The following is a 244,945-nucleotide window of genomic DNA, read 5'->3' as shown; positions in this document are numbered from 1 at the left end:
GGTTCACAATGTGAACCAATTGATAGTCTGAGTTCAATCCCTGGGGCCTACATGGTGGAAGGAGAGAACCAGCTGCTACAAGTTGTCCTCTGACCTCTACACAGATGCTGCCGCACACCCTCTCCAGCCTCTCACCTCAATGAATAAAATTTTTAAGTGGAAAAAACCACCTAAGCCCATAATTTTGAACTCTTATTTTAAGAAATAATTATCTAGGAATGGTAATGTATACCAGCACTTGAGAGAAGGAGGCAAGAAGATTAAATATACAAGGCCAATGTAGCCTACATGGAATCCTCTCTCTCTGTCTCTCTCTCTCTTTTACACACACACACACACACACACACATACTCCAAAAGAATAAATGTATTGAAATCTAGTGTATCAATACATTTATGTGGCGATTCTTTCTTCTAAGGTGATTATAAAACTATATGACATATATTTTTCTTTAATTCTTGAAATAGTAATATCATGGAAAATGTATTACCTGTATAATATTTTTTAACTACATAGTTCCTAGGTAAATAGACCAGTCCTCTCAAATCAAGCAACCTGTGGAACCCCAACTCCTGCTTATGAAGGCAAAATAAGACTATACTGTAAAATGACAAATAATGAATGTATATATTTATTAGATTCAATGTTAAGGGTGCATTATAGAATAACTAATCCAAACTAATTAGTAAATCTACCATTTGACCTATTGATAATCATTTTCTAGTGTTAACATTTACAAGTCTTCCTTAGCGATTTCAAAACATCCATTATGACCCCTTCTTATACGCTGCACAATAGATCTCAGATCTTACTCCTTCTATCTGAAACTTTGTCCTCTCTGACTAAGCCTCTGGAAACCAGGGTCCTCCTCTTGGATTTTGCTCTGAGATTTAACATACGAGATCATGCTTTACCTTTGTGTGTCTGTCTTATGTCAGTTAGCCTAATAGCATTCAAGTTCCCCCAGGTCATTGCAAATGGCAGCTAATAGTAGCTAAAGGCTACTATTCCACTGTGTACCTATACCACACTCTCGTTGTTATCTGCTAATGGATATTCAGGCAAATGCCGTATCATGGCTATTGTAAATGGCACTGCAGTGAATGCGCGAGAGCAAATGTCTGTTTAACTAGCTGCTTTCAGTTTTATATGTGTTTCCTGATTGGGATTTCTGGGAGATATGTTGGTCCTCTTTTTCATATCTTGAGGAACCTCCTTGTGATTTTTGATACAGATTACACCACTCGACAGTCCCTCCACCAACAGGCAAATGTTCTCTTTTCTTATTTTTAAAAATTCACTTATTTTAGAATTTGCATACAATTACATTTTATGTTGAGCACAGTTCCCCATAGCTCTTCTCTTTCTTTATTATCCCTCTGATCCCATTTTTTTTTCTTTTTTTATTCTTACTGTAGAGCTAGGGAACTGTTAGTGATCTCTCCAAAAAAACAGACAGGAGCCAATCTGATGCAACTCACAGAAGGGTCTTTATTCATTTGAGGTAGCTCAGGCCCCTCCAACACACCACTGTGGTTTTGGTGGTAATGATGGAGCCCCGAATATCTATTGGGGCAAGGCTTTATAGTAAGCAGCAAGCAGGGGTGGAGATGGGGTAAGTGTGCACACATCTAATTGGAAAGCTACTGTGGCCTTTAACATAATTGGCTGATGCTGGGAGTCATATCATAAACTTAATTTCTGCTCCCCTCTGCATTGGTGTTTGTTAGGCAGGGGGTGGGCTTGTAACAGGTTTGTTGGGGGAATAACCTGGAGATGCTGATCTTGTGTAACCTGGAAATGCTGGTTTTGTTGGGGATTGGCCTAGAGACTGGAGCAGGGCTGGGGTTGGGGTGGGGGGCAACTTGGAAACTAATGCTAGGTACCAGCCTGGTTGTTTACCTGAGTTTAAACTTAGGTCAGGTTCTCTGTTTGAACTTAAAAAATTTGGCCTCTCATTACCAACATTATTCATTACTTTTTATCTTGATATTTTCCCCCTAGGGTTGAGAGCCTTGTCCTGCTAAGGAAGAGGCTCTATCACTGACCTAGTACTGTTAGCATTCATCTTCTTATTCTGTCTTGTTTTTGGAGATAGGGTTTTATCATAGAGTAAGTTAAGGCCCTGGTTAAATTTGGAACTTCATGCATAGTCCAGGCTAGCCTCACACTTGTTGCAATCCTCCTGCCTCAGCATCCTGCTGGAACAACAGTCACATGCTACCGCTCCTAGCTCAGTTAGTCTCTTTGTGATGACAGCCATCTAACAGGTGCAAGGTGACACACCATTACAGTTTCATCCTGCATTTTGTTGATGATTAGGAACATTGAACGTTTTCTCAAGTACTTCTTAGCTGTTTTGTATATTTTCTCACGAGTATATCACGAGTTGATATACTCACATCAGTTGCCCATCTTTAATTTGGGTTTTTGTTTTATTGTCATAAAGTTACTTAAGTTCTTTATATAATGTAGGTATTAAAATCTTATTTATTTTCATTTAATGAAACAGAGTCTCGTGTAGCTCAAGCTGACCTCAAACTTTTATATAACTGAGGATGGCCTTGAACTCCCAATCCTTGGGCTGCCTCCTTCAACGTGCTGGGATGACAAGTGTGAGCTACTATAACTCAGTCACATTGCCTTTAGAACCCAAACTATGATGGCTTAAGTTTTGTACTCATTTTCTTTCCTTTTTTTTTTTTTTTTTTTTTGGTTTTTCAAGACAGGGTTTCTCTGTGTAGCCCTGGCTGTCTTGGAACTCACTCTGTAGACCAGGCTGGCCTTGAACTCAGAAATTGGCCTGCCTCTGCCTCCCGAGTGCTGGTATTAAAGGCGTGCACCACCACGCCCAGCTGTGACTCATTTTCTGCAAAGAGCACCTTCTCCCTCCACCTGCATCTCTGATAACACCCAACACATTGCTATTGCGTTTTCAGAAACAGTTCCCCTGGTTTTTGTCCCAGCCTTTGTGATTTGCCACAGTTCTCCTCTTACCCTTAGGAGGCTGTCACTTCATTGGGCCTTGGTTCTGTACTGATGCATATCATCATTCCTTTTACAACTGACTTTGGGAAGTGGTTGATATTCCTCTGAAAGAGTCAGACCTAAGGTTGACCGTGATGATCGGCAGGTCACTAGACTTCTGCTTGCAAGAAGCAGACATAGCAACATACACCACTATTACCAATAGCTATTCTAAGAGGCTCATAGTCTAAACTGAGTCTCAGAATGGCATACACTGGTCCTCCAAAAACTCTACAGACACTAGATGTTATCCCTGTCTTATGTTCTACAAAAGGCAAGGTGCAGTAGAATCAGTCATCAGTCCGACTCCTAAAGTCTGGGAAATTTCCATGGGTGAGCTTGCTATCCATCCCTGGAGCTCTGGCCAAGTCATCCATTTCTCACTCACAGCTTTCCTCCAGCTTATACACTCCAGCATGCATCATCCCGCTTCCATGACTCTTGCCAAAACCATTCCTTTCCGTTCTGCACAGATGTCTCAGAAGCCACAAACACAGAACAACCTGGATCCAAGAGAAGACATCTGAACGTAGTGAGCGGTCAACAGAAGCCGAACGTGACGCAGCCGTTCCTTGTAAGAAATTCTCATCTGCTTTCCTTTCATCTTTCCAGGCCTTCACCTTGAGTTAGACAGTTAATTGTTTGTATTTATATAATTCAAGAGCTCACTTCAGGCTCTTTCCCAGAATTAAGGTAGAATTAGAAGTAAAATAATAAATGATCCTTCACCCTTTGAGAAATTAGTGTTTCTAGCTGATTCACTCATCAAGGTTAAAAAATAAAACCCTGGCTTGGCCAACTTGCCTGTTGTTCTCTGTGTTTGAAAGCATGTCTCTCCTTTATTGGAGATCTTGGAGGTTAGACTGCAAAACCAGAGCTAAAAGAGATATGAAAAAACAAATGGTGACATGGGACACAAAATAATTTGGGGGTGGGGTTGGTGTGGTACTGCTGTGTATTCAAATGCTAAATATGGGCCCCCAAGATCTGGGGGTTCTCAAGAAGGTTCTCAGGGCATGCATATATCCCGCACATTCAGTATTGGAAATATTTAATTATAAAATCTAGGGAGAAAAAAAATGGTCAGAGTCATCTTACTAGTTCTGCTTTTGAAATAGTTTTGTTAGTTAAAAGGCAGCTTAGAAATCTGTCTCAAAACTTGCCTCGGAACTTTGTACACCAAGTAATACCATGTAAAATGTGCTCCCCACATTAAAACTATTGGTTAAATAAAAGTGGTGACAGCCAGTTACTAGGCAAATTACCCCTAGTCTAATATTCTAACTCTAGGCTGGCTACTTCCCCAACTGTGCTCCCCAAATCCTTGCTGTCTGTGTTTATCCTGGGCTATTTCTGCTCCGCCAGCCTGTCCACAGGCTCTGCATAGCTCAGGCAAGTGCTGCTCCTGGTCCATCAGATCTAATGGAGACCTTCTACACAGCTGGGGAAGAGGCCAGGCTAGCACCAGAAAATTTACCAAGCAATCAAACTAAAAATAAAGAAATAAATCATAGCCTGAGCAAATCTCATTCATTTAGAAGCGAACAGGGATAGAAGTAGCCTATTAATCTACAAATAATGTCAAGCAGAGTGCCACATGGGAAGAGTTAGCCCTGGTGAAATGAGTCACACTGACATAGTCTACACCTTTCATGGGTCGATGCTGCTTCTTCCAGAAGACAGAGGTTATCCAATAAGAACTTCAGTGCTAATAGGATGCCTTCCTATGACTCATTGGTCAAAGAAGATCCAAAGGTCCTCCAAACAAGACATGCTCCTACCACCGTTCTTGGCTGCCCCCATAACGAGATGGTTACTATTATTACATTACAACTAAAGACAAAACAGATTTTAGTTGCAGACATGGAGAAAGCAAGCTGGAACCGAGGTGACTACCTCCTCCCTGCAGGCTGGCTTCTGGAAGGTGCTGTGGAGGCCAGCGGGGGAGAAACGTCATCAACCATGGTGGAACCGCTGGAGTCTGACCTCCAGGTGAGTGACTAAGAGACAGACTTTCAAACAAGTAGTTACAGCTGGCGATATGGCAGGCAAGTTGGCCAAAGTGAAATCTAAATGCCATTATGCACCTTCCAAGTAAGATGTGCCCATTGACATGAAGATTAGGAGAATAACAAACCATTTCTTAAACTGGATTTGAGGCCTGTTCTACAGGACAGAATTCATGACTGTTATGGTAATCTGGCCAAGCCTGTAGTCATACACCCTAAGGGGGAATCTACTATTGTTGTTTTGCTAAATTGACTTCATTGTTACTATTTACTATTATCTTCACAGATTTGTGCTTTGGTCACGGTGGCTTTTTTTTTTTTTTTTTTTTTTTTTGTAGTGGGCGTCAGTAAACTGAGAGACTCATAACTGGTTAGTGTTAAGAATAAGTGGCTCATGCATATGCCTGTAATCCCAGTGCGCAGAAGAGATACTGGGGGTGGAGTCTAGTGACAGGACAGACTAGGGCTATAGAGTGAGACTTTGTTTCAAAAAACAAACAAACTATAAAGCATTAACTATATACACTGTGCCTGAAATACATCCCTACAAACAACTGTTAAAAGGATGAAAGCCAAGGTCGCTCTCCATCGTGTCATCAATTGGCTCTAGAAGGGTATGTGGAAAGGCCAGTCTGTATCCTCTAAGTCTACAGAGGAGCTTTGTCACATCGATTCCAGTGCTCATCATCAAGCCTTGGCACTAAGAATTCCCCCTAGAGGGCCTGGACCTAAAAATACAGGCACACAAATGTCCATTTGTCACATAATAACTTACAAACGACCTTTGGTCTTACAAGTAGGGCGCACATTTCCTTTTGCCCTGCCCAGTGACTTTTATTCAGCTTTATCTAGAAAGAAAACTTTAGAAAACTTTCAAGGGTAGCACGAAGAACAACTTCTTTATCCAAATCCATTATTCAACATGTTTTATTATATTTTATTTCTTTATGGTTTTTTGGAGGGACTATGTATGTGGAGACCAAGGGACAACCTGTAGGAGTTGGTTCTCGCTTTTGTGTGGACTGAGTGACTCACCCTCAGGTGCCCTACAGACTTACTGAGCAACCTCACCAACCCTCAAATTCACCATTTTCAAAATATTTTGCCACTTTCTCTCTCGTTAGTGAGTGTCACGAGAGGAGAGTGATGTTCCTAAATACATGCTCAGTGCTTGTACCAATAAGCACAATGATTATTGCCTGCCCAGATACTTTTTTCTCTGCCTCGGACACGGCATTAGGGAACCAGCCCTTTTCCATTGGATATAGCTATTGGGACTGTCCTTCAAAGCGTGCTGTTGCCCACGAAGTGAACACATAACTCAAGGTAGTGTAGTCAGTTTCTCTGCACCATTTCCATCTGGAAGGGAAGGGATCAAAGATTAGAAAATATTGACAGGCTGTCTCTGACCTGCCAGCTCCCCAGTAACAACACAGAGACGATTATTACTTATTGTGGCTCAGCCCTTAGTTTACATTATTTCTTAACTAGCTTGTATAACCTAATTAACGCATTGGTTCTGATTTAAGTTCTGACGTGTGGCCTGTTAGTCACCTCTCTTTCAGCCCTGGCACCTGTTCCTCCAAGTCTGGTTGGCAAATCCCCAGCCTCTGACTCTTGCCTAGGGTTCCCACCTCTGCCCGAAATCCTGCCTAGCCTCTCCTGCTTTGCTATAGGCCCTTCAGCTTTTTATTAAACGAACCAGAAGGTGATAGAGGAGATGTTTAGAAAATACAGAGACAGGTGACGTTTCGTAAAAATAACAATACAAAGTCCCGCTCATACTCTAATCTCTGGTAGTACAGAAATCAGCACTTGAATAATACAAAGATGATCTTCATACAGCACACAAGGGACTATCCCAAGAAGACACTCTATTCTCTGTCTCTTACTACTCATCGACAGCTCCTTCCTGAGACCTACTTTAAGAAAATATTTAATGTGTATGAGTGTTTTGTCTGCATCTATGTCTGTGCAGGCCTGGTGCCTGTGGAGGCCAGAATGGGGCATCAGATCCCTTGGCACTAAGTTATAAAAGGTTGTGAACCACTTGGAAGATGGGAACTTAGCCTAGGTCCTCTGGAAGAATACCCAGAGCCTTTAACTGCTAAGTTGTGTCTCCTGTCCTCTGAGATTTACTTTTTCAGTACTGCAGTGCCGCCGCCACCAGTTCTCTGAAGTATCTTGTATTCTGATATTATCCAAGGCCTTAGGTTGGTCAGAGTCTCTTTCTCCTCCCTTTTCTTCTCCTTCTCTCCTCTCATCCTGTGGGAGGTGCATGTGGGTATGGGTGAACAAGTTTGTGTGTTGGTTGTCTTTTTCACTCGTCTTCTCTCTCTCTCTCTCTCTCTCACACACACACACACACATATATGTATACACACACACATATGTATACACACACACACACATGTATATAATGTATATAGTTTTGAGGCAGGATCTCATGTGGTCCATGCTGGCCTTAGTGACTGATCAAGAATGACGGTCACTTTCCAATCCTCCTGCATGCACTTCCTGACTGCTAGCATTACAGGCATGCACCACCACCATGATCCAGTTTATGTGCTACTGAAGAGCTAACCCAGAGCTTTGTGAATACCACGCAAACATCCTTCCAATTGGGCCACACTCCAGCCCATGTCCATCCTATTTTTGAGACAGCCTCCCAGGGAATCTGGAGCCCATCACTGCTGGCCAGCCACCCTCAGGAGCCCACCTTTCACCTCCATTTCCAGCACTGGGATTACAGGCTTGTGCTGACACACCCTACATCTGGCTTTCACACGGTGCTCGCTCGGGGTCAGAACATACGTCCTCACATTTGAGTAGCAAAGTACTTTAGCCAGTAAGCCATCATTCCAGCTCCCGGAGTCAGTTCCTTTTTCTTTTGCTTGTAAACACAAGCCCCTAATCAATAGAAGTTGATATTAAAAAAAATAAATCTGTTTTCAGAAATTTTCACCTTCTGAAATTATATACCCAGTAAGCCTTGGGTACAGCATTCGCCATGGTTGGATGTAGCAGTGCCTTATAGGCTAAAGCTCTGCTGTTTACTCTGTATTCCTTTATTGATGCTCCCAGAAGTCACCATTGTAGAAAAGCAGGGCAGCCTGTCTCTTAGCACCTTGGACCATCTCCAGCAAAGGAGCCCTCAGTCAGAAGGCTCTGAACTCCTTCACTCCCAATGAGCTCCACCGAGTCTTAATAGTCACAAAACACAATCTGCCTTGAGCACAGGGGTTCATCATGGACTATCTGCCCGCCTGATTGACTTTAGGGCTTGCTATTAACAGGAAGTATGATGCTGTTCTTCTTTTCCCATGACAGTCTGTTCCTATTCCCTGAGTTAACTATTAGCAGGAGCTCACACATATACAAGAAGACGCTAATGTCTTCAGAATGACATTCAGATCCTGCAGTTCCATACCGTGGGGGAAAGGAATGCACATCAAAGCATCGTCATAGGAAAAGGGTCCCTAAGCGCATGTTGAAAGCCTTTCTCCCTCCCTTATCTCACCGTCCCCTCCCTCTCCACTCCTCTGGTCCCTTGTTGCAGCTTGCTTCCTTGCTCTCCCACCTCTCACTAGTTTGTCCAGCTGTTGATTTTCTCAGCCACTCATGGAACACTGGCTTTACCTTTGCGTTCACAAAAACTGATTAAACTTAATAAATATCAGTTGCCTGAGGTGTAGTTCAATGGAAGAGTATTTTGCTAGTATGTTCAAATCCAAACTCCTGGGTTTGATTCCCAGGAGTACAACAGAATAAGATGAAATGATAAATAAGCAAATCACAGAGTGAATATTTACAGATCTACTATGGGTCCAGAGCTGTGCTAGGTGCTGGCAAAATAACAGAAAGCAGAAATAGAGCCCTTGCATGTATATAGTCCAAAGCTGACATAGACCTTAATCAAGCTGCTGTATCTGGATCGACAAATAGTTATTACTGCTGGTAACTAGAAAGACAAGTTCAAAGATCTTCAAGGGAGGTTAAGAGCGAACCATCGTCTCCTAAACAAACATACTCATAATTCTAAGTAAAATTTCTTAAAAGGCTGGAAGAGCATTCTCCTCCTATCCTATTAATTCATACAGTCTGTAAATTCACCAGCTGCTCTCCCCACAACATCCCAAAGATCTAGTTCCCCTTTCAGAGAAAAACCTAAAGATTTCATTTTTTATTTTCTCAATGCATCAATTATTATTATTTTCAAGGACAAATAGAAAATGAAAATCACTTAGAAAGGATATTCCAAAGAATAAAATACTAGCATTTCAAAGGCAAAACCAAAAAGAGCACATTTGCTTTCTATTGCTACCATAAGAAAGCAAGTTTACTGGGTAAGTAACACAGATTCACTATCTTTCAGTCCCAGAGGTTAGAAATCTGATATAGCTTCACAAGGCTAAAACTGAGGTGTTGTTGATCTGAGTCCCATTCTGGAGGCTAGAGGGAAATACCACTTTCTTTGCCCCTCTCCAGCTTCCAGAGGATGCCTTCATCTATGGCTCATGGCCTCCCTTCTTCCATCATCAAAGTCAGCTACTTGAGGTAGAGTCCTCTGTCACAGCTCTCTGACCTACTCTGTTTCCCTCTTGCACTTTTAAAGACTTGCATGATTAAAAGTAGAAGTAGGTCCACTCAGTCCAAGATAATCTCCTTAGCTCAAGTTCTGTGTTTTAATCATATCAGCAAATCTCTTTTTTCCCATGTACTCTAATATATTTGTAGATCCCGCAGGTTGCACATGGACATCTTTGGGGAGCCATCATTCTGCCTACTACAGGAGACAAGGTCAATGTTCTGGATGAGGATGAGAGAAGAAGAGATGTATTAAACCATACAGAGCAAAGGGCACACAATAGTCTCACTCTTTTTCATGGACAGCACCAAATTGCTTAAAGTAACTAGTCTCAGGCAGTGATGGTATGGGCACTTCCTTCTTTCTTTTTTATTTTTAATTTATTATTATTACTGTTGTTATTCTTCTTGTTGTTACCATTATTGGTTTTTTTTTTTTTTTTCAAGACAGGGTCTCACTATGTAGCTCTGGCTGTCCTGGAACTCAGAGATTTACTTGCCTCTGTGTGCCAAGTGCTGGGGTTAAAAGTATGCACCATTACACCTGGCTCATCTTTTTATTCTTTTTCTCCTTTGGTTTTCCAACTTTTCTACATTTACAACAAAATACTTTGAGGCTAGTGATGTAGTTCAGAGGTAGAGAACTTGCCTAGTATACATAAGGCTCTGGGTTCCAACACCAATTCATTCTCTCTCGCTCGCTCTCTCTCTCTCTCTCGCTCTCGCTCTCTCTCTCTCTTGCTCTCTCTCTTCATCTCCCTCTTCCCTTTCTTAAATAGAGAGTAAAACAAAACAATAAAACGTTCTTTAAAACCAGGTATAGCCAGGCAGTGGTGGCACATGCTTTTAATCCTAGAACTTGGGAGGCAGAGGCAGGCAGGTTTCTGAGTTCAAGGCCAGCCTAGTCTACAGAGTGAGTTTCAGGACAGCCAGGGCTACATAGAGGAATCCTGTCTCGAAAAACCAAAAACAACAACAACAACAACAAAACCAAAACCAAAACCAAAAACAAAAAAAGAACAACCAAACAAACCAGGTATATAGTTACTTAAGAGACTATTCTTATTAGGAAAGACTTGTTGGTCTGTTTCTGGATGAAATGTATGATGTGCACAACTTACTGTCAAAAGTGTGGGAAAGTATACATGGTAGTAACTTTGAATCAGGGAATCACATTTGCTAATTATAATTGTATTATAATATATATTTGATACTTTATATACTAAAAAGGTTGGAATAGATTTTGAAATGCAAAGCATTAGTGAACAGAAATTCTGAAAGGATTCTACACTACTCTTACTCTCATTTCTTTTTTAGAAAAATTATTAGTATTGAGTGACACTGGGCCTGGCTTGAACTTCTGAAGCCTAAAAGCCCACCCTCAGGGACACACTTCCTCCAAAAAGGCCACCCCCTACTCCAACAAGGCCACACTTCCTTGTAGAGCCTATGGAGGACAATTTTATTCAAACTACCACACCAGATGGCTGAGCAATCTTTCCATCCTCCATTTTCAAGAATAATTTCTGTTAGTTGTGGTGGTATACAACCCATAATCCCAGAATTTAGGAACAAGTAGAGGTGGGAAGATGGAGTGTCTGAGACCATCCTGGGCTATATAGTAAGACCCTGTCTTAAAACTAAAACAAAACAAACAAAAAAAAGCACTAATTTCCTCACAGCATTTCAAAAGATTGTCAACATGCTAGACATACTCAGCAATGGAGGCTGGGAGTGTGAAGCGGTATAATCTGTTTAAAGCAGGATCATCTGTCTAACTTGAGGACCAAGTATAAATGAAGAGAGCTCTTGTTAAAAAAATTAACAGAAAATATCAAGACAGTACCATCCTCCCATGTATCTGAGCACAAGTCTTACACACAGGCTATGCACACGGGAAACCATGTTTACCCAAAGTTTGTAAAGACCCCATAGATGCTCTCCCCACTTCCTATACAGTCTTGAATGCCAAGTGTGCTTGCTGGGGGGTGGACAATAGGTGGGTGAGTGATGACTGAGGAAGACAGGTGTTGTAGGGTGCTAGACCCATCTACAGTTACAGACCTCTTCACACCATATCAACTTACCTTTTTAGGGATCCTTAGGGTCCAGTACCACAGAGAAATCCATCCGTTCTTTGCACTATCAGTTCAGTGTGTTGATGTTATCTATGCCAGTGCTGTAGAGTAGCAACATGGACACCTCTGAAACAAAAAAGTCTAAGGGAGCTTAATAGTGAATATCACAAAGACTTACAAACAATCAAATAGATTTTCAAAATGATATAGTTTTCTAAAATAAATATTCTCTAAAACATCTTTGGTGAAATTCCTAGTTATGATCACATAGAAACAGGACCTCTGATGTTTTACCTGGTAACTGAGATCTTTAGAGACAAATCAGATACTTCAGTAAAATCCAGAAAAAAAGCGCCTCCTAGGGCTCTCTGACCCAGCCCTTTTATTCTTAAGTCTTTGCTACATACCAGGTACCATTCTTAAGTTAGTTATGAAAGACAGGAGGATACTTTGAATAATCAAAATGAGACTTCCACATGAGTGGCAAAACACACTGCGAATCTCATCCTTTCTCTTTCTCCCAGCACAGAGCGTTTGTTAGCAATATCAACTATATGTGACATTTAGAAGTAAGGTTCGTCTTGTTGACTTTCCATTTCTGTTAATTACTGAGGAATTTTAAAAGGGCATACTTCAGATGACTGAGAACAAACATGTGGAAGGATATAGCTGACAAACTGTTAATAGTACCAAACTTGGCATTTATGACAGTTCTAGAGATGGCTGCTACTTGAATAATCAAAAAGTGTGCATTCTCATCAACCAAGAAAAATTACTACAGATTTAATTTATCTTAAAGAAAGAAGACCCTCTAGCCTGCATTCTGGTTGTGGATGGTAATTTAGGATGTCACACTGAAAAACTTACTGTTTGAGCCTTCTGCTCAATTTCCCTGCCTATAGAAGAGGATTGATGGTACGGTAAGATGTTAAGAGATAGTAAACCACTCATTTAATAACGTTTCCTTCTCTGGTCCTCAGACTTCTTGCCTGAAAAATGACGAGGATGAATTAATTGTGAGTCTCTCTAGAGTTGATATTCTAATTCCTACTTTTCATATTTGCAGAAATAGCATGTTAGCTGAAACGTGGATGTCCTTACTTGTCTTTGGGTAATTATATTTCTCTTATTTCCTGAGGAACCAGGAAACCAAATAGATGAGCAGTGTTTCTGGAATGTGGTGGCAACTCCACCCTGGACACCTGGGAAATGATGGGTGTTTCCACCGAAGCGGAGAGTCCTTCTTAGTGGGCAGAAAATCAACTTTTTTTTTTTTTTTTTGTTTTAAACACAAAGTCTTATGTAGCCCAAGCCAGCTTTGAGTTCCTTATGTAGCCCAGCCTGGCCTTGAATTCCTGATCCCCTTCTTTCTCTCTCTCCAGTGCTAAGGTTACAAGTGTACATGACTATGTCTGGCTCTGCTTCAGTTGTTATATGCCAGCCTGTGCCTTTAAAATTACTAATGCTCACCCTTTTGATATTTGAGTAGGTCTGGCCTCTTACTTGGCAGCTGAATACAACCTGTGGCCCACAGGCTGAAGTCAGGATAACTGTGAGTGTGTCCCAACACAAAACTGTAAACTTACTTGAAATTTTACATATATATATATATATATATATATATATATATAAGTTATTTTTAAAAGCTCAATTGTGAATCCTTGAAAGTGACCTATGGGAGCTGAAGAGAAGGTTCAGCAGTTAAGAGCACTGAAGATCTTGGATTCAGATCCCAGGACCTACATTAACCCCAGTTCCGTGGGGTCAGAAGCCCTCTTTTTGACCTTCTTCAGGTACTAGGAACACAAGTGGTACACACACATACACACACATTTATAGATATAAATTAAAAATAAATAAATCTTTAAAATACCTGTTTAGTAACAAAAAAGTGAATTTTGTGGATGACATTATCCCATTGCAGTATTGGAGGTTTGGAAATGTCTGCGTGGACAGTATTTCAAACCAGCAATCTGCTTAAGCAGTTATATAAAGCATTCCATAATTTATTATATTCAAAATAATTATTTGAAATTCAATTAGGTCATTATCAGTTTTGGAAGACTATATATTAACTGAATTTACAGTTGTTCCTGATCTATCTGACATGAGAACAATTCCCATTTGGATGGCACTGTGTAGAGGTAAATTGTTAGCTGCTCTGTGCTCCTGGCAGGTGCGCACATAGCTCTGCACCTGCCCAAGAGCTCTGGATTTGAGAATGAAAAGACATACTCACAATCCTTATATTTTAATATGCTTAACTTGCTCAATGGCTGGGCATTTCCAACCTCCAAAACTAGCACATGCTCCCCTCGGTACGAGTTAACACTTTCTAAGTCTGCATTTTATCTTTGCTGCCATTTCCTTCTGAGAAGCCCTCCCCTGGGGCTGCTTTATCTGTGCACCGAGATTTTGGCCATCTTATCCTCCTTTTTCTTCACAGTGTAGTCCATTCTATGCTTCTCTTATGGCAGAATCCTTTCTTCTCCTTTTGTTTGTTTGTTTGTTTGTTTCTTTTTTTTTTTTTTTAGACAGGGTTTCTCTGTGTAGCCCTGGCTGTCCTGGAACTCACTCTGTAGACCAGACTGGCCTCGAACTCAGAAATCCGCCTGCCTCTGCCTCTCAAGTGCTGGGATTAAAGGCATGCGCAACCACTCCCGGCTGCCATTCCAGTTTCTTAAAATATGGTGTGTTTTAAACTCAATTAAAAATTTGTATGGATACCAAGTCATGGAAAGGAACACCCACATGGCCTACAATTCAAAATATCTCATGTATGAGAGTTCTTAATTTAAGCCTTTTCTGTTCCTGCCAAATAACCGTGGGTGAGGAGCGCCTTCAATGCATTTGGCATTTCAGGGCTGTGTGTAGTAGGGTAAAATTCTTTACTCTGGCAGGTTATAGCAATTCCAAGCTTTTCTTGCTAGAAAGCTCTTCTATTTGTTTAACATTAATTCTGGGAGATAGTATAGTATTACTGAACATAAAGAGACATTTCTTTTTGCGCTTACATTTATGACTAAGATCTCTATATACAAACTAGAGATAAAACATCCTGCGCTTGGCTGTCGTGGAAGACTGGGAAAATTCCATTAGTAACAGTAATCAAACAACATTTTCAGAGACCTTGCTGTTTTCCAGGCATTATGGTTGGTACTTTTTCTTGAATTATCTTATTAAAGATTCTGGGAAATATTATATACATTTTTTCCAAATGAGAAAACAGACTTAGAGAAGCTGAGTAATTTACAATTGTGTTGGTAAATGGCTAAAATGTTTGATTCTGTAACTCTTTTAAAAATTATTTTACTTTGACCTTCTAGAAGGAAAACGAAAATGTTCTGAAATCTAATGTGCCGGGTACAAGTTCTCTGACTTCTGGCTTCTTCCTGTTCATTCTCACCCCTTATTCTCCAGAAACACAGACCCCCTTCTAATTCCTCAAAGTCTTGTCTTCTCAAATCTCTAGCTGTAACTTGAATTTTTTCTAATTCGATTTTTAATGATGGTTCTTAAACTCTTTAACTTCCCTGTAGCCCACCACCCACCAGAGGTAGTGGAAAAGAAAAGACACAGGGGAAGTGGATCTATTTAGAAAGGTTCTTTGGAGCAACTCCTGTCTGTGTTGTCTGGAAATTGGCAGTTCAGTTTACAGGTTAGCAGTGGCAGCTCAATCCACTTGCAAACACCTCAGGGATACACCAGCAGTCCAGTTAGCTACAGTTGGGTTAGCAACAGTGGTGGTATGACCTAGCAGAGACAGCTGGCCTCAGCCTTGGCTTGAGTCAGAAGGAGGGACCAACAGGATCACCAGGAGTTCTCTGCTGTGCCTCTCTCAGGGAAGCAAAGATCAGTGAAGGCATGAGACCCAGAAGCATTGCATAGTTAGCTGTACCAGAAAGCCAAGCTCTGTCTCCGTCACTCTGTGGAGTCCTATTTATACCCTCCAAACATCACTTGTCCTCCATGTGCCTTGCCTCAGCACCTGCATCCAATTAACCTGAGTCCCCGGTAGCAGCAACAAGCTGCAACACACCACCAGAAGTTTTTTTTGGTGTGTTTCCCTCTATGGAGTCGGGACAAATGGAGCTCAACTATACAACGTAAGGTGGACCAATATATGTGTGTTGTTAGCAAAGAATCCTTCATCACGTGCTTGCTTTAGCAGAACATCCACTCCACTCTCCCATGTCTGCTTCAGTGAAACATTCCTTTGTGTCTGCCTTAGCCTTTCACCTGTGTCCACTTCAGCTAAATGTTTCTTCCATGTGTTTGCTCCAGCAAGACACCATTCAACTGCCTTTCCAAAGAATCTTTACGTTTCCACTTCATCTAGCCCTTTGCTCAGGATATTGTTTTGGCTTTTCTATGTCTGCCCCAATTCCTGAATAATGACACAGGGCTTGTTTTTATTTTCAATGCTTATGGCATTAGCTTAGGCTTGCTCCCCAAATACCTCTTAACTTATATTAACATGTGTATTCTGATCTAAGTTCTGCCACATAGTTGGTTACCTCTCCTCAGTTTCATATGTCTGACTTCCTCTACATATTGGTGGCGCATCTTCCGGAGCCTGAGTCTTTCCCAGAGTCCCTCTCTCTTTGCCAGGTATCCTGCCTTCCTATTCTTTTCTCTCCTGCTATATAGGCCATTCAGCTCTTCATTGACAGGTGATGCTTTTACATAGTGCACAAAGTGCACAAGAGATTATCCCTACAATCTCATTAGTACCAGATTAACTGACTTATTACAACATTTTTGGTTTTAATTCTCTCTCTCTCTCTTTCTTTCTCTTTTAGTTTTTTTTTTTTTTTGTTTTGTTTTGTTTTGTTTTGTTTTTTGAGATAGGGTTTCTCTTTGTAGCCCTGGCTATCCTGGAACTCACTCTGTAGACCAGGCTGGCCTTGAACTCAGAAATCTGCCTGCCTCTGCCTCCCAAATGCTGGGATTAGAGGCGTGTGCCACCACTGCCCGGTGGTTTTAATTTTCTATTTGTGCAACTAGGGTGCGCCTAAGGCCATGCAAATTCAAGGTCACCATGCTGCTCCAGTTTACATTGTTCTTCTGTACTCTCAATACTTTTGAGTTATTCCAAATACTGCAAGGATCTTATTGTGTCTCCATCTAAACTGTAAGAAACTTTAGGGATTCATTTTTTTCCACTCTCTTCTTCACTTTTGAAATTCCAGGTCATTTTACAGTTTCTCTCTCCTAGTGGGTAGTCAATTAAATGTTTGTTGAATGAACAAAAAAATGCATAAATAACCTTAAAATTCGTGCACACACCTCATTAGAGACAGGCATGCTTTACCACACCTAGTCTGTTTTATTGTTTTAAGGCTAAAAGTTATCAGAAGCAAAACATTTTTACCTTCTAATAATAAAACTCTTCAGTATATCTTTATTCTCTAGGTCAAAATGCCTGGGATACTGTAGTTGTTCAATGTATTTGTTGAAATGATGAAGAACTGTAAAAACGTGTGAAAGGTCAGGTCGTGGACATTCATATTACCATGAATTTAAGCTTCAAGCATGTGCCCACTGTAGCTGTCTGCAGACACTCCAGAAGAGGGTGTCAGATTTTGTTATGGATGGTTGCTGGAATTTGAATTCAGGACCTTCGGGAGAGTAGTTGGTGCTCTTAACTGCTGAGCCATCTCACCAGCCCCGCTAGTGTGACTTTATAATACATTACTTATTGTGTCCAAATTCACTTTGTGCTGCCCCTACTTTATCCTCTAATAACAAGCGTGGTATTTTCATTCGGCATTGAATATTTACTTAGCCTTTGTGCCAGGCACATGAGTGTATTGCTTTAAAAGCTTCATTTCGCTACTTAATGTCCCTCTTCCTGGCAACTTAGAAAAGCCATTCAACCTTTCTTCATTCAGTTTTTGTGACTTCTCCTGGAGGATGTCCCAGCCTCCCTCCCTTTAGAAGAGCTCTGAATATATCAGAGTCCTTACCTTATTTTGTTCCTTCAGTTTCAAACCCACTACCCTGGTTCTATAACCACAGGGCAGAGACTAAGGCTGTGCTCATCAGTGTCCCTTAGACACAGCATAGCGTTACAGAAGCAATGAAATGAATACTGTTAATGTGGTTTGACACCACAAAGCCTCTCTGCAAGGGAGTTGTGTCTTGTCATTACGTTATAGAAGAGAAAAAGTGTCCTAAAGAAGTTTAAAGCCATGTCCAACGTTTCTCAGGGAAGTCTGTGGTCACAGGAATCTCAAGAATGAAGTCAATACTGATTTGAAGAGATTAAGATTCTCTACAGTCTTTCCTAAGGTTTTCTTTCAGCTCGAGCCACGGTTTTTTCTTCTTTGGAACAATGACTCCATACATACTGGTCTTTCTCCTTGCAATTCCCAGGCTTAACACAGACTTCAGGATTGTTGGTTGGGCAATTCTCTGTATTTTCCTATTAGAAACTTTCGACCTTGACCCCTCTTTGGAAATGTGTTTTAAAACTTTCTGGTCTCAAGTAGGGTGTGGTGGCACACGCCTTTAATCCCAGCATTCTGGAGGCAGTGGCAGGTAGATTTCTGAGTTGTAGGCCAGCTTGATCTACTTAAAGAGCTCCTGGTCATTCAGAAAAACCCTGTCACTAAGCCTACCATCAACTCAACAAAATCCTCCCCGACTCCAAAAAAACAAAAACAAACACAAACAAACAAACAAAAACAAAAAAACAACCCCACAACTTTCTGTTCTCCAGGTTAGAACCCATGAAGGAGTTCTGAGAAACATTGTCGCATCAGTGAAAAGGACAGGAATTTGGGATGGAATTCATAAAGCACGGTGAATTAGCAGAGGGAGGAAAGTTCTTCAGGTGTCATTAAGTCTAGGGACTTGTGGAATTTGGTCATCGGTAGAGCAGTGGTGAGTGACTCAGTTGCCCACAGCTACGATGACTGCTAATGAGTGTTTCCTTTGCCTAGAACTATTCTCCGTACGTGTTAGTATTTTCAGTGAGAACTGTAGTAAATACATTTGGTACACGTAGGTACTTTCTTACTCATATGTTGCCGCTGTGTGTGTTTTTGAAACAGTAAACCCCTCAAAGTTTCTCTTGCCCTTAACCAAAATGGCCCTGAAGGTTGTCTGGAGCTTTGAAGTTTCTGGCCCTTAACAAAGATGGCGCCAGGGGTCATGTTAAAAGTAAGCTTGCCCTCTTCCATGCCAGTGACAAACATGGCTTCCACGGCGTCAATCACATGACACCCCCAGACTACGGCACGGGAGCCGGCGGAGGAGGGCCCTTGAAAAGGGTGCGCGTTCCCGTGGCGGTGCACCCGGTAGGTTTCAGTCAGAGTCACTATGGCGGCCAACGCTGGCAAGGTAAGCTGAGGCGGCGGCGGAGGTGGCGGCGGCGGTGGCCGCAAAGGAGGAAGGAGCCGACGTTCCGTCCTGGCTCCGGAATCCCATAGCCTGAGCAAGGAGAGGTCGCCCGAGGTCGGAGGCAGCGGCCGGGGACTGGCGGGGGCTGGCTGAAGGGGGCGAGGGCTGAGGCGAGCGGGCGCCGGTCCCTGACTGCCGTTTGTTTTGGTGTCTCCCCGCCTAGGTCGGAAAGTTTCCTGCCTCGTCCGCCACCGCCTGAGCTGGCCGCACTGGCTGCGAGTGGAGGAGGCTGCGGCGGACCCAGCCCCGGCCTCCAGGCCTCTCCCTCCACCTCCGGGCCAGCCTCCCTCCCCCACCCCGTCGTCCTGCGGGAGCCGCCAGTCCCTGCGATGCGACCCTCGCGAGGACGCTCCTGAGGGGAGGTGGCCCATGTGCTGAGCAGCAGAGCCCGAGAGCTCCGAGAAACCAACTTCCCGCCGGCCCGCCCGCCCGGTCGCCCGAGCCTCCCCGGGGTAGCTCCTCGCTCTGTCCGCACCGGCCTGCAGAGCCGGGTCCCCGCCCTGGTCGCGGGGACACCCGCCAGGTGCCCGGGACTCGCGACCCAGACGCCGCCCGTGCCCCGGCAGCCCTCCCACGCCTCCAGCCCGGGATCGCAGCCTCGGCTCACGCTGGGCCGGGGACCTCTGCCACTCCCGGGCGGCCTCGGCGCAGCAGGGCAATGCAGCCCGGCCCGCTGGCCCTCTAGCCCTCCTCGTCTGTCCCCGCACCTCTTCTCAGCCCGGAGGCCCCGCGGTGGCTGCCCGGAGGTCCTCCGCGCCTCTTCCTTGAGCCCCGAAGGACCTTCCTGGCTGCGCCGAGTCAACCCTCTTCATGCTGCAGTGCTGCACCGTTTCCGCTACCGAAGGGGACAAGCGGCCGGGATCTCAAACAAAACACAAGAACTGGTGTGTGACTCATCTGCTCGGATACCTCCCGTCCCCAAACTGTCTTCCAGGAGTTTTCTTGGCCGAAGCTGCCCAATGTTTGAGCCTTTTCTTCCTAGGGAAGATGGACTGAAAGCTGCTAGTTGGGGACTTTTTTTGGTCAAGGTGCCTCTGTATTTTAAAGGAGGTGATGGGGCTTGCGCTGGCTTGTCCTCCTGCCCAATTGAAGAGTTGTTGATGTTCACTGGTTATGCTTAGACAATGCACAGTTTGTTTTAATTTAAAAATTTTGGGGGGTTAGGGGGTGTAGGCTTGAGAAGAGCATTCCGAACCTGGAGGAGCTCCTCATTGTCCCTGGTCCAGACACCCCCCAGCCTGTCCTCGATGCCGTCAGCCTTGGCCATCTTCACTTGCCGCCCGAACTCGCACCCGTTTCAGGAGCGTCATGTCTACCTGGACGAGCCCATCAAGATCGGCCGCTCGGTGGCACGCTGTCGACCAGCACAGAATAATGCCACCTTTGATTGCAAAGTGCTGTCAAGGAACCATGCTCTCGTCTGGTTTGATCACAAGACGAGCAAGGTAATGTCACTATAGTGTTTGACAGTCTTTCCTTTCCTTTCCCTTCACCTTCTCTGAGAGGTGTAATGTATGCAACCATCTCAGGGTTTCTTCCCAGAGGACACTTTTCTGCGGGGCCTCGGAATCAGCTTTTTGTGTGTGTCTGAATTCTAGTGGAAATTGAATCGAAGTGGTTGAATGACAAACAGAGAAAGTATTGTTACTAAATGTCTCGGCAGGGCGATGGCTTCTTGATAACTTGGTCATTCCCAGTGAAATCCCAAACCCTAATTCGTTTAGGAAAGGTAGATAGTGAAACTTGACCTCTTACTTTCAGTCCTTTTAGAAGGGTGAATCTGCAGGTCGGTGCTTGATTAAGCAAGCAGCGGCTCCCAAAGCAATGCCGGAATCTGTGGCCTCTGTTACATCGAGGCTCAAGTGTCTATGGTGAAATGTTGTTAACTCATGGCTTGTAGTTGAATTCTACTCAGGACCTGTCTGGTAGGATAACTGGAGTGCAAACGGACTGTTTGTAACGACTGATACTTACTTGCCCCGATGAAATAATTTGTAAATATTAAAGGCAATTTAATTAAGCTAGAGTAAGTAACTACATCTTTGGAGTTCTGTTTGCAAGCTGGATCAACAGAAATCTATTGCTCTTGAAAGTCACTTCTTAATTTCTTTGGTAGATAATGTGTAATTATATGATGATACGCAAAAATTAGTATTAATAGATTAGCTTATTTTTAGATTATATCCAATATTGTCTAATACACACACACACACATATTTTAAAGACAGGGACCAACTGGCCTGGAACTCATTCTATAGATCAGTCTGGCCTCAAACTCAGAGATTTCCCTGCCTCTGCTTCCCAAGTGCTGGAATTAAAGGTCACCATGCTTGGCCTTGCTTTTAATTTTTAATCCAATTTAGCTTGTTTATCTTGGCGCTGTACTTTGCTAGTTACTTATTTAAAAAAAAAAAGGATCTTTTTGGTTTTTCAAGAATTTGTACGTAGGAGAATATTTTAAAGAACTCTTCTTTGGGCCTAAACCTAAGGCTTTCGTTGAACTTCTGAAATAATTCCAACTCAAACTAAGTTACATAAGACTAAGAGGACTGTCTCCAGTTTTGTCTCTTGACCTTTTGCCCCCTCTTTCTGAGTGACATGAGTAAGTCTTTTTTTTTTTAAAAAAAAAAGAGAAGAATTTGTCTTCAAGAGTGGTGTTTTGAAATGAAAGAAACTTGATTCTTTAGAGGAAGAAAGTAATACTAGTGCAGCTACTGAATTAAGGAATTACTGAGTAAATGCTATTTAAAAAAAAAAAAAAAGGAAGGAAAGATCTCCAAGTGCTGTGTGCTTGCATAATGCTTATAACCTATTCTGTGTGTAGGATGAAAACTGAAAAGTGTGTTAACTTTTTCTGAGTTACACCAGATTCTTTAACCCATAAGAGAGACACTTTTCTCTTCCCTGAAAGCTAACATTTGGATGATTCATGGATGGCCTGTGATTCTTTGTAAATGACTATGGAGTTCTTTGTTGAATTCCAGTATTAGTTGGCTACTAGTGACTAAATACAGTCATCTTTACCTTTTTGTGTGCTTGGGAAACAGGTCCAGCCGAATCCGATGACAGATTTGCTTACAGCGCATGCTTTGCCCACTGCAGTTCTTAGTTGAAAAATCGTGCCTGGTGCAGTGGTTCTCACCTGTAATCCTGTCTCTCAGAAGGCAGGAAGAAGGCCTCATGTTCGAGGCTAGCCCAGGCTGCTTAATGAGCTTAAGATCACCAGCTCAGGTATATAATGAAGCTTTGTCTCAGAAACTCAGGATGAAGAGAGGATCTGCAGAGTTCTCACGGTAGACTTAGTTTATTTCTCCCTCTTTTACTTTTTTTCCTTTTGTGTCATCGCCTAAAATAGCACTAAGGGCTTGACGGTATATTTTGTGTAATTATTATTATACCACCTAATTTAGCTTAAACAGTTTCAATCTGTTAGGTTTTCCCTTTGTGATCAAATTATTTTAGGAATTAATTTTAAAGTATTGGCTTAGACAGACAGGTTTTTTTTTTTTTTTTATTGAGCATGTATTCTGGGCCAGATCCTGGGAGATAACAAAGAAAACCAAACCAGTTTGTCCAAATACTATTTATTGCTTTGTGTGTGAAATTTCAAGAGCTCTCCTGTGTCAGGCTCACAACAGCCACCCCCCACCAGACCTAATATATATTCCTTGAAATTTATGATGCATAAAAATGCAAGAATCCACTCATAGGTATCATCTCAGGAAAGATTGTTTTTAAACACTACTAAGCCTGAGTTTTCTTTCCTTTTCTTTTCTTTTCTTTTCTTTTCCTTTCCTTTCCTTTCCTTTCCTTTCCTTTCCTTTCCTTTCCTTTCCTTTCCTTTCCTTTTCTTTTCTTTTCTTTTCTTTTCTTTTCTTTTCTTTTCTTTTCTTTTCTTTTCTTTTCTTTTCTTTTCTCTTTTTCGAGACAGGGTTTCTCTGTGTAGCCCTGGCTGTCCTGGAACTCACTCTGTACTGTAGCCTAGGCTGATCTTGAACTCAGAAATCCACCTGCCTCTGCCCCTCAAGTGCTGAGATTAAAGGCCTGTGCCACCTCTGCCCGGCCTGAGTTTTCTTATCTGTGGATAGTATTGCCTTCTTAAAGTTTTTATTTTTGTGATAAAAAAATTTTGGGCTCGTCTGCACTAAACACTAGTTCTACCACTGAGCCATGCTCACTGCCCCCTTTGCTGTTTTGGGATTCAGACTATTATGCAAATCACATAGTACCCTGTGCTTGGCACTTATTAAAGCCTCAGGATTTCGTACAAGGGTGTTTGTGGGGAAGCATGAGCCAACATCAGTGCCCTTTGAACTGCTGTGTGCTGTGGCGTCTTGGGAAAGCAGTACTTTTTTTTTTCCTTTTTAGACAGGAGTATGCTGAGCTCACTTCAAACTCAGTACAGGCCCAGAGAGTGGGGATCAGGCCTCTAGATCCAGTTTTATCAGTGTTGAGGACTGAACCCAGGACTTTGTACAAGCTAAGAAAGCACTCTACCAACTGAGCTACATCCCAAGTCCAGAAATTGTTTAATACAATGACAGCTATAGAAGAAATTTTAAAAATAGAAGGTAGTGAAGTTGGTAACTTTGTTCTAATAGGCATTTTGCCTTGGAGGGAGGAACTGGAGTAATGTGTCCTTTGTTTGACTTTGTTGGAGACCTGTTTTGTAGTTGCCATTATGAAGGCCTAGTAAAAGCTGAAAGAAGTAATGAATACTTGAAGCATGTGTTGGAATTTTGAGACATGGTCCAGAGAAGACCCTGTGTCCATGACTCCTTGAAGCAGGACTCTTTCTTCAGTACTCAGTGTTAGAGTGGCAGGCCTTGGTTACTTGTTACTTGAAAATTTAGTTATTCAGCTCATAGATGTTCAGTTTAGAAACTGGCCAAGTGCAGGGAAGTAGAAATCTAGACAACACTTTCAGGAGCTTGGCTGTCGGTCTAGTACATGAAATAACAAGTCATGGGTGGGCTTCTCTGTGGGACTTGCAGGGATACGTAGGTGATGCCTTTTAATGTTGAATTCATGAGCAGTGAGTGATTCCCCCCGCCCGGCTCCCACTGTGGTGTTGACTGTTTTACAGTTCATCCGAAGGGGTGTTAACAACCATCTTGTTTGCCTTTGTGTGTCTTCCTTCACTTTTCAGTTTTTATAGCCCAGAGTGGTACTTCAGTTGACTTGAAGTGCCACTGAGCAAGTAAATCTGTCCATATGGTAGGCATACAGAGGGATTATGAGTGGACATATTGGATGGCCTTGTTAGTGAGCTCTAGAGAGTTTTGGATAGAGAGCACATAACAGCCAAAATCACCATTTAAGAAAAGTAATGCAACCAACCCCCCCCCCCCCCCCCCCCCCCCCCCCGGCAAAGACAGGGTTTCTCTGTGCAGTCCTGGCGGTGCTGGAACTCACTGTGTAGACCAGGCTGGCCTCGAACTCACAAATCTGCCTGCCTCTGCTTCCCAAGTGCTGGGATTAAAAGCGTGCACCACCACTGCCCAGCACAATCTTGTGTCTAATAGAGGCCTGGAGCCAAGAAAGTACAGCTTACCTTGTGCGTTATGTCTAATGTTCTTCTCCTAAATGGTTTCCATCAGTGCTTTTCAACCTGTGGGTCCCAACCCCTTTGGATCACACATCAGCTATCCTCATATCAGATATTTATATTACGATCCATAACAATTATGAAGTAGCAATGAAATAATTTTATAGATGGGGGTCACCACAACATGAGGAACTGTATTAAAGGGTCACAGCATGAGGAAAGTTGAGAACCACTTCTTTCCATGTTAGCTTAATCCTCACCTCTACGGTCTGTGCTTATTTTTCCCTCATGAATATGAGGAAACTGAGGGGTAGGTAGATTAGGTTCGCATTCCTGAGTTCACATTGCCAATAAAGAATAGAGCCATGATTTCGGCCCAGCTATTTTGGTTCTTGACTTGATATATACAGGGCCAACCTCATAAACACTGCCATCCCAAGACTGTGACATTTTAAACAGGATGTGATTTTGTTAAGTGTAAACACCAGGTTGACAGAAATGAAAATGATTAAATGTCCAAAAGCAAAACCAACAGTCTGGTATATTAGATTAAATTGTCCAGTAGGATTTCTATAACAAGTGGACATTTTAGGAGTTTCACAGATAACTTGTTCCTGAATGAAATGTAAATGCAGCTAGACTGAAGGGCTTAGAAAACGGCAGAGTGTGTGGAAACTGACTCAAGGAAAGGGGTGTGGGTGGGAGGGATTGCTTAAGAAGAGGCATAGAAACAGGAGGTCTGTCTGTGCTCCAGTGTCGTCGCAAGGAAGCCATTGCCGAGGAAGAAAGCCAGGTTGTTTCTTTCCTTGACATGTCTAAACGTGACTGCTAAGATCCTGGACTCAGCCTTTGAGAGAATGGCAGATTATATGTTCATTGCTTTTTATTTTGTATGTATATTTGTTTTAGCAGATTTCTAAGTTTTCTTTTTGTTAACAGAAGCAAGAAGTTCTTTGAGAAATGTTATAGTTTTTGTGAGAAAATGGTTTGTCTGATAAGTTATATTTAAAGTACATTAATTTAAATATGTATAGGAAGACAGATTGTGTTACCAAACTACAAACTACTGTATTTCCTTTCATGTTACTTTTTACAATATTGGAAAGTTGATGAAATATTTAATCTAATATATTGGGTTTTTAAAAACACAGCTTAGGCAGAGGAGAGCTGGCCCTGTCTCTCTCCTGGGCAGAGTGGAAGAGCTGATCCTGGTGTTGTGGGTGCAGGGGAGCTGGTAGGCTGACTAACTCATCCAGGCCCAGTTTCCTGGCTTTGGGTTGGCCCACCCTAACGTCTACCTCATTTATGTTCTGTTGGAGTGTGTGAAGGGTTTGGTCCTGCAGAACCAAAGCTGCAGGATCTCTATGACACAGGGCAAACAACAGGATATTTGAGAAGAGTGCCAGTGATGATCCAGTATTGATAGTGTACAGAGGCCACTTGATTGGCCTCAGACCAGACCAATGACTCACTGCAGTGAACATTTGCTAGTAAAAGATGTGTGGACAGAGGGTTATACTGTGGGACACACCACAGCTTCCACAGTGAGATTTTTAAAAAAAAAGTTTTATTTTTTGTTTTCTTTTGTGGGGGAGGTTGCAAAGGTAGAGGGTGGATATGGAGGAAGAGGGAGATGGTGGGTTTGGGGTACATGATGTAAATTTAGAAGGAATCAGTAAAAAGTCAAAAACCATATGGCTTAGGGCCTGGAGCGATAATGGCTCAGCGATTAAGAATACTCACTGACTGCTCTTCCAAAGGACCCAGGTGTGATTCCCAGCATCCACATAGTGGCTTACAACTATCTTTAAGGCCAGACCCAGGGGATCCAACACTCTCTTCTGTTCTTTGTAGTCACTGCACACACACATGATACACATAATACAAGAGGGCAAAGACCTGAAAAATAATAGTTTACATATTCTTAACAATCCCATCCCATTTTGTTATTTGACTTTACTCCTTAAATTCATTAATTTCTTATTTCGAGACGGGGTCTCACTAACATAGTTAGCTACTATGGCTATCATGTCATGGAACTTATTTTATAGATCAGGCTGGTCTTGAACTCAGAGATCCCCCCTACCTCTTCCTAGTGAATGCGGAGAGTACCACGCCTGAATTTAAATTCACTCTTAACCTTCTTGGGCTACTATTTGGTTTTCTTAAATGGTGTTTGTGTTAGTCTAAGATCCATTCTGTAGTAAGTACGGAGTACAAGGTTCATCATTTAAGGTTTAAGTAGAAAGATTATGAGGTTGGTTCTTTTTTGGAAATGGAGGCTTTGGAGACAAGGTCTTGTTATTTCTACAAGCTAAAGCAAGCCAGAACTTATCTAGCCCAGTCTGGCCTTAATCTCTCTAGTCTAGTGCTTAGACTCTAAGTGTGCACTGCTTGATTTGCCATCAGATTGGTTCATAGTGGCAGTTACTTTATATTTGAATCAAAAATAATATGGCTGGCTGGGATATAGCTCCATGGGAGAATGCATGCCTAGCATACATGAGACCCTGCCTGGTTCCATTCCCAGAATTTCCAAAGGAAAATAGGGTGTGTCTTGGGGGTGGTGGTGAGAAGGGTGACATTTTATTTTAAGAATTTTCTGGGATTCATGCTTTTTTCCCCCTCTGGGTGTTACAGGCAGACAACACTCTTGCTCAAAAATGTTTTTTGATTGTTGTTCCATTAATTATTTGTAGTATTAAAATCTTTCACCCCTACCTCCCATTTCTTTTTTCCCTTCATCTCAAATTTGCTACACCAGGGCCTATGACAGTGCTCACTGTTCCTTTTAAAAAACAAGTGCCCTTTCTGCTTTTTTGTCTCCCAGAATGACCTTTCTCTTTTATCACTGAGGCTTAGTTCCAGGGAGAAACTTCTGCCTCTCTGAAGAATGGATGGCTTCTTTCTCTTTATTCCTATAGAACTTTGTCTATAACTTCATTTTGGGACACAGACAACAAAATAAGTGTAATGCAAATGCTCTATTGCCCTGCCAGATGTGAGCTCTTGAGAACAGAGAATAGGCACTATATAAATGTTTGAATGATTGAACTGTGAACAATCCAGCAGTCTGTGTTTCTATAAACCCTTGATGGGTTGAAGGGCAAAGGGTCATTCAAGTTAGTTTCCAATGTGAGTTATGGACTTAATTACCAACATGTACTCTTTGTACAAATCATTACTTACTGAGAACTTTCAATATGCATATTTTGCTAAGTATTTTGCACTTTTATATAAACTTGTGTTTGGTGATAATAATTTTGAACTGGTATATTTATAGCCACTCTTTGACAAAATAATACTTTATTGGGGGAGTATATTTCTAAATATTGATAATATAATCTGTATAGCAAGTTTAGTAAGCAAGCAGAGCTGTTGCAGTCTGACATTTTCTTTCTTTCTTTTTAAACCCATGGATTAGAAAAGCCAAAGTACTAGGCATTTATTCTGAACTTCTTATGTACTTAACAGTTGTAATAAACTGCATCTTTTGCTGCTGCTGCTGCCTCCTCCTCCTCCTCCTCTTCCTCTTCTTTTTCTTTTTTTAAATTTCATTTTGATTTTATTCAGACAGGGTCTCACTATGTAGCTCTGGCTGTCCTGGAGCTCACTTTGTAGACCAGGCTGATTTTGAACTCACATTGGTTCACCTGCCTCTTGTCTCCTGGGTTCTGGGACTAACAGTGTGCACTACCACACTTGGCTAAGTCTTTTGCTATTAAAAGGTAATTTAAGCTTTCATTTTGTAGCATATAACTAAAAGTTTGTTGCAATTTTTAACAAAGGAAGAAATCCAGTGATCATTTCTCTTAGTTGGCTGATTTTTTTTTTTTTTCTTTTAAACTTACCTCTACTATTCCTAATGTTTTTTCTTAGATACTTTTTAGGTGCATGTTGCAGATGAATAACGTAGTCTTCAATTATTATTATTTTTTTCTTGTTTTTTGAGGCAGGGTTTCTATGTAAGCCTTGGCTGTTCTGGAACTCGCTCTGTAGAGCAGGCTGGCCTTGAATTCATAGAGATCCTCTGCCTCTGCCTCCCAAATTCTGGGACTAAAGTCGTCTACTACCACTGGCCGTCCTGGAGAGACTTTAAGTTGCGTACTGGAGATGAGACCTACTCAAGCCGTTCTCAGGAGGTGCTGCTATACCACTGACCTGTCTAGTAACTTTTTTTTTAAATTTATTTTTATTTTGTTTTTACCATACAAAACAATAGACTTCATAATGACATTTTTCATATATGTATGTAATTCTACTTTGCTCTATCTATACCTCTACTGCCAATACCCACGGGTCTCCTTCTCCCATTTCCACCATACGGCTTTTATACTTGAAAGAGAGGGTGTGGTGTATGTCTGGAATCCAGTGCTCCAGACACTTGAGACAAAAAGATGACAAGTTAAGGCAAGCCTGGGCTACATGGCATTGGAGAGTGTTATGCACCTAGTTCAGAGGAAGAGCACAGGGCCTTGGTACAAACTCCAGGGCGTGCACACACTTGGAGAGAGAGGAGGGAGCTGGAGACAGACGCCCGTGATGTGCGCTAACACGTGTAAGTTAAAAGGGAAGCTCTATGGTGGCGCGTGGAGAGAGGTTTTGGTGATTAGTATTGTAGTCTTTGTCTAGTCTATACTTTGTGGTAGATTTCACCTTTAAACATGAATAAGCTCAGTACATTAGATTTTCATAATACTTTCATGCTTGCAGTTTTATTTGCATGTGTTACTGCTTAACTACTTCTTTGACCTGATCCAGCCAGACAAGAGTTTTCAAAGTGGGGAGGCTCAAGTCTTTCTGTATTTTTAGTTATTCAAATAGTAGGAATATGCTCTCATAAAAGCTGAAGCAATATGGAAGCATTCCTTCATATCTTCTACCTTCGAAGTAGCTCTTAGTTTGGTGTATATATATATTTTTTATTGTATTCGTCCACTTGGATAGATCAGTAAACTTTCTTTCTAAACAAGTGTGAGCGTGTGTGTGTGTGTGTGTGTGTGTGTGTATGTGTGTGTGTGAGAACCTTGGTTTTTATCCTCAGGAATACCATCCACCTCCCTTGAGTCACGGTCTCTCATTGGCCTGCAGCTCTTCAATTAGGTTTGGCTGGGTTAGCTCCAAGGAGCCTCTGTCTTTTAGTCCACGGTACTGGATTACAAACTCATGCTACCATGCCCACTATTTTTTGAGATCATGTGTTATAATGTCCAGGCTGGTCTCAAACTTGCAGTCTTGTTTCCCCATCGTAAGTGCTGGGATTATAGACTTGAGCCACCATTCCTAGCTTTGAATTCCAATGTTGTTTGAATGTTTTTTCTGTTTCCTTAGTGTGAATGTCTTAGTCTTTTTTTGACTTTTGTCTTAATAAGTTTAATAAATGGAGAGGCCGTTTGTACGTTTGAAATATTTGTTATCAAGACCAATTCTGATACTATTGAGAACTTTAATGTTGGAGTTGAGCAATGGTAGTTAAAGACATAGTTTAAAAGCCTAACCCAAACCTGGGGAGTGTATACAAATTCTCCTAACCCAGGGATTTGTGATGATTGCAGGGAAACGGAGAGGGTAAAACACTATTGTTCTAAGAACCAAGTATTAATTTAAATTACTGTTGAACTTAGTTTGGAACCATTATGTTGCAGGCCAATTAGTATCTCAGGTCTAATGCTTGCAAGTGCAGTACAGAGTCCAGTAGATAGTTGTATAAAAAAAGAACTAGGATTCCAAATACCAGAAGTATCTGTGAATCATTGTTTCCAGGGAGCTGAGAAAGTCATATATTGCTTCCTCCAGGAATGGGGGCAGAGAGTGTGGGAGGAATGGAGAAAGTTCCACAGAGAATGTAGTTTTTAAATCGCTGTTTAAAGCGTGAGTAGGGTTCTGCAGGCTGCATGAAAAAGAGCAGTGGATTCTAGCCTTCGGGAATAGGAAACATATAAGGTGGAAAGGCCTGAAAGAGAACAATGTGTGTGGGAAATGCATCTCTGAAGTTAACCTAATTGAGATGGGAAAGGAAAATGCCATCAGTCTCTGAGGCAGTTGAATCTCTGGCCCATCCCAGAGCCTGATTCAGATAATGACCATAAGGCTTTCCAGCTGTGCCACCTTGGGAAAGCTCTGTGCTTCAGTTTTCTTTACCTGTAAAGGAGTCTAGGGCTAAGAGTATTTGACTTCCAGACTGCTAAACCAACCAAAAGAAATGCAAACAAACAAAACATTAAATGTAGGCTATAAAGACAGAAGAGAATTCTTCATGCCAAACACTTCGTAGGTACTCAACTAGTGGCTTGTCTTCTTGGTTTAGTTGGTGTGCTTACACAGTAATATCTTGTGTGCTGATTTCCTATAAATGATTTTTTTTTTTTAAAGCAGGGTGTCTTGTAGTACAAGCTGGTATAGCACTCACTCTGTGGCTAAGGATGATTTTGAATTCTTGAGCTTCCTGCCTCAACCTCCCTGGGCATGTTCTACCATGTTTAATTTATATGTATGTATTTTCATTGTTGAGAGTTTTTCTCCCTTGAGTAGTCTGTTTTTGAGGTTGTTAAGCTTAGTAAATTCTTTTGAATTTGTGAATTTATGAATGTGGTAACGTAATAATAGTTTCTTAATCAATCTCTAGTATGCAAGTAGAATTTTAAGATTAGAATCTAGTCAGCCAACCAAGAAGACAGTTTTTTCTCATGGCTAAGGTGTTGAACGTCTTTAAAAATTTATTGACCATTTGTTTTTCTTTTGAGAATCGCCTGTTCGGCTCAATGTTGGCCATTGTTTTTACTGGAAGATGTGTAATTGTAGGGTTGGCAGTGTTCTTGACCAGTCTGTGGACTCGCTTTACTTGTTGATTTTTGTTTTTTGGTTTTTTTTCCTTAGCTGGTAGGGCCCCTTTATTTTCATGTAATCCCATTTGTCAGCAGTCGGGCTTACTTTGGCTGTGGCAGTACTTTTCAGAAGGTTCTTCTCTGTGACTCTGCCTTAAAGTGGTCTTTCCTATGCTTCCTCCAGCAGATTTAAAATTTCAGCTCTTACGTAAAGGTCTTTGATCCATCTTGAATTGAATTTTGTGCAGTGCAAGAAATACAGATCTAGTTTCAGCTCTTATGAGTGGACATGTTAACTTTCTTGTTATTGTTTGTGGACCAGTCTGGCAGTTTTCCCACCATGACTGGCATCTCGCTATGTGAGTTTATTCTGTGTCTTCTGTAGTATTACATTGGCCCACACGTCTCTCTTCATGGCAGTTCTATGCTGCCTGTCTTGTCTGCTGCTTTCCTTGCTCTGTATAGTATGATTGAGTTTAGGTTGAGTTAGTCGAACACTCCCAGCAGCTATTTCTGCTTAGGCTTGTTTTAGTTGTTGTGGGGTCTTCCATACGGAGTTTAGGGTTATTTTTCTATATTGTGTAGATCATTATTGGAATTTTGAAAGAGGTTGCATCTGTAGGTACCTTTATATATAGCACATCTATTTTTACAATAGTCTGTTGATTTAGGAACATGGAGGATGGGCCTTTCCATCATCTTGTGTCTTTAGTCTCTTCAATCTTTTTTTTAATTGATGGAGTTTTTTTTCCTTTAATGTGCATTGGTGTTTTGCCTGCACATATGTCTGTGTGAGAGTGTTGGATCCTCTGGAACTGGATTGTAGACAGTTGTGAGCTGCCATGTGGGTGCTGGGAATTGAACCTGGGTGCTCTGGAAGAGCACCTCTGTAATGGCTATTCCTGGTTGTCAACTTGACTAGATCTGGAATGAACTACAGTCCAGAATTGGAGGGCTCACCTGTAATCCAGATCTTGAGGCTGGGAGATACAAGTTTCTGACCTGGATCTTGGCATGGAGATCTTGAGGCATAGTGGCCAGGAAAAGCTTAGGCCCAGGCAAGGTAGTACATGCCTATAATCCCAGGAGACCAAGGCAAGTAGATCTCTGAGTTCGAGACAAAGCAAGTCCCAGATCCAGGTGTGGTAGCACACACCTTTAATCTGGGACACACCTTCTGCTGGAGACCTCCATAAGGACATTGGAAGAAGGAAGGTTTACTCATGCCTGCTTGCATTCACTTGCCAGCACATCTGTTGGAACCTCCTTCTACAGAAGAACAACTGAAACAATTAGCCTCGTGGGACTGAGCAACTAGTAGATTCTTGGACTTTCCATTCATAACTGCCCATTATTGGTTGAGTTAGACTATAGACTGTAAGGCATCACAATAAATCCCCTCAATATATAGAGACATTCCATAAGTTCTGTGAATCTAGAGAGCCCTGACAAATACAGAAGTTGGTACCTGACAAATACAGAAGTTGGTACCGGGAGTGGTGTATTGCTGTGATAGGCCTGACCGTACTTTTGTTTGGAAGAATGTGGATTTGGGGACTTTGGATTTGGAAAGCCATGGAATGTTTTAAGTGAGACTTAATGAGCCATCCTAGTAGGAATATGGAAGATTTTCTTGCTGAAAATGATTTGAACTCTGCAGACCTGGCCCATGAGGTTTCAGGGGAGAATAATTTCAGTCTGTGGCCTTGAGACTGTTTTTGTCGTATGTTGTTGATGAAGGTGGCTACTTTTTGCATGACCCTAAGTCTCAGATTAATTGCATTGACAAAGGAAGTCTCTGAAATGCCCATTATAGACTTTGTTCTCTGGTTAAGCCTCCTCAAGAGTGTTTCGAATAAGCAGAGCAAGGTTAGGAAGGAAAAATATAAACTATATGGAGTATGAAAGGGGCATTGGGAAGTGAAATAGAGCTGAATGCTGTGTTCAAAGGTATTAAATTGAACTAAGAGAGTGGTGACCTTGGGGCAAGATCCCACCCAACTAAATTTAGGTGCAGGCATGGTAATTTCGCCTTTAATCCCAGGAGGCAGAGCCATGCAGATCTCTGAGTTCAAGGTCAATCGATAGAGCAAATTCTAGGACAGCCAAGCTAGGCAGTGTGCAGGAGTTAGAAAACAGAACGCTGGTGATGATGTAATAGAACAAGGGGGCCAAGTTCTAGCCCCAGGAAGCAGCAACTTTGGCAGCTTCAGCCATGTGTCTCTGACTCTAAGGAGACTACTGGGACAATTGATGCTGGATAGCTGGAGCTATACAAACCATCACAAACTCTTAATCACTGAGCTACCCCTTCAGCCCCTTGTTTTTACAGTTGTAAAGATGCTGATTGTAGAAGTCTTTAATTTCCTTGGGTAGGTTTATTACTAACTAGATAGATATTTACTTATGTTTATATGTATTTCGGAGCTGTTGTGGGTAGGATTTAAGAAAACTTCCTTCTTGGCAGGTTTATTGCTGGTCTATAGAAAAGCTACTGATTTTTGTGTTAATTTTGTATTTTGTTACTTGGCTTAAAGATGCTGATTGTAGAAGTCTTTAATTTCCTTGGGTAGGTTTATTACTAACTAGATAGATATTTACTTATGTTTATATGTATTTCGGAGCTGTTGTGGGTAGGATTTAAGAAAACTTCCTTCTTGGCAGGTTTATTGCTGGTCTATAGAAAAGCTACTGATTTTTGTGTTAATTTTGTATTTTGTTACTTGGCTGGAGCAGTGGACGTGGTGGGGTCTTCAGAGTCTTTTAGTATTTGTCATCTGCAAATAGGGATGATGACATGACTTTAGCCTTGCTTACTTTTTTCTTTTTTTTTTTTTTTTAATGTCTTTTCTTGCCTTATGGCTCTAGGTAAGACTGGAATATTATTGAATAATAATAGTCACTCTTGACTAGTTCCAAATTGCAGAGGAAGTGTTTTTTTTTTTTTTAATATATTTAATATGATGTTGGGTGGAGCTGGGTGGTAGTGTCCCACACGTATAATCCCAGCATTTGGGAGGCAGAGGTAGGCGGATTTCTGAGTTCGAGGCCAGTTTGGTCTACAGAGTGAGTTCCAGGACACCAAGGGCTACACAGAGAAACCCTGTCTCAAAGAAACCAAAAAAAAAAAAAAAAAAAAAAAGATGTTGGATGTAGGAGATAAATGTATATATATGTCATATATACAGTCTTTATCATGTTTAGATATACTCATTTTACTCCTACCTAGTATGTTTAGGACTTCTGTCATGAAAGGATATTGAACTTTTTTTAATGATCATTCAAATTCTGGCTTCTAGTGTATTTATATAGTATAGTGAATGTATTTGTTAATTTACATATACTGCCCCAAACTTGAATCCCTGGAAATAAACCAGTTTGGTCATGATGTGTGGTCTTGTTAATGTGTTACTGGGAGTTCTGCCTTGGGGCCTGTCAGGGCAGTTGGTCTGTAGTCAGTCTTGCTTTTGAGTTGCATCCTCCTTTGGTTTCTTAGAATGAGATTGGCAGTGTTGCTTGTTTGGTGGAACGTTTTGATGAGTATTGGTGTGGGTTCTTAAAAGTTTAGCAGAAGTCAGCAGTGAATCCTAGTCCTGAGCTGTTTGTTTGCTTTGTTTTTGGTGTGTGTGCATGTGTGTATGTGTACATAAACTTTAAAATTATTCAATCTACACTCAATCCCATTTGTCATGGGCCTGTTTTAAGTTTTTGTCTTTATTTGATATGTAGCTTACATGTATCTAGGAGTTCATCTGTTTCTTTTAGATTTTCCAGTTTCTTGGAATATAACTTTTAAAATATTATCTAATGATTCATGGATTTCCTTGGCACTTGTAACATTTCTCTTTTCATCTCTACCTTATAAATTTGGGTCTTCTGTCAGTTTGGCTAGAGGTATGTTGTTAGGTGTTTTTGTTTTTGTTTTTTTTCTTTTTCTTGAACTGTCTCTGCATGTTTAATGTGAACATTTATATATAAACTTTCTTGTTAGGACTTTTCTAGCTGTATCTTAGAGGTTCTGGTAAATTGTGCTGTCATTTTCATTTGGTTCTAAGAATTTTAATATTTCTACCTTGATTTTTTTTTTTCAATGACCCACTGTTCATTCAAAAGTATTGTTCGAGTTCCTAGTATTTGTGTTTTCGTTGCTGTTTTCCATGGAGTGTGTGGTTGAGCATAGCTATTTATTTTGTGGCTAGGGAACATAAAAGAGAAAGAGGAGGTGACTGGCGTCACATACTGTTCTCCATGTTCACGTTCCCAGTGATCTAAGTTCCTTCTAGTGTGTCCTAGTATAGAAGTTCCTTTATTTCCCAATACTGCCGTCCATTGTATTGCATCTTTAACACCTGAGCTTGTGGTAGACATTCAGCATCCAAACCATAGCACTACTAGACTATGAAACAGAATAATTATATAGGTGAGGTAATCATGCTATTACTATCCTAGTATTATATGTTTTGACCTCTATTTGTTGTTGATGATAATATATAAGATTATCATATAGCACACCTTCCACCATCTTCCCATAAAAATCTTTTAATGGATTAGTTTCATTAAAATATTTTTAATGAAAAGATTAAAATTCTTTTAATGAAAGATTAAAAGCCTGGCTTTGGACTTACTGTGTATCCACAGATGACTTTGAACTCCTGGTTTGCCCCTACTTCCTGAGCACTGGGCTTACTGGCATGTGCCAACACACTTACCCAGTACTGAAGATCAAACCCAGGGCTTTGTGCACGTAAGGAAAGCATCCCACTAACTGAGCCACTACACTGCAGTCAGCCCAGCTCTATGAGTGTGTTTACTTGGTTTCCTGATTCCATCACTGCAGTCAGCCTAGCTCGACAGTATTCATGAGTGTGTTTACTTGGTTTCCTGATTCCATTGTTTTTAGCATCATGGCACCAAGACATGGTAAGAAAAGCTGCTCTGTTTGCCTCAGGTCAACTAGGAAACAGGACATTAGAGGAAGAGGCTGTGTGCAAGATATACCCCTTAAAAGCTGACCTCCAGTAACCCACTTCTTCCAGTGAGGCCCAGTTTCCACAATCTTCTCATAAAAATCTTTTAATGGATTAATCTTTTGATTGTCAAAGCCCTCATGACTTATCATTTTCCTCAAATCTTACCTAAGAAGATTTCGTGAGACCCATTCTTTAACACATGAGTGTGAGGTTTAATTCCACATTCATGTTATACCAGAGCTGTCTTCTCAGTAACTTAAGGGATGTTCAAAGTAGTAGATTTGGAGGCTCAGTGAGTTGGTGAGTGTAATTACTCTGAAATGCTTGATTGAGGGGTGTAGAGTATAATTAAGCATTTTGCTTTGAAAGCCTGTGTATTATACTTGTTGATAACTTGTTTGTTCTTAGTTTTAATTGTTGCTACTTTCATGAAGTCTCTGTTAATTGTCCATATACAGGAGTGACTGGCGTGAGGAATGCCATACAATTCAGGTATTCCTTCATAGGCTTACTTGTTAGTTGAAATCCTGAGTTAACTACATATTGTGCTAATGGATTGTGACTCAGTCCATTATATATATTGGAATTTTGAGCTTTATAGTACAGCATGAATTAGAAATTCAGTAGCCGTAGATGTTCTTGTATATTTTTTTTTATTTTTAGATTTGTTTTGTTTTGCATTTTTAATTTTTAAAAAAATTTTAAGGTATTTTCTTCATTTACATTTCCAATGCTATCCCAAAAGTACCCCATACCCTCCCCCCCACTTCCCTACCCACCCACTCCCACTTCTTGATCTTGGCTTTCCCCTGCATATAAAGTTTGCAAGACCAATGGGCCTCTCTTTCCACTGATGGCCGACTAGGTCATCTTCTGCTACATATGCAGCCAGAGAGACGAGCTCTGGGGGTACTGGTTAGTTCATATCGTTGTTCCACCTACAGGGTTGCAGACTCCTTTAGCTCCTTGGGTACTTTTTCTGGCTCCTCCATTGGGGGCCCTGTGATCCATCCAATAGCTGACTGTGACCATCCACTTCTGTGTTTGCTAGGCCCTGGCATAGCCTCACAAGAGACAGCTATATCTGGGTCCTTTCAGCAAAATCTTGCTAGGTAATTTTTTTTAATGTTCTGAGTTTTGAAAAGTTTATAACTTAACTTTGTATTACTATTGAGAGAAAAAAATTGTTTGAGAAGACTTTGAATATAAGTATGTATGTAACTACTGTGTCTGAAGTCTGTGGAGAAAGGCTTTCTGAGAGCTGATTTGTGTCAGCTTTTACTCTGCATTTGGCCAATAATAAAAGTTTAGCTTAATCTTGAGCGTGTGAACTTTTCATTCAGCTTTCCCAGGCGTTGGATTCCCAGGCGTGCACTTCATCTCCAGCCCAGAGCTGTGACTCTGTTGAGCTTTAGCACTCTTTCTTTGCACAATGTTTATCTATTGTAAACTGTGGATGTCAAAACCCACAATCTGCACTGTCACTTCCTTTGGACAGTGCAACTCTGCTAACATGGCTACCACGAAACTGACTTTCTGAGTCTTGAAAACATATTGAGAGTGCCCTCCAAAAGTTAAGGTATGACACATTTCCTGGATTACGACTACTTTTTAAGGTTTATTTTAGTATTTTCAATATAATTTTCAAAAACCCTGTTAAATGAACCTCTTATTGTTACCAGAAAACTCCACACGTTCCTTAAGCCTTTTGGCATGGCATTTAAACTGCTCAGATTACATCCTCAGAAGATTATAATTTTATTGTGTAGCAAAGGTTTCATAATTTATATCCTTTACTGAATTTAAAATTAATTAATTTGACATCTAATTTCAAATTTTGCTTTACATATTAGATTCAAATAATGATTATGGAAGCTTTCTGATAAGAGAAATAGAGAAGGATAGTTTGTGGTTGCCCTTTTTGCTGTGTTCAGAATAGTCTTGCAGCTTGAGCTTCTTTAACTGCATTGCTTCAGCTATCTTGTTTCAAAAGAAAAGTGAGGTGAACTAACTAGTGATGCTTATAGTTACTCTAGTAACAGCACTTGGCTTTAATGAGCAAAAATTTATAGTAATTATGTTAATCAAATATTTAAAAAGTGGCACTCTTAGTGATGTTTACAAGTGTTTTGATTTTACTGGTTTCGTTATACTTTTCATATGTGATAATGCTTCAGTGTAAAAATGTCATTTCCTTCTCAGTGAAAGTTATATACATGAGCTGAATCAGTCAGTAAGAAATGATCCTTACTTTGTTTTAGTATTTGTCTTTATGCTGTTTTCTTTTTGATTGGCTTGAACTTTAGGTTGGAAGGTTGTCTTGTTGATATATGGGTGTATGTATATATGTATGTAGTTAATATTGAGTAGATCATAACAGCTTATTGTTCTAAGTTTAGTTAATACTTAACTTTTTTTACAGTTTGATTTTCCATTTCTTCCTTAGACTTCTTAGATAATTGTATCTGTTCTGATTTTCTTTTTTCTGTTTTTGTAATTATTAAAGCTGCATGTTTATTTTGCTTTCTGACTCTGTGCTTGTACCTTCAACACGTTGACAATGATTTTCTGCTCCTCAATAAAAAAAGCCTGCTTGATCCTGTCACAGACACACGGCACACATGGAGCAGCTATAGGCCCTGCTTACCTGCATCTTTGTCTTAGACAACCTCATAAGGACTGCTCTGGCTCTCACAGCAGGCAGCCCTCGAAGTCTGCCTAGGCACAGGCCACATGCAGATTTAGGTGCTTTCCCCAACCTCCTTGGTATAAAGGTAAACAATCCTGTTGCCAGGGGTTCGAGACAGCCTCGTTTGTTAGAGGCTGTGTTGTAGGAAAGCCTTTGACGATATGTCAACTGCTGGACCATACTGAGCGCCTCTAAGCACTGTCCCTGGAAGAGGAAGAACCTGTTTTGTTTTTCTTAAACCATATTTTTTGTTTTCTGTATTTTATATTCCTTAAGTGGACTATGATGGAGATGTCATGTATTGAACACAGGGCCTTACTTATATGTGACAAGTGCTGTGTCATTGATTATGTGCTCAGCCTGGCTACAGTGCATTCAGAGTTTTCAGAAATATCCATTCTGAGTGGATATTTTATAGTTATATTATTTAAAAAGCAAGTTCTTTAAGAATTGTATAGACTCACTTACGTATTTTTTAAAAAATATAATGACATTATAAATAACAAAGGGCCAGGAATATATGTCAGTGTAAGAGTATCTTTGCTTAGCATCTTCTGACTCTGGATTTGAGCTGTAGTATATTAAAAAGGAAATTTATTAATATGGGTAGCTGCATTTAGTAACAATAAAGTAAGATGGCCTCCTTAGTTTACTCTTATGGGTATTTTTAAGGAAATTCTTTTCTTCCCTGATCTTTAGTTTCAGACTTGAGAGTTCAGTCTTTGTTATTTTTTGTTTGTTTGTTTTTTGTTTTTGTTTTTTTCATTTGTTAAATTCCATTTCTAATTTCCTGACCCATATGTGATAATGTAATAATTTTAAAGTGCAGTACTCATTGAGCACTTCCTATGAGCTCCTCACAGGTCTGGGTTATCACGTCTCTGCCCAGTGGACTTGACATTCTGGTGTACAGTGTGCCGCCACCCAGCTTCTGTCCCCTCAGCTCATCTAGGACAGATGATTGCTAGGAAATTTAACACAGTCCATTTGTCCTATACAACCGTCCTGTGGCAGTGTTGCATTTGATGCAGTCTGTCCATATCCCTCTGTTGTATGTACTTTCTATGTCCTTTGACTGTCTCCCCTATCACTCCTGTGATCCTTCATTAAATTAAAGGTCACCAGGGAGTCTTTCATGTGGATAACTCAGGCATTGAGGTTAATTTACTTTTAGGGTATTGGGGAGCAGGGAGGAGAGAGGTCTGGTCACAGGCATACTGTCGCTCTACACTCCTGTTCCCCAGGATGCGCTTTTAATGGAACTTTAAAAACTTTTCTGTGCATAGCACTGTTCTTTCCTGGTTCTTAATTTTTTTTTTTTTTTTTTGATAGGTTTGACATCTCCATCTTTGTCTCTATTGTCTACAGTTACCACAAAGTCCTCGTTTTTATTCCTTGACTTTTAATATTCCCAGTTCTTTCTCAAAAGTCATATAATTACAGTTTTAACTACTTCTGAGTGTTTTATTTCAAAGTTTAAATCTTCATGTATTTCTTAGCTGTACTTTTAATTTATTTTTAATTTTCTAGCATGTACACTGCAGTGTTTAGTATATCTACAGAGGTCCACAACTGTTACCACTTGGTAGTTCCAGAATGTTTTGTCAGTCCACCTCCAGAGTGCCTGTGGTCCGTGTGGTACTCACTTCCCGATCCCTCCTCTCTGCCAGACTCCTGCAGCCACTCGTGTTTCTTTGTCTGTAGACTGGCTATCTGGACGTTTGTTTAAATGGAATTATGTGACATGCCTTCCCGTGTACTTTTCATTCAGCAGTGTTTTCAGGGCCTCTCCCAGTTGTAGTGTTGGCCAGCACTTTGTTTTATTTATTGCGGATAGTAACCCACTGTATGTATCCAGCCATCCATTCACGAACTTTTAAGTTATCTCGATTTTCTCTGTTTGGCTATTATGTATACATTTGTGCACAAGTTTTGTGCTACATATATTCTAGTATATTTGTGTATATACCTGAAGTAAAATTGCTATATCATGTATAACTCTATGTATAATAGCATTTTGAGAAACTGCCAATCTGCTTTTCAAAGTGGATATATGATTTTGTACTTTATCAGCGTCTGAGGCCTTTATCTTCTGATGAGACTCTTTGGGAGTCTGCGGTGACAGCTCAGGTTTTGCTTTGTAGTTCTCCAGTGAGTACTTACACTGACCCTTTCATCTTCTCTCTGGTGACGTACGTGCAGTGATACAAGGTCCTGCCCAGGCTGACTTCCACCCCACCATCCTCCTGCCTCATCCTTCAGCTGGGTCTATACTACCATACCTATGCTTGTATATCAGTATTTTGGAGAAATGCCTATTCAGATCCATTTAGTTTTTTTCAGACAGGGTCTCACTGTATAGACCAGGCTGGCATCAAATTCATAGAGATCTATCTGCCCCTGTCTCTTGAGTGCTGGGATCAAAGGTGTGTGTCACAACACTAGGCCAAGGTTTTTATTTTTGATATTTTTGAGATTATAGTATAATTAAATCATTTTTTTTCCCTGCAAGCCTCCCCATATACCTCTTCATCTCTCTTTCAAATTAATGGTCTCTTCTTCATTTATATTATTACTTGCATATATGTATATTCATACTGTCTTCTTGCTTGCCTGCCTTTTTCTACCCACCGCCTTTCCTCTTTTTCCTTTCTCACCTCTCTTTGTTCCTCATCCTCGCCTCCTCCCTTTTTGCCTCTCATAATCTATCTATCTTTCCTTTCTTGTTTTTTGTGACAGAGTCTTGCTATATACATGTGTCCAAGGTTTGCCTGGATTGTGGAGCCCAATCATTACAGATGGCTGTGAATCCTGGCTCTGTCACCTTCCATCACCTTGGGCAAGTCATTGCTGTCACTTCTTCTGTCATAGGATCCTTATGAAACACTTAGAATATCTGTGCTGTGAAAGAACACACCTTGGAACAAATGTACTTATTAGTTAGACTTTTCCTGTCACAGTAATCAAAATCCCTGACAGAAGGCAGCTAATGAGGGAGGGGTTTCTTGTGGCAGAGAAGGTGTGATGGAGTTGATGCAGCAGCATGCGGTTGGGACTCCTCCTATCTTGGTGGACCAAGAAGCCAAGAAGGGAAATTGCAGTCAACACCCATCTAGCTTTCCTCTAGCTCATGGATGGCGGGTGCCACCCTCTTCAGGGAGAGTCTCCCCCCTCAGTTAGTCCTCCTTGGAACCCAAGACGTACCTTACTCTTTTCTAAGGTGTTTCTTATTTCAACAAGTTGACAAAAATCAACATCAATATGTAAAAAACTCAAATACAGGTTGGCATGTTGTGAAGTGCTTAGCAGAGTTTGGCTAATTTAGTAACCATATGCCTGTGGCTTCCTATGTGTACCATTCCTAGGAACCTTGTTATAGGTAATGTTTAAAGATGTATTATTAAGAGCTTCAAAACAATTGTGGTGGTGCACATCTGAGATCTTGGCGTTACAGAGGCTGCTGAGGCAGGAGGATCAAAGGACTCAAAGGGGGCATGGACTTCATATTTCTATGGTATAACAAAATAGAACACATAAGATGAAAGCAGAATAATTTTAACCCAGGAACTGATTACAAAACATATTCTATATATTCAATAAACCTGGTAGGTCCAGATTAATGAGTAATGAAATATTACATAGTCATTAAATCATATTGTCAACAAAAGTATTTGCTTAATTTCAACTTATTACTATGTGTGCTTGCATATGTATGTTTGTACAGGCAAGTGTGTGCATGATGCATGCATGGAGTTGTCAGGCTTGTGTTGCAAGTGATTTTACTCGCTGAGTCATCTCATCAGCCCTGCCAAAAATTTAATGACATAAAAAAATTTAGATGAAATGTAAGTCCTGTGGAGTGATATAAGTAGAAGAGGCAAATGTGTCATTATAATGGGTATGTTTATAATTCTTTAAAGAGATAGTACAGGAAGTTAGACTGTTTATTGTTTACAGCATATAGAGTAAACATATTATGCTGTTGACAGCAGCTTATTCTTGAAAGCTTGAAGTATTTGTTTTGATTTTGTTCAGTATTTAATTTTGTTATTCTGACTTCAATGATCATTTGAAAAAAATTTTTTTGTTTTTGGTCTTTTTTAAGTAGGCTTGGCTGGCCTGAAAAACTCTGTAAAGATCAGGCAGGCCTTGAACTCACAGAGCTCTGCCTATCTCTGTATCTGCAGTTCTGAGGTACTAAAGACATATTTAATGTAAATAAATTATTTTTGGAAAGGATCATAGGTAAAAAGCCCCCTCTTGGTCAGTACCAGTTCTGCTATTACAGACTGGTGAACTTTGTTTGTTTGGTTTTTTAAAGATTTATTTTATTTATATGACTACACTGTGGCTGTCTTCAGACACAACAGAAGAGAGCATCAGATCCCACTACAAATGGTTGTGAGCCACCATGTGGTTGCTGGGGATTGAACTCAGGACCTCTAGAAGAGCAGTCTTAACCGCTGAGCCATCTCTCCAGCCCGACATGTGAATTTTAACTTTTTGTCTTTGTAGCAAAACAATTTATTCATCTACAGAATGAGAAATTTGATTTATTTATTTTTTTAAAATTTTAATTAATTGATTTTATGTGTATGGCTGTCTGTCTCTGTGCATGTCTGTGTACCATGTGCATGCCTGCCGCTCACAGAAGCCAGAAGAGGGTGTCAGATCCCCTGGAACTGGGGTTATAGCGGTTGTGTGCTGCTATATGGGTGCTGGGTTTGAACCTGAGTCCTTTGGAAGAGCAGCAGTATCTTAACTGCTGAGACATCTTTCCAGCATTGGACTTATGATTTAGAAGGCACTACGGTAGAGTGATAAAGACCTGAGAAGTCAAGTGTGACAAATTGGGGACTGTAGCTATGGAAATGACCGCATTAAGTTTATACTACCTCTCATTGGCTGTGTGGCCTTAGTTTTCTTGTGGGAATAATAGCATTTCATAGGGATTATGAAAATTAAATGAATTATGTGTAATGGAAGTAATATTGGGTGTGGCTTAGGGCTCAATAACCTCTCTTATGTAGTTACTTAATGCCAGGGATATTTTTACCCAAAATGGTGGTTGTTAAATTTGTATATCATTTAAAACTTTACCTAGTATTCTGTTTAGGTATATTTGAAATTGTGGAGTTTGCCAGTTTGTAAAGTGGAGTAGTTTGGATTTTAAATTCTTCTTCTGACTTCACATTGTGCTGTCTTATTTTGGGCTCTTGTATCTAGTTTCTTCAGGCCTTAATCTATGAGGGTTTTTGGAGAATGCAGCACTAAAATCTTACTTACCCTTTATTTTGAAGCCCTGGTGTGTACTTTAATCTGTTTGTGGTAAGTTGCAGTATAGTATTCCTTAGTTGTATCTTTTTCTTCATCTGATATTTTAACTTTAGGGTAGAGCATAAGGGCCAAGGTAATGTTACAGCAAGCTGACTAGCCTATTGATTTATAGGAAAAGTTAACATTATGGCTTTTGAAAGTCAGCTTGGAATTGGTAGAGTATATTTATGTATTTAATTTAGTAGTTGTATAGGTGTTACTTAATTTAATCCCAGAAAAGACTATATCCAGCTTTTAGTAAGAAATAAATCAACATATTACTCTTAGAATTAGTTAATATGTTAAAGTTCATTTTGTAACCCTAAATGAAGGCTACTGAAATAAATTAGTTTCATATTTCAATAATTTTTTTTAGTTTATTATTATTTATATCTTTAGAAGTTTCCCCTTATTGTGCAGGGTATCTGAAGTGAATATCTGTTTCAGGGGTCATCATTTCTACAAATGACCAAGAAACAAGAAAATTTTGCTTGTTTGTTTTTGTTTCTCTGATTGTCCTATGGTTACTTTTTGTTACAGTGATGAAGCACCACTACCAAGGTAACTTTGGGAAGAAAGTTTATTTTGGCTTATGGTTCCAGAGGGAGAGCCCATATCTTGTGTGGCTGCTGGCAGCTGGCAGCAGGCAGCAGGTGTGGCAGTGGGACCAGCAAGAGGGAGGTCATTTTTCTGCCCGCATGCTGGAAGTGGGGAGCAGACCAGAAATGGGGCACAGTTGGAAACTCTCAAAGCCTACCCCGGTGGTTTATGTCACCCAGAGAAGAAAGCCGTTGGTTGATTCAAGATAGAGGTTTAAGGCAGACAGGGCAGCATATGGAATCCTGAGGAAGAGGACTGAGAGCTTAAGGATGACCCAGGCTACAAAGCGAGTGGAGCCAGCTTTGATCACACAGTTAAGACCCTGTCTCAAAAACCTAAAATAATCAAGCAAGCGTGCAAGCAAGCAAATAAAAACTAGAGCTCTGAGGTTCAGTGATAAAGCATGTGATGTGCTTCACGCTTGTGTTGTAGAGCTCTGGATCCTGTTATCAGCAGTGTAAAGAGGGGGAAATACATACGTAACAAAGCACAAATTGGTTGTCATAGGGAACCAGCTCCATACCTACTGCTAGAAAGGTTGTGAAAGTAACACCAACTTGTTTTTGGAATTAGTGAGTCCAAGATAACTTTTATTTTAATTTTTGAATACAATTTAAAATTTTAGTGGTAAATTTAAAAAAGAGAGATAAACCAAAAACAAACAGCTTTAAATGTTCCCAGGTGCTATACTGGTAGGTCTGGTCAGGTCTTTCTTTTAATTCTTTCTCAGGAGTTGCTAGCCTAGCATGGCTGTTTCTTTGTTGCTGGGAGAGCTGAATGTTTGCTCTGTAGTCTGCATGCTGCTCTTTAGCTTTGGCTAAATCCTGAAGCTAGTTGTTCCTCAGTGACTCACTCCTCAGGACTCCACCCCATGCCTCTCCAAGGAAAAATTCTGTCCTGTCCTTCCTCATCTACTTGCTCTGTGGACTCATTTAAAGTACACTTGTGAGCTTTTAAAATGTCCTGTGTGGTTCTTTTTATGGTGGGCCAAACAAGCGTCTTTGCCTCACTCTCAGCTGGTTTTAGTACAGCAGGAGAATAGATGACAAATTAGCTACCAAAAGAGGGGTAAGGGGGCGCTTCAAAGCGAGTAGTGAGAATCTATTTTCCTTCTAACATCAAAGAATTGTTCTCATTTCTGATATTATTTGTATTAATCATGTGTTGCATAATTACAACCACATTGTACATTACCCGTACGTAAGCATGTTTCTGTGTTATATAGGGAGGTGTGGCTTTTATACTGTTGATAGGTTTACATGAAATCAGAGATGAGGCAGTCAAGAAATTGGGGATGATAAGGAAAGCATCTTCCTGTTCATTTTATTATGCTTTGTAGTAGTGTTTGTTTATTAAGAGTAAAGTCAGATGTGCTGGTAGACAGCTGAAGTTCCACAACTCAGGGGAGGAGACTGAAGAGGATCTAGAGGCAGCATGGGCTACATACTGAGATCCTGTCTCCAAAAAAGAAAATTAAACCCAGAAACCAAAATAGCATATAACCAACTGAATACAGTAATACTTTTCTTTATGGTGCACTGTCTTCTACTAGAATGGTAACTGATCTTTGTATAGGTAGTAATATATTTATTTCATCCCATCAGTCTTTTTCATTCTGATTGCCTTGATTTCTTTTGGATCCCAAGAAGAAATACTCCTGTACATTTTGGCTTTTGGGATTAGAGATTCAGGGTTGTAATGTGCTGTGGCTTTGCTAGATTTCTTCTGTTTTTTTGGCAGTTTATTTGGGTCAGCATGACTTCTATATGTATTCTATAAGTAGTAGGTAGCTCTTGACTTTTTTCTGACCTTTGTAGGTATTGTTTTTCCTGATTTCTTTTCCCCCTTGTACACTTTGAACTATTCTATCAGAAATTATTTCAAACATTTTCCTTCCTGGTTTCTCCTTAAGGAGTTTGTTTTTTCAGTTATATCAGTATTACTTTATATAATTATTTTTTATTATTTTAAATTATGTGTATATGTCTGTGTGCACATGACTTCAGGTACCCCAGAGGCCAGTGGATCCTCAGGATTTGCAGTTATTGGTGGTTGGCTGTGAGTGGTGTGATATGTGTTGGGAATCACTTGGGTCCTCTGCAAGAGTAGTTTGTGCTTTTAACCCCCGAGCCTCCTCTCCAGCATCTAGTTCAGGTAGCACTATTGATCAGTTAAGACTTGTGCTTTTTGTTCTTGTGGATCTTACTTTCCTCAGTTCTCCATCCCTTCCCCTTCCTTTGCATATTTGTACCACTGGGGCTTGAGTCTGGGACCTCATGCCTAGGAGGCAAGTGCTCTATCATGGAGCTGTATTCTTAGCCTCTTTTAAAAATGCATTTTTTGACAAGGTCTTGGTAAGTTGTCCAGGCCAGCAGTCTTCAAGCCTTAGTTTCCTTAGTGTCTGGGATCCCAAGTGTGGATGCCATGCCCAGCTCATGGTCACATTTTCTATTTATTCTGCTTATATTTACTCACTGAACGTGCTACAGAGAATCTAAAAGTGAAATGTTCAAAACTCAAGAGTCAATCACTAGCCATACCCGCTCCAGCATTTCCAAACACGGAGCCTTGGGCTGCCCACGTAGCCAAAGCTAGAAACTTGTGCCTCAATACTGAGTCCATAGAATATATCATTAAGCCCTTCCTACTGCTTCTAACATTGTCCAAGTTCAAAACATTATTTACTTTAGAATATAGCTGAGCATAAGCCTTCTAGAAGGCTTTAGTGTAGCACCTCTCAGTTACTGCCCTGAATGAGGTACCAGTTTGATTTCAGTACTTCCCTGCCTACGTTTATAGTGATGAGTTCCCCCCCAAAAAAATGTATCCAAAGATTCTACTCTGTTTGATTCTGGAAGAAAGGCTCGGTGACTCCTTACCTTTCTAGTCTAGGTTCCTGTCTTCTCTGTCTTCCATTTTTCTAGTATCCCTCCAAACTTCTTCCTTGCCAGCCCTACTTGCTGTGTTGTTTCTAATCCATGGTTGCTCAGGCTTTTCAGTCCTCCTCATCCTGACATACTCTTATTCATTCATCCCTTAGATGACTTTATTATGCGATGACTTTATTAAGGAGACCTGTATTCCTTGAAGACAGGGCAGGTGCCTCTGCTCTGTTGAGGGTCTGTCTCTCTTAACTATATAAAGCCTCGAGTGTGCTTTCTCTTGTTACATAACCACTTCACAGTTGTGCGTAGTAGTGCATGCCTGGAGGTCTAGCTGCTTGGGGCTCTGAGGTGAGAGGAGTGCTTGAGCCTAGAAATTTGAGTCTCCTCTGGGCAGTATGACAGGAATATCGCCTCTAAAAAAGGCTCTTGATGTCACTTTTCCTTCTATGTTTTGTTTATTTCTTTGCTTCCCTATAAAACAAAGCCCATTAAAAGACTTGTCTTCATATGCGGGCTTTCACTCTTCTCTATTTTCTTTTGAATTCAAGAGAATTCTTGAGTCATTTGGCTTTTATTCTCCAATACTGTACTTTTAATTTCATTTTGTCCCTTTCAGTGGTTGTTCTGACCGAGATTATTTGTAGTGTCTAGATTTCTGTTCCCAGTGGCTATTTCTGTTTCTTACCTTATCCACTCTGATGAGCCTCAGTCACCCTATATTCCTGAGAAGCATCCCTCACACAGCTTCCAGGCGATAACCTTCTCTCAAGGTATTTCTCATACTTGTGTATTATTTTCCTAGTTTCTTTTCTTTTTGTCCTATAAATATAGCTGTTATGTTTATTACTTAAGGAATGGGACCCCCCAAACCTGTACACTGTTCGGTACACACGGGACTATTTCCCAATGTTTCTGTCCACAGCTGAATCCTCAGCAGCTGTGCATGTAGGTAAGAGAAATGGCGTGCTACTGCTTGCAGCATTCTCCACTAGCACATGCTCTGCCTTCCCAAGCAAGCTGACAATGACATCACTCTACGTATGCCTGCCAACTGAATGAGGGTCCATGATCTCACAGCCTGTCCCCAAACTCTCTCCCTGTCACCAGATTTTGTCTTCCAGGAAATCTTCAATCATGTAGGTAATGTTTCTCCTGAGCAACTGAGCTCATCGCTTCCCTGCTTCCAAGGCCGTTGGGGGTGGATTATTTTCCCAGGTTCTTACTGCTCTTCAGCTTTCTGACCTTTAAACTTGGAGTTGTCTCAGGGTTGGACTCTTGCTCATCTGCACTTGCTCTCGCAGTTGTCTCAGGGTTGGACTCCTGCTCATCTGCACTTGCTCTCGCAGTTGTCTCAGGGTTGGACCCCTTTCTCATCTGCACTTGCTCTCGCAGTTGTCTCAGGGTTGGACCCTTGCTCATCTGCACTTGCTCTCGCAGTTGTCTCAGGGTTGGACCCCTTGCTCATCTGCACTTGCTCTCGCAGTTGTCTCAGGGTTGGATCCCTTGCTCATCTGCACTTGCTCTCGCAGTTGTCTCAGGGTTGGACCCTTGCTCATCTGCACTTGCTCTCGCAGTTGTCTCAGGGTTGGACTCCTGCTCATCTGCACTTGCTCTCGCAGTTGTCTCAGGGTTGGACGGACTCTTGCTCATCTGCACTTGCTCTCGCAGTTGTCTCAGGGTTGGACCCTTGCTCATCTGCACTTGCTCTCGCAGTTGTCTCAGGGTTGGACTCCTGCTCATCTGTACTTGCTCTCGCAGAGGTCTCATCAGTTTCTTACTTTAAATTCTGTTTATATTATGATAAAAAACAAATTTCCAGTGCTGTTGTTAAAAGATTAATACTATGCCTTTTCGTTTTTGTAACATTTCTTCAAGGGCAGGGATCCTAGAGACCATAGGTATATCAATATTCTTGGTTTAAATTACTCCTAGATTAAAAGAGTTCCAAGTAGAACTGGCTGGTTGCAAAAGCTTTTCTATTCAGAACTTAGTTCTGTAATCTTAAAAGAAAAAAAAACAGTTGCAGTGAAAACTCTTATTTATGTATTTATTTGTTTATTAATTTTTCACTTTTTACTTATTCACTTTACTTCCTGCTCACTTTACAACTGCTCCCCTCCCGGCCATTCCTTCCCACAGTCCTTCCTCCTTCCCCCTCTCCTTTTCCTCAGGGCCAGTACCTCCCTGTCCCCCAATTAAGTCTCTGTAAGGCTAGGCACTCTATTGAGGCCAGATAAGGCAGCCCAGCTAGTAGACCATGTCCCATGTACATGCGACAGCTTTTAGGGTAGCCCCCACTCTAGCACCCACATGAAGACCAAGGTGCACATCTGCTACATATGTGCGGGGAGGCCTAGGTCCAACCCGTGTATGTTCTTTGGTTGGTGGTTCACAAGGGTTCAGGTTAGTTGATTGTTAGTCTTGCTGTTGAGTTCCTATTTTCTTCGGGCCTGAAATCCTTCCTCCTGTATTTCCATAAGAGTCCCCAACCTCCACCCACTATTTGGGTGTTTGTATCTGTCTGAGTGAGCTAGTGGGTGGAACCTCTCAGAGGATAGCCATGATAGACTCCTGTCTATATTGTTTAGGATCCACAGGTCTGATGAAGGTGGGTGTAAAGAAGGGGTGGGAGTGGGGGTAGAATGAGGAACCTCTGGGATAGCAGGCTGCTTAGGGCAGCTTGGCTTGCTCCAGAGGACTCAGGGAAGATCCTGTGAAAATTCTTACATTTTAAAAGGCAGTGATTTTATTTTTTGAAGGAAGTAGCTTTACTTCTGAACACTTTGTGTGAAAGGTGACAAGCTTACTGTTGCCTTTTATTGTCATATTTTTAGGTTTTCTTCATGTGTATGTATTTTATTTCATTGATTCACTTTATATCCTGATTGCAGTCCCCTCCCTCCTCTCCTCCTAGTCTGACCCTTACACTCTACCCCCATCCCTCTCTTTAGAGAAGAGGAGGCTCTCCCATGGGTACTAACTCTCCTTGGCACATCAGGTCTCTCCAGGGGTGAGCACGTCCTCCCAAGAAGGCCAGGCCAGGCAGGGAAAGGAGTCAGAGGACCATGCCAGTTGTTAGGGGACCCACATCTGTTATATATGTGTAGAGGGCATAGAGGTCCAGCCCATGCATGCTCTTTGGTTGATGTTTCAGACTCTGAGCCCCTATGGGTCCAGGTTAGTTTATTGTGTAGGTTGTCTTGTGGAGTCCTTGACTCCTCCGGTTCCCTCAATCCCACTTTTCCACAAGGCTCCCTGAGCTAAGCCTATTGTTTGGCTGTGGGTCTCTGCATCTGTTTCCATCAGCTGTTGGAGGAAGCCTCTCAGGAGACAGTTATGCCAGGCTCCTGTCTGCAAGCAAAGCAGAGTGTCAGTAGTAGTGTCAGGGGTTGGCTCTCTCTCTTGGGGATCCAGTCATTAGTTGGCCAATCCCTCATCTCCGCTCTGTCTTTATCCCGCACATCTTGTAGGCAGGACAGGTTTTGGGTTGAAGATTTTTTGGGTGGGTTGGTGTCTTTCTCTTTCTACTGGAAGCTTCAGGAGGTGGCCACTCCGAATCCACAGCTGCTAGGAGTCTCAGCCAGGGTCATCCCCATAGACTCCCAGAACCTTTCCTGTCCAAGGTCTCTGGCTTGTCCCAGAGATGCCTTCCCCCACCAATTTCTGTGTGTTGTTTCCTGTCCCTCCCATCCCTGTCCACTCTTGCTCCCTCCCCATTCCTTCTTCCAGCCAGATCCCTCTCCCCATCCACGTCAATATCTGTTTTATTTCCTCTTCTGAATGAGAGTCAAACGTCCTCCCTTGCACCCTCTTTGTTACTTAGCTTCTTTGGGTCTGTGGATTGTAGCATGGTTATTCTGTACTTTATGGGTAATATCTACTTATATGTAAGTATATACCACATATGTCTTTAGGGGTCTGGGTTACCTCACACAGGATGATATTTTCTAGTTCCATCCATTTTCCTGTCCTTGTTTTTAATAGCTGAGTAGCATTCCATTGTATAAATGTACCACATTTTCTTTATCCATTCTTTGGTTAAGGAACATCTAGGTTGTTTCCAGTTTCTGGCTGTTTTCAACTTATTGAATTTCTCCCATAGGCTTTTGACCAGTTCTGTGGTGTCAGACATGTATTCTCTTCGGTAGAGTTGCTTCAGACCTGTCAGAAAGCAGTTGGTTACCCTCAGAACTTATCTTGCTAGGCAGCTCAGTATAGAAGCAGGAAAAATCTATAGGTGTATATGATTGTTCTAGCATTATTGGTGGTGGCTATCCAAGAGCAAATGCAGTCTGTAGTATTTTGGGAGCCTGAAAGTGACCTGGCCAATCAATCACAGGAGAGCATCCCACATTCAGCATTGGAATTTTGGTGTGAAAACCTCTAACATCTGGGAGCAGGCTTGCCACCGTGTGGAGTACTTCTGTTTTTCCTTTTTTATGTCTATGAAGTAGTAGGTTCCTATGAGAGTTTTTCATGCATTCTTGGTTTTGATTGATCCTATCCCCCAATTACACATTTCTTCTAATTCTCGATTCCCTCTTTCTTCTTTAAAACCCTTTTCTTCCCTAGTACTCTCATCTCTAGTTTCATATAAATATATTTACTCTTCCTCCTCCCTTCAACACCCCCTGCTCAATGTCTGCTCTCTTACTTCCTAGCCTCTACTGACACTCACTGCAACTTAAACACAACTGTCTAAAAATGTGAGTCCAAGGTTCAGGTATGAGAGAGAACACCCAGTGTTTGTCTTTCTGGGTATGGCTTACCTCACTCAGTGTAATATTTTCCAGTTCCTGCAGATTTCATTTTTCTTTGATGCTATGTACAGTTCCATTGTGTGAGTGGTTTATGATAGTCACATATTCTCTAATTAGTTGTTGCTGGCTGAATTCATGACCAGAAACGCTCAGGAAGTGTCAGGTAAACAATAGAAGTCTAGGATCTACGTATTATATTACTATATGAATCAGCTAAATATTTAAAGTATTTATTTAATGCTTATTCAGTATTTATTTATCTAGAGACAGGGTTTCTCTGTATAGCCCTGGCTGTCCTGGAACTTGCTCTGTAGACCAGGCTGGCCTCAAACTCAGAGATGCACCTGCCTCTGCTACCACCACCTGGCAAGGGACTGGGGTATGGGCTGGGAAATGAACTCAGTATGCACTTTAATAAGGTTCAGGACAGGACTAATTTTACTCTTTGAGGAATTTTTAGTAGTTGCGAAGAGGTTTTGTTTGATGTTCTTACTTTTTTGTATAGTATTTGGGCATACCATTTAACTACTATCTTTGCTCAAATAGATTGTGCTTAATCATGATATGCATGAGTTTAGATGAGGTAATGTATATAAAGGAGCTAGCATAGATCTGGTATAAGCAGATACTATGCTTGTGGACATAGAAATTGAAAACCCTAAATTAATTATGCCTGTGTGTCAGGTAGCTGTTATGTGAATTTTTTTTTTTTTTGTTTTGTTTTGTTTTTTCGAGACAGGGTTTCTCTGTAAAGCCCCGGCTATCCTGGAACTCACTTTGTAGACCAGGCTGGCCTTGAACTCAGAAATCCACCTGCCTCTGCCTCCCAAGTGCTGGGATTAAAGGTGTGCGCCACCACGTCTGGCGTGTGTGAATTTTTGAAAGACATTTTTATTTTTTTTTTTTTTTTGTTTTTTCGAGACAGGGTTTCTCTGTGTTTTTTTTTTTTTTTTTTTTGTTGAAAGACATTTTTAAAGCCTGCCTTCTGAGATGGTGTTGCAGCAGGTCTGTTGGGTTTATTTTCACCATTACTACTGTAGCTCTGCCTCCTGGGCAGATTGTCAGCTTTCTCTTACTCATGTGTGATATAACATCATTCCTATTTCATAGAGGCTTGAGAGAAACAGAAGCAGCAATCACATTTCCAGACAAACAGTGATCATAGAGCAGAGTGTTGAAGTTAAAACAGTTTAAAATCTCACACCTGCAATCCCATCTCTGGGGAGCAGAGAGCAGGACAATCAGGTTTTAAAGGCCATCCTTGCCTACATAACAAGTTCAAGGCAAGCCTGGGTGACAGCTTGCATGTGTACAATTTTGTCTCAAAAACAAACAATAAAACATAATGTTTAAAATGCACCTTTCTCCTCATGACTAGTTTGGGAACACTTTTAGCAAGTTGCTTAATCTGTTTTAATTCTCAATTACTAATTAGTTCTGTGAAGATAATGTAACAAGTGCCTTCTGTGAGAAAAATGCATGCAGAATAGCTCGTCCAAGCACATCGTGGCTGTGATGATTGTGAATTATTTTGTCATTGATGAGTAATGAATTCCTTGTTTGCTTTTACTCTCTGTGTATAAAACTCGATATAGCCGAATTCTGGGAATAAATGGTGTTGCTTCTCATGGAAGTGAAAGAAATAAATTTATTCTTTGAGTGTGTGTGTGTGTGTGTGTACGTGTACATGGCTCATATGGTAGCTTTTTTTCCCTACTGTGTGTGGCCCAGGGAACAAACTCTGGTTTCAGGCTTGATGGCAAGTACCTTTAACATGCTGATCCAGCCTACTGGACCAGAAATCAAAAAAAAATTTCATGGTGGTGAGTACATTTTATTTGAACATTCAGGAGGCAGAAACAGGTAGATCTCTGTATGTTTAAGGTCAACCACAGGTTCTGTAGTGAGACCTATCTCAGAACAAACAAATGAGTGGAAATATTTAAAAAAAAAATTGCACAACTTCTCCAACTTGGGTCTCAAAATTTTACTAGGGGGAATGTTTAGGACGTGTGCCTAGGCTGTAAGTACAGGTAGAAAATGAGCATAATACTGTTACTGACTTTCAGCTCAAGAATGTAAAACAATTAGTGATTGCTGAATGGAGTATTACTTATTCTGAGAAGTGGGTGTCATGAGGGATGTCTTTATCTGAATGTCCAAATCATGTGGTAGCAGAAAATCAGGAGCCTTTGCCCTTGAATCTTGTAAGGAATTTATTTTTTTTAGCCCAAATAGTAATTTGCCAAGGAAAAAAAAGTCATTTCTCAGAAAAAAATCTTTTTTTTTTCATGAATTGTATCATTGCTTTTATTTCCGTTTATTATTTTTTTTTTTTTTTAAAGAAAAAAAAGTATCCGTTCTCAGGGCTTTGACCATTTACATCTGTTCTCAGGGCTTTGGCCATTTACATCTGTTCTCAGGGCTTTGACCATTTACATCTGTTCTCAGGGCTTTGGCCATTTACATCTGTTCTCAGGGCTTTGGCCATTTACATCTGTTCTCAGGGCTTTGGCCATTTATATCTGTTCTCAGGGCTTTGGCCATTTACTATTGACAGAGAAATCCTTTTTTTTTGGTTTTTTGAGACAGGATTTCTCTGTATAGCCCTGGCTGTCCTGGAACTCACTTTGTAGACCAGGTTGGCCTTGAACTCAGAAATCTGCCTGTCTCTGCCTCCCGAGTGATGAGTGAGGGAATTAAAGGTGTGCGCGACCACGCCTGGCGACAGAGGAATTCTTTAAAGATTTCAATTTATTTAGAAAAAGAAATGTATATAAAAAGTGTGTGTTTTCTAAGAAAGGACTAAATTATTGGTGGCAAAGTGAGCAATCATGACCTCCCCATTTCTGGTGACTCTGACTGCTGCTATGTCATCAGAGAGATTAGAATAATTTTCCTAAACCATTTTTTAAAAAAATCTGTGAGGTTGTTGGGAAAGTAGCAGAGAAGTTAGCAACAAATGCACTAAAAGTCTCTTGTCACTGTCATCATTCCAGGCACCAGCAGATGGACCCACGGACAGGACATAGTCCCCTCCAGTATTGGTGTCAAAACTTTGTATGCAGGAGTCTCCCATGCCTGAGCCAGTTATTAGGCCGAGTAAAAGCCGTTTCCTGGTGCTCTGAGTGGGTAGTGTCTCCAGTTTCACTGCGTGGTGGTCTTGCTGTCCACTCTCTGTCCATCTGGTGTCTGCAAAATACCTGGAGAGCAAGGAGGCGGCGGGTCAGGTAGCTTCCTACCTCACAGTCTTCTGGAGCAGCACAGGAGGATGCAACCAGGGCTGACGGGATACTTGCAAAACTAGGACAGAGTAAAACCCCGTAAGGTGAAGCCCTGCTTCTACCTCTCTTCCTCTGAGGAAACTGCCTAGCTCTGGTACAGGATACTCACTGAGCCTGGTTTTAGCCAGGAGACCAAGAAACTCTGGGAAGGAAGATGTATTCCAAAGCGCCAGGGATTGACAAGGATAGAAACAGACCTTCCACACGCTGAGAAAGGCTTTCAGTATCCTCCCCTGCAATATCAATGTCCAGGACACAGGCAGCCCACAATCACTTTCCAATACAGGGCCCTAAACCAATATTTTAATCAAATCTTTTATTTGTGTCTTCTGTCATAATAAATCTCAACTTCCTTGTCCAATGCTGAGGTCCCTCTTTGCATTCCATCCTGGATTTCTGCCCTTGTCCTTGTGGTTTTTGTTGTTCTTTAGGGCTGGGTCCTAACTGTATATAAATGTACCTGTTCCTCCTGCTTCTGATCCTCCTCCTCCTCCTCCTTCTCTTCCTCCTCCTTCTCTTCCTCCTGGTCTAGTCACCACCCTCATACATAAGTGTGACCTAGAAACAATTACGCCAACCTGCATTTCACATCAATCTTGTAGAACTTAGCTATTTGATTCATATCCTCTTGATTTATTTATAGTGTTCCTAAATATGTGATTTTTCTGTATAGTTGGGCGCTTAAGTAAGCATTGTAAACTAAAAGGATTTGACCTAACAGTGAATTTGTGATTGAAATAATTGAATTTCTAAGTTGCTTCAAGAAAATTTAATAATTTTATGAGATTCTATGAGAAGCTTTGAATTAAATATCAGAGAATGCTTAGTTTAAGAAAGAAAGTAAGCAAGCATTGTGGTGTTTTTGTTTTGGAATTATAGTGTCAAGTCAGCAGTAGCGATAAGAGTGTTATAATCCGTTTAATATGCCTGAGTCTTAGTGCTTTAATCTATAAAATAGAGATGTTAATATCTTCTTGATAGTCTTATTATGAGAATCGGAAGTGATGCACGTCAAATATCTGCAAATCACGGGCCTGTAGGCGGTTACTATTAGTGTTTTGATCTTTTAATGATATTGCATAGTCCTTAGTATACAAGTCTTTTACCTCGTTGGCAACATTTATTCATAGGTATTTTATTCTTTTGCATTCTTTTCAATGCAAGTGCTTTCTTAGTTTCTATTTTGGGGTGCCCATTGCTAGCATGTAGAAACATAGCTGCTGGGCTAGGGGTGCAGCTGAATGGTAGAACATTTGCCTTGGGTAACAAGGGTCTAGGCTCTGTCTCCAAACCAACAAAAGGGCTGTAATTGAGAAATACAGTTGCTCTTTCTGTGCCAACTTTATATGCTGAAATTTTGTTCCGTTTATTAGCTTGAATGGTGTTTGCTGTATTCTGTGTGGTTTCCACATAGAAGATTATGTCATCTCTGAATAGATGTATTTTATCTTTCCCTTTTCGGTTTTGTTGTCTTTTTTGCCAATGGCTAAAGTTTCAGTATAATGTTGAGTAGTAAAATAGTGGTAGAACTAGGTGTCCTTATATTGTTCCTGATCTTCCAGGGAAAGCTGCTATTTTTTTTTTTTTTTTATGACACTGTATACATATAATTTCCTTCATTCATATTTATCCCTTCCCCACCATAGTCCCTCTCTGCTTTACACATGTATTACACATGCATTGCACATGCTTTACACATGCATTGCACATGCTTTACACATGCATTGCACATGCATTGCAAATGCATTGCACATGCATTACACATGCTTTACACATGCATTGCACATGCATTACACATGGTTTATGCATGCATTACACGTACATTATATGTAGGAGGAAGCATGTTGTATTTATCCTCCTTGTTCACTCTACCTCTTTAGTACTGCTTACTTTTCTTGTTGCTGTAATGACATACCCGACAGAGAGACTTAAGAAAGGACGGGTTTATTTGTATTCACAGACTGAGAGTATAGTCTATCATTGAGGAGAGAGCATGGTGGGGACACGAAGCAGTTATTCACACAGTATCCATACTCAGCAAGCAGAGAGAAATGAACTCTGGTGCTCAACTTGGTTTCTTCTTGTCTGATCTGAGACCCCAGCCCATGGGATAGTGTACCCACATTTAGGGACAGTCTTTCTACACAATATAAAACTCCCTCATAGGCATCCCCAGAAGTTTGTTTCCAGGGCGATGTTTTCAAGTTGATAATCAAGAAGCACCATTACCGGTGCCTTTCTCCCTGTATAGTCTCCCTTTTCTAGTTGGATGTTTTCCACACACACTACCACTCAGTCAGGAAGCAAAGAGTGAATCCTGCTGTTCCTTTTATTTCTGTTTGTTTTTCTTTTCAGTCCAGCACCACTAGTGAGATGATTGCCCCCTTTGGAGTGGGTCTTCTTCCATTTAAACCTCCCTGGGAACACTTTTCCAGACAATACCTGGAGATATGTCGCATAGATGATTCTAAATCTAGTCAAGTTGACAGTGAATTAACCAGCACAATGTGCATGTGTACTCTGTATACGAAAGAAAACATGCAATGCTTATCTTTCTGATGCAGCTTACTTTGTTTACTATGATGATGTCTCAGTTCTGTCTTTTTAAAATATATATTTCAGTTTTATTCCTTTTTATGGTTGAGTAATATGCCACTGTGTATATATACCATATTCTCATTGTTCACTCATCTCTTTTTATGGTTGAGTAATATGCCACTGTGTATATATACACCATATTCTCATTGTTCACTCATCTCTTTTTATGGTTGTGTAATATGCCACTGTGTATATATACCATATTCTCATTGTTCACTCATCTCTTTTTATGGTTGAGTAATATGCCACTGTGTATATATACCATATTCTCATTGTTCATTCATCTCTTTAAATTTTTTTTATTTGTTTATGTGTGTAAGTATTTTGCCTGCACGTATGTAAAGTGCACCATGTGTGTACAGTGCCTCCCAAGTCCAGAAGAGGGCATTAGCTCCCTAAGAACTGAAGTTGTAGACAGTAGTGAGCTGCTGTGTGAGTGATGGGAACAGAACTTGAGTCTTCTGTAAGTAAGCAACCAGTGCTCTTAACTGCTGAACAATCTCTCCACCTGTCTGTTTATTTCTTGGTTGTATATCTAAGCTGCAGAGGAAAACAAACAGAAACACTTCAAATTGTAGGCACAGGCTAGGAATGAAAGGCCTCTAATAGTTCAAGTAACAGCAAGAATTGATAATGGGCTCTCTGAAAAGGAACGATAAACAGCAAACCCTTTATTTTAAAGTGTTTAAAATTTTAGTTACTATATTAGAGTCATTGAGGTAAGGTCTTAAAGGTATAAAGGTGAGAAGACAGGTATCTAGTTGTATTCTTGTATAGATGGAGATCCATTTATCCCAGCACCAAGTGCTGAAGAGATTGTCTTTTCTCCAAAGCTTTCTTTGATACCTTTGTTAAAATTTAGTTGGCTGTAGATGCTTGGGCTTATTTCTGGCTCCTCTCTTCTGTTTCGTGAGTCCATGTGACTCTATTGCTAGTGTGGTGCGAGTTTTGTTATTGGGTCTTTGTAATATAATTGAGGCCAAGTATTGGGATACATGGAGCTTTGCTTTCTTCATAGGATTGTTTTGTCTGTTCAGGAACATTTGTACTTAAATGTGAGCTTCAGAATTTTTTTGTTTTCAAGTTCTATTTAGAATACCATTAAAATTTTGGTTTTGATTACACTGACATATAGATTGTGTTCATTAATGAAGCCAGTATTTTTTATGAATCTGAGTTTGAGAAATCTTTCCATATTCCATTTTCTTCTTCAATTTCTTCAGTGTTTTTAAAAATTTATTTTTTAAATTATGTACATACATATATCTGCTTATGTGTGGATTTGTGCCTCTGTGTAGTGTTCTGAGAGACCAGAAGAGGATATTGCATTCCCTGCTGCTGGAGTTATTATAGGAGGTTGTGAACTGCCTGTTAGCTCTGGGAACCTAACTTGGGTCCTCTGCAAGAGTGGTTTGCATTCGTAACCATGGAGGCTTCTCTCTGGCCCCTTACAGTGTTTCACAGTTTTTACTGTAGTTCTTTTACTTCTGTGGCTAGGCTTATCCTTAGGTACTTTATTCAGTGGGAAGATGTTGTGTGGATTTTTCCCTCTGATTTCTTTCTCAGCAAGTTTGTTACAAGTACATAGAAAAGTACTTTGTGCTAATTTTATATCATGTTACTTTGCTGAAATTGTTTAAGATCTACGAGTTTTCTGATGGAGTCTGGAGAGACTTAAGTTTAAGGTCATAATATCTGCAAACAGGGATAGTTTGCCTTCTTTCCTTAGCTCTTGAAGACTTTAAGAGCTGTTTTAACAGGTATAGAGAGAGTGGGTACTCTTATCTAATTTTCATTTCAAACAAATGCTCTCACTTTTCTCCTGTAACAGTGTTGGTTATGTGGTTAAGATGGGAGCATTTATTATGTTGAGATATAGTACTCCTAGAACTGGGGGTTTTATCGTAAAGGGATGTTGAACTTCGTCAAAGGCCTTTTGAGGATCTATTGTTATGTGATTTTTGTTTTTTAAATTTTGAGATCATGAGCTAGATTAATATTGATTTGTGTGTGTTGACTCATCCTGTCATCCGAGAAATAAAGTCCATTTGGTCTTGGTATATGATCTTTGAAATGTGTTCTTGAATTTAGTTTGTAATTATTTTATTGAATATTTAGACTTTTTATTTATAGTACATGTGTGTGTATGTGAGTACATGCCTGCCATGATATGTATGTAGAGTTGGTTCTTTTCCACCTTTTTGTCTGTTCTGGGAATCAAACTCAGGTTTCAGGCTGGTGGAAAGTACTATTTTTTTTTTTTAATTTTTATTTCATGTGCATTGATGCTTTGACTGTAGGTATGTCTGTGTAAGAGTACCAGAACCCCTGGAGCTAGCATTACAGACAGTTGTGAGCTGCTGTGAGAGTGCTGGAATTTAAACCCAGGTCCTCTGGAAGAATAGCCAGTGCCCTTAACTGCTGAGCCATCTCTCCATCTGTACTTTAAATGTTTAAAAATTATTTTATTTTTTAATTCATATGGGTGTGTTGCCTGCGTGTAAGTCTGTGCACCATGCACACACTTTGTGCCTGAGGAAGCTAGCAGAGGGTTTCAAATATCTTAGAGCTGGAGTTACAGATGGTTGAGAGCTGTGGTGTGTGTGCGTCCTGGAAATTAAAACCCAGGTCCTCTAAAGAGTACCTACTACTCTTTAATTGCTGAGCCGTCTCTCCATTCCCTGGAGAGCATCTTTACTTGCTGAGCCATTTTATTGGCTCTTTATTGAGAATTGTTACATCTATGTTTCTGGGAGTTTAGTCTGTTGTTTTCCTTTCTCTCTGTCTGTCTCTGTGTGTGTGTGTGTGTGTGTGTGTGTGTGTGTGTTTGTCTTTGTGTGTCTTTCTCTGGTTTTTGGTATTGAGGTACTAATAGCTTTATAGATGGGGTTTGTAGTATCCTTTCCCTTTCCCATTGTATTTTATGGAATAGGATAAAGAACACTGATGTCAGGTCTTTAATGGTCCAGTAGCATCCAGCAGTGAATCTGTACCATCCTGGACTTTTGTTGTTGTTGAGAGACTGTTATTTCTTCAATCTGTTATTTGTTTTAGTCAGGGTAGGATGTTGGTGTTTTCTATCACTTCTGCTTCATTCATTTAAAATAAGTCTTTCCTCAGATATTTAGTCTATCTATTTCCACTTGATTTAAGTTTTTCTCATGTCTAGACTTTCTATCAGTTTAGGATATGTTTTAAATATTCTGTATTGATTTTGTGTATTGTTTGTATATCTGTATGGCATCTCTGTGCACATGTGTGTGATATCTCTGTGTGTACATGTGTGTGAGCAAGAATGCCTGTATATGTATGTGCATGTTAGAAGATGATATTGGGTGTCTTCCTCACTCACTCTCCACTTTATTTTTAAGATATTTTAAAAGTGTTTTGCCTACACACACACACACACACACACACACACACACACACACACACACACACACTGTGTACCTGGTGTCCTTGGAGGCTAGGAGAGGACACAGATTGCCTCGGAACTGGAGTTACACATAGTCCTGAGTTACTATGTGGGTGCTCCACTCCTTTGACTTTGTCAGGATCTCACGGTGTAGTCTTGGCTGGCCTGGAATTCACTGTAGAAACCAGGCAGGCCTTGAACTCACATGTCTGCTTCTGCTTCTGCTGAGGTAAAAAGCATTAGCCACCATGCCCAACATTAGTTTTTGAGATGTATCTTTCACTGAGCTTAAGTAAATCCCACGAATTCCCCTGTCTCTGTCTTCCCAACACTGGAGTCATAGGGTGTGTGTGTGTGTGTGTGTGTGTGTGTGTGTGTGGTTTCACAAGGTGTGTGTGTGTGCGTGTTGGTTTCTCTCCTCTCTTTTTTCTCCTCATTGTGTTATTCCCCCTTTCTTTTCTTTTTTCTCTTTTGTTCTTTTCCTTTCCCTGCCTTCCCCTCAGTGATCCATGTCTTGATGTGTGAGACTGCACATGTGTGCATGATGGGGTGGTGGTGTATTCACACTTGTGTTGCACCCATGCACTTGGAAGCCAGGGTAGGATGTTGGTGTTTTCTGTCACTTCTGTCTTATTCATTTGAAATAAGTCTCTCCTCGGCAAAGAGTTCACTAATTAATTAATTAGTTAATTAATCTGGATATGCTGATGGCCAGCAAGTCCCAGTAACCCTCTGTCCTTTTTCCCCCAGCATTAAGGTTTTAGGCATGCATGGCTACACCAGTGTAGCCCTGACGTTGGAGATCCAAAGTCAGGCCCTCATGCTTGCTGTGTGGCAGGCATGTTAGTGATTGAAACACCTCCCTAGCTTTCTCTGTAGAGTTTGTAGATTTCATCCCTCTTTTCATCTTTGATTTTGTTAGTTTTCTCTTTTTTCAGTTTGGTTAGAGGGATTATTAGTCTTATATAAGTAAGTAAATGTGTATGTGTGTGTGTGATGTATATGTATGTGTGTGAGATGCATGTGTGTGTGTGTGTGTGAGATGCATGTGTGTGTGTGTGTGTGTGAGATGCATGTGTATATATGTATGTGTGTGTGATGTATATGTATGTGTGTGAGATGCATGTGTGTGTGAGATGCATGTGCGTGTGAGAGAGATGTGTGTGTGTGTGTGAGATGCATGTGTATATATGTATGTGTGTGTGATGTATATGTATGTGTGTGAGATGCATGTGTGTGAGATGCATGTGTGTGTGAGAGAGATGCATGTGTGTGAGATGCATGTGTGTGTGAGATGCATGTGTGTGTGAGAGAGATGCATGTGTGTGAGATGCATGTGTGTGTGAGATGCATGTGTGTGTGACATGCATGTGTATATATGTATGTGTGTGTGTGATGTATATGTATGTGTGTGAGATGCATGTGTGTGTGAGATGCATGTGCGTGTGAGAGAGATGTGTGTGTGTGTGAGATGCATGTGTATATATGTATGTGTGTGTGATATATGTGTGTGTGATGCATGTGTGTGTGCATTGCCTTCTGTTATCACGCATCCCATTTATTTATTATTGTATGTGTACATGATGTATGAATGTTTGGCTATGCCATAGCATATGTCCAGAAGTCAGTTCAATGTTGGTTCTCTTCCTGTATCCTTCTCTATTTTTATTTAGTTTTATTTCTTTAATTTTCTTTTTTAAACGTGAGGATTAGAGAGATGGCTCACCAATTTAGAGCACTTGTTGCTTTTTCAGAGGATCAGGTTCACAACTGTCATAACTCCAATTTCAGGGGATCTGATACCTTCTTTTGACTTATTGGGCACTAACTACCCATGAGATGTACACATAAAAATTTAAAAATGATTTTTAAATTGCACTTTATTCTCTCTCTCTCTCTCTCTCTCTCTCTCTGTGTGTGTGTGTGTGTGAGTGTGTGTGTGTATAGAAGCTGTGAGATACATATGGAGGCCAGAGGACTGTTTGTTGGAGTTGGTTCTCTCCTACCTTGTAGGCCTGGGAATAGACCTTCAGGATTGGTGGCAAGCACCTATATTCACTAAGTTATCCTCACTCAACCTTTGTTCTTTGAGATGGGGTCTTTCACTGAACCGGGAGCTCACTGGTTAACTAGACTGCCTGGCTGGTGCCTTCAGGATCTTTCTGTCTCTTTCCCCCTGCTGGTTCTATGTGGACTTGCTCAGGCTCCAAAATCTGTGGTCTGCCAGTGCTGTCTTCACCATTTCACCTTTGGTTCGTTGTATACCAGTGGCCTCTGCTGGTCACAGTTAACATTACAGTCTGTGGGTTGTCAAGAGTCCTAGTTTAGATCCCCAAGTCAGTTTATGCTTTAGGAAGGGGTTGTGCCTCTAGTGCACTGGGAGTCTGGGGAGGGAGCAAGAGCAGCACTTGAGGACTTGTCACTGTGCTCTGTCAGTCTGCTAAAGAGCTTCGTGGGTATAGCTGCTCTGGTAGTTCTAGGAGATGCATTCTCATAGTAAACTTCAGGTTCGCTTGGTTTTTATAGTCGTTACACCCTCTCTTCTACTATGATCGCTGAGCCTTAAGTGGAAGAATTGTATTATAGATGTATCGGTTGGATCTGGGCACCACATGATCTCTTGTTCTCTGTACTTGAGGTTTTCTGGAATGGCCTCTCTCTGTTACATAGAGAATTTTTTTTTTTTTTTTGATGAGGTTTGTAAACTACACTTATGGTTATAAGGATAAATATTTAGAGTTTTGTTGGGGATTAGGCTGATTTAGTGAAGTGGTAATTGTAGGTTCTCTTCCAAGATCCACTTGACTATCCCTGCCTTGGTAGTTGGCTAGGTTTCTAGTATCTGCCAGGGTTTCCTTCTTGTCGAGCAGGTCTTTTATTTATTTATTTATTTATTTGAACAATTTTAAAAAGGTTTATTTACTTATTTTATGCTTATGAATACACTGTTGCTGTTTTCAGACACACCAGAAGAGGGTAACAGATCCCATTACAGATGGTTGTGAGCCACCATGTGGTTGCTGGTAATTGAACTCAGGACCTCTAGAAGAGCAGTCAGTGCTCTTAACCACTGAGCCATCTCTCCAGTCTCATTGAGCAGTTCTTAAGTGCATTTAGAGAGCTGTTGGATACCACCAAGTGGTATACTTCTCTTGCAGCAACCTTTAGGGTTATCATGCCATGCTGACCATTGTTCTGGTTCATAGGTCTCATAGTGGCTGCCCAAACAAAACCTGAATAACAATGATACCACTGGACATGCTAACATGGAAGGGGAGAGCTCAAGAGGCCTCAACTATAGACAAGAAACTATAGGCGACTAAGTAGTACTAAAAGCAGGAGAAATAATCTTCCCTAAAGAAGAGATGCAGTTTGGTGATCCAGTACCCAAGTGGTCACCTCTGAAATCATATACATACAAGTAATATTAGGTGGATAGAACATGTTGTATTTATATGCTAATTAACACACACACACACACACTACCACCACCACCACCACCACTACCACGACCAATTAAAGAAAAAAAGCCATAAATTAGAAAGCAAAGGGGTAGGGGAAGGGTGAAATGATGTAAATATATTACCAATTAAAACATAAAAAATAAAATAAAATAAAAATAAAAAATTATTATGAAAAATAAAAACAAATCTTAAAAGAACCCATCTGTTAAATAGTGTTGGGTGTAATGGCTGTGCTTTTGATTCCACCATTTGGGAAGCACGGGCAGTTGGACCTCAGTGAACTTGAGGCCAGCTAAAGCTATGTGGTGAGGTCGTCTCAACAGTACAATAATTGAATCTCTTAAAGCTCAGCGACTCCCAGGGCACTGGAGGCACAACCCCTTCCTGAAGCATAAACTGACGGGGGATCTAAACTAGGACTCTCGACAGCCCCCAGCCTGTGATGTTAACTGTGAGCAGGCTCTGTTTGAGGAAACCTGTGGATGTACAGTGGTCCACTGCAGTTGCAGAGTGTTTAATGTCTGCTTCTTACAGTTTTTCCACACCTGATTCTTTGTCACTTGAGGAATTTGTATGTGACTATGGGTATGTAAGCATCTAGAGTCAATATGTAAATCAAACATTTACTTGGAATAAGTAATAAAAATAATTTAAAATAAGTCTGATATATATAATATATACATATATAATTTTGATATTTATTGGATTAAAGCAAAATTATATAATAACACAGCTATGGTTGTTTATGTATTATGTCTGAATATTTGATAACACAAAATCTTCAAGATTTTTTACAGAATGGTTCAGTATTTTGATTTTATAATCATGAATAGAATACCACTTATATATAGGACAAAATGGCAGAAATATGTTTGAGGTTATTTCATAAATCATTGAGAAAGTTTTGTCCTATGCCCAGGGCAAAATAACATATTTTTGTGAAGTTGAAATCAGCAATACAAACAAAGGCTTTTAAAATCAAACTTTTTAACCTAATATACTCCAGAGATATACAAATTTGATGCTTCCATTTCTTAATGATGCCATTAAGAAATGGCAGTAGTAAAATACTTAAAGGTCTTTGTTTTCTGTAATTAAACAATTGTGTTTCTATGAGGGCAAGCTATTTGGTTTTTTTTTTTTGTTTGTTTGTTTGGTTTTGTTTTTGTTTTTTCAAGACAGGGTTTCTCTGTGTAGCCCTGGCTGTCCTGGAACTCACTTTGTAAACCAGACTAGCCTTGAACTCAGAAATCTGCCTGCTTCTGCCTCCCAAGTGCTAGGATTAAAGGCATGCGCCACCACTGCCCAGCTGAGGGCGAGCTATTTGTATGTGAAGCTCCTACACTGGTCTTGAACACAAGCCATGTGTTTCCAGCAGGGTATAATCGCTTTGCATGGTGTGATGGCATGTCAGCACAAAAACCCAGGACTGCCATGAAGTCATGTGCCGTGGGAGCACGTGCTGCCAGAAATACTCCAGATTCATTCATAGTTGTTTTTTAAAATTAATTTTTGGTTGTTGCACTTTCAGAAAGCTTTAACTGTTGCCATGGGGATCACAACTCACAGTTTAAGAAGTTGTGCTCTATAGCAATGAGCCTCTTGGCAGGTGGGTGGTTCCAGAAGTTAAGGTCCCTGGCTCCAGGCAGCAATTGGAGGCATGGAAGATGATTAAGGTCAGTCCCTAACCATCTGTGACAGATCACTTCACCCTGTCTGATCACTGCCTGAGCGGAGCCTCCTGTTGCCAGAACTTTTTTTTTGTGAAGGTCCAGCCTGCACTCTGACTACCACTGCTGTTTGTCTTACCCTGGGGCTGTGAGGTTGACTTCAACCCTGCTCTTTGTGCTTGGTACTTCTCAGGCCATCCAGGGTAACTCAGCTTTAGATAATGGATTCTCTCATGGTGGCACAGGCCAAGCAGCCCTGGAGACACAGTCAGGGACACAATTGGGCAGCTCTGAAGTGACCCAAACCCTGGCCCTGGGGCTATGAGAGCTGTAGGTTTGTTCTTTAGGAGGATCACCAGTCTTCTGTCCACACCAGGGCTGTCTGGTGGACTCTTGCGGCCCTTGTGCACCGCCACCTCCACTGGCACACCCCTTGTTCTTTGTGTCTCTGAATTTCTGTTTCTCAGCTCCTTTCCGCTGTCTCTCTTTACCATTTTCCATTGCTCTTTCCTTCATTGTGATAGTGTCTGCTTTTATTATACTGGCTCTCTTCCTACACCATGTCCCACACAAATGGCTTTAATCTGCAGTTTTACCCTGAAGTTAGGTTGCTGTTCTGTGTATGAAGGTTTGTTGTTGAGTTTTTGTGTTAGGAAGCTGCCTGCTGATTCCACCCTCCTCTGAGTGTTTACAAGAGGAGGTGCTGTGCTCTGTCCAATGCCTTTTCTGCATAGATTGAGACGCCTGTGAGGTTCTCCCTTTCTATTAATGCATAACATTGGTTGACTTACGTCTTCTGAGGTGGCATGTAACATTGATTACTGTTCTTATGCGGCACTGCTTGTGATAGGCAAATTGCACTTTTTAAACAGTATCAGTTACTTTTCTAACTTAGGTGAGTTCTGCATTTGTCCTTCATGTCACTTTCGGGGAGGTTAAAATACACAGTAATCTGTGATTACAGTCTGCTCCCTCCGGAGTCAGGTACGAAGCAAGGTTCCATTCTGGGAATGCATACTGGTGCTGTCCAGATTCCTGCTGTTCTGGAGGGTAGGCAGGCCAAGGGTGAGTGAGACCATACATTTTCTTACTGTTTTTCAGTGCCTCTTTTCTTCTTTCCTTCCCGCCTTCCCTCCTTCCCTCCTTCCTTCCTTCCCTCCTTCCTTCCTTCCTTCCTTCCTTCCTTCCTTCCTTCCTTCCTTCCTTCCTTCCTCTAATAAAATCTAGGTTCTGCATGAAAGGGAACATGGAGTATTTTTCTTCCCATTATTTCCTCTTCTCTGTTTAGACCTCTCTCTCTCCCTCCCCCCCTCTCCCTTTCACCCCCCCCCCCACACACGCACGCGCACACACACACACACACACACACACACACACACGAGTATAAAGGCCTAGAGTTCCTGTTAGGGAGAAAACATGCAGTGGCTGGCACCAGCTCACTCACATCACTTGGTTCTTGAATGAATGTTTGTGCACTGCTCTAAGTGCTTGCATATTTCCTTGAGTTCTAGCATGGCTGGCTCTGGAGGTGTTAATGATTTCTTTCCTTTTTTTTAAGTGTCTCTGTGTGGACTGACGCTGAGAGGAGCCACTACCCTGGTGCCCTGGCGGTCTGCCTTTGTTCATTTCTCTGCGGTCTTGTAACAATTGCTTCCATATTGCTTTTCATTTCTCTTTAGGCACTATTTATTGTACTTAATGACACCAACTTTTCTTGTAGAACCCTTTCTATTTATTTTTTACCTCCTCTGACCTTTTCTGGAGGTCTCCCCACCTGCGCTCGCTATCTTGTGTCTTCAGTTATTTTTCCTAAGTTCCTTAGTTTGTTTCCAAGTTCACAGAGCGCCCTCTTAATGTTGTTTTTGTGAAACGTTCTAAAACTACATGAGTTTATTTTTCCTTCTCCACTTTTTATGGATCTTTTCTTTTGCCATCCCTGTTGTTACTTCTGATTCCATTTCCAGCTGCTTTCTTTCCATTATGAGAAGCTGTGTCTTAGAAGGCAGCTGTGGTTGGCTGGTTTGTTTTAAGAATTTCCATAGGGGGACCTTGTTTACCATAGTGGTAGAGCCTAATTTTTCACTGAGAAAGGCTCTGGGTTCAACTAGGAACCAAGTATATATGGTTATTGGATTGAGCTAGATGTTTCCATTTTCAGCTTCTCTTCTCTCACTGTCCTCCAAAATGTCCCCTAGTAGCCATTTTGTGATTCTCAGGTCTGGTCACCCTGTATATGGTCATGCAGTGGTTTTCTCTGTTTTTGTTTTGAGCGTCATGTGGATATCTCGCTATCTACTTGTACTATAAATGCTGTCTGTGGGGGTCTGGATTTTGGCTTTTTGTCTTAGTCACTCTGTTCAGTTTTATGTGACAATTGAGGTAGATTTAAAATGTTTGTGTGTGTGTGTGTGTGTGTGTGTACACGTGCATTCACGAGCATTACCTGCAGTCTATGCAGAACTCATTTTGTAATCACACTTAGAAAACTCCCCCATATAGTGCTAGGGCTGTTGCTGTTTGTGGAGTGCTTGCCAAGCTTGTCTCCGCACTACTTTACTTAAGCACTTGGAAGTGGTGGTGCGTGTCAGAAGTTCAACCTCACCCTCTGCTGGGAGCAAGTTTGCGGCCAACCTGGGGCATGTGAGAGCTTGTCTTGAGGACTAAACAAACCAACATCTTCAATATGGAGTTAGAATTTGTTGTTATCTGTTATATATGTGATCTCCCCACCACCACCACCTCCAACCATGCTTTTGTTTTGTTGGGAGCTTCAACATTGAAAAATTTTTAGAGCATCAGTCTGTTGTTACAGATACCGCTCTAAGGAGTCAGTCTGTGCACATGTACATATGCAGAGCTATGAGTGGGCACTGGTGTGCCATGGGGAGGCATGAGAGAGGAAGCAGTCACACAGGAATGCTGCTCTAGGCTACAGCAGAAACTGCTTTATATTTCATTCTAAGGTATTCGGAAGCCATTAGACTAAAAACCAACAAAAAAATGAGCAAGTAATATAAATAACATGGACCAGCTAAGTGGAGACCAAAGATAGCATGGTCGATTTTGAAAAGAACATGCATTAATACTGACTTATTATTTTTTATTTAAAAGGCTATTTTTAATTATATGTAGAATGTACAAATAAGCTGTTGGTCCATAATCTATGTTATAGACTTTTATTTGCTTTTCAACAAAGTTTTAAAAAAATAAATAGTACTGAACCTTGTTCCATGAACTTTTATTTTTTTCTTTTACTTTGCATATTAAAACAAGAACAACAACAGGGCTGGAGCAATGGTTCAGAGCATCTTTGCCAGGGACTCGGAACTGATTCTCAACACTCACATGGAAGTTCACAGGCATCCGTAGTTCCAGGGATTGCACACCCTCTCTGGCCTCTGTGGGCATCCAACATGCACATGGTGCACGAATAGACATGCTGGCAAAATACCCAACCATATGTAAATAAAACTAATGTAAAGTATTAAAAAGATAGGAATTTAATCCTATGAATTCAGTTAGCTGGTGAGCAGGTCATTATTAGAAGTTTGAAGTGACTGTAAGTTTGTACTAGCTATGTATGTCTTTTCCAGGCATAAATACTAAGAAGTTAAACCAGAATCCATTTGTTGCCACATTTCCTAATGATATATTAAAAGTATTCCCCCCATTTCTTTATACAGTAAGTTCTAATGCTGAAAGAGGTTTTGTGAATAACTGTTCTTTCCTGATAGGGCCGCCTGTCCTTGTCTTTCTGGTGTTAAGGGATGTAAATTTTGGATAGATTTGTAAAATATCAACAGAATTTAATGACTGTTATTAAATGTATGAGTTGCTAGACAAAGTCAGCAGTTGTTTTGTGTTGAAATTTTAAACAATAAGTCATTTATAGATAGTATAGTAGCCTTTAAATTGTTACCTGGGAATAAATGAAACGAACTGTCATTTTTATCAAATTATTGATGTGATTAATTTTGAAGAGTGCTTGAGAGATGAATGAAGGATAATGAAACATAGGAGTTATATTCTTCTGATCTTATTGAGTCCTTGTCTGTGTGTGCTACCTCTGTGGTCTTTGGGAAGATAATTGAACTTGTTTTAACCATCACATTCCTTATTTATATATGAATCTGTTAGTCTGTATTGGAGATGTTTTCATTTTACTCTTGCGGTTAGGTTTCATTATATTACTTAGGCTGGCATGGCACTATCACGCTGATCTTGTTCAGACTGGTATCAAATTCAGACTCCTGAGTGCTGGATTACAGATATGGGCTACTATTTCAGAATTAAAATTCATCTTTCAAAGTGTTTAGCTTAGTAGTTTTTAGTGCATACATGGTATTGTACAACCATATTTTTTCACTATTTCTAAAAGAAACTATCAATCAGTCACTCTGCTACCTTAGTTCCCTGTAATCATCGATGTACTTGTGTTTTTATGTATTTACCTATTTGGTATGTTTCAGGTAAATGACCTAATACAATGTATGCTCTTTGGAGACTTGTGGTAATCTCTGCAGCTGGTTCTCCCTTGCCACCTTCTGTACTGTCCTGCTGGACATTGAATCCAGGACCTTGTGTGTGTCTACAAGCACTCTGTCCTGAGCTGCCACCAGACCTCATTTGTCTATTCCCTTTTCTTCTGAGACAGGGTCTTCTTCTTCTGTCCTTGATCTCATAATCCTCCTGCCTCAGCCCCCTGAATGCTGGCATGTGTTGTCACTCTTGTCCCCAGCTATCTTCTTTGCATTGTGTTCTGTAGGCTCATCATGTGAAGGTATCCAGTACTTAATTCTTTTTTTTTTTTTTTTTTCTTTTGAGACAGGGTTTCTCTGTGTAGCTCTGGCTGTCCTGGAACTCACTTTGTAGACCAGGCTGGCCTTGAACTCAGAAATCCGCCTGCCTCTGCCTCTCAAGTGCTGGGATTAAAGGGGTGCGCCACTACCGCCCAGCTCAGTACTTAATTTTTTTGTGTTGTCAGATAGTGACCTGTCGAGATGCACTGCATTTGTGGTGGAGCCAGTTGATAGACATTTCCATTGTTTCTGTTTTTTATTTTTTATGAACAATGCTATTATGACTGTTTTGTGAAGACTTGTGTTTTCCACTATTCTGGATAAATACAAGGAATTTTGGAACTGTTGGGTTGTAGTCTAACTATGTTTAACACTTTGAGGACATGATAACACAATCTGCTTGGCTCTACCGTACGTTCGGTTCTCTTTTAAGGTATCCTGTTTTAAGGTTTGTTTATACATATTGACTACTGACTGAAGTGAGCGGTTTCAGTTGATGGGGCGTCTCCGTGAAGTAGTTGCAAGTGGCAGACAGCACTTACTTGTTTAAAAGGTTTGAGATGGTTACCTCTAACCATTTGCTTTTCCTTTTCCTTTTCCTTTCAGTTCTATCTCCAAGACACTAAAAGTAGTAATGGTACCTTTATAAATAGCCAGAGATTGAGTCGAGGCTCTGAAGAAAGTCCGCCATGCGAAATTCTTTCTGGTGACATTATCCAGTTTGGGGTGGATGTGACGGAGAATACCCGGAAAGGTATGAGTATAATCGGTTCTTCCTGTCGTTAATCTGCATAGGATTTAGCGTTCTTTGTAGTGCTATAAAACATTACTCTCTTGAAAATGCTACTTAAGAAGCCGGGCGTGGTGGCGCACGCCTTTAATCCCAGCACTCGGGAGGCAGAGGCAGGCGGATTTCTGAGTTCGAGGCCAGCCTGGTCTACAAAGTGAGTGCCAGGACAGCCAGGGCTACACAGAGAAACACTGTCTCGAAAAACCAAAAAAAAAAAAAAAAAAAAGAAAATGCTACTTAAGGACACGTGAAGCAAAAAATTTAAAGTTTTACTCATTTCCTTTTTTGCTTTTTAAATTTATAAATTATAAAATGTTAGTAGTGAATATTCTTTGTCATGTTATAAAATTACAGGGAGCTATTGTATCAGGAAGCGCTTGGCTGCAGTGCCATCCCACCCAGTTAAGATGAACTTACAGCGTGGGGTGGTGTTTATTATCAGTAGCAAGACTTAGTGAGATTAGTAAGCAGGCTGGGCACAGTTTGGTTGGTTGACTTAATGATATAATGGAACTCAGTCATGCGAGCAGAAGGGAAATTATCTAGAGGTCTATAGGATGGGTAATGGGCAGATACGCTCTAAGTGAAGCAATTGATATACTTGTGCTCACACACACTATATGTATAAAAAAGATATAGTAAAACTTATTACTTTGTATCCTAGCTAAAAAAATAAAAATAATGCAATGATTGTCAAATGTGTTATCCTAAAAATAAGTAATTCTAGCTTTCAGGTCCTCACTGTCCATTTTTCTTTCTGTCTTAACATGCTGTTAACGTGTTAGCATGCTCTTGCTCACAGTCAGGGTGATGACTGCAAACCCAGGTGCCATCCCAGCACTCCATGGAACAGTGTGGGTACAGTGTTCTCCTATGCTCCTTTTCTGTGTGGAAAGTGACCCAATCTTTTATTTCTCCATGTGTTACCAGCCTCATGAATAGATCATACACATGGCTATATGCAGTACCAAAGATATCCAATAAATGACGGGAGAGGACAAGGAGATTTGTGCTTGATATAGATCAATTATGATTTATCTCTTTAGGCTAAACGCAAGTATAAAGTTTCTTGTGCTACAGTCCCTGAAACTGGAAATTCTCTAGCTAAATAATCAATTGCTCTTGAAAATTATTTGTTTTATAATTCTAAAGTTTCTTGGCTATTTCACTGTTTGCTCTCTGATTGTGAACTCTTATGACTGACTCAAAATGAAACCACTTCTGGTACAAAGCAAAAAAGGGGCAGTCATACTTAATTAGCTAATGCAGACAGTGGACTGATAGGTTGGCAAGTTTCTCCTGTTTTCTAAGCATGGTCTGATCTGGCGATGCCCTAAATCTTTAGACTGATGTTTTGGGCAGTACAGTGGGCTTGGCAGTGGTGCTGACTCATTTGCGTGCAGATCTCTGCATAAACTTGCATTCCCCTTAGGTTGGTAGTCTAGTTCTGTTAGATTAGTTATGCTTTAGTACTTGAATTTGAATAAAGCCAGCCTCCGTGTACTGTTGTGATGTGAAGTGCTGGTTACTCCTTCGTATGAGCACCAAACTGTGCTCACAGTGAACAGCAAGCACTGGGCAGACCTGTCTGTTGCTGTCCTAATATACTTAGGAGTGGAGTCCCACCCGAAAGGAACTCACCTTGTATTTCCTTGGAGAGATCCCTACTTAGTGATAGGGAGTTCTTAAATAGACTTTATTAGGCATTAATTGATAAAAAGAATGTGGTGATCAGTTTTAGGAAATGGCTTAGTTAAGCTACGTTGAGCAAAGCCTCAATGTACTGACGTATGTGCAGATCTCCAGGGCGTTGATTACAGAATGCAGCTTGCAGCTCTTCGTAGAGTCTGTCATACTCTTCTCCTATCTATGTCTGAAGGAGAGTTAGGATAATTGTTAGTACAGTATTTCTGCTATATTAGATTTCTGCAGGCTTCTTGAAATGTTTATCTTTTCTGCTATCTTAGGAAATAAAAACATTTGTCATTTAAATGCTTTGGGCATTTATTGTATTCATAAACTTTATTTAATTTGTAGACTATTGAGATACAGTTATGTTAGGAAACATGTATTACCTGTTCAAGCTTATACTAGGAAAAAGTATAGACTTAAAAAAAAAAACCAAAACCTGTTAGCCAATAGTTTGATATTGTAGAGCAGTTTATACAGTAGCCTGAGGGTAGCCTGAGCAGAGGAGGTCAGGAGGACTTTCCAAGTGTGTTAGAGAGGAAAGGTCACTGGACGTTACGGCAGGTCCTTTAGTCAGACAACATTTATTGGGGACTGCCATTCAAGAAGGCCTTGAAGTATACATTCTCTTTTTAAAGAATCACATCTATGTGTCTGTTTGCCACCCATGTGCAGGTGCCCTGCATGTATGCTGGGGTTAGAGCTCAGGTCCTCCAAAAGAGCAGCAAGTGCTCTGATTGCTTGAGGCCCCATCCTTTACTGCTTCTTTGTCTTCCTCTTCCTCTTTTCTTCAGACAGGATCTCCTGTAGTTCTGGCTGGCCAGTGAGACTCACCTGCCTCTGCCTCTTGAGCCCTTATTTCACAGTCTTGTTCCCAGCTCACTCCAGCTGTCTGCCATCTGTGCTTTCTTTTCTATTTGTAACTTTTTTTGTTTTTTGCCTTTGCTTCCATTTGCAGCTTCCTAACCTTGTTTTGTCTGTTCTGCTTAATATGTATATTTTTATAAAACTTTCCCTTGTCCACGCTCAACACAAATTCCCATGATTTTTAGTTCTTACAGCAGCTATGGTTCCTCCTTTTTATATGTATATATGTTTCCCTTTTGAGATCTTAAAGGCAGAGACTTAGACATAATCACCTTTGTTTTCAACATTATTCCCAGCAATACTGCTGTGTAGCCAGAAAACTCTCAGTAAATATTTATTGAGCAAGTAAGTAAGTAAACCCACAGAATCACAGCTCATGAGGAGAAGGAAAAAAAAAAAAAAAAGAAGAAGGGCCCGGCGGTGGTGGCGCACGTCTTTAACCCCAGCACTTGGGAGGCAGAGGCAGACGGATTTATGAGTTCGAGGCAGCCTGGTCTACAAAGGGAGTGCCAGGACAGCTAGGGCTACACAGAGAAACCCTGTCTCAGAAAAAAAAAAAAAGAATAAGCTAGTGATAATTACTCATGGTATGCCAAGGGAAATAAAGTAGGGGACTCTGCATATTGAGAAAAAGGATTTAAAAACTACATAAGAGTCAAGACTTGCTGGAGAAACAGCAGATTCTGAGTCAAGGTCAGTGAATATATACATTGAGCCTGCAAGATTTTTGTCATATCAGTAGAGGTATTTGTCTAAGAATGCTGGCCTCCTGCTGGCCTCCTACTAACAGGACTTCTAGGGATTAACATGAGTGAGTCTCCACTGTGAAAAACAGGCATTTTGAACCTCAAATTATAGCAGCATTGGGTTGAAGTATGTTAAATATGTTTAAGCTGATGGGCTTATATAAAACTTAAAGGGGAAAATGGATTTTTTGTTATTACCTTTGGAAGCACTTAGATGAAATAAATGTATTTGTCATTCTGAAAACCAGTAGGGAAAGAGAAAGAATGAACACACTCACTCATATCTCCTGTCCTGTAAGAGGAACGGCTTGCTTGGTAGGAGGGCAGTTAGTTTATTGGTAGAAGATTTGCCAGGTATGCATGAGATCCTAATTTAATCCCCAGTACTTGAGAAATAACAACAAACCTCAGTTATACCTGAGTATAGAAAGTAGTTGAAGACTACTGGTGAGATGACTCACTGGGTAAGAGCAGCGACCACTCTTCCGAAGGTCCTGAGTTCAAATCCTAGTAACCACATGGTGGCTCACAACCATCTGTTATGAGATCTGACGCCCTCTTCTGGTGTGTCTAAAAGACCACTACGGTGTACTTACAGATAATAATAAATAAATCTTTGGGCCGGAGCAAGTGGGGCCAGAACGAGTGGGGCCAGAGCTAGCAGGGCTGGAAGGAGCAGAGATCCCGAGTTCAATTCCCAGCAACCACATGATGGCTCACAACTATCTGTACAATTACAATGTGTTCATGTACATAAAATACATAAATCTTTTTAAAAAAAAAAAAAGCTGGAGAGATGGCTTAGTGGTTAAGAGTATGTCTTGCTCTTAAAGAGTTCAGTTCCCAGTGCCCACAAAAGGTGTTCAAATTCAAAAGTGTGTGTGACTCTAGCTCTAGATGTCTAACACCTTCTTCTGGATTCCTCAGGTACCTGCACATGTGAGTCCACACACACACACACACACACACACAGACACCTATGCACATAATTCAAGCAGAAATCTTTTTAAAAAGTAGTTGAAGGTTGAAAGCTTTGTGATGACTAAGCTGTAGTTCTCAAGAGAAGACAGAATGATGGAATATTTATTTAATTTTAGAACAAAAGTTCTGTTGAATCACCCTTCATTCTCTGCACTTCTAACTCTTAACTCCTAAGAACTGGAAGCCTCATAAAATAAAACTTAAAGATAGAAAAATCGCATCATTATTTTATCTTAAATGGTAAAAATCAATTAACACAAGTTATTCCAGTCTAGAAATGCTAACCCCTGATTCAGATCTTCCTTTTAAAAACATTTCTGGGTTTTTAAGGATTCCATCGCTGGTCATCCTGCCAATTGCCAGACTTGTTGAGATCCTCCAGTCGACCGCTAAGTATAGAATGACCCTGGCTTCCCTATTCCGCACAGGACTCGAACCAGAGCCAGATATAAGAGACCTCAATGTTTTTCTTTCCTATTCCATGGCCTCCAAAAGGTTTTAAGCCAGTCAAACTGAACATGATCCCCTAAGTGGCATATGTGTGAAGAGGCAAAAGAGGCCGCCGAATGCACACCACAAAGTAAATAGATCTGGAAACCAAAGTTAATGGTCTCTGCATATAACAGGAAGGAGACCCAGTGGCAGTCAGCTCCGAGTGTCACTTTGATTTTAGTAGTCTCTATGCACCGAGTCATTGTAAATAGTTCTTACCCATGGGGTCTGTTGCCTCCACTTGGACACACCTGTTTTTTTCTATTTAACACTAATGAAATTTGCATGTGGTTTAGAATCGCTGTGTATTTAATGTGGCAATGTTCTGATGCTTCCTGTCCTTTTGGGACAAGCTATGTCAATTATACGCTTTACTATTTAGTCCTTGAGTATGAAATGCAGAAATCATTTTTGTGGTGATTTTGAGAACAAAATATTTTATAGACTTCTTTAGTATCCCCTCACAATATCAGATTCTCTATAAGTGTTTTTGAAAGAGGACAAGGGGGTAGAGCTGATAGTCAGAGAAGCTTGGAAAATGTATCTTCATGCTGTACAAATACTCTTTAAGATTTTATTTCTGGGGCTGGAAAGATGGCTCAGTGGGTAAGAACACTGACTGCTCTTCTAAAGGTCCTGAGTTCAAGTCCCAGCAACCACATGGTGGCTCACAACCATCTTTAATGGGATCTGATGACCTCTTCTGGTGCACCTGAAGTTAGCTACAGTATACTTATGTATAATAATCAATAAATCTTTGGGCTGGAGGAGCAAGCAGGGACTGAGCGAGCAGAGGTCCTAAAAATTCAATTCCCAACAACCCCATGAAGGATCACAACCATCTGTACAGCTACAGTGTACACGCATACATAAAATAAATAAATAAATAAATAATTCTTTAAAAAAAAAAAAAGACTTTGTTTCTGTCCTAGGAGTTGAACCTAGGGCCTTGCATATATGCAAGGCAATTGCTCTACCACTGAGCAATAAATATTCTCAGCTTTTTCTTTTTGTTCCCTCACCCCCAAAGAAAGCTCAGAAGTAATATTCATAAAAACATTTTCAGCTTCTTTTAACCCAGTGTTTTCCAAACTCATCTGACTCTCCTCCTTCCACTTTCTGTTTTGTTCTGTTTTTGTTTTTGTTTGTTTTTTTGAGACAAATTTTCTCTATGTAGCCCTGGCTGTCCTGAAATTCAATCTGAGTAGACCAGGCTGACTTTGAACTCAGAGACCCACCTGCCTCTCTGTTTCACAAGTGCTAGGATTAAAGGTGTGGACCACCATTGCCTGTCGTCCAGTTCCTCTTTCGTTAACACTTTTTAGCACAGTATTTGGAAAAAATCTACTATACTGAGTTGATTAATACAAATATTAAAACATGCCTACTGCATTGCTCAAATTCCTGCTGCTAATCCAAAAGATTAAGGTTTCTCTGCTTATGCGCATCTAGTTAACATGAAGTCCTTTTGTAGATACAGTTGGCTGCACTAAGTCAGACATGGACTTTTTTCTGCCTGCTCTGCATTAGCCCTAATTTAGCCTCATTGATTTATATGTCAGTCCGTATGCTGAACTTGAGAATAACCTAGCTGATTAGAGAGCTTTCCTGATGTGATATATCACGTGTTGGCTCTGGTACTGTGGTTTTATTCTAAAACTCATCCTACTATGTTTCTTTTAGTTATAAATTAATTAAAAGCTTCTTTGTTACGATATTTTTACCAGACATGTGTTTCATTATGGCATTCCATACATGTAAATGAAATATTTTGGTTATATTCACCCATTGTCTTCTTTTGTCCCTTCCCCTTGGTAATGCCCTTCCTCTTTCAAAATAGCTCTGTTTCTGCCTTTACCACCTTTATGTCCTTTTCTTTTTCCCTTCCCTTCCCTCCCCTCCTTTTTTTCTGAGAATGAGTTCAATAGATGGTACTCTAAAGGAGTTGAAGTCATACATTTTATAATACCCCTGATATTTGGGCTGAAATCCCAGGGATATGAAGAACTCAGTGCTAATTGTGTAATGGCATCACAAGTCAGTGAATCAGGCTCTAAGCATAGAGGTGTCTGTGACTTCTAGAAAAGGGGAACGTTTTCCTTTTAATTTTGGCCTTTTTTGTATCAACAATTACGATCTGAGGGAGGAGGAGGCAAGAGTCAAGCAGGAGATGAGGCTTTGAGGGCGGGGGCACCGTTGGCAGCAATAATCTAAGGACTAAGTGAAGTGGTTCTGAGGGCAAAGGAGGTGAAGAAAAAGGTAAGAGATTTGGGGGTAAAGGTTTGATGGAGGGTGGTTCTAAGGAAAGAGAGGGTTCTGGGCACAAATTGGAATGTCTGGAGGTAGAGACAGAAGGGATGAGACAGGATAGGAGGGAAAACAGATGAGAGCATTCTGGCATTTGAGGAAAGTCTTCCTGAGCTGAGAATTAGGAATTTCAGCACAGGGCTCTAGAGGGTTCAGTGGTTAAAAGCACTCACAGCTTGTCTTAGGGTTTCTGTTGTGATAAAACACTATGATCAAAGCAACTTGGAGAGAGAGGAAGGGTTTATTCCAGCTGACAACTTGTAGCTCATCATAGAGGGAAATCAGGGCACGAACACCAGACAGAAAACTGGAGGCAGGGACTGATGCAGAAGCTGTGAAGGAAAAGGAAAAATGAATTTGGTTGTATTAGCAAGGAGGTAAAGAACATCACAGATCGGATGTTCATTAAAACATAAAACTGTTTACTGTTCGTAGTAAAAAGTAAACAGTAATATATTTGGAAATTGCATGTAACTTGCCTATGCATAAGAGACCTGTGGCAGTAGATTAGAGGATGTGGCCACAAAGAAGAGGCCAAATGATTCATGACAGTGATGGCTACTTCAGGCAGAACTGAGAAGACTGTCTGGTAGATGCTCTTTGTCTGTGTTAGCAGTTTTTGTGTATAATCAGTCACTGAAAACAAATATTGACTAAACTGTACTAAATTCTTTAAATTTAATATACATTTCCAGATGATAGTCGTATTACTTTGTATTACCATATTGATAATACGGTTGTAATTGTTCAACATATTATATCCCTAAAGCTATAATTATTGTTGTAATAGTTTTATTGATATAATTTGATATATTAATAGAACTATATTATATAACTATATAGTAACATTTATTATACTATACAATATATTATATAACATTATTAGCATATAATAAAATATAAATATATAAAACTATTTTATATAACTATATAATAAAACTATTAATATATCACATATTCCAATTTTGCTTATAAGACTCAGTGAGTTTTGGTAGATGTATACAGTCACTGTAAGCGCTACTCTTAAGACCATTATATAATTTGTTTTTGTCTGCCTATATGGGTTTATGTCAGTTTAGTAAACTAACCCATTTGTTGAATCCATCAATGATATGGTAGTTTAAGAATAGAGAAATCAAAACTTGACATTTTTTCTATACAAGGCACATAGTCTGTACAATTGGCAATATGTGGGAAGTTTGTCTATCAAAGCCTTCAGTAGGAAAAGGAGTGAGAAGCAATATTATGCATTCTATACAGAGAGACTGCTGTGATTTTATCAAAAGGTATTGGAGATGGAAAGATAAACAACTGTATGAAAGCTGTCCTGGAGAGCCTCGTATGTGAGTCAGAGCGACTTATAGAGGGAGAATGGGAGAGGAGCTCTCAAGTGTCAGCAGCCTTGACATGGGAAGAGTGCATAGCATGGTCTAAAGTACGCATCAGGGGCTTCCAAGTCTCATGACGTGTGGGTGGGAGATAGTTGGAGAGAGGAATTAAGAATAAGGACTAGGTTTTAAAAGGCAGTAGACTAGGTGTGATATCAGCAAAGTAGGACAAACGTGTCATTTTCTCTCCTCTTACTATTTCTGTACATTGGGCAGTTGACTTTTCATTGTCTGTCAAGGAATTGAAAGTTTTTCTAAGGTAGTACATACTATCACTAAACCACTAGATGTATTTACCTTTTAAGGAATTATTACTTTTATGAATGAAATACAAATTTAGATATGAGACCCACCAAGCTTCATATTTTTAAACAACTATTCTATTTGTTTTAACCAGTTACCCATGGGTGTATTGTTTCCACAATAAAACTTTTTCTACCAGATGGTATGGAAGCCCGACTTCGTTCAGAGTGAGTATAATTTAGTGCTGTGAAGTTTTGGATTAATTATCTTGGTTGGTAATATTCAGAGTGATGACATGCTGTTAATCTACAAGATTATTAAAAAGTATATATAGTACCTTTTGACATCCTTCAGTTTTAATTACTTTTTTATATTATTTGAAAATCTCGTAAATAATAATGTATCAGAGATAAAGGTTGTTTTGTTTCCGAGTTTAATTTTACAATGTATATTTGAATGGATAATTAGTTGCTTTTTGCAATATTTAGGATATGTTAGTTACTGTGTTCCTTTTGATATACATTTAATATAGAACATTTTACACTGTGATTGCCTGTGGTGTTAATGTAGGTGTTATTATGTTCTAGAACTTGAAGATGTCAATATAGTTAGTAATTTTTTAATGGGAGTTAAAAAATAATCTCCCCAAAGTTGTATTTTATGTTTTAAATGAAGCAATATCAAGTCCTACTATGAAATCTAGAGTGTAAACTATAAACATAAGTATATCCTGTGCTTTTTACAGATTATCACTGTGAGGTATGGAAAGGGCTGGGAAGTATTTAAATATTAATGCTTATTTCTTTTAATTTTACAAGGACCTTTACTATACTAGATGCTTGTTTCCCTCCTTCAAAAGAGCTTCCCGTCATTACAGTTTATATTTTACTAGTGGTTTGCATGACTTTGACTGTGCCAAAATGTCTAGAGTTTAAGGGAAAGCTGAGCAGGAAAAAGGTAAAGCAGAGTCCGTTCCTTTACTTCCTGTGGCTGTGATAGTCTCCTGGCCGCCAGCTTAGGACCTACTATAGTTTTTTTTTCATTTTGTTTTGTTTTTCTTTCTGTAATTTTATGGCCAAATGATGCATGGCAGAGATTGTAAAATTTATTTTAATTACAGTTTATTAAAATGTAATTACAGTTTATTAAGTTGCAGTAAAGTTCAAGAACTTAACATAGTGGAAGCCTAATTTATGGGTCAAGGAGTAAACTTTCAGTCATAGAATAATTAGTCAATCCAGCAATGATACACAGCTTTTTAAAGACTAGTGTTTGTAGTTGATATGAAATGTAGTTAATATGAGATTATTTTTGATAGAGCTAAAAGCTTTGAGCAGTCATGTATGTCTTTTGTGTTGTTAGGTTCCATCTAATAAAATATGTGGGCCTTATCTTTGTGTGTGCATGTTTGTGTATGTGCGCATGTGTGTGCACATGTGTGCACACCTGGGCGCCATGGCTTGTGCGGCAGTCAGAGGACAACCTTGCTGTTGCTGTTTGCCTTTCAGCTTCTTTAAGGCATGGTTTTGTCAATGTCCTTCAATAGTTACAATTTTTACCTGTTTCTCATTTAGTGACTATATGTTTATGTTTATATGCATGTCTCTTGCCTGCATATGGAGGGCTAGGGCATGATCCTTAGGAGCTGTGTGCTTTGTGTTTTGAGACAGGGTCTCATTGGAAAGGGCCAGTGAGCCTCACAGATCTGCCTGTCTTCCCCTCCCCAGTACCGAGGTATAGGTGTGCTATAACGCCTGACCTTTTACAAGGTTCTGGGGATGCTTGAGCAGTGGGGGCTTTACCTGCTAAAGAGTCTTCCTAGCCTCTGTTTAAAGGGCTATTAATATTAATAGCTGAATACATGCCAAGGCTACTATGTAAATCGTGTATAGTGTGTTTAAGATCTACAGTAGGTAGTTCTGACTGTTTCTTAGTTTTTGTTATATTTTATAATTCTCTACAACAAGAAATAGAAATTGCTTATAGCTTTACAAACTTAGCACTAAATAATAATTTGCTTTCTAACATTTCCTTGTTATACTCTTTGTATATACAAGAATTTTTTCAACAATTCAAACAGCACACTCAAACCCCATATAGTTTCTGTAAAAAACAAATATATGTTATGTGACTTTTTTTTTTTTAAGCTTTTTGGGGTTTTTTGTTTGTTTGTTTCTAGTTAACCAGATTTTATGAGGAAAGAGAATTACTTCTTATGTCACTATTTTAAAAGATTTTAAAAGATCTATTTGTTTCATTTAGGGTTTTTGTGTTAATGTCTCTGTATATGTACATATCAACAGAAAAAAGGGATGTATACAAAAATGGTTATCTCTGCATTCTAGGACTGCATAATTCTAGTTTAGTTTTTTATACTTCCCATATATTCCATATCTAACATATATTGCCTGTGCAGTCAAGAAACATTAAGTCATGTTTAAGAAGTCTATTTGAGTTTTATAGAGCGAAGGAGAATACCTGTAGTTACAACTTTTTAAAAACCTTCACTAGGGAGTAAGTTCCTTAGGGCCTTGTGATAGACTCTGTGGATGCAGGGGGTAAATTGATTATAATTCCTAAGACACAGAAATGTTATCAAATAAATACGGTAAAAGATTTATGCATATTCAGTGAAGTCTTAGTAAGATATCCTGGTGTGCAGAAAATGTGTGCTGGTGCTTAACTTTCCACCGTATATGCCATACCAGGTCAGTTTCTAGCATTCACACGTGCTTTACCAATCAGCCTTCCAGCTGGTTGTCGCTTCCTTGTTTTCTGAGACATAGAGTGTAGGAGGTGCAAGTGGCATTCCTCTATCTGCCTTCAAGACACAGGTCATCTTACAGGGCTTTGTAAAGTGGGCCTGGCTTCCTTAGTTGCCCCTTAGTTATGAGAATAGAAGGTGGCAGTTGGTTGGTTACTTTTGCATTGTTAAAGCCACTTGTTTTCATCAGCACATTTAACTGGTGAGGCCACTTCATGGGGACGGAATGTGAGCCTGTCTTGATTAGTTACTTAGCTGGTGAGCAGGGCCGGTGTGGTCTAGTTAGTAGGCTTTCTGAGCCCCTATGCTTAATGGCTGCTCTTTTCTGTATCAGGCCCCAACAGGGATGTTGTTGTGTTTCCTCCACTGAGTTTAGTTTCATCCACACACGTCTGTCACTGACAGTGAAGCTTGTCACTGTCTTACAGCTTAAGTTGTTCTTCACTAGAGCACTTTGAAAATCATAACCTTGTTCTCCGATGGAACGCTACTTATTTAATTTTTAAAATTTATATGTTACAAATTAAAAATGCATGATTTAAAAGATACTTCAATGTGTTGAAATGCTTTTAAAAAAGGGAGTTATCATAGCACTCAAATAGTGGGTTCCCAAAAGATGCTGAATACATTCTAGGACTGAAATTTATTTTAAGAATTATGAGTAAAAAGCAGATTATAGATGTATTACTTGGTTTTTAAAAATGTCTTAAGCTAATTGCCAGTCTTCTAATTACATGAGAGCAAATGCATGAATTTTGTGACAAGATACTCTGGTGCTCTGGTGCCATTTCCTCTGTTTTCAGGAAATGAGATAAAAATTCTAAACTTTACTTTGCAGTGTCATCCATGCTCCATTACCGAGTCCTGTAGACAAAGTAAGTTGTGGTTGGTTTCCAAATGCTGGGGATGATTTCATTGACATTTATATTTAATATGTCTTACCTAAAAAAGTTACTTCTATTTTTGTAATGAAGTAAATATGGGTATATAGTTAATATAACCTTCACTGTCTGGAGAATTTGGAATGAATGTTTATTTGGACAGAGCTTTTGTAGCCTGACTGAGTAGAGTAAACGTACTTGGTCATGTGCCTAGCCAGAGGAAGGTGGGATTAACTGTTACCTTCTACTGAAGTACAGGTCTGTCTAGGAATCCCCAAGCTTTCTATCCAAAAGGTGCACTCACTATTTACCCATATAGCAAAGGAGCTCTGAACTACAGGGATTATTCTTTTAGTGCCATTGATACCAGTTTTGGCACTACTCGATTAGAAATTGCAGTAATTGATTGATTGCTACAGTATTTTTTTGTTTGTGAGTAATTGTGCATTGAAACTATAGGTATCATAACAATGTGATCAAAGAGCAAAACCATACAGCTTTTTTCTATTTGACATCACATTTGCATTTGACATTGTCCTTCATTTTCTTTTTTAGTGAAGCAATTCTGTATTCGATGGTCTTGAAAAGCCCCTGTTGGGGCTACTTCTAGTAGATTTGGGTTCTAAAGCAGTTAGGCTGATTTGTAGGTTTTGAACATTATTATTTTCTGTCTTGTTAAAATTTATATACAATAATAAAATTTTTCATTGTCTTTGGTTATTGGACAAAATGGTAGAATCTTTTCTTTATTTAAATTTCTGTTTTTTAGTGAGTAAAGAGAGATTTCATATTTTCCTCCAACTTGACATGTACTTCCAAGTAATATTTTGAAGATTTTTATTTCAAAGTGAATTGTGACATATTAATGAAGTAATTAGGAATGAATTTTAAAGAAGGACCATATGACGATTGATTAGGAGTTATTTCTGAGTTATGAAAAGACAATACTTTTGTGCTATAAGTTCGTGATTTAACTTACAAAGTTTCATGAGTAACACTTGCTTCATCGTCCTGCTATAAAACAGACGTGAGCAGTGTGATATCATTGTGCATTCTGGACATATAGCAGAAATATTTTGAGAACTAATTTACACAATAATTGAGAATTAAGAGACTAGGTCAATTAAAAATCTGTTATCTGCATATTTAGGAAAATATATGTTTCATGGAATTAGCTTTTAATTCTTCAAGTGCATTTTATTTTCTGTGCATTCTCCCTGTAAGTGGCGATGAGCACAACTTGCAGGAGTTGCTTCTCTCCTTCTCCCATGCGGATATTGGGGATTGTCCTAGTTAGGGTTACTAATGCTGTGATGATAAACATCATGACCAAAAGCAACCTGGGGAGGGAAGGGTTTCTTTGGCTTACATTTCCACATCACTGTTTATCATGAAAGGAAGTCAGGACAAGAGCTCAGACAAGGTGGGAACCTAGCGTAGGAGCTGATACAGAGGGATGCTGCTTACTGGCATGCTACCCATGGCTTGCTTGGTTTGCTTTCTTACACAACCCGGGACCACTAGCCCAGGGATGGCACCAACCATCCCTGATTGGCTGAGTCCTTCCCCATCAATCACTAAGAATATGCCCTACAGGCTTTCCTGCGTAGCCTGATCTTATGGAGTCATTTTCTTAATTGAGGTTCCTTCCTCTCAGATGACTTAATCTGTTCAAGTTGACATGCAGCTATCTAGCACAGGATCAAACTGAAGTTCAGGCTTGATAGCAGGCAGCTTTACCTGCTGAGCCATCTTGTTGGCTCCTAATGGCCCTTTTAATATACTGTTTTCTGTGGTTAGTGACATTGTGTTTTATTTCTAGGTTGCTGCTAACACTCCAAGTATGTACTCTCAGGAACTATTCCAACTTTCTCAGTATCTACAGGTAAAAGTAAACCTTGGAAATTCTTAGCCTTTAAGAGAAACTTAGATTTTATTTTGCCAGTTTATAAATATAGAATAAAAAATATTGGCTGGAAACATGTACAGAGGAAATAATTTCTTAAGGAAGAATGAAGGTTTAAAAATAGATCTTGTGAAGAAAAAGGAGTCAAGATTGCTAAGTCTAGAGAAGATAAGCTTATGTGCAAGAGGACATTTTTTTTTTCTTCCAGTACAAGGGGATTCAGAAGTGATTTTTGAGTAAAAGTAAACTTGTCCAGGTTTTGGCTGTGAGGTAGGAGCACATAATTGTATAGTCTGTATTATATGCCCTCCTCCGCTGTAGTACTTCACCTGTGTTGGCTCCTTTGGTCTGTGTGACAGCCCTGACTGTCGTGTAAAGAATGTAGATGTCTCATGCTTGTTTTTCCATGTGTAGTAACTAAGGGACAGGGAAATTTAAGAATTCACACAGCATCCATCACACATGCAGAGCGATTTACCCTACTCTGCGTTTAGAGTGGCTTGACAGTTAGACCCCAGAACCCCATTTGAATTGTGTTTCAGAATCCAGAGCACAGAGCAGCCACTTGGAAGGGCCCCTTGAACACTTAATTCTTTATTTAAAGAGACACAAGCAACTCTAAAAACAGAGAAGTGTTTTTTTGCTTTTTGTTTTGTTTAACTTATTTGCGCAGGCTTTGGGTGGTAGTTTTACAGTGTGGATGGTTTAAAGAAAACTTGGTATGGAAGTTTAGGGATTGGGGTTTTTTGGTCTTGATCTTGGTTTTTCTGCTCAGTGCTTTGACTTTCAGTGAATAGTTTTATTTGTGTTGGCTTTGTCTTCTCTTTAAAATCATGGAGTCAACATCAGTGACCCTCTGTCCTTTTGCTAGTTGGGCAGTTGAGGACATGTGCATCTGTGTAAAAGTACGGAAATAACTAACATAGTAATGAGATTGTATTTCCCATCAAGCACAATGGAGAGCCACATAGAAAGTGGCCTGACCCATTTGCTCATCAGTTAAGTAGTTAAGAGCAAAGGCTCAAGTCTCCATAGATTTGATCCCTGGCATTAACATCTGATCTTCTAAGAGTTTGTTTGTTTGTTTGTTTGCCTTTTGGACAAACAAACAAACAAACAAACAAAAACAGCCTTTGGACTTTATTCTCCTCATGTAGGCAACTGATAAGCAGTAGCACACTTCTTTCTCCACATTATAAAGGATATATGATTTAATATTAATAAAGCACTTACAATGGTGCCCACAACATAAAACAATGATATGAAGGTCATTAATCATTTCTTATTAAATAGGAAGATATTTTAGTTTTTATGGGTTTTTCTTGAGCTGTAGGAGAAAATGTTAAGATGTGTTTACACTTCATTTTTCACACATGAAATACATAGATTAAATGATGGGCCACATTCTGTGTGCTGTGGGTGCTTTTTATCCTTACGAGACCCTCATGCTTAACTTGTCATCCTAACCTCTCACCTTTGCTGTTAGTTCTTTGAATGTCCACTTACTTTTGCTAACTCTTTGTGGGGAACTGTCCCACTTCCTCTTTTTCTTCTTATATAATCCTTCCTGAATTGATGAGACTCTAATGTAAATTGTGAACCCTTTCAAAAGAAGCTGAGATAGATGCCTTTTATACTTAGATCTAAAAGACCATTTACAGAAGTGCTACACTTGTTGACTTTGGTTCAGAATTAACGACTAATGGGATGGAATTTTTAAAAGGATGTAATGACACCATCTAGTGGAGGTAGATTCTAAAACTGTGGTTGGCTGGCAGCTTTGTTCTTTTTTTTTTTTTTAGGTATTTTCCTCATTTACATTTCCAATGCTATCCAAAAAGTCCCCAATACACCCCCTCCCCACTCCCCTCCCCACCCACTCCCACTTCTTGGCCCTGGCATTCCCCTGTACTGGGGCATATAAAGTTTGCAAGTCCAGTGGGCCTCTCTTTCCAGTGATGGCCGACTAGGCCATCTTTTGATACATATGCAGCTAGAGTCAAGAGCTCTCGGGTACTGGTTAGTTCATATTGTTGTTCCACCTATAGGGTTGCAGATCCCTTTAGCTCCCTGGGTACTTTCTCTAGCTCCTCCATTGGGGGCCCTGTGATCCATCTAACAGCTGACTGTGAGAATCCACTTCTGTGTTTGCTAGGCCCCCGGCGGCAGCTTTGTTCTTAAGTAAAACATTTTGTATCTGCTACTTCCTGAATATTAGGAATGTTTCAAGAACTTAAAATAAAATATGGTAAATAGTGGTTTTAATGTGGATTCTCCCATGGTGTTTTTATTAGATTGCTCAGTCTACATTAAAGTATGTTTAAGTATATATTAGGCCAGATTTTCCCTAGCCATTGTTTATCAAGGATGTGGAGAACAATAAATTAATGTTTTAAACTTAAGTGCTCTATTTAAAGCAAAGGTGGCTCCAAGATAGACTGTTATGAGTGTCCTTTGGGTACTGGCAGGATCGGCAGAGGATGAAGGTGTGCCAAAGTCACACTGAGTGGTGTGAGCTTTTTACCTTCACAGCCTTCGAGGGGATGCTGCTAACAGCTCTCAGCTGTGAACCTCTGAGCACTCTTGTTCCTCCGTGTCCTCCACCATAGTCATGGATTCCTTTGACCCCCTTATTACATCAAGCTAATATTTAAAGGGCTCTACCTTCTGAATATTAACTACTGCTCTGTGAGGTAATCAGGGAGAGAGTCAGAACACTGGAAAATGCCATAAGCCATGAGCAGTTCTCTTTTAATACACATACATTTAAATAATACTTTAAAAAAAGAAACTGAAAGCTATTGCTAGTTTCGATGCCATGCTGGAGAGCTGCTGTATCTTTGATGTTGACCAGATTGTTTTGCCTTAGTTTGAAATACATTTGTTCTGAGATACGTAAATATTTCACAAACACATCTATGCATTTATTAAATATGGGCAGAAACAGAAACATTTGTTAATTTTTCTCATCTGCATCAAAAGGAAACAAATGAGTAAATAGTTTTCCATGCAGGGAAAAGTTAACATCCAAACGACCTATCACATCTGAATGTGTAGTCCAGAAGATGGGCTAAAACACTGAGACGCATCCAGGCTGCACTGTGAGACTGTATTCACAGCCTGAGTGTGGTTCTGCAGAGGTGTCGTGCTGCCAGTTCACTAGAATGTCTTTTGTGATTTATGTTAGGAGGCCTTACATCGGGAACAGATGTTGGAACAGAAGTTAGCCACCCTTCAGCGGCTACTAGCCATCACCCAAGAGGCTTCAGATACTAGTTGGCAGGTATTCCATTTTCTTAATAAATGTTTAAGAAGCTTTTAAACTGTTTAATAGGGTGGTTTTGTTTTGGGTTGTTTTGTTTTGTTTTGTTTGTTTTCGTATGTGTTGAATGAATTAGAACTAAGATTTTCTGGCGAACAAAAGTAAAGTTACTCCTTAACTAAAGAACAAAAGTGGAAACAGTATTTTATTTCTAATTATTTCTAATTTTTTCAACAGGCTTTAATAGATGAAGATAGACTCTTATCACGGTTAGAAGTTATGGGAAACCAGTTGCAGGCATGCTCCAAAGTAGGTATTTAATCTCAGGTACACAAAGAAGAATTCATGGTGTTTTCTGTAGTTTCAGGTCTCTGTTATTTCAGTTTATGTTAAAACATTTATATAGTCCACAATTCTTTCACATCTTTGTCGTGAAAAAATTCAAGCATACCTATAAGTAGGAAGAATTGAGTGATGCATGCCTGTGCTCAATTCTGATTTCTTTTTCTATTTCAATTGATTGATATTCATTGACGAGGTGATTTGCCTTCTGGAATGTGACTTGACTTTTGAGCGGGCGTGGTGGCGCACGCCTTTAATCCCAGCACTCGGGAGGCCAAGGCAGGCGGATTTCTGAGTTCGAGGACAGCCTGGTCTACAGAGTGAGTTCCAGGACGCCAGGGCTACACAGAGAAACCCTGTCTCCAAAAACCAAAAAAAAAAAAAAAAAAAAAAAAGAAAAAGAAAAAAAAAGAAAGAAGAGAAAGCAGGCGTTTTTCTGGTTCCTTGGCGTGAAGTAGTAGACAATTGGTCTGGTCGGAGGTCATGATACTTGTTCACCTGTCCGCTCACCATGGATGGTTTTGTTCTTCAGTCAAAGACATCATCGCGGATGGCTCTCCTTTTAAGATGTTACCATTCATTGATGACTCTTCACTAGGTTCATTATTTCATTAAGGATATTTAACATAGTAAAGCAATTCTGTCATTTCTTCATTTACTTCTTCAAAGAGAATTCTTCCTTCATGAACCATCTTATTACTCTGAAGTATATTTTTCTACAGAAAAAAAAAAAAAACCAACTCTCCCCAGTTATTTACTAGATTAAAACAGAATAAACTTTTTTTTTTTTTTTTTTTAAATCCAGCAGCAAATGACAATGTAGCGCTTTCTCTCTTGCTAAGAGTGAAGTACATTTTGGTGTGTTTAAGTCTATACTAGTAGTTATCTTTGTGGATGATCAAATCATTCTGAGTTTTCTGTGAGTAAATGCTTTGAGGTTGGCTCTCTGGCTCTCTCTCACCTGCTTTGATGGCTCCAGCCGCCTGCGAGCCCGGAGGCCCTGTGCTCACCTGCACAGTTTTTGTTCTAACCCTGGACTTTCCTTTTTCCTCACGAAGCTCTTACTGCTTCCGTTTGGGGCAAACAAAATTATGAGCAATGATTTTTGCTTATAACTGAAACTATGATAGCTTCTACAGAATATGAGTAATTTATCTTAGTATTTGAGATAAACTATTTGTCTTTAGGTCATTTCTATTGAAATTACTATAATTTCTGAAGTATAATTTACTACTACAACTTTGAAATACACATTTAGTTAATAGTATGCCAACATTTGTATTTGTGGGTACCGTAACGTATAATTTTGAGTATTTTAATGAGTTTCTTTCAAAGGATAAACAATTTTCACAGAAAAGTGACTTAGGTGTGATGTGAGTGTCTTTTATCCTAGAATCAAACAGAAGATAGTTTACGGAAGGAGCTGATTGCACTGCAGGAGGATAAACACAACTATGAAACCACAGCCAAAGAGTCCCTGAGGCGGGTTCTTCAGGAGAAAATCGAAGTGGTTAGAAAACTTTCCGAAGTTGAGGTATTTCACTTTTATTGCCATTGTTTTTAAAGATTTGTTTTACTTTTAAAATTATGTCTATGTGAAGTAAGTGTGGGTATTGTGTGCGAGTGAACGTGTCTGCAGAACGCCGAGGCCTCACATCCACTGGACCTGGAATTATAGGCAGTTTTGAGCCATCTGATGTGGATGCTGGGAACTGAGCTACCATTGCCTGGTCTGGAGTTAGATAGAGCAGGTTGGCCCCTGGACTACTTTTGTCTTCCAAGTGGTGGAATTAAAGACTTGCTGGCACCATGTCTGGTGGGAATTGATCTTTTGTCACATAATTGATGATGGTCACATAAGGCTGAGACTTTACTACTTCAGCCATCCTCTAGAGCAGTGGCTCTCAGCCTTCCCAGTGCTCAGGCCTTTAATACAGCTCCTCACGTGTGCTGACCTGACGCCCAACCATAAGGTTATTTTTGTTGCTACTCTGTAACTGTAGTTTTGCTACTGTTAATCCCAGTGTGAGTACCCATATTTTTGGATGGTCTTAGGCACCCTATGAGGTCGTTCTACCCACAGAAGTTAATACCTACTGCCTTAGGGCGGCACTTTATCTTAGGCTTTACAAGTTATTATTGTCCGGGTTCTATGAACATCAAAGTGTGACTCTTCTGACTGAGGATCTAGCTCAGTGGGCATGTGCTTAGCATGTGTGAGGACAGGGATAATGATTCTTCTGACTGAGGATCTAGCTCAGTGGGCATGTGCTTAGCATGTGTGAGGACAGGGATAATGAGTAGTTTGGATTACGGTCTCATTCTGTAACACATGCTTTATGTTCATTGATGTTTGATTACTCTGACATACACACACAGTTTCAGGTGTCTTTCTGTTTTCACATTAGATGAACTGTTATATGGTTTTATTCTTACTTTAAGGATTGTTGATGTAGAGGTGAGTGCGATAGAGTGTACTTATAATCATCGCACTTGGGTGTCGAAGGCAGGAGATTCACAGGAGATTAGGCTAGCCTGTACTTCATAGTGAACTTGAAGCCAACTTGAATAACATAATATTGTTAAGAGTTATGTTTTTTAAACGTAGCTCTTAGTTGTGTTTTAGTATATATGTTGCTGAAATTATGTTGTCTTTTAAATCAGCTTTTTATAAATTTAATCCAAATGTTGATGTAGACTAGTTCAGAACTACACTTTTTACAAATTGAATTTATGATAAATTTAAAATAAGTACCCATTTACTCTAACTGAATTCCCTGTGAACTTGACTTGCAGCGAAGTCTGAGTAATACTGAAGATGAATGTACCCACCTGAAAGAGATGAATGAGCGGACTCAGGAAGAATTAAGAGAATTAGCCAATAAATACAATGGAGCAGTTAATGAAATTAAAGATTTGTCTGATAAATTAAAGGTATGTATAGTAGTTACTTTTGTATTGCTGTGATAGAATACCATGAACAAAATACTTTATAGAAAGAAGAGGTTACTTGGGCTTAGGGTTCCATCATGGCGAGGAAGTGTGGCAGCAGGCAGGTATGGCAGCTGAAGCTGGAAGCTTAAAGATCACTGGGAATGGCTTGAGCCTTTGAAACATCCAAGTCTATACCCTGTGACATATTCCTCCCACAAAGGCACACTTCTTAGACCTATCCAAACAGCGTTACCAACTGAGTACCAAGTATTCAGACATGTGACCTGTGAGGGACATTCTTAACCCAGCCATCACAGCTTCTATTTAAACTACTAGAAGCATGTTAAGCTAGTCACTAACAAGCTAATAGCTTAAAACGTTTATTAATCACTCAAGAGCTGGTGATGTAAAATTGGGTAAAATTAAAAAGTTGAAACTGATAGTGAAAATAGAAAATGTATTCTATTTAGCCTATCCTCTATTATTGTTGAAATTGAAAGCCTTTAAAGTAGACATACTTCTAGATGGAAACGTAGTCAGCACTTCATAACAGCAGGTGTAGTGTTTGCTTCAGCATCCCATAGACTAAGAAAAGAACAGCACTTTCTAATATACACTTGGAAGGAGATACAAATCAATATGCTATGAACTGATGAGATAGCTCAGTGTGGGCACTAAAACCAGTTATAGAATCCATGTTGGAGGAAGGAAAGTCCTCAGAGATGTCCTCGGACCTCCACTTGGGGGCCATGGTTGGTACCCATAACACTCATGTACATACACACACATATGTAGACACACAGACATGCAAGCGCACACAGTAATAATTAATTAATTAATTAATTATAAAAAGAGGATCAAAGCCATAGTGAGATGTCTCATAGGACAATACAAGCCTGATATCCTTGTTCACTCCCAGGAGCCCCATGGTGGAAGGAATGGACACCACAGAGTTGTGCTCTGATCTCCACATGAGCTACCCACGCATCATACACACACACACACATGCACATATTATAATAATAAAGTTTTTAAAAAGAATTAGCAAAATATAATATATAATCAGATGCTTTTAAAACCTCTTCACTTTTAGGTCATCTCAAGAGTTAGGGGCCAGCTGTTTGGTGCTGCAGTAAATTCAAAGGGAGCTTGGGATAACCTGCTTGAGCCATGCTTGGTCTCAGCCTGCAGCTGTGCCATTGATTCTGTTTCAGTTGCGATTCCTCTGGGACATTTTTAATAAGGGCATCAGACCATAGGATAATGTCTAGTTGGTCCTTTAAAGTCTTGTGACTGACTTGTTAAAAATCCATCTTAGTATTATCCATATCTATTGGCGGGTTATGAGGGGAAAGGAAGAGATTGTGGGGATAGGAAAGAAAATAGAATGTATGTACCATGAAAACAGAAAGGGCTGTGTGGGAAGAGAGACAGAAGCAGCTAGAGAGGCAGTGGTCATCCGGGCAGGCGGTGCAAATAAGAGTGAGTAATGGATAGACATGTATGTATGAAAAATGCCATAGTAAAGCAGTACTTGATGATATTAAACATTAATTAAACAAAAGAAAAATGATCCTGCCCTCAGTTGAGTGCCTACACGATAAGTATTTATCAGAGAAGATGGCATATAGCTCACTGAAGTTCTCAGAGAGGTCTGGCCAAGAGAAATGTTTTTGGAAAGGGTTTATACTATCATCTTTTTAATTAATAATTTTAAATTGGTGTTATATTTTAGAACTATCAAACAAATTGTAATAATAGTAAATTGGGGAATATATTTCCCACATAACACACATGGGGGATTTAACTTAGACTCTATCGCTTGTTTATCTCCTGTGTTTCCTTGTTTTCTTCTAAGTTTCCCTTCTCAGTGCTTTGTAGTAGTGAGCTCGGTGCAGATCACTCAAGTTCCACATCAAGTCTCTGTCTTTGTTTTCTGTAAAAAAATCAGCTTTATAAATATGTTCTGTAATTCTGAATATATTTCTCAGAAGTGTAAATGAATGAAGTCAGTTCTGGCTTTAGGCTAGCTAAAGCAAGATGAGGTTTTATGAGTTGACTGAAGATTCCTATGCAACAGGTAGCAGAGGGAAAACAAGAGGAAATCCAACAGAAGGGACAAGCTGAGAAGAAGGAATTACAGACGAAAATTGATGAAATGGAAGAAAAAGAACAAGAGCTCCAGGCAAAAATTGAAGCTTTGCAAGCTGATAACGACTTCACCAATGAAAGGCTGACAGCTCTGCAAGGTAAGCTGGTGAGACAGAAATTGGTTTTATTTGATTTTTGTTCTCTTTGTCTGTGAATACCTTTTTCTTGGACTATTTTTTACAGTACGGTTAGAACACCTGCAGGAGAAAACTCTTAAAGAATGCAGCAGCTTAGGTAGGTGTCACCTTATTTAAAGATGTCTTCATTAGCTGTTGACCTTGTTCCCAGTTCACATTGTTCACTTCTTACACTGTTTACTTCTTTCATTTGATATTTTACTTATCAAGCAAAAGTTATGTATTTAGAAATCTCCTTTATAGTACTCATGATTGCCACCAGTGGGCGCCATTGTTCAGACTTTGAGATAGATTTTTGCCCCTGAGATTTTAAGAAGCAGGAATCACATCCCCACTCCACCCTTACCCCACTCCCCAGTTCTTTGGAAGGTGTCTAAGCCTGAATTAGTAGAGAATGGCAGCTTGAACTCTTCTTATAAGTACAATGTTCTATACAAAGTCAGTGTAAGTAGAAATATAAAATGCTGTAGTTACATTTGAAGCCAATTTTAAAGTTAACAATTTCTTTGATCAGGCAATGATATCCTGTCTTAATCCTAGGGACACAAGTTGATGACTTCTTACCTAAAATAAATGGGAGCACAGAAAAAGGTAGCGTAAAAAAATATTTTTTCATGCTATCCTTCTGTTATTTAAGTAGGACAGAGAGCTAAATGCTTGATGAGTTTTAGTAACACACACACACACAACTGTTCTCATACCATTGAAATTCACCATTTAAAATCCAGCTTCTCTTTAGGCTCAGACACAGAGGTGATCTGTACTTAGATATCACTTGCTATGTGGAAATTGCAATGGCTCACGGGAGAAATGCTGCACCTTGTTAGCCGTGGCTTGGTTTGTAGCTCTTAACCTTCTGAGGAGCTTGTACTTCTGTGTTGTTCCATTACGATTGGCTTCTAGGTCTCCATGTGCAATGTGGGAACTTACTTAACCTCCCATTGGATACTTTCTTTATCTAAAAATTCTTTTTTATTTGCTTTTTCTTCTGGGTAGCAAGAGTTCTCAATCAACCAAAACTTAGAGCCAGTGTATTAGTGTTTGTTTATCTTTGTTGTCCTCCCTCCCTTCTCACCCCCCTCACCCCATGCAGTCTCACCATGCCACCATGGCTGCTTAGAACTATTTAAATCATGCTGGCCATGAACTCAGAGATCTGCTTGCCTCTGTCCTGCAAGTACTGGGATCAAAGACATGAGCCACCCTCCCAGTGCATGGATGCTTTTGAATTACTGACTTTGTAGTCTTTTAGTCCTTTAGTCGTAAGGTGTTTGTTCACTTAGGTCACTTGCCCCTTTCCTCTAAGAGTCATGGAGAACCATCTCTAGCTGTGTGCTGAGTACTCCACTGGCTATGTGGAGTACTAAGGGATTACAGTTATGTTCAGTGAATACTGATGTGCTTATCAGCTGATTTTAATATACAGAATTTAGAAGAAGGTATTAAGGTCAGAACTAGAATTTCTAAAGAAACCATATTCCAGGATCAGAGTATATCCTTAAGGAAAGCGGTCAGAGGGAAGAAGTGTTTCTTTTGATTTGTTTAAAAGAAAAAATGGATGAGCTGGAGATACAGCTTTTTATGTGTTTCCCAAGTTTATGCCTTGGATTCAAATCCAGCATTACAAAAAAGGAAAAAATAAGTTCTTATAGTAACTGCCAAATGGCCCAGATATTCGTGTAAACGTGAGCTGTACAGGCAAGATCTAATATTGCATATATTGTGCATTGTAGGATTCTTAAGAAAAAAAGTATTCATTGCTATTTGATTTGTCTGTGTAATTTATAAAATGCCTTAAGTTTTTTCAGGTTTGAGTTTTTGAGTTTCAATCTGAGAATTTTTAAAGGTATAGTTTATATTCATTTTACCAAAACTTTTAGTTGCTATGTATTAAACGTATTTAGCAAATTTTTGTTAAATGAGTTAATCTTCGTCTTCTAAGTACTCTTTTTTTCTTAAATGATTTTATGTTTTCCATTGTTATTTTGCTTGCTTCTTTTCCTTTCTGATTGTATACTTTTTAATTGAGTATTTCCTTGACTATGTGTCAATTGTCACATTTAATACAAGCTATGGACTTTTATTTTTTCAGTTAAGAATCTTTATATACATACAAAACCATCTTTTTTCTAGAGTTGTCAGATTGCTTTGTAAAATTTCTGCCCCCAAATTTAGATTAGTAGTCTGTTTTCCTATTGGAGAATAGTAATAGACTCCTTAGTTTAATGACTAGTGAATTTTAATTAGTTTAATCTTAAATGAATAAAATTTTTATATTGTTCCGGGGCACTCCTTGCTATAATGATTCCATCGTTAAAGCATCTGGTCTCTGTTGACAATGTGTTAAGTGCCATGAGAATGCTAGCAAAGATTTTGACAGTAAGGTCTTACATTTGCACAAACATCTCATTATGCTCCATTCTATTATAGAGTGAACTTTGTAGTAAGATAATTTACCTTTTAAAACATCACCAAGGTTCACAGCCAGAATTTTCATAAATTTTAAAGTTAACATTACCCTTTAAGTAGTAGAGAAAAATACCAAGTTTAGAAGCAAAAGAAAAAATATCAAGTGTCTAGAGATATTATAGTTCATATTTCTTCCAATGAACTCTTTTGAAATGACTTAAAGTTTCTAAAAGCACAGATTTTATACTGTAAGTTTTTGTCTCTTTATAAACAAGCATTATTTAAATATATTGGAGTATAGAATAGTGCCATCTAAAAGCAATATGTGAGAAATTTAAAAATGTCTAGTAACTACAGTAAAAGTTTAAAAAGAAACAAGTAAAACACATTTAAGTAGTAAATTTTATTTAACTAGCAATTTTAACAATGTTATTTAAATATGTAACCAATATTTAAAGGTTAAAAAGCCATTTCATATTAATTTTCCCTAGTAAGTGTTTGAAATCATCTTGTATTGATTTTAGGGTGCACATAGCTTGGTTAGAATGAGCTCTGTTTAAATGGCTTAGTGGCATTTGCAATTAATGGCTAGAGTAGCATAGGTGCAACATGAGTACAAGGGAAACTGGATTCTTAGGAAACGCATTTGCGTAAACTCTGCATTCTAGGTGGAATGGTTCTTTATGGTTCCATGTTTGGTTGGGTTTTTTCCCCACCATTTCTTTTACTTTAACCAATATTGCAGAGACTTGCTTTCCTTCCAGTAAGCATCTGATTCCTTTAGGATTACCAGTGATGGTAATATATTCTGTAGTTGTCTCAACTTAATTCCTAAGGGCCTGAATTCAAGTAATAGACTTTAAGTGTCATGTTTGAAATGCTTTATATAGACTACGAGAATGTTGTCTTATGTGCGTAAAGGTGCTTTTGTAGACATAGCACATATGCATTTGCCTTTTTACTTAAACAGTAGACTTTATCTAAACTAGTCTACTAAATAGTTTAGGGTCAGATTCAGATATTATAAATAGAGTACACAGGGTACTGGAGAGATGGCTCAGTGGTTCAGAGAATTTTCTGGCCTGCAGGGAGGACCCAGGTTTATCCCTATAACCCCCATAGCATCTCACAACCAGCAGTAACTCCAGCTCCAGGGGACCCGCCGTCCTTCTCTGACCCTTGTGGGTTCCTGCATGCAAAACTAGAATAAAGGATCTTTAGCTTAATGAGTAACAGTGGGTGTTGTGGCTACTGTTCTGTTGTGTGAAGAGACACCATGACCAAAGCAACTTAGGAAAAAAAACCCATTTAATTGGGGGCTTACAGTATCAGAGGGTGAGTCTCTATCATCATGATAGAAAGCACGGCATAGGTAGGCAGACACTGGTGCTGGAGAAGTACAGAGAGCTCACATCTGATCTGCAAGTTGCAGGCCAAGAAAGAGTGAGACAGGGCCCGGCTTGGGTTTTTAAACCCCAAAGTCAACCCCCCAATGACACACCTCCTTCAACAAGGCCACACCTCCTAATATTCCCAAGCAGTTCTACCAAATGGGGACCAAGCATTCAAATATATCAGCCTATGGAGGCCATTCTCATTCAAACCTCCCCAGTGATCCTCTGCTTTTAGTAAGAATTCCCAGGAATTGATAAATATTGGTTTGAAATTTGGTTTCATATCTGTCATAAAGTCCATTAGTTATGTTCAAGTTTGGTTTAAAATGAGTTTTAACAATTTTTGGTAAGCATACATAAAGATTTCTGACATTTTCGTCCATGTGTGCTCTTCCTTACCATCCCCTCTCCGCTGACTCCTTCTCTCCCCAAAGGTTCCTCTTTGCCTTATATCCAGTAAGTGGATTTAAGCTAGATTACATGCACGAGATGTAGTTACCTTTTTCCTCCCACTATCCTTTCTTGTTCTCTCTCCTTTTAGGCCACTTTCCTCCCTGTCCATATCCCTTCCTACTTCCCCCATCACGTATGTGACACATACATTTAAATCTAGATTTTACATATGAAAGAAGCTTGTGAAAGAGGGTCGGGCTTCTCTTGTTTAACATTTGATCATCAACATGGATACATTTTCTTGCAGATGATCAATAAAACTCTGTTCTCTCATGTACTACATTTTCTTTACCCGTCCAAACAAAATTTCACACTCAACATGATATTGCATAGTTTAAGTTTTGAAAGTGTTTAATTTAAAGTTTATGTAAAATGATTTTTTAATTTGAAATAATCTACTGAGGGTTGCTGTTTTTCTAGAATTAGCTCCAGTTGGCAAATTCTATTTGTCTAATTTATGGCATTCCAAATTTCTGTTCCAGTTAATTTTTAATTTTTTTATTTGGAACTGTGCTGTACTTCTCATTGATCTTTCTAAAACAAAAGCTGTACTAATCATTCTCCCCCTGTTTTATAACTGTAGCATGGGCCCTTTGGGTGTGTGTAACTAGGATCAAAGAAAAGGACACTTGAGAGGTTAAAAAGGCAGTCAACAGGATTGGTGTCACAACAGACAGTATGACAAAGGAGAGGCAGAGGCTGTGGGGTGGGGGTGGGGGCGGAGTGGAGAGTGAGCATGCTTCCCCAGTGCACCACTCCAGGGCTGAGGCCTCCAGACCTTCCAGTGGTCACCGTGAGTCCAGCCTTTTAGACCAAAGCTTCTGCAACCTCCTGTGTAGTCTTGAAAGGTAGGGATATGCTACTGACCAATGTTATCTGGACTCAGAAGTTAGCTCTTGGTCTGTCAGTGGAGTTAGACTATTGTAAGAAAAGGGCCGAAACTCTTTAACCACAATGTTAATTTTAAATTTTCTCTTTTTAAACTCTGTTTTGTTTTGTTTTGTTTTGTTTTAACAAAACTGGATTATTTAAGTAAGCAAAGCGGTGTAGAACATGAAATTTGGGTTAAGATAAATGATGTAATATAGTGGTTATGTATAATATAGATTAAGGACACCATTTGTAAAAAAAAAAAAAAGAATGTATAAAAACATCTACCTCACCAATTTCTTAAAAATTTACAGAAATTATTTTCCACAACTCCCCCAGCTTCTTAAACAGGACTTATATTATAGTCCAAGTTTCCTTGAAGCTCACTGTGTGTGTAGCCCATGTTGGGCTCAAACTCATGGCCTCATCCTCCTGCCTCATCCTCCTAAATGTTGGGAATTTAGGCGTATGCTACCATGCCTGGCTGATTTTAGGCATTCTTTTTTTTTTTTAAAGATTGATTTATTTTATTTATATGAGTACACTGTAGCTGTATAGGTGGTTGTGAGCCTTCAAGTGGTTGCTGGGAATTGAATTTTTAGGACCTCTGCTTGCTCTGGTCGGCCCCCCTTGCTCAGTCCCTGCTCACTCTGATTTATTTATTATTATGAATAAGTACACTGTTGCTGTCTTCAGACACACCAGAAGAGGGTGTCATATCCCATTATGGGTGGTTGTGAGCCACCATGTGGTTGCTGGGATTTGAACTCAGGATCTTCGGAAGAGCAGTTAGTGCTCTTACCCACTGAGCCATCTCACCAACCTGATTTTATGCATTCTAAAGTTTTTATATCTTAATTAAGATCAATATCTTGGAAGAGAGACTGTTAGTATATACACCCAAAATTCAGTAATAAAAACATAAAAATCCACTTTTAGAGTATTTGTAAACCTATTATGGAGAAAGGTACATATGAAAAGTAGGAAAAGCTTTTTATTTTGTTTATATTTTGAGCTCTTTGGATAAGAACTGCACCTTTAGAAGCTAGCTATTCAGAGTAAACTAGTGATTATATAAATTACAACTTTCAGTATTTAACTTGAAAATGTGTTAAAATATACTCTATTAGTTCTTTTCAATTGCCTATGTTAAAATAATTTAATTTTTTTTTACCTTTGCTGTTGTTTATTTCAAGACAGCAACAAACTATATCCTTAAAGGTCTTTCTTTCTTTATTAGAGCACTTGCTTTCAAAGAGTGGCGGGGACTGCACTTTTATTCATCAGTTCCTAGAGTGCCAGAGTGAGTACAGAGTATACTTCACATTGATTTTAATGAAATCAGGGGCTGAAGTTAAAAGGGCTGCAAGCATCTCAATGTACTTGTAGTAGTAAAACTGTCTTCAGGTATCAGCAAACCTGCTTGTTTCTCACTTTTGAGAAAAATATTCTTGCTCCATTTACCTATATGTATGGAGTGGAAACATTTCATTTCGGTGGCCCCTACACACACACACACACACACACATACACGAGGAAATTTCACACTTGCTAATTAAAAGCCATCCATCAGGGAATAACACAGACTACTGGGTTGTGAAGTACATGAACTTTCTCATTTAAAATGTGTATGTAGTTAGTTTTATGTGTGTATTTTGTCTGCTTGTTTTGCTTGTATGTATGTCTGTACACCATGTCTATGCATTGTCTTCTGAAACTAGAGTTTCAGAGAGCTATGAGCCATCATGGGGTGCTGGAAATCAAACACAGGCTCTGCAAGAGCAGCTAGTGCTTCTGACTGCTGAGCCATCTCTTCTGCTCACACCTAAACTTTCTATGTGTAGAGTACTATGTGTACCTAAAAGTGCCTATGTGGATACTTGAAGACGTAGTGACAGTGGCTTCTTTATTCAAGTTCTAGTTCTATCACAGATTGAATTTTGAGAGTTTTAAATACATTTCTCAGATTAAATGAAGTTATTAAAGCAAATAGTCATTAGGGGCACTCAGCTCCAAGATGGCCCTCAGCACAGTGCAAGCTTTTTATTTTAGGGAAGGGGTAGCAGTAAGTTGTCTTACACTCTGGTATTGCCTAATACTGGCAATTTCCCAGTGGGTGTCTTTAGGAATATTAAAGGTGGACTGGCTCTTGGTGATTTAGACCTCTTCTGAGTTCTAAACCAAATGTTGTGAATCCTTTTTATATAGCAGTTTAAATCCCTTAACAGAAAGCTGCAGCATTTTTCGTGTTGTTAGTGATGGTGAGTCACCGTGTACAGAAGAGTGCTTGCTTACATGCGTTGCTTTCTTGTCTTCAGGTACTCTCAAGCACTTTGCCTTTCCTCCCCTCTTGAAAAGAATGATTTCTATCCATGTCTTAGGCATATATATGTTTGCCTCACGCTTAAGCCCAGAGCCATTTCTGGTTAAAAGGGTCATACCTGGATTTAGAGCATACAGTTTCAGTGGGTCACCGTTACAACTTCCAAGAGCTGTATAGAAAACTATGTCATTGCATTAAATTGTTTTAAAAGAGCTGTTTCCCCCTTGGTTTTAGATACTGTAATAAAATTTAAAGCTATTTTTAAGGTTTTTTTTTTTTTTTTTTAATATATGTGACATTTTCCCAAACTCTTAATACTTGTGGACCATCTGATTAGTGCATCTCAATTATGGGAATTGGCACAGTGATTTCTGTGAGGGAAGATAATTTATATCCACTGATTAGCAAGAGGACATAATTATTTTTAAGACCTTGAAAAAAATATTGATATTTTTAATTATATAATGCTACTTTTATTTTATTTTATATATTTTAGCTTTCAGAATTTGTACTTTAAGCCCAACAAATGAGAAGATCATCAAAAGAATGTTTTGCTGTATTGTAATTTTCAAAAGTCCTTGTTAGTAACCAATAAAGTTCACACTTGCCTATTCTCAAGAAAGGAAACAAGACCCCATTAAATGTCTAATTTATATTATATATTTGATTTAAAGTAATATAAAGTATAATTGTTTAAAATTTAAGTTAAAATCTGCTTAGAGAATTTTATTACATTGTATTTGTATGGTAAAATGAGCCAGAAAAGTATTAAGAGAACAGAAGTCAAAACAAACACCCTCGGTGAGAAAGTTAACTAATCAGAGGATGTTTGTGCTAACTGTCTGTGTGACTGCTCCAGACAATACTGAACCTGCACGACACAGAGGAGAGTCAGAGATAAACTCTCATCCTTCCTATACAAAGGCAAAGAACAAGAACCAAAGCCAAACAAAACAAAAGGGCTTCTAAGTTCTAAAAGATCTTCTGAGTTGTTAGTGCAAATAGTGAGAGGTTCAACTCGTGAGTGGCTCAGAGAAGCGGATCATAAGAATCTGGTTTCTGCATTTTAGGTAGCAACTGTTTGCTTTCGATGTCTTAAAGTTTCCAAATTAAGTTGGTTCCTTAAATAAGGATTGCTGGAAAGAGGGTTACCTCTGGCCTTGTTTGTTGTTAGAAGGGTCATTTTATGACAAACTGCCATTGTGGACATTAAAGAGTATTATCACAGGAAGGAAACTCAGCAAACACCTTGTTCAGGTAGACTTAGGAGTAGTGTGGGATTATGCATTAACAGCCATACATCATCTTTTTTCCTTTTTTTGTTTTGTTTTGTTTTTATTTTTATTTATTTTATTTTATTTTATTTTTGTTTTTCGAGACAGGGTTTCTCTGTGTAGCCCTGGCTGTCCTGGCACTCACTTCGTAGACCAGGCTGGCCTCGAACTCGGAAATCCACCTGCCTCTGCCTCCCGAGTGCTGGGATTAAAGGCGTGCGCCACCATGCCCGGCTCTTTGTTATTTTTTTTTTAATGATTAGGCAATTTAAATTGATTGGTATTGATTACAAAGTATATATTTAGTGTACAGTAGTACTTCAAATTCTTTCTCCACTCTTTTAAAAAGAAATGTCAAATACCTTGTTTATTATTTATTGAACTTATATAGCTAAAGTCAGTGTTTTAAAAACTAAAAAGCTCATGGTTTACTTCCATTGATTCTTTAAATTTAGTGTATTGGGAGATAGTTCATCTTACCTGTATGAACCCATAAAAATGTAGATGGATTTTTATAGAAAATAAATGAGCTGGAATACATTTTAATGGTTTCTTTGTATGAAAAGTCAGACTGTATTTTTAAAAAAGTTCTTTTAGAGAAAAGTGCTTAATTCTAGGAAAAGAAGGTGGGTTTTAAACAAGCTTAAGTATAACCTTTTACATAATTCCCAATCTGTAAATATTCTATATAAAATTACTTTACATAAAGTCTAGAATTAGCAGGTAACTTCACTAAAACTTATTAAAACCTTATTAGCAAAAAGGAATATCTTCAGGATAGCAGGGTTGAGGAAGGACTAAGGTCCTTCCTCTTCCCTGTAAAGTTTACTCACTTGAGCTACTTGGGGCTTACTTCATAAATTTAACCGATTGCCAGCCTGGTCTACAAAGTGAGCTCCAGGACAGCCAGGGCTATACAGAGAAACCCTGTCTCCAAAAACAAAACAAACAAACAAAAAACCCACAGATTATTCGGAACGCTTTTCTGTTTTGCTAAAGATGCTTTCTGAGCTAACAACTTGTGTACCTGTTCTGTTTGGTCCTGTGAGACCCCGATTTAAAGTGTTTCTCCCTGGGAGGTAAAGCCCCTGAATATTCCTGTTCTCCGATTTAAAAAAAAAAAAAATACAGCCAGAAAGAAGCTCTTTGTTCTTTATAGCCAGCAAAAAGCTTTTTTTGTTTCAATACCTTACAATCAGAGATGTGATAATTGTAAAAAGACCTAGCCAGGCACTTGCCTGGCTCCCTGTGCCAAGGACACCCCCCCCCCCCCCCCAGCTGTAGCCAGACTCCTTCCAACTCTCCTCCCAACTCCAATTCCTCACTTTTCCTTTAAAAGCCCCCTGCTGTTGCTGCTGGGGGTCGAACTCCCCTGCCCTGCCCTGCCCTGCCCTGCCCTGCCCTGCCCTGCCCTGCCCTGCCCGGTGTAAGGGGTGTAAGGGGTTCGTCCTCAGCTAGCTGATAATAAAGCCTCTTGCAGTTTGCATCAGGTGTGGTTTTCTCAGTTATTGGGGTGTTGGCCAGCTCGTCCCGGGACTTGAGCGGAGGCCCAGCTTCGGGGGTCTTGTAAGAACTCTCGTTTGTCCATGAACTCTCGTTTGATGAACTCATTAAATGCTGAGTGACACCCTGAGGACACAGAGACTTGGGACCTGTCCTTGAGTGCAGGGAGGGCGGCTCTCTGGACATCTGCCTGCCACTGGGCTGTCCTCACAAGGAGAAAGATTTTGCTGCTGGATGCCAGAGAACGCTCCTCTCAGGTGTGCTTTGTAGAGACAGACTGTCCATTCTCCAGGAGTCATGGCATTACCAAGTGTCCTGAGTGAGATTAATGCTGCTGTGCTCTTAATCGTGTTTACTTTTTTATCTTACTGGTTTGCGAAGTATTTTTTCCCTTGCTCTATTTTCATTTTGAAATTATAGACACTGTTTCTGCATACTTCTTCTAGTACTTTCTTCCTGCTAGGGCTTGCTCACTCTCACTGAAACTGAACCCTTAGTTAAAGGAATCCACTGACTAGGTGTTGCTGGGTGACTCTGTGTTTACGCTGTCTCAGGGTTATCTGAGTGCCAACTCGACTTCAAATAAATTTTTTTTTTAACTTCAGTTTTTAAATTTTTTTTATTTCTCTAAACCTGATCAGTTTATTTATGATTAGAAAACATCAAGCAATTGTAGTTGTGTAGTTTATATCCCCATCGTGGGAAAACTTTCTCTCAGAGTTATATGTTGCTAATATTTGATCTCTTCGTTCTTAGTTTGTCCTTTCTAGATACATTGAAGGCTATTGGCAGCTCTTTTAGCACTTGAGTGGCAAGAAAAGGATGATGGTAAATTCATGCCAGTGCTGTTTTTTCTGTTCTTGAAATTGGTCAGTTTTCATTGAGTTCTGAATTCTGAACCCCTCTCTCCTCCTTATTCCTCCTTCCTCTCGTTTAAAACAAACAAACAAACAAACAAACCAAAAACCTGTTCCCAGAATATCTTCTATAGCAAGAATTCCTTTAGCTGATTTTACTTCACCAGAAATGAATCCCACTGTACAAGTCTGGGTTTTTAAAATGCACGTGTGCAGCCCTTCTGTGACATTCTAAAGCCTTATTTCTGCTGTGAGTTGCCAGCCTCTGAGGAAGGCTAGTTGCTAACTTGATGTTGAACTCTAATTATAATTTCATTTATATAATTTAAATTTAATTTATATAATTTAATTTTAATAAGTTTATTTTTGGCATTTGCATTTTCAGAATCAACCAGCTCTTCAGGTGACTTTGGCTTGTTTCCATTTATAATCTTATGAGAGGAATGTTGGGAGGACGTGTTTCACTTACCATATGATTTCTGGCAAATTAGCCCCCTTTAGCCTTCCTTTCTTCATTTATAAAATGAGATGGTTGTACATACCTCATGACACTTTTAAAACTGAGTTGAGATTATATTTACCTGAGCTCTCTGCTCTTGTGAACTGGGAGGGAGGAGACACAGCATGTCTGGACTCTGGAGGGACAGTCGCAGCAGCTTGCCTGGAGTAGCACTGTCCCCCTCCTCCGTCCCAGGCATGGAGCAGTGAGCCAGCTGAGCTAGCTTTGTTTTCTCAGAATCTAGAGTTTTACTTCTTAATTAACAGTATGCATGCCATTTACATAATTTTAATTGCTGGCTTGTTTGCAATTAAGCACATTATTATAACAATATTTCCTGATGAAACTCCGTTTTGAGATTTAGAAATATTTTTCGGGTTGGTAGTTGCTGAGCAGATGGTCTAGTTCTCCTCTAACCTGAGTTTACCTAGGAATCTTAATTGTACTTATGTCTTAGCATCGTCGTTAGTTGTCCTTGTCATCTAAGGATAATGTGGCTCTGGTGTTAAGAACCTAAGCTTTGCACACCTGTGTCTTCTTTTTTTTTCCCCTTGAGATTTGTTTATTTATTATTTATTTATTTATTTAATGTGTATGAGCACACTGTAGCTGTACAGATGGTTGTGAGCCATCATGGGGTTGCTGGGACTTGAACTCAGGACCTCTGCTTGCACCAGCTCTTCTTGCTGCAGCCCAAAGATTTACTTATTATCTGTAAGTCCACTGTAGCTCTCTTCAGACACACCAGAAGAGGGTGCTAGATATCACTCTCTATGGATGGTTGTGAGCCACCATGTTGTTGCTGGGATTCGAACTCAAGATCTTTGGAAGAGCAGTCAGTGCTCTTAACTGCTGAGCCGTTTAGCTATATTCTTAACAGAAACTTTAAAACACCAAGACAGCTGAAAGTCTTCTTGTGAGTATGTCACTTTATTCTTTATATCTATTTTGAACCACATAGTAATGTGGTACATAATTTATTTCTGTGAACCAAGAAATAAGCTTAGTTCTCATCCAGTAGGGTTTTGGCAGATTCAAAATTTTAAAATTTACAATTTTATCATCCTATACTTTATGACTAAAATAAATGTTTAGATGATGGTCCCTCATGTAGTTAAGATGATTTTGTTGCTAGTTTTGCTTCCCAGAATAAGCTCCATATAGAAGGGCCCAAGGAGATAAATCAGATTAAAACTCAAGGATGTTCACAGCAGCAGGTTTATCAGAGTCCAAAACTGGGAACAACTCAGAGGACTTTCAGTGTTAGTGAATGATGCACTGTGATCTGTGGGTGACAGAAGCCTAACATGGAAGAATATGCACTGCAGTAGTTTACTTAGGAAGTTAGACCCTGAAAAGTTATATTTATTTAGTCAGGTATGTTTGGGTAGTGTGACTAAAGAAATTCGAAAGAGTGCACAGGGAGATAGCTTGCTTGGTAAAGTGCTTGTTGCACACACACAAAGGCCGGAGGGATGTCTAGTAGCAGTAGAAAAAACGGCACAGTCGCACATCCTGGTAATCCCAGATAAGGTGAGGCAAAGACAGGAAGATGTGTTGGCCAGCTGTGCTAGCTGGATGGTGAGAACCAGGTTCAATGAGAAATCATCTCTCAAAAAATAACCCGAGAGCAACTGAGGAGGGGACTCAGTGTAATCTGTGGCCTTCACATGCATGTGCACACATGTGCCCCCCCACACACACATGAATACACATACATACCAAGAAATGGAGGAAGCAAATAAATATGAAAGGGTAAGTATTGCAAAGTCAGGTAGTCCTTGCCACCGTGGGGAGAGAACGTAGAGAGTTGATATCAACCTTTGAAGGTTGATAGAAAGGATCTGTTCTTTGACTGGGCAATGCCCTCACAATAAATACACATGACTAAGTGTGGCACTCTCCAGATGAGGTGGCACATGCTTGTAATCTGAGCAGTGAGCAGGCTGAGATAAGAGGGTTGCTAGAGCTAGACAACACGGCCGAGTGATAAGACCCTGCCTCAAGTAAACAAGAAGGAACAAGAGCATGGTAATAATCCCCACTCTAGAGTAATACTTAAAGTATAGCAAACAAACCAACCATGGATTGGGTTGGGTTGGATTGCTTTGGTTTGGTTTGGTTTGGTTTGGATTGGTTTGGTTTTTTAAAGAAAGCCCTCTCTTGTATCTCTTTCAATTGTGGCAAGTCAGATAACTCCTTCAAGATCTAAAGGATCTTCTGTTACATGGAAGTTCTTTCTTCCAGTCTCTGATGAGGGGTAGGGGAAGTAGGCCATAAGCTGTTCTTCTCTCTGTAGATTGTAGGTATTGCAATGGAGCTTCTGTGTTGTTGGAGGTTTTATGTTTTGTTTGCTTTGTTTTTCACTTTCTCAAAATGAAAGGGAAAGTTTTGAGCAATATATTCTAATATGACCCCCCCCTCCATTTATGGTTTTCATGACAAGAGTTTTTCTGTGTAGCCCTGGTTTCTTGGAAGTTGAGAGCAACTTCAGGCTGGCCTCTAACTTAGAGATGGCCTGCCTCTGCCTCTCTGAGTTCTGGCATTAAAAGTGTGACCTACCACTACCTGGCTGAGTTTTTGATGTTTAAGACAATCGTTGTAGTTGAGAAAGACCAGAAGAGTTGATAACCAGACAGATATGAGGCCTAGGTCATATTTGTGTAGGCACATTCTCGTTAAATCAATTTCCTCGTTATCACGTCTTTGTTATCCTGGTGCACAGTAATATTCGAAGGACTCCTTATATTCCCATAAGTAGTTTATAGTGAATTGAGGAAAGTGGAGGTAATGGACAGCTGCAGCATCCTGTCAAAGAGATTTGAATAAAGAATAGTGGAGCAAGAGAGGAAGGACACCAACAGGAGTCCTTTAGGAGAAAGGAAGAAACTAGAAACTCAGCTTTAGCCACAATGAGATTTAAGTCCCTGTGGGATTCTGGATGAAGATACCTAGAAAGCAGTTAGAGAATAGAGTTCTGGAAACTAAGAGAGAATATGACTTGCCATCAGCATTAAAAATAGTTTAGTTGCAGATGTTATTGCCATTAGCAAAAATCTTGAATGCCAAATACACATATTTAAATTATATTCTCATGGAGAAAAAGTCAATGAAAGGCTAAGAAAGGAGTGGGTAGGCATAGGAAGTGAATGGGCAGTCCCAGAAGTAAAAGACATAGCTTTTAAAAGGCAGTTGAAAGCTTTTGATTAATACAATTAGTGAATCCATTTATAACAAAAGATTTAGGTCACAAGGACAAGGGGGTGGGGGAGTCTTTAGCAAGTCATAGGTGTCAACAAAATTTTGGAATATTCCAAAAAAATTAATCAGGTGTGAGAGATTTGAATTCTCTTCTGTTTCTTACTCTACAGGGGGTAGAGGGGTAAATTTTAAATCGACAGCTCGATACCGAAGGTGCTCAGGACCGGGGGAATCCATGTGGTACTTTAAGCAAGGGTGTGGGTTTACCTAAGACTAGTCTGTGCCTTATTTTCTTTACCCTGGTCCATTCAGGAGCTGCTACTCACTGTCTCCTGAGCTGCTGTGCCCCGTAAGTGCGTCTAGAACTTGGGCAGGTTTGAGTATAAGAAAAACAGGGCTTATGAACCAGGGAAGAGACAGGGAAATGTAGGAAGAAGAGGAAAGCTTGTAAGAAATGTAATTAATTTTTTCAGAAAATTAGATATTTTATAAATAAAATAAGAAGCATTATATTGTCTCTTAAAAGGTGCAACCCAAGTTATTAAAATTATTGACAGGCAAGAGTATGATACTAAAGTTTTTAAAATCAGTACAAAGGTTTTTAAAAAGTAAATATTCTAGAAAATGAAATGATAAGAATTTTGAGTAAAATTTTTTTAATATATATATATATATATATTTGTTTGTTTGTTTGTTTGTTTTTTGTTTTTCGAGACAGGGTTTCTCTGTGTAGTCGTGGCTGTCCTGGAACTCACTCTGTAGCCCAGGCTGGCCTCGAACTCAGAAATCCGCCTGCCTCTGCCTCCCGAGTGCTGGGATTAAAGGCGTGCGCCACCACGCCCGGCTTAAAATGTATCTGGCTATGTATTTATGTTGCAGCTGAAAATTTTTTTAAAGTAAATGTTTTAAAATAAGGAATTATCATGAGAATAATAAGTTTAGCTGTGAGAAGTGAGAAAAATGGAATGTGTGGAAGGGCGTGGACACACATACACACAGAGAATATACTTATGAATAAAACAGAATGTAAGACAGTGCCCTAGTGAAAGGTATTGAGATTCTATGCTGTAAATTAAGAAGATACACTGAATGTTCATGGACTTGTGTCTTAAAATATCACAGGCTAAACCAGAAACCAAGGCACACACTCTGTTGTTCCATTTCTATGATCCATACAGGGCAAATAAATCAAGCAATAGGAAACAGGTCATAACCTGCCAGGGCCAGAGAGGGAGGGAGGGAGGGGAATAAATGCTTAATGTTTCTTTGGCTTCTTTTGGGGTGGTGAAAATGTTTTAGGTGTTATGACTGTAGTAATGATTACTGAGTTGTTCCTTTAAAATGGGTGGTCTATGTGAGTTTTAGTTGAGAGAGGATGGGTGGAGGGGAGTACAAAAATAATAGGGTTGGGCATACTGCCCAGCAGTACAGTACCCTGCATTCTCCAGTGTGGGGCTGGAATGGAACAGGGGAATTTAATAGCTCTAAGGGTCAGTAAGCAAAATTATAAAATGGCAGTAAATAAACGTTGAAGTAATTTTTTTGTCTCTCCCTCCTACTTTCTAAATTCTGTATTCCTGTACTTACTTTTTTAGATTTATTTTTTTATTTTGTATATGTGATTATTTTGCCCATATATATGTATTTGTACTGTGTGTGTGTCTGGTGCCCATGGAGGCCAGAAGAGTGTGTCAGATCCCTTAGGACTGAAGTTACACCACCATATTGATGCTGGGACGGAAGTTCAGCTCCTCTGAGAGCAGTTGCTCTTAACCACTGTGCAATATCTGGATTCTTACTGGCTTAGTCTGTCAAGCATTTATTTCTCATCCATGCTACTTGTCTGTCACGAGGAGAGCACTTTGTGCCACATCATCACTCAGGGTCTATAATGTTAATTGTCTTACCATGATGTTGCCATCTCAAAAGATGATGCTTAAGTTTCTGTAGTGTAGGGGCTGTGAACCTCTATCTTCTTTAGGAGCTTTGGCCCTGGCTTGTGCCATGGAATTGAGTGTCACCCCATGTACTCAGAAAGGAATGGCAGATCAATTATTGTAAGCTCTAGAAATCCTTACCACCTATGAAGAATCTTCATTGGGCTCACCTAGGTCCGAAGCTAGGAACCAGCAGAGCACAGTGCTTCTAAAACTTTGAAGGAAAATTATTTCCTATAGCATTGTGGGCCTAGTTTAAACTGCCAGATAAAAAGTGTTAGTAGAACTTGAGCGTAGTCAGAGGAAAGAGTTACAAGTCATTTACCCTCTGTCCATTCCTTTCATGAGAAGGTCAGAAGTTATGTTACAATAATAAAAAGAGAGAATAAAACAAGAGAGAGATTTTTGAGGATCCACAGCCAGGGCACAGTGCAGGCTACAGTTGAGACTGAGGTAGTAAAACTAAAAAGCTGAGAAAGCCAGGTGTGGTAAGGTGAAGTGAGTACAGGCAGGAGGAAGGTCGAGGCAGGAGGGTCTGAAAATGGAAGGCCAGTCTGGGCTACATATGAGACCGTCTTTAAACAAACAGACAAGACAACACATGAGGAAAGGGAGAGATGGAGATATGTGTGACAATATCAGGAATTGCATTTCTGTAAGAACTTAGACTGAAAAGTAAAAAAACATTTAGTAAATAAAAAGGATTTATAAAGTCCCAAAATACTGAGTGACTTCAAGTAAACTGTACAGATATATTTTTTCTTATTAAATGCTAAAAACAATCCTATCATTTCTTTTAAATAGCTAGCTCTTCTAAAATCATCCATTTTCTTGATTATATATTTTGTAGACTCTCTTCTGAATTCTATCAATAGGAAATTATCTATCGGTATGGCATTGTTTCTATTCTTTAAGGAAACTGCCTTCCCAAAGTCCTTTATTTCAACTTCATTCCCAGGACTTAACAATTTCCTGTTGGTTGTTTCTTTTGTTTCCTCATACAAGAGTCTAGACTTTATAATAGGCTGGTGTCTGATGAAAACAGAAGGCATGTTCTTTCCCTACTCCCCGTTCTCTGCAGTGATGTGGTTGTTCTAGTAAGTGTAGCTCTCTACTTCCTCTTCAAGGTACAAGCTTTTGGTTGAAGCTTGGTCCTGGAGTGATGTCTTTAAATTTGGTCATGGAATGTGTTACACTGCTCCTCTCAGGGAATGCGGCTCTGTTTGAGCTTCGGTGGTAACTCTTATTTTCTTTGGCAGAGAAGCTGATGGTCCAGGGGCATCTAACCAAAGTGGTAGAAGAATCAAAGCTTTCAAAAGGTTAGTTTGCTGTCTTCTCTCCCCCGTGCTTTTACAGGTATTTTGGATAATGAAAGTTAGTTTAGAATTTCAAGGTTGTTGTATTTTAACCATGAGCTTATTTCTTACAGCTTACAAAATGTCAATGTAGTAACAGTATCGGATATTATATAAAGTATTTGTATGCTTATTTTAAGAAAAAATAGGAAAGTTTCTTTTAATGTAGGCATTTGTGTGTGGTTTTAAGGTTAATGCTTGTGGTAGGTTTGCAGTTGATCCTTTTCTCTCATTGCTACATTGTTTTCAGTTTTCATCTCAGTCTTAGCCAACACAGGGCAAATCTTTTAAGAGTGAAAAATACTTAAAATTTTATTTTGAAGACTACTATATATTTACTATTATATTATTATTATACATTCCTTATGATATTCAGTATTTCTCTATTTTGTTATCTTAGTTTGATTAAAACAAAACTGATGACTTTTAGCAATATAAAATCATGTTATATTTTATAATTAAGTCTAGTAATACCATCAAAACAGGTTATTATTATTAATTAAACTTAGGGAAGAAAATTAAAATTTAAAGCACCCTACTGCTGCTTTTAAGCATAGGAAAACTAGGTAAATAAATCTGGCAGGATGTGTTCATTGTTAGAGTGGGACTTTCATTAGACTTTGCCAGAATAAAATTTAAAACTAGCCTCACAATCCTAGTTAGTTAAAACAACAAATGCTAAGAGTTTGTAACAGTTTATTTTCGTACATTCTGTGTTATTAGAATAATTGGGTTCAGTTGCTTTTTAAAATGTTTTTAAACAAATTGTGTTATTTCAGATGTCTGGTAGCTTTCATTTTGAGTTTTGTGCACAGTAGATGCCATATAAGGAGAAAGAATGCATAGACATGCAATGCTAAGATTGTTCTGGCTGATGGGCATTAGGTTGCAGAACAGTGAACTATTTTTAGTACAGATGTAATTTATTTTGTCTTATTAAACAGATGAGAACAGACTTTAAAATAGCCTTTACTTCACCTCCTAAGTTCCTATTCTAATCTGTTGATTGAGTAAGCAACACTTTAGACTGTAAGCAAGGCAGAGGGTGGGGGTGATTGGTGTTTCTTTCCCAAAAGTGCCTTGCTGCCTAGGTATGTCAGTGTGTTATGGAATAGATTTGCTTGAAATCAGGTTTTTGAAAAAGCTGTGAGCAACATTATGGATTAAAAAACTACAAATAAAAAGGTTTGAAGAGCCGGTTTTGATTCAGCAGTTCCTCTTCTGGGTCTCTTGGTTTGTTTTTTGTTGAGACAAGCTCTTACTGTGTTGCCTTGTTTTACCTTGAGCTCTTGTCTTAGCTTCCTGAATGCTGAGATTACAAATGGGGAGGGACCACATTGGCTGTGTTTTTATCTTAGGGAACAAGCTAGACCAATGTTCAAGGTTCTTTGTTTCAGTCAGACATTTATTAAACCTATTATGGCAAATAGTTCCATGCAAATGAGTTTAATTCATTTTCCAAGAGTCATAATACGTGTTTCATATTTCATTAATCAACACTTGTTAGTACTTTTCATACTGCCAAACCAGGTGGCCATAAAAGTTACATCTTAATGTTTTCAGACTGGCTATAAAATATTTCTTTGGAATTTGACTCAGTTACTTGTCTTTAAAAAACTGCATTAGTGATTTTATGGTGATTTTTCATTACTCCATTGAAAATAACAGTTGCTAGGAGTTATCAGCTCCTCTGAAGGCTTCACGCTCGTGCATATAAGCAGGCCTCGCGAGTGCTTTCTGGGTTAGGACTAAGTCAGGGCGTATCTGTAGACGCTTGGACACAGGTGGGAATGCAGCACAGCCCTTGTGTTCTCTGCGTGTGCTCAGGCAGCTCACGGAAACTGTCAACCTCAGTCTCCCCACTCTTTCTGCTGTGTTAGCTTGGCTGCTTTGATTTGGAGACGGGGTCTTAGGAAAGAAAAAAGTGGGGAGGGAGTAAATGAAACAATCTCTAAATATACAAATAGTGTAATCTATATGTATTATACTTACTGTCTTTAAGTTTCAGTCAGTAATATTATATGTATCTTCAATATGTTCAATACACATTTCATTTTTCCATAATGATGGTGCTGTAGTAAGCATCGTTATGTCATATTTCACATATTTAACTACTTCCTTAGAGGAAAGTAAAAGTGGGCGCACAAACTTTATTTATTTATTAGATTTATTAATTTTATATGTATGAGTATTACTCTGCATGAATGTATATGCGCCGTATATGTATTGGTGCCCACAGAGGCGAGTAGTAGTGTTGGATTCCCAGGACCTAGCGCTACAGTGAGTTGTGCGCCACTCTGGATTCTGGAACCATATGAGGGTTACCTGAAGAATAGGGATTGTTCTTAACTGCTGAGTCATCACTCTAGTCCATGGTTTTGCATATTTTAAATTTTGATATATATCGTCACAAATGGTGCAGTCAGATAAATGTCATGATTATTTACGAAGATAGTAATCCCCTAATGAGTATGATTTTTCTCACTAGAGAAATAGCATCTGTATACCCTGAGACAGCAGAATATGGTCAACAGGGGAAAAAGAAAAGCAGTAACAGAAACGATATAATAAAAAAAGTCATATACTAGGGAAATAAATGTTTCCTCAGCAGCAGTGTAGTAAAAGTGATACTTTGCAGCATAAATAGGCCAGATAGAGAAAATGGTTGTTGAGGAACATAGACTCAAGCAAAGAATTGCAGTCTACAATGAGTTCTTATGCATAACCGTCCAAAGAAGCCTGCCTAACTGAACTCTCGTGGGGATCAGTCAATACAGGGATAAGAGTGTGGTTAAATTCTTCTATCTGCAGCTTAACTGAAGCCTACATGTGATTCTATAGAGTTTCGGTTGGAGAATGGCTTTCTCCATATACCCTGTCCCAAAGAATGCCATAGAATCCATAGGTGCGCGGTTACAGGCCCTGACTGGGATTTAGTCACTCACCATCTTTAGTCAACCGTTGCTTTGAGAACAGTAGCCTAGAATGTCTGATATGGCATGGTAGTTCTCAAAAACACCTTGAAAGCAGGTTCCCTTCTTGTTGTAATCTGAGTTTTCTTTAAAAAGGGGGCTGCTCATCTAAACTGGTACTTTTATACATTTTCAGGTGATTTTCTGACTCTACCCTAAGGCAAGCTTCAGGCTGTAATATGTAATGTGCCTTTTCCTTTGATTATCTTCAGGCAACGGCAGCATTGCTCTGGGAGTTTTGTTGCATTTGTTGTGCCTCCCTGATTGCTGTATTTTTGTTCCAGCTGATAAGTGGACAGACTTGAATAAGAGCCCTAACCCTCTGCATAGCAAGCAGGATCCACATTTGGATTTTCTCTGCGCTCTCAGAAGTAATCAGCATTGAGTCGGGTGGTGAAGAACAAAGAGATTCAGTGATCTCAGTTGATTTTTAACACTATTTTGCATAGACATAGATTTGATCCTTTAAAGCGATTTTCTTAGTAGAAGGTGTTGAATTATAATAACGTTTTGACTTTTGTGTTTTTCCTAATAGAAAATCAGGCAAAAGCAAAGGAATCTGACTTATCAGATACGCTGAGTCCAAGCAAGGAAAAAAGCAGCGACGACACCACAGGTGAGTGTGCACCAGTGCTCACAACCCGAGCAGCTCTTCGTGACTCAGCTTAGTTGGGTAATGAGTATGGAAACCTCAGCGCTTGTATTTAACGATCCCTCTGTAAAATCTCGGATATTTGTTTATTATGATAATAATGTGTTGGCAGGTTTTAAAACTTTGTAATTCTTTTTCCTCCTTATAGACGCCCAGATGGATGAGCAAGACCTAAATGAACCCCTTGCTAAGGTGTCTCTATTAAAAGGTATTTTAACCTGTTTCCATAACAGTTTAAACCAGGATATTAGATTCTCCTTTTGCCACAAAATGTTTCGTGTATATGTGCAGCTTTCTATTTAGTTCACTGGTTTAAAAGGTGGGAGGAACGCACATTTAAAGTGTTGGTACCCATTGCTTGCCAAAAATAATTAGCTGACAGAGTGGTTACAGAGTGACGTGGTGCAGTGAGGATAGAGCAGCACGTGGCCAAACCTGAAGTGCATTTGTGTGTGTTTTCCTCATTTTTAATAGAAGCTTGTTTGTACTGTTAACATAATAAGGGTAAGGTGAAAACACTTAGCTTTCTAGAAAGAACCATATCATTTCTGCTGTCATGTGCTAGAAGTCCTAAGATTTTAACGTTCTGTTTCCCAATAATGATCTTGTTCTTAAGGCTCTTTGAGAAGTTTGGGGCCAAGATTTTTTTCCAGTTACATCTTTTCTCCCTCCTTCTCTTTCCTTGCTCCATCCATTCTCTCTCAAATTCATGGCCGCTTTTTCTTTCCTTACTATTATTATGTGCATATGCATAAATACACGAATACAAACTGCACAGTCTGTTGAGTGTGGCCTGTATATGTGTGGTTTCAGAGCTGAAGACTTAGTAATTAGATAACCAATTAGGGCCTTATCCACAGAGACTAAGTCTGCCCCTCTCACTGAGCTGAGAAATTTTGTGATAAGCCTCTTTTTTTCTTGTCTCACCCCTAAAAAGGAAGTATGTTTATTTCTTGGTAGTTACTCTTTTAGAATACAGTGGATAGGAAGTAACAGTTATTTACACAAGTATTTCTCAGTGAAGTGTCTTGGGGAAGACTTATTGATAAATCTTTGATAATCAGCATTTACGGTTTTTCATCACTTCACTTTCCACAAGGAAGTGTCAGTCCCCAGTTGAATATGTGGGGAATGGTGAGCTAACACAACAGGAAGCTCTCTGGGTGAATCAACAACGGCAGCCTGTGGAAGTTTCTTTGTGTGTGTGTACCTATTGTTCCATGGGAGTGGTAAGGGGCATCATAGACAGATTCTGAATTTTGAGATATGAGGAAGTGGGCTTGATTCACCCTGCCTGGCCCTGCTGCTGCCTAGTTGTGTAACCAGGGCAAGAGTGAGTTTTCTCAGAGTCTCTCAGTGTTCCTTCATCTGGGCATCCTTACTCTCCTTGTCTTTCTCCATGGACCCTGAAAATCACATGGCTCCTGGAAGCAGCTTTGACTGAACTCCACATCCCAGGGAAGTTCCTGAAGGTTGTTGACCTAAGCAGCCAATGCGTCCTTCAGTCTGATCACGGTTTTCTTTATTTATTGATCTGTACTGCTCCTAAGTGACTCTTGGTGTTGAGAAGGCATGAGTTCTTTCATGTCATGGTAACTAAAATAAACTAATGTTTGCACAGCTTAGAAATCGTCACAGAAATGCAAAACGGTTATTATATAAGATGTTATAGATACTGGGAAAAGGGATGAGGTTGTGAGTCACTGTAAGACCCTAGGCTTGAGTCCCAGCATTGTAAAACAAAAGAACAAGCAGATGGACAGGCTGGGATTGGGAGAGGGAGCTCTGCTAAACAGACAAGACCTGGTACAAGAGAGAGGGGACGAGAACCCCACTGCTTTATGGGAACATGAAAAAATAAGAGAGGAGAAAGTTGAGTAATAAACACTCATAAAAGTAGTGGCTTATGTGGTCTTTGTGTTGCATAAATCTGCCAGATATTCTTGTTAGCTAAATTCTGATTAATTTTTAGGTAGCATTGTGATTGTGTTAATTATATTTAACAGCTATTAATGCTTTTATTTATATATTTTATTTTTAATTGTGTAGGAATAAAGATGCTTAACATTGCCCTCTAGCCTCTCTACTCCCAAGTATATGCATGTATGCATACATCAACACATGCGTATATATGTATGGACACAAATATACCCATGTACCATGCACATTTATGTGCACAAACACACAAATACACATACTCTCTCTCTCTCTCTCTCTCTCTGTCTCTCTCTCTCCCTCCCTCCCTCCCTCCCTCCCCTTTTCCATTTTTCCCTCCCTGCTTACATTTCTGTATGATGGCTAACTTTTGTTAATGAATAGTACTTTTTCTTTTTTTAGATTTATTTATTATGTCTATAACCTTATGCCTGTATGTATGCCTGCAGGCCAGAAGAGGGCACAAGATCTCATTATAGATGGTTGTGAGCCACTTTGTGGTTGCTGGGAAGTGAACTCTGGATCTCTAAAGAGCAGCCACTGCTCTTAACCTCTGAGCCATCTTTCCAGCCCCCAAAGAACAGTATTCTCCACAACAGCTGTTCAGAGATTTTGAAGCTGGGTGTGGTGGCTTATGCCTGTAATATCAACATCTGGGAGAGCAGGACAGGCAATGTTAGAGGCCTGTCTACCTCTCAGTGAAATAGAAAGATTTTACAACATGATTTTTTTAAAGTTACTTTTAGGTTTATTTTATTTTTTTTCATTAAGTATGTGTATATGTCTATGTAAAGGTATGTGCACACAAGAGAAAGTACACATGGAAGCTAGGCCAGATGAGGTTATCAGAGTCTCTGGAGGTAGAGGCACAGGAACTGAGAGCTGGCTGTTGTGGAGTGCTAGTATTGCTGGGCTTTCGTAGATAATGCTTGAAGTTTAGTAATTAGGACATGGAGACATCTGTTTAAGGCATTGGCCTTTGGCTGAGGCAGTCTCTCAGGTAGCCTCTAACTCAACCCAACTATCTTCATCACTCCATGTGGTTCTCACTGCCTGCTTCCCAGATCTCTTGCCTTTCTCAGGATCTCTGCCTGCCAGGACGTTTTGCCTATACTTCTTGCAGCATCTCAGGCTGCCAACTCATTCAAACAGTTGGCTTGGGAATCTACATGGGGAAGGTCACCTTACCCATGGCTGCTTACCTTTCTTTTAAAGGCAGGTGAAGAAGTAAGTAACACATACATATCCTGCTAGCCTGGTTCTGGCTACAAATAACAGTTGAGAACACAAGAATACACGTTTTCATAGCCAGAAAATACAATATTTGGGGTCACCTCAACATGGCAGGACCTGAGCTTTGGTAGTGTCTAAGCAGAATACACTGTGACTGCTGAGCCATCTTCCATCACCTTGCAGCTTGATTTCTAAGATCAGAGTTAAGAGTCTAGAGCAGTGGCTCAGTGGCTAAGAGCATTTGTTGCTCTGGAGGACCTGAGTTTGGTTTTCAGCACACACATAGTTGTGAACAGCCATCCATAGCTCTACTTTAAGGAGACCCAACACCCTTCTGACTTCCATCGGCACTAGGTATACAAGCAGGAAAACACTCAAATACATAATAAAATAAATGAATATTTAAAAAGAGAAAATAGAGTATTAAGTCATTCTATGCTTGATTAGGATGGTGGATTTTATAAGAGTTGAAATAATCACCATTACTTTAAATGGTTGTTGTTGTTATTATTCCTTTGTAAGAATATTATGCATTTCCAGCCGGGCAGTGGTGGCGCACGCCTGTAATCCCAGCACTTGGGAGGCAGAGGCAGGTGGATTTCTAAGTTCGAGGCCAGCCTGGTCTACAGAGTCAGTTCCAGGACAGCCAGGGCTACACAGAGAAACCCTGTCTCAAAAAACCAAAAACAAAACAAACCAAACCAAACAAACAAACAAACAAAAAAAACAGAAAGCCTTTTGCCTAAATAACATCTAATGTAAAGATTTAGAGAACTTAGAATAGTTTCAAAGACTCTTATGTATATTTGGGATATAGAGTTTCTAGTCAAATTGGCAATAAACAAGGATATTGTAAAATTTGGGAGTTCATATTTTCCTAGTTCCTCAACATTTTCCCCAATCAGACAGTAGACCCTCTGACCAGACAACTTGTTGTACCAAAATGAAACGGCTAGTCACTGCCACAAGTCTCCCTTCATGCCCTCTTCTGATGTGGCCTACTGATGTTTAGTGCAGTCCATTCGTGCCTTTACTCATAGTCTCCCTGCTAACTGCTAGTAGAGGTACTTGCCACAGCTCCTCACTTCTGGTTCCGTGTTCTTCTAGTGCCTGTTCGTAGGAGCTCCTTCCACGTAGCCTCGGCACAGTTTGTCAGGCCTCCTGCTCTGGGAGCTGTGAGTCTGATAAGCCTTAAAATTCATGACTCTACTGTTATTTCTCTTAAGTATTTTACAGTGGTTCTTAAAAGATCCCACAAAAGTGTTTGCTTCCTTTTGCCATTTTGAAGACAGAGAAGGGTAGGTGATAAGCCAGTTGGGGTTTTGTTTGTTTATTTGGTTGGTTTGGTTGTGATGCTAGAAAGTCAGTTGGAGCCTCTTGAAAGGAAGATCATTTGTGATGACTTTAAAAGCATATCCTATGATGCATGCATGCCATACTAAAGGAGAGAGAGAAAAGCATGAACTCGAGCTTGGCTTCGAATGGTTGAAAGGATGTTATAACGAGAGAAAATGTCCTGGTTTTACATGCTTATGGTAGGCTGAGAGTTTAGAACAGAGACTAGAGACTTCTGGCACATACAGCCAAAAACTACAGCTCCATCATTTCTTTCTCTTCATCCTTTCTTTGTTTTGTTCTCAATTTTGAAACAGATTTGTGAAGCTTAGGCTGGCTTTGGAATTCCTAAGTACTTGAATTCCTTCTTGCTGCTTCTACTTCCTAACTGCTGGGATTTCAGGTTTGCCACCACGCCTGCTTGTGATTGCAGTCTTAGTGGGGGAGGAGTATGTCATGCAAATGAGTGTGGTGGCAACTTTGGTCGGGAACCGGGGTGGAGCAGTAGTCTGGATGGGATTCCCAAAGATGGTTAAAAGTACATGTGGGTATGCCAAAGAAGAGAAAGGGCCATGTGCATTTCTCAAAGAAATGACCCTTATGTAGTGATAGGAGTAACATCTGTCAGTCATGCATGCAAGGGCACAGGCTCTGGAGGGCAAATGTGGTCAGGCAGAAGTAGCTCAGTTTAGGAATTTTCTGCATGAGTGTGGATGCTGCTGAAAGTAGAAATTACTAGACAAAAACAAAACAAACAAAAACATGAGAATGACCAAAGAGCTGGCAAAGGAACCAACTGTCAGCAGGGAATCTGGCTGATCAGGAGAGGCAAGGGGTTGAAAAGTCAGCTCTAAGGGGTCACTGCCAAAGCTAAATTTGCAGTTAGGCAGCCACCTGAGGCTGTCCCACATGTCAACATTGGTATGAGAGACGATTTGGTTTACAGACTAAGCCTACAACTGCCCATCAAACTTATGAAAAAGGGGAATTGATGGTGGTGGAAAGAGGATGCACCCCTCAGCTGATGTGATAGTGTGTTGTAGGGAAATGAAGCACAGAGAATGTTCTGATGGGCCCTTTTCTAAGATGGTTGGAATTTTCAACCAGGTATATACTAAAAGGGTCTGAGTCTCAATTCGGAACATACTTTGGTAAAACCAAATTTAATTCAGGATATATGTAGTTTTTCTGTAGGCTAATGCCTGTGAATTTAGTTGGTTCATGCAATTTGAATTTGTGGAATCTAGCCTTGGACTGAGAAGCTGGGCTCTGGCCCTCTTTTCTGACCCCAGTGTCATAGTTTGGGCTTCTATGCGCATGTAAGATGATAGTATTTCTGAGGCCCATACTGTACATGATTTTGGTTTTTTAGTAACACAGTCATAGAAAGCTCTAAAGATATGCAAGTAGTGTTAAGAGTAAAACTTGTTTTTTAAGGTCTCAGACCACGAGATCCTCCTGCCTCAGCCTTCCAAATGCTAGAAAGGCATAATTCCTCAATAATATTTATTTCAGTTTGACTTGTACAGCTAAATAAAATGGGCTTAGGTGTTGTGGTACATGCTTTTAACCCTAGTTACTTGGAAGGTTGAGACAATACTGCAAGTTCATCTGAGGCCAGTCTAACCTTAGATAAGACTCAGCCACAGAAGAAAAGATAAGGAAAATGAGTCAGGCTGGGAAGGCTTCCCCTTGTATAATACTCAGCACCAGACTCTTCCAAGGTTGTGAAGCGGGTTGATTAAAAACACCATTTTAAGGAAAAAAGTGTGGCACCATCAGAGTAGACTTATTAAACTAATGAAGTACTTTCCCACGAAACCTTGTGGAAAACAGCGTTTAATCAGCCTCAGCATAAAAATGTTTCTCATTAGTCTTTGATAAAAATTGGCTCTTGATTGTTTAGAAGGATGATCTGCACACTAACAATGTGGTTAGTTTGAATCTGGTCGTTTGTGTTTATTGCACCAAACTTGCCAAGATTTTTAGTCAGTAGTAATACTATTCTAGAGTTCATGTTTATATGATTTGATGCATATCATCTTTTTTCTTTTTGTAATTAAATTTGTTGGTCCTTTTTTATGGTTCAGAGAACTAATTTACAAATAGTGCTCCTTTGTATGAGCACAGTTCATTATGGCATTTATTATATTTTCTCCTTTAACATGTGCTTACTTGGCATAATAAGCCCACATTGGACAGTGCAATGCTGTGTTAGTTTTGTTTCAGGGCATGGCCTGTCACGGGAGATGTTCTGTGGGATGGGAATTGTTTGTGTGTAGGCTTTCAAGGTGGGCTCCTCATTTATGAGGAAACCCTAAAGCAAGACAGCCTTCCTGCTTGTAAGGATAAACACAGAAGGGGTGGGGGGATAAGTTGACAGAATTTAGTCAGAAAGGATTGAACTTGTCCTAAGATAGTGGCATTAGGATTGGTTACTTTAAGAGATTTTTTTTTAAATTATTTTAAAAAATACAAACATGGTAAAAGTTGAAGAAAACAAAACCCCCCTATATATGCCGACTTCCTAGATTTAGTGCTCTACCATATTTCCTGTATTTAAATGTATGTTAGGCTGACTATTTCTTTTAATTTTTTAATAATTTAATAATTTCTGACCTATAGAAAAGTTGCAGCATTAGGATTAAGAATCCTGTATATTCTTCATTCAGATTCTCCACATGTCAGCACTGAACCCATATTCCTCACTTTATCAATTTTTCATCCTTATTTTTCCTCTCCTTCCTCCTGTCTTTCATCTTTTACTGTGGATCTTTCAGAATCACAGACAGGATAACCTTTATTCCTGAATACTTTGCCCCGCATATCCAGCTCCTCCCACATGACTCTTACATCAGTCTCGGAATTAAGAAGCTAACCCTGCTATGTTACTGTGCTTGAGTCTGCCGATTTCATTCTCATTTTCCAGTTGTCTCAGGAATGTCCTGGGTCATGACTGCCTTTGTCATGGTTCTTTAGTCTCCTTTAGTCTCATGTCTTTAACAGTCTTGAACAACATGGAACAATTAAAATGTCTCTCAGGTTGGATGTGTCTAATGCCTCCTTGTGACTAGGTTCGAACTGTGTATACTTTACAGAAATACCATGTCAGAAGGTGCCTCATAGTGCATTGCTCTGTTGTTGGTGACATTAACTTTGACTAATTAAGGTGTTGGCCTCCTTGGCTTCTCCTTGCCTTGTAACTTTTTGTAAGTTACTGAATTTTCTATTTTTGTGGAGAATTGTCTATGACTACATACACGTTCCATTAGACCTCAGACTTGTTCCTATTTATGTTTTAGCATATGCTGATTATTTTTACTCAATTAGTTGTTGCTACAGTAGAGGTCAAGAATGATTTCATAACTATCGTTTCTTACATATTTGTTGTCTTGGCTCTTATTGAATTAATAATTCAGTGCATATATGTATCTGTTGTGCGGTTGGGTACAAATTAGGTACAGTGGAACATCCAGTCTAGTTTTTATTGTGTTTTTATAATTAACAGTATTTTTTGAATTTTTAAAAATTAAACTATAACTGCATGTTTCTATTGTAGTAAGAATCTTTAAATTAAAAAAGAATCTTTATTTTATTTTTTTCTTTTTGTTACAAAATTTCACCCTATAACCCAAGCTATTCTAGATCTCACTGTGTAAGCGAAAGAATACAAAATACAGTATAAAAATATGACTTTCTAGATGATGTTAGTTAGTGTTCAATAGCCAAAGTATTTTTAAAGATTTGTTTGACTGTGTGCACGTGTGTGCGCAAGTGTGCATGTCCCTTCCCTTCCCTTCCCTTCCCTTCCCTTCCCTTCCCTTCCCTTCCCTTCCCTTCCCTTCCCTTCCCTTCCCTTCCCTTCCCTTCCCTTCCCTTCCCTTCCCTTCCCTTCCCTTCCCTTCCCTTCCCTTCCCTTCCCTTCCCTTCCCTTCTTTCCATTTTTATTTAAGTTCCTGTCTTATTCTTAAATTTCAAAATTGATGGAGAAGGAGCTGGAAAGAGGGATAATCTGTTAAATTAGGCATTCTCTGCCAAGCCTGATAACCTGGGTTGAGTTCAATCCTTGGGACCCCCATGGTAGAGAGAAAGAGACAATTTCCTTGTGTTCTCTTCTGATCTCTACATATGTACTGTGGCATGCATGTCACACACACGTGCACACATGCACATACACACACCCAATAGTAAAAATGAATATGATATAATAATAATATATACTATAATAATAATAATAAGATATAACTGTAGTAAAAATGAATATAATTTGAAAATTGATGGAAAAAGTGTTGTGCCTGTCTTACTGAATTTCAAGTTTACAGGAGCTGTACATTAATATGTATGTTATTGTCTATATTTTATAGTAGTACTAGTATCTGTGTTAACTCTTGTTGTTCAAGGTAAAAATAACTAATGTGCTTACCCTAATTTGCTTCTAAGTTTTATTTAACTCAATTGTGCTATATTACAAGCTATGTATGTCTAAACATGAAAAAGAGTGCCAGACTTTAGTTATAGAGATTATAGTTCAGTACTAACACTTGCTTTTAAAATCAACATGTTTTTGTCAGATGACTTACAGGGTACCCAGTCAGAAACTGAGGCCAAACAAGACATTCAGCATCTTCGCAAAGAATTGGTGGAAGCCCAGGAGCTAGCTAGAACAAGTAAACAAAAATGCTTTGAACTTCAAGGTGAGATGAAGATCCCTGCACTCCCTGGGGTCCTGTGGAGGCAGCAGTGTGATGTGACAGCACAGAGCTCAGAGCCCAGAGGCCTGTGTTTGGATGTTAGATGCTCCATCAACCAGTGTAACACAAGCCTCGTTGGGGGAGAGAACCCTGAAAATTGAGTTATTCCTAGAGTTAGTGCTCACATTTGAGGGGTGGTTATTTAGCAGGAAGGTTTCAGACAAGGTTGAGGATATGGAATCTTCTAAGCCAAGCAGAGGAAACAAGAGTGTAAGTTTGAGGCCAGCCTGGGTAGTTAGATGCCCTCAAAAGAAAACAAACAATCTTTTTTATCTTGTCCACTTGGGGACCAGGCTTATGCTTCCATAGCATTCCAATATCTGCCTTTAGGCAGTTAAAGTCTTAGAGAGGCTCAAGATCCAGACCATGGATTCTTATGACCTCCCTGGGTTTTATAAGATGCCCTTTCTGAGCAGAACAATTCAAATGGCAAGGTGAACCTGTGAATTCCTAACTACTTCCTTTCCTGATTCTTAAAAACATTCCTATGTGAATGAGCTTATCTTAAGGTCCCTACAGCTCAGTGGAAGGTCAGCCTACCTGGCTTTTGTCCCCAGAACTGCAGAAATTAAAATATAGGCATTTGTTTCTCTTGAATCTATTATACGATACAGGCTAATGTTTAATTACAATGAAAAAATATTTTAGCAATCAGCCATTATTTTGTATTTACTGTGTGCTTGACAGAAAACACAAGAATTTTGTGTTTGGGGTTTTTGTTGTTGTTGTTTTAGTTTTGTGTATGATTTTTAAGATTTGGGTTTTTTTGAGGTTGAAGGTAGATGTTTTTGTTGCTTTTATTTATTTGTTTGTTTGCTTGTTTATGGGTAGGGTCTTACTACATAGCCTTTGCTAGCAAGGGACTCACTACATAGACAACTTGCTTGAACTCACAGAGATCTATCTGCCTCTGTAACCTCAGTGCTTAGGTTAGATTAAGTATGCACTATGATGTCCGATCCTTAATATGCTAAATTTAAGAAAAAATGGTATTAGGTATTTTACCTAGGCTTTTGTGGAAGTACTCTACCATGGAGGTATGTCCCAACCCTCTAACAGAGCCTAGGCTGGTCTTGAACTTGTGAGCTTCCTTGTCTTAGCCTTCCCAGTATTTGGGATTGTAAGTGTGTGCTATCACATTGCTCAAATAACTAACAATGATTTGGCTCTTTCGTGTGTGAGAAAGGCTTGCTGGTGATTCAGTCTATAGAAACTCTGGCACTGGATTTTATAGATTTGTTACTTACTATTGTTTTGTGTTCTAAAATCTTACTGGCTAATACTGATAAAACTTATCATCTAACCTTGTGTCTTTCCATAAACTTTAAAAGACAAATTTTAGAAATTTCTAGCTGCACAATTATGAATCTTTTTCACTAACTCACAAAATTAGGTACACTGTATTTTTGCTTTTTAGCTCTTTTGGAAGAAGAACGAAAAGCCTATCGAAATCAAGTTGAGGAATCAGCTAAACAAATACAGGTTCTTCAAGGTATGGGGCACCTAAGAGTGTTTTAGATAACTTTGGTTATTGTTGCATTCAGCGATTGCAAAAGAATGGAAAGTAAGTGCTCAGAGGCCTCAGTCGTCATAGCTCTGGTTCTTTCCGAGAGACTGTCTGTCGTACCAGGCCCTTGGACAGTTGTCCTTTAAAGCAGACAAAAAGGAGGGATTGTGCTAACAACCCACTGTAAGACCCTGGAGTTGAAAAGGCAGAGTGATGCTAACTGTGGTGGTGAATGCCTGTAATCCCAGCCCATCAGAGGCTACATAATCTCAGTCCTTCCTGAGCTACCTCACTGCCTACCCCCAAAATATTTTCATCAGCAAGAGGATAGAAAAACATATATACATACATATGTAAATCCCTCTCTACTCAGTGTTTGTTATTATATGTGTATAGGGGTGTGCGTGCGTGCGTGCGTGCCTCTGTGTGTGTGTGTGTATGAAGGCATTTTATAAAGGGAGAATAAATACCAAAATATTAAAATAAACTTTCCTTTAGCCTTTTGGTTTTCTCCTTTTACATCTGTGTTCTGGTATTCTCTGTATCAAACATGGATTGCTTGTGCAGTTTAATCATAAGAAAGAGCTGTGATAGTGAGGTTGTAGCCTGTAATGTGCTATAATTTCCTTCCTAATTCCTATGACTTAAGAAAGTGATAGATAAATACACTTTTACAGTCCAGCTGCAGAAGTTACACATGGATATGGAGAATCTCCAGGAGGAAAAGGACACGGAAATCTCCAGCACAAGAGATAAATTGCTTAGTGCCCAAGATGAGATTTTGCTCCTTCGTCAAGCAGCAGCAGAGGCTGTGTCTGAGCGGGACACTGACTTTGTTTCCTTGCAAGAAGAGCTTAAGAAGGTCAGAGCGGAGCTTGAGGGCTGGAGGAAAGCAGCATCTGAATACGAGAATGAAATCAGAAGTCTGCAGAGTAGTTTCCAGCTTCGATGTCAGCAGTGTGAAGACCAGCAAAGAGAGGAGGCAACAAGGTTGCAAGGTAAGTGAGCTCTTAAGCTTAAAGCTCCTACCTCTTGCTTTTCAGGGAGGTGGGGCTGGGGGGGGGGGGGGCGGGGGGGTTGCCTTTAGTCTCATTGCACTGTCCCGGCCTACACCTGCTAGCTCTTAACTCATGGCAGCAGTCATTTTTTTCTCTGATAGAAGGTAACAACATCAACCAGGGCTGTAGGTACATTCTGCAGGTCTGCAGGTCCTATAATAAGTTGCAGTTTTACAGACATGTAATGTTAATTCTATATAATGCTGTTGAAGTATATGCATCATAACAATGATATATGCCCATAATCCCAGTACCTAGGAGGTAGAGACCAGATTGTTATGAATTTAAGGCATGCTTGGATTATATCCGAGAGCCTGTGCCAAAAACAAGCAAACATTAACATTATCTTAAAACATTGCGCAAAGCAGCCAGGCGTAAAGCCAGTACTCAGGAGACAGAGGCTGTTCTCTGAAATGGTACTCTGTCTCCTTTGAATAAGGTAGATTTTGGTTTCTATATTAACAAATATGTTTTATGACTACTTTAGGTGAGCTGGAGAAGTTGAAGAAGGAGTGGGATGTACTGGAAACGGAATGCCATTCTCTAAAAAAGGAGAACGTGTTGTTGTCTTCAGAACTGCAGCGACAAGAGAAGGAATTGCACAAGTATGTGAGCATTGCCCTTTTAACTTCAAAATATTTATCTTTAATTTTTATGTAAATTAGAATTTGATATTTAAATATCATTTTGGAGCAAAATGTTCAGCCAAACTAGTTATATGACAAGATAAACACAGTAAATAAATATTATGTAATTTCATACCTTTTATCACCCTATCCTGTAAGCCTGCACCTTTTGGATTAACCTAGAACTCAGATCCATTTGGATGCTCCTGCTGAAAACAAAGAGCAGAGACCCAACATCTGGAAGTACCAGTGTGCTGCACATATAAAATTGTTGTTCTCTCACCTCGTCCGTTAGAGTGCTGATCTAAAACTATAACAAAGAATTTCCCACAAGAGGTATAACTTTAGCCTCTGAATCACACAGGAAGAGGCTGGGAATATAACAAGCTATGGAGGACTTGAGGCTGTGGGTTCCATTCCTAGTGTGACAGAGGGGATGATAGAGAGATTTTGAGAGACTGAAATTGGACCTATGGCTTGCTCCATCCTGTCTAGTCAGAACAGAAAGCTCCAGGTTCAGTAAGACCTTGTCTCTAGAGGAAGACATCAGACATTCATTTTGGCTTTCCCTTATTCAGGAATATATGCACACACCTGTACATGTACAAATACACATACAATACATAGTTGATATACAGGCCACACACACACACACACAGAGGAACTAATCTATATGGTGGGTGGCACACCCTTGTAACCCTACACTTGTGTGTGTGTGTATCTATGTGTGTGTATGTGTGTGTGTGTGAGAGAGAGAGAGAGAGAGGGGGGGGGCAGGCATGCACGCAGGAGGATCAGGAGTTCTAAGTCCTTCTTTAGCTCTATAGTCTGGGTAGCCTTATCTCAACCCCTCACCCCTCCTAAACTCAGTAAGAAAAGACCTGAAGCATAACATCTGCTGATTTATTCTCTAAAGCCCCTCATTATAATATCATGAAATCTTACAAAGCACTTTCATTCTCTCTCTTTTTAAATGATTTTATGTATTTTTATTTTATATGTATGTGTATTTTGCTTGCATACAGTAAGAATGCCATGCATATGTAGCCCCTATGTGGTGGGCATTGGACTCTGTAGAACTCCAAAACCCCTAGAACTAGAGTTACAGATAGTTATAAGGTGTTGGGAACCAAACCTGGGTCCTCTGGAGCACCAGCCAGTGCTCTTAACCACTGAGCACCCCTCTAGCCCCTGATTGTTCTTTCCTAATGCTGTAACTTTGCTCCATGGACTTTATATATATTACATTTTTGAATATGTGATGATAATTAATGAATAAAACAAATGTTTCCTTGTAATATGAAACAGTGAAAGCAATGCTTAAAATAGAAAGAGGCTAAAATAAAGACCCACAATACATATACATATGCACACATGTGTACATATTGATTACTTGGGTGCAGCACATATAAACAGATTGATTTTGTTAGTACTTTGAAATAGGGTCTCGAGTAACCCAAGCTGGCCTTGAACTTGGTGTGTAGCCAAGGCTGGCTTTGAACTCCTACAGCTTCAGACTCTCAAGTACTGTGAGTATAGGCGTTATCTACTCCACCTATATTCTGAACCTCCTCACCTCTTACTTTTGAGATGTGAATAATTAAAATCTAGCAGATTGTTAAAGTACTGTTCTCTTTAAATTATGTCAATTTGGCTTAAATATTCAAAATTGCATTTATAGATACCATGTGAGTAGAAGCATGTTACTTAAACTGTTAGGCTTCAGTTGGTTATTTGTTGCTTGCCTGAAGAACAGCTATGTGGGATGCTAAGGCAGGGAGAATCACTTGTAAGATACCTATCTCACAACCAAAATAATAAGTGCCAGAAAGTTATACTGTATCAATACCTATCATTAGTCAAGTCACCTGTCTAAATTCACACATATTAATTCTGTTTCTTGAACATTTGTGCTTGAGCACTCTAAATTTACTTGCTACAATTCTCTTTTATACAGGGTATAAAGGCCCTTCAGTGCCTATGTATATTGGCCTAATACTATCAGACTTCTCCCTAAGGGTCTGCCTATTGTGTAATCAGAGTGAGATATATACTCTGTAGTTCTTTATTTATAGTATTGAATCTAATTAAGTTCCATTCTTAAAGATATAACACTGTCACTTTGAAAATCTTATATTTAAAAAAATGTTTTATATGTACACCATGTGCATGCATTGCCTGCAGAAGGCAGAAGACAGTGTATTCCTTAGAACTGGAGTTACAAATGCTTGTGGATCCGGAGAACCAAGCGCACATCCTCTGGAAGAGCAGCTACTGTTCTTAACCACTGAGCCATCTCTCTGACTCTGAAACTCTTACATTCTTTTAAGTGCTTGTGGGAGCTCATTTTTCTCTAAGCCAAAAAAAGGCCTTTTTTTTTTTTTTTTTTAACTGTTATCAAAGAATTGAACAAGGAACTATTTTTTTTTTTCATGCTGGATATTGAACCCAGTTTCTTGGTCATGTTAGCCACATGCTCTACCATTGAGGTACATCCCCAGTCTCTGAAAAGGGTTCATTCGTATTAAGTTATTGTCCTCATGTGTAAATATTTTAAAAGGTTTATTATGTATATGAGTACACTGTAAGCTCTCTTCAGACACACCAGAACAGGGCATCAGATCCCATTACAGATGGTTGTGAGCCACCATATTGTTGCTGGAAATTGAACTAAGGGCCTCAGGAAGAACAGTCAGTGCTCTTGACTGCTGAACCATCTCTCCAGCCCAATATGTAAATTAATTTTAAAAGCAAATTATAAAAATAATAATGTAATTACAGCTGGGGAATAGCTTCAGATACCGTATTAATCGGGGTTTCTATTGCTGTAATAAAACACCGTGACCAAAACAACTTGGAGAGAAAAGAGTTTATTATATCGAACAACTATCAGGTCACAGACCATCATTGAAGGAATTCAGGGCAGGAACTTGGAGGCAGGAACTGAAGCAGAGGCCATGGGAGAGTGCTGCTTATTGGCTTGCTTCTCATGGCTTACTCAGCTTGCTTTCTTATACGACCCCACCTGCCAAAGGGGTCACACCATTCACAATAAATTGGAGGCTTGCACATTAGTCAATCAAGAAAACACTAGACAAGCTTTCCCACCAGCTAGTCAGTAAAGAGCATTTTCTCAAGTGAGCTTCCCTCTTCCCAGATGATTCTAGAGTGTGCTGAGTTGACATAAAACTAGCCAGCACAGAGGTAAATGTTTGACAGACGACAACACTCAGAAACCCCTTGCTATTTGTAGCATGGTGCCCGTACACATCTAAAAGCAGGAAATGTTTATTCAGAGAGTTAAGTGACTTGCTCCATATCCCACAATTCATTTGTGGTAAGGCCAGGGTCAGCCTCCCAGTCTAGGCCTTGTCCCGTGCTTTCCCCGTGTGATAGCGCTTCTTAGCTGAGCAGGTTTCTCTTTCACTGACTTTAGCAGGGATTCCTATGCTTGAGGTTTCTGACCCCTATCCTCTTTTCAAGTACTTAATCCTGTAACATAGTTGAAATATGTATTTCTATGTATTTATGGTACAATTAGTAAAGATAATTTAATCAAAGTACAATTAGGGCCCAGCATGGGGGTGCATATCTTTAATGTCAGCATTTGCAGGCAGATCTGTGAGTGCAAGACCAGCCTGGCCTACAAAGGGAGTTCCAGGCCATCCAAAGCTACATAGTATGACCCTATCTCAAATCAGGAAAAGAATAAAAGCAAAGATAACTCCTAGCATACAATTAGTCATTTCCTTCTATTTGTTATATATAAAGTTTCTACTTTTCTATTCAAAGGGATACAGCTTCAAACTTAAAGGGATTTTTTAATGCCTTTTCCTTACTAAAAGTGTCTTCCTTTTTTCTGCCTTTTTCTCCTGCTGTGAAACCCATTGGTGTAATGCTGAGGATGCCAGGCTTCGCCTGTGTCCAGTGTCTGCTGTGATGACATCTGGGTTTGTGTTGCAGTTCTCAGAAGCAGAGTTTTGAACTCACGAGTGACCTCAGCATCCTTCAGATGACTAGGAAAGAGCTGGAGAAGCAAGTGGGATCCTTGAAAGAACAACACCTTCGGGATGCAGCTGACTTAAAAACTCTCCTCAGTAAGGCTGAAAACCAAGCAAAGGATGTACAGAAAGAGGTAAAGCGAAAAGACATTCTGAGTCCAGTTATGGTTGGACTTAAAGCCAAAGGCAAATCAGACATCCATGCTACTTAGAAATAAAGAGAAGCAGAAACCATATTACCCGTCAGTTGGCACTTGGAACACTCCAGCCTGGTCATTTCCAGGTGTGCGTCATGGTCCATATCGAGATAATTTATCAAGTGTTTGTTTTCAAACATACGTAAGAGTTAGTTTTAATTTTTCTCTAACAATTGACTGATCTGAGAGATTTTTTGTAGCAGAAGCCTGGTCTGTTGTTTAACTATCAAAGAGAATGTCATATTTAATGAACTGCTCTTCCAGAAGACAAACTAGGGCAACACCAGTGCTGGAGCTGTACGCTCCTGGGGGAGTGACTGGAGAGTCACTCACCCTGACCTTGTGGCTCATGCTTGTCATCCCAGAAACTGGAAGGCTGAGGCAGGAGGATTGCAATGAATTCAAGGCTAAGCTGGTTTATATAATGAACCCTGGCTCAAAACACCAAAGTAAAACATATATACAGATAGGCATGGTAATACACAGCCACAATCATAGCACTTAGGAGTTCAAGACCAGCCTCAGCAACATAGATAGTGAGTTTGAGGTCAGCTACATTAGATCCTGTGTCAGAAAACAAACAAGAAAGAAGTGACTTGAAATTCACCTATATATAGGCCAAATGCCTGTTCTGTAAAACTGCATTTTCCCCCTCTGCTTTCTTTTCATCTTCACAAACACACACACTTATATTTTCATATGATTTTGCTTAAACTTTGATTTCATTAGCTTTTTAAATAATTGTGTTAAGGAGGGTGTGAGAACTTTGGGAAGGACCTACTCTCGGTCTTTCTGGGCAGGATAGATCTGTTTCCTTAAAGCTGACAACAGGCCAGTACATGGTCGCTTCAGCTGGCCTTCCTGCACTGCTCCCTGCCTGCCCAGGTCAGGAAGCAGGTTAATAAAGCCTGTCTGTCCATAAGGAAGCACCAGCTGCAGACATGAGCAAGATTCCTCCTGAGTTAGAGGGATGAGGAAGACAGCTCTTTTGTCTTTAGGAATGAATTTTCTGAAAGTTGTTTTTAGAAAATTTGATTAATGCAAGTTTCTCTTTGCACTTTGCCTGGAGTATCCTGAATTTGGAAATGATTATTGTTCTTCTGTCTTTGTGCTTGTTTCTAAAGGAAAAACAAACTGCAACAACTTTTCTCTCTGTGTCCATGTTGATGTTGAAATGTTCCGCTTTACCGGGCTAAGGATGTATATTTTAGGAAAATCTTCATTTGATTAAAACACAAATTTTGTGCCAAAGTAAATACCCTAATATTTAATACTGTAAGCACTTTGTGTCCTTCCAGACCATGTGCCATAATCCTTCAGTATTTGGGGAGAATCTGTGGCTGGAAGATGATCCTGTCCTGTGTTACTATGGAATGCATTAGGCATTTTGTCGCATTGTTTCTTTGTCTGCTTCCAGTCACTGAATAATCAGTGCCAAATGCTTTGACTGTTTCCACAAATGGCAGAGGCATGTTGTCGCAGCATTGAAACTGTTGCTGGTCTTTGGATTGCATTAAATGCAGCATATTTAAAAGTATGTCTGAATTTGTCAGTATGTTTCTTTCCTGTTTTCTTGTTCACTGTTTTCCTTGTGAAATAACCTATGATCATCATATTCCTTTGTAATGTGAAATTGCTGTTTGTCTTCTGTCAACATATCGGATACTAGTCTGTAAGTAAAATAGTTTTAATAAGGTTTTATCTCTGTGTAATCCACTGCAAATACAGTATTACTTTTCAGTAATGCGTATTTACTTCTTGTCGACATTTCCCTTTGCTCTCCTTTCTTTCATGGAGTCATGCTTAATGTGCTTAAAAAAACAATCCTGATTATGTGTCTTTAGTGCTGGAAAAGGTTAAACAATTGCAAGCTGAGCAACCCCAGATAAGATTATTTTTATGGAGGAGAGCTACACGTGTTGATAATATTATGCAATATTTCCATCTTAAGAGTAAAGACACTGGTTACTTCCAAGTTAAGAAGCAAGAGGGAGCAGACTTGTAAAGGCCAAACCAGGTGTAAAGCTAAGGCTACATGTAGAGGATGGATGACCTTTGTCCTGCTGTTTAAAGCTTTATCTATACAATTTTTATATAAGTAACTCCAAGGAAAATTATCAGAAATAGTTTTTAATGTTCAATAGTAAAAGAAAAGAATTGTATATCATCTTTATATTTGATTTTATAAAGCATTTATTTATTTTAATTTAATGAGACTATCTATGATCTAAGAGTTCAACCAGTTCCTGGCATACACTGGCAATCTCTTCCACACTTAGGAAGCTAAGAGAGAGAGGTCTTGAGTCAGTACCAACCTAAGTTACATAGATCCTGTGTCAAACTTACCAAGCAGAGAGTATGTAAAACTTTGGATGTCTGAGTCTGCCCTGAAATGACTGAGGCCTCCCGTCCTCCCAAGCACTCCTGTGCTGGAGCTGTGCAGCAGTATGCCCTGATGTGCTGCTTTCTTGTGGTTCCGCTTCATGGTCCCTGAAGTGGGGAGATGATTAAGGGTTCTGATGAAGAAGGTGGACTTGATATCAAAATGGTGGAAGGAGAGGGAAAGTTTGGTCAACAAAGCAATTTTGACTCATCCTTCACTAATACTGTTAGATCACTGAGAACTGATTGTGTTCTAAGGTGTGAAAACTAGAATATTATCACTGGACTTCTTCTTGGCAGCCTCCTAGTAACCTTCTGCCTTCTGGGAGAAATTCATAGACCATCACATCAAGTGGAAAAAAAAAAAACAAAACGCTGTCACAAAACTGTGACTTTTAGTCTGTAGTTTTTTTTTCTAGAATACTGTCCAGGGCTGTGCTGTTCTGGGGATGCTCTTAGGTAACAAAACGTTCCTCTCATATTTTTCTTCGCCTTCCTGGTAACCTTTATGCTGACCCTGGCCTCTTCCCTATCCCTTTCTCTTCTAATGTTTTATGCATTTTCATTTTTCGTTATATTTGTCTTTATTGAGTATTGATAAGGTCCTCTCCAGTGTTTTTATTTCAAGAGCACTGTTATAAAGGCATCCTTTGTTAAGTTTAGGATATAGATAGAGAAGAATTAAACAGCTTCCATTCTCTTAAGCCATGTTAGAGAGGAGGAGGAGCCTTTCTGACAGACTACACTCATGGGATATTTGTTTCTATTCAGTCCTCGTCTTCCTGTCTTCCTTCTGAAACACTCAGATGGCAGAATGGGGCAGCTGAAGTAGAGACAGAGACATGCCCAGCAGCAGAGCAGTGTCCCTTTGGGAGCCTAGACTTCAGTAAGCGGCAATATCTAGAAATGGAACCAGTCTAGAATTCCAGCTTCCTGGAAACACCACAATCAAACCACACCCTGTGTATCACATTGGTTTGTTCAAGGGATAGTTTGTATAAAAGTCATGCGTTTTACACACACACACACATATATATATTCATACTATGTCTATATAGCACACACACACACAACTTTCAAGAGTGGAAAATGGCTTGTTCCTTTATGGAACCTTTCCTGTTAGAAACAGATTTTAAAAACCAGGTTTTTTAAATTGTTGCTAATAGGTTCTAAGTGTCAAATCCCCCAGTTTTTGTGGTAAGTCAGATTATTTGTTTAGATAGCTCACTGATGATATCCATCAGTGCTGAGGAATGGAAGACCTGTACAAGTTAATGCCCTTTTTTTTTTTTTTTTTTTTTTTTTTAAGAGTAAGCAACTTGGCTAACAAGGCTTACTTTTAATTACCAGGAAATATACTTAGACCTGACACTGCCATTTAGTTAGGCTATAGGATTTGTCTCTATCTGCTTTACTTTTTCTCAAAGGAAAATGTTTTCAATTTTCCCCCTTCTCACTTGATGGAAGACATGACCTTTTATATTATAAACAGATGACGACACAGTATGTTCTATTCTTTGATTTTAACACTGAGGCAGATTACATAAGTCAACATTAAAGATGTCTTACTGTGAGAGCCAGGGACTCTTTTCCGTCTCCATACAGAAAGACTTGGTGTTGAAAGTTATTAACAGGGCCCGGTACATATACCTGTCTAGAACCATAACTGCATACCCGTTTTACGTCAAGTCTGCACACTCTTTTTTTCTTTGCCTTTAGTATGAAAAGACACAGACTGTTCTCTCAGAACTGAAGTTGAAGTTTGAAATGACTGAGCAGGAAAAGCAATCAATCACAGATGAGCTCAAACAGTGTAAAGACAACCTGAAGCTGCTGCGAGAGAAAGGAAATAATGTAAGTGTTTACCCACTCGGCTTAGGTTCCTTTGTGAGGAATGTCAGAGGCTTGAGAATGACTTCCAGAAGACTTTACTATGCTGTGCAAAACTAACAGCCTGGCTATGAGAACATCTACGACAGAACCATTGTGCTGTGGGATTCCCCCCCCCCCTTTCTTATTTTCTTTCTTTCTTTCTTTCTTTCTTTCTTTCTTTCTTTCTTTCTTTCTTTCTTTCTTTCTTTTTCTTTCTTTCTTTCTTTCTTTCTTTCTTCTTTCCTCCCTCCCTCCCCTCTCTCTCTCTTTCTTTCTTTCTTTCTTTCTTTCTTTCTTTCTTTCTTTCTTTCTTTCTTTCTTCTTTCTTTCTTTGTAAGAATTTGCCCTTTGATGAACACCCATAGAAAAAACACCTGCCTGATGGAAAACAGCTGTCAGTAAAACAGCTTAGAAGAACTATCTAGTTTGTGCAGATGAATCTGAGGTTCTGTCACGAAGTCATCATTGGGCTTGTTTCTTTCCTGTTGGGAAATGAAGCCTGTGCCACGGGGGGGGTTGGGGGGGGTCATTTAGGAGACATGGGACGTGCTGGTCCTTAGCATTAGGCTGTCCTGGAAAGCAAAGCTTTAGCACACTTTTTTGTTTTTATGCTAGTGATGTACAATCCCAAAAGCTTTCTGTTTATTTGACATCTGTCAGTATTTAGTAAATTGACACAGAGCTTTCTAATGTATGTTTGAGAGAGAGAAGGAGGGATGGGGGTTTGGGCACAAAGATGAGAAAAACATTTGGCTGTAAATTTAGTTTGCAAACACTTGATTCTCATGTGTTAGAAAGGTCTTTAAGACGACGTTGTACTAAATAAATGTCGTGTTGTTTGTTTTGGTGACCATTGCCTTTGTGGGCCCTAACTGATGGATGTTCAGTGTGGTTGGTTGTGCTCTGAGACTTGCTCCAAACTCTGTCACAGCTTGGACACTGCAGTGGACGTGAGCCACATGCTTCTGTAGTTTCCACACAATGCTCACGAGTTGTGTCAGCTGTCTTTCGCTTGCTAAAGTTACAGGGTTTAGATAACAAAGGGTTGCAGCTTAGGGAGGCCCTTTAGAAATGGGAAGGTTGAAGGCTTTATGCCAAACAAACATGGATTGCATTTTTTAGTGCATACATTATAGAAATCTTCTAGATCATAATAGTTTGATATCTTTTCTTTTGTGCTAATTCATATCTGATTATAGAATTTTAGTCCACTTCCTGCTAAATTAACATATAAAGACATCTTACATGATCAGAATGACCCTCCCCACGCTGTTACTATTTATAGGTATATCAAACAATTCCCCTTGAGGGCAAATTCCCTTTTTGCCCCCTAGGGCTTATGTTTCCATATAATCCCTTTCCTTTCAAGACAAACAGATGCATTTAGAATAAAGGAAAGTTGTGAGCTTCAGCTGCCTGTTCATTATACACTGTGCTGTGTCCTTTGCTTTATCATGTTCACATTGTCATAAAAAGATGTATTCCTAAGCTTTAAAGCAATACTAACTCAAAAGTAGGAGAATTTCAGTTAGAAGGAAAATGGTTTTTGGTAGAAGAACAGAATATACCCTATCCCTTGCCATGAAAACATATTTATCAACTAGTGGACTTCAGATATTACACAAAAAGTAATATATTATGAAAACAGAGCGTCCCTTGATGAACGCCTATTGCTCTGTCTGGACTTGTTTCATTTCATTAGACTTATTTGGGAGCAAGCGTTGCCTCCAACTGTTCCTTTTAAGGTAGTTGTTTCTAGTATACAAATCACAACTCATCATTCTGAAATGCGTTAGATGTCTTTAAAATGTTTGAATTGATGCAAAACCCAAATGGTATACTTCTGTTACCTCAGCCTTCCTTTCCTCCTCCACCCACCCCCTGGGGGCTAAATCATCTTATCTGATTTTTTTTCATAGCATAAAATGATTTTAATATCCCTTCCCTTCTTCAGCCCTCCATATTACAACCTGTCCCAGCCGTTTTCATCGGCCTATTCCTGGCTTTCCTGTTTTGGTGTTTCGGTCCATTGTGGTAGAGAAAGGTACAAGCACTACTGTTAAGTCCTTGTCTGTTTGTCCCTGTCACCTGTTTGTGCCATATTTGTAATAGACTGCATGGCAAAACCACACAGACATTTTGTTCCCAGAAGCAAACCCTTCATTTAGTATGCTGTGTGTTTGTGTCACACTAATGAACAATCAGCTAATCACATAACATTGTGTCTTGTTTCTTTTGTAGTAATGCTAACCATGAATTAACCCTAAGCTAACCTGTTGTTAATATACTTCCTTTAACTGAGTTTTTATCTCTAGCAAACTGGAGAAAGCAATGAATTTCTGCAGTATCACCAGCCATGTCCCAGTTATGTGTTCAGGCAGAATTGATTGAGAAATGAAGAGTTTGCAGCTAGCTATGTTTCCTCCTCTCCTCCCCTCCTCCCCTCCCTTCCTTCATTCCTTCCTTTCCATGATATAGAGTTGGGTGGTTTTTTTCCTTTAATCCTTTGCCTGCTTTCTGTGAAGATGAAAGAAAATGAGATTAATGTAATGAACCATTGGCTCACGATATCAACTCCAATGAAAATTTATTTGTGAGAATATAAGTAAGCTCTGTAACAGATCTTTCTGAGCTCTGATTTGCAAATCAGTATTTTTTCAAGAATACTTTCAGAATACTAGTAAGAATAAAAGTAGCAACCAAAGTAAATAGATTTTATAAACCCCCTACAAACTGACTGGAAAGGCCATCAGCACTTGGCATGATCATCAGAGGAATCCAAAGGCAGGGTTCGAGTGCCTCTTGGACCGTGTCTGATTTGCATCTCCTTTGCTTTTGAGTTACAGGATCAAGCCTGAACCATTTTCTTTCTATCCCCATCTTGGAACTCGGATTTTCATAAAAACATATTTTTCAGCAGACGTGTACCATAGGCAGCAGATTTACTGAAATCTGTGGATAGCCGAGGAAAGGCAGCAGGCAGCCCAGAAACACATTTAGAAGTAACTACTAAGTTTCAACTCTGACAAAGTTGAAAGCTGTCTCGGACTTTCCTGGGACAGGACAGTCCTGCTAGTGTGTCCCTCCTTAGTTTCTTTCCATTTTACACTTACCTTTACAATGCAAACACAAGAGTTTTCCTACAGTCTTTTAAGTATGTGGGGCTCAGTTCACCAGAGGGTAAATATGTATGAAAAGAGAGGGGAGAGTGTGATACTGACTCTTGGTTTCTTTCCACACAGAAACCCTGGCCCTGGATGCCCATGTTGGCGGCCCTGGTTGCGGTGACAGCTATGGTGCTGTATGTACCAGGTCTGGCCAGAGCTTCTCCATGACAGTGTGTCTTGAGTCTGTACACCGTCCTCCCTCTAGAAGCCGGCAGCACACTCATGTTGGGGACAAGCAGAACCATTCTCTTCCTTTTTACCTCTTAAAACAGCAAAGTGCAAGAATACAGCTGGAGGGTCATTGCTTTAACTTATATAAAATATATCTGTCTATAGAGAGGATATAAAGTTGTGAATTTATTCGGTTTTACATGTAATTTTTAAATTAGTATGTTGAGATTCTGAATATTATGGTGGCCTAAAGTATGCGTCTTAGTGCACCAAATTATTTATACCATAAATTTATAGATATTTTACTCTGAATTCTAATGGCCACACAATTCATTTTTCTGATTCGATAACTACTCAAACCGAACAACCAATACATACATGGGAATAGAGGCCCTGTGTGCTCAGTGCCTATCAGTTTGAATATATACACACACACACATATATATATTTTTTTTACATATTTACGCCATTTTTACTTGTTATAAAACCACTGAGCTATTGGGAACAAGACTTAGACAATTATTTGTGTGGATTTTTTTTTAAAGGAAAAATACATTTGAAAAATATTCTCTTATAATGATTATTTGGGGAATACATACATGTTTGTTCAGCCTTAATGTGACTTGAAGATCTGAAGGACATCAGCTTTGAAAACTTTCCATGAGAGTTTGTATTTTCTTGAGCAAACTGAAATATTACTGGGAGCAAAAACATAAGTGCATAATTTCAATGCAATCAACCAAACTGTTGAGTGAATTGGAATGTAACTTACTAAACCTCATGTATTTAAGAAATGTTTTCTTTAAAAGCCAAGTTACCTTCTCATATACAGCAGTTTAGAAAGCATGATTTTTTTTTCTGTCATCTGTTCCTCCAAGCATGTTTAATTGAAGGAAGAATTATATCTGTTTAGATAAGCTTTTATTGACTTAATTTGGTTATGATGTGGAGCTAATTCACATTCAAGATAAACTGATGTTCTCTGCTAGCAGATTTCTTGGTTGGGTATACAAATGGTTATTTCTTTTTGTTGTTAATTGGAACAGCCTGTCAATTAGTAGCACTATTCCCAAGATTGGTATTGTTCCACACACAGTGACACACCTCAGCACTGCTTGGCATTATACATTTAAGCACAGAGGTTAAAGTTTAGCTGTGGTTTTGTGCAGCACCATAGTGATGTCAATATCCTAAAGTATCACATGGTTAGGTTTTCTTCAGTCAGGGAAGACTAGAAGGGAAGGCCAGTGAATTGGCTTGAATGTTGTATGAGAACACCCAGATCTAGCCAGATATTGAAAAAGGAGTTTAGGATATAATTTGCCTGTGATGTTTGGCAGTCATTGTTTTTACTTTAAAAGTTGTATTTAAAGCTATTTGGGATCGTTGCCGGGAGAATCACTATATTCATGGAGGAATTAGCCACAAATGACTTAGAAAATACTGTCGTATGGTTCATTTTGCCATTCTCTGTTGCAGGAAGCCACCCCACCACAGAATGCTGATATGCCAGTGGTACCCAGTACCTCTTGTATATAGTTATTGCAAATACTGTTATGAAATGCATAACTTCAAAATTACCTTTTTTAAAGTAAATAATTGTTTGAAATCTATTTTGTAAAGATAAAACGTACAATAGAATTTCTGGAGTACAGATTAAACTATTTGCACTAACACACGTGATGTGCATGATTTAATAAAATAACTTTAATCTCCCTTTGCATGTTTGAGTTGTACATCATTGAAGTTCTTCGTGCTGGCTCTGCCTTCAGTCATCCTTTGCCTTGCTTGAAGTGACTTGGCATTAAATGTGTGCTAGATGTTCTCTGGGGTTAAAAGCAATCCCTCCAGTCTGCTTAACTCACCCTTACTGCTTTCCTCCCTTAGATTATCATTGTGAAAATGGATTCCTTGTCAGACTCATGGCGGCAAGTGGAAGGCCTGATGTCAATATTTACTTTACCCAAACCAAATAAATGGGATTTGGTAGTTATTTCCGGTTTTAAATAAGCCCATTCATAAGCAGTGCCACCAGCCTGCCTCAGTTTCCTTGCAGGTTAAATAGAGTAGGATTGTTAAATTTTAAGCACAGCAGTTACGATCTGTATGTGCATTTAAGGTTGCCCTAGACTACAAAGTAAGACCATGTCTAAAAAATGAAAACAAAACAGTCTGTTTAACCATCAGACTGGTTCTTATCTCAAGGTTTCTTTGTTTTCAGGAGCAAATCACTTAATTTTCTGAGTTTCATTTCATCGTCTGGAAACTGAGAATAGTGTCTGCATTTTTGTTGGTAGTATAAAAATGAGAGAGCTAACATGTAAAGGTATGACTTAAGTGATATGTTTATGGGATGTCATAGTGAACATTTATTGCAAATAGGAAGGTTTTAGGTGAAGAAGAACATCTAATTTTAAATGAGTCAATAAACACCCGGGATGGCGCTGCTCCCTTATCCTGCTCTCTGAGGAGTGCGGCCTTGGCTTAGTATCAGCTAGTTGCTGTTTTGGAGTTCGCTGTTTCTAATTCCACTTTGAATCACATTCTCTGTGAACTCGGGGATTTTTTTGACCAAAAAATAGTATACTTTTCTCTCTTACGTTAATCATCAGACTTGCCTCAGCTTCCCTTCCCAACTGGGCTTTTGTGGTTTGTCTGCTACAAAAACAGAGAAAGAGATTCAGATACATTGAGATAAACTGAGGTAAAACTGCAGGCTTCCTCCAAAAACGTCCTCGGTTATGTGTACAGAATTTCCGATATCAGGACAGCTAGTCTGCAACTTCTTTAGGTAAATGATCAAAATGCCCAGGAGTAGGCCACTGGCTGAAACACTTCATACTGCCACACCAGAGATTGTCCTCTGTGTGTGAGAGGTGTGTAGGAAAGAAATGCATGCTGGGAACAGTAGTGGCGGGGGGGGGGGGGGGACTCAAATTCTCTTATCCTTTGTGACTTCTGATTTATTTTTAGTAATATAATTTTCTTTGAGACGAGGTTTTGCTGTTTATCCCAGGATAGCCTAGAACTTGCTCATTAGCCCAGGTTACCTTAGGACTTGCAATTTTCCTGTCTCTGCCTCCCATGTTCTGGGATTACAAGCACAGCTTCTGTGAAATTTTAGAACTGCATTAAATTAGAAACAAAGTGATTTTAAGTTGAGTCCTAGAATTTCATAAGTATGAATTCTGGTTGTCACTCATTAATCAGCGTCCTAATTTTAAACACTCTATACATGTGCACATAGGGCTATAATTCTCAGAGGAGCCTCATATAATAGTAACCTAGTTTCCCCTTTGCTTAGCAGGCAAGAGTTAAGGACTTGGAGTCAGAATAGTTAGAGCTGAAAACCAAGATGGCCAGCCCTTCCTATACTATTCCAGTTTTCTTCAGGTTTCCATTTTTTTCCATGAACTCTTTTTTTAAACAAATGCTCAATGTTGGCTATGAGGCACTGAAGGGACTCTAGCTAACCTGGGCCTGGCACAGCCCGTGCCTGGCAAACATGGCCTTGCCCCTTTCCCTTATTCTCTCTGCCTTGCTAAAATCCATTATATTATATTCCTAAAGCTAAGCCCCAAGATCGGTCCCCTTATTTGGCCCCTTCTTCCTCCTGAGTCCGACTACCAAGGTGGTCCAGCTATCAGAGGTGTTAAAATCCAGCAACCAGAACCCTCTTTAGTCTGTCTAATTAACATGCCCAATCAAAATATAGCACCATGTCCTAGCCCATTCTAATGCAGACCTCCCTTTTTTTTTCTTCTTCTTAAAAATTACACCTTGCCGGGCATGGTGGTACAACGCCTTTAATCCCAGCATTCGGGAGGCAGAGGCAGGCGGATTTCTGAGTTCGAGGCCAGCCTGGTTGGTCTACAAAGTGAGTTCCAGGATAGCCAGGGCTATACAGAGAAACCCTGTCTCAAAAAAAAAAAAAAAAAAAAAAAAAAAAATACACCTGGTTGGGTCTTTGGAGGACAGTCATATATAGATCCCTTTTTGTGAGTGCTCCATAGCCACAGTAATAGTGTCAGGCTTGGGACCTCCACTTGAGTTGGATCCCACTTTGGGCCTGTTGCTGGACCTTCTTTTCCTCGGGCTCCTCTCCGTTTCCATCCCTGTAATTCTTTCAGACAGGAACAATTATGGGTCAGAGATGTGATGACCCCCAGGGCTTCCGTCCTTTTCCCTCACCCAAAACCAGATCAGGTTCCCCTCTCCCCACCCCACCCTCACTTCCCCCCCACCTTGACCACTTTCCCTCCCCACTTGTGATTGCTTTCTTCTCTCTTTCAAATGGGACAGAGGTGTCCTCACTTGGGACTTCAGCTTGTTGAGCTTTTTGAGTTCTGTGAAATATATCTTGGTCTTTTTCTTTCTTTCACTCTCTCTCTCTCTCTCTCTCTCTCTCTCTCTCTCTCTCTCTCTTTTTCTTTTTCTTTTGGCTAACATCCACTTATTAGTGAGCACACATCATGTATGTCCTTTGAGGTCTGAGTTACCTCACTCAGGATGATATTTTCTAGTTCCATCCATTTGCCTGCAAAACTCAGGATGTCCTCATTATTAATAGCTAAGTAGTACTCCATTGTGTAAATGAACCACATTTTCTGTATCCATTCTTCTGTTGTGGGACATCTAGGTTGTTTCCAGCTTCTGGCTATCACAAACAAGGATGCTATGAACATAGTGGAACATGTGTCCCTGTGGCATGGTGAGGCATCTTTTGGGTATAGTCCCAAGAGTGGTATAGCTGGGTCTTCAGGTAGATCTATTTCCAGTTTTCTGAGGAACCTCCAGATTGATTTCCAGAGTGGTTGTACCAGTTTGCAATCCCACCAGCAATGGAGGAGTATTCTCTTTCTCCACATCCTCTCCAACATGTGTTGTCACCTGAGGTTTGGAGTGCTCACAAAAAGGCACCTCTCATGACTGCTCTCCGAATGACCCAACAAGCAGCTGATAGAGTCAGATGCAGATATTTGCACCCAACCAATGGACAGAAACAGCTGACCCCTGTTGTAGAATTAGGGAAGGCTGAAAGAAGCTGAAGAGAAGGGCGATCCTGTAGGAGGACCAGCAATCTCAATTAATCTTGACCCCCAAGATCTCTCAAACACTGGACTACCAGACAGACAGCATACACCAGCTCACATAAGGCCCCCGACACACATATAGTAGAGGACTTCCAAGTCTGTGTTCATTCAGAGATGATGCACCTAACCCTCACGAGACTGGAGGCCCCAGGGAGTTTAGAGGTCAGGTGGGGTGAGGGATAGGGACATCCACGTTAAGACAGGGGGGTGGGGAGGAGGTGTGGGATGTGGAGCAGTTGGATGGTGGGTGGGTGGGGAGCTGGGAATGGAATATGGAGTGTAAAAAATGAATTAAAAATAAGATAAAAATAAAAATAATTACACCTAGGTCATTAACTGCTGTTTTTCTACTTGAGTTAGAAAGCGGCCTCTTTATCTTCCTTGCTTGATAAAAGATCTCTGCGAAAATGGGTGTTTGGGTGTGGCTTGTGCCTAATCCAGGGGATGGGTGGGGACAGCTGTCCAGAGGTCTCTTGGCACCATTCCAGATCCTGACAGTCCTCAGTCCCCACCCTCACAGAATCTTAGCGTGGTGGGGATAACTAGAGCCTGGCAGTTACGATGCTGTAAAGCCGTGGGGGACAGATGTGTTTCCTCTCTTTACCCAGGCTGTCTCCAGAGTTGTTCCTTGATGGTCTGAGGAATAGGGTTGATGTCTGTGACTGGAAACAATTGAGAGTGCAAATTGGTTCTTTGATGGTGTGAATAAGGACTTTCTGTGTGCTGTCCTGGAGTTTGGTATGGCTAAATCCTTTCTGCTCTGCCTTGCAAACAGATAACTAGTGAAGGCCTTTGTTTTCCTTATGCCAGGGGAAAATGTTTAGCTTCTTTGAAAGAAACCTGTTCCTGATGGACTAGGACAGAGAGAGTGTGGACCCATTAATACACTGGAGGCATGTGTTCACTGTATGCTGTTGTTTTGTGTACTGTACAGTGCTGCTTGTACAGTAAGATTTGCTATCCTGTCATGCCAAGAGCATCCCTGGATGATTAGAAGGCTGCGGGTGTGGATCTCAGTAAGTCGCAGCAGGAGAGAGCTGAGTTGCAGATTACTAGTTTATGTCTTCAGGAAAGCTCTGAACTGTGGAGACGTGATTGCCAGGAAGTCTATCAAAAGAGACTTCTGTAAGAATTGCACCCTTTCTCTACATCACCAGAATGGTTTCTGAAGTGCTAGGATGTCCAAAACCAAAGAGCCTAAGAAGCACATTTCTCTGGATGGTGATTCATCACGGCTGCCTGTGCTTCCCAAGAAAGCTGTCGTACCTACAGTATAAACTTAGAAATGCTTATCAGTGTTTCTCAAAGTTTTCCATGGTCTTCAAGCTCATGTCCTTTATCTACAGTCATTATCAAAAAAGCTTGTCTTTCTTCCCCTGGGCAGTCATTGCTCACCTTTGCTGTCCACACTGGACTGCAAACTCACTGAAGTCTTCTAAATATTGGGCCTTTCTGCACATGAGCATAACTAAAGCCAGTGTAGTTCCTATTGTATGATAGATGTTCAATAAATGCTTGTTTTAAATGGAGCTAAATCTAAACCCCATTTGCTGAGTTCAAACCATGGCACTTAATGTGACACTGACCCGTCTAGACTGAAATACAAGCAATCACTCCACAGCAGCAAATGTCCTGTTACCGTGAAAGTTGATTTTACTGTGGGAAGAGACCTTGTTTCTTACACATTTTTAAAGGATGTATTATTTTATTTCATGTGTGTCAATGTTTTGCCTGCATGTATGCAGAGCAGAACCATGTGTGTGCCTGATGCCTGTGGAGGTCAGAAGAGGATGCTCCAAGTCCCTTGGAACTGGAATTGCAGGTAGTTGTGAGCCACCATGTGGGTGCTGGAAACCAAATTTGGGTGCCCTGAAATTGTAGTAAATACTCTTAACCACCGAGCCATTGCCCCAGCACTTCTTAGATGTTTAACTAAAATGTAAGTATCCCAATGAAAAACTTCAAACCTATTTTAAGGCTTTATAGTAGGGTTCATAAGTATATAAAATATAGAAGAGCCTGGCTTAAGCCAGCAGTGGAGGGAGAAGTGAGAATAAAGATATAACACTGAGCTCCAGGGCTCCAGCCGTCACCAGCTCTACACTTAAATCCTCAATCATGGGATCTGTGCACAGCCACAGGCTGGACATCTCGCCATGAGATGCACATGAGAGGCACAGAGGCATCTGAGCATAACTCTGACAGTCACCTGACCAAGCAGGTCCTGAAGCGTTAAGTCCACCCTCAAGTTGAGTGGTGCCAAGTTGGGATCTGGCATCTCAGCACCAGAAGAGTGATCCCAACAACGACAATCCTGCATGGCAGCCAAGTGCCAGAGAGACCTCAGCTCCTTCGTGATGATTGTCCACTATCACCACCTTCCCTGGGGCCTGCAGAATGTGAGAGAAGAAGCTAAAGAGAAGTGGGAGATTGTGACTGCCCTGAAATGAAAGACACAAATGACCTCAGCTACCTGAATGAGGGATGCCTGTCCAGGCTGGACCATCGCTTGAGAAATGCCCTCCGCAGGGCTGTACTGCTTGGGGGAGTCCTGTATGGGATCACTGGCTCCCACTCCCACCTGGACATTCTCCATATATCACAATTCCTGATGTGGTTTTCCCCTCTCACATTGGTTTGCTTGTGCACAGCCATCAAAGAGAAGAGTGGTATGTTAGACATGTCTGACAGAAAAGCTGAGAGGGTGCTGATGCGGTCACAGGCCTGCTCTGTTAGTGTGCTTCATTCTGTGCACACTAGTGCCCCGGTATTGTTGAAGTGAAACTTTTGCACACAATGTTGCCACATTCCTGTAACATGCAGAGGGCTCGGTGGTACTTACCTCTTGGATATCATTCTTATTGACCGGAATGTTGTTCTTGGGGTGGAGATCCTGGTAGCTATGAACAAGGCCTTCCATAGTTACCACTGTTCCTATCCTTGTCCCCAGACATACCAGTCTCACCACTTGGTTCATCTATTGCTTGGCTGCCCCTTTCTTTACCTTATGACCCCCAGGACAGCAAGCAAGGCTGCCATCTTGGCCAGGATTAAAAGAGTAGCTGAGTTTTTGAGTTCCTAGGTTCCTGTTCAAAAAGCCAGCTATGAAGAAGAAGTTTAATGTTCTGATGGTCAGTTACTAAGTAACACTACCAGGAAACTAAACCTGATGCTTCTAACCTATTCCAATATATATATATATATATATTTTTTTTTTTTTGGTTTTTTGAGACAGGGTTTCTCTGTGTAGCTCTGGCTGTCCTGGAACTCACTCTGTAGACTAGGCTGGCCTCGAACTCAGAAATCTGCCTGCCTCTGCCTCCCGAGTGCTGCCAATATATTATTTTAAATCTTTAAATATTTAAAGTTTTTGAGGTAATCATACTTTAACTAGGTTCAACCATTCCCACCTCCGCATATATTTTTTAAACACGTACATAAAATATGTACAATTTTATGTGTCAGTTTTAAAAAGTAATAAATATGGACATTCTAAACCAAAACTGGCCACAATGGCAGAATTTAACATGTAAAGGTTTGGGGTGGTGACATGGATGATTGGTGACCATGAGGACTGGTCCTCAGCCCCACTGCTAAGCTGGCCCATGCTCTGTAACCAGCAGCAAAGCAGGCAAGCTCTTGTTATCTTTGTGTTGCCTTTACCTTGTCTCTTCCATTTAGATCTTTGAAACACAGTTGTAACACCAACTCCTGCAGCTGAGTTCCCTCCACACCCTGAAGTCCTCATGGGCAAAGGAGCAGCCACACACAGGCCTTGACTATTTGGTTATCAGGCTTTTGTAACGGTATTCCTGGTGCTTGCAGCTAAGTGAGTAGGGATTTCTACTCAAGTAGTTCTGTGCCATTCAGTAAGATGCTCCCTAGGTCAAACATGTCATTCTTACCCTCCTAGCTGCTCCTCTGCTATGATTCTGTTTCGGGGCAGGTCTGCCTGCCGAGAGCATGGGTTTTGTGTGGAGGTGTTGGCAAGGGGGTCATTCCTAGCCAACCGCTTGAGCAGTTAGATTGAGCAATCAAATGACTTCTCCAGGGAGCAGCCAGAGAAGCTGAAAGGGATTCAGAGGCAGCCTGTGAGACGGGGAAGACTTGACTTGAGGGCTGTAACAGAAGGCCTTGCAAGATGGGACAGTGTCCGGTGGAGTGGACTGGCTTTATGCAAATTATAGGTACCTGGAGGACCAGCAGGGCTTGCAGAGGATGCTGAAAAGTTATCGGGTGGGAAAGATGACTGAAGCAACAATGAGCTAGCCCTAAAGGCATTTATCCCAGGCCCTCTACAGAAGAGGAGGCAGAAAGAATGCAAGAGCCAGAAGAGCTGGAGAGGGGCTGTGAGATGCCATCCAGTAGGAACTCAGTACTTCCAGGTGCTGGATCTGAGCAAGACACTGTCAACCATCAGCCGTGGATAGGAGAGTTACTCATTGGGCCCTTCTTCCTGCTGAACTATTGGCTACAGATTGAGAGAGGGGGGGATTCAATGTCTACCATTTTGTGCTCCTATCAAGCCCACCAGGCTCCAGTGGATAGCTCCAAACCCACACTCACACAGATGGCCCTAGTCAAACTCAGTGGCTCACAAAACAAAAAAGACAACGTGGAGAAGGGATTAGGGTGGAGGACACTGACAGAGTGGAGGGTAAGAATAACTGGAACGCATTACATACTTACATGAAACTGTCAAATTTAATAACAAAAAGTAGTCAACAAGAAAACAGGCTATCTAGGCATGTGCCTAGAACACAAAGTGGATTCACACTCTCGGGCATCTGCACAATTTGAGCAGAGAGTGTTTGTGTCATGGTGCTGCACTCCAGGACATTTATGGTTCTGTCCCTCTGTCTCCCAGTCTCCTCAGAAATAACCATAGCAAGCCATATGTTGACACATGCTGTAATTCCAGCACCTAGGAGACCTACGGAGGACTGGGAGGTCAGTCATCCTGGGCTACATAGCAAGAACTTAAATGCACAAAGCAAACGAAACAACAAAGCCAGAGCTGTATCTCCTGAAAATTTATTATTATTACTCTTGTGATCCACAGGGTTACATAAGGACATTTTCCTGTATGTGTTGTACTTTAAGCAAGCCACTCCCCCATCTCCATTGTCCTTTTCCTTCATGCCTGTCCCCTTCCCTGCAACTTTTATCTCAAGGCTGGCCTCAGATTTGCAGAGATCCTTCTACTCCATTCCCTAGTGCTAGGGTTACTTTTTATTTTACATATATATATATATATACATATATATATATGTATATATATATATATATATATTAAACCATGGGTTCTGGTTTCTTGACTTAATCTGGCTTCTGAAGGGCAGAGGGAAGGACACCTTAGAGATCTGAGGGAATTAGTCAAGACTTCATGCTGGGTGTGGTGGCACACGCCTTTAATCCCAGCACTCAGGAGGCAGAGGCAAGCGGATTTCTGAGTTTGAGGCCCGCCTGGTCTACAAAGTGAGTTCCAGGACAGCCAGGGCTATACAGAGAAACCCTGTCTTGAAAAACCAAAAAAAGAAAAAAAGAAAAAAAAAAAAAAAAGAAAGAAAGAAAAGAAAAGAAAAGAAAGAAAAGAAAAAAAGAAGACTTCACAGTGTTCTTTTTCTTACCACCACTAGGCCCTATCATGGATGGAAACCCACACTTAAGAATTGTGGGGAAAAAAAACAAAACCAAGTTGGAATATCTATACAGTTATCCTCAGTCAATAAAATTGCAGTAATGAAAGAAAAAAAAGTGGGACCACCTTCCTGTTTATTTCTAGATGGAGTGTGAGCATTGTTCTACCCTCAAAGCCAAACAGGATTTAAGGAAGGTGACCTCAAGTAAACCTAGTCAATCAAATCTAATCACAGGCTTGAAACAGTCTTACTGTCTACAACTGCGGACCAGAAAGGAGAGGTTACACAGTTGCCCAGCAGCCTGGATGCCTATGGTAACAGTTGCATTAGAAATGTTGCCTGCATGTGCCTGAATGTTGTACCCTGCTAACCTCACTCTCCTGCCCATCACCATATTCCCAAAGACTCCAAAATGTAGGGGCTCCCAGAAGAGCCGTGGGCAAATTCTCTTATAGGCAAACTCCCCAGTTTTAGAAACTGATGTCTGGTAGAGAAAGAAACTTAACTTTTATGAATATGAAATTAATACATGCTTTGACAGCATAATGGTGTGCACCTATAATCCCTACATGAGAGGACAAAGCAGATTTTTCAGTTCAAGGTGAGCCTGGACTATTTATTTATGGAGGCCCTGTCTCAGAACAAACAAACAAACAAACAAAAAAAGGTGTTGGGGCTGGAGAGACGGCCCCAGTAGTTATAGCACTGGAAGTTTTTCCAGGGGAGCTATATTTGATTTCCAGGATCCACACAGTGGCTCACAACTATCTGTAACTTCAGCTACAGGGATCCAATACCCTCTCTGGCCTCCACGGGCACCAGGCGTACACATGGTACACAGACATACATGCAGGCAAAACACCCATGTGCAGAATAACCCCCCCAACCAAATCAAACAAAACCTACCCAGTTTTATCATGTATAAAACAGGATAATAGTTTTTGCCTAAAGCAATCCTAGATAGAAAGAGCAATGCTAAAGATATCTTAATGTCTGATTTCACAGCAAACTAAATGTACTGGTACAGAAAGACTTCGGCCAAAAGAATAAACTGCCTAGAAATAAACTCACACAGATATAAGCATTAGAGAAATGACAACCTCAGCAATTATTGCTGGGGTAGCCAGCAATATCTATACAGGTAAAAATGCACTGTGATCCCTATCTTGCACCTTGTATCAAATTAAGATTAGTCCTTAGGATAAGACCTGAAATTGCCAGGGGACACTTAAAAATATAGGCATAAGCAGGGACTTCCTGGAAAGGCTTCCAAGTAGGAATAATTTATAGAATCAGTAACGTGATTCCCTGACATCAAAATCTTCAGGGAGACTCCAGAGTGCAGAGCCCTGCATAGAGGAAAGCCACAGAATATGGTGTATCAGGGGATACGCTCTTAGAGAAAACCATTTCTCCCTCTCCCAGAAGCTCACAATTGCTATTTCGTGCACCACTGGAATACCACACATCCAAGAATATCTGGGCAGCACAAATTGGTCTTAAAAGGTTTTTTAAAAGTATACAAGAGTTGGGTAGGTGAGAAAAGTAGGGTGGGTCCTGGAAGAGTTGAGGGGTGGTGACAAAGATCAGAACATGTACAAAACTCTCAAAAGCTAATTAAGAGAACAAAAAATGCTGGCAAGAATTTGAGGAAAGAGGAGCCTTTTAAACAGTATCACTAGGAATGTGAACAGATGTAGCCTTTATTAAATCACCCTGAAAGTTCTTCAGAAAATTAAAAGTAGGTAGCTGGAGAGGTGACTTAAACAATAAAGTAAAAACTGCTTGTCATGCAAGCAAAAGGACAGACTTAGATCCCAGCACCATGCAAAAAAGCCAGGCTTAACAGCTGCACATCTATAATCGTGACCAGGGAGCAGAGACAGAGGGATCTCCCCGAGGGGGGGGGTGTCAATAGCCAAGCAGGCTATTGAAATTTGTGAACTCCGGGTTCAGTGAAAAACACTTTCTCAAAATATAAGGTGGATCGAAGAAGTCACCAGACACTGGCCTCCGGTCCCCACATTCACAATGCACAAACTCATACAAGAACCTAAAAATAGGACAACCGTATGATCCAACTGTTCTGGGGTCTATCTGAAGGAGGTTAAGAAGTTACACCACCGGCGACAGTCTCGGTCGCCGCCAGGTGGAACGGCAGGTGGGTTCAGGTGCCAGCCTGGCCGGGGCCTGGCAGTGGGACCGACTCTCTCGGTGAGTGACTGAAGCGGCTCCCAAGGCTCTGGAGACCGTGGGGCGGGCTCCAGAATCCGAGCCCGTCGCCCTGGCCTGGGGTCCTCCCCTGTACCAAACCCAGTTTCCTATTCCCCTCCCGAGCTGGGCAGTTAGCCAGTCAGCCCCAACTCTCAGAACCATGTTTGCAGACTTAGACTATGACATCGAGGAGGATAAATTAGGAATCCCCACTGTGCCTGGGAAGGTCACCATACAGAAGGATGCCCAGAACCTGATTGGGTGGGATCAGCATCGGAGGAGGGGCCCAATACTGTCCTTGTCTCTATATCGTCCAGGTATTTGATAACAAGCCTGCAGCCTTGGACGGCACTGTGGCAGCTGGTGACGAGATCACTGGGGTCAATGGCAGATCAATCAAAGGAAAAACCAAGGTAGAGGTGGCAAAGATGATTCAGGAAGTGAAGGGGGAGGTGACCATCCATTACAACAAGCTGGAGGCAGACCCTAAGCAGGGCATGTCCCTGGACATTGGTAAGACAGGCCAGAGCAGCCAAGTGCCAGGGGCTCTGCAAGCTAATCCAAATGGCTGGGAGGAGCCAGGCGCTATCCTTGTAGCTGTTCGAGGCCCCGGGCCCCGCATGCTCACTGCCGTGTTCTACACCCTTCACTACCACACCGTGACCTATGGGTCACATCCAATTGTAATCCCCTCCTCCATGGCCTCTCCTGCTACGTACTTTTGGGAAGATGTGTGGTGCAAACTGGACCTTATAATGTGTATCTTAGATAGGGTTTTATTGCTGTGAAGAGACAATATGACCAAGGCAACTCTTACAAAGGCAAACATTGAATTGGGGCTGGCTTACAGTTTTGAGGTTCAGTCCATTATCATCATGGCGGGAAGCATGGCAGCATCCAGGCAGACTTGTGCTGGAGGAGCAGAGAGTTCTACATCTTGATCTGAAAGCAGCGGGAGACTGTGTACCACACTGGGCATAGCTTGAGCATAAGAGACCTCCAGGACTGTCCCTACAATGACACACTCCCTCCAACAAGGCCGCACCTCCTCTAACAGGGCCACACTTCCTAAGTGGGTCAAGCATTCAAACACATGAGTCTATGGGGGCCATACCTATTCAAACCATCACAGTGTGCTGTTTGGCAACTTGCCTGTGGCTAGAAGGGCTAGATCTTGATTCTGCAGCTGCCAGCTCCTCTGGATCAATCACATGGCAAAGTGTGAGACATGAGGCTTGGCAGTCTCCTGGCAGAACATCCAGATAATCCATACTCACCTACCGCCCACAGCCCTTTAGGATAGAGACTAAGGACAAATGAGCTCACCAGTGGTTTTTCTGTGTAGCCCTGGCTGTCCTAGAACATGCTCTGTAGACCAGGCTGAGTGTGAACTCAGAAATCCCCTGCCTCTGCCTCCCAAGGTCTGAGATTAAAAGCATGTGCCACCTCAAAAAAAAAAAAAAAAAAAAAAAAAAAAAAAAAGAAGTCACACCACCACAGGAATACTTACACATCGATCCTAATTGGAACATTTTCACACTAGCCAAGGTGAAGAACCAGCCTCTGTCAATCAACTGATGAATGATAAAAGGAATGTGATATATATGTTCAAAGGAGTTTTATTTAGCTAAAAGGAAGAATAAAAGCCTGGGAAGAGGCTCTTACAAGAGGCTGAATCTGCCGATGCCTTGACCTTCAATGTTTTATAAATCACCCAGTCTACTTTGTTGATGTAGTTCAGACTGATAGTTCACACACACACACAGTATTATTTTTTGGTAAGGGCTTATGGAGGACTGTCTCTTTCTGTACCCCTCAAAAGTAGAAAGAGCATCCACGCTCCCATGAGTCTTTTACTCCCTCCGCGAGGGTTCCATCATCAGGACCCAGTCACCTCTGCGGAGGTTCATATGCCATCACATGGAGGTTAGGATGGAAACATGCGGATACAAACTTTCGGATCATCCCTGGTAGAATGATGGGGTGGGGACTCCCAAGATGCTCTGCTCCCAACTTGGCTAAACTGACATTTGGGACAGCCCTGATGTTTAATCCTTCCTAGACTCCTGTCACCACAGTATTGGCTAAATCCGTGCCTAAGTCACCACTAATGAGTCTTCAATCTGCATTACATTTTTTTTTCTTTCAAATTTTGGGTGTTGTCCTCAAGAGTAGTCTGGAACGGCCGCGGGTCATGTTACCGAAAAGGCTCCCGATGGACTCTGTCCCTCCTCAGCACCGCCTGAGCACCCGGCCCGACCCCGCCATGGAGTGCTGCTATAGCGGCGAAAATGAGGACTTGGACTAGGATCGGGAAGAGAGGAAATTGTTGTTGGACCCCAGTAACACCCCTACCAAAGCCCTCAATGGAGCCGAGCCCAACTACCGTAGCCTACCTTCAGCTCTCACAGATGAGCAGGCCCCACTTACCTCCATCCTTGCCAAGCAACATCATTGATGTGTCTGCCACAGATTCCCAGGGCATGGAGCAGCATCAGTACCGGGCAAGGCAGTACAGTACCCGCTTGGCTGTGCTTAGCAGCAGTTTGACCCATTGGAAGAAGCTACAACCACTGCCATCTCTCACCAGCCAGCCCCACTAAGTGCTGGCCAACAAGCCTATCCCCTTCTCTGACTTGCTGCAGGTCTCCGGGATAGCTGCGTATACTTTCTCAGATCCGCGTGGACGCGAAAGAAGAGCTGGATGTACAGTTTGCGATCCCATGAAGAGAGGGGTCCTCGGGCAGCTCTTCCCTCGTCTTCATCCCGTCTCCACCCCACTTCTTCTGGCCCCCAGCCTCACTGTGGCTCTCTACAGTACGTACTGCTACTAATCACGGAGAAGAATGTGGAGGGAAAGAATAAGGCTAGAAGCCAGAGCAAGTGAGGACTAAGCAAGGGAAGGGAGGACCGATTGCCATCGGCCTTCATGCTCTGGTTAGGGTGAGGTTCGGGCCAAGAGGACAGGGCCTGTCAGGTCTTCAAAGCCATTGGGAAGATGGAGATACCACTGTAGGGGCGAACACCGGAAGACCTAGGAGATCCCCTTCCCGCCCTTTCTCTTGGCCTCCGATTCACTCCTGTCCTGTTCCCTGACCTAGGCAACCTCACTGGGGATTATGACCAGGGTCTAGATGAGTTTGAGTCTGAGTTGAGTTTGTATTTCTAGCACCCTGGGTTTTTACATGTTTGCTCTTTTTGTTTTTGTCACCACTTGGTTAAAAAAAAAAAAGTATATTCAAGGGGAAAAAAGAATATTCTGGAACAATGGTCTTAATATCACAATTGTTTATTATTTTCATGTTTCTAGGCGCATTTGATGGTAACTTAAATTTTAAAAACAGGAATAAAGGATTCTGAGAATGACTGAGTGGGAACAAAACTGCAGGGTCACTTGCCTTCACAATGGAGGTGAGTTGTTTACAGTTGTGTGTGTGCATCTCTATCGGTGAAGGTTGAGTTGCAAATGAACTGCTTTGAAGATACTGCTGTTCATCTCTTGTATCACTGTGCCATATCTGATTAAGCCATAAGCCCACACATCCCTGAATATTAGCCCTCAAATCTAAAGTTACTGGTGCTTAAATGTTAAATAATTTCTTCCATGTAGGCTGCTGTCCAATAGCACTTTCTGCAACAAAATAAAAGAAGAAGAAAAGTGTGCCATTTAACAGAAGAATGGATGATACTGGGTATCGTGTCAGGCAGCAAGGTAAACAGGCTCAAGGTGACAAATAGCACACTTTCCCTGCTAGAATCTACATGCTACTTGAATGGTTTTAGTCTTTAAGGTGACAGAGTGCCACGTGGGTCTTTTATGCTCATCTCCTTCTGTCTGATTCCCCCACCTTGCTCCCACATCTCCATGTGCCCTTTGACCCCCAGGGTACCTCTATTTTGTCTTCACTCTTGCCCAACCCTCTGCCTTAAACCCTCCTCTTCTCCAACCTCACTGGTTTGTTTGTTTTTATTTTCTCTACTGTCCCAGCATTTACTCTTCTTGGATACATGTATTTAAAAGAAGCTAGGCTCCACTTAGTGTTTTTTAGTTCCTTTTTTATTTTGCAAATTTTACTTTCTTTCCCACCTGAATATAATTCCACTGTGTGTGCACCACATTTTCATTATCCATTTATTGATGGGCAAACAGATCAACTCTTTTTCCTTGTTCCTGTGAAAAGTGTTGGAGAGAATGCTGGTGTGACCTGGTGACCAGCCTACCTAGCACCCTGGGCTTCTAAATAAGCATGGTGCACCATGTTCCTGAAGGCAGCTTATAGAATTCTGAAGCAGCTGGCCTGCTGAGGACTCTGCGATGCTCTCCATGTCTGCTTTAATGAGCCTCTTCTGCCTAGAGTGGCGGTATGTGTTGCATGCCGTCCAGCAGCTCTCGAGGAACGGGGTATGGCTGAAGTGGCAGACTCAAGCTGAAAGAAAGGGAACTAGACGGACAAGAGAAAGAACGGAGCTAAGACAACAAGGCTCTGATCAAAGCTCAATTTTACTATTTGGAGCACCGGGTTATGAAGAAGGGGGAAGGGGCCCATTCCTGCCAAATCATCCTTGGAGTCCAGTTTCAGGTGACCTCGTGATAGCTCCGGAACAGCTAGGCAGCAGGCAGTAGCAGTGGGAGTGGCAGAACAATAGGGTGGCAGGCTCCTCCCCCCCCCCCCCCATGCTCTCTTCATGCTAACAGTGAAACCTGACCAGCCAGGTTTCAGGCTGAGTGGGGGAGGTTACAGTATGAACACTCAGTATTCAATCGAGGTAATGTGCTAACCAATCACAGGTTTCCACTATATAAGAGGTTGATCACATGCAATACAGTAAGCACTGTCCTCTGAAACTGTCTCTGAAGTGATTTGTCTCTGTCCCCTTTACTAGCACATGGATATTGCTGTCTTGCCGGTGGATATCCCAGGAATGACAGCAGAAACTTACTGTTCTTAATAAACTTACTGTTTATTACATGAATGTGTATATGCCAAAGAGTTTGGTATAGTTGGGTCATGCTGTATTTTTAATTTTTGAAAAGCCTCTACACTGATTTTCAAAACAGCGGCACTAGCTTCTATTTCTGCCAACAGTGGATAAGAGTCCCGCTTTCCCTGTACCACCAGCACTTGCTACCATTTGTTTTCTGGAATCTAAATTTAACTATGGGGCCTGTGAAATGGCTCAGCAGGTAAAGGTGCTTGTAGCTAAGCCTGACCTCCTGAGTTCTACCCTTGGGACCTGCAAAGTGGAAGGAGAGAACCAATTCCTACAAGTTGTCTTCTGACCTCCACATACACGCTAATCACAGAAGTGAGTAATATTCCATAAATAAATTCAAATATATATATATACACACATATATATATATATATATATACACACATATATATCCATATATGATGTATATAGATAGGTGTATAGAAGTGCATATGAGATATGAAAGCAGAAAAGTGACTATGTAGAGGGAGAAAGGGGTCCAAACAAGAGGGAGAGGGGACATAGTGTGGCATTTCTTTTCAGTCATGAGTAATATATGTATATAAGATGTGTGAAAGAGGGAAAGAAAGATAAAGAAATGCAAGCCACGCATATCTGCGTCCACATATGTAAACCTAGTTCTTGGGCTGGGCACCTGGTTAGTGATAGGAAGTTGACCTTGCGTGGGTGGAGCTCTGGGTTCAGTGCCCAGCATCACACACAAATAAATACGTAAGAAAGATACAGGTCCTCCTGAAGCTAGTGATGAGGGCCCGGACCACAGTTTCCAGATACCTCCTAGGACTTCCTCTGTGATACTAACCTTTGACTGGAAGCTGCAGAACTATGTGACCATGGGCAAATTTCACACAGGGTGCTAGGCTGTGATTCCCACATCGTCCTCCAGAGGTTGCCGCAGCCATGATCCTACTTAGATCTTGAACACACAAGTGCCCTATATGGGTACTTGGCAGTCTAAGACAACCAGTATGCTTACCTCATGCACTTGTCCCTCTAGGGCTCCAGACACTTCTCTCTCTTGTGGGGGATTCAGTCTAAGTAATGGGCACACACAGCTATAAGGACAAGGTCAAGTGTAGGGACTGGAGAGATGGCTCATCCCTTCAGAAGACTTGTTTTCTCCCAGAGGACCCAAGGAGCAGCGAACAGTCCTCTGTAACTCAGTCCACATGGAATCTGTTGCCCCCTTCTGGTCCCTGATGGAACTGCATGCACGTGGTGCACATGTATCCAGTAGACAAAATACCTGTACATAGAAATGAAAGAAATAAAACTTGGATGAAAAAAAGGGTTGATGGCACCAAATGCATAGTCAAGGCCAACAACATCAAAAACAACAACTACCACCACCACAACAACAACAACAACAAAAATATGACCCAGCCTGTCTTGGAGGTCATTATCTGTGCAGTGTGGTTATCACTGGTGCTATTTTCTAGAAAGCTGGAGGCAGATGGCTCTGGGTTTTGTGATTTATTTTGAATGGTTTCATTTCCTAAAGTGTTACGGCAGCAAGGTTGTGTTTCTCATTAATTTGGTCTGCATGATCATTCACAGACATCTGTAAACAGAGGACTGTATTATAGTAGCAGCTAAACATATGACCTCAAGGATGCAATATAGAAAGTGTTTCCCCCACGCCGGGCGTGGTGGTGCACGCCTTTAATCCCAGCACTCGGGAGGCAGAGGCAGGCGGATTTCTGAGTTCGAGGCCAGCCTGGTCTACAAAGTGAGTTCCAGGACAGCCAGGGCTATACAGAGAAACCCTGTCTCGAAAAACCAAAAAAAAAAAAAAAAAAAAAAAGTGTTTCCCCCATGCAGTGGGCATCCACAGAGTCAGTGGTGCTATGTACTTCCAGGACACTATCCTCTGCGGAGCACTGATATCCCTGGCTGAGAACTCACGGTGTAGCCCAAACTGCCTGGAACTTGCAGAGATTGTCTCAGGACTGGGACAGCACACCTAAGTGAAGAAGAACTATAAGAGAGAATAGTGGGAAATTGCTGGGTTTTTTCATTAAAAATACATTTTACTCAATAGGGGCAGTCGTAAAACCTCAAACCAAAACAAAGAACCCCTCCCCCCTCCCAAAGCCTCCAGAGCAATTAAATACAAGCCAAAAACCAGGCCAAAAAATAAAGCTATTTAGTATTCTTTCACTGCAGACTTAGAGACACTGACCTACACTCTGTGACTGGCCTTGGGGCACAGGGTAGGAAGGCAGTCACAGACTGTAATATTTCTATCAAGACAAGTGTAGCCATGCCTCTGTGGGACTTTGTAGTGAAGCCCTCCCAAGGCCAAGGATGAGATATGTTACAGGCTTTTGTTCAAAGTCTTTTGAATGCTCTTTAGTCTACTCTAAAGTGTCTTTTATAATCCACCAGGACAGCGCTAATTTACACTCTCAGCCTCCTCCCGGATGCAGTGTTGGATGTGCCTCAGCAGCACTCTGAGGCCCTCCCCAGTGCATCCTCGGCAAGTGTGGAACCCCAGTCTCTGTGGAGAAGAGCAGCCCCCAGTACTACCTGGGTCACAGCATTTCCTCTGCTCAAACCTTTCCTTCCAAAGGAGATAAATATCTGCAAGTCCATCTGCTTGATACGGAACATCGGCTGCCCAAAGAAGTCGAAGACAGCTCAGACATTCTCTATAAATCCTTTCTCAAGACTGGTCACTTCGGTCCAGGCTGTGAACCTATACAATCCACACATACTAGTAACTTTTATGGGGGATTTCTGCCTCGCTCTATCCCATTCAGCTTTTGAATAAAAGACACAGAAACCTGCAAGCCTAAACTGATCAGGTTCTGAGACTATTATGGCCTGCATTGTCTATTAATACCCAGATAAATGGCCCATCACTTGACAGTTGAGTCTTGCTCTATTGCACAGATGCTCTCAGGGTAAGCTTCTCTTGGTCATGTGCTCATGGTCCATCCACATTGTCCATCTTGCTTTATGGTGATCTCCTTTCTCTTCCCAGTCCCTTCTCTTCGTGGTCCCTATTCTGAGACCCCATACTCGATCCCAAGTCCCACCTTCCTCTCTCCCCTGCCCAGTCACAGGCTCTGGCCTTTTGTTACCCAATCAGAGATTATTGAGGAGCATTATTTACAGCACATTGGTCAGTACAATACCCATGTCCAGACTGCAACTTGATCTTGGGGTACAGAACTCAGCATCTGAATCCACAGTGCACAAGATCAGCAGCAACATCCACAGTCGTTGTTGTTGTTGTTGTTGTTGACGGTCAAGTGGCTGCCCCGAGAGACAGATGGTCATCCTCACTGCAGTGAACTCTCTTCAGCAACTCTTGTGTCTGACACAGAGTCAGCTTCAGCAATGACTGAGAGAGGACCCTATGCTCTGCGTGTGGTTGATATCTGACTCACTGTTGAGTTCTCAGCTACGAGGAGATGGCTTTTGTGAGGAGGCCTTGATCCTAGACTGAAGACTGTCATGGATTCAAGTTGTCTGGGTTTTCCTTCATCCTCCTCAGGTCTCTCAAGGGTGCTGTAAGACAAGGAAAGGCAATCAGACTCAGAAGCATCCTGGCTGGGACACTGGCTACACAGAATCAGTGCCCATTCCCACAAAGGAAACCAAGGTCAAGGACAAAAACCTACTCCATGGATGCCTGGTTGCTAAGGATGGCTCAATGGTGGCTCACTTACCAGGCATACTCATTGCTCATTCTGCAGCAGCTCTATCTACAGGAGGCTCTGGTCCTGGTCTGTGACCTGAGTTCATGCTGGACTTTTTCACACCTAGAGGAGGAAGGTAGCTGAGACACAGGCCTGTTGGGGACCTGCCATGTTGGCTGCTGAGCCTCCACCAGCTCTACTCAACTGGACAATGCACCATGACCTTTCAGAGGTCATTCTGGGCATCCCCAGGGGAGAAGGGTCAGAAGACCTGGGCAGAGATTTTTTTTTTCCTCAGCCTTTAAAACTCCTAGCATTTGAACTGAGACATACCCATCATGCTGGACTGGAAAAACAGAGCATTCGTCTGATATGTAGAAACCTTATTTTTGAAAAATAGCAGCATAGGCATCATGAGTCGCAGTTCAGAAGAGATAGGCAAGGCCTTGATTAGATGCCAGGAGAATGTGGACTAACCAGGAAGGGATCCTCTCTGCAGGCCTCTAGAGAACCTACACAGGACTACAGTGAAGGCTTGGATTATTCCTACAGCTCAGATCCCTGCATGGGATCACCTCACCAACCCCCAAGTCTACTCTTAACAAGAGAACCTTCTCACAGGAAACCAATGTACACTTGCAGAGAGCCAGGAGTCAGCAGGAATGTGCTGCATGCAAATCTGCCCACGGGTAAGAACTTATCTCTGAAGGTGATATTCCTGAAGGAGCTATAGTGTCAGGAGGAGTCACTGTCCTCCACAATTAACCCACTGCTAGATTATGGACTACATTAGGAAGATTTGAGTGAAGTTCTAAGGGACAGGGTACTCAGATCATACCAGCAAGCTCAGAAGGGGGTAAGGGGTACACAATCTTCAGAAACTGCTAGGCTCAAACACACTGTTTCCTGGACAGAAGAGCCATCTGCCTCCAGTTTTCTAGAAAATAGCACCAGTGATATAACTACACTGCACAGATAATGACCTCCAAGACAGGCTGGGTCATATCAGAAGTGACTGGAGCAGCACATACCTTGCGGATAGCCCTAGGGCTGACTATTGATGTTAATTCTGTTCTCCTGTGAGTGGTTGTGAACAAGGGATGAGTCAGCACTCAGGTGATTCCCTGTAAACCTGCTTCCCACCTTAATTTGTAAAATAAAGGCTAGAGCTGGTGATTGGGTGGAGAAAGAGGGGAAGGTGGAACTGAAGGTTTTGGAAGTAAAGGAGAGAGGGAGGATGATGGAGGAAGAGGAAGGAAAGTGGAGCAGAAGCACCTAGCCTGGAGAAACCACAAGTTCTAAGGGGTCTCTTATATGGGGAAGATGGCAGTGTAGTGGTAGCAATCTAGGCACACAGCATGTATTCATACTAATTGAGTTGTGTTTTCATTGCCCGGGCATATTTGGCTAGGAGATTTACCACAATACACAGCACTCTGGGATGTTCTGTTCATGGATGGGGCTGAGAGCTATGCAGATTGCCAGACAACCAAGAAGGACATAGATCCAGGAAGGGAGAACTCTCCAGCACCACTCAGGGAAACAGGCCCAAGAAGCTGCTCCTCAGGTGTCTACAGCGTGAACCAAGAGCTGCGCCAGGTGCAGAGAGAGCTGCTGCTCTGCCCTCATCTCACAGATCTTCTCGTGGCCTCCTCACAGAGCCTCTCTGCCTCCTCACAGGACTCTTGCACCACACTCTGCTTCCTCTGCAGCTCTCTGTTCTCCTGCCTCAACGTCTTCACTTCATCTTCAGCTGAGTCCACTCACTCAGGAGCCGGGGGTGGAGGATGCTGAACCACAGTGAGAAATAATGAAGCCCAGCCAGCCTTTATCTGCCTCCCCACCTCCAACTACCACCATCCCTGCCAGATCTCTTGTCCGCAGACAGCCTCAGACTGGAGTCCACAGTAACTATGTCAGCATCGCCTAGAGGCAGGCCAAATCCAGAGAACAGCCACATTCCAGAAAGACTCTAAGTACTTCTGAAAACCCTGACACCCAAAGGGATCCATGTACGTCCCAGAACAGGAAGTGGCCCTGACCTATGCTTATCTATCTATGGTATTGGCAAACATCAGCAGGTAGAGGCCATACACCTTCTGAGAGAGGACAACGCAGAGTGTGGCTAGGAGCAAGGTCGGAGCCACCAAGCAGGAAGAGGTAGGCTAGAGCAGCTTCCAGAGAAGAAATCTTTGGGAGAGAATATTCATCCCTTAGCATGTTACAGCTAGATAACAGGTACTCTCAGACGGTCTTTGGTGACATAACTTGTGTACTTGATTCCTTATGGATAGGGTCTTATATACATTTTGGGGTGGATTGGGGTCTAGAGGCAGATATTTTCTATTGGCTTTATCTGAGATGTTAGGGATGCCTCCTCTGCACGAGGAGGGGCTCCAGGGATTGCCGATACTCAGATTGTCACAGTCCTCTCCATGGGGTATGGTGGTCATGTGTTTTAGGACAGGAACCTGGTCAGAAGTCGATTTAAATGCCTACCGTTCTCAGCTATGAGAATTGCCAGGGTTTCTGAGTCCGCTCAGCCTTACCAGGTTTTCTGTCTCGTGGTACTGTCCACTGCCCCACACTCCCTCTTCTGCATCTCAAGCTCAAAATTCAGCCTGTGGTTGGGTGTGGCACCAGGAGCAAAGAACCATGGCTCAAGGTCACATGATTTCAAGCTATGTCCTGGACTACAACAGATCAGTGGGTGTCACATTCTGGCACCTATACATACATACTTAGGGACATCCTGGTGCTTTTTAAACTTGCTATCTTAGCCAAGGCCAGCAAAGACAGAAATTACAATTGGTGGGAACAAGGTTACATGAGCTGCCTCAGTGGGCCTGCAGAAATAGACTAGCTCTCTAAGGAGGACACAGGATTTTGGCTGGCTGGTGTGCACCAAACTCCCATCCCCCACCCTTATAAAACTGTGAGGATATGTCTCCTGTCTTCACAAGACAGATTCTCCATCCTGGGAAGTACATGAATGCCCAGAACATATATAATCAATATTTTAGGGAGTAGGCACAAAACAAGAATGTTTTATATACTCTCCAGCTGATTCCAATGTGCCACCAAGGTGATCATCACAAGGTCCCCAGGGAGTGCTGCTCACAGTGGCCATCCCAGACCTCAGCACTGGTAACACCTGGAAAGTTTAAGACAGGGAGATGGTCATGGTCCACCACAGACTCTGCACTTCCAGGATCTGGCGGGATACCAGCATGCACACACAGACATAGACACAGACACACACACACACACAGACACAGACACACCCACACACACACAGACACCCACACACACAGACACCCACACACACATACAGATACACACACAGAGACACACACAGACACACACACAGACACCCACACAGACACACAGACACAGACACACCCACACCCACACACACACACAGATACACACACACAGACACAGACACCCACACACAGACACACACACACAGACACACACACACAGACACACACACATAGACACCCACACACAGACACAGATACACACACACAAAGACACAGACACACAGACACACACACAGACACAGAGCTGGAAACTGATGCAAAAAGCAAAAGGAATTTATTGTTCCTACGTGTTGGGGTCGTCCTGCACATGGAGGGAGAGAGAGAGAGAGAGAACAACCACAAGCAGCCTGTCCTATGAGCCTTTATACAGTTCCCCAGGCAGCAGCCATTAGGCACAATGTGATTGGCAGAACAGTGTGACTTCTAAACTGATTGATCTATAGGGAATGAGGTGGGTGGCCAATGATCTCAGAATGTGTCTATGAGCCCAGGGGTCGGTCCCTCCTCCCTGTGGTCTGAGGAATGTAATTACCCCTCCCTTCCACAGGGGAGGGGCGCCTATGTTCTTTCTGACCATTTGCTTCCAGGAGGGGAGGGGTCTGGTGGGATTTCTAAAGTTCCTGAGCTGACCTTTTCAGAGGTAAGTCCTGAAGTCCCTTTGTATATCGAAACCCCAACCTGAGAGAGACACATCCTTAATTTCTCTGAGCCTCCTGCTGGCCTGCTTTGCACTCAGAATGAAATTAAGGGGGTCCTAGAACAGCAGTGGCAGATTCCTGAGGGATCCAAAAGAACCATCCGAAGTCGGTGACCTGGGTCTATGCTCTAGGAAGCCAGACAAGCAGGATAGACCTTCCCTTCCCAGAGTCTCAGCTGCTGAGCCCTACCACAGGAAGACCAGCTCAAGCCCCACCTCCATCAACAAGTTCCTCTCTCCCACCCCACCCCATCTTCCTCCCTCCCTCCCAGGACTCACCCTGCCTTTCCAGAACCATTTGTTTCTTCCTGTTATGCACTGAGAGTGAAGGACAGCTTCCTTCTGCTTCTCTCTGGTCTCTGTAGGCCCTCCAATCTCTATCCCAACTAGAGTCCTCAGTCTTGCCATCATGTTTATATGTAAAACCTGTAAGCACTGACTGAAGGCTTAAGGCAGGTGCTGTTGCCACAACACACCTGGAAACTTTCCCAACTTCTCTGTGATGTCACAGAGAAGTCCAAGGCATCTCCAGGATACAATAGAATGTCCGGAGGGTGGATTGCTTAGGGTCGCCTCCACCAGCCCACACCTATCTACCTAACTAAACCACCAGAAGCCAAGATGCCTTTTCCAGGACAGTTCCCTGAGACCCACTCCAAAGCCAGAGACCCCTCCCCTCACTAAACTACTTGCACTGCTTCGAAGACGATTCACTTGCCAAGCACAGTCCAGGAATGACTTCTCTTCATGCCCTTTATTCAATAACATGGGTAATGCAAATTGGTAGGAAAGTAGGTCAGGATGACAGGGAGAAAATATCAGTCCCCTGAACTGAACAAGCAGCTTGGGGAGATCCACAGGGCTGTGTGTGGGTGGTGGGTGACTGTGGGTGTCCTGTCAGAACAAAGATGAGTTCCATGGGCGATGAGGAAACTTTCCCAAATGGCTCCAGCAGAACACATTCCAGCCATCATGATGTTAGCAAAGGTGTAATCAACTACCCACAGGACACCTGAGGTAGTAAGGACTGGGGCTCCCCCCCCCCAGGTCAGCCACAGACACTAAGAGCAAACACTCGCAGGAGGAGTCATGGCCCATTCCAGAGCACAAGTTTGAGAAAAGCCGAATGCTAGTGAGAAGACATGGCTATGTAAGGGTGTTCTCAGTGGGACAATCTAACATGTCTCCACCATGGGGAGAATATGCGGCATGCCACTGCTGCTTCACCCAGAGCCACCTGTGACAATGCACATGCCCTTAGGATGAAAGGACTAACCAGCCAGAGCCACGCTGACTTTATGACAATCTGCAAACGGCAGTTTAGGAGACTAGGCCTACATTTCTGTGTCCCAGAACTGGAAAAGTCCAAAACAAGTCAATTCCAGGAAAAATCACCCCTCAGGAAGCTGTCCCATCACCTAGCCTGAGACAACCTCAAGGGCAGCAAAACAGGAGCTCTAGACGCTGCCCTACCACCTAGCGTGAGCCAAGTATAATCAGCAAAAGTAGCCCAAACTCCGCAGAGCTTTAACAAATCACAAAGGTCCCTATATCCCTGGAGATAGAGTGAGCCAATCAAGAGAAAGAAAGGTATAAGTTCCCCTACCCCTACCCTAAAAGGCTTTAAATTGACCCTGCAAAGCCCACACCCCTGTCTTCCATCCTGATGTATGGTGGACCGCTGCATGAAGGTTCTCTGCTGGATGGATGCTCTTTGCTGTAGCATACTGTTTGAGTCTGGGGTATCATTCTTTGTGAATCATAGACCCGTACAAGGAAAGGTGACACGACCGGCTTTATAGAGAATATCCACTTGAACATGAGAAGGGAAGGGAGAGGACACAAAAGACCAGGATAGTAAGGTGCCTTTCCCCGGGGCTTTACCAGCACCCACTTCACCTTACAGGTAGTTTAAACTTACAGGTAGCCCTGAAATAAAGAGCTGGAGCACATTAAGCTGGATTGACAATCATTCAGAAATCTGGACTGTGGCTGCTTCCATCTACTCATGTACCCCAGAACAAGTGAGCAATGTGGTGTGTAGTGTGTCTTTCAGGGACTGTAGCACACCAGCAGGACACACTAGATGATGTTAGCTATCTCAGGAATGCCCAATTCCAGAGGCAGGGACATGGCACACAGAGCTTCATTCAGCCCAAACCTGGCACACAGAAGGGTGTGCACACAGTAAGCCAACACAGGGGGCTTTGTGCTGGCTCATCCTGAGAGTCCAGAACTGAGTGTCCCATTGTGGATGTCAACTCTCCCACCTCTCTAGAACGAGGTGAGTCTCTCAGAAGAAAGCCCTGCCTGGTATTTCAGCACAGTCTAACCAGACCACACAAAATTTAAGAAGTCCTTCTCGTTTTAGTGACAGTCTCTGTAGATGAAACGGTTGCCCGTGATCAGCCTAGAATATAAATACTCCAACAGAGCTAATATACTCTACCCTACACATGCCTCCTGTGCCCTTCCTGAACTTTATACTCTGTGATGGATGGTTGGACTGTGCCTTTCCCATGTTGAAGCCCCAACCCAGTAAAAGGGAATGTGACCCTGGTTTGGGAATAGGATCTTTAGAGGCCAGGGTGAGGCCACAGGGCAGTTTGTTGACCTTCCCTGTGACCAGTCAGGCTAAGACTCTGCCTATCAAGGGACATTCCAAAGACCCACATGGGAGAGCAGAAAACTCAGGGCTTTTGAGATGAAGACCAATGAAAACAAACACTTCTCATTTTTATCACTTAAGTAGCCTGTGATGGCAAGTCTTGGTTGTCTAGTTGTCTACTTCAGGGCAGCGCGCAGGGGGCATGGCGGGTGCCGGACTGCGGGCGACAGCTAGGCGCTGGCTGCTGTGCAGAGGCCACGGCGGACCGCGGGCCGCCTCGTCCTCACCCTCCTGCCCTGGCTGTGGCCCGCCGGGTCCCAGAGCCCACTGCCCCAGCACCCCGCGCTCGGTGCCCGCAGACGGCGCGGACCTCAGCGCGCACTTATGGGCTCATTACCAGGACATGCGGAGGCTGGTGCACGACCCTCTGCCCCCTGAGGTCTGCAGCTTCCTAAAACCCAGCAGCTATTTATGCCAACAATGAGATCAGCCTGAGTGACATCGAAGTCTATGGCTTTGACTACGACTACACGCTGGCCCAGTATGCGGATGCACTGCACCCTGAAATCTTCAATGCTGCCCGGGACATCTTGATAGAGCACTACAAGTATCCTGAGGGGATCCAGAAGTATGACTATGACCCCAGCTTTGCCATCCGTGGCCTGCACTACGACATTCAGAAGAGCCTTCTGATGAAAATTGACGCTTTTCACTATGTACAACTGGGAACAGCCTACAGGGGCCTCAAGCCTGTGCCGGATGAAGAAGTGATTGACCTGTACGGCAGCACCCAGCACATCCCACTCTACCAGATGAGCGGCTTCTACGGCAAGGGCCCATCTATCAAGCAGTTCATGAACATCTTCTCGCTCCCAGAGATGGCTCTGCTGTCCTGTGTGGTGGACTACTTTCTGGGCCATGGCCTGGAGTTTGACCAAGTACACCTCTACAAGGATGTGACGGATGCTATCCGTGATGTGCATGTAAAGGGCCTCATGTACCAGTGGATTGAGCAAGACATGGAGAAGTACATCCTGAGAGGAGATGAGACATTTGCGGTGCTGAGCCGCCTGGTGGCCCACGGGAAACAGCTGTTCCTCATTACCTTCAGCTTTGTGGACGAAGGTATGCGGCATATGGTAGGTCCCAATTGGCGCCAACTCTTCGACGTGGTCATCGTCCAGGCAGACAAGCCCAACTTTTTCACCGACAGGCGCAAGCCTTTTCGCAAGCTTGACGAGAAGGGCTCCCTCCACTGGGACCGTATCACTCGCCTAGAGAAGGGCAAGATCTATCGGCAGTGAAACCTGTTTGATTTTCTTCGTCTGACGGAATGGCGAGGGCCACGTGTGCTCTACTTCGGTGACCACCTTTACAGTGACCTGGCGGATCTCATGCTGCGGCACGGATGGCGCACGGGAGCCATCATCCCTGAGCTGGAGTGCGAGATCCGCATCATCAACACAGAGCAGTACATGCACTCGCTGACCTGGCAGCAGGCTCTCACTGGGCTGCTGGAGCGCATGCAGACCTATCAGGATGCAGAGTCACGGCAGGTGCTGGCTACCTGGATGAAGGAGCTGCAAGAACTGAGATGCATCACAAAGGCCCTATTCAACGTCCAGTTCGGGAGCATCTTCCGCACCTTCCACAACCCTATCTACTTCTCCCGGCGCCTCGTGCGCTTCTCCGACCTCTACATGGCCTCTCTCAGCTGCCTGCTCAACTACCGTGTAGACTTCACCTTCTACCCGCGCCGCACACGCCTGCAGCACGAGGCGCCCCTCTGGATGGACCAGCTGTGCACTGGCTGCATGAAGACACCCTTTCTTGGTGACATGGCCCACATCCGCTGAGGGCACTTTTATTGTTCTGGACAGACCATTGGCCCCCTCAGCCACCCTGACAAGCAATAAAAGTGGTCTGTGTCTTCTCCGAAAAAAAAAAAAAATGGAAGAAGGAAGCTCTCTCTCCTTCTCTGCTTGTCACCTCTTCACTATTATTAGAGCCAACATCTTCAACATTCTGAATCACAGGCATATACTGAAGACCTGATGAGACATCTGGCCACTTCAGGAACTGCACTACAATAGATTCTAGGATCTGCCTTGATAGGTAACCATTGTTTGATTATACAGCCTATTATCCATTCTAATAAACTCTTGTGTCTTTGGGTTTGAGCCTGACCTTTATGCTGGGGCATCTTGTCAGCCCTAAAATGTGCACCTAGGCTGGCCTTGAACTCATTGTCCTCATGCCTCTGGCTCCTTTAGCAAATCTGATTGGCACATGGCACCACAATTGGCCAGATAGATTCTAATACCCCATATACATATACATGGGGTATTACATATATATACAGAGAGAGAGAGAGAGAGAAAAAGAGAAGAGAGAGGAGAGGAGAGGAGAGAAGAACAAGGAAGGGAATGTGAAACTATTTCTCTGAGTTGTTACTCTAGAAAACCTTCACTAACCCATAGCAAAACATAAGGTGAACTCAAACTACTGAAAGACTCCGAAAGGAGCCCCTCGCTCAGGCCTCAGGACAATAGTGGACACCCAAGAACTCATGATAGACCGAGCTTGTTGCAAACCACATGAGGCTTTATTCAGGGAAAGCCAGAGCTCTGGGGACGACTCATATCCCACGCAGGGGTAGAAGAGTCGACCTCGAGGGGAAAGAGGACCCAGTTTTTATAGGCCCTCACGGGGGGGGGGGAAGGAGAAGGGGGGAGTAGGGGATTTCCAGATCTAAACAATATCTATTCTAAAATGATTGATTCCTCAAGAAATGGGTATGGGAGGAAAGCAAGGAAAGTGTCTAATGAAGGTGCAGCACTCCAGATTGGCCCCGACTATAGTTGCTGGGGAGATTTCCTGACTCTTTCCCAGCAACCAATATCACAAACACCTGGCAGTGAGGTGCAGCAATGGGCACACACCTGGTCAGAACATTGGCAGACACACAGGTTCGAGGATCAGCCAGAGCATTGTGCACCTCTATTTTTCTAAATCAGTGAAGCTAGTTCTACTAACAATGAAATCTATTTTGCCAATTTCAGGGCTGACCTTTTACATTCTGTCAGGATCTTTCACTACCTTAAGCATATCCAACTACAGTGAGGAAATAGGCCAGGCTTATGGTTTAATCTGGTTATGTAAGAAAAAATAAAAAATCTCCCAGCTCTCTTCCTTTCCCACAGAGATAAAGACAATCACATTTCCTTCATGTCCTTGCTTTCAAATACAAATAATGAAATCAAAGTTTTTGCAACTTGTAGCCTCCCTCAGCCTTGAATCGGGCTGATCCAGACTTTGACCTTGCTGCCACTAAGAAGGAGATTACCTAGGATAGAGCCTTCTGACCTTGATGGCTCTATTTGCTCTTATCCAAGGCTCTGCTTCCTGCTGAAGGATCCTTGAGAAGTTCTGGAGGGAGACCGTGTAGATCACCTATGGGCTGGCTCCAGGCACCAAGAATAGGCTGGCAGAGGATGGGCCTCCCTCTTTATAAGCACGGGCTCTCAGTAAACTTGAGAGGCTTTGAACAGAAAGGCTTGTCTTGGCCTCGTTCTTTTCTTACCTTCTGATCTCTTTCATCGCCAGCCCGCCTTTCAGGGGAACCCAGTTCACGTGGCCGCAGGCAGCTACAGCAGCTCTTTCTAGAAGGCTGTCTATTGGGAAGAACATTCTGACACTGACCCACGGGGAGTCACAGCTTGCCCACACAGGCTTCCACAAGAGTTTAGCAGCAAGGTGTCCCTAAAGTGGCATAAAACTCAGTCAGCAAGTGGGGGTGGAATGCAGTTCTCTAGTGGAGGAAGAACTGTTCCAGCCAGTTTGACTGTCTGTGCTGGGAGTCAGGTGACTTGATGAATCTAGTAACTGTGTGAACACACCAAACACACACACACGAGTGTGCACACATGCACAGAAACAATACAAGGGAGAGAAGATAAAGTAGGATAGACTAGTGAATCGAGAAGGCAAGGTGTGGAGGTTGCCTGCAGAGATGAGAATTAAAGAGGGAGCCTGGGAAACCATCGTGTCCTGGTGGTTTGAGAGAACTTGCCAATGTGAACAATGAAGTGTGTGACAACACAACTCTATGTGCTGAGCCCCTACTACACAACAAAGAATCCATTGCATGTGATTGTTTCTCAGCTCTTTGGCCTGTATGAAGACTTGAAGCATCTTCCATAGAAACTGAGATGCAACAGCTGAGGGACAGCACCTTCTCTACACTCCACTTCTTCACAGTCTAACCTGAACACAGTGAGGTATGATGAGGAATAAACTAACAGATGAGACCTGCCCTGGCTGCCTCTGAAAACTCAGGCTGTGGAGGTCAACTTTCATATAGGTCTGTAGAGAGATGGATATGGTTTCCTCTGGCTCCCGTAGCATATGCTTCAAGAGACCAAGGCCACAGCCTCCTCAGGCATATTCACAGCTGCATCAGCTCCAACTTGGCTTCAGAACATTGAAGAATGTGTTTTCAGAGAAACACATGGCAAAGTCTACAAGTGTTCACATGCTATAGATGCCCTGATTCCTGTCTAGGCCACACTGCACATGGTTGTAGACACAGCAGCCATGTAGAGGTATACCATGGTCACTACACTCATGAGTCATCCCATTCACAGCCCAGAAGACCCAGAACTGGCAGCTAAGAGCAAGTCTTTGTGCTTGTCCACTGGCTCACCCAGTGCTTCCTGCACTAGAGAACTGTCTGCCACCCAAATCTGGTGACTCACAAACCTAAGATCATAAGACGTGGACAGAGCAGTTGTCTTGTCCTCTTGTTAGTATCAGATAGCCACTGCTCCTAAAGGAATCCACTGGGCAGGAAGTACAGTGATTTCCTGCCCCGAGTTGAGGCCACTTCACTAACCTGTCCCTTCTTCATGGCTTCTTCTCCCAACCATAAGGATAAAAGCCAGGAGCTCTCAGCAAACATCTGTGCCCTTCCCAGCTCTTGACTTCTGAGATAAATGAACTCATGTTTTAGATTGTTGTGGCCGGCCAGCAGCTCACAACGAGAACGGTTCGACTGAGATGGCCACTCGAGCTGAAAAGAGAGGAACTAGACGGGGCAAAAGAAGAAATGGAGCCAAGTCTCTGATCAAAGCTCCATTTTACTAGTTCAGACACTCAGTTATAAAGGAAGGGGGAGGGGACCCGATTCCCGCCAAATAACTCGGGGTCCAGTAGCAGGGTGAACACGTGTGTGGCTCCAAGCAGCAAAGCAGCACGGTCCAGCAGTGGGCATGGCAGAACAAATGAGCAGGAAACTCCACCCTTGAGCAAGCAGGTTCCAGGCTGGGGGTGGAGAGACTACATTACATAACTTGACTTTCAGGAACTTTGGCAAGTACAGAAGTCCAGTTGCTTCTCAGAGAACCCGGCTCCTGATTCCCATTTCTGGAAAGCCCAGCTCCAGCCTACCTCCTCCAGGAAGCTCCCAAGTTTTGCCCAGAGCTCACTGCACCCTGCCACCATCACGTATCTCTTGCTGTTTTACCATGCGTCTGAAGGCCAGCACCCCTCTGCTCCTCTCTGGTGTCTCTGTGCTCTCTGTTCTTTCTCCCAAGTAACCTGCTCAGTGTCGCCAACGTGTCCATGGCACTGAACAAACACACCAAGAGCCATTGTCACTACTACACTGTGACATCACAGAGTATGACAGAGCCCTGCAGGATACAGTAGAATCACCAGGACCTCACATTCCTAGGTGCTTTCCCAGTAATGCTTCAGGCAGGTTTCCTTGGTTCTATAGCTCCTGGTTTCAAATGTAAAATAACATCAAACACTGAAAAATCTCTCAAATTGAGTAAAGAAATAACAGCAATGTATTTCCATGGCTACATCAGTGGAGAGTTCAGCATAACTGAGCAATGGGAAACCAGGACTGTGTCCTGGCCTCTGTAGTCTAGACCTGTCTCACAGGCAGGTGTGGGCACACCTTGGGATCCTCCATAGAAACAGAGTGAGGAAGAATGTCTGCTGAGGAGCCCACACAGCACTGTTGAGGCCTCTCAGTGCAGGTAGCAATGGACTCCAAGTTCCCCATCCAGGGAGTTCCTGCTGAGGACATTGGTCCTGTCTTACTGTGGAATCCGCAAGTTCCTGCAGGCATCTGTCTAAGAGACAAAGACTAATTTTTCTCAGCACCAGAAGGACAGGAGGACAAGGTCAGGAATGTTGCCTCCTGCAGTGAGCTATGTGACAAAGGCTATATGGAATACGTTTGTGTTGAAACCAGGGTTGTCCTGTTGTTGGGTCCCTGCTGGCCTTGTGCAACATCTTGAGGAGCTCAGTTTTGATCTTTATTGGGATTCCCATGATAATATCCTGGGACACCCCTGGAACCAGCCGGACCTAGGTCAGAGAGCTGGGTTCACAGAGTGGAGGGATCACTACTGATTCAGGATTGCAGCCTTGGGACCTGAGGCCCTGCTCTATCACGTGTCAACTGGATGCATTCCTTTCATCATTTTCCTTCCATACATACTAGGTTGATGTCCAAGGAGCCATGTTTCTGGATGAGCGGTGTCTGTATAGCCCAGCTGATCATTGCATGCAAATTCAGCTCAGTCATCTCCCATGGGAGTCAAAAGCAGGGATAGATTCAGTCTTTGAGAAACCTTAGGCAGCAGGAACCCTGCATGTGATCATAAAAAACCTTGCTTAGCTTAGTCCTTGAAGACAACAAAACAATCAGGCTGGAAATGCAGGTTCAGAGCTACCAATGTTCCTATCAGAACCCCCAGAGGCAGGCTGCCATTCCTTAGAAGGGATGTGTGCATATCCCCTCTCCTGACTTCTGTCCACCTCTTAGAAGTTCTAAGGATTGATTGTGCTAGGGCTTTGAATGTCTAGGAAGCAACCAAGAGACCACTATGTTCTAAGTAAAGGATACAGAGAACAACAGACTCAGAAAGGCAAAGACCAAAATAATTCCAGTGTTCAGTGAGAGCTCATGTTGGCCTAATGTGCTTTCTGCCTAGATGCAGGGGACACTTCCAAGCAGAGTGGGGACAGAGGGTGTGCCAAGACTGTAAAGGTGTCAGCGGTGGAGGAGCACGGGGAAGTGAATGCTGCAGAGTTTGAGCAAGGACCCAGTGTCCTGTGACAGAGGTGGGTGCTGATCTCAGCCCTAGGCTGACAGCTCTGCTGTGCCTTGTGTCAGGGCTTCTCCCATGCTAAGCCTCCTCACCCTAGTGTCTGCTCACCTCCCTCTAACTTCACCTGGATGTAATCTGTGAGTTTTGTTGTGGTAGTGGTAGAAGTTGTGTTTTCAAGATAGGGTCTTACTCTGTAGCCTTGAGTGGCCTGGCACTTGCTGTGTAGGAACGGCCTTGAATGCACAGAGAGATCTGCCTGCCTCTGCCTCCTGAGCGCTGGGGTTAAAGGTGTGTCCTGTGCATCAGGCTTCCATTCACTTCTTTATCTCTCCAGTGCACATGTGTTCCCACATTTTCTTGGTACTTGGTCCTTAAACTTCTTGCTAAATATCTTACCATGTGGCAGGACAGTAGTCCACCCTGCTGCTACCTGGTGGTTTCTCTTGTCAATCTTAGTGTTAGCCAAGTGCAGCTTCATGACTTAGCATCCAACTTTCCTTTGTAAAACACAAAATGTCTATTATGAAAGTAACATACAGATGGAGGGGGCAGGGGCCTTAGTAGAGCTTTGGAGACAAAAGATCCATTGGTTCTTTAAGCAATAGGTCTTTGACGCTGCAAACCTATAGCATCGGAAGTCTCTCTGTATTGGACAGTGAAAGGCAGTCTGTGTTCTGGTTGAATGAGGCTTACTCCAAAGACCCAATAGAAAGTTCTACCAGGGACGGAACCATGAGCTATGCTCCCAGACATTAGGCTACTGACACCATGAACTCTCAACTCCATAATCCTGTGGCCATCAGTCATGTAGGCAATGCCCCAAGCTCCTGGTATTCTGGTTGGACTCCACCCCCACAGTCACCTGGCTACAGCTAGGTATGCCCGGCCCCACATCACCTGGCAACAGCAAGGTAGCTCAGCTCACTATAAAAGGGGTTACTTGGCCACTCCTCTCTCTCTCTTAAGCTCTTGTTCCCTTACCTCTTATACTCTTGTTCCCTTGTTCCCTCTCTCTTCCCCCCTCTCTTCATGTGGCCATGGATGTGGTCCTTTTTCATTTCTAGCCCCCCTTTTTAGGTATACCCAGTTTGTCCATGGCCACTGGACAGCTACAGCTAAAAGGGGAGGGGGATGATTGATGCTACCCAATGAATGCTCAGTGTACACTGAGAGTTTTAAGGAAGTGTTTCTTCCAATGAGTGCTTTATTCCTGTAAAACAACCCTGGAATGGATCTGTGTGGAATGACTTCTGTAACAAGCCTGGGTCAGAGAGTTAATGTCTAGAGGATGTAATCCTATTGGTCACCAGAATCATGCTGTCAAACCAATGGTAAAAAGAATCTATTCTTTATGAATAAAGGCTATATCTACACACAGAGAGTATCAACATACATATATATTCCATTCAATTCCATGGCTAGTGTGTTCAGCTTTCAAGATGGCTCAGCAGGTTTTGGAACTTGCCTCCAGGCCTACAAACCTGATTTTCTTCCCTGGGATTCACAGACTTGAAGGAGAAAACAAAACTTCCCACAAATTGTCCTCTATTTTTCATGTGGATGGGGCTGCTAGGTTTTCGTCCACAGAAGCAGAGCATCAGGTTTCTCATTCCTCATATAAACTAGAATATCTCCCTCTGTTGCTCTCATTGTGAGCCCTGCCACCTCTTGACTACAGTGTCCTAGGCTGCTGCCAAGCTCGGTATGCAGGATGTCTGAGAGTTTTGGAGATTATCCCACAGAGCTAGGCAGGATGGGGCAGGCTAGCCACTATGGAACCTCAGCATGAGACCTAGGTCATGGCCCCAAGGGCACTGAGCCTGGGGCAACAGCTACTGGATGAGGAGGCAGGAAGTGCCAAGGCAGAGCTGCTGCTCCAGCTTCTGGCCAGGGAACAGGACCTGAGCTGTCACTGATGAAGATGTAGCCTCACCTGCTGCTCACTCTCTACTGCCACTGTCCACAGAGGGCGCGAGTGAGTGGTACTCCTGCTCGGCCCCTCCAGCCACCCTTCTCTCAGCCCCTCACTAATCAGGGCTAGAATCTTAATAAGGCCATTGCTCTGCCTGTATGACAAGGGTGACACTTTTCTCTTAGCCAATCAGGGGAGGGACAAATGCCTCTACTTGAATTCACATTTCCTGTCTACCCTCAGGGTCTGTGTCCCTTGCCTTCCCTAATGTGGTGGTTACAGCCGCTGAGTCCTCAGGGGTCTTCATGTGTAATGGCTGGATAGATGTTGAGGGCACCTTGAACGGCTGTGATTCATCCCCCTTTTCTAAGCTCCTCACCATTTGCCAGCCCTCTGGAGCCTCTAGGCCAGTGGCAGATCCCCTAAGTTCTGATCCCTGCCACCCAGGTTAGATCACTAGTGCCTCTTCTCTTTGTGGCTCTTTCCTGTTTGTTTCCTGTTTGTCTCCTACTTGGCCCAGATTTGCTGTGAATTATGCACAACACCTTTCCTGGATTTCTTTAGAAAATGGTGGTTTAGAAAAGTTGAGGAAGTTGCATTGCACCGTGGGAAAATCTTAGTAGTGGTTGCTGTGACTCGGTTCCCTCCCAGAGAGTTCTGAGTTCCCGGTGAAGGAGAGCTGAGCACCTCTGAGTGGTGCCCTTTGGAACCCCTGTGTTCTTGCTCTTGGAAGTGACTGAGTTGTAAGTGTGTGTAGGGAGAGGGGTGCTGCTGGAATCTGTGACTAGTGATAGGCTTGTCCTGACTGGGCTGTGGAGAGAGAAGCCGGCCTCTTCGACAAGGAAGAAGGCATAGTACAGAGGAAGGATGAGGGCTGGCATGTATGGTGTCTGTTGTGGCAGGAACTCTACCTTATCACATTTAATCGCTGTTAACAGCATGTGAACTATCCATTATTCCTGCTTTGCCAGAGATAAAAGGGTAGCTTCAAGTGGTCAGAATGCTCAGGAAAGATTGAATGCCTTAGCATTCATAGTTCTGAGTTATTGTCTATTGCTTTTTAAAAAACATATTCAGAGCCTGGAAACAGCATTTGTGTCTTGTGTATAGTAAATCAATATACATAATAAAATCAATAAAAATAAGCAGGGGGCCTGGAGAGATGGCTCAGTGGTTAAGAGCACTGACTGCTCTTCCAGAGGCCTGAGTTCAATTCCCAGCAACCACATGGTGGCTCACAACCATCTGTAATGGAATGTGATGCCCTCTTCTGGTGTGTCTAAGGACAGCTACAGTGTACTCATATACATTAAATAAATAATATTTGAAAAAAAAGTGAAGACAAGCAGGAGCCCCCGAATGTTCTAGGTCTGGGATCAAAAGCCAGTCTGATCATTAATAAATTTTAACAAAGAGGAATCTTATATTCAGATACGGGCAACAGGTCCACCTAGGAGTCAGGCCCAATTTAGTGCCCAGCCACACCAGTCAGGGGTGTATAAAGGCAAAGAACATCCTGCTTATGTGCAAGCAGAAGGCTATCTCAAGCAGAACAGAAGTAAAAGCAGTGGTAACCTTATAACCTAGTATCTTACATAAACAACAGTTTTGTTAAAATCATATACAACCATGCAACCACAAAAAAAAACAACAACAACAAAAAAACCCCTTCATATCTGGAAGACCAATTTTGCTTTGTAGTTCTCAAATAGTTATTTTAAAATTTTAAAAATAAATGTAGCCATCAGCATAATATTAGCCTCCACATCTACAACAGTAGACAATATGGTGTTTTAATTGCCTGGTTTTGAAACCTGTTTTACCTGTGTGGCTGTGTCTGGTGACCTGCAGCACACCCATTCTCTTGTACCGACACAGCACAAGTTCCGTAGCAGTTAGTTCTCATGTCATTTCTAGTGACCAAATGGACAGTTAAAAGCTGGGACTTGAGCTAGCCTGGGCTAGAGAATGAGACCCTGAAGATAACATAGAAGAAAAAAAATTTTTTTTGTGTAGTTGATTGCTTACTTTATTTTGTTTTTATGAGACAGATTCACTGTGTGGCTTTCATATCCTGGAACTTGCTATGTAGACCAGGCTGGCATTGATGTCATAGAGATCTGCCTATCTCTGCCTCCTGTGGTATTAAAGGCATGTGCCACCACATCCCACTAGACTATCGTTTCTTGCAAGGATCAAAAGAATTAGACCACCTGGGCTGCAACAGAACTGAACCTGGGGTACACAGAACAACCAGGTGAGATCAGATTACTATGTCTTGTCATATTGATTCCCAGAAAGGAAGGAGGAACAAGAGCAATCGGTGTGGGCTGGGGAGGGAAGGCCCTCAGGAGTACTCACCAGAGGGGAAGCTGTGGCCATGGCCATTTCTTTGTGGTCCCAGCCAACCCTGCTGAGCACATCTGCCATAAAGTGCACATTGTCTCAAGAACAAAACCTCCAAGAAGCCTTCATTGCTCTCCTGTGCTGCATGGACTCCTGTAGGCATAAACTTTTTTGCAACCAACTTAAATAAGCATTCAACCTCTCCTCTCTCACATCACTCAGAAGAGGTTGTGGAAGAGAAAAGTTATTAGGATATGGGGGAAGTGGACCTGTTTGTTAATAGTTCTTTGGGGCTGAGCTCAGTATTCTTGGGCAGCAGTTCAGTCCCATAGCAAAAACCAAATACAAATCAGCAGCTTCAGTCCAGTCCTCTCAGCAGGCACACACCACACGTGAACCAGCAGCTGTAGTTCAATCCTGAACAAACTGCAAGACTTGCAAACTGGCCCAAGGCAAGGCCAGGGGAGCAGCGAGTTGCTACAGGAACCTCTCAAGCAGTTCTTTGGCCAGTTTCTCTCAATGGTGTCATTACTACAAGTGGAGCTCAACAATGCTATGTAAGGTGAGCCAATACATGCGTATTGTTAGAAAGAGGCGGAGTAAACCAAACCGATGCTCCATGTCCCACTGTCTGTGGGATCATACTTATACTCCCTTATCACACATCCTTTCAAGTGTCCGCTATAGCAGAACATCCTCTCACCTATGTCGCTTCAGGAAAACATTCTTTCATGTGTCTGCTTTAGCAAGATATCCTTTCACCTGTGTGCCCCAGCAAACCAGCATTTGACATAACTGACTTTCAAACCAATGAGAAGTCTTCGCTTAAGATCCCAGATCCAAAGAGCTCCTGGCAATGGGCAGTCATTGTTAGAAGCCTGAGAAGCCATTGAATAATTCATGCCTATCTTCTTCTACCAGCCCCTCAAAGGCTATAGTCTACTGATTACTCTTTGAAAAGTCGATGATTGCCAGCTTGGGCAAACACCTACATCTTCACATCTCTTCCTTCAGTTTTGCTGGTGTCTGCCTGAGCCTAGGAGTGCTAGCACTGTGCATTCTTTGGCTCTGAGTGGTGGGAAAAACTGCTCACACCTGAGGAATATGGATGACAGCGTAAGGCAGCGCAGCTGACCTGTAGCAGCTGTGCATCGATCAGGCCATCTAAAGTAAGCTCCATGCTCCAGTGAGGCTTCATCAAACCACGGGGAATGACTTGAGTTACTCCATCACAGCATTCAACTCTTCAAGACAATCAAAGGTAGATAATTAAAAAACAAAAAAAAAACCCAAAAAACCCAGAAAATGTTTAGCCAGGTGTTTAGGTGTTAGGGTTTCTGTTGATGTGATGAAATACCATAGACAAAAGGCAAGTTGCAGAACAAATGTTTATTTCGCTTACACTTCCATATGGCTATTTATCATTGAAGAATGACAGGACAAAAACTCAAGCAGCAGGAACTGGTAGGAAAAAGCTGATGCAGAGGTCATGGAGGGCTTGCTCCCTGTGGCTTGCTCAGCCTGCTTTCTTAGAGAACCCAGGACCACCAACCCAGGGACGGTACTACCCAATAGCAAATTAAGAAAACACCTTACAGCTAGACCTTATGAAATCATTTTCTCAATTAAGGTTTCCTCTTTTCAGATAACTCTAGTTTGTCAGGTTGGCCTAAGACTGGGCAGACACCAGGCATGTATAGAAGATCTTTGAAAGCAGTTTGCCCCTCACGGTGGTCTCAGCTCCGTTACAAATTCCAGATGACCACATTCCCTCAATCTGTTTTGCAGGTGATGCTTTGCCATCGTCTGAAAATGATGTTGGCCTTCTTTGTTTCTATAGCTTCTCCGAAACAAAAGCTAAGTAACAAACATGCCAACTCCTGCAAATGAATCATTTATTCCAGCTAGCCCGTACAAAAGATACAAAATCCTGGTATTTTATTTACAGGCTGTAAGCCTAGATTGGGCAGGTTGTGAGCTAGTCTAACTTACATCCCAGCTGTATTTCCCTTGTTACTGGCTGTCTGAGTCTCACCCAGGTTATTTCTGCTCCATCAGTCTGTCCTCAGAGAACAGTTCTCTGCCACATGCTCCTGGTCCTTCTCCTCTCGTGGTGGCTTCTTTCTCTCCCTGTCTCCTTTCTCCTCTCTCTGGTCTTTCCTGAGACCCCCCTCAAGAGTCACCTTTCTCTTTCTACTGCTCAATTACAGGCTTTATTAACCAATTAACTTTAAACTGGGAGCAAGGATACGCAAAAGCTGGTCTGTTTATGTGAGAATTCTCTCATCTGGGGGGCAGCCATATCTTGGGGTACAGAATTTAGCATTTGTATACACAGGACCAGACCAACCTCCAACAAAATCCCTCAAATGGAACACCCGTTAACATATTTACATGAGAGCATTATATGGAGAGATTCTAGCATTAAGTGAGGAATGGGAAACCAGATGTCTTAGCTTTTGTGGGCCAAGACCTGGCACCCTCATCCACATGAAGCTCAGAGGACAATTTGTGGCAGGTTTGGTCTTTCCATCAACCTCATAGGTCCCAGGGAAGGAACCAATTTCTTTAGGTTTGGAATTATTACATTTAGCCACTGAAACATCTCACCAACCAATCACCTCAACCACAAATTTAATAAGCTATATATCTATATTTATGTTCTCTGTGTATTGTCTGACAGCACCAGTCTGGGGACCCCCAGGACTACTTTTTTCACACACTAACTTTCTGACTCGCTGTCAGTCTAGGAAGGCAGATGCATTACAGGGGAGCCTCACAAGAATAGCACAGAATAACACTTCCTAATATCCTCTGAGCTCTGCTGTGGTACAAGAGCAGCATCGACTATCCCTCTCCCTTCCTAGCCTTGAGCAGACAAGCTCTTCTCCAGAGCCATGTGGCCTCTGCTGCAGGCTGCATCCACTCAGACTAGTTAGTCTGCAGCTTCCCTTTCACCCTGCTTAGCTGGTGCACCAACATGAATTCCCTCCCACACCTCCACCCTCAGGAGAGTTTCTCAACTCTACTTTTCAGATGCTGTGTCTAATCTGCATTGTCATCCTAGATGAGAGGTGACAGATCTGCTCCAACCCTGACTATAAGTGATGCTGGAGCAGGATCCTGAACCCACAGAGAACAGTAGAGACTTCTGAGCCCTGAATAGATCCGGCAAACCTCATGGACCTATCCCTACACATCTCCAGAGAGTTCTCCATTGACTGGGTGTGATCGAGTTCAACTAGCACAGTGTATGGGATTAGAAGGACAAGAGCCAAGTGCAGGAACTGGAGAGATGGTCAAGAACATTTGCTGCTCGCTCAGAGGACCCACATGGTGCCTAACAACTATCTGTAACTCTAGTTACAGGAGGTGTCTGATGACCTCTTCTGGTGTCTGAGGGAACTACATGCATGTGGGGCACTGGCAGATACACAGCAGGCAATACACCCATAGATATAAAATAAAAATAATAAACCTCAAAAAAAGAAGAAGGAAGAGGAGAAGGAAGAGGAGAAGGAGGAGGAGAAGGAGGAGGAGAAGGAGGAGAAAAGGAGGAGGAGGAGGAGGAGGAGGAGGAGGAGAAGAAGAAGAAGAAGAAGAAGAAGAAGAAGAAGAAGAAGGAGAAGGAGAAGGAGGAGGAGGAGGAGGAGGAGGAGAAAAGAAGGAGGAGGAGAAGAAGAAGATGAAGAAGAAGAAGAAGGAGGAGGAGGAGGGAGGAGGAGGAAGAAGAAGAAGAAGGAAGAGGAGGAGGAGGAAAGAGGAGGAGGAGGGAGGAGGAGGAGGAGGAGGAAGAAGAAGGAAGAGGAGGAGGAAGAAGGAGGAGGAGGAGGGAGGAGGAGGAGGAGGAAGAAGAAGAAGGAAGAGGAGGAGGAGGAAGAAGGAGGAGGAGGAGGGAGGAGGGAGGAGGAGGAAGAAGAAGAAGAAGGAGGAGGAGGAGGAGGAAGGAGGAGGGGGAGGAGGGGGAGGAAGAGGAAGAAGGAGGAGGAAGGAGGAGGGAGGAGGAGAAGGAGGAAGAAGGAGGAGGAAGGAGGAGGAGGAGGAGGAAGAAGAAGAAGAAGAAGAAGAAGAAGAAGAAGAAGAAGAAGAAGAAGAAGAAGAAGAAGAAGAAGAAGAAGAAAAGAAGAAGAAGAAGGAGGAGGAGGAGGGGGGAGGAGGAGGGAGGAGGAGGGAGGAGGAGAAGGAGGAAGAAGAAGGAGGAGGAGGAGGAAGAAGAAGAAGAAGAAGGAGAAGGAGGGGGAGGAGGAGGGAGGAAGAGGAGGAGGAGGAAGAAGAAGAAGAAGAAGAAGAAGAAGAAGAAGAAGAAGAAGAAGAAGAAGAAGAAGAAGAAGAAGAAGAAGAAGTCGTCAGATGAAATGCATGGTTAAGGCCAGCAGCATCTAAAAAAGCTATTTCCCAACAAATTTTGGAAACTAATTATCTCTATTGTGTGGCTATCACTGGTGCCGTATTGCAAGAAAAACAGAGGCAGATAGCTCTGGGTTTCCTAATTTCTTTTAAACTCAATGATTTTATTTCCTGAGAGGCTATAGAACAGCACAGGTATATTTCTCAATATTTTGGCCACTTCATGAAAGTACTTATAAAAAGTACCATATTTTAGGGACAGCTAAATACATGATGACATGCATACAGTATGGTACTTCATCATAAAGTGTGTATCTATGCAGTCAGCCTCACTATCCACACCCAATCCTCCTGGGTAGTCCTAAGATCCCTGGCTGGGAACTCTGTAGCCCGGGCTACCTGGAACTTGCAGGCAATTACCTCTGCTTGTGAGTTCTGGGGTTACAGGACTGTGACACCATACCTAACTAAAAAAGCTGGTCTTAAGGGTAAAGAGTTAAACTGCTTTTTTATTCATAAAAACTACAGTCATTTTTCTCAAGAAAAACTTTAAGAAGGCGATCAACATAAACAGTGAATAGCCTTTGCAAAATGTCAAAAACAATAACAAAGACAAAACCACAAAACCCACAAAACCAAAACCACAAACCAACCGAAAATTAAGCAGCATTCTCTCGCTGCAGACTTAGAGACACTGACCTACACTCTGTGACTGGCCTTGGGGCACAGGGTAGGAAGGCAGTCACAGACTGTAATATTTCTATCAAGACAAGTGTAGCCATGCCTCTGTGGGACTTTGTAGTGAAGCCCTCCCAAGGCCAAGGATGTTACAGGCTTTTGTTCAAAGTCTTTTGAATGCTCTTTAGTCTACACTAAAGTATCCTTTACGGTCCACCAGGACAGCGCTAATTTACACTCTCAGCCTCCTCCTGGATGCCAGCAGCTCTGGATGAACCTCAGTAATGCTCTGAAGTCCTCCCTGGTGCATCCCCAGCAAGAGGAGAATCCCAGTCTCTGTGGGGAGGTGCATCCCCCACATCTACCTGAGCCAAGGCACTTCCCTGACTCAAATTATTCCATTCCTAAGGGGATGAACATACGAAAGTTCATCTTCTTGATTGCACCAAACTTTTGTTGGATACAATTTCTAGCAGCCAAAGTCACCCTGGTGCTTTGTCCCTGAACTGCACAGCAGTGTTCATTTTTTCTATCACATCCTGCACACAGTCATGCAGGTCTGTACCTAGCCTCAGCTCTGACTGGCTTCTAAGCCTGAAGCACTTAACACTTGGTGAGTTCACAACTCTCTGCTTTTGACTTAAGCTGTTGATAGTGAAGGTTCGTGGGTTCTCGGCTTGAAGACTTATAGAAACTCTCCCTGTCTCTACACAGCGATGTACAAATAATCACCAGGTCCTAATCTACAACCACGAGACTGGAAAGCCTGCAGCCAGATGGGGTCTATGCTGAGGCAGCAGAAGTCTCTGCAATGTTCTCTGCAGTGGGATTCACTGTTACTGTTTCCAAGGTCATCTCTGGGACTCTAAAACTTCACCATCCCTCTGTAAACTGAGGGTTTTATCCAGAGAGGAGCATGAATCCTGAGTCCTCTTTGTTGAAATGGGTTTAACTTAATTATGAAAGATACACCTCAGATCCTGGATAAATCCTGCTGTGTCACCCACGTAGTTAGCAAGTCACGCATTGATCAGATGTGTGTGGGCATCCACATTTCTCCACACTAACTCATTCTTCATGTTTTAGAAGCACACACCTATGAAGATAACGTCAGGTCACCTCTTTATCAAACACATTTATTTTGCACACTTCATGACCCCCAAATTAGACCATTTGTAGTCACCGCTAGAGCTAAGATAAACCTTGTTATGTATTATGAGTCTCTCTGCTGGGATTCAAGGCTACATGGTAAATAATTTGTAGGGTCCTTGGGTTCTGTTTTTCCCCAAAATTCATCAAGTGATAATTGAGCTGAAAATCATATTTATCAGCTCAATAAATTACCTGAGGGTCATGCCTGAACCTCATCAGCTTGTAGCACAACACTGCTGCTAAGCTCAGGCCATGCTCCCTGCGGGGGATGTCACACAATGCACATGAGTTTCCCTTGTATATTTCATTTACACTCAGCTGAATCTCATCATAAGCAAGGGGCTAGGAGTAGACACCTTTGCCCTGGGTTAGGTTCCACTCTGCCTGGATAATTTTAGAATGCTGCCTTCTGTACACATGCCTTTCAGCTGATGTTCACATGATCCAGCAATACCTAACACAGCTCTCAAGAGTCAGGACATCATCTGAAGTTTCCCAGCTAAAAGACTGCTGGCTTCTACCAGCCAGAATTGCCACTTCATGGAGCATGTGTTTTGAGACACTATGGGATGGTTTCCTGGTGAGTTTCTGCCCTCTGCTGGTTAAATACTCACAGCCTTGGCTAGAATAAGTTCTACAGCAGGCTGATCCTGTAATTAATGTGTTTGCTACTATGTGATTCCTACAGTCGATATATGCCTGTGTGCATTTCTTTGAGACCTTAGAAGGCCAGGGTGAGCATCTTATTCCCGTACATGCGGAAGATGACTCTGACATACTCTCTACAAATCCTTTCTCAGGACGGGTCACTTCTCTCCGGGTGTGTAACTGATTCCCTTTTCCTTTTCCTATGGAAAACCATGACGAGAGGAGAGGGAACTGCCATTATCTCTGTAGCAATGATCTTCAACAACACGTGTGTGTGTCACGGAGCCTGAGAGCTTCAGCACTGCCTTGGAGAGAAACCTATGCTTTGGGGTGTGATCTACCTGGAGGACTGTGGCATCAACAGCTCTTCCATGACAGGTTTCCCACCACATGTGAAGGGCTGAGGACTCAGTCAGCTTCCCAAAGCCCTGGACAGTAAACTGACAGAGAAACTCTTGCTCACCAACATATCCTCCCCCCATGTTGTACCCTCATCAGGACCACTTGCTGGTATATGGCACAGTTCTGAGTGATTCTTATCTTGGATTTTCTATATCTCAAGCTTATTTTTGATGCTTTCTTTTCTCATGGAATAGTGAGCCATCAGACCTATGGATCAGATTAGAGCTGGACCACCCAGAGGTCTGTTGGTATTTGCCTCACTGGTCAGTTCACAGCTACAAGGATGCTCTTTTCCTGCTGCCTTGGTTCTAGAGTATCATGCAATTCAAGTGATCTATGGCTTCCTTTGGTCTCCTCAGTTCTCTCGAGGGGTGTTGTCAGAGAAGGAAAGGAAATCAGACCCAGAAGCAGGCTGACTGGCTCATTGGCTAGATAAAATCAGGGCCTATTCACCTATAAGGAAACCAAATTTGAGGAAGAAAACCCCATCCCATGAATTCTGTGGTTGCTGGGAATGGGGCTCAGCAGGTGGCTCCTGATGCAGTAGCCCCTTTTCTAGGAGGCTCTCCTCTTGGGCTGGGGGCTTTTCCAGCTCATGTTGAAGTTTTTCAAACCTGGGAGAAGAAAACAGTTAAGGCAAAGGCCTGGCAGGTGAGCCCTCTCATAGAGTGTGAACTAGGAAGAGCTGACCTTGCCACCCCTTTGTAATGAAGTTGCCTGAGCAGGGTGAGATGCCCTCTGCCTCTTTGCCTTTCACCAACAGAGGCAGTCATGAGATCAGTGAAGGCTAACCCTGCTCCCTCACTGGCTGCATCACTTGGGAAATTGGGCCCCATGCCTTGACTGGGCAGCACTGTAGAGCTGGCTCTGGAGGTGGGGGTGGAGGTGATCTGGCCTCAAGGGCATGAATGAGGACAGGAGAGTTGACTCTGCCTCCTGGAAGCATTGGATGGTCTAGCCAGAACAGTGCTGGAGAACTCACCTTGGTGGTGCTGATAAGGGAGAGAGCTCAGTTATTACCCAGGCCCAGATCCAGGGCTCTGGGTTTGCCCACCACAAAATCTATATCATCCATGAATAGTTGGGATGTGTGAAAGAGACAGTCCTGCTGATTCAAAGCCATAGATAGGATCTATGACACAGAGAAACAATAGGATAACCAGGAGGAGTCCTGGTGATGATCCAATATTGATGGTGTCACAGAAGCCAGAGACCTCAAACCAGACCAATGACTCATTCCAATGAACGGGACTGGAGTTCACCATGTGAAACTCACAAAGAATCAATAAAAAGTTAACAAAACAAAAAAAGGACACAGGCCTGATGGGGACTTGCCACGTCCCCTGTCAAGCCACTACCTCTCACCACCTCAATCCTTCTGGATGATCAACACTGATCTTTAGACTGAAGTCATTGTTTGTACCCGCAACGAATCAGAGTCATGCAGTAGCTGGGCCTAGAAGTATCAGAATTTGATCTGAATACTAAATGTTCTCTGTTCTACTAGAAAGAATAGGACTTTCTCCTAAACTCCAGGGACATCATTTTGTAAAACATAACAGCATATTACTACCATAGTCAACAACACAGGAGAGATGCACACATTGTTCATGACAAGTCATGAACACTCAGCCACCTCATCCTATAGAGAGACATAATATTGCAGCCTTGCAACCTGGGCACCTGATCAAGGTCATGAGGCCAGCTCAGTCCTCCTGCTCAGGCAGGATACACCTTGTACCCAGGTGTAGTGGCTATTCCTGGTTGTCAACTTGACTATATTTGGAATGAACTACAATCCAGAATTGGAAGGCTCACCAGTGACCCTTATCTGGAGGCTTGGAGATAGAAGTTTCTGATCTGGATCTTGGTATGGAGATCTTGAGCCATAGTGGTTATGGATTCCAGAAGATTAAATCTCAGAGTTTAAGGTCATCTGGGATTAAAGGTGTGGTGGAACACACCTTTAATCTGGGCTACACCTATTCCAACAAGGCCACACCTCCAGATGGTGCCACTCCCTGGTCCAAGGATATACAAACCATCAAACCAGGCAATATGTAAGATAGAGCCTGTCAGTCTGGAGAGCCGTTTCTCCACTGATGAGTCAGAACAATGGCCCTGCACAGGCTCTGGCAACACAAACCTGAATTTCCTTAGTTGGAAAAACCTCATCCTGCCTCTCTACGGGAGTCTGTTACAGAATACACCCAGGAAGGACCTGATCATCCCTGCAGCAGAGACATCTGCCTGGATTATCCTGGAATCTCCTAAACCCATTCTATCCAGAGAACACTTTTCATAGAAAAATGGGTAAATACTGCAGAAAGCAGTGTTCAAGGAGTAGAATCTCATCTCTACAGGAAGTGTTCCATATTAAAAACCTAATATCAGCCAGGTGTGGTAGTGTATACTTTTAAATCCTACCTCTCAGGAGGTAGACGCCGGCAGAGCTCTGTGAGTTCAAGGACAGCTTGCTTGGAACATACTAGAGAGCACAGAAGGAAGTCACAATGCCCCAGACACACAGAGTATCAAACATATGATTTCCTGGACAGAAGTCCTTGTCGGCTAGACCAGCACAAAACTCTTAGGTGTTCTTTACCTGGCAGATGCTCTTAGCTTTGCTGATGAGCAGAAGCTCATTAAAGACAGAGACCCAGGTACAGTGGACCCAGGTAGGTCTATCCTCTCCTCCCATCCTGGGCTCTACCTCTTCTGGAGGACGTCAAAGCAATACTGCAGCTTTCCTGCTAAATTCTTCTCCTGGATGCCCAGCTCCTTCTGCGTGTGTCTGTCCTGCATCAATTCCTCCATTCTTTCCAGATCCTGTTCATTAGAAGATGGCGTTCTTGGTGGAGGGTTGGACATGGGCATGCACAGATGTTCATCCAAGAGCTTGCTGGTCAGCCAGGCTAATCAAAACAGCAAGCTTCTGGGGAAGTAAGAAGCCATGGTTCAATGCAGAAAATAACAAAGAAAGTTGGACTGGTCATCTCCTTTAGCCACATGCCTACAACACACACACACACACACACACACACACGAGTTGAGCAGAAGACAGCCTCATGCGGGCCAAGCATTGGGAGTTTATCGTAAGCACGCCAGCTCTTTCCGAAGAGGTTCAGAACTCTGCTATCCATCCCTTGAGAAATAAAAGTGCTGTGGGGAGCACACTGAGCTTGGCCAGACTATGTTCCAGTGGTTAGAGAATTTTTTCTCCTGAAGCCCCAAGTCTCCCACCCCAGCCCCCAGCCTGTCAAAGCCCTTCCCACATCCCTGATCATCTAGTCAGCTCCAGACTGTAAACTCCAAGAGAAGAGCACTCCAGCACCACTCACAGAAACCAGGGCTGACAAGCTGCTACCTGGGCTTCTCTCAGTGTGACCAAGAGCTGAGTATGGTGAAAAGATCATATTAGGATGCAGGAAGAAAGGAGAAGGCCACATGCTCCCCCACCCAAACGATGACAATGAGAACCGTTCATTTTATATTTGCACGGGGGTGTCCTCCTTGCAAGCTGCTTTCCCACCTGTGATCCCTTGTGACTCCTGCAAAGAAAATGAGCCACAGGCCACTGCCCTCAGTCACCCAAAGCTCTGTGCTACTTCCTAGGTGACTTCCCACATAGCACCCATTAATGGCAGGTAGGTGTGCTATCAACCCATCTCCCTTAATGAACTGCAGCTTCTAGCAGAACAGGAAGATTTGCTTGTCAATCATCCAGTTTCTCACAAAGGCTTGTGAATGGTCACAGACATGAACAACTGGGTGGGTCATAAGTGGGTGACTATATAATGGGTAGTGTGTGCATGTGTATGCTTAGACAGGCAGACAGCCTGTCCCTGCTGCCTAAACCTACCTACTGCTGCTTAGCCAGGAGATTGTAGATCTTCTCATGGGCCTCGAAGAGCCTCTGCCTCCTCTTGGGCTTCTTGGCGCACAGTCAGCTTCCCGGGCAGCTTTCTGCTCTCCTGCCTCAGGATGTACATTCTCTTCTTCAGCTGACTCTCCTCACTCAGGAGCCAGCTGTGGAGGATGCTAAACCACAACCAAAAATGGTGATCCCCAGCCAGCCTTTATCTTCCTCCCCACCTCAAAGTACCACCATCCCTGCAAGGTCCCTGGTCCCCAGAGAGCCAAAGACCGGAACCCACTGTAGCCATACCAGCATCACCTAAAGGCAGGCTGTAATGGCTATTCCTGGTTGTCAACTTGACTATATCTGGAATGAACTACAATCCAGAATTGGAGGGCACACCTGTAATCCAGATCTTGAGGCTGGAAGACACAAGTTTCTGACCCAGATCTTGGGCATGTAGATCTTGAGACATAGTAGACATGAAAAGCTTAGGCCCAGGAAAGGTACTACACACTTTTAATCCCAGGAAACCGAGGCAAGGAGATCTCTGAGTTCAAGGTCAGCCTAGGACAAAGCATGTCCCAGATCCAGGCATGGTGGTACACACCTTTAATCTGGATCACACCTTCTCCTGGAGGCCTGCATGAGGACATTGGAAGAAGGAAAATTCACTCTTTTTTTTTTTTTTTGCCTGCTTTCACTTACTTGACGGCACATCTGCTGGAACCTACTTCTTCAGGATGCCAGTTATACAGAAGACCAGTTGAAACCAGCCTCGTGGGACTGGGCCACTACTAGATTCTTGGACTTCCCATCTACAGCTGCCAATTTTTGGGTTAGTTGGATGAGAAACTGTAAGTCATCTCAATAGATTCCCTCAATGTAGAGCAATATAAAGGTATTCTATAAGTTCTGTGGCTCTGGAGAATCGTAATACACAGGCTAACGTCAGGGAACAGCTGAATTCCAAAAAGACTCAAAGTACTATCTGAAATCCCCAACATCAAAAGGGATCCATGTACCTCCCAGAACAGGAAGTGGCCCTGACCTATGCTTATCGGGCCACTGTATTGGAAAACATCAGCAGGTACGTGGTAAATATTCTCTAAAAGAAAACAGAAGACTCAACAGGAATATACAGGTCCCCTGGAAATCAGCTCTGCAAAGCCCCTGCCAGAGCTTCACAGGTCCAAGGCAGCCTGACGTTCCCCTCAGGGTACAAACTGTTCCCTATCTACAGCCGCCTGAGGATGGTCAAACAGTATTGTTTGACTCACAGTCTCTTTCACACTTAGCAAAACTGAGTCCAAGAGGCACAAGGTGAAGCCACAAGGCAGGCTGCTTGCTGAGAGGAAGACAGGAGAGAACCAGAGCCCTTGCTTTGGTTCAAAGACAAGAAGGGCAGAAGCAGCCACTGCCAGGTGCTGGGGTCCCAGGCAAGTCAGTCACTCACCAGCAGGAGACAGTTTCCCCAGTCAGCCCCTTGTACTTGCCCAAGGCTTCTCTTATCTCCTTGGGCAGTTTCTTCATGTCTGACCTCACCTGCTCATGTTCCTTCCTCTGCATCTCAGGCTCAAAATTCACCCTGTGGTAGAGCCTGGCTTCAGGAACAAAGAACCCCACGAATAGAGAGGCCATAAGGATCACATGATTTCAAGTTGTGCCCTGGACTTTCCCAGTCCAGTGGATGACACACCCTGGATCCTACATACTAGGATGCCCTGACGCTTGCTAACCTCTTCTCCTGGCCCCAGGCCAACAGAGGCGGGAAGTCCAAAGGGAGGGGGCCAGGCCTGCATGACCTCCCTTAGTGAGCCTGGTGGGCAGACTCGCTCTCTAACAAGTTCCCTGGAGTCTGTGCCACAGGTCTGGGCCCACCAGAAATTTGAGATTTCTCCTATCAGACAGAGACCCTTGATTCTGGATTCTTATTGCTACAAAAATGCCCAGAGAGCCGGGCGTGGTGGCGCACGCCTTTAATCCCAGCACTTGGGAGGCAGAGGCAGGCGGATTTCTGAGTTCGAGGCCAGCCTGGTCTACAAAGTGAGTGCCAGGACAGCCAGGGCTACACAGAGAAACCCTGTCTTGAAAAACCAAAAAAAAAAAAAAAAAATGCCCAGAGTACATAATCAGTATTTCCAGGGTGGAGACCCAACATCATGATGATAATATATACCACCCAGGAGATCCCAATGTGCCACCAAGTGAGTACAGGGGCCAAGTCTATTTGCTGCTCAAAGTTGGGTTCCCAGACGTAAGCACTGACATCTCCTGGAAATTGTGAGACTGGCAACTTTGAAGGCCCCACCTCCCACTCTCAACTCTCAAAATCTAGAGTGACAGGAACATATACACACACACACACACACACCACACACACATCTACACACACACACACACAATTAGGATGTCAAAGAAATGGAGGAAGGTAGTGTTGTTTCTGTGTACAAAGAACAAGATCAGAGAGGAGCAGTGTTGAGCTCTAGGCCTTGGGTCATACACTGAGATGGACCAAATGGAGCCAGGTGTCTCCTGCTGCTGTTGCCAAAAGCACCCAGGACCCAAGCACCTGCTGGTTAAATACAAAGATTTATCATAAAGACCTAGCATCTCCCACAAGTCAATGCCAGTCAGTGCATCTTAAAGTGCATGTTGAGAGCTCACACAACTACGGTCCTTGTCCCCAGACTGTGATTGAGGATGCACTCTGTGTCCCTAAATCACTCCTACCCAGGCTTCAAGATCTGCCTCTCACACACTCTCAAGAAAATTACCTTGGGCATGGGGACGCCCTGGAGGCTCAGCCTCCTGTCTCTGAGTACAGCTGGGCTTGACACCGTGGAGACAACATAGCCAAGAGTGTGCTGGGCATAATGATTACCTGTTGTTCATAACCTTGTTTGTTTAATGGGCCAGGATAAAACATTGGTCACCCTTCTCAAATGTCTGAAGCATGTAGTTTCTACTACCACCTACCAGCCCCTCCCAGGTTCCCTTGAATCTGCAGATGAAAGACACACACATATTATCTCATTTTTAATATGCTTTTAGTTCAATGGCAGACACTTCTAAGCCTCGTGTGCCTAGTATACCCTCCTTTCACTCCCAGCTCAGCACCTCTAATTCTGCCCTTAATCTAGTTGCCCACTTAGCTTAGTTCTTGCTCAACACAGCTAAGTCTGCCTTCAGCTTAGTTATGCTTCTAATCTCCTGCCTGCTCCCTCAGCCCCAGTCCAGGAAGCAGCCATTGGCCACTCCACCCAAGATCTCCCATGGCTGGTGGCTCTCCCTCCCTCTGAAGCATGATGAATTCTACTGACTGCCTGTGAGAACCTGGAAGTCATTGGCCACTAGCATCTCTATTGATGGCTAGACATATGCCTCACTCCCTAATTGCCAAGTTCTGCATGGCCAGTCAAGGAATGGAGTAACTTGTTTGTGCTTACAAAGACTGTCAGATTTCTGAGTTCAAGATCAGCCTGGGACTGATCAGCCTAGGTTGGCAAAAGTATGACTCAAAGTCAAAGTGTGGGTTCAAGCTGGCAGCCTGTGTTCAGCTCGAGACAGCTTTCTAGACAGCTCTCGTTCAAAAAAAATTCTAAAATACTCTCTGGATAGCTCATCTTTTACAGATAAAAAAGCCCAGTCTTATTTACATATCAATTCATTCGTTCACCCCAGGTTTCCCAGAAAGCATATAATAGACCAAACCTGGAATCAGGAGGCTGAGGGCAGAGTAGTGGCAAGTAAGAGGTCAGCTTGGGCTATGGAGAAGCATCATGAATAGGAAGACACACGGGTACACACACACACACACAGAGAGAGACAGACAGACAGACAGACAGACAGACAGACAGACAGACAGACACAAAATCACACCAAAGTCCAAACACACAGAGCACAGAGTCGTAGGAAGAACATGTTGCAGATTATTACTATGGTGAACCATAACCATATAACCAGCAAACAAAAGTCAAATTGCCTGGTCTGGAGCCACCTGTGACAATTTGCATACTCTTGAAAAGGTGGCACTGCTAGCGTTGGTGACAACATCCATTAGAAGAACATAAGAAGGGCAGAGAAGAGGCAGGCAAGAGGAAAGGCTCATAATTCTTACACCATAGAGCTTTATGAAAGCCCTACCTCACCTTTCTACTTATCCTGACAGTCCCTGTCAAAAGGAACCAGCCCATGGTCAGCCTGGAACCAATGGTCTCCAGATCTCTGAACCTTTTTCTTCCAAAGTACTTTCCTTGAACCCTACACTGAAGAGAGCTGTCAGGTGAGCTGTCTTTTCAGATGTGTGTTAGGGTTAGTTCTCTAGAGTAGCAGAACTTATAGAATGTACACACACACATACACACCAGATTTATTAGAATGACTTGAAGACAACAGTCCAGGGGCTGGAGAGATGGTTCAGAGGTTAAGAACAGTGGTTGCTCTTCCAGAGGTCCTGAGTTCAATTCTCAGCAACCACATGGTGGCTCACAACCATCTGTGATGGGATCCAGTGCCCTCTTCTGGTGTTCATGAAGACAACATGTGTGTGTGTGTGTGTATACTCATATATACAAATATATACATGAAATAAATAAATGTTAAAATAAAAAAGACTACAGTCTAACTATGCAACAATGGCAGGCTAAGAATCCAGAAGTTGCTCAGACCACGGGCTAGATGTCTCAGCTTGTCTTAGGTAGATGCTGGAATATCAGAGAAGTAGGCTCTGATGCCAGTGAAGGAATGGACCTGCTATAAAGGCAAGAGAAAGCAGGCAGAGAGCAAAATGTTCCTTCTTCCATGTCCTTATATAGGCTTCCAATAGAAGGTATGGCCCAGATTAAAGGTGTGTCTTCTGGCCTCAAAAACCTGATCAAAGGTGTGTTTCTATCATGCCTCAAAAGTCCAGACTAGAAGTGGATACACCCACTTCCAACCAAGCAAAAAAATCTCTCACAGGTGTACCCTCCTGTGATGGTTTGTATATTCTTGGACTATAGAGTGGCTCCATTTGGAGTTTTGGCTTTGTTGGAATAGGTGTGCCTCTGTGGGTGTGGGCTTAAGACCCTCACCCTAGTTGCCTGGAAGTCAGTCCCTTTCTCTGTGTGCTAAAGTTAAAAGTATAGCCCACCATGCCCCATCTGTTTTGGGTTTTGTGTTTGTTGGTTTTGGTTTTGGTTTGAGCCAAGAGTCTTGATATGCAGCCCCAGCCAACCCATAACTCACTATAGAGACTAGGCTGGCTTCGAACTCATGGAGTTCTACCTGCCTGTTCCTCCTAAATGTTAGAATTAAAGGCACATATCGCCTCACCTGGCATAACTTCCTATGTGCTTTTAATAAATGCAGAAGCTACATTAATAGGCAAGAATTTCAGAAACATAAACTTAATTTAGATGATTTTTTTTTTTTTTTAGAAGAACTATGATGTAGGTCCTAACCCCCAATTCAGATCTCAGGGCTACAGGGAAGCAATTTCTCGTTCTCATGGGCATCCCAGGAATTCCTGCACATTATCCCGAGTTCAGTTTTTCTTTTCTCTTCTCTTCTCTTCTCTTCTCTTCTCTTCTCTTCTCTTCTCTTCTCTTCTCTTCTCTTCTCTTCTTTCTTTCTTTGTTTCTTTTTTTTTTTCTTTTTTTTCTTTTTTGGTTTTTCGAGACAGGGTTTCTCTGTGTATCCCTGGCTGTCCTGGAACTCACTCTGTAGACCAGGCTGGCCTCAAACTCAGAAATCCACCTGCCTCTGCCTCCTGAATGCTGGGATTAAAAGCATGTGTCACCACTGCCCAGCTCAGATTTGCTTCTCTATCTTACCAGCCAGAAAAGTACATTCCATATTCTTTTTTTAAATAAAATATTATTTATTTATTTATCTATTTATTATTTATTTATTTATTTATTTATTTATTTATTTATTTATACGAGTACACTGTAGCTGTCTTCAGACACACACCAGAAGATTGTATCAGTTCCCATTACAGACACACCAGAAGAGGGCATTATATCCAATTACAGATTGTTGTGAGTCACCATGTGGTTGCTGGGAATTGAACTCAGGACCTCTAGAAGAGCAGTCAGTGCTCTTACCTGCTGAGCCATCTTTCCAGCCCTACATTCCATATTCTTGTGCTTTGAGAGGGCTCTGTCCTGTTGGGCAGCCTGCACAGGATGCTGAAGAAGGAGCAATGCACAGGAGGAGCTTGTGCTTCTCACAGACAGGATTCTGTATGGACTCAGTGAGCATGGCTGCTCCTGGGTACCTGCGGTGCCTCTACTACGGGAACTGCAGACCCTCAGCACACTCAGTAGGAAGGAAGTGAACCCAAAAACAAGTTAAGGAGTCAAAGCTCGGGCTTGGAGGTGGTTCTATCAGTGTGATGGTAGACAGGAAGCCCCGTGGCCTTTCTTGCTCATTGTTACAGAGACAAACTCAACAATAATATAGACTTGTCTTTGTGAAACCTCTAGGAATTGATTAGAGGGTCCCAGCATGCCAGAGCCTGCACCCAAAGCTCCTGCCATGCTGGATCGTGCTCTATAATCAGGAGGGAACGTCCTGACTGAACAAACTCTGAGCTCTCCAGGCTCTTCCCTGTGGAGGAAAGAGATGGAGACGATGGGTGCCCATGGAGGAGACTATGTCTGTAATAATGCAAGGGACTGGGTAGAGACAAACAGCATTTGGTAGATGATCACTGTAGAGACAACCAAACTTTACAAGGTAGGGTTAGGTTTTCTTCCAGGTCCAAAGCCATGGCTGTATAGCCAACAGTCACCAGGCCATTGGTGAGGTTGACATTATAGGCCACAAAGAAGAGCTTAGGCAAAACCGAAGTAGACAACTACACACAGAAGCTAGAGCAGGTTTGAGGGGCACACAGTTTCTATCCAGGCTGACTGATAACAGTCTTCCCCTAAACAGCGCCATGACATAGAGACTGGGAGAAGCTACTACATTGTTGCTGTTGCAGTTTCTTAGGTGATCAAATTTCCACAAAAGACCATCAGGCATTAGAACACCAGGGAAGGGCTCACTTGGTGCAACAAGTTTCTAGGAACTTCTCTTAGAGGACTAGAAAGACCTTTGGGTTGTCTGACAAACATTTCAAAAATGACCACCAAACGATGTCCATGAGCTAAAAGAGAACAGAGACACCAAGCAAAGGAGAAAAGTTGGGAATGAGTGGAATTAACAGAGGGCTGGGCACGCAACTCCACTGAGAAGGTGCTTTGCCTACTGTGCCTAAAGCCCTGGTTCCAGTCCTCAACACTACCTGAACCAAGCTTAGTAGCACACACCTGTAATCCCTGGACTTGGGAGGTAGAAGCAGGAGGAGCACTAGTTCAAGGCTATCCTCAGCTACATAACAAGTTCAAAGCTACCCTGGGCTACATGAGGTTCCCATATGTTTTGCAGTACGGTGGCGTGATGCAGCAGAAGGGAGATGCATGGGCCCAGGCTCAAGCATTCCCCCTCCCCCCCACACACACACCCCGTCCCAAGGTGTCAGCTGTACATGGGTCTAGTATAAAATGAGGTTTATATGGGGCACAGGAAGGGGGTGAGAAGGGAGTGCAGGTAGAGAAAGAAAGGGGACAGAGAAGGACAGGAGGGGAGAAGAGAGAGAAGAAAGGGGAGAGGCAAGCTGAGTGTTGGTGGCACACGTCTTTAACCCCAGTACTTGGGAGGCAGAGGCAGGTGGATTTCTGAGTTGAGGCCAGCCTGGTCTACAGAGTGAGTTCCAGGACAGCCAAGGCTACATAGAGAAACCTTGTCTCGAAAAACCATTAAAAAAAAAAAAAGCTCAAAAAAGATTAAATAAATAAAAAAATAAAAGAAAGAAACAAAGAAAGGGAAGAGACAGGTCAGAAACACACGGACGGGGTGAGTGGACGGGGTGAGGAGGGGGGCTAAGAAAGAGAGAAGACAAGGAGAAAAGAGGAGAGGCCAAATAGTACTTTATAGCAAGCCAGGTTGTTGTTAGGTAACTGTTGGGCAGAGCCTAGAAGAAATGCTACAATTCCTCCATTTTGGTTTAATTTAAAAAGGGTGGGCCAGAGAGATGGCTCAGCAGATAAGAGCACTGACTGCTCTTCTGAAGGTCCTGAGTTCAAATCCCAGCAACCACATGGTGGCTCACAGCCATCTGTAATGAGATCTGATGCCCTCTTCTGAGCTGTCTGAAGACAGCAACAGTGTACTCACATACAATAAATAAATCTTTGTGGGGGGAAAATGAGAAACTAGAAAGAGTTGACAGTGGGGCAGGAAGGTATCATGGTGATATTTACCCACTTCCTGCTGACTTTGGGGTGATTGTTTTTGTCTTTGGGGAACCTAAGAAAATTGGAATGGGGATGGTGGTCAAGTCCTAGGAGAGCTGGCTGCGTCCTTGCTGTCTAGGGTCTGAGATCCTTAGATCTTGGTGGTACCTGGGGTCAGGTGCCTTACCATGGGCTCACTAAGGGACCCCCTCCCACTGCATCATGCCACCAAATAACAAAATATATCAGAGACCATCCAAACCAAACGTATCAGAGTCCAGGCAACAGGATAGGGAAGGCGGAGTTCCCTTCCCTGGAGCTTTGAGCCAAAGAACTAAGGGGAGCCTCAGAGGAGTTCCACAGAGGCACAAATAACAGCCTGCAGAAATGCAGTCAGAAGACCTGTGACCTGCACAGAAAACTGGCCCTAAGAAGAGCCTCTGCTCTCTGTAGCTTCCACACTGGTGCTATGGTGTGGGGACATCTTAAGAGAGGTCTTACCATTCATTGAACCTTTTGGTGCTGCGAAAATCTCTGCCTTGGCTAACTAAGCTTCCACTGTGGGAATGAGTGTGGCCCAAGAAACTGGTTGCAACTTACAAACAGACCCTGGTCACAAGTCTTGTGTTAGCTGGCTGCTGGGGGAAGCAGAGGCCATCTCCATCTGGGAACTACAACCTGACCTGTGGAGAAAAGGATGGAATGAGGCTTGAGGTGTGTGCATGAAATAGAGGCTGGGACGTGTGCAGTTAAGCCAGTATTGGGAGTCCCTTTCCCTCCTGACTGAAAATTTCACTCTGGTTCAATGGCTTTCTAGGAGGCTCTGGGTGGAAACACAGGAACCATGCATGCAGACCTGCAGTGACATGCACCATGCATTTCCCACACATGCACTGGCAGAGTGCCAGGGATGGAGGGACAGCCAAGCAGGCAGTTCCTAGACTTCGTTGGCAGGAGAAACATAAAGACAGGGGCTCCTATGTTCACTGTGTGGCTAACTCTGCATACACAGAGAATCCTGGAAAGAATTCAACTCTTCAGCAGTTGTAGAGGCCTGTGTGCCAGGGCGGGGAAATCAGGCAGGACCCAGCCTGCAAGCAGCACTTTCTGGTCGGACCTGTTTGCACCTCAGAGAATGACTTGTTACCTCCCAGTTCTCCCATCCCATCCAAGTAAACAACCCCCAAGACAAAAGTGCCCTTGCTGCTAAGAAACTCCCCCTCCTTCTCCCTCTCCCTCTTCCCCTCTCTCCCCCTCTCCTCCCTCCTTCTCTCTCTCTCTCTCTCCCTCTTCCCCTCTCTCCCCCTCCCCTCCCTCCTTCTCTCTCTCTCTCTCCCTCTCCCTCTCTACCTCCCCCCTCTCTCTCCTGCTCCACCCCCCATCTCCCTTCCTGTCTCTTCCCTCCTTCCCTCCCCTTCTCTGCCATTTTTGTTTATCCAGCACCGCTTACTCTTCTCTCCTCTCACTACGGCTTCTGGCACCATCGAACCATCGTTCGCTTCCTTTCTTTCTAGCTTGCTTTCCTTTCCTCATTCCTTCTTTTTTAGTGCTAAATCAGCACTTTCATTTTTCTTAATTAAAATCAAAACAAACTAGTTTGTCCTATAATGGTGTTAGATTATTCGGGCTAGGAACTGGAAGAGAAGAAGGGAGAATTGCCAGATTTTGAAGGGAGATGGATCAGACTTAGAGCTGCAGAAGGAAAATCATCTGAAATGTAGGTGAGAAGGCACTCGGCCTGCAGAAGGGCTGCCCAGAAGCACCCTGGGCAGCAAAGACTAGGGGGCCACCCAGGAGGAGCAGGGCAGCAGACAGATCATAGATTTAGAGGGTGTTGAGTCGGTAGTACTAGAGGGAAATCTGTGATAGCTGAACGAAGGGTTTGAACTGCCCAACCTTTGAGCTAGCCAAGGCATTCCAAAAATAAGCTGGTGTGTGTGTGTGTGTGTGTGTGTGTGTGTGTGTGTGTGTGTGTGTATATGTGTGCATGTGTTTTATTCTCAAAGCCAAAGAGTTCTTGAGAGGATGGCTGGAAGCGCCAACCCATCGGGAGCACAAAGTGGTGTGGCCCAGATTGCGGCTACACACCTGATGGAGATGGCATGAGGTCCTGGTGCACAAGCAAGCAATAGGAAAGCCATAGATGTTAAACACTCAGGGTTGTCTCTTCAATGAAAGGGTGCATACCTGCTTCCTCTCAGAAAGCAAGGAATGATGTAGTTAATAGCCTGGTGATTTGTACTATCTGTAGGATCAGGCCGCCCTAAATCCCCAGACTACTACGTTTATTCTGAACTCTTCCTCCCTAGACCTTTATGCTGAGCATTTCTCCTCAGTCAATAGAACCCATCCTTATGGAAGAGGTCCCATGTACTTTGCAAAAGAGTTTCAATGTAGTCATTCCTTAAACATTATTGTGATAATTTTCACCAGGAAACATTTTCCCAAAGTTGTATCATACTTAAATATGTCTAAAATATACTGTTAGATTCTAGAGCCATTGTTCTCAACGGAGGGAGTTATATATGTTAGGATTCATAACAGTAGCAAAGTTACAGCTATAAAGTAGAAACAAAAGTAATTTCATGGTTGGGAGTCGTCACCACGTAAAGAACTGTATTAAAGGCTTGCACAGTAGGAAGGTCTAGAGCCACTGCTCTAAATGGCTGAACAAACGCCAGCTAGGTCATGTTGAGCCAGATTTTCTTTTTGCATCATTTGGTTCCTTACTTGCTTCCCCTGGTGTTTGCAGAGACCCCCACAACTGGCACCCAATGTGAGGGGCTCAACCCTTGGAGAAGATAAGTTTTCTTTATAGAAATAAGGAGCAGGAATTCAGTCCTTTTGCTCAAGGGTTCCCGACTGTAATCCAGTACATGGAATTAGTATGGGTTCTTCTCAGTTCTCTGAGATAAAGCGGTTTATACAACTGTGATGGTTTGCATATTCTCGTCCCAGGGAGTGGCACTATTGGAAGGTATGGCCTTGTTGGAGGAAATGTGTCACTGTGGGGGTAGGCTTGGAGATCTTCCTCCTAGCTGCCTGAGGATGCCCAGTCTGTTTCTGGCTTCCTTTGGATGAAGATGTAGAAGTCTCAGCTCCTTCTGCACTATGCCTGCCTGGATGCTGCCATGCTTCTACTTTGATGACAATGGATTGAACCTCTGAACCTGTAAGCCAGCCCCAACTAAATGTTATCATTTATAAGACTTGCCTTGGGGGCTGGAGAGATGGCTCAGTGGTTAAGAGCACTGATTGCTCTTCCGAAGGTCCAGAGTTCAAATCCCAGCAACCACATGGTGGCTCACAACCATCCTTAATGAGATCTGATGCCCTCTTCTGGTGCATCTGAAGACAACTACAGTGTACTCACATATAATAATAAATAAATCTTAAAAAAAAAACAAAAAAGACTTGCCTTGATCATGGTGTCTGTTCACAGCAGTAAAACCCTAACGAAGTCAACAACTATTGAAATATTTGTTAAGATCCAAAGCAGCAAAATATTCAGAGCAACAGCTCTGAAGTTTTACAAGATGAGGAAGAAGAAGGAGAAGGAGAAGGAGAAGGAGAAGGAGAAGGAGAAGGAGAAGGAGAAGGAGAAGGAGAAGGAGAAGGAGAAGGAGAAGGAGAAGGAGAAGGAGAAGGAGAAGGAGAAGGAGAAGAAGAAGAAGAAGAAGAAGAAGAAGAAGAAGAAGAAGAAGAAGAAGAAGAAGAAGAAGAAGAAGAAGAAGAAGAAGAAAAGAAGAAGAGGAGGAGGAGGACGAGGATGAGGAGGAGAAGAGAAGGTTTTCTGCAGGACACATCTTGGCGGGGCTTGGCAGGGTTAGCTGAATGAATTCTGAGGCTGCTTGGCTTCCAGGCCAGCCACTTGCATTCAGGGCTCCCTCTCCCAAGCAATAGGACTAGAGCTCAAAGCTCTCTGGCCCAAGGCTCTTTCTGCTGCCTGAGTTTAGCTGAGCTTCAAGTAGCCACTGCAGCATGGGCTAGGGCTTGCCTGCCCCAGATCCAAGTTTTTTGTTGGTTTTTTAGTTTGGTCTTCCTCACAGAAGGAATAACTCAGTATAAATTGATCAATGGTCCCATCATAGGGTAGTACAGGAACAATTACAACTCAGGGATAAAGTGAGGTGATGCTATTTAAGTTCTTTATTTATTGGTCATCCAGTATATGAATGATATCCTCTTCCCCTGGTTATCTAATCAATACTTAAATGAATGCTTAACTTTCCTGGTAAATACGCTAAGAGAGTGAACATTTGGGGCATGTCAATTGAGTATGCTCTTATCTACCTATCATTACTGAGAATTTGGCTCAGCTCTTTTAAGTTGTTGCTGGAAAGTCTCAGCTGAATTCTATAAGACATGTAACATCTGAAGCAGAATGGGTTATTAGTGTATTAAGTGATGCTGCTGCTAAAGCAGTAGCTCATAGAATTTATCCTCTACCAGCAAAGAGCCTACAAAAATTATTGTGCTACTATATAAAATGCAGGTTGATTATTTGTTCCACACAGATAAGAATTGGCAGGTTGTATTAGAACAATATCTGGATCCACAGATAATCACTACCCAAAAGGTCTCCTTCTAAGTGGTTTTTATAATTTAGAAATGGGAACAGCCCCGATTTTTTTCTTTAAAAACATAGAAAATAGAGGGATCTAGAGGGTCTGAGGTTCTTGTGCTCATACTAGGGAGACAGTAAGTGTTAAACATGCAGAGTTGTCTCTACAGTGGAAGGGATGTGTACCTATTTCTACCCAGAAAGCTGAGAAAGAATGCAATTAATAGCCTAGTGTCTATACTATCTATAGGGCTGTGTCTCACACAAATCCTCCAGACTATTATGTTTATCCCAGATTCTTCCTCCCTACACCTTTATCCTGACTGTCAGTCAATAGAACCCATTCTATAGAAGAATGTACTTTGTAAAAGAGGTCAACTTGGTCATGCCTTAAGCGTTAGTGTGATAACAATCAACAGGAAACTTTTTTCCAAATTGTACTGTACTTAAATATGAGTAGAATAAACTGCCTGGTGTCAGACTCCAGAAGTTTGAACCAATGCTGTCTTCTGAGTCATGTTGAACTGGATTCCCTTCTCGCCTCATGTGGCTCATTATTCTGCTGGCCATGGTACTTGCAGAGGCCTCCACTGTTGGATATGTTGGCCAGCATCTTTAGTTCCAGCATTCAGGAGGCAGAGGCAGATGGATCTCTGTGAGTTGAAGAACAATCTGAGCCACATAGTAAGGACCAGAACAGCCAGAGTTACATAATAAGACATTGTCTCACTGTGTATGTGTGTGTCCAGCTATTCTTAGAACTGATGGAGAATAAAGACTCTCCAAGAAAAGTATAAACTAAAGCAATTCATAACCATTAAGCCAGCATTTCAGAAGATACTTAAAGTGGTTCTACACACAATGAGGAAGAAAATCAATCACAATCATAAGAAGTTAGAAAAGACTAAATCACATAACAACAACAGGGAAGCACATGGCCAATTTCTGAAAAAAAAAATCAATAATGAAGCCCATGACTTTAAACAGTTAATACACAATAACACAATGTTCTTTAATCATAAAACGACCAAGCATTATTAACTAATCAGGCCAAGATGCCACTAAGGTGAGTACAGGAAAAAGGAAAAAAAAAAAGGGGGGTATTCAATTCAGTCAGCAAAAATGCCAACAAAATCACAAGAATTCACACTTGCTTCCCAATAACAGGCTTAAATTCAAGCCATAATTCTTTCTCTAAAACATGCAAATTGGATAAGTAAGAATGGCTTAGTGGGTAAAGGCACTCGCAGAGCAAGCCTGACAGCCTGAGTTCCATCCCTGATCCCTCAATGGAAGAAAAGAACTGACTCTTGGTTCTCCTCTGGCCTTCATACACACGTGTGTGCATGCATACCCACATGTATACGCACACATGCTCATGCATATACACTCATACACTAACAATAATACTAGCTAATAACTAAGTAAGAAATTATTAGGTTTTAATTTTTTTCTAAGCACTCAAAACTCAAACTGGCTGACTGCAAAAGAAAGAAAGAAAGAAAGAAAGAAAGAAAGAAAGAAAGAAAGAAAGAAAGAAAGAAAGAAAGGAAGAAAGAAAGAAAGGAAGAAAGAAAGAAGGAAAGAAAGAGAAAAAAGAAAAAGAAACCTGACTGAAAAAGCAACTTCTACTGACAACAACAGAGACTAAATTCAAAGAATAGAAAAAGAACTCCAGGGGCTGGTGAGATGGCTCAGTGGGTAAGAGCATCCGACTGCTCTTCCGAAGGTCCGAAGTTCAAATCCCAGCAACCACATGGTGGCTCACAACCACCTGTAATGAGATCTGATGCCCTCTTCTGGTGTGTCTGAAGACAGCTACAGTGTACTTACATATAATCAATCAATCAATCAATCAATCTTTAAAAAAAAAAAAAGAAAAAGAACTCCAAGGATAGACTCCAAAAGCAAGTTGGGATAGGCACACTCTCAGCAGGTGATCAGAGAGTTCACAACAAGTCACATGATTAATTCAATAGAGCAAAGCTTTGACAAAATTCAACACTCTTCTTGATGATCCCAGAGAAACTAGAAATGGGAGGATGGTGGCTCGGTGTGACAAAGGCCACAGATGACAAACGTACAGACAACGTTGTACTGACAGAGGCATGCGGAAACACTGCTGCTGTCGTCAGACTGTTCCTAGACGTGCTGAAAAGTAGGCCACGCCTGCTAATGCTACTATCATTTGGGAGTCAGAGAAGGGGATGTGTCACCCACAGTTCAAGATCATCTTTATCTACACAGTGAGTTCTAGGCTAGCCAGGGCTACACAGCCAGACCCTGTCTTAAATAAACAAAGGTAAGTAAGTAAATATATATATATATATATATATATATATATATATATATATATACATATAAGACAAATATTCTAAGAAAGATGAAAAAGACAGCTCAGTGGGTAGGGCACTTGTTGCCAAACTTGATGACCTGAGTTTGATCCCAACATTCACAGAGTAGGACCAACTCCCTCTGGTTGTCCTCTGATCCCTTCACACCATGATATATGCATGGCCTCAATAAAATAAATGTTCTTTTTTTAAAAAATGAAAATACCTCATTTAAAAACTTAAGCAAAAGCCAGGCGTGGTGGCACATGCCTTTAATCCCAGCATTCCGGAGGCAGAGGCAGGTGGGTTTCTGAGTTCAAGGCCAGCCTGATCTACAAAGTGAGTTCCAAGACAGCCAGAGCTACACAGAGAAACCCTGTCTCGAAAAAAAAAAAAACAAAAACAAAAAAAACAAAAAAAAAAACCTTAATAAAAAAGATGCTAAAAGACCTCTACATAAAAACTACAAAGCGAGTTCGCCCTTCCGGTAGGTGCCAGCATCGGGTCGCCTTGGGGGCAGAGTTGGCGGACACCCCCAAGGTCCTTAGAGGACTCTCCACGCGATCTTAGGACCACTGGTGAGTGGATCACAACCTCTGTTCCAATCATCTCACGGGACCTGACAGCATTAAGGAAGCAGAAAACAGGCCTAACCAGAGGCACAAGTCCTTTCCAGTAGGTGCCAGCACCAGGTCACCTTGGGAGTAGAGTCAGCGGACTCCTCCATGGTCCCTAGAGGACTCTCCATGCGATCTTAGGATCACTGGTGAGCAGAACACAACATCAGTTCCAATCCAATTGTGATGGGCCTGTGACAGCAGGAACAAGGACACGGGAGCCCTTCCTGACCAGAGGCTCCGGTTCCTTTTGATCAGTTCTGGTTTACTTTGGTTTCGAACAGACCAGACAGCTCCATGGTCCTCAAAGGAGACAACACTTCCAGGCACTGTAACACACCCAGGATCTTAGAACAACAGGATCCCAGGATAACAGGAGCTGGGTCACACCAGTATTTCAGAGTCTCAGAGGAACTTGACTGCCAAGAACTCTGACACACCCAGACTCTCAGGTTCACAGGAGCCCACAATCAAAGGATCACAGAGAAAGCTGGACTCTGAGGAGTCCTGAATCAACTGGGATTATAGGAAGGGCAGACTCCAATCAGATATATTGAGGGCAGCAAGTCCTTGAGATATTCAGATGGCAGGAGGCAAGCATAAGAACAGAAGCAACAGAAACCAAGGTTACTTGGCATCATCAGAATCAAACTGTTCCACCATAGCAAGTCCTGGATACACCATCACACCAGAAAAGCAAGACATGGATCTAAAGTCACTTCTCATGATGATGATGGAGGACTTTAAGAAGGAAATACAGGAAAACCCAGGGAAACAGCTAGAAGCCTATAAAGAGGAAACACAAAAATTCCTTAGAGAGTTACAGGAAAACACTACCAAACAGGTGATGGAATTGAACAAAACCACCCAGGATCTAAAAATGGAAGTAGAAAAAAAAAAAAAAAAAAAAAAAACCAAAGGGAGACAACTCTGGAGATAGAAATCCTAGGAAAGAAATCAGGAATCATAGATACGAGCATCAGCAACAGAATACAAGAGATGGAAGAGAGAATCTCAGGTGCAGAAGATTCCATAGGGAACATGGATATAACAATCAAAGAAAATGCAAAATGCAAAAAGATCCTAACTCAAAACATCCAGGAAATCCAGGACACAATGAGAAGACCAAACCTACAGATAATAGGAGTAGATGAGAATGAAGATTTTCTTTTTTTTTTTTTTTTGGTTTTTCGAGACAGGGTTTCTCTGTGTAGCCCTGGCTGTCCTGGAACTCACTTTGTAGACCAGGCTGGCCTCGAACTCAGAAATCCGCCTGCCTCTGCCTCCCGAGTGCTGGGATTAAAGGCGTGCGCCACCACGCCCGGCAAGAATGAAGATTTTCAACTTAAAGGGCCAGCAAATATCTTCAACAAAATTATAGAAGAAAACTTCCCATACCTAAAGAAAGAGATGCCCATGAACATGCAAGAAGCCTACAGAACTCCAAATAGACTGGACCAGAAAAGAAATTCCTCCCGACACATAATAATCAGAACAACAAATGCACTAAATACAGACAGAATATTAAAAGCAGTAAGGGAACAATGTCAAGTAACATATAAAGGCAGGCCTATTAGAATTACTCCTGACTTCTCACCAGAGACTATGAAAGCCAGAAGATCCTGGACAGATGTTATACAGACACTAAGAGAACACAAATGCCAGCCCAGGCTACTATACCGAGCAAAACTCTCAATTACCATAGATGGAGAAACCAAAGTATTCCATGACAAAACCAAATTCACACAATATCTTTCCACGAATCTAGCCCTTCAAAGGATAATAATGGGAAAACACCAGTACAAGGATGGAAACTACGCCCTCGAAAAAGCAAGAAATTAATCCTTCAACAAACCTAAAAGAAGACAGCCACAAGAACAGAAAGTCAACTCTAACAACAAAAATAACTGGAAGCAACAATTACTTTTCCTTAATGTCCCTTACTATCAATGGACTCAATTCCCGAATAAAAAGACATAGACTAACAGACTGGCTACACAAACAGAACCCAACATTTTGCTGCTTACAGGAAACCCATCTCAGGGGAAAAGACAGACACTACCTCAGAGTGAAAGGCTGGAAAACAATTTTCCAAGGAAATGGTCTGAAAAAACAAGCTGGATTAGCCATTCTAATATCGAATAAAATCGACTTCCAACCCAAAGTTATCAAAAAAGACAAGGAGGGGCACTTCATACTCATCAAAGTTAAAATCTTCCAAGAGGAACTCTCAATTCTGAATATCTATGTTCCAAATGCAAGGGCAGCCACATTCATTAAGGAAACTTTAGTGAAGCTCAAAGCACACATTGCACCTCACACAATAAGAATGGGAGACTTCAACACCCCACTCTCATTAATGGAGAGATCCTAGAAACAGAAACTAAACAGAGACACAGTGAAACTAACAGAAGTTATGAAACAAATGGATTTAACAGATATCTACAGAACATTTTATCCTAAAACAAAAGGATATTCCTTCTTTTCAGCACCTCATGGTACCTTCTCCAAAACTGACCATATTTGGTCACAAAACAGGCCTCAACAGATACAAAAATATTGAAATTGTCCCATGCATCCAAACAGATCACCATGGACTAAGGCTGATCTTCAATAACAACATAAGTAATACAAAGCTAACATTCACGTGGAAACTGAACAACACTCTCCTCAATGATAGCGCTTGGTCAAGGAAGAAATAAAGAAAGAAATTAAAGACTTTTTAGAGTTTAATGAAAATGAAGCCACAACATACCCAAACTTATGGAACACAATGAAAGCATTCCTAAGAGGAAAACTCATAGCTCTGAGTGCCTCCAAAAAGAAACTAGAGAGAGCATACACTAGCAGCTTGACAGCACACCTAAAAGCTCTAGAACAAAAGGAAGCAAATTCACCCAAGAGGAGTAGATGGCAGGAAATAATCAAACTCAGGGGCAAAATCAACCAAGTGGAAACTAGAAGAACTATTCAAAGAATCAATAAAACCAGGAGCTGGTTCTTTGAGAAAATCAACAAGGTAGATAAACCCTTAGCCAGACTCACTAGAGGGCACAGGGACAGCATCCTAATTAACAAAATCAGAAATGAAAAGGCAGACATAACAACAGATTCTGTGGAAATCTAAAACATCATCAGATCCTACTACAAAAGGCTATACTCAACAACATGGGAAAACCTGGATGAAATGGACAAATTTCTAGACAGATACCAGGTACCAAAGTCAAATCAGGATCAGATTAATGACCTAAACAGTCCTATATCTGGTAAAGAAATAGAAGTAGTCATTAATAGTCTCCCAACTCCCCTAAAAAAGCCCAGGACCAGATGGGTTTAGTGCAGAGTTCTATCAGACCTTCAAAGAAGACCTAATTCCAGTTCTTCTCAAACTATCCCACAAAATAGAAACAGAAGATACTCTACCCAGTTCATTCTACAAAGCCACAATTACTCTGATACCTAAACCACATAAAGACTCAACAATGATAGAGCACTTCTGACCAATTTCCCTTACGAATATCGATGCAAAAATACTCAATAATATATTTTTTAAAGATTTATTTATTGATTATATGTAAGTACACTGTAGCTGTCTTCAGACACTCCAGAAGAGGGAGTCAGATCTCTTTATGGATGGTTGTGAGCCACCATGTGGTTGCTGGGATTTGAACTCCGGACCTTCGGAAGGGCAGGCGGGGGCTCTTACCCACTGAGCCATCTCACCAGCCCCAATAAAACTTTTGCTAACAGAATCCAAGAACACATCAAAACAATCATCTATCATGACCAAGTAGGGTTCATTCCAGGGATGCAGGAATGGTTTAATATATGAAAGCCATCAACATAATCCACTATATAAACAAACTCAAAGACACAAACCATATGATCATCTCATTAGATGCTGAGAAAGCATTTGACAAAATTCAACACCCATTCATGATAAAAGTCTTGGAAAGAGCAGGAATTAAAGGCTCATACCTAAACATAATAAAAGCAATCTACAGCAAACCAGTAGCCAACATCAAAGTAAATGGAGAGAAGCTGGAAACAATCCCACTAAAATCAGGGACTAGACAAGGCTGCCCACTTTCTCCCTACCTATTCAATATAGTACTTGAAGTCCTAGCCAGAGCAATTAGACAACAAAAGGAGGTCAAGGAGATACAAATTGGAAAGGAAGAAGTCAAAATATCAGTATTTGCAGATGGTATGATAGTATATATAAGCGACCCTAAAAATTCTGCCAGAGAACTCCTAAACCTGATAAACAGCTTCAGTGAAGTAGCTGGATATAAAATTAAACAAATCAATGGTCTTTCTCTACACAAAGGATAAACGGGCTGAGAAAGAAATTAGGGAAACAACAACCTTCACAATAGTCACAAATAATATAAAATACCTTTGTGTGACTCTAACTAAGGAAGTGAAAGATCTGTATGATAAGAACTTCAAGCCGGGCGTGGTAGCCCACGCCCTTAATCCCAGCACTTAATCCCAGAAATCAGGCAGATTACTGAGTTCGAGGCCAGCCTGGTCTACAAAGTGAGTTCCAGGACAACCAGGGCTATACAGAGAAACCCTGTCTTGAAAAAACAAAAACAAAAACAAAACAAACAAAAAAGAACTTTGAGTCTCTGAAGAAAGAAATCAAAAAAGATCTCAGAAGATGGAAAGATCTCCCATGCTCATGGATTGGCAGGATCAATATAGTAAAAATGGCTATCTTGCTGAAAGCAATCTACAGATTCAATGCAATCCCCATTAAAATTCCAATTCAGTTCTTCAAGGAATTAGAAAGGGCAATTTGCAAATTCATCTGGAATAAGAAAAAACCTAGGATAGCAAAAACTATTCTCAACAATAAATGAACCTATGGTGGAATCACCATGCCTGACCTAAAGCTGTACTACAGAGCAATAGTGATAAAAAAAAAACAAAAAAAAAAAAAACTGCATGGTACTGGTATAGTGACAGACAGGTAGACCAATGGAATAGAATTGAAGACCCAGAAATGAACCCACACACCTATGGTCACTTGATCTTTGACAAGGGAGCTAAAACCATCCAGTGGAAAAAAAGACAGCATTTTCAATAAATGGTGCTGGCACAACTGGTGATTATCATGTAGAAGAATGGGAATTGATCCATTCCTATCTCCTTGTCCAAAGCTCAAATCTAAGTGGATCAAGGAACTCCACATAAAACCAGAGACACTGACACTTACAGAGGAGAAAGTGGAGAAAAGCCTCAAAGATATGGGTACAGGGGGGAAATTCCTGAATAGAACATCAATGGCTTGCGCTGTAAGATTGAGAATTGACATATGAGACCTCATAAAATTGCAAAGCTTCCATAAGGCAAAAGACACTGTCAATAAGGCCACCAACAGATTGGGAAACGATCTTTACCAATCCTAAATCTAATAGGGAACTAATATCCAATATATATAAAGAACTTAAGAAGGTGGACTTCAGAAAATAAAATAACCCCATTAAAAAATGGAGCACAGAGCACCTGAAAAAATGTTCAACATCCTTAATCATCAGGAAAATGCAAATCAAAACTGAAAGATCCTGACAGAATGTAAAAGGTCACAGAAGCCCTGAAATTGGCAAGATAGATGTCACTGTTAGCAGAACTAGCTTCACTGATTTAGAAAAATAGAGGTGCACAATGCTCTGGCCAGTCCTTGAACCTGTGTGTCTGACAATGTTTTGACCATTCCTTTAACCCATGTGTGTGCCCACTGATGAAGCCCATTGCCAGGTGTTTGTGATATTGGTTGCTGAGAAAGAGTCAGAAAATCTCCCCATCAACCATAGCCCGGCCAATCCTGAGTTGCTACACCTGCACCAGACTCTTTCCTTGTACCCCTCCCATACCCATTTCTTGAGAATAGACATTGTTTAGATCTGGAAATCTCCTACTGCCCCCCTTCTCCTTTCTCCCCTGAGGGCCTATAAAAACTCGGACCTCTTTCCCCTCGAGGTTGACTCCTCTACCCCACGTGTGGGATATGAGTCATCCCCAGAGCTCTGGCTTTCTCCAAATAAAGCCTAATGTGGTTTGCATCAAGCTTGGTCTATTGTGAGTTCTTGGGTGTCCGCTATTGTCCTGAGGCCTGAGGGAGGGGCTCCTCTCGGAGTCTTTCAAAACAACCCTGAGATTCTACCTCACACCAGTCAGAATGGCTAAGATAAAAAATTCAGGTGACAGCAGATGCTGGCGAGGATGTGGAGAAAGAGGAACACTTCTCCATTGTTGCTGGAATTGCAAGCTTGTACAACCACTCTGGAAATCAGTCTGGCGGTTCCTCAGAAAATTAGACATAGTACTACCGGAGGATCCCACAATACCTTTCCTGGGCATATATCCAGAAGATGTTCCAACTGGTAATAAGGCCACATGCTCAACTATGTTCATAGCAGCCTTATTTATAATTGCCAGAAGCTGGAAAGAACTCATATGTCCCTCAACAAAGGAATGGATACAGAAAATGTGGTACATTTACACAATGGAGTACTACTCAGCTATTAAAAAGAATGAATTTATGAATTCCTAGGCAAATGGGTGGGTCTGGAGGGTATCATCCTGAATGAGGTAACTCAATCACAAAAGAACTCACTTGATATGTACTCACTGATAAGTGGATATTAGCCCAGAAACTTAGAATACCCAAGATACAATTTGTAAAACACATGAAACTCAAGAAGAATGAAGACCAAAATGTGGACACTTCACCCCTTCTTAGAATTGGGAACAAAAAACACCCATGGGAGGAGTTACAGAGTCAAAGTTTGGAGCTGAGACAAAAGGATGGACCATCCAGAAACTGCTGCACCCAGGGATCCATCCCATAATCAGCCACCAAATGTAGACACTATTGTACACGCCAGCAATATTTTGCTGAGCCGGGCGTGGTGGTGCATGCCTTTAATCCCAGCACTCGGGAGGCAGAAGCAGGCGGATTTCTGAGTTCAAGGCCAGCCTGGTCTACAAAGTGAGTTCCAGGACAGCCAGGACTATACAGAGAAACCCTGTCTTGAAAAACCAAAAACCAAAACAAAAGATTTTGCTGAAAGGACCCTGATATAGCTGTCTCTTGTGAGGCTATGCCAGTGCCTGGCAAACACAGGAGTGGATGCTCACAGTCAGCTATTGGATGGAACACAGGGCCCCCAATGGAGGAGCTAGAGAAAGTACCCAAGGAACTGAAGGGGTCTGCAACCCTATAGGTGGAACAACAATATGAACTAACCAGTACCCTGGAGCTCTTGTCTCTAGCTGCATATGTAGCAGAAGATGGCCTAGTCGGCCATCATTGGGAAGAGAGGCCCTCTGGTCTTGCAAACTTTATATGCTCCAGTACAGGGGAATGCCAGGGCCAAGAAGTGGGAATGGGTGGGTAGGGGAGCGGGGTGGGGAGAGGGTATGGAGGGACTTCCAGGATAGCATTTGAAATGTAAATGAAGAAAATACCTAATAAAAAATTGGAAAAAAAAAAAAAGAAAAGAAAAGAAAAGTACAAAGCTCCAATGAACAGAGTTGAAGGAAAGTTGAAGACGGAAAATCCTGCCTCAACCACAGAGCAGCAAACTTAGGATTGTTTGAAGGGATGTATTACTGAGACAAGACGCATCAAAATTCAAGTAACTCTTCCAAAAATAGTGAAAAGCAATACTAAAATTCACATGGAAATACAAAAGATCCCGGACAGCCAAAGTAATCTTGGGCAAAAAGCAATCCTGGAAGTGTTACAATCCATGCCTTCAGGGCACTACAGAGCCAGAATAACACAGCCAGTATGGAACTGTCATAACAATACACAGAGGACCCAGGAGCCTGTCAGGTAAATATATTTGCTGCCACACCTGGAGACCTTTGATCTCTGAGACCCACATAGTGGAAAGAACAAATTCCTAAAAGCCATCCTCTGCAGCATATCATATTTCCCATTATATAATGTACAGAATAAATAATTCTAATTCATTCAAAAATAGATGCAAAAACAAATGGACTGTAAGATCCAGAAGTGAACCCACATAACAGCAGCCATTACATTCTTTTTTTTTTTTTTTTTTTTTTTTTTGGTTTTTCGAGACAGGGTTTCTCTGTATAGCCCTGGCTGTCCTGGAACTCACTTTGTAGACCAGGCTGGCCTCGAACTCAGAAATCCGCCTGCCTTTGCCTCCCGAGTGCTGGGATTAAAGGCGTGCGCCACCACGCCCGGCAGCCATTACATTCTTGACAACATTACCAAAAAGACAGATTAGAGACAGTCTTCCTTAGTGAGTGGATATGGGATGTCCACATACAGAAGATTAGAACTGGATTCCCATATCTTTTTTTTTTTTTTTTTTTTTTTTTTTTTTGGTTTTTTGAGACAGGGTTTCTCAGTCTAGCCCTGGCTGTCCTGGAACTCACTCTGTAGACCAGGCTGGGGCCTCGAACTCAGAAATCCCCCTGCCTCTGCCTCCCTAGTGCTGGGATTAAAGGTGTATGCCACCACGCCGGGCTGGATTCCCATGTCTTATCCTGTACAAAAATCAACCCCAAATGGACCAAAGACTTTAATATAAACTTAATTTAAGACTGCTCATCCGCTGGGCGTGGTGGCGCTCGCCTTTAATCCCAGCACTCGGGAGGCAGAGGCAGGCGGATTTCTGAGTTCGAGGCCAGCCTGTTCTACAGAGTGAGTTCCAGGACAGCCAGGACTACACAGAGAAACCCTGTCTCAACCCCCCCCCCAAAAAAAAAAAAAAAGACTGCTCATCCAGGCAGGGGTGGCTTAGACCTTTAATTCCACCACTCAGATCTCTGAGTTCAAGGCCAGCCTGGTATACAGAATGAATTCCAGGATAGCCAGGGTTATACATAGAAACCCTGTCTCAAAAAATTTTTTAAATTAAAAAAAAAAACTGAAGCTATTAACTGCAAGAAAGCAAGCAGAGAAAAGACAAGTAAAGCTATATATAAGCAAGGAATTTCTGAAATCGACTCTAAAAATACAGGACAGAATAGCAAGAGTTGACAAGTCACTAAAGAAACACAAGCCAGAAGTGCACTGAGACTGCATCTCATCTCAGTTACAGACAGTCAGGAAGAAAAGAGGAGCAAATGGCTCAGCGGTTAAAAACACTGGCTCTACTTCCACAGGTCCTGAGTTCAATTTCCAGCAACCATACGGTGCCTCACAGCCATCTGTAATGGGATCTGATACTCTTTTAGCACGTAGGCATACATGCAGATAGAGCAGTCATAGACATTAAATAAAGACATAAACTAAAAGTCAGCACATAGAAAGATGACTCGCCAAGCCAAAGCCTGATCACCTCAGTTCGATCCCCATAACCCAAAGTAGGAAACAGAACCAGCTCCTAACCTACACAGGCACACCGCGCGGAAGCAGGCAGGCAGGCACATGACTGCACAGTTTTAAAACACCCTCAAACTCATCTTTTGTGTAAGTGTGCCACTATCATATGCATGTGTGCATATTTGTTAAAAATCACACGTTAAAAAGAAAAAAGACCAGCCAGGCAGTGGTGGCACACGGCTTTAATCCCAGCACTTGGGAGGCAGAGGCATTTGGATTTCTGAGTTCAAGGCCAGACTGGGCTACAGAGTGAGTTCCAGGACAGCCAGGGATACAGAGAGAAACTCTGTCTCGAAAAAAGAAAAGAGAAGAAAAGAAAAGAGAAGAAAAAAAGACCTCGCTCAAGTCAAAAATCTAATTTTGCAACACAAAGCACCAGAAAAAGAAGATTCATGACACTGTTTGGCCCATAGTTTTGAAGTATAGGCAATAAAAACAAAACAGAATAGAGGGACTACTTCAAATATTAAAAGTCTGGGCTGAGGGGGTGTATCAGTGATAGGGTACACACTCAGCATGCACAAAACTCTGGTATCTCCAGCAAGAATGAACACACAGGCACATAACTAAAATTCACGCCCCGCAAAGCACACAGCACAGAGAAAAAGCAAAGTTATGGAATGGTAGCAAATGTTTGCAAATCGTATCTTAAACAAGGCTAATCATATAAAGAACAAAATGTTAGGGGAACTGAAAAGATGGTGAAAGATCCTGACAGAATGTAAAAGGTCACAGAAGCCCTGAAATTGGCAAGATAGATGTCACTGTTAGCAGAACTAGCTTCACTGATTTAGAAAAATAGAGGTGCACAATGCTCTGGCTACTCCTTGAACCTGTGTGTCTGCCAATGTTTGACCATTCCTTGAACCCATATGTGTGCCCACTGATGAAGCCCATTGCCAGGTGTTTGTGATATTGGTTGCTGAGAAAGTGTCAGAAAATCTCCCCAGCAACCACAGCTCAGCCAATCCTGAGTTGCTACACCTGCACCAGACTCTTTCCTTGTACCCCTCCCATACCCATTTCTTGAGAATAGACATTGTTTAGATCTGGAAATCCCCTACTGCCCCCCTTCTCCTTTCTCCCCTGAGGGCCTATAAAAATTGGAACCTCTTTCCCCTCGAGGTCGACTCCTCTACCCCTGTGTGGGATATGAGTTGTCCCCAGAGCTCTGGCTTTCCCCCAATAAAGCCTCATGTGGTTTGTATCAAGCTCGGTCTATCGTGAATTCTTGGGTGTCCACTATTGTCCTGAGGCCTGAGTGAGGGGCTCCTCTTGGAGTCTTTCAATGACTCCGTCATTAAGAACACTTACTGTTTCTGTAATGTTTCCAGGATCCAGTTCCTACATGATGGCTCACAACCATCTATAACTACAGTTTCAGGGAATCTGATGAAAACACCAGGCACATGTATGAAGGCAAACCACTTACATTAAATAAATAAATATATATATACATATATATATACATATATATATATTAAAAATAGTATATTTTAAAAGTATTTAGAATTCAACAAATACTTTCTTAAGTAGTGAGCAAGTCTGATAACCACATGGAGAGATTAACAGCACCATCACAGGACCCCAGGTTAAATGGAAGATGAGTTACCACTACTCACCCCTCAGAACAGCCACTCCCAAGGCAACAAGAAGAGGCATTAATGAAAATGTAAACAAATGACCCTTGTGCTCTGTTGAAGTGGAAAGGGACAGAGTCACCATGGATAACAGCTTAAATAGATATCAGGATCCAGCTCTGAAATTGGTACTGACCATCAACATGACCCAACCTAGAATCACTTGGAAGGATGGTCTCAATGAAGGATGGACTTTATACAGTATGAAAAGAATTGGATCTCAATTATTATCTGCATGCTGTCATTCACCGTAACATCATCATCCTTGTCTAAAAGGTAGGAGCTGCCCCAGTGTCTATTGGTGGTAAGCAAAATATGGAATACACATATAATGTAAATTATTTATCCTCAAAAAAAAAAAGAAAATCTAACACAAGTCATAACATAAGACACCCTGAAGATATTATGACAATAAAAATAAGCCATCTACCAAAGCAAATATTGTACAAATCCATCTACCCAGGGTTCCTAGAGTAGCGCCTCACAGAAGCGGCAAGCAATGGGACTGAGGAGTTGGTGCCCTCTGTAAAGTGCTTGCTATGCACTTTGGATCTCCAGAACCTAAGTTTAAAAGCCAGGTGGCAAAGCCTCTGTATCCCTAGCACTGGAAACCAGAGTCAGGAAGATCCCTGGAGCTACCTGGCCAGACAGTTTCTCAACCAGCAAGCTCCAGGTTCAGCAAGAGACCCTGTCTCACAAAATAAGGTGGGTGGGCTGGGGAGATGGCTCAGTGGTTAAAAGCAAATACCCTTCTTCCAGAGAACTTGAGTTTGGTTCCAACATCCCTGTCCCGTGGCTCACAATTCTCCATTCAGAGCATCTGAAACTCCAGGCCTCCACAGGCACCTGCCTTCATGGGACCATAACCACCACCACCCAGACACATATACATACATACATACATACATACATACATACATACATACATACATACAAAATAAATATCTTTTGGAAATAGAGAACAATTTCTCTACTTGGAGGTAAAGGAAGGCACTGGACTTTGGTCTCTGGCCTCCATCACACTCCCTACTCCCCACCCCGTCACTACATACACAGAATAGAATTGTGGTTAGCAGAGGGTAAGGAAAGAGAAAACTGGAGGTTACAGTGTTCAGTAGTGTTCAGTAGGGGGCAAGCATTTGCCTGAAGTCTTAACAGCAATGAAACTGTACCTACAGATAAGATCTTCAAATATCTAATCAGTGTTAAGAGAGTTCATATGTGTAAGACTCTTAAAAGCCAGGAAGAGACAAAGACAGTGACAATATACCCATATACATAAAATAAATAATTTTTAAAAATGCACAGAGCAAAAGTTACATGAGACTAAGAACTCAGAAATCCCCAAGCAGTAAAGAACCCCAAGAACTGTAGGCACCTCTATAGCTGTGAAAATACTCATTTCCTGCAAGTTGTGGCATTCCACCTGTGGCATTGTTATGGTTGTTCAAGTGACTCAAGTGACTATGAAGTTTGGTATTAGTGAGGAATAAGCGCCTAGTTATCGCTGCTGTACCGCACACTGAGGGACTGTTAGGCTGGTAACCAGTAAGTAACAGTTAAAGGTAACGCACTATGACCCAAACAACTACCAGAAGCAACTTGACAGGAGAGTGTTTATTTGGATTCTTGTCAGAATGTTTTAGCCCATTGTCACAGAGCGGCATGGTGACATAAGTCCGTCTACACATCGGGAACACGTGGTGCAAGCTGTTCACATGGTGGGTATAACTTTCAAGGTACCACCCTGGCCTGCATCTGCCGGTCAGGACCCACCTAAAACCTCTACAGATTTCAAACAGCACCATGGGCTGAGAGGCAAGATTTCAAAACATGAATTTGTGACAGACACTTCAGATTTGAAACATAACAGATGGTAAATGAAACCGTGAATTTAAAAAAATAAATAATTAAGATTAAAACCAAGATGGATGGACATGGAGGGATATATTTGTAGCACCGATTATTTAGGAGGCTGAGGCAGGAAATTGACTTAAGCACAGGAGTTCAAGACCAGCCAGAATAACAGTGAGATCAGATCTCAAGAATAAATTAAGAATAAAAATAATTGCCCCCTTTTTGTGTCCATGTGGTTTATGCACATACTAACTTGAACTTGTTCCGTAATTCTGCATACCTATTCCTCAATATAGCCACTGATTTCATGCCCGAGGGCAGGTTCCCGTGAATCTGCGTCACTGATGTACTTGTGAAGAACCCAACACTCTCCTGAGAAGCTCTCCAAGCCATGCGCGGGAGTCCACGTGGGGACCTGGTTGCCGAAGGAAGAGATCTTGTCCTGAAAACCTGTGCTCAAGAGGAATGAACGGCTTGAGGCTTAAACCTACTGCTATGGAGTTTGGTGTGCTTGAGGAGACATGCTGGAAAGCTGCCGCAGCTGCACCTGCCACGGATGCAGCTCAGCTTTCTCAGACCAGTATTCTTTGTCAGGCATCCATTCAGCAAGCATGGATCCGAACCACTCGTCCCAGTGTTGGAGAAAGGTGGAATCATTTTGGTCTAGTTTCCGGAAGTGTTGATTGACAGCTGGAACCTGAGTACAATCTTCTAAGCGCGGTACCGCCAAACCACTGCTCTCACTGGGATGATGCCCTCTGTTTTGGATTAGGAGCTGTAAAGGAGGCTGAGAATGGAAGCCCTCCTCTCCTGTCGTCTTTGTCGGTGATGAGTGACCTTTATTGGGATTTTGATCGTCACTCCTTTGCTGTACAACCTGGGAGGGCTGTTGTAGTGTGGTCCCTGGTAACTGCTTCTGACGGCCCTGAGAGAGATCCAAAGGACCATTTGGGGTGTGGGGTGGAGAAAGAGGCAGTATAACTGAAGAACTGCTGGTGAGAGTTTTGGAAGGAGCGACTTTACCCGTAGTCTTCTGGGCAGGGCCCTGGCTGTTCTGGGGTGGATGAGGAGTTTTCTGAGTGTTCTGTCTTGGGTCTGGGTGCCGTGCTCTCCGGTTCTGAAACCATATCTAAAACACACACACAAAAGAGTCCCGAACAGCAGAAGTGATTCCACCTGTCTCTTATGTTTGCTAAACAGAAGCAAAGATAAGGGGACACAGGCTAACCCTTCCAATGCAGGTTCTTGGAACTTCATTTCCTCCGAGTAGAGTCTACCTTCCACATCTCCATCACCTCCCAATAACCCACTTGGATTTTGAACAGATTCCTCGCAGTGATTAGCTCAGAGCTCTTGGGATCTAAGGAGCTCTAGGAACACCTCGCCTCACCTCACCTCACCGAAACACCTGGAGATGAGCTTGACTAATCTGTGTTTCTCAATCTAACTAAGTTGACAATCAAGATTAAGTAAGCCATGGCACATGGTCATGGGTGAGATAATACTGCGGTTGGAAAGGTAGAAGAAAAGTTAGACTCCACCCATCTGATACCCAGCACTGATGGAGGAATCAAGTTCTCAGAGGCAGGGTGAATTTCTGCTTATCAAGAGGCTCCTAAGAAGGTGGAGCTCCCAGAGGGCATGGAAGCACAATGGCTGATCCAAAGCTAGGATTATCTAAGGATGCTTGCTTCAGAAGAAGTTCACCCATCTCCATAATACACACAGAACAGGGACTCTCAGTGCAGGCTGTGTTCTAGACTGCTTAGACTACAGCCAGAGGGGAGCTGAGGGCTAGGTAAGCAGACATCCCATGCCTAGAGGTGTCTGGGTGCTAACTAACATCCTAAGACACAGAGTAGCACCCTCGCCCTCTGGGGCTCAGTTGACAGTAGTTCCAAGGACTGTGTTCTGGAAACAAGAGTGGCTTTACACACTGTCACCTAACTGCTCTTTCTATTTCCTATGATTCTGCAGGTCTGATGAGACTGTTTCTCCAGACTGTCGCTGGAAACACCAAGTATCTACATCCCGTGTCTAGAGCAGGGGGACAACCATGAGTAGCCTGGCTTTGTCCAGCAACGGCTGGGGAGAAAAGCGGCTCGTGGTAAGGACACGTGGGCTGCCAGAGGCAGAGAGATGCACAACGTACATGAATCCTGGATTCTGGGATGCCTGTTTGTTGAGCCAGTTTTTCCCTGGTAACAATCCCAGGGAACCGATTCTTCTCAAAAGCTTCAATTAGAATATCAGTCTGGAACTTTGTGAAGTGCGTTCTGCTCCTTCTAGCTTCTTTAACTGATTCAACATAAGCACACAACAGGGTTTGCAGGTCAGTTTTTACATTCAAACTTGAAAAAAAAATATTTTGAATGAACATTGTTCATCAAAATAATGGCTTGAGCTGGGCGTGGTGGCGCACGCCTTTAATCCCAGCACTCGGGAGGCAGAGGCAGGCGGATTTCTGAGTTCGAGGCCAGCCTGGTCTACAAAGTGAGTGCCAGGACAGCCAGGGCTACACAGAGAAACCCTGTCTCGAAAAACCAAAAAAAAAAAAAAAAAAAAAAAAAAAAAAAAAAAAAAAAAAAACAAAATAATGGCTTGGTCAAACCCCAGAGGTGACAGGACACAGCCTTAATAAACAACAATGGAAATAAAAGGGGAGAATGGTTTCTTTCTTTTTTTTTTTTTTCCTTTTTTTTTTCATGACAGGGTTTCTCTGTATGGCCCTGGCTGTCCTGGAACTCACTCTGTAGACCAGGCTGGCCCCGAACTCAGAAATCTGCCTGCCTCTGCCTCCCAAGTGCTGGGATTAAAGGTGTGTGCCACCACTGCCCATCGAATCGTTTCTTGCTAAGAGACCATTCCTCTAGACTAGACTCAAACTCTCTCTATTGCCAGAGATAACCTTGATCATCTAGCTTCCAGATCCCAAAGCAGGGATTATAGCTACCACACCCAGTGAGATAATGTTTATATCTCTGATCCTGGGAAGCCCAGTGTATGCTATATTTGGTCCCTAGTCTGAGCTTCCTCTACAGAATATCTCTCCACAACATGCCGTTGCTTACACTCCCAAAGAAATCTATGGAAAAGTTAGGTTTGAACTCGTGGATCTCACCTCTAGGTTTATCCTGTTCCTGCTCTTGGCTTTCTTCAGAGCAGCATGCAAAGTCTGCTTGCTTCCGTATTTTTCTGTGCTTTTGAAACCAAGTCTATGTGGAGAAAGAAAATAAGAAGAGGGGTTACACAGGAAGTGGATGCAGCTCAGTGTAGATCACTCCAAACATCAGCCAAACAAACTGATTGGGCATCTGCCCTCAAGGCCATGTCCAGAAGAGGAAGATTCAGTCTCTTGTTTTTATTGTTATGTTTATCTAAAACATCAACAAGAATCTCTACATTCATTCTTCCTCTTGCTCCCCCAACACCCTGAACACACACACACACACACACTCACACTAAATACTTGTTAAGTAGATAAAGTATCCACTGCTTATTTCTAGGCCCCTCTTCTTAGCAAACATCATTTCACAATGTACAGTACACATGGACTTAATCTTTGAAAATCATTTCCTAAACAAGAAGAAAGAATTGACAACAGAAAAAAACAGTTCAAATAACACTAATTTCTGGTTATAGCTTATATTATTTCACTCCAGGGGAAGCCAGATATAAGAAGACTGCCACGAATGTAAACACCTAGTTTTAAGACTTATCACAAGCCGGGCGTGGTGGCGCACGGCTTTAATCCCAGCACTCGGGAGGCAGAGGCAGGTGAATTTCTGAGTTCAAGGCCAGCCTGGTCTACAGAGTGAGTTCCAGGACAGCCAAGGCTACACAGAGAAACCCTGTCTTGAAAAACCAAAACAACAACAACAACAACAAAAAGACATCACAGGCTAGTTCGATGGCTCAACAGTTAGAAATACAAGCACATAATGCTCTTCCAGAGGATGTGAGTTCGATTCCCAGCACCCATATCAGGTAGCTAACAACTACCGTAACTCGAGCTCCAGGGGATCTGACACCTCTGGCCTATTTCCACACTTGTACTCACATGAACACATGAAAACACACACACACACACATGCTTAAAAATAATAAAGATACATTTTTAAAACTATATTCACTACTATAATTAAAATTATTTGCTATGTGTGGTTTTGGTTTGTTTTTGCTTTTAGTTATTTCTGAATATTTGGTTGTCTGAGTCTTTGGACAACCTGATAATTCACTGTAGCCTTCACAACCTTAGACAATCATTATCATCTGAGTTGTTAGCCATAGACCTTGCAATCTTAAATTACTAAGTCCCAGCTTTGTTCTCAAAAGCTCTTCATGTTTTCCAGATTTGATATTCAAAGTAAGTTTTCAAATTACAGCCTTATGAACAGCTGGAAGCTTCCAACTAGTGAGTAGATAGAAAGCTCCTCAGAAGCCACCAACATCCTCCATGATTCTGAACTTTTCCATCAGTTCAAGCCTCTCGGGTACCCAGTCACCAGGTGTGCCTACATGGAACAATTTCATTAGTTTAAGTCTCTTGGGCATCCAGTCACCAGGTGTGCCCACACAGAACAATTTCATTAGCATTATTTGTGTCGACTATCTCCCATACCTGGACAGCTTATCAGGACATAAGAAAATTGTCTTCTCTGCAGGATTTCGGAAGACTAAAGTCATTATAGCAAATCACTGTGCACCAAATTTAAAAACTGGACTTCATTTTCTCACCTCTGAAGGATTAAAGGGTTATCTCATTGGTTTGAATGGCACTCCTTGTGATATAACTGTACTTTCCACTCCTCTAGTTCATCTTTGATTATCAAATCTGCGATCCAGAGCATGTAAGTACCAGGACAGTCTAAAGACCATTCAGTAAGTAACCCCATACCTGTACACGGGCAAACAGCTCTCATCAAACTTGTCAGGTTACAAAGAAGGAGAAAGAGGGGGAGGGGAAGAGAAGAGGGTTTAGGAAAAGAGGAAGGAAGAAAAAAGGAAGAGAGAGCTACGGTACACACCTTTAATCCTGACACTCAGGAGGCAGAGGCAGGAGGATCTCTGAGTAAGAGGCCAGCCTGCTCTACACAGAGAGTTCCAGGATAGCCAGGGCTATACAGAGAAAAAAAAAAGAAAAGATGAAAGTAAGAAGGAAAAATGAAAAAAAATGAGGGACTGGGAGAAAAGTAAGAAAAAGGATTCAGAGAAGATTATGATATTGTCACAGAATAAGTAAAAAAGTATTAATAAAGGAGAAAAGATTAAAGGAGAAAAAAAGGACTAGCTTACAAACCAGCAGTTTTCATAAGATCTTGAGTTCCCTGTTTTCTCACATGTGTATGGCAACTTTATTCCTTGGGCGCTAACAAGGAAAGACTCTGCATTACTCTGCTGATGACATAATTTCTTAAGTTCTGTAATTCTCAAGATAATGACTTTATTATCTCCTATGGGGAAACCATGAGCTGGCTATCCCTTTGCCTCTGTGCAGGCTCACCACTCATATTTCCTTCCTAAGACATAAGCACAGCTTCTGTTTTACCTTTCCATTGCACATGCACATTCCATTTCCATGTGCACATTGCACATAAACTTAGCAAAATAATAGCATTCTTACGAGAACTGCCCAGAAGAACTTAGCCTAGCTTTGCTTTTTTTTTTTTTTTTTTTTTTTTTTTTTTTTTTTTTTTTTTTTTTTTTTTTTGAGACAGGGTTTCTCTGTGTAGCCCTGGCTGTCCTGGAACTCACTTTGTAGGACCAGGCTGGCCTTGAACTCAGAAATCCGCCTGCCTCTGCCTCCTAAGTGCTGGGATTAAAGGCATGCACCACCACGCCCGGCTAGCTTTGCTCTTTAACCTGACTCAGAGAGAGAAAGAGGCCTAATGCCTACCATAATTTGAGACTCAGAGATGCCGAGTTCCTTAGCCAGATGTCCTCTGGTAGATAGATCAGGATTGGGATTCTTTTCAAACCACACACGAAGAGTGTCCTTTTGACTCTGGGTTAGAATAATTCTCCTTCTCCGGGCTTCTTTTTCCAGTAGGCCTAGCAAAGAGAAGGCAGACAGAAGTGTGAAGGATCTGTCTCCTGGCGTGAACGCCTGCTTTGTCTGCTCCATGCAGAAAGCCCAGACAGTCAAAGATGACTATGTATTTTGACTTTAGGGATAGTCTTAAGTCATGACAATAAGGACATACACAAGCATAAACATGCATTACAGAAAGGATGATAATCACATAAGACTAAACACAGGAAAGGTCCGAACCTCCACAAGAGTACATACAGAGAGTAATGGAAACTAGAAACATGCAAATTAATGAAACAAGTACACATTTTATATAAAAGTTGAATGTTGGAAAGAAACATTTTCATAAAATTAAACATTAGTTGTTGCATTCTCTTCATCCAAAGTGTCCACTTTTAGTACTCTAAGTGGAAGCCTCCTTTGTAAGAGCCCTAGCTGTCATTGTAAACTCTAAGTTACAAGAATTCAAAATACTTGTCCATTTACCCACCCGAACTGTCACTAAAAACCAGCTCTCAGACAATATATTAATCATATGTGACGTAAAAGTTCTGAGGTTTGAGGAAACAAAGGAGGGAGGCCCTTGGCATAGCCACAAGCACCAGCAGGGAGAGAGACTTACCAGTACTGCAGCTCAGCTCCATGCTGCAGCCATCTGGATCCCAAGAGGCCCAAGAGAGCTGTCACAGAGACACAGGATGTAGTAGAGCCTAGAGTGGCCCACCCATTTCTTAAATACCTGTTGGTTGTTTAATCCTTTCATTAAATATGCAGCACTGTGGCAAATCTTGATAGTCAACTTGATTGGATTAAGAGGTTCCTGGGAGATTAGTGAAACCCGCCTCTGGGTGTGTCTGGGGTGGTTTCCAGAGAAGATTATATCATGAGAGAGTTGAGCTAATCACTGGTTTAACCCCTTGGTGGACTGAAGTTTTAAAAGACTCTTGACAGATGATGGACTGTGACTGCGGGGAGTCAGATGGAGCAGATGAATTGTTGGCTATGTGGCTTTAAAGGACAGTGCTCTCTGCGCTCTCTCTCTCTCTCTCTCTCTCTCTGTCTCTCTCTCTCTCCCTGTCTCTCTCTGTCTTGCTCTCTGAGCCTCAGACTCACTACCATGATATTCTGCCTGACCTGGGGCCCACAGCAATGGACCCTGGTGATCATGGGTAGAGTTCTGAACTAGTGAGCAAGAAATGAATTCTTTCTCCCTTCCCTTAAGCTGTCTCTCTGGGGAACTTGTTAGAGCAATGTAAAATTTGACTAACACAGCCACCTAGGAGGAATTTGAAGAAATTACCACAGAGGAGAAGTTGAGTTTGGAAGAGAGTGCAGATTCTTCTGGGTAATTTTGCATCTACCCTAACACCTCTCTGTGTATGGTTTTACTTCTTAGCTCTCTAGATTGTACCTGCATTTTATTTTTATACTCATCATCGCCATCCTCTCTCCTCTTCCTCCTCCTTCCCCTCCCCCTCCTCCTCCTCCTCCTCTTCATTGTTTGCTGTGCTTGTGTTGGAACCCAGTCTCAGACAGGCTGGGTAAGGAAGTGTTCTATCACTGAGCTGCAGTCCTGGCGCCTCCTGTTCCTTTCAGGTTGTTTTCTTTCCTAATTACCCTAACTTGGCCATATTCTGTAATGTATTAGGAGTCTCACTATATTTCCTAGTTTCCAACTTTCTCCCACCTTCTACAGGAACACATTTCTGTCTTTGTTCTGCCCTTGCCCTCCGTGTAGGTGTGCCTCACTCGAATGGACTTGGCAGACGTGATTAAAGAGAAAAACTAGGTGACTTTAAGTAAAGCAGACTGTCCAGTATGGGTGGGACTGACTTAGTAAGTAGGAAGGGAAAATTGTAACGCTGAAGAAGGTCACCTGGAGAAGGTCAACAATGGAGCTAGCAGCGGCTCTGGCCAAGATCCAGCCTGCTTCCCTCTCCTTTCCTAGTCAGTCCTGCTGCTACGCATGTACGTGTGTGTGTGTGTGTGTGTGTGTGTGTGTGTGTGCGTGTGTGTGCATTCTATGCATGCGCTTTATCAGCATGCCTATATGCAGACTTGAAAAACTCTTCCATTACCTTGTCTATCTAACTCTCATCTAGTACAAGGTATATTAATAACAATTAACTCACAGGCCAGTGAGATGGCTGAGCAGGGAAAGGTGCTTGTTGCCAAGTTCTGACAATCTGAGTTCAATTCCTGAACACCCTATAGAAGGAGAGAGGCAACTCCCACAAAATCCTCTGACATCTACATATGCCAAGGCATATGTGCCCCACTCCCATACACACTTGAATACATGAATGAGTGAAAGAATAAATAACAACTTCACATAATCACATTCAACAGATGGTAAGAAAAGAATGAACCTCACCCAAGAGCCTTGTCCTTCTGAGTAAATGTGTTCAGGGGAGAGTTATAGAAAGTTAGATAGGCTGGGCAATGGTGGTGCACACCTTTAATCCTAGCACTTGGGAGGCAGAGGCAGGTGGATTTCTGAGTTCAAGGCCAACCTGGTCTACAGAGTGAGTTCCAGGGCTACTATACAGAGAAACCCTGTCTTTTTTTTTTTTTTTTTAAGATTTATTTATTATTATATCTAAGTACACTATAGCTGTCTTCAGACACACCAGAAGAGGGCATCAGATCTTATTAAGGATGGTTGTGAGCCACCATGTGGTTGCTGGGATTTGAACTCATGACCTTTGGAAGAGCAGTCAGTGCTCTTACCCGCTGAGCCATCTCTCCAGCCTGAGAAACCCTGTCTTGAAAAAAAAAACCAAAAACCAAAAACAACCAAAAACCAAAAACCAAAAACCAAAAAAAAAAAAAAGAGAGAGAGAGAAGAAAAAGAAAGATAGATGTCAGCCGGGCGTGGTGGCGGACGCCTTTAATCCCAGCACTCCGGAGGCAGAGGCAGGCGGATTTCTGAGTTCGAGGCCAGCCTGGTCTACAAAGTGAGTTCCAGGACAGCCAAGGTTATACAGAGAAACCCTGTCTCAAAAAACCAAAAAAAAAAAAAAAAAAAAAATAGATGTATGATCTTGCTGTTGTTTATATATACCTATGACTAGTTTAGAAGAGACATAGGCAGACTGAAGAGATGGCTCAGTGGTTAAGAGCACTAACTGTTCTTCCAGAGGTCCTGAGTTCAATTCACTGCAACCACGTGGTGACTCTCAACCATCTGTAATGGGATCTGATGGCCTCTTCTGGTGTGTCTGAAGAGAGTGACAGTGTACACATATACATAAAATAAATACAAACATCAGAAGAAGAAGAAGAAGAAGGAGAAGAAGAAGAAGAAGAAGAAGAAGAAGAAGAAGAAGAAGAAGAAGAAGAAGAAGAAGAAGAAGAAGAAGAAGAAGAAGGAGACACAGACATGCCAAGTTTGCATGGCTATTGTGCCTCAGTTGAAAGCAGCAGTTGAAGTAAAACTGTTAGTGAGAAGTAATTTCAGTTGTCTCTGCTGCTAAAGAAGAAAAAGACAGTTGGTGCTTCAGTAAGGCTAATAGGCTCAGGATATTTGAGAAACAAAGTTATGATTCTGGTTGTGATAAACTACCCTGCCACAAGCAATTTAAGAAAGGAAGAGTTCATTTTGGCTCACAGTTTCAGGGTACAGTCCACCATGCAGGGATGTCAAGGCAGCAGGAGCCTGAAGCAGCTGGTCATATTGTTTCCGAAGTCAGGAGGAAGACAGCCAAGGGTGCCACTGCTCAGAGCCGTTCTCCGTTCCGTCCAGACCCCGAGCACCATGTCCCGGGGAAGGAGTAGCCAGTTTTGAAAGTGGGCCTTCTCACCTTATTAACCTAATCAAGAGAATTGCTCACAGGTGTGCCAGGCTTGCCTCCTAGATGAGTAAAAACCTGCAGAGGTGATGACTCAATCACACATCTCCACCAATCCTAGGAAAGCGAAGGATTCACCACAGGGGGTCCATTCCACCACTGAGTCTTCTAGTATGTTTTACATTATAGTCAGACATTAATGTTTTAAAAATTGCTTGCTGACCACTTAATATTGCAAATTTTCTATTGGTTGTAACCCAAACTCACATTTCATATGCATGTATGTAAAAAAAAATTTTTGGTCGACAAATATATTCTTGTGGCTTGGGATGATAAAATACATTGTTGTTTTTACTTAAAAAATATTTAAGAAAACAAAAGCAAAAACAAAAACAAAATTGTAGCTAGGTCCAAACAAATGCATTAATTAACCTTTATGAAATGTGTTACAGATATCTGTGTATAAGTGTTAGCTTTTTTTAAAAAGCCACGTGACTAAACTAATGAAAAAATATGTGTGTGGAAAAATGCTATCTAGACCCACAGGATCCTACCCAGACGGTAAAGCAAGGAAGGACCCAGCAGCCCCTCATCCCCCTAAGTTTTTGCAAATTACAGGAATCAGGGATCTAGCCTGGGTGTTTCAGTCAGGCAGAAGAAATTACCTAATTAGGGCAATCGCATCTGAAACTGAAGGATGTGAAAAACATCTTTCCAGCAGCAAGTTGGTGTCCCGCTGATACTACCTCGTCCTCTTCCTAAGTCTCCTCCTCTCCCCACTCCACATACCCACTTCCCCACTGGATCAGAAGAGAAAATATTTGCTTTCTGGGGTAAGATGGCGGATTGGACGCTTCCTCCATTCAACTCCGAGAAAGAAGAGTCAGGGTAACAAAGAACAGACCATATCCCCGGGACAGAAAGGAAGAAAGAGCATCAGAAAGAGGTGACAGGACAGATAGATGAAAAAGGATGAGAAAATAGAAAGGCTAAGGCAAGGGCAGGAGGAAGCAATCTGCAGTCCCAATCCCCGCAGGGGGAAAGAAGAGCTGGAGCCCCAAACACTCGTAAGCCTGTCAGCCTTGGTGACAAAAGACTGGCAGCCCCAGCTGCAGGATAAACCCACAGTACTCGCAAGCCTTAATCCAGTAGGGGGAGGGGAGATAATGCCTCCTCCGGTGGGGCCCGTTAGCAGCGGAAAAGAAATCTTGCATCCAATCCCGGCATCCAAACCCCTACCCAACCCGGTACTTCAGGAGTGCTATACCAGATGCCTAGCCGAGAAAGGACCTATTGTTTGAGAACAGGCTACTCTGGGATTCTGAAAACAAGGAACAGTCAGTGGCAAGTCAGAGAGCAAGGGGCCACTCTGCCAGAGACCCAGAGTGGCAGACCGCTACCAGACGCAGATGCAAAGTGGGAGGGTGGGACCTGGGCCGGCTGGGAAGTTTTAGGGGCGGGAGCTCAGCGGGGGCGCCCCCTCCCTGAGTGCTGAGAGCAGGGCCCCACAGCCAGCGGATCCCTGCAAAGACACAGAGAGATCCAAGTCCTGGCTGGCGGATTCCTCGGCCTCTGGAGTTGCCTCTGGTTTGCTCGTAATGAACAAAGCACCGAGATCCTAGAGCTGGCAGACACTTCCAAGAGGAATGTTTGCTGCTGGGCTGGGGTTGCCATCCCCACCCAGTGCAGAAATCAAGCACTCCGAGGACATCCCTGTCATTTCTGGCTGTACAAACTTAAGGGGGTCTGTGGGTTGGGGGGCTGCACTGTCCACAGGCCACAAAGCATACTTTGGCCAGCAGCAGCTGTCAAGACACAAAGAGGGGAAGCTAATGGCTCACAGCCCATCCTTGACTGAGGCAGAACCCCCTGAATAAACAAACCACAGGCTTTCAACAGGTGCCTGCACTGAATCACAACCCTCCCTCCACCTGGCAAATTCCAGTACTAAGAAACCCGAAGAAAGTCTCTTGATCCCCCCCACACACACACGTTTTTTCCTTTTTACTATATTATATTTCTGTGGGAAGCCGTTGCAGAGTGGCAGTTACAGAGTGGCAGTTGCAGAGTGGCAGTTGCAGAGTGGCAGTTGGCTACTGCTGGCCACCACACATACATAGGCAGTAAAGGTTCTTTTGCCAAGATGAGGTTTTGAGAATTAACCAAAGTTAACCAATCAGATGAGAGAGAACGCCTCTCCTAGGCCTATATAAGCAGCACCAGTTCTGGGCTTGGGGTCACTTCGCCTCTGCAATCAAGCTCTCCCAATAAACGTGTGCAGAAGGATCCTGTTGCAGCATCGTTTTTCCTGGCCCATCGGGCGCGCGCAAGATATTTCTGCTTTCTTTTATTGATGTTTCCCTTATTGTTCCTTTTACTTACATGCGTTTACTTACAGACTTTAAATTTTTACTTCATATCTATAGCCTTTCTCATACCTTTGCTTAACCTTATTTCATCTTTCCCATTTCTTCGCCCCTTCCTTAATATCATCCTTTTTTTGAGACAGGGTTGTAGCCTTGGCTGTCCTGGAACTCACTCTGTAGACCAGGCTCACCTCGAACTCAGAAAGCTGCCTGCCTCTGCCTCCCAAGTTCTGGGATTAAAGGCGTGCGCCACCACGCCCGGCAATGTAAAACTTTTTATTGGTGGATTTCCCTGTGTCTTTTCCATGCCTGTATATAGTGTAATGCTATTCACCCCAGTTGCTTGTCTTGCTGCTGAGACAGAATATCTGACAAGAGCAACTTAAGGACAGGGTAACTTTGGCTTCCAGTTCCAGGAAGTGCAGACCATCATGGCAGGAAAGGGGCAGTGGGACAAGCTGCATGTAGCTGGCCGTACTGTGTCCACACTCAGGAAACAGAGAACAGATGCTGAGCTTGGCCTGTTTTTTCAACTTACCAGTGACTATGCCGTTGTGGAAAACATCTCTCCCTCTGCAAGCAGGCACTGACTGTCTACATCCTCAAGAAGCAGCAAGGCCCCTGAAGGCCCTTTCCCCTCATGGTAGAATGTGGACCAGCTCAGTCTTATACAGGTCACAGCTACTGAGTGTTCAAGGATGCAACAGCCAATCTTGTCTAGATGATGTCTTTGTGTGTACAATGCATGTATACACATACATTTGTGTGTATGTGCCTACGTGTATGAGTTCAGGAAACTCAGTGTATACGTGGAGGCCAGAAGAAGGCACTGGGTGCCTTCCTCTCTTCCTCTCTAACTATTCCTTTGTGGCAGGGTCTCTTCCCAACTTGGGGATCATGTTCTCAGCTATACTAAGGTCCAGCAAGTCCCAGCAATCCTCCTGTCTCTGTACTCCTTGGAGTTGGGGTTACTGGCATATACTGGATGCCCAACTTGATACACAGAAGCTAGGATCTGACCTCTGTGCCTTGTGATCATCCAGAAGATAATCTTATCCACTTAACCCTCTCTCTAGCCCTATCACTTTTTAAAAATTTTGTTTTATTTATTTAATGTATGAGTGTTCTACTGTAGGCCAGAAGAGGGCATTAGATTGAATTCATGAGCTCTGGAAGAAGGGACAGTGCTTCTAACCAGAGTCATCTCTCCAACCCACCCTATTAATTTTTAACTATAGTTTATTCCCTGCTATTTTGATAGCTTTTCCAAGATTACTTGAGGTGGACTAGTTAGACTTATTCGATTGTCATTGTATTTCTGTATCTGATTTGTTTGGACTTTATCGCCCTGCTGGTGTTTTGCTTTCTCCGTTCTGGGTTGGTGTAGACACTAAGGCCTCAAGAGAAGTCTGCTCATTAAGAAGTCCACCAGAAACTGGAGAGATGGCTGAGAGGTTAAAGGAGTGCTGACTTACTGCTCTTGCTGAGGACCAGGCTTTGGTTTCTGGCGCTCACATTGGGCGGCTCACAACTGCCTAGAACTCTAATTCATGGGATCTCGGGAAATGGGCAGCAGTACAGCCTGGCCATTTCCTGAGAGCACAGTGTGGCTGGATTTAAAGATGATGGAGAGTTTGCTCTGCAGAGGAATTTCGGGATGGAATAGCTCTTGGTGTGTGCTGTGGTTGCCGCTCTCCGCTCTCATCCAGGTTTACAGCAAGAGAGAGCAGGATGTGCACCAGAAAGAGAAGAAAGATGCACAGTTCACCAAGGGAAGGGATGTGAGTGAGTTACAGTTTCAGTCAAGGAGCATGCAGCCCACAAAACATCTGCAAGTGTTGGGGAGGTTAGCAGATTGACACTATGAAAGGGCCTTGAGGCTGGGAAGATGGGTCAGGGGGTAAAGCACTTGCCAGGCACTGAAGACTGAAGTTGGAATCCCCAGAAACCATGTAAAAGCTGGGTAAACAGGGTGGCTCAGCTATACTCCCAGAGTACAAGAGGCAGAGAGAGCCAGAATCCCAGGAGTTGGCCATCTGACCAAGTTGTCTGAAATATTCCACTTCAGATTCATTGAAACACTCTTCCTCAGGACTGGAGAGATGTCTCAGGGGTTCGAGGCACTGGCTGTTCTACAGAGGACCCAGGTTTGGTTCTCAGCACCTACCCAGTGGCTCACAACTACCAGTAACTGCAGTTCCAGGAGATCCAGTGTCCTCTTCTGACCTCCAAGGGCAACAGGCATTCACAGAGTGCACAGACATTCATACAGGTACAACAATCATACATATACACTATTTTTTTAAATATAGCCCTCCTTAATGTATACTGTGCAGAATGATCAATTGAGAAAAATGCCCATCATCAACCTTGGTCTCCCAAATGTATGAAGACACAGATGCACGTGTACGCACTCACATATGTTTGCCCACATGAACATACATACACACATGCAAGTATACATCCATGCATACCACACACACGCGTACATACACTAAAGGAGGGGAGAGATCTGGTGCTCTGTACTGGAACAACAGAAAAAGTACTCTGAGGGTAAGACCCCACAAATGGAAGGCTCCATCTCACAAACATGCAAAATTAACCTGTATAGATGGCACCTAATGTGATAATATTAAAAAGGTCCCATTTACCAAAAAAATGGACAATCCTAGATTCTTCATGCAAATCCCAACGCAACTGTGGATCAAAGAAACTGACAACAAAACACCTGGCAGCTTGTTAACGTGGCATTAGTCTGCAAGCACAAAAGATAAATGATGGAGGGAGTCAGGTTGTGGAATCTTACACCATGATCCAGAAAATGGCTAAGGCCAGGTGCCACAGACCGGGCTCAGTGGGTCCTCTTTAATCCGTGCTAATCAGAGTCTTGGACAGATGGGCATAGAGTCGGCGAGTGACAAACAGACGAGACACGAGAGAGTGTGTAGAATCTGAGTATAATTTGTCAAGACGAGCATCAAGCTTTTTATACAGAAGAATAACAAGAAACCAGGCGAGATACTTCCACTGAGTTAAGGTGACACAAAACATAAGGAATGTATACATCAAAAGATGGTGGGGACCAGGCTGCTGCTGTTTACCACTAAGAAGGGAGGCAGGTGTAATGCTAGTCTATTGTTAAGCCCACCACCAGGGGTTCTAGTGAAGAATCCTGTCTCAGGGGGATTCCCTAACTCTTTCATGGTAAACCCACCTATTCCCTAGGCCATTGTGTATTCCCTTGTTTGGGTGAGATTGACTACTGTCCTAAGTAATCACTTAGCAGACTAGCCCTGAGCTATTCTAGCTCAGTTCTTTGTAATGCCTAATTAGTTTCACCTTTTCTGCTAGAAGTAAATTTAAATGTTACTGAATAGGGAACATTCTTACAATTCAGACAATTCCTACGGAATTCCAAGCTGTTGGCTTCAAGGATTTTCTAGGACATTGGAACACTGATGGAGGCTTACCTATGTCAGAATTCAATCTTTAGAGGCACTTATAATAAAACAATGCTGAAAGAGAGCACGTGGATCCATACACCAGACTAACGCGGGGATAGGGTATGGGTATACGGGTTATGAGAACGCCAAGGTTCCAGGAGGTTGAATGCATGCAGGGGTTGGAGTCTAGCCAAGGAGATCCTGAGAGCTCAATGCATGAAGCTGTGAAAATGGATCCCTTGTGTGGTGGAGATGCCAGGACAATCAATCCAGTGTCAGCCAAGAAACCTGCAGGAGTGGAGTAGAGCCAGCCCAAGGGACCGGTTATCTGTGCTGAGGGGGGAGCATTGGCTCTGTCCAAGCCCTTTCAAGCTCAGAACATTCCATCATGGCCCAGAGGTCACACATGGAGCTATAGAATTTTATATTTTCCCTGCTGGGTTTTGGTCAAGCTTTGATTCAGTCATTCTTTATTGCGCCCCCATCTTCCTCTTTGGATGAAAATGTTTATTTTGTGTGACTGTGTGTTGGAAGTAAACAGTATGCAGCTTGTTTTTACTTTATAGGCTTCAAGGAGATATTTGATAAGAGATTTCAGTCTGATAACCTAGGCCTAGGCTGGAAGACACAAGTTTCTGACATGGATCTTTACATGGAGATCTTGAGGCATAGTGGCCATGAAAAGTTTAGATCCAGTCAAGGTAGTACACGCCTTTAATCCAGGAGACTGAGGCAAGGAGACCTCTGAGTTCAAGGTCAGCCTGGGACAAAGCAAGTCCCAGATCCAGGCATGGCGGTACATACCTTTAATCTAGCTCACACCTTCTGCTGGAGACCTACATAAGTACATTGGAAGAGGGAAGATTCTTTCTTCTTTACCTGCTTGCCTTGTGGGACTAAGCAACTGCTAGATCCTTAGATTTCCATTCAAGCTGCTGCTGACCATTGTTGGGGAGTTGGACTACAGACTATTGAAGGAAGATGAAATATTGTAACTTGTTTAGGAGCCCACAGCCCTGATCTGGGACTGAGAACAAAGCAGAACAGCCCCCAGGCATGCCAGGGCAGGGCTGTTGTTAAGGCATTCCTAAGAGCATCTTGGCCGTAAAGATGAAAAGGTATTCAAGGACAAATGGGGCTATATTATCTAAGCTAACACCATCTGGCCGGAATCTCCCCTCAATCTGAAGACAGGCAAGGTCATCTTATCTAAGTCCAAACCATCTGGCCAGAACCTCCCTTCTGTCTATTACCCCTTGACGCTGGGTACAAAGATAAGCCCCAAGCCCACAGGAACAAAGCTCTGATGGCCCTTTTGCTGATATGTAATCTTTTTGTTAATGAATCAATCCCATGCCTTTGTCAAAATTCTTTGTATTCCTAACCCTTTGCTTCTTTAAAAACCCCTAGCTCCCGAGCCTCGTCATTGACTCCCCTGCCTCCTGTGTGAGGTACGTGTCGACCCAGAGCTCTGCCAATAAAGCCTCGTGCGTCTTGCAACAAGAGAGGATTCTTGTGTTCATGGGTGCTTCCTGTCCCTGGACTAGAGTGGGGGGTCCCTAGATTTGGGGTCCTACACTATCATCAACAGATTCCCTGACTACATAGAGACTACCCATAAGTTCTGTGACTCAAGAAAACCCTCACTAATACAGGTTACCTACAGAATAAGCTGCAGGCAGCAAGCAGAGCCCTCCCATGTTGCTTCTGAGAAATAGAGGAGCCTTTATGAGACAGGATCTAGTTGGGGGAAGGCTACCTCGGGTACACTTTGAAAGAGCTGTTAGTACCCAGCCCTTTCCTCTCTCTTTTCAATTCCTGGCCCCTCGGGATGGAAGCAACTTTGTTCAACTAAGCACTCCTCACTATGTTTGGCCCTGCTGAGGGCCCAAAGTGACAAAGGCAAATGGCCCTTAAGAAAGCACATATGTCAGGTGGTGGCACATGCCTTTACTCTGAAAGACCCACAACGTGAGGACTCCCCCACGTTCTGACTCAGGAGAGGCAACACCCCAAAACACTCACAAGAAACAGTCTTGCTGCAAACTGCAAGAGAACTTTTATTTCAAGAGTGATCTCGGGCCCACAGTCATACACCACGCAGGCATAGAGGACCATGGCACCCAGAGTAGCTAGGTAAGAGGGTATTTAAAGGAAGAAACCACAACTCAAGGGGGTGGGGAGGGCGCTGTTGGAAAATACCAAAAGTACCAGTTAAGAGTCACGAGGAAGTGCAAAGTCACAAGGAAAAATACCTGATAATTGTGCGGTTATTTCTCAAGACAGTTTCTATGAGGCACATTTGCATAGTGGGTTCCATGAATGGTCAGGGTGGTCCTTTTTGAACAAACATTCCCAGAACCCAGGAAGCATGTGGGTAGAGGAATGTTGCTATCTGTTTTATGATTAGCATACCTTGGGGCATTGAGTCACAAAGGTCACGTTCTCAAGCCTGGGCCTAAAGGCCTAGTTTTTATGTTTCACTTTTTCAACTCCAGGCACTTAGGAGGCAGAGGCAGAGGCAGGTGGATCTTGTAAGGGTCCATGATTCATCAAAAAAAATGATACCTCAGACTCAAAAAGTATGTAAATGCAAAGAGTTTTTTATTCTGCAGAAGCCCAGCATGCTGGGGTCTCCCATTACCAACATAGACAACCAAGTGAGCTTGCAGGCCTGATTTAAAGCACATTAGGGGATTATGGCATTCCAAAACTATTATCAAGGATTGGGGGCTGGAGGCTGGGTTCTTTTTCAAGTAACACTTGCCCAGTTCTTAGGCCTAGTCTCCTGGACTGCCAATTTGAAGCCTGTCATGGTGTTAGCCTAGCCTTCTCAATCTCTGTGAATTTGAAGCCAGCCTGGTCCACAGAGCAACTCTAAGAGAGCAGCCAAGGTTACACAGAGAAACCCTGTCTTGAAAAAAAAGAAAGGAAGGAAGGAAGGAAGGAAGGAAGGAAGGAAGGAAGGAAGGAAGGAAGGGAGGGAGGGAGGGAGGGAGGGAGGGAGGGAGGGAGGGAGGGAGAGAGAGAGAGAGAGAGAGAGAGAAAGAGAAAGAACCTAGAACCTAGTGGGGAACCCCCCCACTCAACTCCCGATTTGGCATGCACCCAAGAATCACAAATAGACCATCTTGATGTAAATACATGAGGTAGTTTAATGGCGGAGCTCCGGGTAGAAAAGTATCTCATGCAGGAGACAGTGGATTCGACCACTGTAGGCAGCCGCACGCCCAAAAGATGGCGCCGACCTCCAGTACACCGGCGCCGTTGCGCAGGCGCCAGCCCGAATCTGGCGCCAACCCCTCCCGAGTGGGTGTTACATATCAAAGGGGCCGACAGACTGACAAATCCCAGGAAGACACGTAGCTCTCCCCAGTGCGGGGGTGGAGATGAGAGTCCTCCCGGGGGTTTCCAGAGTTCCAGAGTAGCATGGAGGTGTTCCAGAAATAAAGAGAGCTGTTGAGAAGAATCCGACCGTTTTGCGTCTTTTCTTGCTGTACAAGGTGAGTGCAACAAAGTGGTGGCCTGTACAGGGAACGGAGGATTGCAGGATTCAGAACTCTTCAGCTGAGGAACGGCAGTACCGGTAAGTCTCCCAAAATTGATCCCTGGTTAAAAGGAGGGATATGATTCTCTTGCCCGTAGACCCAGTGTGGGTAGCTCTTAGTGTTTTTGTTTTGTTTTTTGTAATTTCTGGCCTCTGCTTTTGGGTGATAGGAGCAGTTAAGGCAGGTCAGAAAATTTTTATGGAACAAGAAAGTATGTCAGAGGAAGATAGGAAACATAAGTAAAAGAAAGAAAAGGGGCGAAAAAAGAGAGAGAAAAGGAAAAGGGAGGAAAGGAAAATTTAAAGGGAAAAGGAATTAATGAGAAAGGAAAGGAAATAGCAAAAGGATATCCTTCATTAAAAGACTTAACAATAAATTCAGCAAGTTCTGACTCCAGTGACTCAGAGCTTGATAAAGATGAGGAAGCTGACCTAGAAGAAGAGGCAGATCGGTATGAGAGGGATAGGTACGAAAAAAGGGGGGTCGGCTGGCAAAGGAGTAAAGTGCCAACCGCTCCACCTCTTAACCCTGAGTATACAATAAAAAAGGAATTCACAAAAGCTGGTAAACAAGGTACCTCATTGTGCCCAGAGGTTTGGAAGAAAGCTGAACTGACTTTCCCTGTATTCTTAGATGGCCAGGGACAACAGTATCATGAGCCAATAGATTTTAAAACTATTAAGCAGCTGGCTGAGTCAGTCCGTACCTATGGGGTGAGTGCAGCTTTTGTAGTTGCACAGGTCGAGGTGCTTGCTAGATATTGCCTCACCCTGGGGGACTGGAATAATATTGCTCGGGCTTGTTTGTCGTCCAGACAGTGTTTAGATTGGAAGTCCTTGTCCTATGAATATGCAAACAGTCAGGCAGCAGCAAATTTAGCCACAGGACAAGATCCTCAGAGACATTGGGATGCAGACATGCTTCTAGGTTTAGGACGTTTTGCTTTAGATCAAACAAATTATCCTGAAGCAGTCTATGCTCAAATAAATGAGGTAGCTACCAAAGCATGGAAGGCATTGCCGAACAAAGGCGCAGTCTCAGGCAATCTTACGAAAATCTTGCAGGGTCCCACAGAATCATTTTCAGACTTTGCAGCATGCCTCATTGAAGCAGCCGCTAGAATTTTTGGAGATCCTGATATAGCTATGCCTTTGGTAAAACAGCTAGTGTATGAGCAATGCACTAAGGAGTGTAGAGCAGCTATTACACCCTATAAACATAAAGGTTTAGAAGTTTGGATGAAGGTTTGCAGAGAACTAGGGGGCCCGTTAACCAATGCAGGCCTGACGGCAGCTGTAGTACAATTGGGTAGATCTAATAATGATACTTGTTATAAATGTGGCCAGAGAGGACATTTTAGAAGACAATGCCCCGAAAATGAGAAAAGGACTCCATTAGATATACCTAGACAGCCAGGAATATGCCATAAATGTAGAAAAGGAAAACATTGGGCTAATGAGTGCAGATCAATAAAGGACATAGAAGGCCGACCATTACAAGCAGGATATACTAAGGACATAGAAGGCCGACCATTACAAGCAAGATATAATGGCACTAGGCCAAAAAATGGACAGCGGGGCCCACGTCCCCAGGGCCCTCAAATATATGGGGCTCTTCAGAAAGACCAGACGAGACTTTGGCCGTCTCTCTGTCATCCGAGAGACCACGGAGAGCCACTACTTGCTCCGCAGGATTGGACCTCCATTCCACCACCAGACTCGTATTAACCCCACAGATGGGAGTACAACCCATAGATACAGATTTTAAAGGCCCCATTCCCAAAGATACTGTAGGACTATTGCTTGGCTGTTCATCTTCTGCTTTAAAAGGATTCCAAATTACCCCTGGAGTGATTGATCCAGATTATACGGGGGTTGTGAAAATCTTAGTGGCCTCCCCCAGTGGTATTTCAGCTATCTCTCCAGGAGATAGAATTGCTCAATTATTACTATTGCCAAGTTTGCATAAACATTTTCCAGCAAATAATAAAATAAGAGGAGAGAGTTCTACAGGTTCTTGGTTCACTTTCTTATCAATGGAATTAGGAGATCACCCCATGTTAACTTTGGAGGTTGAAGGACGATCCTTTCTGGGGTTGCTAGACACAGGTGCAGATCGCAGTATTATCTCCACTCATGATTGGCCGCCAAAATGGCCTTCACAAACATCATCTCAAAGCCTCCACGGTCTAGGTTATAAGACTGCTCCCCTTATAAGTGCTAAGGAATTAACTTGGAAACATGAGGAAGGTAAGTCAGGGAATTTTTTTCCTTATATTGTGGATATTCCTGTGACCCTATGGGGTAGAGATGTCTTAACCCAAATGGATCTTATATTAACTAATGAGTATTCCCCACAGGCCCGAGAAATTATGTCTAATATGGGCTACATCCCAGGAAAAGGGTTAGGAAAGTCATTATAAGGCAGGACTAGGTTAGTGCCCACAAAGTTCAAACAAAATAGAAAGGGATTGGGTTTTTCCTAGGAGCCGTTGAGGGTGGTATACCCATTACTTGGAAAACAGAGGAGCCTGTATGGGTTCCTCAATGGCCTCTTTCCTCTGAAAAATTAGTAGCTGCCAGAGAATTAGTAGAGGAACAATTGAAATTAGGACATATTCAACCTTCCCAGTCACCCTGGAATACACCCATATTCGTGATTAAGAAAAAATCAGGCAAATGGAGGCTCCTGCAGGATCTTCGAGCCATTAATAATCAAATGCAGATTATGGGCCCCATACAGAGGGGTCTGCCCCTACTTTCTAGTTTGCCCAAAGAGTGGCCTATTATAATCATTGATATTAAAGATTGTTTTTTCTCTATTCCCCTTGCATTGTGTGATAGTGAGTGCTTTGCCTTTACTCTTCCTTCTGTAAATAATGAAGAGCTTGATAAACAGTATCAATGGATAGTTTTACCTCAAGGGATGGGAAACAGTCCTACTATGTGTCAACTTTTTGTAGGAGAAGCCCTGCAACCTGTCCGTGATGCATTCCCAAAGTTAAGAATAGTACATTTTGTAGATGATGTCCTTCTTGCCTCAAAGAATAAAGAAAGTTTAGATGAAGCCTATATTAAGCTAGTAAAAGAATTAGAAATGAAACAATTATTTATAGCTCCTGATAAAGTTCAAATGGGAAATTTAGGAGAGTTCTTGGGTGCTCGAATTACTCCACATTTTATTACACCTCAAAAGATAGAATTACGTAAAGATCATTTAAAAACATTAAATGATTTCCAGAAATTGCTAGGTGATATAAATTGGATTCGTCCATATATGAGACTATCAAATTTTGAATTAATCCCTCTTTTTGATATATTGAAAGGTGATCCACAGCTTTCGTCACCTCGTGCTCTCACCCCTGAGGCCCGAGTAGCATTAGAAAAGGTAGAAAGGTGTTTAGAAAAGGCCAAACTGTATAGATGGAAAGAGGGAGAGGACATCCTCTTATGCATTTTGAAGACATTCCGTCAACCAACAGGAGTGTTGTGGCAGTCAGGTCCTCTATTGTGGATTTATCCTCATGTATCTCCCAATAAAACCCTTGAATATTATCCCATTGCTGTAGCTCAATTAGCGATTTTGGGCATTAAATCGTGTATTCAACATTTTGGAGCACCCCCTCAGAAAATCATTACACCTTATAATGCTAATCAAATACAGATTCTAAGTTCTTTGATAGATGATTGGGCTCTATTGCGCTGTAGTTTTGATGGGGAATTAGATAATCATTATCCCAAAGATCCTTTGCTACAATTTTTTAGTGAACATCCAGTGATTTTCCCCAAAGTCACAGCATCTAAACCCATATCAGGTGCATTGGATATTTATACAGATGGTTCTAAAACAGGTGTTGGTGCCTATGTAGTTAATTCTCAAAAACCCATTCTTTTTCAATACAATCCTGGCACCCCACAACTTACTGAATATAAAATTGTGTTGGAAGTATTCAAAGCGTTTAAGGAATCTTTTAATCTAGTCTCTGATTCGGCTTATGTAGTAAATGCAGTGCGTGCATTAGAAATTACAGGACCCATTAGACCTACCAGCCCTGTGTGCACCATCTTATTAGAGTTACAAAAATTGATTTGGAAAAGAACACATAAATTCTTTATTCAACATATACGAGCTCACTCTACCTTACCAGGCCCTATGGCAGAAAGAAATGCCTTAGTGGATGCTAGCACTCGCATGGAATTTATTTTTCATGCCACCCCACTGGAGCTTGCAAAAGATTTTCATCGATTGTATCATGTTCCTGCTGCTACACTTCAGCAGAAATTTGATATCTCTCAAGCCTCAGCACGAGATGTGGTGTTACAATGTCCACAGTGTGTACAATTTCACCACCCTCCTGTTGGTATTAACCCTCGAGGATTGCTTCCTCTAAAACTGTGGCAAATGGATGTTACTCATGTCTCAGCATTTGGAAGATTAAAATATGTTCATGTTTCAATTGACACCTGTTTAGGTGTCATTTTCGCCTCCCCCATGTCCGGTGAGAAATCCTGCAACGTGGTTGGCCATTGCCTAGAAGCCTGGGCAGCTTGGGGAAGGCCTGATAGTTTAAAAACTGATAATGGCCCCGCATATACATCAAAATCATTCCAAACCTTTTGCAAAATAATGCAGGTTAGTCACTCTACTGGCCTTCCCTAAAATCCACAGGGCCAAG

General features: G+C 42.0%; 2 protein-coding genes, 1 long non-coding RNA gene, 1 other non-coding gene and 3 pseudogenes across 34 annotated transcripts; 3 read left to right on the top strand and 4 right to left on the bottom strand.

Moving 5' to 3' along the window:
* The first annotated feature begins 20,271 nt into the window (after positions 1-20,271).
* Slmap (sarcolemma associated protein) lies at positions 20,272-143,165 on the top strand. 27 transcript variants are annotated; one of them, XM_085828437.1, is made up of 24 exons: positions 20,272-20,553; positions 72,537-72,684; positions 81,588-81,660; positions 85,036-85,072; positions 86,901-86,963; positions 90,172-90,267; positions 90,484-90,555; positions 91,982-92,122; positions 93,385-93,522; positions 95,603-95,771; positions 95,857-95,907; positions 96,351-96,401; positions 102,177-102,239; positions 113,790-113,849; positions 117,393-117,473; positions 117,658-117,717; positions 126,584-126,706; positions 128,181-128,255; positions 128,948-129,268; positions 129,816-129,933; positions 133,918-134,089; positions 138,254-138,388; positions 140,361-140,450; positions 141,649-143,165. In XM_085828437.1, exons 1-23 carry the CDS (start codon positions 20,356-20,358, stop codon positions 140,442-140,444), a joined length of 2,529 nt encoding a protein of 842 aa, XP_085684563.1. In that variant the 5' UTR covers positions 20,272-20,355; the 3' UTR covers positions 140,445-140,450; positions 141,649-143,165. The 27 variants fall into 27 exon arrangements, with proteins under 27 accessions (XP_085684563.1, XP_085684566.1, XP_085684567.1 ...); XM_085828440.1 differs by lacking the exon at positions 95,857-95,907; XM_085828441.1 differs by lacking the exon at positions 96,351-96,401.
* On the bottom strand, positions 38,965-39,319 carry LOC110309034 (large ribosomal subunit protein eL34 pseudogene; annotated as a pseudogene).
* Positions 56,142-56,272, bottom strand: LOC115029270 (small nucleolar RNA SNORA71). The gene has a single exon (XR_003834847.1). It is a non-coding gene; the product is annotated as a small nucleolar RNA SNORA71 (small nucleolar RNA).
* A 13,794-nt stretch (positions 143,166-156,959) lies between the features above and the next one.
* On the top strand, positions 156,960-157,420 carry LOC110309957 (ragulator complex protein LAMTOR1 pseudogene; annotated as a pseudogene).
* A 1,595-nt stretch (positions 157,421-159,015) lies between these two features.
* LOC147001660 (uncharacterized) lies at positions 159,016-162,889 on the bottom strand. The gene is made up of 3 exons (XR_015044720.1): positions 162,829-162,889; positions 160,665-160,934; positions 159,016-159,135 (listed from the first exon to the last, which is right to left on the bottom strand). It is a non-coding gene; the product is annotated as an uncharacterized LOC147001660 (long non-coding RNA).
* A 7,279-nt stretch (positions 162,890-170,168) lies between these two features.
* Positions 170,169-171,925, top strand: LOC110309590 (5'-nucleotidase domain-containing protein 2 pseudogene; annotated as a pseudogene).
* A 48,930-nt stretch (positions 171,926-220,855) lies between these two features.
* On the bottom strand, positions 220,856-232,164 carry LOC110287919 (double homeobox protein B-like). 5 transcript variants are annotated; one of them, XM_085828432.1, is made up of 7 exons: positions 231,579-232,164; positions 230,733-230,991; positions 227,745-227,802; positions 226,988-227,142; positions 224,213-224,306; positions 223,244-223,389; positions 220,856-222,220 (listed from the first exon to the last, which is right to left on the bottom strand). In XM_085828432.1, the coding sequence occupies exons 3-7, from the start codon at positions 227,764-227,766 to the stop codon at positions 221,585-221,587; spliced, it is 1,053 nt and encodes a 350-aa protein (XP_085684558.1). In that variant the 5' UTR covers positions 227,767-227,802; positions 230,733-230,991; positions 231,579-232,164; the 3' UTR covers positions 220,856-221,584. The 5 variants fall into 5 exon arrangements, with proteins under 5 accessions (XP_085684558.1, XP_085684560.1, XP_085684559.1 ...); XM_085828434.1 differs by having other exon boundaries at positions 230,926-230,991; XM_085828433.1 differs by having other exon boundaries at positions 230,733-230,934.
* Between the last annotated feature and the right edge of the window lie 12,781 nt (positions 232,165-244,945).

The sequence above is a fragment of the Mus caroli genome, unplaced genomic scaffold (assembly GCF_978045245.1).
Source record: "Mus caroli unplaced genomic scaffold, Mus_caroli_1 scaffold_12, whole genome shotgun sequence".
Classification (NCBI taxonomy): Eukaryota; Metazoa; Chordata; class Mammalia; order Rodentia; family Muridae; genus Mus; species Mus caroli.
Note: the sequence above shows the minus strand (reverse complement) of the source record. Positions and strands in the feature narration are given on the sequence as shown.

What these genes read in the sequence shown, in the direction of transcription:
- Slmap (XM_085828436.1), top strand. Translation starts at nt 20,356, where the DNA reads ATGCCGTCAGCCTTGGCCATCTTCACTTGCCGCCCGAACTCGCACCCG. An exon ending in GACGGAGAATACCCGGAAAG is followed by an intron (nt 72,685 to 81,587) that starts GTATGAGTATAA and finishes TGTTTTAACCAG; the next exon opens with TTACCCATGGGTGTATTGTT. An exon ending in AGAATCAAAGCTTTCAAAAG is followed by an intron (nt 113,850 to 117,392) that starts GTTAGTTTGCTG and finishes TTTTCCTAATAG; the next exon opens with AAAATCAGGCAAAAGCAAAG.
- LOC110287919 (XM_085828432.1), bottom strand. Translation starts at nt 227,766, where the DNA reads ATGGAGCTGAGCTGCAGTACTG. An exon ending in GGAACAGGATAAACCTAGAG is followed by an intron (nt 223,390 to 224,212) that starts GTGAGATCCACG and finishes ATGTTGAATCAG; the next exon opens with TTAAAGAAGCTAGAAGGAGC. An exon ending in TCCCAGAATCCAGGATTCAT is followed by an intron (nt 222,221 to 223,243) that starts GTACGTTGTGCA and finishes TGTGTGTTTTAG; the next exon opens with ATATGGTTTCAGAACCGGAG.